At 42.9% G+C, this 259812-nt stretch overlaps 7 protein-coding genes and 1 pseudogene across 40 annotated transcripts; 5 read left to right on the top strand and 3 right to left on the bottom strand.

The window, feature by feature from the left end:
• Positions 1-12561: 12561 nt before the first annotated feature.
• Positions 12562-43085, top strand: POU6F1 (POU class 6 homeobox 1). 3 transcript variants are annotated; one of them, XM_042946565.1, is made up of 11 exons: positions 12562-12742; positions 24522-24613; positions 26813-27008; positions 31358-31479; positions 32382-32607; positions 33142-33395; positions 34065-34193; positions 34825-35028; positions 38179-38320; positions 38873-39041; positions 40048-43085. In XM_042946565.1, the coding sequence occupies exons 2-11, from the start codon at positions 24566-24568 to the stop codon at positions 40391-40393; spliced, it is 1836 nt and encodes a 611-aa protein (XP_042802499.1). In that variant the 5' UTR covers positions 12562-12742; positions 24522-24565; the 3' UTR covers positions 40394-43085. The 3 variants fall into 3 exon arrangements, with proteins under 3 accessions (XP_042802499.1, XP_042802500.1, XP_042802498.1); XM_042946566.1 differs by lacking the exon at positions 12562-12742 and adding an exon at positions 18041-18968 and having other exon boundaries at positions 33145-33395; XM_042946564.1 differs by lacking the exon at positions 12562-12742 and adding an exon at positions 18041-18968.
• An 8363-nt stretch (positions 43086-51448) lies between these two features.
• On the top strand, positions 51449-96180 carry TFCP2 (transcription factor CP2). 4 transcript variants are annotated; one of them, XM_042946562.1, is made up of 15 exons: positions 51449-52283; positions 77869-78020; positions 78584-78660; positions 80924-81029; positions 84834-84940; positions 86142-86294; positions 87110-87220; positions 87573-87661; positions 89774-89822; positions 90242-90335; positions 91205-91295; positions 92817-92935; positions 93368-93510; positions 95276-95327; positions 95743-96180. In XM_042946562.1, the coding sequence occupies exons 1-15, from the start codon at positions 52162-52164 to the stop codon at positions 95775-95777; spliced, it is 1500 nt and encodes a 499-aa protein (XP_042802496.1). In that variant the 5' UTR covers positions 51449-52161; the 3' UTR covers positions 95778-96180. The 4 variants fall into 4 exon arrangements, with proteins under 4 accessions (XP_042802496.1, XP_042802495.1, XP_042802494.1 ...); XM_042946561.1 differs by having other exon boundaries at positions 95740-96180; XM_042946560.1 differs by having other exon boundaries at positions 89774-89840.
• A 7900-nt stretch (positions 96181-104080) lies between these two features.
• CSRNP2 (cysteine and serine rich nuclear protein 2) lies at positions 104081-118246 on the top strand. 3 transcript variants are annotated; one of them, XM_042946543.1, is made up of 5 exons: positions 104081-104376; positions 109181-109417; positions 111391-111650; positions 115141-115437; positions 117233-118246. In XM_042946543.1, the coding sequence occupies exons 2-5, from the start codon at positions 109267-109269 to the stop codon at positions 118154-118156; spliced, it is 1632 nt and encodes a 543-aa protein (XP_042802477.1). In that variant the 5' UTR covers positions 104081-104376; positions 109181-109266; the 3' UTR covers positions 118157-118246. The 3 variants fall into 3 exon arrangements, with proteins under 3 accessions (XP_042802477.1, XP_042802479.1, XP_042802478.1); XM_042946545.1 differs by lacking the exon at positions 104081-104376 and adding an exon at positions 104386-104485; XM_042946544.1 differs by lacking the exon at positions 104081-104376 and adding an exon at positions 106690-108451.
• A 1103-nt stretch (positions 118247-119349) lies between these two features.
• On the bottom strand, positions 119350-129788 carry LETMD1 (LETM1 domain containing 1). Of its 12 annotated transcripts, none has more exons than XM_042946546.1 (9): positions 129627-129786; positions 128928-129100; positions 126989-127104; positions 126247-126329; positions 124520-124706; positions 124295-124396; positions 124038-124190; positions 123518-123614; positions 119350-119588 (listed from the first exon to the last, which is right to left on the bottom strand). In XM_042946546.1, the coding sequence occupies exons 1-9, from the start codon at positions 129752-129754 to the stop codon at positions 119401-119403; spliced, it is 1227 nt and encodes a 408-aa protein (XP_042802480.1). In that variant the 5' UTR covers positions 129755-129786; the 3' UTR covers positions 119350-119400. The 12 variants fall into 12 exon arrangements, with proteins under 12 accessions (XP_042802480.1, XP_042802481.1, XP_042802483.1 ...); XM_042946547.1 differs by having other exon boundaries at positions 128928-129079; XM_042946550.1 differs by lacking the exon at positions 119350-119588 and adding an exon at positions 119601-122231.
• A 135-nt stretch (positions 129789-129923) lies between these two features.
• SLC11A2 (solute carrier family 11 member 2) lies at positions 129924-193858 on the top strand. Of its 12 annotated transcripts, none has more exons than XM_042946528.1 (18): positions 129924-130014; positions 147141-147849; positions 160220-160291; positions 162211-162359; positions 162899-163024; positions 163894-164013; positions 165398-165504; positions 166036-166106; positions 166210-166277; positions 167596-167751; positions 168410-168568; positions 169385-169471; positions 170429-170548; positions 170693-170842; positions 171883-171956; positions 172576-172729; positions 174530-174583; positions 180459-181970. In XM_042946528.1, exons 2-18 carry the CDS (start codon positions 147624-147626, stop codon positions 180534-180536), a joined length of 1971 nt encoding a protein of 656 aa, XP_042802462.1. In that variant the 5' UTR covers positions 129924-130014; positions 147141-147623; the 3' UTR covers positions 180537-181970. The 12 variants fall into 12 exon arrangements, 10 of the variants coding, with proteins under 10 accessions (XP_042802462.1, XP_042802463.1, XP_042802470.1 ...); XR_006204841.1 differs by lacking the exon at positions 129924-130014 and adding an exon at positions 193190-193858 and having other exon boundaries at positions 145442-147849; positions 180459-180624; XR_006204840.1 differs by lacking the exon at positions 129924-130014 and adding an exon at positions 184567-185653 and having other exon boundaries at positions 145442-147849; positions 180459-180624.
• LOC122224549 (methyltransferase-like protein 7A) lies at positions 185755-225396 on the bottom strand. Of its 4 annotated transcripts, none has more exons than XM_042946542.1 (4): positions 224528-225396; positions 200400-200499; positions 195968-196102; positions 185755-186233 (listed from the first exon to the last, which is right to left on the bottom strand). In XM_042946542.1, exons 1-4 carry the CDS (start codon positions 225023-225025, stop codon positions 186169-186171), a joined length of 798 nt encoding a protein of 265 aa, XP_042802476.1. In that variant the 5' UTR covers positions 225026-225396; the 3' UTR covers positions 185755-186168. The 4 variants fall into 4 exon arrangements, with proteins under 4 accessions (XP_042802476.1, XP_042802473.1, XP_042802475.1 ...); XM_042946539.1 differs by lacking the exon at positions 200400-200499 and adding an exon at positions 215134-215212 and having other exon boundaries at positions 224528-225395; XM_042946541.1 differs by lacking the exons at positions 185755-186233; positions 195968-196102; positions 200400-200499 and adding exons at positions 206523-207718; positions 215134-215212 and having other exon boundaries at positions 224528-225394.
• LOC122223950 lies at positions 219253-220273 on the top strand (annotated as a pseudogene).
• A 7692-nt stretch (positions 225397-233088) lies between the features above and the next one.
• Positions 233089-254374, bottom strand: TMPRSS12 (transmembrane serine protease 12). Of its 2 annotated transcripts, none has more exons than XM_042946527.1 (5): positions 254305-254374; positions 252857-253052; positions 245167-245435; positions 236728-236870; positions 233089-233634 (listed from the first exon to the last, which is right to left on the bottom strand). In XM_042946527.1, exons 1-5 carry the CDS (start codon positions 254339-254341, stop codon positions 233383-233385), a joined length of 897 nt encoding a protein of 298 aa, XP_042802461.1. In that variant the 5' UTR covers positions 254342-254374; the 3' UTR covers positions 233089-233382. The 2 variants fall into 2 exon arrangements, with proteins under 2 accessions (XP_042802461.1, XP_042802460.1); XM_042946526.1 differs by lacking the exon at positions 254305-254374 and adding an exon at positions 253727-253966.
• Between the last annotated feature and the right edge of the window lie 5438 nt (positions 254375-259812).

Here is a 259812-nt window from a genome sequence, read left to right as displayed (position 1 = left end):
TGGAAGTAGTGAGAGAGCTTACAGAGAGGGAGGACATGAAAACAGTTCAGTATGGCGGGAATGTGGAATGGGAGGTGAGAACTGGTAAGACGTGATGCTGAAGAGGTCAACAGGAACCAGACCATGCAAGGGACCTTGGAGCTCACAGAGGATCCTATCTTAAGACATTGGATTCTATCTAAGGGCACCAGTTAGCCACTGAAGAGCTTTCAGAGAAAAGTGACATGATCCTGTTTTAATTTTAGAAATAGCTTTCTGCCTCCAAAATGTAGACTAGATTAGAAAGGGACAAGAGTAGAAGTGTGTCTGGGAGAGCAGTCAGAATACCAATGTAGTAATTTAAGTGAGTGATGATAGCAGACTGCTCACGGAAATAGTGGTGGGGTAGAAAGAAGTCAGGGGTGGGGGGAGGGCGTTCCAGAACTCTTTACAAAGCAGAAACAAGCAGGCTAATACTCAGGATTAACGTCCAGGATTAGTTAAGAAAAATACTGTGAGGGATGAAAACTACAAAAAGTGAAAAGACAAATGACAAATTGGAGAAAAGATATTTGCAGTTTGTATCACAAGCGGCTAAGCTCCCTGTCCTAGAACTCACAGAGATCAGTAAGCCACTAGAAAAAGTAGCAAATGACATTTACAGACAGTTCAGAGAAAAGTAAATATAAATAAATGGTTTTTAAACATATGAGATGATGTTCAGTTTCACTTTTTTTGTTTAAGTTTATTTATTTTGAGACAGTGAGTGTGGGGGAGGGACAGAGAGAGAGGAAGGGAGAGGGAGGACCCCAAGCAGGCTCCACGCTTGTCAGCACAGACCCTGATGTGGGCTCGAACCCCTGACCCCTGAGATCATGACCTGAGCTAAAACCAAGAGACGCCTGACTGAGCCACCCAGGCACCCCTCAGCTTCATTCTATTTAATAAGAAAAAGGCAAATGAAAACCGTGCAGACACCATTATCAGATTGGTAAAATCCAAACATTTGCTAACTTCGCTCTATTTGCAGGGCCGTGACCAAACAGACACTCTAATCTATTTTTTTGTTTTTATTTTCCTAAGCTGTTATTTTAATTTCAGTTAACATACAGTGTAATATTAGTCTCAGGTGTATGATACAGTGATTCAAGACTTCCATATGACCCTAGGTGCTCACCACAAGTGCACAACAAGTCCTTAATCCCCATCACCTATTTCACCCAGCCCCACTCCCCTGTGGGTAACCATTAGTTCTCCATAATTAAGTCTGCTTCTTGATTTGTCTTGCTCTCCCTTATTTTTTCATTTTGCTTGTTTGTTTTGTTTCTTAAATTCCACACGAGTGAAATCATAACAGTATTTGTCTTTCTCTGACTATACTCTCTTGCTGGTGGGAATGTAAATTGGTATAACTCCTACTGGGTTAATTTGGCAATATCGATTGACACACGAGATCTATCTGTCAATACACATACCATCCCCATTTCTAGGAATGATTCCTACAGATATTTGCACTCATGAGAAACACTGTGTATAAAGCGTTCACTGTAGCATTATAATAGCAAAAGATTAGGAATAACCCATATGTCCAATAATAGGGAAGCAGTAAAACAAATCCTAGTACAGCCATACAGCTAAATATTCCGTGGCTGTAACAAAGAATGAGAAAACTCTCCAAAATATTTTTAAATTAAAAAAAAGAAAGAAGAAAGAAAGAAAAAGAAAGCTTCAGAACAGTGTGGTTAGCATGATGCCTTTGGTAAAAGAGCAGGAAAACCAAGAATACTCTAGTATTTGAGTAAAGAAATTCTTTTTTTTTTTTAATTTTTTTTTTTAACGTTTATTTATTTTTGAGACAGAGAGAGACAGAGCATGAACGGGGGAGGGTCAGAGAGAGAGCGAGACACAGAATCGGAAGCAGGCTCCAGGCTCTGGGCCATCATCAGCCCAGAGCCCGACGCGGGGCTCGAATTCACGGACCTGAGATTGTGACCTGAGCTGAAGTCGGACGCTCAACTGACTAAGCCACCCAGGCGCCCCAAGAAATTCTGAAAGAACATACAAGCTACCTACAAAAAGTGGCTACTGGTTGGCATGGGGAAACAGAAGGAAAAGTGAGACTTTTCACTGTATACCTCTAAAATTTTTAAAAATTGGGGCACCTGGGTGGCTCAGTCAGTTAAGTGTCTAACTCTTGATTTCGGCTCAGGTCATGATTTCACAGTTCATGGGTTTGAGCCCCACATTGGGCTCCATGCTGACTGTGCAGAGCCTGCTCGGGATTCTCTTTCTCTGTCCCTCTCTGCCCCTCTCTGCTCTCTCTCTCTGTCTCTCTCAAAATAAACAAATAATAAATAAATAAATAAAATTTTTTGAACCATATGAATGCTTACCTAGTCAAAAAATTAAAGCAATGTTGGCACACATATGAAAATGGCTAAATAAACTTAAAAAAAAATTTTTAAATAAATACAATAAAATGGCTAGTATAAAAAGCCTGACTATTTCAAGTGTTAGGATGTATAGCTATTAGAACTCTCATATGCTGCTAGTAAGAGTATAAAATGGTCTAACCACTTTGGAAACGGTATGGCAGAATCTTTAAAAGTTAAACATACACATAGAACGACCCTACAATCCAGCAATCGCACTACTAAGTATTTACCCAAAGGATACAAAAACTGATTGTTTATAGCAGCATCTATCAACAGTAGCCAAATTATGAAAAGATCCCAAATGTCCATCAACTGATGAATGGATAAAGAAGTTGTGTTATATATATATATATATATATATATATATATATACACATACACACACACACGTATATATACACATGTATATATTAAATTAAATATATATACACACACACACATATATATATACACACACATATATACATACAACGGAATATTATTCAGCCATAAAAAAGAATGAAATGTTGCCATTTGCAATGATGTGGATAGAGCTAGAATGTATCATGCTAAGCGAAATAAGTCAGTTGGAGAAAGACAAATACCCTGTCATTTCACTCATATATGGAATTTAAGAAAAAGAACAGATGAACATAGGGAGAGAAAAAGAGAGGCAAACCCATAAAACAAACTCTTAATTAGAACAAACTGAGGGTTGCTGGGGGGGGGGTGGGAATGGGTTAAACGGGTGATGGGTATTAAGGAGGCACTTGTGATGAGCACTAGGTATTGTGTGTAGGTGATGAATCACTAGATGCTACTCCTGAAACTAATACTGCGCTATATGTTGACGAACTGGCATTTAAACAAAAACTTGAAATAAATAAACAAACAATAGGGGCGCCTGGGTGGCGCCCAGTCGGTTGAGCGTCCGACTTCGGCTCAGGTCACGATCTCACGGTCCGTGAGTTCGAGCCCTGCGTCGGGCTCTGGGCTGATGGCCCAGAGCCTGGAGCCTGCTTCCGATTCTGTGTCTCCCTCTCTCTCTGCCCCTCCCCCGTTCATGCTCTGTCACTCTCTGTCTCAAAAATAAATAAACGTTAAAAAAATTTTTTTTTTAAATAAAAAATAAACAAACAATAAACAAAACAATTTTTTTTTAAGTTCATACCATATGATCCAGCTATTCCAATCCTGTTAACCCAAGAGAAATGAAAGCGTATGGGCACACACAGACTTCCAAGGATATTTATAACAGCTTTATTTGTAACAGCCCCCAGCTGGAAACAACACAAATGACTGTCAACAGGCCAATGGGTAAACAAATTGTTGTATTGCTATACAGTAAAAAAGAATGAACTATGGAAGTGCCCGGGTGGCTCAGTCGGTTAAGGGTCCAACTTCGGCTCAGGTCATGATCTCGCGGTTGGTGGGTTTGAGCCCCGCGTCAGGCTCTCCGCTGACAGCTCGGAGCCTGGAGCCTGCTTCGGATTCTGGGTCTCCCTCTCTCTGCCCCTCCCCCACTCAACCTCAGTCTGTCAATAAACATGAAAAAGGTTTTTTTAACATAAAAAAAAGAAAAAGGAACTATGGATGCACACAAACTGGATAATCTCAATTATGCTGAGTGAAAGGAACCAGACCAAGGAAAAATAAAAACTAAAAAATGCATACTGTAGGATTCTGTTTATATAAAATTTTGGAAAATACAAGTTAATCTACGGTGACAAAAAGCAGATCAGTGGTTGCCTGGGGGAGGGGGGGGGACAGAAGGAAAGATGGATTCCAGGAAAATTTTGGTGGGTAATGGATGCGTTAATTATCTTGATTGTGATCATGGTTTTCATGGGTGTATATGTGTGTCAAAATTTATCAAACTGTATATCTTAAATGTCCAGTTTATCATGTGTCATTATACCTCAGTAAAGGTATGTTAGGGGTGCCTGAGTGGCTCAGTTGGTTAAGCATTGGACTCTTTGATTTTGGCTGAGGTCATGATCTCAAGGTCATAAGATCAAGCCTCACATCGGGCTCTGAGCTGGATGTCGAGCAAAATTAGGGCAGAAGTTAGCAAATGCTAGAGTACAGATGGGTAAGCTGTGGTCTGAGGGTTCAGAGAATGGCCTTGCCTCTTCCTGCTGGGTCCCTACTTCCAATTAATCAGGCCGAGTAGAGCTTTTTTATGTACCTTTTTTTTTTTTTTTAACTTTTTTTAAAAGTTTATTTATTATGAGAGAGAGCAAGAGAGCAAGCATGAGTCGGGGAGAGGCAGAGAGAGGGAATCCCAACGAGGCTCTGCACTGTCAGCGCGGGGCTCAAACCCAAGAGCTGTGAGATCATGACCTGGGCCTAAGTCAAGAGTTGGACACTTAACTGACTGAGCCACCCAGGCGCCCCTTTTTATGTACCTTAATTGAACACCTACTACGTGTTGTGCTCTTGACTTATGTAACTGGAAAAACAAAACCACCTCCTATTTCCCAGCCCAAAGAAGGAGGGTAGTGGTTTGTGGAAGAATCCAATCAGGCTCTTTGAAGCAGCCTTTTCAAAGCTTTGGCTGGTTTTTGTGTAACTAAGGGAACAAGGATTACAAGATATATGACTCAGAAATGGACCCTCCTTTCTTATTCCAGGCAAGCCTTTGTAGGAGAGGCACTAACACCGCTCTGCATAATAATGCAAAGGGCTAATTCCACCGTGGCAGGGGCAGCGGCTCTTCTTTGGGGGTTTTGACCAATTTTTCTCAGGGTGAAATCCCAAGCCACCTGCACCAGAATCATTCCGTGCTTATTAAAAGTGCAAAGTAACGCAGTGATACTAACACACATTCGCCTGTTTGGGGGTTGAGATCTCATTTTATTCTTCGAGGTACGGGTATGTGTCACAAAGGTTACTTACTTCCCAAAGGACAGTCAGAAGAATAAAGCCTCATCTGCATCTCAGTCTGGCCAAGAGACTGGAAGGGTTCTGGACTCGGGTGCCAGCGGCCCCTAGACAGTTCTGCTGGGTGAACTCTGTGTGCCAGAGCTCACTGGGACACATGCTCTGTGGCGCCTTTCCCCTGGTCCATCTCATAGCACCACGCATCCTCCCCCCCCCCCCCCCCCCCCCCCCCCGCAACACTCACCTCTTCCAGACTGGATTTGTCAGATTTAGAGAAATTTGCTGGCAGTAGCTGAGGAACATGAGGGAGGAAGGCCCTGGGGCTTCCCAGAAAGAGTGGAGGTTTTTAAAAAAAAATTTTTTTTTAACTTTATTTATTTTGAGAGAGACAGAGACAGCTTGAGTGGGGGAGGGGCAGAGAGACAGGGAGACCAAGAATCCCAAGCAACTCTGTGCTGTCAGCACAGAGCTCAACGCGAAGCGGGACTCGAACTCATGAAAACCATGAGATCACAACCTGAACCGAAACCAAGAGCCGGATGCTTACCCTACTGAGCCACCCAGGCGCCCCAGAAGTGCAGGTTTGAAAGAATTTCTAGGGAGGGAAGCAGACCTGAGGACAGGGAGCCAGGTTAGTGTCTGGGGTACATCCATGAAAGGTACAGACCCTTTAATAAAGATTGAATTTCTTAGCTGTTTTTCACTTGGATTATAGGGAAAGTTAAAGGCAAACTTATTTATTTTACTTTATTTTATTTTATTTTATTTTATTTTATTTTATTTTATTTTATTTTAGAGAGAGAGTGTGAGCGGGGGACAGGGGCAGAGGGAGAGAGAGAGAGAACCTTAAGAAAGCTCCACGCTCAGCTCAGAGCCTGATGTGGGGCTCAATCCCAAGACTCTGGGATCATGACCTGAGCCAAAATCAAGAGTTAGACATTCAACCGACTGAGCCACCCAGGCACCCGAAAGCAAAATTTTTTTTAAAGTTTATTTTTATTTTGAGAGAGAGAGAGCACGCAAGAGAGAGCAGGAGTTGGGGAGGGGCACAGAGAGAGGGAGAGAGAATTCTAAGCAGGCTCTGCACCATCAGCACAGAGCCCAACACAGGACTCGATCCCATAAACCATGAGATCATGACCTGAGCCGAAATCAAGAGTCATATACTCAACCAATTGAGCCACCCAGGTACCCCCCCAAAGGCAAATTTTTAGTGTTTTCCCTTATTCATTGCAATTCTCTTTAGTCTTCCCCCAACCCTTCGGCAAAGAACACTTTGTACAGTCATGTTGAGGAGAACTTACAGCTCTGCTCCACTGTGAATATAGTTACATTTCATCCAGAGGAACCACACCAGGAGTTTTAGACCATGGCCAGCAGCCAGGTGAAGGGCCCAGGACCGAATGGAACAGAAGGTCAAGCAGAAGACTTGGGAGACGGGCATGAGACAAACCTTGCCTTTCATTCCACTTCCCCAAATACACTAGAGAGAGACAGGTGACCCTTAAAATGGAAGGATATGGGGGGGGGGGGGAAGGAGGAAAATGCTGACACTTGGATTTATATACATTATCTCCTCTAACACTTAAAAAAACCCTAGGAGTGAATGTTATTCCCATTTTACAAATGGGAAGCTATGGTTTAAAGACCTGTCCAAGGTTACACAGCTAGTAAGTGACCATGGTCACATCTGAACACAAATCTATGCATCTGATTGGATTATAATGTCTCCTACTTGTTCCTGTGGCAATGGGGGTTGGCTGCCTGTCCATGCCCCAGAGACATTCGTTATTCTCTGTTCTATAGAATTTTGTATTATTCGATGCTTTCAAACCTATATTGCTTCTGTAGTTCACAGAAATAATAAAAATATTTTTAAAGGGGGGGGGCATAATCAAATCAATGGTTTGCGGAAAACATTGTAAAATGCCTCTATCTTGGGACTGGTGGTCTTTATCACCCAGAGGACTTAGGAAGACAGAATATAAAGAACATGAAACACAAAAGAAAATTTAGGCTCTACTCCTGGTCTGCTCCTTACCAGCTATTTGGCCTTAGACAAGTCACTTGACCTCTCTGAGCCTCAGTTTTCCTCATCTTGAATATTATTCCTACCTCACAGATTTGGTGTGAAGGTCAAATAAGAAGATAAATGATGAATACTTCTGGAGCTATAGAAATCAGCCTGTATCTTAGTTAATCTAAGTATTAACTCTATCAGATTTACTGAAGCTGCTCTTTAATTGCAAGGAAGGATACCCCCCTCTGGCCACTTCCTGGGCACAATCTCTGTGCAAGCAGGAATCAGGGGCCTTTAGCCAAGTTAAATGAATGGTGGTTGATTCTGCCAATTTATTTCCTACTCCAGGCTTTCTTTCCCTCTTATCTACACATCTGCATGTCAGAAATAAATTTCTGTTTCCTACAATATCATTTTTTTGATGGAAACTTCTAGACTTACTCAGATGGGAGAAGGGGGGCGAGGAGAACAAAAGACCACATTTCTTCCGCATTTCAATCAACAACCTCATTTTCTTCTAACAGTTGAAGTGAACTTCTTATGAATAATGGATGATGGCCTGATGAATATGCACACAGCCTATTATGCCTGTGAGGTTTGGTAAATAATTTATGAGCTAAAATGTTCCTCACCTTGTTACTGTACAAAAATTATGGGAAAAAAAACATATTTACCCTTTGAGCTGGTAGGGTGATCCGTCAGAGTGACAGCAGCTTAGTAATACAGTCCTACATCATTGCTAAGATTACAGTAAATAGAATAAAATATATGCATTTCAGGGTGGGAGGTCTGTAAAAACTGGAGTTTGCAAGCCACACTCTGTGTCACATACAAGTTTTCAAAAACTCTGGCTTCTCAGAAAACAAGCAAACAATGACAGCAAAATACCTCTGGCTTCTCACCTTAAAATATCCCTGCATTGTTAACAGTACTCAGCAACCTTCCCCTCTCCCACCTATTCTCTTCCCAAGGGCTTCCACATGACCAGTCAAGATGGACGGCAGCTTCCTGGTTTCGTGAAAACTGGCCAACCGCGACAGGCCATAACATGGCAAAATCTAAGATTCCAGAGACGTTTTCTTAAAAAATTCTAAAAGCTTTCAGAGAGAACAAACAGGTAGCACACAGAGGGGAAAAACTGGTGGAGAAGCACTTGGAAATGCATTGCTGTCTTTTGTCTCCTCCCAATTGAGGGTTTTTTTTTTTTCCTGCTGACCAACCTGACTCCCTGCTGTATCATCCTCCAACTCACTCCCACCTGCCCAAACCTCATTCCCTTAGCAACAGCAGTGATGCCTTTAATCTGGTGATGGGGGGGGGGGGGTGCAAGATCAACTATGGACACGAGGAAGGTGTTTGGGAAAACAGGCATGGATCCTGGGGAAATTTGGTTGTTCTACCACAATTCTGAAAACCTGAAACTGGGTGAGTTCTCAAGCCAGGGAAGATAGGACACCAGAGACTATCTGCTTCGATTCCCAGAGCTTTCTAGGAATGGAGTACCAAGCCAAGGGAGCCGTCAACAGACTCTTGCTATCCCCCTGATGTGCTGAGTGCTTGGTGGAGACCAGACAAAAAAGGAAACAGAAGGCCCTGCCCCACATCTGGTGGGGAAACCAATATGTTCTCCAGAAAAAGAACGAATGGCCTATAAACTACAAATTAGATAATGAAGTTATTGGAACAATGATGTAGCTAAAATAATACTAATTAGAACAACATGATATTATTCAAGAAAGCTTTTTGCAGGAGATAAACCTTGAGTGGAGTTTACAAAGGAAGAAAGACCCAATTAAACTGAAAGATTAGAGGTATATATGGCCAGGCCTTCCTGCTGTGGGCCCTGCCAATCTTCCCAGCCCCATTTTGTGCAATTTTCACTGCTGTGCTCCAGCCATGTTGATCCTCTTTCAGTGTCTTGAATGCCAAGTTCTTTCCTGCCAGATGGCCTCTGCCTGGCCTCTGCCTCTGCTGTTCCTTCTGCCTCCTGCCTATCCTGTCTTTTAAAGTTTGTCTTACATTTCACTTCTTCAGAAAGGTCTCCCCTGCCCTGCCCCCCAGTGTTATTCTCTTTCACATCACGTTGTTTTCCTTCTTTCTTTCTTTCTTTTTATTTATTTATTTATTTATTTATTTATTTATTTATTTATTTTGAGAGAGAGAAAGAGCATGAGCAGGGGAGGGGCAGAGAGAGAGGGAGAGAGAGAGTGAATCCCAAGCAGGCTCTGTCTGCACTGTCCGTGCAGAGCCTGATGTGGGGCTCAAACTCCCAAACTGCAAGATCATGACCTGAGCCAAAATCAGGAGTCGGACCCCTAACCAAACTGAGCCACCCAGGTGCCCCTGTTCACAGCAGCTTTATCCATAAGGGACAAAAACAAGAATAACCCGAATGCCCATCCGTAGTAGAATGGATATATTGTGGCATAATTATGCAATGGAATATATATACAGCAACAAAAAAAGAGCAAACAATACTGCTAGGCACAACAACATGGATGAATCTCAGGAACATATGTTCAGTGACAGAAGGCAGACCCAAGAGCACATACTGTCTTGATTCCATTTATATGAAGTTCAAGAACCAGCAAAGCTAATCTATGGTGATAGAATTCAGAATAGTGGTAACAGTTGAGTCTTCTTGGGTGTTGGAAGTGCTCTTTTTTTTTTTTTTTTTTAAAGTAGGCTCCATGCCCAATGTGGGGCTTGAACTCAAAACCCTGAAATCAAGAATTGCATGCTCTACTGACTGAGCCAGCCAGGTGTCCCGGAAATGCTCTATATCTCGTTTGGGATGGTGATGATAATTATGTAAAACTTCAAGTTGTACATTTAAGACTTAGGTACTTTACTGGGTGCACATGTCAAACCTGAATTTAAAAAAAATTAAGCACACAAAGAAGTAATATATGCTCATCATCAAAAATTTAAGCAATGCAGAAGCATACACAATACAAATTAGAGGTTTCCTTTTTCCAGAGAAAACCACAATTAACATTTTGATGTATCTCTCCCCCCAACCCCTTCCATCACGTCCATTTCTTTCTTCAAACTATCCTTCATATTTACATTCAAAACATTTGATCTGTGTCTAGTACCAAACCAAGTCGCATAGACTAAGGGTTTCTGCCTTCGTGTGATAACGTTCAAGAGTAAGAATGTGCCCCTTCTTCACAGAGTGATGGGAAATACAAAAATGAGTAAGTCACAGCCTGTGCTCTCAAGGAATTTACAGTCAGAGGGGAAAGACCACAGAGACTACAGACCAAACAAAACTCCCAAGAGGGGCACTTGGGTGGCTCAGTTGGTTAAACATCCCACTCTTGGTTTCAGCTCAGGTCATGATCTCGTGGTTTGTGCGTTCAAGCTCCACATCTGGCTCCACACTGACAGTGCAGAGCCTGCCTGGGATTCCCTCTCTCCCTCTGTCTCTGCCCCTCCTCTACTCTCTCTCTCTCTCTCTCTCTCAAAAATAAATAAACTTAAAAAAAAAATTTTTTTTAAACTCCCAAGAGATAGAATACCATGATATGTATGAGTTTCACAAGGCCATTAAAGTGGATATAAGACTATTGTACAGGTAATGATACATCTGTATAGAGCTTATAGTTTTTGAAGTTTTTTCACACACAGCCCCACTATTAAACTTCTTAACCCTAGGCAGTAGTGCCTATAGATAGTACCCTCATTTTCTAAGTAATGAAGAAGTTCAACTACTTGCCTGGACTGCAAGCGGAAGAGTTGGGACTAAAACCTCAACGATCTGACTCCTAATCCACCAGCAGGAACTCCTCACCCCCACACGGAAACAACAAACGGGCAGCACCTGAGCCCTGCTGGCCCAGCAGATGATGACGTCAGGCCTCAAGGGGGAAGCTTCTGTGAGCGGGACCTCTGGGTGCGAGCAGGCTCCCGGTGACATTCTGGAAAAGCCTGTGGAGCCACTGGTGCGGCTTCCCTTCTATACCCCTCCCCTGCAGGGTCTTCCCCTAAGGGGCTTAAAGAACGGTCGGGGGAGGGCTGAGGACTCCACAGATTCTCCCCGTGCTACCTGTCACTCCTCTATCTCCCGCTCTCCCCGAAATCCACCAGATTGGGGGTGGGGCGGGCAGTGGGTGTGCAATCCAGGCCAACAACAGGCCGCCTACATTGAGAGATCCATATTCGCTGAATTTAGAGCCTCCCTAAATTATTCTCCCCTCATTCCTTCTCTTCCCCCTTGGGACTTCCAACTCCTTCCTCTTCCACTTGCAACTACTTCTCCAACCTGCTTTCCCTCAGCCCCCAACTCTGCCTTTTCCAATCCCTTCCCCTACCTTCAAAAGCCCCTAGGAAACCAAATCCTCCACACCACCATCACCAGCAAAGCACAACGTTGTTTGTCTCCATTTTACCGAACTTTGTCTTTTTTTTTTTTTTTTTTTTTTTTACATTTCTTGTCCACTTGGACAAGAAGACAGGGAAGTCGTCTTTAGACAAGACAGCCCACAACAAACCGCCACGGGGGTGAGGGTGGAGGGTGCATTCAGGACCTGGGTTCCCTCCCTGAAAGGGAGCTGGCTGAGCGCCCACGAGTTCCCCCTCCTCTGTCGCGGTGGGGTTCCGGCCTGGGGCTTGGGAATGGACCTGAACTTGACTTTCCGGACGAGGAGGGGCACAGCTGACTAACCTAGAGTGGAAAGGCGGCGGCGACGGGGAGTCACCGCCCCAACCCCAGGCTGAAGGGACCGTGGCACAGAGTCTCCACTTCAGACTCCCGTGCTCCCCCTCTCGCACCTTCCAAAATGAAAGCACCTCGAGCAGCACCTCCGAGGGGGCTGCGTGACCCGCCCCACGGACCCTCCATTCCAGTCCAGGAAGGGAGCCCTTGGGGCCTCCTGGCGTGGCCAGGGGCTAAGGGTGCTGCCCTCCCCACCCCCACCCCTCGTTCCCCGCTCCCCAGATCCCCTCCCTTCCTCCACCACCCGCCCAGCCCGCCGCCCCCGGCGGCTGGCGCGCGCGGTGCAGCATGCGGCAAAGCTCTTTGCATAAATTATGCTCATGACGCAGCAGCTAAAAAAATCCAAGTAGCAGAAGGAGGGAAAAAAAGGGGGGGGAGGGAGAGGGGGGGCCGTGGAAGGGGTAAAAGAAGAAAAATATATATACCTGCCCGCCCCCCCCCAGCTCCCCCACCCCGCTTCCCGGCCGCCCCCCCTCCGCCCAGCGCAGCCCGCGGAGTCCCCTTCGGCTCTGCCCAGCCCGGCCTGGGGGCCCGGGGGCGGCGGCGGGTCCCGACCGGCTCCCGGGCCGAGCCGAGCCCAGCCAAGCCGCACTGGCTTCTTTGTCTGCGGGCGGCGGCCGCCTGGCCCCGGCCCCGGCCCCGGCCCCCTGGCCCGGGCTGTGAGATGAATCTGTAATCGGTGGCCGCCGGGCACCCGGGGCGGAGGCGGCTCGGGCTCGGGCTCCGGTAAGTAGCGGGGTCCGGGGCGGGGAGGGGTTTGCACGGACGGGGAGGGGGCCGGGCAGGGGAGGTTTCGGGTTTGGTTAATATGCAATGCCCGTAATTAGCATAATTTATATATTTATGATAAAGAGAAAAAATGCCGCGGGGCCGGGGTGCCGGGATGCCGGGCCGGGGCGGCGGGGAGCTCCGGGAGTGGGACAGCGCGCGGCCGCCTGCCTGGGGCCGGAGACCCCGGGGCCGCGCCCTGGTCCGCCCGCGGGCCGGCGGGGACCCGGGGAGGGGAGGGGGCGGCCGCCAGGTGGACCCCGTGGGGTGCTTGGACCTGGCCCCTCCCCGTTTCTGCCCCTGGAGCCCTGGTGGGGTACGGACCAGAGCGGACGTTACGTACACAGACCAGGTGGCGACCAGAAGCCGATTCTTGCCCCTCAGGAGCACCTGGACGCCTGGGTTCCTGGCGGTTAAGGTCAACTGAGGCGGCCTAGGCGACCTGTCATAATTCTCCCCAGCCGCAGTACACTGGTGGGACTCAGGGTTAGGAACCCAGGCGTTGCTGGAAGGGTGGGGGAATGTGGGAGGGTCACCATCGAGCAGAGCATGAGCGCTTCATAAATATTTAATAACAATATTATTATTAATAAATAGTCATAATAATGGGCCCGTTAGGTGCTTCCTGGCCATTCTCACCTGGCCAGGCCAAGGGAGTCCCAGGGTGTCTTCTAAACCCCACTTTAACGTTGGGATCCCCCACTCAGCTATAATTGGAAGCCTGAAACCACAGAATAGCCTTGGCTGCAGGGCAAGGAGAAATAAAACACTGTCAGGAAGCCTTTCTGGGCAAACGAAAAGAAGTTCTTTGCAAAGATTTGAGCCTCATCTACTTTTCCCGATTCCTTGTTCCAAAAGTAGAGGTTGATCTTCAATTGTTCATAGACATCTATCCCTCCTCTCCTTATCTTGGTATTTTAAGGCAGCCAACATCGACGAGCAGGGCCTAATGAGGAATAATTCCATATATTCCCTTTTGATTGAAGTCCTGGGCTCAGGGTGATATTTCTGTGACCTGGTTTGTTGTTGTTGTTGTTGTTTTGCATATGTGCCATAGAACTTCATTTTGTTTATTGGTTCAACAAAAATACCCAGTATGTGCCAAGTTCTGAACAGTACAGACAGAATTGACCTTGTCATGGAGTTTTCATTTCAGTTTGCTGGCTATAAAATCATAATAGTAATCTTTTACATTTTTTAACACTTTGCAATTGAAAACATTTTTATATCGTGCTTTAGTTCGATGAAAAATAAAAATAATAGTCACAAACAGTTACATAGTGTTGGCTGTGTGCCAGGCCCTGTTCTAAATGCCTTACCTAAGTGTTATCAGTTTAATCCTTACAATGACCCGTGAGGTGGGTACTGTAATTTAGCCCCATTTTACAGATAAGAAAACTGAGGCTTAGAGAGATTACTTGAGGAGAAGCAGTACTCAACCTGGGTCTTCTGCCTTTAAGCCCCAAGCTCTTTCTGTGTCAAAAGGTGGGTCAGTGAGGCCACAGAGGGAATGGGAGGGAAACTGGATTGCCACAGTAGGAAAGAGTTGGTGTGGTCAGGGTTCTCCAGAACTTATTGCTACTTCTCTCTCTTTTTTTTTTTTTTAATTTTTATTTATTTTTGAAAGAGAGAGAACAAGCGGGGAAGGGGCAGAGAGAAAGGGGGACAGAGGATCTGAAGCGAGACAGCAGAGAGCCTGATGTGGGGCTCGAACCCATGAACTGCAAGGTCATGACCTGAGGCGAAGGCTGCTGCTTAACCGACTGAGCCACCCAGGTGCCCCTGTTGCTACTTCTTTGAAATAATTTTTAAGTAGTCCTAGTACTGCAAATGGGGGCCAGAAAAATTTGAAATAGGATCTGTGTTTTGAGGGGGAAGGAAATATGAGGAAGCCAAATGATATGACCTGATTTCTTAGTTTATGTTTTTGGCTTATAGTCATTGACCCCCTGTTATGTATGAGGTATTGTACTAGGCACTGGGGTATGTTAATAAGTGGACAGGTCTTGGAGCTTACGGTCTGGTGGGGGAATATAGCTACTTTTTATTTTTCACATTTCATTTGCCCCCTCCTTTCACCCTGCCTAGGATGAATCATGTTTGGGCACAAAGGAAAGGGTACAGGAGGAGAAACTAAATCTAAATGTGTCCTTATAAACTAGGTTTACTGTTCGCTTATATATGTCTAAGATTATAAATGGTAATTTGGAAAAGGGGAATTAAAGTCATTCACTACTTTCCTATCTTTTTACTCTTCCCTTTCTTCTGGCCCATGTGTATACCTAGCTGGTTTACCAATGGCTTGCCAAGCCATTTATCTCTGCTCATGACATTGGGGGGGGGGGGGGGGCGTGGCTCTGGAGGAGAACTGAGAGCTTCCATTTTCCAATGTGTCCTGATCCTTTGGGACCAGAACAGGCCCTTTCCATTTCCGGAGAGGAGGCTTGGTATTGTGTTAGGAGGATAGGGATCTGGGGCAGGTGGACACTGACTTCAATTTCGAACCTTCCATGGACTTTCCTGTGCCCTTGGGCAAATCACCGGACTTTTCTCTATCTCCATTTCCCTGTCAATAAAACCGAGAATCGTAATAAGAGCACCATACTAAGCATTTTACTTACATGATCTCATATCACCGTTATAACAACCCCCATAAGGCCTTTCCATTTAATCACCATGTTAAAGATAAGGAACTTGAGTTTCAGAGAGAGTAAGTCAGTTGTCCAAGATCACACAGCTATTTCACGGCCAAGCTGGGATTTGAGTCTAGGTTTCCTCCCAAAGCCTATACGCCTACTTCTCTTTAACCCTCAACTTTCTATCTGTAAAAGTGAGAGCAATAATAGCTAACTGTTCTTAGTGTTTTACACAGTAAGTCCAAGGTGAGGTCTCTTATTATTTATCCCTGAGAAAACAGAGAAGTAACCTGCCCCTCTGTGGAAGGTCACACAATTGGTCAGGCTTCGGTGTGTATTTGCTCTATGGCCTGGGGGGGGCTGGCGTCAGAATTGAATAATAATAGTTAATATATATTGAACCCTTTTGCAATTTACTACAACCCTAGCCCTGTTTCAAATATGGTAACTGAGGCACAGAGAGGTTAGGTCCTTGTCCAAGGTTCTCACAGTGAAGAAATCTTTTATAATTTTTTTTAAAATTTGTTTCGAGAGAGACAGAGACAATGCAAGTGGGGGAGGGGCAGAGAGCGAGAGGAAGAGAGAGAATCCCAAACAGGCTCCACACTGTCAGCGCAGAGCCCGATGCGGGGCTCAAACCCCTGAAGCCATGAGATCATGACCTGAGCCAAAACTGAAATTCGACGCTTAACCGACTGAGCCACCGGGGCGCACCCCATCACAGTGAAGAACTCTTAAAACTGAGAGGTGAATCTAGGCTCTCAACTGCTACACTAAAGTGGCATGAGATAATGTATGTAAATTTTTATAATAACTACCATTTTCTGAGCCCTTACTATGTGCCAGGCATCGACCTAAACTTTTTACACGCGTTAATTTATTCAGTCCTCACTATAACCCTATGAAGTAGGTGCTGTTTATCTCATTTTTTTTTTCAGATGAAGAAACTGAGGCACAAAAGTTAAACCATTTGTCCTGAGGCCCACAGCTAGTAAATATCAAGGCTGAGATTGTGAACCCAACCCATATTGGAAGGGAGAGCCAATGGGATTCGGTGAAGGAGTGAATGTGACCAGTAAGAGAGAAGGCAAGGATGATGGCAAGGTTTTTGGCCTGAGCATCTGTGGAACGAGGTAGTTGCCCATTGGCTGGCGTGGGGAAGGCTGCATGCAGGTGGAACAGGTTTGAGGTGGAAATCTAGAGTTTGGTTTTGAACAGGTGGAATATGAGAGGATATGAACAATCAGTAGGCATTTGGATATATGAGGCTGAAGTTCCCTGAGGAGGTCCCGGCCAGAGATTGAGATTTGGTCCTTGTGTGGCCGAGTGAGCGCGCCTGGGGAGGAAGTGAGGAGTTCATGGCACCATTCAGCTCGGCCCCAGTTACCAGTCTTGGCTAATCTGCCAATCCCCTGCTTCCTGTCATTGTGGCCTTTTTGAATGGCAGCTTTGCAAGAGGTAAGTGGGTATACAGCTGAAACATAAAAGTAGTGTAGAATGCCCACAAACAACCTAGCCTGAGGGAATTACGTCAAAAACACTTTTTTAAGTTTATTTGCTTATTTTGAGAGAGAGAGAGAGAGAGAGAGTGGGAGAGGGTCAGAGGGAGAAGGAGAGAGAGAATCCCAAGCTCTGTGCTGTCAGCACGGGGCTGGACTCAAGGCTCGATCCCATGAACCGTGAGATCACGACGTGAGCCGAAATCAAGAGTTGGATGCTTAACCAACTGAGCCACCCAGGCGCCCTGTGTCACAACAAATGTGACTTTCTTTCCATTGAATACATAAAACTAATTTCAGCTTAATCGACCATTCCTCAGAGTCCAGTAACTTCACGCAGTGTATCCTGCCCCTCCAAATGACTGGATAATGAGAAGGCATTTTACACCTTGAAAACCTCACCCACGGGGCGCCTGGGTGGCTCAGTCGGTTGAGCGTCCGACTTCGGCTCGGGTCACGATCTCGCGGTCTGTGAGTTCGAGCCCCGCGTCGGGCTCTGTGCTGACTGCTCAGAGCCTGGAGCCTGTTTCAGATTCTGTGTCTCCCTCTCTCTCTGCCCCTCCCCTGCTCATGCTCTGTCTCTCTCTGTCTCAAAAATAAATAAAAACGTTAAAAAAATTAAAAAAAAAAAAAAAAGAAAACCTCAACCACATTAAGTGTTAAGGGAGGGATTAAACCCACAGAAATGAAGGGGCGCCTGGGTGGCTCACTTGGTGAGGCATCTGACTCTTGATTTCAGCTCAGACAATGATCTGAGGGTCATGGGATCAAGCCCCATGTCAGCCTCCCTACTCAGCGTGGAGCCTGCTTAAAATTCACATGCACGCACACTCTCTCTCTCTCTCTAAAACAACAATGACAACAACAACAGAACACAGAAATGCGTCTGAGTTAAAAGTCTGAACCCCATATAAGAACTTCCATTTTCCTCTATATGGTGTAATATTTTTTTTTCAAGTTTATTTTTGAGAGAGAGAGAGAGAGAGAGCACTAGTGGGGGAGGGGGCAGAGGGAGAGAATCTTAAGCAGGCTCCATGCCCAGTGGAGGAGGGGGGGGTGGGGGGTTGGAGGGGGTCCCCGACGTGGGGCTCGATCCCGTGACCACAAGATCATGACCTGAGCCGATATCAAGAGTCGGCCACTCAGCAGACTGAGCCACCCAGGCACCCCATCTTCATACATAAAATTTCGTGTCTGAAACACACGCTCTCGTGGAACAAGGGGAAAAGGACCACACCAGATTGCATTAGGTATCCCTTCTGTGGATCCTCTACTACCTTCTATTTATCCACCATGACATTTAAACATACTGTAACGTAGTTATCTTTTTATTTCCTTGACTCCCACGTCAGACTGAAGGCTTCTCAACAAAGCTGGCAAATGTCTTTTTCCCTCATTGTAGCCCCAACACCCAGCACATAGTAGCCACTGAAATATTTGTTGAATAAATAAGGGATGAAACATTTCAGAATTTTTCCCAGTAGGATCTCTGGCTACTCTAGGGGGTTCGGATTTGTCTGAGATTTCCTAACACTCCTCCCCGGTGTCTTAGAATGTTGCCCTAAGCGAGCCCAGAGCAGTTGCCAAAGGAGAATGATACAAAGAACCCGGTCCCCTAACTCATTCCCCTCCCTGGGAACTCCTTGATGGTCCTGGAGCTCTGGATTTTCGGATTGTGAGCAAATGCTTGAGCACACACAGTTCATTCTCTCCCCGAGGCTACCTGTGTTTTTAGATGTTAGCACAGGAAAGTGAGGGATAAATGAGCCATCTGGTAAGCAGCCGTGGTGCTTTGCCAGGTTTGATTCAGGTGTTTTTCACTCCACTCACTGGAGAAAGAAGACAAAGGAGGAGGCTCTGGGTGGGCGCTGGCTCCCGTCCCAGCTTTACCCAGAGCAGCTCTGCCGTGATCTGTGTGTGTAGTGTTCTACTGCCAAAGTGATCACAGGAGTCCCTTCTCTTAAAACAGACTGTGGATCATCTCTCCTCCCTGGCTGTCAGGCTGTGGACCCTGCATGGCATCATGAGCTCAAAGCAGGCCATTCAAATGTATGTACCCCAGTCATTAGGAAACTGGTCAAAAAGCAAACTAAAGATGGAGGTCTGGTCAGTGAGACCAAGCCACAGCCTAAGGCTTGAGGAATGTGGAAAGTTCCTGGCAAGGGGGTGGGGCTAGGTCCAGGAGTAAGTCTGCACAGATGCTGAACTAGGGGAACACACAGGACACAGCTCAGAGTCAAAATGCTGAGTGTCTACTTCTCAGCGATGTGTTTGTGCCCCATGCATATCTCTGATAGGCGTCCTGTAGAGCCAAGGCTAAGGAGTCATGTAAGGCCAAGTCTAAAGCCAAGGGTGTTCTAGGGTCTGAAATGAGGGAGGCCTTTGTCTCTGTTCTACCTGTATTTCTGGTGTGCTGAAGCCTGGTTGGTGGGTTAGAGTGGGCCTGTGTGTGGCCAGAGGCTCTGAGCCAGGACTGACTTTGCCCTTGACACAAAGGACTAGACGTTGAGAAACCAGGCCCACCCTACATAAGCTCATAAAATCTCAAGGGCAGAAGGGATCTTAGAATCACCTGAACCTTCTCTACTACTTGAATCTCCCTAGTAACACAGCCACAAAAGTGGATAGTTAGCTAACAACTCTCCATAAGTGGCCATGGTTGGCCAAAAGGAGCCAGTGACCACAACAAGACTATGAGCAGACTTTGAGCCCCTCTTGAGCAGATGCCCCTTGCCCCACAATGACTGGCTACCAATGCCTCCCACCTAAAGGCCTTTGGGATTGGAAAATTCTTCCTCCATGAAATGTACATATCAAGCTATAATGAACCCAGATTTACCTTGCATACCTTTCCTCTCAGTTTGGTGTCTGCCTTTTATTTGAATTTGCAAATGACTTGCTAATTGACATTCTTTTTTTAAGTTTATTTACTTATTTTGGGGGGAAGAGCGAGAATCCCCAGCAGCCTCTGCACTGTCAGTATAGAGCCCAACTCGAGGCTCACACCCATGAACCATGAGATCATGACCTAAGCTGAGGTCAAGAGTCGGACGCTTAACCGACTGAGCCACCCAAGTGCCCCAGACTTCTTTATGTAACAAATTCCATGGCTCATCCCAGTTCCCATCCAGAAGTGGTGGTAAATTGTCAAGTTCTTGGCAAAACTCATAGAAGGCCCCCATGTACAAAATCTGGAGGAGGACATTACCCAGGAATGAGGCTAGAGTCCCAGTGAGGTTGGAAGATGCCTACTACCTCTTCCAGCAAATTCCTCTGCCCCTCCTGTACCCCCTTGTACCTAACAAGAGAGGCCTCATTTCCTCTTTTTTCAAATTGCTAGGTGTCTTGAATTTCTTGCCCTCACTTTCATTCCTACTGTAGGTGGTTAGGGAAGGAAATGGAGAGAGGGAACCTCATGGTTCTCCTTGCCTCTTTGGCCAGGGAACATTCTACCAAAGGGTGAAGACCCTAAAACCTCTTAGGTGAGCCAGCAACAACACTCTTAGGCATATATACCAAAGAACTGAAAACAAATATTCAAACAAAAACTTGTACACAAAAATTCATTGAAGCACTATTCACATGGTCAAAAGGGAGAAACAACCCAAACATCTATCCGCCGAGGAATGGAGAGACAAAATGTGGTATATCCATACAATGGATTTTTTTCCAAGACCTACGAGTTTAATTACCTACTAGACCACCCAGATGGAAATATGTGGTAAATGAATGGAAACAAGGGTCATAAAATTAGGAGAAAGGCAGGCATTTTTAGAGCAGTTTAGGTTTAGATGTTCATCAGGTTGGGCTTTTAAAAAAAAAAAACATTTAAAACAAATACTTTCTTAAGATTTTATTTTTAAGTAGTCTCTACACCCAGCATGGGACTTGAACTCATAACGCTGAAATTAAAAGTCACATGCTCCACCAATTGAGCCAGCAGGGCACCTCTTAAAATAAAATTTTTTACCACAGTGAAAAAACAATATACTAAAACGGAATTCCAGAATTGTCCAAATGATTTTTTAATCATGATTAATTTTTTTCCACATTTCTTTAAATGTCAAGTTTTCTTTGGCAAATTTATCCAAAAACATAAATTTTCATTGTATAATTTAGTTTATATTTATATAACAGGGTGCCCTAAATTGATGTTCATCAGAATACCGTTCTCTAAGCCCTAATGGCTTATATCTTCCCTTTAAAGTGTGTAAGTATCAAAAAAATGTGTATCTTTTAATTATTTTATCATTTTCAAAGATAGTCTAGAGAAAACATGAATTAAACACCTGTAAGTTCTTCATTTTTTTTTTTAAGTTTATTTATTTTGAGAGAAAGAGAGACCCAGAGAGCACAAGCAGGGGAGGGGCACAGAGAGAGAGAGAGAGAGAGAGAGAGAGAGAATCCTAAGCAGGCTTCCCACTGTCAGCACAGAGCCCAACTTGGGGCTTGAACTCATGAACTGTGAGATTGTGACCTGAGCCGAGATCAAGAGTCAGATGCTTTTTTAAAAAATTAAGTTTATTTATTTATGTTGAGAGAAAGAGAACAAGCAGCGTAGGGGCAGAGAGAGAGAATGAGAATCCCAAGCAGGCTCTGCACTGCCAGTGCAGAGACCAATGCTGGGCTCAAACCCGTGAACCGTGAGGTCATGACCCAAGTGGAAATCAAGAGTCAGAAGCTTAACCGGCTGAGCCACCCAGGTGCCCCAGTTCTTCATTTCTGTTGCAGTGTAGCAATTGGTCCTCTAACCCATGGTGGTCTATCAGCTGAGCAAGGCTGAGTCTTGTTCTCAGATGCACCTGACTGCACCTCGTAAAGTAACTGACTACAGGCTTCTCCGCCTCTTTTTCAGACAACCGTAACTAACACAAATCATTCTTTGATCTATACGTTCTGCTAGTTTCATCCCCCAGATCCTCCTTTGGGAATTCTCATTCGCCAAATAGTTTTTGAAGACCATTGCACGACACAGTATCAAGTCATTAGATTCACATGCGCTGATAATTCTTGAAGGTATTTTCCAAATGCTTCCTTCCTTCAGCTTTACCATCTGTGTGTTTAAAATGGTCTCAAAAGTTCCAGGGCCACCTGGCGGGCTCTGTCAGTAGTGCGCGTGACTCTTGGTCTTGAGGTCATGCGTTCAAAGCCCTGTGTTGGGTGTAGAGATTAATAAATAAATAAGTAACCTTCAAAAAAAAAAAAAAGAGTTCTGAGATTCCAAACAGTTTTCTTCTGGAGAAGATGCCGGTTTCTTTGAAAAGGTTCGATAGTTTTCTTCATTCTCTGCTTTGAGGTGTTTTACCATGCTGTAACAGGGATTACATGAAAATCTTCTGTTCCTCAGTCATTGTCTAAGTGTTGCACTTACAGGGTTTTTTATTTTTTTTATTTTTTTATTTTTATTAAAAAAAATTTTTTTTAACGTTTTATTTATTTTTGAGACAGGGAGAGACAGAGCATGAGCAGGGGAGGGGCAGAGAGAGGGAGACACAGAATCTGAAACAGGCTCTAGGCTCTGAGCTGTCAGCACAGAGCCCGACGCGGGGCTCGAACTCACGGACCGAGAGATCATGACATGAGCCGAAGTTGGATGCTTAACCGACTGAGCCACCCAGGCGCCCCATCTTTTTTTTTTTTAATGTTTATTTTTGAGACAGAGGGAGACAGAGCGTGAGTGGGGGAGGGGCAGAGAGAGGGAGACACAGAGTCTGAAACAGGCTCTGGGCTCCGAGCTGTCAGCACAGAGCCCAACATGGGGCTCGAACCCACGAACCGTGAGATCATGACCTGAGCCCAAGTCGGATGCTTAACCGACTGAGCCACCCAGGCGCCCCATACAGGGTTTTTTCTTGAACCGCTTGTGTGGGGAGGTGGTGGATTGGCACACACCTGTGGAGGGCTGGTCGAGTCACAGCTGAGTGTGATGAGCTTTCCATCTTGGAAATGGAACCTCAGTTTGCCTCTCTGTCAGCCCTCCCCAGAGAGAAAGCCCACCCGATATTATCCGTTATTCCATAGCTATAAAAAGGATCAAAGTCCTGATACGTGCCTTGACAACGTTTTGCTAAAAGACGCCAGACACAAAGGCCATTTACTGTATGCATCTGTTTTTATGAAATATGGAGAATAGACACATCCATAAAGAAAAGGCCGACTGGCGGCTGCCAGGGGCCGGTGGTGGCAGAGAAAGGGAGGAATTGCTAATGGGTATGGGGTTCCCTTTGGGGATGATGAAAATGTTCTGGAACTAAACAGTGGTGGTGGTTGCACAACATTATAAATGCATTCAATTCCGCGGAGTTTTGCGCTTTAAAATGGTTAAAATGGTGAATTTTATGTTACGTGGATTTTACCTCAATCAATAAAATAACCGAAGAAGGAGAACCTGTCAGCCAACCCAGGGTTGAAAGAGGAGGAGGAAGTCGAAAGAGGGGGAAGCTAGCGAATTTCTCTGAGCTTAGGTCCCTCATCTGGACCATGGTGGTGGTAATTCTCCCATCCCCCAGCGGGCATGAGTAATGAGCTTGAGTAAGTGTTATAGAAATACTTAGCACTTATAGGCGCTCAACGTAAATGTTAATTGCCTTCTTTTCTGTATAAGTATCTAAACCTATTTGTCCGCTTTATACCTTTATTTCTTACGACTCTATGGTCTGTGAATCTGTTCTTCACGAGGGCTCCTCCCACTCCCTCTCCCTGCATTTGGCAGGGAGATCATGACATGAGCCATCTGGGATGTTGTCCTGGCTCCCGCGTTAAAGGCCAGGATGGTCCTTAGGCCACTGCCACAGAATCACTTAAGAGCTGCTTCTGTGGGACCCGTCGGCTGAATCAGACTCTCAGGGGAATCTGGGGTCTGCATTTTTATTTATTTATTTTTTAAATGTTTATTTATTATTGAGAGACAGAGAGACACAGAGCGTGAGCAGGGGAGGGGTAGAGAGAGGGGGAGACATAGAATTTGAAGTACGCTCCAGGATCTGAGCTGTCAGCACAGAGCCCGATGTGGGGCTCAAACTCACAAACTGCGAGATCATGACCTGAGCCGAAGTCAGTCACCCAACCAACTGAGCCACCCAGGCACCCCTGGGGTCTGCATTTTTAATAAGCGCTCCAAGTGGTGATCACGCACATTCAAATTTGGGACTACTGTTTCAATTTATTCGGGTCTTTACCATCTCTTCCAGGAAGTCTGTTCAGACTCCTCCCCTGAGAAGCCCTCTGATAGCCAGAGTGCTCCTTTCCTGTGTCTGAGGCTCTGGAGGCTCTGAATGTCTGGGTCAAAGTCAGCTTGGGTTCTGCTGGGTCTGCTCTCTCCCTGCAGACTGGGGAACGCCCAGGGACGGATGCTTGGCCCTCTCTTTCCTCTTGTCACCCTGGTTCTTCCTGAGTGTAGGATCTCTTGGGGTGCTGTAGGAAGCAAGACACTTCCGTTTTCAGGTCCTTTGAATCCTGTTTCCTTTACTTTTATGGATACTTGGGAGAATTTAGATTTTTTTCCCTTCCTACCATTCTACTCCTGACTCTCCAAGATGGTATAGAAATTGTATTACTGTGTCACATCAGCCTTTGCTTTTCCCGTCCCATGTCATCCCACAGGCTGTGCTAGGTGTGGGCCGGCCCCCACCCCACCCTAAGTGACCATGGATCCTGGAGCCGGGCCAGAGTCATCACTGACCGTCAATGAGCAGGTATGTTCTGGGGCAGGAAGAGGTGGGGGAGTGAGGGTGATGGACCCTGGGGCGTGGCCAGGAGGAACACTCCACAGAGCCTGTCAGTATCTGTTTCTTCACCAAAATTCATGCCGATTTCACCCATCCAGATGTAGTTACCAGCTAGGATTTCTCAGGGGCTGAGATCGGGGATTTAAGCTGTGACTTTATTATTTATTTATTTATTTTAAGCTTATCTTATTTATTTTTAGAGAGAGAGAGAGAGAACAGAGGTGCACGTGCGTGCATGCCCAAGTAAGGGAGGGTCAGAGAGAGAGAGAGAGAGAGAGAGCGAGACAGAGAGAGAGAGAATGAATCCCAAGCAGGCTCCACGCCATCAGCACAGACACCCTGACTTGGGGCTCAAACTCACAAACCACGAGATCATGACCTGACCTGAAATCAAGAGTCAGATACTTAACCGACTGAGCCACCCAGACACCCCTTAATTTCACTTTTTAAAGTCACAGCTTAGGGGCACCTGAGTGGCTTAGTCGGTTCAGCAGTTGACTCTTGGTTCTGGCTCAGGTCATGATCTCAAAGTTCATGGGATCAAGCCCCTTGTTGGGCTCTGTGCTGACAGTGCAGAGCCTGCTTCGGTTTCTCTCTCTCCCTCTCTCTCTCAGCCCCTACCCTATTCATGCTCTCTCTCTCTCTCTCTCTCAAAATAAATAAACTTAAAAAAAGAAGTGAAATTAAAATATAAAAAATTGTATGGGATGCCTAGCTGACTTAGTAGAGCATGTGACACTTGATATCAGGGTCATGAGTTCAAGCCCCACATTGGGGGTAGAGTTTACTTAAAAAAATAATAAAAAGTTTAAATATATATACAAATATGTATAAGTTTACATAAGGAAAAGATTTGGACATCAGGTAATTTACTCTGTTTTTTCCTAAATATATTTTACAATTTTTTGCAGTGAACATTCATTACATAATTTTTTAAAGGAAAAAAAAAAGGTTAACATTTCTTAAAAGGTAATTGGACTGAAGTCCCTCGTATCAAATTTAAATCTGAAAAGGAACTGCTTTTGGAGGTGTATTTCACTCATACTCCCCTGAGAGGTCACACTGTCACTTTTTCCAGCAATCTCTGGCTGGGTTCAATTTTGAGGACTGTGTTGTGGGAGTGCCTTCGGGTACAGGCCAAGTGCAGGGGAGGCTCGACACAGATTTTGAACATACAGCGTGTCCCTGATTCTTGATTGGTCCAATTCAAAGCATGCCAGTGCTGGAGGTGAAGAGCTGAGGGCTGGCTGTTTGAGCAGGGGAAGAAGACCAAGTGTTCTGAGGACATGGAAGGCCCCCTCGAGGTCGGAGCATGCCTGCAGATGGCAGGGCTGGCCCCACAGGTCCACAGGGTGCAAGGCTCCAGTCGGAAAGGTTGGGCTCCAGTTGGAGAGATGGGGCTCCAGTCCAGAGAGGTGGGGCTTTAGTCTTGGGAGGTGGGGCTGCAGTCGGAGAGGTGGGGCTCCAGTCCGGAGAGGTGGAGCTCCAGTTCAGAGAGGTGGGGCTTTAGTCCTGGGAGGTGGGGCTCCAGTCCAGAGAGGTGGGGCTTCAGTCTTGGGAGGTGGGGCTCCAGTCCTGGGAGGTGGAGCCAGCGGCTGCTTCTACAGTATTCCTGACCTGCGTTTCAGGAAGTTAGCTTGACTGGAAACCTTGGCCTGTACCCCAGAGTTTTGGAATCATGAGCCTAAAAAGTTACTCAGCATTGTGGAGCATTCATGTCCATCCCTTTGTCTTTGAGGAAACTCCTGTAAGGTTTCAAGAGAAGTGAAGAGGGATCTGCTGCTTGGCCCAGCCTAAGGCTGGATGCTGTGTTAGTTAGGGGCCTCCAGTATCCTAGCAGCTAAGAGGACGCCCTTGCAGGGCTGTGGGATAGGCCACTTAACCACTCCCTGAACTGAGTCCAGGACGGGGAGCAAATAGAAATATCTCCAAATGGTTTGGCTCTGTGGGGCTTTTACTAGCGTGTGTCAAGCCCTTCCCGTGTCACCAGGCCCCAGTTTCTTTCCTGGGGTTGGGGAGCTGCAGCCTGCCCCAGGCTGTGGAATTGTCACAGCACACAGCCCTCAGGCAAGCGGTCTGCATCTCCAAGTGCCCTCTCCTCTCTCCCCCAGCCAGAAGCCTACTGGCCACTCCCCACCAGCAACGTCCCCTGTCCTGTGTTTTCAGGTCATCGTGATGTCAGGCCACGAGACCATCCGCGTGCTGGAAGTTGGAGTGGATGCCCAGATCTCTGCTGAGGAGGAGGGCAAAGGACTGGAGGGTGTCGCTGCCGAGGGCTCCCAGAGCAGAGGCCCGGCCGAAGCCAGTGAACCCGCTGGTGAAGCTGGGCCAGACAACCCAGACTCCTCTGCAGAGGCAACTGGTACGAGGCCATTGCTCCCATTTGGCATTGGTCCACCCGAGTCCCTCTTTCTGGCTCCTTGGAGAGCCAGCGTGAGTCCCTAGGGCCAGGGTGGCCTCGGGGTCTTGTCTTCCGGTCCACTGGACGACCTCTGGCCACAGCTGTACTTCTGCTCAGCTGCTAGGGCCGTCCTGCCCTCCATGTGCCTGGAACTTTAGTTCTGGTTTCATTCACTTCCACATCTAAACTGGGATGGGTCCGGGTGAGGTGGGAGGAGAGCAGCTGGGCTCAGTTGAGGGGATTGAATTAACCTCCGAGAGGGCTGTACGTCCAAGCCAGAAAGGCTGAGTGCAGAAAGGACTAGACCTTCAGGATCCCGACAGCCTTTCTAACCCAGTACCTTCTGTGGTGAATCTGGGAGGTTCCAGCGGCTGGGGACAGGAGGGCATGTTACCTACCCCACACTAAAGATGTAGGTTAGGTAGGACCTTGCAGAATCCCAGCTCCTTACTCCTAGCTGGGCTGGCGTGAGTCAAGCCTGGTGTCTTATTCATGCTGTCTCCAAAGACGACTTTTGGGCTAGAACTTGATTCCCCTGTAAGGGGAATGGGTAGGGACGATCCACCCACACCATCTCTCCTAATTACCCTGTAGTATAGCTGCGAGACAGCCAGGGCTGTTCTAGAGGCTGGGACTGAGGTGCCAGGCATGGCTGTCTGGTTGTGGGGCACCCTTTCATGGACTTCCCTCATTGACACCTTTCAGAGTAGACGTCTTTTGCTGGAAACCTGGGGATCCCCAGTTAGTACCCCCAGAACTCCACGATTCATCTCCCCTAGCCTTCTGCTTATCTTCCCTTCCCCGGATTGGAGATCTGGGCTGGTGGGGGTGGGCCAAGAAGAGGAGCCAAGAAGAGAGCAAATGAGAACAGACAGGCTTTAGGGAAATAGCAACTCCTTAATAAGAAAACTGTGAGACCTCACATCCCTCACTCTGCCTGCAAATCAGCACGCAGATTCAGTTGGCACCCTAGTGACCTAGGTTATTTTTTCTCCTTTTGAATAAAGGAACGGCAAGAGGCTTGACCGTTTTCCCCTAGCCTGGAAATGCTCTGCTCCATGTTGAGACCAGGGTGGGGTGTCACGTGCTCCGCAGGGCAGCGCCCCAGAGAGCAGGCAGCAAAGACCAGGATTCTACGTCTGACCGATCTTCCACTCCTTTCCATGGTGGGGATGGGGCCCTTTTCCAGAAAATTCAGGAGATTTCCCAGGTTTACCCACAGGGTCGGCAATTTCCCTTTTTATTCTTTTAACCATCTTCCATATCTCATTTCGTCTGGTGCCTTAATTCTGTTTCTTGTTCAAACCTGCTCTCGGAAATGGATCCTAAGTCAACTATTTATACCTTAGCATCAGTGTTTATGGTACTGTGCATCTTCTTCCAGGGGTTTGTACATTTAAGCCTCTTCACGAAAGTCCTCTTCTCTGTAAAGGCATTTTAGTGATCATCGGGTAGGTAAGGGAGGTATTTTGATGGTACCTACCAAGAAGCCGCCAACTTAGACTGTGACCTTGATGGAGCCTTTCTTGATAATGCTATTGCAGAGCAGAGGCTAAAAAGAGTTTCCTCTTGGGCGCCTGGGTGGCTCAGTCGGTTAAGCATATGACTTCAGCTCGGGTTATGATCTCACTGCTCGCGAGTTCGAGCCCCGCGTCGGGCTCTGTGCTGACAGCTCAGAGCCTGGAGGCTGCTTCAAATTTTTTTTTTTCAACGTTTTTTATTTATTTTTGGGACAGAGAGAGACAGAGCATGAACGGGGGAGGGGCAGAGAGAGAGGGAGACACAGAATCGGAAACAGGCTCCAGGCTCCGAGCCATCAGCCCAGAGCCTGACGCGGGGCTCGAACTCACGGACCGCGAGATCGTGACCTGGCTGAAGTTGGACGCTTAACCGACTGCGCCACCCAGGCGCCCCTGGAGGCTGCTTCAGATTCTGTGTCGTCCTCTCTCTGTCCTCCCCCACTTATGCTCTGTCTCTCTCTCAAAAATGAATCAACATTAAAAAAGTAAAAAAAAAAACAAAAACAAAAACAAAAAAACCAGTTTCCTCTTAAAATGAAACTAAGTAATGGGAAACTTTCAGGATGAGAAAAATCTAGTGATTTATATCACTCTAAATTACTACCCAGTCCTTGTCCATGTGTGTATTTTTAAAATTTTTTTTATTAAAAAAATTTTTAACGTCTATTTATTATTGAGAGACAGAGAGAGACTGAGCCTGAGTGAGGGAGGGGCAGAGAGGGGGAGACACAGAATCTGAAGCAGGTTCCAGGCTCTGAGCTGTCAGCACAGAGCCCAACGCGGGGCTCAAACTCACAAACTGAGAGATCATGACCTGAGCGGAAGTCAGACGCGCAACCGACCGAGCCACCCAGGCGCCCCTCAAACTCCTTTTTTAAAAAATTAATTAATTTTTTGAGGGAGAATGGGGGAGGGACAGAAAGAGAGCAAGAGCGAGAGCGAGAAGCCCAAGCAGGCTCTGTGCTATCAATGCAGAACCGGAGGTGGGGCTCAAACCCACATACCGTGAGATCATGACGGAGCCTAAATCAAGAGTTGGACGCCTAACCGGCTGAGCCACCCAGGCGCCCCTCAAATTCCTTTCTCGAAAAGAAATCAGTTGTGTACCTAGGAGGAAGTTATCACCTGGAAAAGTACAAAATCTATCAATGAGAGGACCAGTAATTGGCTACAAGGTACCACATGGCTGTTAAGCCAGAAAAATAAATAAACAGTGATAAAACCTAGGTTGGGTGGCACTGTGGAGAAATGGGCACATTATTGATGGTTCTGTGAATTGGTTCAGTCTTTCTGAAAAGCACTCTAGCAGGAAGTGATAAAAGCCCTAAATGTATGCAAACCCTTGGACCCTTAGTCCTACTTTGAAAATAAATCCTAATAAAATGAACATTCCGTTTCTTTAGATGATAAGCTTTTCTCATTCATGTTTATCACATTCCCATTTTCCCACTTTGCTTTTTTTTTTATATTTCATAACATTTTGTCAAGCAAAATATTTTTTAAGTTTTTGTGGGTTCAGAGTATCGTGATGTTTTCTGATTTTTTTTTTTTCAGTAGCTAGACCTGTATTTCCCTTCCACAGTGGACATGAACCTGCCGTTTTGTTTTCTGTTTGTATTTTAGAAGACTTTTGTTGTTGCCTGTTTTCTCTTTGATTCCTTAAAGAGTTGGATTTTTTTTTTTTTTCATTATATACTGTGAACTTTATAGTCCTGAGTTAGGTTACTGCCTTTCCAGATGAAAATTCCCAGGGCTGGGAATGCAAGGTGGAAAGGCTGTCTAATTCCGTGGTTCCTCCTCTGGCTGCATGATGTATCACAAGTGGGTTTAAAAGGAAAAAGAGAGAGAGGAGAGGTTACTGACCTCCATTCCCAGACATCCAATTCAGTAGGCTTAGATAAGTGCCTGGAAATCTACACCCAGCCAATATTAAGAGGCCACCAATCTGGTCTAACGTCCATCACCCAATATGTAGATTCCTTTTCAAGTTTTACTGTGTATTAAATAATAACCCTTCTCCTCATTGTTGTGTGGCTTTGAAGAGGTTTCCTGGTGGGGTTCTCCAATACCGGACTAAATCAAGGTAGCAAGAGGAAGCTATCAGCTGGGTGAAAAGCACCCTTTCACAGGAAAGAAGTTCTTTTGGAAGCTCAGTGAGGCTTCTCAGCTGGACTTCGGCCCGCAGACCCTGGCAGAGAAAAGCTGCCTGGCCTGGAATGCCCCTGTGTTCTGGAGTGTGGCAAAGACCTGTCCAGTTTTCAGGGACTGTCACTTCAAGGACCTCACCCAACAGGAATCTTTGCCCCTTCCCCAGGCTAGCTCCTGCATCCACAAAGTCACCTGCGGGTGGTGTAACAATGATTCAATTGCTGGATGAGTCAAGGGAAGTTGCTCCCATCAATTCTAGCTCCTTCCTTCCCTGACACACGTTTGCTTAGGGCCCCTTTACTGATTATGTGATAGGTCACCATGTCCTATGGAGCCAGGAAATGGGAGACTTGATAGGCAACTGTGCATAGGCCTGCATCTTCTTCAACTAGATGTGGGAAGAGGGTAGCCCACCTTTCAGGTCTGGCACAGGGTCCCCCATCCTTCCATTCTCACTACCGGTAGCATTTGGGAAGCTGCCTCCTGGGCCAGGGAAGGCTGGTGATTGGCCTTGGGTTATGCAGAAAAACAATGTAGGCCTGAGAATTTAGCACTCCAAACTGCAACCAGAGGTTCTACTCCAGTGACCCCTCCACTCACACCGGGCTCACTCCTTGTCCTTTCTCTCAATGCCACATGAAGTGAAGTCTCTCCCGGGGATCCCTCCGAGCCCTGCCCCTGCGGTTGCCACCTTCAGCCAAGCCCCAAGCCAGCCTCAGGCATCGCAGACCCTGACGCCACTGGCTGTACAAGCTGCCCCCCAGGTAAGGGCCCCCCGGGGAGCTGAACAGAGGGCCCTGGGCGGGAGCAAAGCATGGGGCAGCCAGTGTGGGGTGGCCATGGGATCTGGGGATTTCTCGGGGCAGAACAGGAAGGGGCTGTGGCTTGAAGGAGGGAATCCCTTCCTGGGCACCCCTGGCCTCTCCCCTACCCCAGATCAGGCCCACTGGGAAGATTAGATCTGTCTTTGCCAACTAATATTCTTGGGTCCAGCAAAGATTGTAGAGATAACGTTAACTCTTTCGTGCCACAGGCATCTCTGTTTATCTAATGACTAAATGAGTGAATAGCCTTGTTAGCCCCTCCAGGAGATGCCTGGAAGAGTTAATGGATCGTTCAGAGCCCTCATTTAGAGCCAGGGGGCCGCCCCAGCACCGCGAGAAGCTGCCTCCCGGGTCCCCGGCTGTGCTGAGTTCCCTGTGACCTTTTGCTACACGCACAGATCTGCAAGGCATCCAGCGGGGTATCCTCCGTCAGAGCTTCCCAGAAGCCTCTGTGGGCCCTTGATCTCCTGGTTCCACCAGCCCCCGCCCCCTGCTTCCCGACGGCCACGAAGCATTGGTGGGCCAGGGCCCAGGGAAGGCCTGGGAGGCAGCAGACTGTGGTGGAGGAGGCCGGCACACCCTCTGCTGTCCTGTGAGTGGGGCCAGGCCCCGTCTCCGGTTCAGGCAGCTTCTCTGAAGGCAGGATAGTCTGGTCCAGGCACCCCCTCGGGGTCAGGCCTCCGGCTAGGGCTGGTCTCTTCCCCACCCTCACCGGCCTTTTCCCCACCGCCCTCAGAATGCTTTGTTTGTGCTCAACTGGGTCTGAGAGACCTGGTGTTTGCGCTGTCAATGTTGATTTTTTATTTTTTCTTTTCTTTTTGAAATCTTGTTTGCTTTTGCAGGTCTTGACTCAGGAAAACTTAGCCACAGTTCTGACAGGAGTTATGGTTCCAGCAGGGGCAGTTACTCAACCTCTTCTTATCCCCATCAGTATTGCAGGTCAAGTGGCTGGTCAGCAGGGGCTGGCCGTGTGGACAATTCCTACAGCAACCGTGGCTGCCCTCCCAGGACTGACAGCTGCTTCTCCTACGGGGGGAATTTTCAAGCCACCTTTAGCCGGTCTGCAAGGTAACGGCAACTCTCCCCAGGACTGCACCAGGCCCCCCACCACCCTACACTACTGTCCCTGCACGTGTGCTTGCCATGCTGGACTCCGAACACGCGGCCCACCAGGGCAACAGCCCTGGAGTCCGGATCCGGTGTCCCAGGCACCCAGCCACAGAGCTGCTGCACCACCTCGGGACTCTAGGCCATGACACCGTGCCGGCCCAGCGGGCCTCTCTCACTCCAGCCAACCGAGACTGCCCCCCTCCCCCCCCACGCCAGAGTTCGCCCCACGACCAGCCTCCTAAGAAGGACCACCGCAAGAAGATTCAGCTTCTGCTTTGGAACCTACGCGTCTCCAGCAGGCCCGAGGGAGGGGGGGATGAGAGATGCTGCCACGCGCTGCCCCTGCAAGGATCAAGGGAATCACGGCTGCCTGTCCCCTCTGCCCCGCTGTCCCAACCCCCCTCTCATTCTTGGGCCAGATCCCTTGGGATTGGAGCCGCTCTGGGCTGCGGCTAGGCATTTGAGCGCCTCTGTCTCTGCCTTGCTCCGTAGCAGCTGCCGTGCTGAACGCCGCTCTCCCGACACCCGTACAAGCTGTCCCGCCGGTACAGGCCTCCTCGCCCACGCAGCCCCGGCCAGCGGCCCAGCCCCAGACGCTGTTCCAGACCCAGCCGCTGCTGCAGACCACGCCGGCCATTCTACCGCAGCCCACCGCTGCCACCGCTACTGCCCCCGTCCCCAAGCCAGTGGACACCCCCCCACAGATCACCGTCCAGCCTGCAGGCTTCGCACTGAGTCCAGGAATTGTAAGCTGCTGCCCTTACCCAGGGCTGACCAGGGATGGACCGAATCTCGGGCCAAGGGTGGAACTGGCCCTTCCCACAGGGGAGGAAGGAGGTGGAGGACCAGCCCCCCGAAAACGGCTCTTTTCCAACACATCCGCAGAGATGGCTCCCTCTGAGGCCTTCTCCTTGCATCTGCCAGCCCATCCATCCCAGACAAGAGCAGACAATCTCCGCCAAGAGGGCTGGGCAAATTCTCCAGAACCTGAACCACTGGACCGGCCTTGGAGGGTGGGATGATGTCTGGGGATTGCAAACTCGTGAGCTGTAACTAAGGTGGAGCTGGAGGCTCACAGCCCCGTGCCCGTGTCTGTCCGGTGTGGCTCCCGGCTCGGGCAGTGGAGCTGTTGGATGTGACTAGATTCACATCGGCCCCTCCAGTCTGGCCTTCTGTCCTCCTGGGCCTGGCCTGAAAGATTAGCCGGAGTTACTCTTCCGTGGTGGTGCCCCTCCCCCTTCCCCGCAGCCCCTGGCCCTCGATGCTATTCAGCTGGTGGACATAGGCCTGCAGCCCACGTTCACACCTGCCCAGCATCCATATCTCCCCACCCCAAAGCGCTCAGCCTTTTCCTCTCTGCCTTGGGCTCTTTCTCACCCCGTGGCCTCTGAGCAAGGCTCTTTCTCCACCCACAGATCAGTGCTGCTTCCCTCGGGGGACAGACCCAGATCCTAGGCTCCCTCACTACCACTCCGGTCATTGCCAACGCCATTCCCAGCATGCCAGGGATCAGCAGTCAGATCCTCACCAACGCTCAGGGACAGGCAAGTGGTCGAAGCCAGGGCTGAGGGTTGAGGGCTGCGGTGAGGGGGGGGGGGGGGGGGGGGGGGGGGGGGGGGGGCGGGACTTGGGCTGAGGGTCCTAGAGACTCAGACAGGGTGCCACACTGCCCTTCATCTCTCGTGTGGCAGCTCTCTGCTGATGCTGAGCCCCGGCAGGGGCCTCACCTCCACCCCAGCCTATAGGTGCTCACTCTAGTCTGGGGTTTTCCTTCGTGGAGCACCCACTTTGTGACCAGGCTCTGTGTTAGGTGCTCTCTCACATTATCTCACCTCATTTTGAGTACAGGTCTGTTAGGTGGAGATTTTCATTCCCATTTTTCCCGGGGGAGAAGGCCGCGGTTCAGAGAAAGTAAGCCACCCAATAAAATGTGGCAGGGCAGGGCAGGGCAGGGCTTCACATCCAGGGCTGTGTGAATCACATGCAGACCTATTCTTCCTGCACCTCGGCTCCGGGGATAGAATAAAGGAAACCGCTTTATCGATGAGGGGAACTGAGGTCCGGAAGGGTTCAACGATTCGTTGAGGTCCCTTCCCCTGCCCACGTGGGGATTTGGGTTGGGGGTAGAACTGGACGCTGGCCTCACACCTGGGGTCCCTGCCTTGTTTCCTCCAGGTTATTGGAGCACTTCCGTGGGTAGTGAACTCGGCTAGTGTGGCAGCCCCAGCACCAGCCCAAAGCCTGCAGGTCCAGGCTGTGACACCCCAGCTGTTGTTGAATGCCCAGGGCCAGGTGATCGCGACCCTGGCCAGCAGCCCCCTGCCTCCGCCCGTGGCTGTCCGGAAGGCAAGCACGCCTGAGTCCCCTGCTAAGAGTGAGGTACAAGGGCTGGGCTGGGATGAGGGCAGGGGTGGGGGGGGGTGCCTCCCTCAAGACTGCAGGGCAGGACAAGGCTATTTTCTGAAGCCCCTGGCACACAGAGTACCTCCCCAAAGTGAGGGGAGATCCCAGAGTAGAAGGCCCCACATAACTCTGTTCAGGGACAGAGCACTCCCCTCCCCACTCCCCCCACCCCCAAAACAAGTGTATGTGCCCTCAGAGGCCAGTGCCATGCTGAAAGGGCCAGGGAGGTAGTCAAAGCAAACTGAGCCTTGACCGGCTCCAGGGTGAACCGATTGCCAGGAAAGCCCAGGGAGGTGACTCGGCATCCCCTCCGCCTCACCCCTTCACTTGCACTGTGGCTTTGGTTATTCCCTTATTTGTTCATTCCAGGAGCAGTTTTTGAGTGCCTACTATACTCCAGGTGCTGTAGATCTAGGGACGAGTAAGATGCCTTTCCTAGCCTTAGGTGGCCCACTGCTGGAGACAGTCGCAAGCCAGAGTGACAAAGACTATGACAGGGACGTGACAAGCTGCTGTAGGGACCCCGAGAAGGGAGTTCTGGACCGACTGGGGAATTCAGCAAAGCTTCGTAGAGAAGGGACGCGGCACTAATCTAAAGGGATGCGGTGGGCGGGAGAGTGGGTCCCCCCCTTTACTGTGATTGCAGGAATTAGAAGGTGTCAGAGCAGGGGTTCCCAGAGTTGTGTGTCAGAAGCACCTGAAGGACAGCTGGAATGCAGAGTCCTGACGCACACACGTTCCCCCACCCTTAGAGTTTCTTGTTCAGAAGTTCTGGAGTGGCGCTCCGGAATTTGCATTTCTAGCAAGTTCTCGGGCGAGGTTGAGGCCTTGGCTCTCAAATGCAGCATGCCGCTTCCAGGCTTTGTGAATAACCTCCTAGCCTCATCTGTAAAATGGAGATTATCAGAGTACCAACCTCAGAAGGTTATGAACGTTAATGGATATATCACGCGTAAGACAGGTAACACTCTGGTATGCAGGGAGCACTGGAAAAAAACTGTGCTTTTATTTTATCACTGTTATTATGGAGCAGAGAGTCATGGAAGGGAAGTGGCTAATTAGATGTGTATTAAAAAAAAATTACCGGGGCGCCTGGGTGGCTCGGTCGGTTAAGCGTCCGACTTCGGCTCAGGTCATGATCTCACGGTCCGTGAGTTCGAGCCCCGTGTCGGGCTCTGTGCTGATAGCTCAGAGCCTGGAGCCCATTTCAGATTCTGTGTCTCCCTCTCTCTCTGCCCCTCCCCTGTTCATGCTCTGTCTCTCTCTGTCTCAAAAATAAATAAACGTTAAAAAAAAAAAATTAAAAAAAAAATTACCTGTTATCCAGGTGGAGCCAAGAACTGAACTGTGGCGAGACTTGAGTCCTTGTCACCTGTTAGGAGGCAGCTGAAACAGTTCTACCAAGAAACCAGGAGCCCTGAACTAAGGCTAAGTCCCTGGGGAGGAAGAGGGCCTGGGCTTGAGAGCTACCAAAGGGTAGAATCCAGGGAATAGGACCCATCCTAGAGAAATGTGCACTTTCCAGGAAGTTGTTTTATTTTTTTATTGTTATTATTTAACATTTATGTATTTATATATTTTGAGAGAGACGGGGACAGTGCGCGTGGGGGAGGGGCAGAGAGAAGGGGGAAGAGAGAGAGAGAGGGAGAGAGAGAAGCCCAAGCAGGCTCCACACTGCCAGCATGGAGCTGGCCGCGGGGCTCGAACTCATGAAACTTGGAGACCATGACCTAAGCCCAAACCAAGAGCCAAACGCTCCACTGACTGAGCCACCCAGGCGCCCCTCAGGAAGCTTTTAAAAACAATCATCCTGGGCTGCCTGGCTGGCTCAGTCAGTAAGTCGAGCATGCGACTCTTGATCTCGGGGTTTTGAGTTCTAGCCCCACACTGTGGGTTGAGTTTACTTTAAAAATTCATACTAAAAATACTGATTTGATATATTTATAGTTTCTCCTGATGACAAATATGATACACACTTAAAAAAATTTTTTTTTTAATGTTTATTTATTTTTGAGAGGCTAAGAAACAGAGCATAAGCAGGAAAGGAGCAGAGAGAGGAAGACACAATCCGAGGCAGGCTCCAGGCTCTGAGCTGTCAGCACAGAGCCCGATGTGGGGCTTGAACTCATGGGCCTTGAGATCACGACCTGAGCCGAAGTCGGACACTTAACTGACTGAACCACTCAGGCGCCCTGACACACACTTTTTATAAAAATTCCAATATTATGTGTAATGGAAAAAAGCAAAAATCTCTTACAAGTCCACCCCCAGAGATAGCTGATGTAGACAACTTGCTTTATATGTCTCAAGATTTTGTTTTTCCTGGAAATTCACATGTATTTTTTATAGGAGTTATTCTATAAAAATTGTTTTCACTTTATCTTTTCTTCCACTTAGCACTGTGACCCAGAGCTCCTTCCATGTCGGTTAATTAAGAGATTAACTGCGTACTTTTTTTTTTTAATATTTATTTATATGTGAGAAAGAGAGACAGTGCGTGAGCAGAGAAGAGCAGAGAGAGAGGGAGACAAAGAATCTGAAGCAGGCTGCAGGCCCTGAGCTGTCAGCACAGAGCCCAACGCGGGGCTCGAACTCACGGACCCTGAGATCATGACCTGAGCTGAAATCACGGACACTCAACCGACTAAACCACCCGGGCGCCCCACTGTATTCTTTTTAGTAGCTGCACAGAATCTCCTTGTAAAAAGGTCCCCAGAGTCATTTGCCAGTTCCCTGTTAATGGACATTTGGGGCCTGGGAGCCTCTAGAATCAAGTGTAGGTTTCTGTTCTGAGGGAAAAGATTTGAGAGCAGTTATCTCAAGGGTGGACACCTGTTGGGCTTTGAACAACTGTACTGAACCTTTCGGAGCCTCTGACCTGCCTGTGTCACGGGTGGCTGCGAGGCTCCAACTTGGTGGGGCATGTTGCTGTCCTTACTTCAGAGGTCACTGTCGTTGGGTGGGTGTAATTAAGTAGCTTCTAGTCTTGCTTTGTGATGGGGCATGGGTAGGAGTGTGCTGGGGGAGTGAGGATTTCATGCCCATTTTCATGTGGCCCGTGCAGGGACTCCCACCCCCTGAGTCAGGCAGGTGGGCAGTAGCGTCTCGTTGGCTCTCTTCTCCCAGGTCCAGCCCATCCAGCCCACGCCAGCCGTGCCGCAGCCAGCGGTGGTCATCACCAGCCCAGCCCCGGCGGCCAAGCCATCTGCCTCTGCTCCCATTCCAATCACCTGCTCTGAGACCCCTACTGTCAGCCAGTTGGTATCCAGTAAGTGACTCCTGAAAAAGGTTGTAGAGAGGAGGAGAGGCATGTATTCAGATTCCCCAGCCCCTTTAGATGCTGCTCTCCTTAATAAACTTTCTAGCGTCCAAAGGGGAAGGGCAAAGGCCCGCTACCAGGCATTGGCTTTCTTATTCCCATTCCTGCTGAGCTGGATTCTAGGCATGATGACAGTGGAGGCCACTTCCTCAAGAAGCCAATCCATGGGCTGTCTCTCGTTTGGTCTCTCGCCCAGCATTTGAGGAATGTGGGTGGCTCAGCTCTGCTTGGGGCCAGGAGTGGGGAGAATGGGGGAGGGTCAGCCACCGGAGCTGGAAGAACTAGAAAAGAGACCCCTACTTCCAGACAGGTTAGTCCAGGCCCCTTTTCCTCAAGTTTTGTTTGCTTTGGGAACAGGGGTGGTGAAGGTGTTAAGGGTATATGGGCCTTTTGTCAAATGTCCTCATCCCTCACTGCTTCACCAGGCCAGGCCAATAAGCTAGATAAGGAGGGCTATCATCCGTCTTACACACTCACCCCTGGTCCCTTCCTCTGACCTAGAGCCGCATACCCCAAGTCTGGATGAGGACGGAATCAACTTGGAAGAGATCCGGGAGTTTGCCAAGAACTTTAAGATCCGGCGGCTGTCACTGGGCCTCACACAGACTCAGGTGGGCCAGGCTCTGACTGCAACGGAAGGCCCAGCCTACAGCCAGTCAGCCATCTGCCGGTGAGTAAGGCTGTTCTGGACAAGGTCAAGGCCGGCTCAGGCATTTGATGGCACTAAGCACTCATTGGGACCCAGGTGCATGGCTCCTTTCCACATTCTCTCTTGCTCCTGCCTCCTTCCAGACCAGGAAGGTTGTTCCAAGGGTAGACGGGAACACCTAGAGTGGCCAGAGGCTGATCCAGTCCGTCTGAGGGCCCTCTCAGGTTTATTCTTCAATCCTGAGCATGTACGTGGTCTTTCGTTGGGGGGAACCTAAGACCCTAATCCATTCAGGAACCCTACAGGGAAAGGGTACAGCTTATGCCGTTGGTCACAAAAGTGGGAACTTCCCTTCTGACTTAGCTGTCCACCGCAACCCACCCTCCCCGCTGTTATCCTCCCATCCCCCCTCCTCCCAAGGCATGACTTTAAAGCGATGTAGCTGATTTTTCTGTGTGCGGCGTTCAGACTGGTTCTGATGCCAGTATCAAAGGAGGGCAAAGCGTTGCAAACAGGAATGAGTGCATGGCTCAGGGTTGGCTGAAAGGTGCCTGCCAGCTCCCAGATTAGACAAGAGTGACCGCTAGACCAGGTGTCACGCTGGCAGTTCTGTAGTCGCATCCGGGCTCGGCCAGGAAGAGCGGTCTGACTCAGTGTCACTACTGTGAGACGAAATCGGAGGAGATGGCACTTGTGACATCCATGTGCCATCTCTGAAGTCCTCTTAAGATAACTCCTCAAAGGACCTCACTCATTTGGGTGTGAACGTTTTAGAAGAGTTGTTCAGACAGCAGCTGCACTGTTATCGTTGCGCCACTGAACTGAGGCTTTGTGACCTGGCTTACGGGATAGTCTGCGGGGTCTGGGCTTGGCTGAGCCAGGGTGGTCTCGATGGGGGCGGTGAGGGGACCATTTAGTACGGTCCCACCAGTCCTCAGAGGGGCAACCCCTCGTGGAGAGTACTCACACCCCAGGGTGGGGAGTAAGGCATTCTCACTGTCCCTTCCCGGGCTTGGGTCACCCACAGGTTTGAGAAGCTGGATATCACACCCAAGAGTGCCCAGAAGCTGAAGCCAGTGCTGGAAAAGTGGCTGAATGAAGCCGAACTCCGGAACCAGGAAGGGCAGCAGAACCTGATGGAGTTCGTGGGAGGTGAGCCCTCCAAGAAACGCAAACGCCGCACCTCCTTCACCCCCCAGGCCATAGAGGCTCTGAATGCCTACTTCGAGAAGAACCCGCTGCCCACAGGCCAGGAGATCACCGAGATTGCTAAGGAGCTCAACTACGACCGGGAGGTCGTGCGCGTCTGGTTCTGCAATCGGCGCCAGACGCTCAAGAACACCAGCAAGCTGAATGTCTTTCAGATCCCTTAGGGCTCCGCCCCCGGCCCTGTGTTCCAGCACTTTGTACTTTTCCCTTAGCCCCTGGCTGCAGCCACTGCCGTGACGGCACCTGTCGTTCTGCCACGTGCGGCTGCGCTTGTCCTGGGGTCGTGAGACTCCACTGTGTGCATGTGCGTTCACTGCCTCCCTCCTCTCCTCCACGTAGCTCACATCACGGGGAGGGCAGAGGGGGCCCACCTGAGAGCTCCAGGCTCCGGGCCTGTCACGCCAAGGGACCCTTCCATTAAGTGGTGTCACTTAAAGAAGCACTTTGCAAAGGTGGTTTTCGAAGGGTGAATTCTGGTTGGGAACCAGAAGCTCCCCGTCTTTGGGGCAGGGCTGCGGCAGCCCCTAAGTACCACTGACCCTTAGCTCTTGTCTTTGATGGCATTCTCTCTCCACCCTCCCTTCCCCTGTGCTCCTCTGTGGAAGTGTCGCAGGTGTAGCAGCTCGTGCAGCGGAACCACAGCCTCAACTCCCGCCCTTTGCCTGCAGGCACCCTGTCCCCGAAAGGACCCAAGGGGCACAGTTCCGAAAAGTGTGACGAGCTGCTCAGCAGGTCAGGCTCAGTGTCTGCCTTGCCCTCGAGGTCAGAAGGCTCTCGCAGCCCTGGGGCCAGAACATGTGATCCCTGCTTCCTTTGGGGGGAAATTGCACTAAAGCAGAACCTGTTCATTTGTGACCCAGGTTGGAAGGAAGCAGCTTTGAACTCTGGCCGTCCTGGAGTTGACCTGGGTCTACGGCAGGTTGGGAACTTAATAGATGAACCCATCCTTCCAGATTTTAATTTAAACTCTGCCCGTGGCTCTCTCCCTCACTAGACAGTGAGGGTTAAAGAACCGGCAGCCTGGAAAATCCCACTGCCCAAGCTCGCAGCACCCCGAAGAGAAATGAAAGGAATGCTGACTCTCTCTTTCTCTTGTCCTCCCACTCACCCCTAACCCAGTGCTGAGCCTTGTCAGAGGGGCACACGAAACCCTAAACCAGACAGCAAGGCCCTGGGGAAAAGGCCACCATCCAAGAAGAATGGATGGCAGCCCAAGAAAGTCTCTTGTGGAAGGTGACTTAACTCTAATTTTCTTGGTGACTTTGAGCCTTGGATACTGGAGGAGAAATCTTGTTTTGTCTGGAGTCTTACACCATGTGTTTGTGCAAACAGTCCTCCCCACCCCTGCCTGCCGGAGCTCCTCTGAGTCAAGAATACCCCCGAAGCAGGATGGGTCTTGCCTACAGAGAGGACAAAAATGGCACACTGAAGATGGGCACCCCATCCAAGCTGCTCAGTGAGTTTCCCAGCCTCGCTGTGGCTGGACGGCCCCTGGAACTCAGTATGTTACTCCAGGAGGTCGGGCGAGCACTAAGAGGTGTGCTTAGATGAACCTAGACTCACCGTGTAGACCGTGTCCAAGGGCCACAAGTCACAGAGCCAGATCAGAAGCTGCCCTCCACGGCATCTCACAGGATCTACCCTGACAAAATGGCTGCCAGGCGAGGGCACAGCCCTACCCCACTGGTCACCGGCACAGAGTCCCCTCCTGGTCTAGCTTCCTCTGGCTTGTGGTGTTCCCTTTCCTGCCTACAGCTGGTCCCTGTCAGGCCCTACAATGCCAGAGTGGCCACCCTCTTGGCGGCCCTGCCAGTGAGAGGACGGTTGTGTGTCAGATTTTCCCCAAACCCCCTTCGTACGCACACACTCCTGCCCCAGTGCGTTCGGACCGCCCCAACTTTCCAGAGTGTGGTGGGAACGAGGAAGCAGGCGGGCACCCTGCCTGCCCCAAGCCTCCCAGGAGAGGATACGTCTCCAAGGGGGAGGCTTCACATTCAAGTTTAGGGTTATCCGCCTGTGTCAACGAGATGAGGGGCTCGCTCGGGCGGGCATCGTAAACAAGTTTTCAGTAAGAAGACCCAGGGTGCTGGCGTCTGTGAAGGATTCAGTGACTTACACGTCAATAAATGAGAGAGGTAGGCTTGCACCCGCAAACACTTGTGTTCAGATAGGCTTTCTTTTTTTGAGAGAGACAAGTGGGTCACAGCTGGAGCCCTGGGAGTAGCATATAATCCAGGGTGTGTCCGTGGCAGTAGATATGCGGGAGAATACCATCTGTCCTGGTCTGTGAAAAGAAGATAATGAAGTCCTGGTCTAAATCAGGCCTGGCCACGCTTTCTCAGCTCCTCCCTTGTCTAAATCTGTCTTCCCGGGGCTGGGTTAGAACGGCACCATTTTCTCCTCTGCGGGAAGGATGAGTAGGTCTTTCGGAGGAAGGATACCAGGGGCAGAATTTTTGCAGGCTGAAGTCCCCAGGCACGGGGTGCAGAGTGTCCCTGAAGTGTGCCCAAGGCAGAGCTCACAGGCCTGCTATCATTGCTCGAGCTCCCCCCCCCCCCCAACTGTAGAGCCCTTGGGGAACAGCTATCTCCACCAGAGGTGGGTTTTCTGTTTTGCTTCTGATAGCATCAGGTTCTGAGGGGTGTCGATATGAATTTTGTTTTGAAAGCACCTTTCTGGACATAACCCAGAGCTTAGTGGCTCCTTTGCCATGGAAAGGCAGGAGAAAGGGCAGAAGTGATTTAACTGTCTGTGTGTGGCATTGTTTGTTTTGTTTTAAAATGAGAGAAGACCAAAATTTCTATGGCCTGGTGAGTCAGCTGGGGTCTGTGACCCTGCACTATCCATAGCATTTTATCTAGCGGGGGCCCGGGAAAGAATTTGGCCAAATGGACTGAGGAACACACTTGAATTTGGAATGAGAGTCCCTGACGTTTTTGTGTCCTTGGAAACCCAATCACCTTCCTATGCCTAGATTCGCTTCCTGTCTCATAAGCCAGGCTCTGACGCTGAGGTTCTGACTATTCCCTGACATGGGGCAAAGCCTGCTGAGGGCTGGAGTGAGGGGTGGGGAGGGGAAAATGGGGATGTAGTTGTGTGGAATAAACAGTATTTTTCTTTTGTACTGGTCTGTTCGTTTATCCTTCGCCTCTCAGGGTGGGGCTGATAGGGAGAGGCCAGAGAAGGATCTGGGAGCTGCCTTTGCTATCAGAGCTCAGAGCCTGGAAAATCCCACTGCAAGAGGGCGAGACCCAGTGCCCGGGACTATCACTTCAGAAGGCCCTGCCATGACCCTCCCCACGGAATGCAGGTCAAGGGGATGCGCCCTTTTTCCGAGTAGGACCCCAGAATTCCCTGCAAAGCCCACTTTCCCTCCCCTCTTCTCTGAGTCCCGATAGACTGCACATTCCTAGCCCCAAGAGATGACCAAGGGACAGCTCTCTGTTGGAGAGCTGGGGGGATGGAGTTTGGATATGCAAGCTGGAGTGTTGATAAGTATATACAAAGCCCTTTGCAGTGTGAGGTGTGTCTGCCACCCGGGGAGAGAAGGCAGGTAGTGGGCTGGGGACCAAGACTGGGGAACATTCTAGCACAGAACTTGAAGTCTAGCACTTCAAGGAGTGCTAGAAGTCTAAATTCAAACGTGGCCTTCCAGGTGATGATGAAGGTATGCTTGTCGTGATAGGAGGCTAGATCATCCGCAATTAGCTTGTCTTAACACAAATTTAGCTACATGGTAAGTGGATCTTCATTTGTGTTGTTGCTCAGGCCTACAAATGTTAGGGCCTGCCACTTGAGCTTAGAGCAAGGAGAGCACGGCTATAATAAGGGCCCCCCTCTTTACTTGTCTACCTCCTAGGAGTTGGCTTCATGCCATGCACTCCTGCAGCCCTCCCTCCTTCCTCTTTCACCTACCTGGGATGGATAAGGTCTGGGCTCCATAATCGAAACAGGTGAGAGCAAGGCATCACCTTTGATTCCACCCAATTAACATCCCCGAGCCGGGCAGTGTGCTTCATTCTAGATTGTGTTCTACCACCCTACCTCCACCCAAGGGACAATAGGTGTCCAATATTCTGATGTAAGGCTCAGGGGCCAGAGAAGCTTTACAGCACTCTGAAACGATGGGGCAGAAAAGTCAAATAGAAGCCAACACTTACTTCTGCATAGATGTCATAACCCTAATATTAGCTGTCCACACTAGGCTGGGATTCCTCAGTATCCAGGTCAGGATAGCACACAACAGGTCCTTGACAAATGTCCGATAGATGACTGAATGTATTTCCTGTCCTCTCCTTCAAGAAATAGTAAGAGCTAAGTCATTGACTTCATGCAACTGGGAGAAAGCAGGTACAGAGGATTCTGCTTAGCCATGCAGGGTTTAGACTGTGCTATGGGGGAGTGAATGGAATCTGGCCAACAACTGGCCTTGACCTGGGAAAGGCAGCTACCACCAGAACAGTTAATGGAAGCTGATATCTCTGGCTTAAACCAGCCGAATGTGGTTCCGGACAGTTGGCCCAGGACAGCCTACAAGGAAGAGGGGTGGGTTTGTGGAGGGACTGGAGTTTCTATTCCTGGGATGTACTTTTGGGTTCCTGGACCCAGTTCTTTTTTTTTTTTTTTAATTTTTTTTTTACGTTTATTTCTGAGACAGAGAGAGACAGAGCATTAGTGGGGAAGGGGCAGAGAGAGAGGGAAACACAGAATCCGAAGCAGGCTCCAGGCTCCGAGCTGTCAGCACAGAGCCCGACGCGGGGCTTGAACTCACAAACCGTGAGATCATGACCTGAACCGAAGTCAGTCGCTCAACCGACTGAGCCACCCAGGCGCCCCTCCTGGACCCTGTTCTGATGTGTGTGTGGAGGCTTCCCCACACCAACGAGCAATCTCGGACACCAACAAGGTATCCGAGAATTCAACTCAAGAATTCATCCACCTGAAGATAGCATCAGATTCCACAGGTAAAAGGCTCTATCCCACAAGACCACCCTCCACTTCAACCACCATCACAAGCCCAGGCTGTTACCTGTGCTTCTGAAAGACCAGCTATAAATCGGAGGCTCCAACAACCCCCTTCCAGCTCAGGATGCCAACTGTGAGTATAGGTTGTTACCTACACTTCTGACCAACTGGCTGTAAATTAGACGTTCCCATGACCCTCTCTTTGAGTTCAATGAATTTACTTGAATGGCTCATAGAACTCAGGGAAACCCATTTACTCGCTAGAATAAGTGATACAAATCAACAGCCCTGTGAAGAGATACACATGGTGATGTCCTGAACAAAGGAGCTTTTGTGTTCTTGGAGCTTGGGACCCTGGCACGGTGGCACATGGAACAGTTCTGTTCCCCAACCTGGAAACTCTCTGAACTCCTTCCTTTGGGGTTTTTATGGAGGCTTCATTACATAGACATGGTTGATTAACTCATTGGCCATTGGTGATTGATTCAAACTGTAGCCCCTCTCCCTTTCCCTGAATCAGGAGGTGGGACTGAAAGTTCCAACCCACTATTCATGGTTAGTTACCCTGGGAAGCAGCCCCCATCCGTAAGTGCTTTCCCAAAGCCAACTTTGTTTTTTATTTTATTTTTTATTTTTTTTAATGTTTATTTAGTTTTGAGAGAGAAAGAGACAGAGTGTGAGCGGGGGAGGCACAGAGAGAGAGGGAGCCACAGAATCTGAAGTGAGTTTCAGGCTCTGAGCTGTCAGCACAGAGCCCGACACGGGGCTCGAATTCACAAACTGCGAGATCATGACCTGAGCAGAAGTCAGACACTTAACCGACCGAGCCACCCAGGCGCCCCCAAAGCCACCTTTGTTAACAAACCCAGTTGTGGTGAAAAGGAGGTTGTTATGAACAACAAGACACTCATTTTACCTTCATGGCTCTGAAGCATTTTCAGGAACTGAAGACAGACCAAATATCGCAAAAGATGCTGTGCTCCCATAGCCCTATTGCTCAGGAAATTCCAAGGGTTTTGGGGCCTGTGAGCCAGGAACTATGGATGAAGACCAAATATGTATGAGAAATATATTTTGGTTATATATATATATATATATATATATATATATATATATATATGTGTGTATACGTAAATTTCTTATAAATCATCATATTGCAGCTGTCCACCATGCTAAGGACTGCTGTGAAGGGAGAACTGGTCTTTTATGGACTGGAGAAGATTGCGCTGGTTTCTGGATACAGATCACAACCTGAAGTTGTTGGGAGCTGCATGGCTGTGAAAGCTTTTGATTTCTTTTTCTCTCAACTACACTCCTTCAAAGAAGCCAGACTGGAGCTCACGGGCTTGTCGGGGTGGGATGTGGGAAGATGTGAAGAGTTAAACCTAGGTGGCCAGTCCCTCAACAAAGCCTGCCCGGATAATGGTTTCTTCCTGTTATCTAAAGGAAAATGCCCAATAATTGCCTGGGGAACCCAGCAATAGAGACTCTGACTTCAGTAAATGAATGAGAAGGGAAGACTAGGGGATGGACAGGTGCTGATCCAGAAGCTTGAGCCCTCAAGCCTCTGAGAGAATTGTTTTGTCTTGAGAAGTAGGCAGGACAGGTGCTAGGGTCCCCTTTTTATCAGTCATAATAATACTGATCACTATGTGCTAGGTACTCTTCTAAGTACTTAACATGCATTTTGTCAGTTAATTCTCACCATAATTCTGTAAAGCAGTAACTATGCCCATATTATTTATTTTTTAAATGTTTATTTAATTTTTGAGAGAGAGAGAGAGAGAGAGAGCGTGCACAATCAGGGGAGGGGCAGAGAGAGGGAGACACCGAATCCAGAGCAGGCTCCAGACTCCGAGCTCTCAGCGCAGAGCCTGATGCCGGGCTCGAACTCACCTGAGCCAAAGTCGGATGCTTAACCAACTGAGCCACCCAAGCTGATTCCTATACCCATTTTATAGGTAAGGAGTTGAAGTGCAGACAAGATGAGGAACCTACTTAGGGTTGCTTTGTGTGCTGCAGAACCAAGTCTTGAACCCAGGTAGGCTGTTTCTAAAGCCTGTGTGCTTAACCTTATGCTATACAGGATGGGACCTGGGAATTGCTTTTCTGTCCTGATCATTTTTGTAGGATTTCCACATGTTTTTACCATCCAGGGTAAGCTCTACCGTGTTCTGTAGAGGAGGAAGAACTTTTCCTTTACCCTTTTAGGTTCTTTTGGTGGGTCACTTAATTAAACTGACAAAACACACCAAGAGGAGAAAAGGAAATCTAATTGCATATGTACAGAAGGCCCATAAGAACATGAGACCCCCAGGTGGTCAGGCAACTGAGGCTTATATGGCCTCCTGAGCTATGGGGATGAGGGTAGAGGTCTGAGACTTCACAGGGGAGGAAGATAATTTACAGGAAGATGGGAAGAGCAAGTAGTAGGTAAGTAAATGTTTGCCACGGGATGCAGAGACAACGGAGCCAAAAAGGAATCGGAACAAACAGGCCCTGTTGAGCTTCCCACAGCTACCATACTTAGCTCATATTCTCTGTAGTTATCTCTGATGATAGTTCTCTTCCTGGACTAGGCACTCCATCTCAAGTATTTTAGGCAGTTAAAAGTAAAGTAAAAGCGTCTCCTGAGTCTTTTGGGCCTTGACTGACTTCAGCTCGAAGCAGTCCACATGCCAAAGCGGCACATTTTGGGGAGGCTCATTCTGAACCTCTTCAGTTCCATCTAAACAGTGTCTGTTTCGGGACCTAATCTAGAGAAATGAGCCCTTTGCAGATAAGCCTTAACGCCACCCAAATGGTCCAGAATACTGAATTTGGAACTCTGTGCCACAGGTATTCTAGTTAGTCATACTTATTATCTCTAGTAAGAGCCGTGATTTGCGTTGTGGGATGAATTTACGCATACAAACTTTGGTTTATTGATAGGCGGTGCTGGATTTCCAGGGGAACGCCTGGTGATCTTTTCTTGGAAGCAGAGTTCCCAGGGCTATCCCTGGAATCCCTGTTTCTAGCCCTGGCACTCCAATTTCACTCTGAGTTGCACTGGGAAAGGGAGAGGAAGGAAGAAGTCCATTTCCCCCAGGCACAGAATTCCAGGGGTAAACAGTCAATAAAATCTTTTCCCCACAGAGGGATCTGGGCTCACAGACATAAATCTCAAGGCTGATCTGCATTCCAATTGGGAGGGAAGCTTAGGAATTATTTTTCATCTTACCCAGTTTATTTTAGAATTAATAAGTGGGGGCGCCTGGGTGGCGCAGTCAGTTAAGCGTCCGACTTCAGCCAGGTCATGATCTAGCGGTCCGTGGGTTCGAGCCCCGCGTCAGGCTCTGGGTTGATGGCTCGGAGCCTGGAGCCTGTTTCCGATTCTGTGTCTCCCTCTCTCTCTGCCCCTCCCCCGTTCATGCTCTGTCTCTCTCTGTCCCAAAAATAAAAAAAAAGTTGAAAAAAAAATTTAGAATTAATAAGTGGCAAGGAGGACTTTTGTGAAGTCTTTATTTTGGTTCAGAATTTAAACTTGAGCTCAAGCATTTCTGAGAAGAAGATGTCTGTCTTTTTCTAAATATTTTCCAGAGGACAGGGCTCTACGAGATTCTTGGATATGGCAATGATCTCTTCCAAACATCTAATATGAATATTCCTTGCTTTATTTTAAAGTTATTCACTTTGTGCTCTTTTTATGCATGTTTTTAAGATTTCATTTTTAAATGTGTATTTATTTATTTTCGGAAGAGAGAGACAGAGCATGAGCAGGAGAGGGGCAGAGAGAAAGGGAGACAGAGAATCGCAAACAGGCTCCAAGCGGTCAGCACACAGCCAGACATGGGGCTCAAACTCACGAACTGTGAGATCATGACCTGAGCAGAAATCAAGAGTTGGCCACTCAACTGACTGAGCCACCCACGTGCCCCTAAGATTTTAAGTAATATCCACACCCAATGTGGGGCATGAACCCCCAACCCCAAGATCAAGAGTCACATGCTCTACTGACTGAGCCAGCCAGGTGCCCCTATTTTTCTGCAGATTAAAAAAAAAATGCTTCAGGGCACCTGGGTGGCTTAGTCGGTTAAGCGTCTGACTCTTGATGTCAACTCAGGTCATGATCTCATGGTTTGTGGGTTTGAGTCCCATGTCAGGCTCCGTGCTGGCAGTGCAGAGCCCGCTTACAATTCTCTCTCTGTCCCTCCTCCTCCTCCTCTCTCTCTAAGATGAATAAATCAACTTTTAAAAAATGCTTCATTCAAGCTATCTTCACGTGACCAGTTTTTGAAAATTTATGTTCTCACCTCCACAGGCTTCAAAATGCATCTCTGAAAAGAAGGCTAGGTAGGAAGCAGATGTTTTTTTAGGTTAAAACCATCTACAGGGACACAGTGGCATGATGATTACATGTCCAGACTGTGAGATCAGTCAGGCTTCACCACTCACAAGCTGAGTGACCCTGGACAAGTCAATTAATTTTTCTGAGCCTCAGTTTCTTGATCTATGAAATGCATCTAATAATGGTACCTTTCTTACAGGAGTGATGTGAGAATTAAATGAGATTATGTACATAAAACACCTAGTCAGGGGTTGGCACTTAGGAAAGGCTCAGTAAATATGAGCCTCTCATTATTACATCAGAGATTTAAAGTTACTTGCCCAGATGATGCATGTTGAGATGGAGTTGTCATTCAAGGAGGCATGGTTCCACCTAAAAGGCATGTAAAAATACTACCATGGATCTAATGTTTGTTTACAAAGAATTTTGATTATGGCATCTCTCTTTTGGCTTCTGAGCCCAGTTCCAGTTGCTTTACTCATAGGCACGTTTAAAAAAAAAATTTTTTTTAATGTTTATTTATTTTTGAGAGAGACAGAGAGGCAGTGCGAGCAGGGGAGGGGCAGAGAGAGAGAGGGAGACACAGAATCTGAAGCAGGCTCCAGGCTCTGAGCCGTCAGCACAGAGCCCAACCCAGGGGCCTGAACCCATGAAACGCAAGATCATGACCTGAGTCAAAGTTGGACACTTAACTGACTGAGCCACCCAGGTGCCCTTATTTATTTTTAAAGTTTATTTATTTTGAGAGAGAGTGAGAGAGCAGGAGGGGCAGAGGGAGAGAGAGGGAATCCCAAGCAGGCTCTGCACTGTCAGTGCTAGCCACATGCAGGGCTCAAACTCACCAAACATGAGATCATGACTGAGGTATCTAGGCACCCCTCAATAAGCATTTTTAAAAAGTCCTATTGAATGCAGAAACTATACTAGGAGATATGTAGAACACAAGCCTGAGAAAGATTTCTTTCCTATTATTTAGGAAATCGCAGTCTAGCGAAACAGGCAAATATATACAATTCAGGACGAACTGTAAAAAGTTAAATAATGAAATACAACAATGAGCCAATACTTTCACATATAGGCGGTGTTTTATAGTGAAAAATATCATCAGACTTTGGAATCAGCTCTGAAGTTGGCACGGTAACTTAGTTGTGGGCAATTTAGCCCCATTAGCCTTCTTTCCTTACTAGTAAAATGAGGGTCATAAATATTTACCCTTAGAATTATAATTCTAATTGCAAGATTGTCTTGAGGATTACTAACAACGTAATAAAGTTCCTGGCATATAGTTGATGCTTGATAAACAATGGACATTACTATTTAATCCTAATAGGACGAAGGGGGAGCAGGGATGGTTATCCTTGCTTTTCAAATGAGGAAACGAAATCTCGGTGAGATAAGTGATTATTCGAAAAGTCACCAAACTAGCAAGTGAAGACGCCAACCCAAATCGTGATCTTCAGACCACGACCTTTTGAAAACGACAACTTTCACCTATCTCATGCCTGTTCTAACGCATCAGGGGGAATGCGGAAGATGAGTAGAAGCCGAGCCTTGACCTTCGGAGAGGTGAGTTTAAGGAGAGCGAGCATTCCAGGAGCAAAGGAACCCCTACAGGGAGCTCTGGGGAAACGGTCCGGAGTCCTCCAGGGGCCGGGGTGAGTTCGGTAAGACTAGAGTGAAGGCTCCATCCACGCCCTAGAGTGTCGACTTGGTACACACCGCCCTAGGCAGGACTCAGGTAGCCTCAGAAAGAGCCATTTAAACGGCAGACACCCGACGCACGCGGGGTCCTCTCCCAGACCGCCCAGCCCATCTCCGGGGGCGGGGAGGGCCGTCGCGCAGCTAGCCTATCATCACTGCCGAAGCCCGCGAACTCTCTTCCTCATTGGCGACCTCCGGGGTGACGTCATGTTCGGCGGACCCGCAAAGGAAGAGGGCGCCATGATTGGTTGGCGCCGGGGCGGCGGGCGGTGGAGGACCCTGGCGAGTCTAGGTTTCCAGCCGGTGCTGGACTTTCCCCTTCCATGTTCCGAGGCTCTGGGGGACTGCAGAGGGCGGGGAGTCGGCTCGGCGGAGACCTGGATTGGGTTCTAAGAGCCGTGGGGTTGAGAAGGGGTGACCGGAAGTGATCTTGGGACTGACCGGAAGCGAGGCCTGGAGGGGAAAGGGAGAGCGGGTCCCGGGAGGGAGGGGGGCTTCCAGCAGAAGGGGACGGGGGAGAAAGGTGCGAAAGCGCCGTGGGAGTGCCGGGTAGGCAGTGGGTCGCTGCTGCTGGTCTGTTTGGGAGGCCTGTTTGGGAGGCAGCAAGTGACCACCACGAGCTCGAGGGGAGAGCCCAAGCAGTGGGAGTGCGGGAGCCTAGGGCTGCCTCAGCGGAATCTGGAATAGCTAAGCACAGGGGCCCTCGCACGGCTCCAAAGAACTGGGTGGGAGGGATTTTGGAAGTCGAGGCAGGAGCCAGGAGCTGAGGGTACGGCAGATTAGTTGTGCGGAAAGTGCGGTTCGGGCTTGGGGGTGGTCGGTGGGGACGGCGTGGGAGATCTTGGTTTGGAGTTTTCCAGTCTTGCCCCCATTGGGTAGAATCACACTACTTGCCTTTGTACAAGAAACGGTGTCTCCTGGGGCAAGGAAGGAGCCAGCATGGCCTGGGCTCTGAAGCTGCCTCTGGCCGATGAAGTGATTGAATCTGGGCTGGTGCAGGACTTTGATGCTAGTCTGTCCGGGATCGGCCAGGAACTGGGTGCTGGTGCCTATAGCATGAGGTGAGTGAGATTTTTACCTGACCCTGCACCTTCTGAATAACAAAAGCAGGGAAGGGAATAAATAAGGTTGGAGGGGTGTGGGAGGGAGGTATTTAGAGTTAAATAAGCTGTCTGCGGTTAGGGAAAATTGACTTTTTTCTTTGTTACTTCGAGTAGTGACTGCTGTGGAAGAAATGGAAGAAGAAGGCAGTGTCAGGTCTGTGCAGGATCAGTGGAAGAAGCAGGAATGGCCCTTGGCTAGCAACCAGATGAATGTTGAGAGGCCATTGTGCCAGTGTGAGAGATTGGAGACCTATAGTGTGTATGTGTATATGTGGTCAGGTTGGGCTGGAGGTGTGTGAAGGGGCCACATCTGGGCAGTTGGGAGCTGGGGTTTATTGATGAATATTGGTTGACTGCTTCTTGGAAGGAAACCTTGGTGAAGAAGCCCACACATCTGTACCTTAGCTTGCTTTAAGGATTAATTCTAGGATGTCTGCCTTTTGAAACATAAGCTATGAAAAGAAAAAGCGTCAGAGAACTTTTAGATACTTCTAGATCTTAGTGTATCAAGTCAAATATTGATCAGAAATAAAAATCTCCTATGAAAGAAGCATAACCTCCCATGTAATTTATTTGCATGCATTAGTTATTTCATTTCCCCAGTATAGTTTGTTTCGTTTATGAGATGTACGAGAATCAGGTCTGGAAATGTTGAAACACCTGCACGTGAGGGTTAGATGGAATATAATTGGGTTTCCAAATGCATTATAAAGCTCAATCTAAATAAGTGAGTTAGAAGAGACTTCAGAACTTAACAGTTTGAGTTTATAGGAGAAAGATGTTTTTTATGGTGAAAGCGGACAAATTTTGTGTTCTGATCGCGAGATACTTTGAGAGTTATGTAATGTAAACTTCTTGTCTTTATCTCTGCTAACCCAAAATGGATTTTTCTCAAGTAAAATAATGAGTTAGAACTTAGTACTTCACCTTCAGGAATCTGTGCTTACAGCTAGAATAATAAAGGCTATCTTGTATACATACTTAAGTGATTTTCAGGGAAGTTTAAGTGCTATCATGCAATGCTCTTAGTGTTAAGAAATTTAACTCTAGTTTTGTCTGTCCTTGTTTACATAAGTCTGACCCGAAAAATAGAGATTAACTTGGTCTGAAAATAAATGCCCTAACCCTGAGCTTATTATACTCAGTGTCTGACATAATAGTTGATAATTCATACTGTTGTTCATGTAAAGACTACCACAGCAAAAAGTTTGATTTTGTCTAGTTTGTCAGAAGATGGAGGTAATTAACTATAGCCATACTTGTTATAAAAATAGTTAACATCGTCAACATTCTGTGCGTGTGTCATGTGCTTTCCGTACCATATAACCTTACATTTAAAACTGCTTTCCGGTGTCATACCCCGAATGGTCTACGCTGGTATTAGTAGAATGGTTTGCAAATTCACACCTTTAGAATTTTTTTCTAACATCAATTCTGCAAGAGTTTTCCAAACATCACTTTCTGTTTTCCCCAGAGCACGATGTGCCAAAATGTCAAGTATTTTTTCTTTCTTTTTTTTCACCTTCCTCTTTTTCCTGCATTTTGCTCTTGTCACTCTTCTCCTGACTTTGATACACGTTTAATCATTTGCATTAATTTGTGTTAATTAGATATTAGTTCTCAAACGTTTGTGTTCATGAGAGTCCTCTAGAGTGCTTATTTAAAAATAGTTCCCAGGGCCTCATCTTCACTGATTTTTCTGGGGCACAGGCCAGAAATCTGATTTTTTAAACAAGTTCTTAGGTGATTTTGATGCAGGTAATCCAGCGACCACATGTTGAGAAGCACTGACTGGAGGAGTTTTTATACACAAAGACCATGATTCTTTGCTCTTTGTGTTTCTCTCTATAATTAAACCTTCTAATCGATTTTCCTACACCTTTATTAGGGAAAATGTTCTCTTTGTCAAGCTATTTGTTTTGTAAAATACATTCTCTGATGTATTCATTCTAACCTAATTTTCTTATTTTCTGCTGCATCTTATAATGGTTTCACTTCAGATCTATTGATTTAGATTTTATAAAGATTCACCTTAACTGGATTTCTGTTTTGGACTTGATCTGCCCTTATATTCAGTAATATAAGGTATATTATAAGGTATATAAGAACCATTTTCTAAATGGTTCTTTAATATCTTTCTTACTTTTCCCCTTACACTTTAATACTTGGTACAAACTTTTATTGTTAAAATAAAGGAAATCCCCTGAAAAAAATGCTAAGCGAAAGGAGCTAGTCACAAAAGATCACACAATATACGATTCCACTTCTATGAAATGTCCAGAATAGGCAAATCTGTAGAGACAGAAAGTAGAATAGTGGTTGGCTAGAGCTTGGGGAAAGAGGTAATGGGGGAGTGACTGCTGATGGTACTGGGTTTTTTGGGGGGTGGTTGATAAGTGTTCTAAAATTGTGGTCCGGGGCATCTGCCTGGTTGTCGGTAGAGCATGTAACTCTTGATGTTGGGGTTTGAACCCCATGTTGGGTGTGGCAATTAATTAAAATACATACATACATACATACATACATATATACATACCTGCAAATTAATTTTGATAGTTGGGCAATTCTGTGACTACACTAAAGACAACTGAACTGTACACCTTAGATGGGTGAATTGTATAGTACAGGAATTGTGTCAAAATAGTGCTGTTATAAAAAAAAAAAGGAAAGAGGATCAAATTCTGTATATTGAAAAGAATTTTATGTCTTTCATTTTTTTTTAAAGTTGAGGTGGAATTCGCATCATATAAAATTAACCATTTTAAAGTGAACAATTCAGTGTTATTTGGTACATTCGCAATGTTGTGCGACCACCCACCAATTCCATCAGTCCAAAAGAAAACCCTGTACCTCTTAATGCAGTTGCTCCCCATTTCCCCCTCCCCCTCTGTAGTCTGTGTGCATGGATTTACCTATTTTGGATATTTCATATAAATGGAATCGTGTAACGTGTCCTTTAGTGTCTGGCTTCTTTCACTCAGCATCATGTTTTCAGGGTCCATTCACAGGTAGCATGTATCAGTAGTTCAGTATCTCATTCCTTTTTATGGCTGAATAACCCTTTCTATGTATATAACGCAGCTTGTTTATCCATTCATCAATTGGTAGACTGTAGGGGTTGTTTATAAAGGAGATGACCATGACATTTTGTTTTTAAATTTTTTAAATGTTTACTTATTTTTGAGAGGGAGAGAAAGAGAGAGCAGTGGAGGGGCAGAGAGAGGGAGACAAAGAACCCGAAGCAGGCTCCAGGCTCTGGGCTGTCAGCACAGAGCCCGACACAGGCTCGAACTCATGAGCCAAGCTGTGAGATCATGACCTGAGCCAAAGTCATATACTTAACTGACTGAGCCACCCAGATGCCCTGACCTGCAATGTTTATAAACGTTCGTATACAAGTTTCTGTGTAGATTTCTATTTTTCTGTTTTTTTCTGTGTAGATTTCTTTTAATTGAGGTATAATGATATATAACATTGTATTAGTTTAAGGTGTACAACATAATGATTATGTATTTGTATATATTGCAAAATGATCACAATGTCTAGTTAACATGTTTCACCGTACAAAACAATTTTTTTCTTATGAGAACTTTTTAAAATTAATTTATTTTTAATATAATTTATTGTCAAATTGGCTTCCATACAACACCCAGTGCTCATCCCAGCAAGTGCCCTCCTCAATGCCCATCACGCACTTTCCCCTCTCCCCCACCCCCCATCAACCCTCAGTTTGTTCTCTGTATTTGAGTCTTATGAGAACTTTTAAGAGCTACTCTCTTAGCAAGTTTCAAATCTGCATTACAGTATTATTAACTATAGTCACGATGCTGTACTAGACATATGTTTCCATTTCTCTTGGGTATATATATCTAGGCGTGGAATTGCTGGCTCATATGGTAATTCTATGCTTAACTTTTTTTGTTTTTAAATCTAAAGACTTTTTAGAGCAGTTTAGGCTCACAGAAATACTGAGAGGAAGGTACAGAATTTTCCCATATACCCTCTTGCCTCCATACATGCATAGCCTCCCCTTTTATCAACATCATTTACCAGAGTGGTACCCACTCTGTACCTACATTGATGAACCTAAATTGACATATCATAATCACCCAAAGTCTATAGTTTACCTGAGAGTTCCCTCTTGATGGTATACATTCTGTGGTTTTGGACCAATATAGAATGACACATACCCATCATAGAGTATCATACAGAGGATTTTCTCTGCTTTAAAAGTCCTCTGTGTTCTGGGTGGCTCAGTCGGTTGAGCATCTCAGGTCATGATCTCACGGTTTGTGGGTTCCAGCCCCACGTCCGACTCTGTGCTGATGACTCAGAGCCTGGAGCCTGCTTTGAGTTCTGTGTTTCCCTCTCTCTGCCCCTCCCCTGCTTGTGCTCTGTCTCTCTCTGTCTCTCAAAACTAAATAAATGTTTAAAAAAAAAAAAAAAAAGATCAACTTGAAAAAAAAAAAAAAGCCCTCTGTGTTCTGCCTATTCATTCCTCCACCCCAACCCTGACAACCACTGATTTTTTTTTTAATGTTTCCAGTTTTGCCTTTCTAGAATGTCATAAAATTGGAATCCTACAATATGTTGCCTTTTCAGATTAGCTTCTTTCACTTAGAAATATGCATTTAATATTCCTCTATGTCTTTTCATAGCTTGATAGCTCATTTCTTTTTAGTACTCAATAATATTCTATTGTCTGGATGTACCACAGTTTATTCATTCACCTACTGGAGGACATCTTGATTCCTTCCAAGTTTTGGCAATTATGAATAAAGCTGTTATAAACATCCATGTGTAGGTTTTCGTATAGAGATAATTTTCAACTCCTTTGGGTAAATACAAGGAATGCAACTCGGGATTATATGGTAAGAATATATTTAGTGTTGTTAAGAAAAGGCCAAACTGTCCTCCAAAGTGGCTGTACCATTTTGCATTCTTACTACAAATTGGTGAGAGTTCCCTTTGCTCCACATCCTTATCAGTATTTGGTGTTGTCAGTGTTCTGGATTTTGGCCATTCTGGTAGATGTATAGTATATACTAAACTGTTTCAAGAACTCTCAAGCTGTTTTACATAACATCTGAACTGCTTTATGTTCCATCAGCAATGTATGAGGGTTCCTGTTTCTCCACACTCTTGTCAGGACTTTTTACTTCCTATTTTCTTTTTGTTGTTTTTTTAATTAAACCCACCCTAATGAGTGTGAAGTAGTATATCATTGTGATCGTGTTTTACTATTCCTTGACCATGAAGTTGAACATCTTTTCACGTACTTGCTGGCCATTTGTAGATCTTCTTTGGGGAAGTGTCTTTTCAAGTCTTCTTTTTTCTAAAGATTTCATTTTTAAATCTCCACACCCAACTTGGGGCTCAAACTTACAACCCCGAGATCAAGAGTTACATGCTGTACCAACTGAGCCAGCCAGGCACCCCATCAACCGACATATGGTCCCCAGCTTACGATGGTTCAACTTATGATTTTTTTGACTTTACAGTGGTGTAAAAGTGATACACATGGTAGAAACCATACTTCCAATTTTGAATTTTGAACTTTAACTGGGCTGGTGGTATGAAGTCCAATACTTTTTCATGATGCTGGGCAGTGGCAGTGAGCCACAGCTCCCAATTGGCCAGGTGATCATGAGGGTTGCAAATGATATGCTTATAACTGTACAGTATCCATACAACCATTCCATTTTTTACCTTCAGTACAGTACTCAATAAACTACATGATATTCAACACTTCGTTATAATATATGCTTTGTGTAAGATGATTTTACCCAACAGTAGGTTGATGTAAGTGTTCTGAGTACATTTGGCTAGGTTAAGCTATGATGTTTGGTAGGTTAGATGTATTAAATACATTTTTGACTGACAGTATTTTCAGCTTACGATGGGTTTATTGGGATGTAACCCCATTGTAAGTCAAGGAAAAGCTGTACAAGTCTTTCATACCATTGGCTAAATTTATTCCTGTGTATTTTACTCTTTTGGATACTATTATACATGGAATTGTTTTCTTAATTTCCTCTTTGGATTGTTTATTGCTGGCAATAACTACTGATTATTTAGAAACTACTGATTTTTTATGTTGATCTCATATCCTGTAACTTTGCTGAATTCTTTTTTTAGCTTTGGTAACATTTTCCTGGACTTACGGGATTCTCTGTATGTAGAGTCATGTCATATGCAAATAGATATAGCTTCACTTTTTCTTTTCCTGTTTGTATGTTTTTTATTTGTTTTTCTTGCTTAATTGGTCTTGCAAGGACTTCCAGTACAATGTTGAATAGTAGTAGTGAAAGTGGGCATCTTTAGCTTATTCCTGATTTTAGAGGGAAAGCTTTCAGTTTTTCACCACTGAGCTGTGAATTTTTCATAAATGCCTTTTTAATTTTGAGGAAGTTTTATTCCTAGGTTGTTGTGTGTGTATGTACGTGTGTGTGTGTCTGTACGAATGTCCGTGTGTATTATTATGGTAAAATACACATAAAATTTACCATTTTAGCTATTTTTAAGTGTATAGTTCAGTGGCATTAAGTACATTCACATTGTTGTGAATTTGTTGTGCAAATATTACCACCATCCATCTCCAGAATATTTTTAGTTTCCCAAACAGAAACTCTCTACCCATTAATCACTAACTCGCCTAGTTCCTGACAACCCCCATTTTACTTTCTGTCTCTATGAATTTGACTACTCTAGGAATCTCATGTAAGTGGAATCATACAAATTTGTCCTTATGTGACTGTCTTATTTCACTTAGCATAATGTCTTCAAGGTTTTGCTGAGTGTTTTTATTGTGACAGGTGCTGAATTTTGTCCAGTGCATTTTCTGTGTCTGTTGAGATGATCATGTGGTATATTACGTTGATTTCTTTATGTTGAACCACCCTTATATTTCTGGGAAAAATCCTACTTGGTTATAGTGTATGATCATTGGATTCAGTTTGCTAGTACAGTATTTTGTTGAGGATTTTTGTGTCTTTATTCATAAGGGATATTGGTCTGCTTTTCCTGTGATGTTTTTTTACACATTTTTTTTTTTAATTTTTTTTCAACGTTTTTTTATTTATTTTTGGGACAGAGAGAGACAGAGCATGAACGGGGGAGGGGCAGAGAGAGAGGGAGACACAGAATCGGAAACAGGCTCCAGGCTCCGAGCCATCAGCCCAGAGCCTGACGCGGGGCTCGAACTCACGGACCGCGAGATTGTGACCTGGCTGAAGTCAGACGCTTAACCGACTGCGCCACCCAGGCGCCCCTTTTTACACATTTTTTTAAATGTTTATTATTTTTGAGAGAGAGAGAGAGAGAGAGAGAGAGAGAGAGAGAGAGAGTGGGGGTAGGAGCAGAGAGAGAGGGAGACACAGAACCCAATGTAGGGCTTGATCTCATGACCCTGAGATCATGACCTGAGCTGAAATCATGAGCGGGTTGCTTAACCAAATGAGCTACCCAGGTACCCCTCTTGTAACAACTTTTGACTTAAGTTCTATTTTGTTTGATATATATGTTTTTAAATTTTTTTACTGTTTGTTTATTTTTGAGAGAGAGAGTGTGAGCAGGGGAGGGGCAGGGAGAGAGGAAGACACAGCATCTGAAGCCGACTCCAGGCTTCAAGCTGTCAGCACAGAGCTCTATGTTGGGCTCAAACTCAGGAACCGTGAGATCATGACCTGAGCCAAAGTCAGATACTTAACCGACTGAGCCACCCAGGCGCCCCTATTTGATATATTTTTAAAAAATGTTTATCCCATTTATTTTGAGAGAGAGAGAGGGAGAGAGAGTGCTGGAGAGGGGCAGAGAGAGAGGAGAGAGAGAATCCCAAGCAGGATCCACACTGTCAACACAGGGCCCAACGCAGGGCTCGATTTCATAAACTGTGAGACCATGACCCAAGCGGCAATCAAGAGTTGGTAGCTGAACTGACTGAGCCACCCAGGAGCCTCTTGTTTGATATTTGACGAGTCACTTCAGTTCTCTCTTGGTTACTGTTTGCATAGAATATCCTCTTTCACTGTTTTCCTTTTAACCTATTTGTGTGTTGTATCTGAAGTGAGTCTTCTATAAGCAACATGTGGTTGGTCACATGTTGACCACAAGAACAAATATCTTTTTCCCCAATCTGTGTCTTTAATCGGTGAGTTAATCCATTTGTACTTAAAGTGATTACTGACAATGAAGAACTAATTTCTGCCATTGTGCTATTTGTTTTCTATATGTCATATTCTTTTGTTCCTCAATTACTCCAATATGTCTTCTTTTGTGCTTGATTTTTTCTTTTTCTTTTTTTGTTTTTAAACGTTTATTTATTTTTGAGACAGAGAGAGACAGAGCATGAACGGGGGAGGGACAGAGAGAGAGGGAGACACAGAATCGGAAGCAGGCTCCAGGCTCTGAGCAATCAGCACAGAGCCCGATGTGGGGCTCGAACTCACGGACCGCGAGATCGTGACCTGAGCTGAAGTCGGATGCTCAACCGACTGAGCCACCCAGGCGCCCCGTGTCTGATTTTTTCTAATGTATCATTTTAATTTCTTCTTTATTGCCTTTTTTTTTTGTATATTTTTAAAGTTATTTTCTTAGTGGTTACCGTGGGGATTACAGTTAATATCCTAAGTGTATAGGAATCTAATTTGAATTGATAACACTTTAGCTTCAAGAGCATACATTAAACTAGACTTCTTATGATGATCATTTTGCAATATCTATAAAAATCAAATCATTATGTTGTACACCTGAAATTAATGTAATGTTATATGTCAATTATATCACAAATTTATTTATTTTTTTATTATTTTTTTAATGTTTGTTTTTGAGAGAGAGACAGAGACAGAGCCCAAGGGAGGAGGGGCAGAGAGAGGGAGACACAGAATCTGAAGCAGGGTCCAGGCTCTGAGCTGTTAGCATAGAGCCTGATGCAGGGCTCAAACTCAAGAGCTGTGAGATCATGACCTGAACCGAAGTTGGATGCTTAACAACTGAGCCACCCAGGCGCCCCAATTATATAACAACTTAAAAAAAAGAGCATACATTAACTCTGTTCCTGTCAGTTCTGTTTCCATTCTTTATGTTGTTATTGTCACAAATTATGTCTTTATACACTGTGTGCTTGTTACAATAGATTTATAATTATTGTTTTATGCATTTGTCTTTTTAAAAAAAAAATTTTTTTTTAATGTTTATTTATTTTTGAGACAGAGAGAGACAGAGCATGAACAAGGGAGGATCAGAGAGAGAGGGAGACACAAAATCCGAAACAGGCTCCGGGCTCTGAGCTGTCAGCACAGAACCCAATGCGGGGCTCGAACCCACGGACCGCAAGATCATGACCTGGGCCGAAGTCGGACGCTCAACCGACTGAGCCACCCAGGCGCCCCAATGCATTTGTCTTTTTTAAAAATATTTTTAAGTAAGCTCTACACTCAATGTGGGTCTCAAATTCACAACCCCCAAGATCAAAAGTTGCACGTTCCACCAGCCAGGTGCCCCTATGTATTCGTCTTTTAAGTCACATAGGAAACAAAAAGAAGAGGTTACATACCAAAAATATGGTATGCTAGCTTTTGTATTTTACCTGTGTGACCTGTGTAATGATCTTTATTTCTTCATATGACTGTGAGTTACCATCTAGTGTTCTTTCATTTCAGGCTGAAAGATTCCCTTTAGCATTTCTTGTAGGGCAGGTTTATTAGCAATGAACTTCCTTACCTTTTGTTGAGAAATATTTTAATTTCTCCTTCATCTTAGAATTCTTGGTTGATAGTTTTTACTTTCAACACTTTACATATATCATCCCACTGCCTCTGGCCTCCGTGGTTTCTGATGAGATATTGGCTTTAATTTCATTGAGTTTCCCTCATAATGTGATGAGTCACTTTTTGCTGCTTTGAAGATTCTCTCTTTTCAACAGTTTGAATATTGTGTACCTTGCTGTGGCTGTCTTTGAATTTATTCTTTTGAAGTTTGTTGAGCTCCTTGAATGTGTAGATTTACATGTGTCATCAATTTGGAAAGTTTTTAACCATTATTTCTTCAAAAACTTTTCTCCCTTTTTCTCTCCTTCGTCTCCCGGGACTCCCATAATATGCACATTGGTACACTTGATGGTGTACCATTGTATTCGTAGGTTCTATTTAGTTTTCTTCATTTTTGTTTTTGCTCTTCAGCCTGAGTAATCTCAATTTGCCATCTTCAAGTTTGCTGATTCTTTCTTCTGTTGATCTTCTGTTGAGTCCCTCTAGTATATTTTTAATTCCAGCTCTTGTACTTTTGGGTCCAGAATTTCTACTTGTTTACTTTTTATAACTTTGATCTTTTGTTGCTATTCTTTAGTTGCTCATACATTGTTTTCCTGGTTTCCTTTAGTTATTTGTCCATGGTTTCCTTCAGCTCTTTGGGCATATTTAAGATAGTTAATTTAAGGTCTTTGTATATTAAGTCTAGTGTCTAGGCTTGCTCAAGGATAGTTTCTGTCAATTTCTCTTTTCTTGTGAATTGGCCATACTTTCCTTAATCTTTGTATGCTTTGTAATTTTTTGTTTAGAACTGGACATTTTGAGTATTGTAATATGGTAGCTCTGGAAATCAGATTCTACTCCCTCCCTAGAGATTACTGTTGTTACTTGATTAAAGCTGAAGTTGTCCATTTATTTAGTGACTTTCCCAAAGTGTTTTTGTAAAGAATGCGTTCCTTATTTTTTGTGAACACTGAAGTCTCTTCTATGAGCTCCGTGGTCCGCCAATGACTTGACAGAAATTTTCTTAAATGCTTGGATCTAATAAGAAAAAATGGGGAAAAAAAAGAATGTTCTGTTTCTTTAAATCCCTTTGTCTGACTCTGCTAAGGAAGCCACCTCAGCCATGGTGGTTGAAACAATGTCCAGCCTGTGTGCCAGCTCTTCAGCGATCAAAAGCAGTAATCAGAATATATAATGCTGATTTTTGGAGGACAAGGTCCCTATTGCCCACCCTGACACCAGCAGACTGCAACGGGATCCCAGGCTACTGTCCCCACAGCTGTCTGCCATGGGACTGGGAGCTAGGGGAAGGTAGATGGTGTGCCAGATGCTGAAATTCACTAAAATTTACCAGCCTCTTTCTTCATCAAGCATTCCCTTGTTTGCTGCAAGTATTTGACTAGATTCCAGAGTTCCAGAATAGTTGCTTCAAGCATTTTGTGCCGGCTCAATAGTTATTTTGGTGGAGGGACCAATTCCTGGAGCTTCCTACTGTGCAGTCTTTCATGACCTCTGTCCTTAATCTATAGTAGCCTTTTAACTGGTCCAGCCCTGCTTCCAACTCTGCACTCATCACCCCCATAGCCTGTTCTCTACACAGAAACTTAGAAGTCTATGTGTATTCTGTTCATAAAAAATAATAACAATTTCAGACTTGCAGAAGATTTGCAAAAACAGTGCAAAGAAGTTGTAAATACCCTTCACCGAGATTACTCACATGTTAACATTTTGCTATATTTGTTTTATCTTCCTCTCTTCTGCTCCTCCCCAACACCTAGAATTATTATTATTATTTTAATCTGAACTGTTTAAGTTGCAGTTGCAGTGTCCCTTAACACCCAAATACTTCAGTGTGTATTTTTAAAAAACATGAAATTCTCCGGTGGAGGGGCAGGAAAGAACCATGAAATGCTCTTACGTAACTATAATGTAGTGATCAAAATTAGGAGCTTAACACACAATACCGTGTATGATCTAATCTGTGGACCTTATTCAGATTTTGCCAATTGTCCCAATAATGTCCTTTATAGCAAAAAAATACCCAAGATCATGTATTGATTCAGTTGTCATGTCTTTTATCTCCTTTAATCTAGAGCAGATCATGAGTCTTTGTATTTTTTTTTAACGTTTATTTATTTGTGAGACAGAGACAGAGCATGAACGGGGGAGGGGCAGAGAGAGAGGGAGACACAGAATCGGAAGCAGGCTCCAGGCTCCGAGCCATCAGCCCAGAGCCCGACGCGGGGCTCGAACCCACGGACCGCGAGATCGTGACCTGAGCCAAAGTCGGACACCCAACTGACTGAGCCACCCAGGCGCCCCGAGTCTTTGTATTTTTATGACATTAACAATTTGATGAGTAGAGGTCAGTTATTTTGTAGAATATCCCTCAGTTTGGGTTTGTCTGATGTTTCCTCATGGTAGATTCAGGTTATGTGCTTTGGGTGGTACTACCTAAGAAGGGATGCTGAGTTCTCTGTGTATCATATTAGGGTACACATGCTATTGATTGGTCCCATTGCTGGCAATGTTAATTTTGACCACTTAGTTAAGGTGGGGTATGCCAGTTTTCTCCATTATAAATTTATTGCTTTGCCTTTTGTAATTAGTATTCTGTAGGGGCGACATTTTGACACCATGTAAATATCCTATTTTCAAATTTTCACCAACCAGTTTTAGCATTTATTGATGATTCTTGCCCTAATCAGTTTTCTTTATGATGATTGCTAAATGATGATTTTCATATATATATATACATATATATATGTATGTATGTACGTATATATATACATATATATATGTATGTATGTATATATTTTAGCTTTGTGTATTTATTTTTGAGAGAGACAGAGACTGCATGAACAGGGGAGGGGCAGAGAGAGAGAGGGAGAGAATTCCGAGCAGGCTCTGCCCTGTCAGCACAGAGCCAGATGCAGGGTTTGAACTCATGAAACCCTGAGATCATGACCTGAGCTGAAACCAAAAGTGGGATGCTTAACCGACTAAGCCACACAGGCGTCCCAAATGATGACTTTCTAATTATGTCTTTCCTTCTACATTTACTAGTTGGCTGTCTACTGTAAGAGGGAACTTTCCCTTCTTATTGATTTATTTTTAACAATGTAGTCTCAGATTTTTACTTTTTTTTTTTTTTAACGTTTTTATTTATTTTTGAGACAGAGAGAGACAGAGCATGAACAGGGGAGGGGCAGAGAGAGAGGGAGACACAGAATTGGAAGCAGGCTCCAGGCTCTGAGCCATCAGCCTAGAGCCCGACGTGGGGCTCGAACTCACGGACCGCGAGATGGTGACCTGAGCTGAAGTCGGACGCTTAACCGACTGAGCCACCCAGGTGCCCCTCAGATTTTTACTTTATTCAATATGTTGTAATCTTTTACTACCATTATATATCTTGATTAAATTATTCCAGATTTGGCCAGAAGAACCCCTTCAAACTGGCTCTGCACAGAAGCCTTTTATTTATTTATTGTTAAATGTTTGTTTATTTTTGAGAGAGAGAGAGAGCATGAGAGCACATGTGCACAAGCATGGGAGGGACAAAGAGAGAGAGGGAGACACAGAATCTGAAGCAGGCTCCAGGCTCCAAGCTGTCAGCTCAGAGCCCAACATGGGGCTCAAACTCACTATGAGATCATGACCTGAGCTGAAGTCAGACACTTAACTGACTGAGCCACCCAGGCACCCCTGCACAGAAGCCTTTTAAAATTAAGGTCTTGTTAATGTCTGTTGTCCTGAGGTAACTGCTAATAGCACCCTTGTTCACTCACAAAGTGTCCCTATTTAAATGATAAATTATATGATAGTTTATTTAAAATGTAGAGCAGATCATTTCACTTTTCTCCTGGAAACCCTCCATTCATTTTGCATCTTGTTTTGAATTAAAGCCCCAGTTCCGGCATTGATGTACACAGGGTGCCCTTCTGATCATTCTGTCTAGACTCTCTTTATAGCATGCTCTGCCCCAGCCACATCTGATGGTCTTACGGTCCCTCAAATCCTATGCACCTTTCTGCCTCAGGGCCTTTGCATTTGCTGTTACTCTTACTGGAAGTCTTTTTTTTTTTTTTTAATTTTTATTTATTTTGAGAGAGAGCCCACACATATGTGCATGCACACCAGGGGGGTGGGCAGGGAGCAGAGAAAGAGAGGGAGAGAAAATCCTAAGCAGGCTCCATGCTATATCAGCTCATGGTTTGTAAGATCAGGACCTGAGCCAAAATCAAGAGTAGAGTTCCTTGGAGCGCCTGGGTGGCTCAGTGGGTTGAGCAGCTGACTTCGGCTCAGGTCACGATCTTGCAGTTTGTGGGTTCGAGCTCCGTGTTGGGCTCTGTGCTGACAGCTGGGAGCCTGGAGCCTGCTTCAGAGTCTGTGTCTCCCTCTCTCTCTGCCCCTCCCCGGCTTGTGCTCTGTCTCTCTCTCTCACTCTCTCTCTCAAAAATAAATAAACATTAAAAAAATTTTTGTTAATAAAAAAAAGAAATAAACACTAAAAAACAAAAGATGCTTAACCAACTAAGCCACCCAGGCGCCTCTCTTCCTGAAACAGTCTTCTGCATTCCCTACTTGCTTTAGGTTTCTGCTCCAATGTCACTTTGTCAGAGAGGTTCTGTAACCACCTTCACATATGATAGCAAACACCTCCTTGTCCTCACCAGTACTCTGCCTACTCTACTCTGCTTTATCTTTTTCCAAACATCTGATATCTTATTCATTTGTTTGACTCTTTCCCCAATTAGAATAAATGCTCCAGGAGAAGGGTGTCTAACAGATAGTTTGTGCTGATTTGTTGGGTATGTGAACTGAATTCACTCTATTTTGTTTCAAAGGCCACTAGCATAGCAGTTTCTGAGGCAACTATTTCTCTTCATCAAAACTGAATTTTTGACACCTGGGTGGCTCAGTCGGTTGAGCATCCGACTTCAGTTCAGGTCATGATCTCACAGTCTGTGAGTTTGAGCCCCGCATCGGGCTCTGTGCTGACAGCTTGGAGCCTGAAGCCTGCTTCGGATTCTGTGTCTCCCTCTCTGCCCCTCCCCTGCTCATACTCGGTCTCTCTCTCTGAAAAACAAACAGTAAAAAATTATTACGAAAACCTGAATTTTCTTCTTTTTTGCTGTGCGTCTTTTTCACTACTGTTTGCCTTCACTTTTCCCCCTTCAACTGTTACCCATCCATCTCCTAAATCTTCCATTTTTTTGGGTCTTAGAGTTGGTTAGTTGTTACTGACTGTGCCTTTACTTTCCCTCTTACTCTCAGTGTCTTATGATGGACTGTGTATTTAGGTGAGATTCCTCCCTTTACCATAAAATTTACCACTACTTTTTAAAAAGATGGCACCACTGTAAAAATACAAAGAAATGAGTAAGAATGTTTAACTCCAAATTTATGTTACTGTTGCCTCTGGAAGTTAAAGGGGGATACAATGGAGGAAGGGTATAGAGGGCTTCAACTGTTAGTGCTCTTTCTTTCTTTTTTTTTAAATGTTTTTTTATATTTGAAAGAGAGACAGTGAGTGAGCGGAGGAGGCAGAGAGAGACAGAGACAGAATTGGAAGCAGGCTCCAGGCTCTGAGCTGTCAGCACAGAGCCCCACGCAGGGCTTGAACTCAGGAGCCGTGAGATCATGACCTGAGCCGAAGTCAGACGCTTAACTGACTGAGCCACCCAGGCACCCCTCCTTGTTAGTGCTTTATTTCTTAAGCTGAGTGGAGCGTACACAGGTATCTGTTAAGTTTTTTTTTTTTGTTTAACCTTCTTGTAAAGTCTGAAATACTGCATAATATAAGTCCAAGAGTGTTTAGCACACAATCGATTGCTGGCTCGCTTTCCTCGTCTTTTTAACTTGTCCTATCATTCCTTGTCTTTTTTGCCAAAGGTCTGTAACTTTGCTTCCTTCTGGTTCTTGCTCTCTTGGAATACTTATGGAAGTTGACCTCTAGCGTTGCCACTCCTTCCTTCTACTTTGTTACCTTCTCTTTCTTTTTTCCACCTCCTCCTGCCCTGCCCTCATTCTTTGTCTGCCTGATTGGCAGTGGTTTCCATTTGTAGCTGATAGCTGGCTCTCCTGATGCAACATCAAACCAGAATCTGGGAGAAAAATAGATTGGGGGCTTTGGATACACAAATTGATGTTGTGATTTTCTCTCAAGGCTACTTCATGCTTTGTGTGTACATCAAGTCCTGGTTGATTCAGTCCCTCAGCAGATTTTTATTCATTCAACAAATACTTGAGTGCCTTCTGAATGCTAGGTTTTGTGTTCCAGCTTGATTGTGTAGCTTTGAGTCTTAACCATACACTTCTGTATGTAGTGCTGTGTCTGGTGCCATGGTGATTAAAAGACAAAATCAAGCAACTTTTTGTCCTCTAGTTGCTTATAATTTGCTAGAGAAGATAAGACATGTATTTAAATAGGTATGATACAAGCTAGAAACCGATACATCAGAGCACTTAGAGATAAAGTGCTACAGGAGTTTAGAGCATAGAAATACTAAATTCTACCTCCTGAAGGCGTATCTGAAAGAAGAGTAAGATTTGAGCCTGCAAAGATGGAGAAAGAAAATGTTTCAGGCAGAGGGGTAGTAGGATTAATGTAATTGCTGGATTATGAAGTTTGTGTACCTTTTTTTTTTTTTTAATGTTTGTTTTATTTTTATTTATTTATTTAAAAAAAATTTTTTTTTAATGTTTATTTATTTTTGAGACAGAGAGAAACAAAGCACGAACGGGGAGGGTCAGAGAGAGGGAGACACAGAATCCGAAACAGGCTCCAGGCTCTGAGCTGTCAGCACAGAGCCCGACGCGGGGCTCGAACTCACAGACCGCGAGATCATGACCTGAGCCGAAGACGGACCCTTAACCGACTGAGCCACCCAGGCGCCCCTTAAATGTTTGTTTTAAAACACAAGAGCAGGAAGGGACAGAGAGAGAGGGGGATGCAGAATCTGAATCAGGCTCCAGGCTCCCAGCTGTCAGCACAGAGCCCGACAGGGGGCTCAAACCCACGAACTGCGAGATCATGACCTGAGCTCATGATCTGAGAGGAAGTCCAGATCTGAGCCACCAAGGCAGCTCGAAGTTTGTGTATCTTTATTCAAAATAATGCTAACTTGTTTTTCCCAGTATACTTAGGAGTTTAAAAGTTTTGGTTGTTCTACATCCTAACCAGTGTTTTATTTAGTCAGTGTCTTAATTTTTGTCAATTAGTGGATGTGGATTTCATTGTGGTTTTATTTGCATTTTCCTGGTTTTTTGAGTCTGAGCACCTGTTCAACATGTTTACTAGCCATTCATGTTTTCTCTTGAGAAGTAACTATTCAAGTTTTTTTTTTGGGGGGGGGAGGGAGGGGAGTTGGTCTTTTTCATATTAATTTATAGGAATTTTATTTTTTTAAGTTTATTTATTTTTGAGAGAGTGTGAATAGGGACGGACACAGAGAGAGGGAAAATCGTAAGCAGGAACCTCACAGTCAGTGCACAGAGCCTGATGCAGGGCTCAAACCCGGGAAACCATGAGATCATGACCTAAGCTGAAATCACGATTCAGACGCTTAATCAACTGAGCCACCCAGGTGCCCCTTAAATTTATATTTAAAAAAAATTTTTATTTAAAAGAAGAGAGAGGGAGAGACAGAATCTAAAGCAGCTCCAGGCTCTGGGCTGACAGCCCAACACGGGGCTCGAACCCAGGAACCGTGAGATCTTGACTTGAGCTGAAGTAGGAGGCTTAACTGAGCCACCCAGGGGCACCAAATTTACATTTTTAAAGGTTACTCTGGCTGCAGATTGGCTGATATTGATAAAAAGATGGTTATTGTCCCTGAGAAGGGTTGAAGTTTCATAGGTATCTTCTGCTCTGCGTATTCTTAGAAATGCAGATTACTTCCCTCTGTCTACCCACTGTAAAAGAAAGGGAGCAAATAACAGTTCTGCTCTGATTACATCATCAGCCTAATTTGCAATATCTCCAGGGAATGTGTTGGCCATTTTAGAAGACTAGGCTTTCATCAAAGGTATGGTTTGGGGGCGCCTGGGTGGCGCAGTCGGTTAAGCGTCCGACTTCAGCCAGGTCACGATCTCGCGGTCCGTGAGTTCGAGCCCCGCGTCAGGCTCTGGGCTGATGGCTCGGAGCCTGGAGCCTGTTTCCGATTCTGTGTCTCCCTCTCTCTCTGCCCCTCCCCCGTTCATGCTCTGTCTCTCTCTGTCCCAAAAATAAATAAAAAACGTTGAAAAAAAAATTTAAAAAAAAAAAAAAAAAAAAAAAAAGGTATGGTTTGAAGGAGGAGCGATTTTCATAAGGCTTACCACTGGGTGCACAAAGGGAAGAGAGATCGCTAAGGCCTTTTTACCATTTCATAGGACTAATGTTCTGGTACTTTTAGGATTTTCCCAAAAGTCATTAGCAATTAAAGCCTTAAAAAAAAAAATCTATGCTTGTATTTCACTGCAGCGAGGAATGGGGGACCAAGGAGATTTGGGGGCTTTGAAGATAGGCTTGGTAGTGGGGATGAAATGAGCAAAGCAGAAGAACACCAACAGATAGGTGGTGAGTGATGCTTGTCTGCGAAGAGGGAAGGAAGCTGAACTACATCAAAGAAGAAGAAGAAGAAGGAGAAGAAGGAGAAGAAAAAAGAAAAGAAATGGTAGACATTTTGGACCTGAAAAGAAGATTTGAGGCTCAGCACCATATTAGGGTCTATGTATGGTTTCCCTTAGTCGCAGGAAGACAGAACAATCTTGTTTTCCCCTTTAGGTCCTACTCTGATGGTAGATAATCAGATTTTGAATACTGAAATGGGAGGGTTCCACTTCCTTTATCAAAATTGTCAGATTCCTGGAATATATAACACACGAATATTGTTGCAGTTTGCCGTTTATCACCTAAAGGGGAAGAGTCAGTAATTTCAAATTTAATAAAAGAGCCTGATACTAATGATGCCACAGGTGATATTTTCAATTAGCAGTGTTTTAATGAGATTTATAGGCTGGTCAGAGCTAATCCTGTAATGTAGGAAAAAAAAACAGAAAGCAGGCCTATATCTGGCAAATCTCCTGAGGTAGGGCTTTGCTGATTCATATTTCTTTGATTAAACTTTTAATATCTTGCAAGTTTTCTGGAAGTAAATTTGTATCTGAAATGGGTCAGATACTTTTCACCTTCGAAAAGAAATAAGGCTTGCAGACAGGTTTGAAGTGAGAAGTTTTTATTGACTTTCTAAGCTAAGGAAAAATAAAAAGTGCATTGCTTATAGCAGTAAATAAATAGTAGTTGACAAATAATTCAACAGAGTAGAATGAGGAAGATCCAGAGACTGGGGTAGAGGGAGAGGAATTAGCTTCATTTTTGGGTAAACTTTGAGTATGTAATGAATGACAACTATTCAAACTGCTGGTCTCTCATAACTGTGTGGAAGAAATAGAATGGTTTATATCTAGAAGTACTTCTTAAAGTGCTTAAAGAGCATTAAGCCCAGTATTGAGATCTTGAAAAAAGTTCCATAAATACTTTCTGACAAGAAAGACTTGTCAGACGACCAATATCTCTGTCAGGGGCATCATCAGCATAAAATCCAGATACGGTGTTTTTATCTACTGCTCACTTGCCATTTTGATGTCCTACTCACGTCCTACTCACTGGACAGTCTGCATTCCAGGTTTGCAGTTGGAAAGGAGGAGTGCAGTTAAGATACTCAGGTCAGAGTTATATAAAACACCTGCTAGAGATATACTAAGCCTTTTTGAGTTGTATCATTTTTGCTCTGTATTCTATAATGATTCATTTATGCTTGAGTATCTGTAATACTGTAAGGACAATGAACTGGAAATAAGAAAACAAATAGGTATCTGTAGAATAATGTAGAATGATTTGTTGCTGTTCACAGATAGGAATTTAGACAATGATGCTATACTTTTAAGGGGGACCTTATCTGTACTTGATTATTCTCTCCCTGCCACCTAAAATAGGGCCCAGAAGATAGTAGGTGCTCAAAGACTATTTGCTGAATAAATGGGGGGGAAAAAAAAGGAAAGAGATTTACTGATTCAATGTCAAGCTGAGTGTTTTCCCTCTAGTAGTGGTGATAGATATGCATAGATTGAAGAAACTCCCTTTCCATTAGAGGTAGTGTTTCAAGATGGCTCATTGAGGACCTCTGTAAAATCAGATTTTGGTGTAGGGAGGTGGTCATCTTCGATGACATGGAGATCATACCCATTATGTTGGCTTATTAAGACATGGAACTAAGTAATTAAGCTCACGATCTGCCCCCCCTTCTGATTTAATTGGCACAGGATATGGCCCAGAAAGGAGTTTTAACCACCACCCCACCATCAATTGTTAATATGCACCCAAGGTTAACAGCACTGATCTTTATATGCCTTCCGTACGGATTTGACTCTAATTTAGTAATGCAGTCTACAAGTTACGGCAGAAGATTACTTGAAAACTGTTTTACTTCCAAATATTTTCTGACTTAAAAAAGCAGGATTTGGATCGCAGTTTTTAAGACAGTCTTCAGTGTGAATATGCTGGCTGTTATATTTTGCAGCCTTCTTTGTTCCTTTGCAATGGAGAGTTATGTGCTGTATGAATTTAAAAATGAGAGAGCCAAAAGGGAGCTAATAATGAGTTGAGGAAGTACTGTCTGTGTTTACTCTCTGTGTAAGTCTCTGTATTTCTTTGTCTATTAAAGAAGATAATATTCCCTATTCTTGAGTAGCTGAATGACAGTCTGATCTGGAAGACTTGTCTTTTATTGTGTTGTGTTTTGAATACTGATAAAGGGATTGTAAATAAACTTGGTTTAATTTAGTGCAAAGTTTTAAGGGAAAGAGGAGCAGTGTTCTTCAAACTGCAGGTTGTGGTCAACGTTTTCAAAAATGAAGTGCTATAGAAAATACCAAAATTAATAAGTATTGTTTTATGAAACTTATTTCAGTTCTGGGGACACATCCACTGAGTCTTAATATAAAAACGACTTACTTAGGGGAGCCTGGGTGACTCAGTCAGTTAAAACATCTGATTCTCGATTTGGCTTAGGTCATGGTCTCATGGTGCATAGGATCGAGCCCTGCCTGCTTGGAATTCTCTCTCCCTCTCTCTCTACCTCTCCCCTGCTCGTGCGCTCGCTCTCTCTCTCTCTCTCTCTCTCTCTCAAAATAAGTAAATAAACTTTAAAAATTTTTTCAAAAAAGTACTTAACGTAAATGGTATTCAGAAAAATTTGAAAGCCATAGGACAAGACCATGTGAAAAGATGGAGGAAAAGAGGTGGTTGTCCTATCATTCTCTTAATGGGGCCAGAGTCTTTTCTCTCTTTATCTCTCCCACTTTCTTTTGTTTTGTTTTGTTTTGTTTCTTACCCACCTGCTTATTCTTTGGATCTGACCATATTGTTTAAATTCTTTACTGCTGTTTCTTTACCAGAAAGAATGAAAATAAGTGTGTTTTGTTGGCAGTGTAGTTTTTATAAGCATTAATTTGTTTTATTTATTTCTTATTTAGGTCTGTAAAATTTGAGTATAGCTGACATATACAGTATTACATTAGTTTCAGGTGTACAACACAATAATTCACCTTCTCTATATGTTATGCTGTGCTCACCACAAGTGTAGCTGCCATCTGTCACCATGCAATGCACACAGTATCATCAGCTGTGTTCCCTGTGCTGTGCCTTTTATTCCTGTGACCTACTCATTCCATAACTGGAAGCTTGTGTCTCCTATTCCCTTTTACTCATTTTGCCTTTCCCCTCGCTCCCTTCCCTCTGGCAACCATCAGTTTGTTCTCTATAGGTCTGCTTTTTGTTTGTTTATTCATTTGTTTTTTAGATTCCAGACAGAAGTGAAATCATATGGTATTTGTCTTTCTCAATCTGACTTATTTCATTTAGCATAATACCTTCCAGATCCATCCGTGTTGTCACAAATGGGAAGATCGCATCCTTTTTTGTGACTTCCCTTGATGCTATGGACAACCTGTCTACTTGCCTCTCTTACTCAAGGAGAGCTCATCAAACCTTTCCCTCTTTCTTCACTAGGCTGTCTCTAGAAGAGGGCATTCAGCAGCTAGTAGGCCTGAGGGGGAAGGTTAAGTAAACCATAGCTGTGAATTTAGTACAGACCATTCAGAGGCTGCCTTATCTGGAAAGAGTAGTTTATGCCTCAGAAGACCGTGAAGCAGCTCTTCATGGAATCCCGGTTACATATAGGCAAGATCACTTCTAATCGTGCTTCTGTTCCTGTGTTGCTTCCACTCAGATGCTTTCTGCTATGTGTTCACTCTCAGGTGTGAATTTCCACTTAGCGATGCACGTATTTAACATACACTCAAGTTATCTTTTTAGCAGGTGAGATTTCTGTATCCTTACATTTGATCACAGTTAGGGTGAGATGTCAAACTCTAAAATGATCGCAATGAGGGGCGCCTGGGTGGCTCAGTTGGTTAAGCGGCCGACTTCAGCTCAGGTCATGATCTCAGTCTGTGAGTTCGAGCCCCACATGCTAACAACTTAGAGCCTGGAGGCTGCTTCCAATTCTGTGTCTCCCTCTCTCTCTGACCCTCCCCTGCTTGCTCTCTTTCTCTCTGTCTCTCCCTCAAAAATAATAAACATTAAAAAAATAAAATGATCACAGTGTACTAGTGCTGAATATTCCGGAAAATGCAAACAAAAATGTAAATCACATCAACAAATATTTACTAAGAACAGAAAACAGAAGTTGCTCCTTCAAACAGCTTATGTTTCATTGGAATAAATTAAATATATGCAGCAGGAGCACCTGGCTGGCTCAGTTGGTGGAACAAGGGACTCTTGATTTCTGGGTCATGAATTCAAGTCCCACATTGGGTGTAGAGATTACTTAACAAAAAAAAATCTTTTTTGAAAAATAAAATAAATAAAATCTTAAAAAAAATAAATACATGAAGCAATCAGATAAAGTAATAAAATGCTAAATTATACATTGGTACCGACTACTTAAGACTCCACCAGAGTGGGTTTCCCTAATCCATGGTCCATTTACCCCTGAGACAGAGGAGCAGACTTTTGTATTTCCAAATCTGTTATGATTTCTTGCTTAATCCATTACTGTTTTGCTATAAACAGGGGCCTAGAACTGTGTTCGCCAATGACCTTTAGCCTCCACCTCTGGGAACGTGAAATCAAATGGTATTTTTGATCCACAGCAGAGTAAAAGAAATGCAGTATTGCAAGAACAAGAATAGTTCAAATATGTTTGAGGTTTTGGGATCTTAAAAGCTCTGATGAGAAAATATAGCTTTGTGTATTTGGTTTGGCTGTTTTGAGTTATTTAATTTTAGAGGTAGCTTGTAGAATCCGTTTTAAAATTTAAGCATCAAATGACAGTCCTTTGCTTAGTCATGAGGGATTAGGTGTAAAGCCACATTATATTGAGATGACTAGGGACTATTGCTATATATTAACTTAGCTAGGCAGTAACATTGAGAAGAAAAAAAATACCCTACATTCCTAAAGGTTGAGCTGTTGCTATGTTGCAAAATCTGATTTGCCTTGATTCCTGATAATCTTCACTAATCTTTCAAAGAATCATCAGAGGTGATGTTTTTGAGAATGATATGTATTGGGAATGGTATGGTAATAAAGTCTCCCAAAGACTACCATCATGTTTCTGAAGTTTTGTAGTGTTTTGCTTTATGTTCTGTACTGTTTGTGGTGGGAGCATTGGTAACTTCCTGACTTTAGAAGTGGAGGAACTGGCATGGAATACTTTTCTAGAAAACCTGTGCTTCTACAGTTTTAAGTAGTCTCAAGGGATCGGTAGTATGTTTACCTGACAAATTAATACAGACAGAAAGAGGGAGTCCTTGCCTTCTCCACCCAACCCCATGCATTTGAGCACAGCACACACACCTCCAGACCTAAGGGGATGAAAGCACGTTTTGTTTTTCTAGCCTTTGAGATACTTCTTAGCAACAAGAAACTTGTGTTCCATAAAAGCTGGTTTGCGTCCCGAGTGCCTGGATTCAACTAATAACACATAACCTTGCTGTTTAGACATCAGCAGAAAAGAGAAATTTCTTTTACTCTTCCCTTCCCCCTGCTTGTTTTGTTTGTTAGCATTAATACCATTAAATTTTTATTACTCCTGTGTGGATTATTAGGACAATAATCAGAGCATTTTCTGCTTGTTTTGCTTTCCAGTGAAAATTTGTAATGTTGTCTCTAAGATTTACCTGAGTTCAGCCATTTTTCTGTCAATGGTGGTTTTTGCCTGAATGTAACGATTCTGTAATGTTTGGGGAGGATGTTTGTACACTGCTGAGGGTACATTTAAAGAATTTTCGTGTTGCCCACACACTTAACATTGTGTAGACCATTTTTATCTCCCCGGAAAGTTCTCTTGTATGTCTTCCAAGCAATCTCTGCCCTGCCAGGAAACCACTGTTCTCCTTGGTTTTGCCTGTTTTAGAACACCATATAAATGGAATCATACATTATATATTCTTTTTGTGTAGCTTCTTTTGTTCAGTATCGTGTCTGCGAGATTCATCCATGTTGTTGCATTTCTTTGTTTTGCTGAGTAGTATTCTACTGTATGGAATATACCACAGTTTGTGCATCCGTTTCTCTTAATTATAAACGTTTGGATTCTTTCCCATTTTTGCTTTTGTGCTATGAGCATTTATGTACAAGCTTTACATGGACTTATATTTTCATTTCTCTTGGATAAATACCTATGAATAGAATTGCTGGATCAAAGGGCAGATAGATGTTTCCTTTTATAAGAAATGGTCAAACCTTTTTCCAAAGTGGTTGTGCTATTTTACACTCCTACTGGCAAAGAATAAGAGTTCTGGTTGCTCCACATCCTTGCCAACATTTGGGTTGTCATTCTTTTTAATTTTAGCTGTTCTAGTGATTACATGTACAAATTCTTTAAAGTAAAATAAAATACATTTAATTTTGTGGCATGTCTTGAGATAATTGGAAACACTTTTTAATTTGGTACATCTATTAAGATTCTTTTAAAGTTTGGAGCGAATGTTGATCATAACAGTCGGTCTCCAGGATAGGGCCCAGGATGTTCTTTCCCACTAATCCATGGCTAGAGTTTATGAGGGAAGATTACTGTTAATCCTTGACATCAATTTTAGTCCCTTATGGATTCCAAAATACTTTCTTACATATTTACTCTAGAGAGCAGATGCGGTTCCCATTTTATAGATGAAGGAGCGAAGACTAGAGAGCTTGTCTAAGATTTGCGTAAGGCTTTTAGGAACTGAAACACAGCACTTCTAGTTAGCTGTATTCCACAGAATGTAAGCTGACCTTGAAATATACACTGGTCATTGATTTGTCCTTTTCAAGTGGCTTCTAGGAATTCTGAGTCTTGTTTTAGTCCTTAGAGTAGATCAGCTGATGTGGTTATAAAGATAACTGTAGTTGGTGCCTTTCTAAGAACAAACACATTACTGAGCATCCTAAATTGACATTTTGGAACTCTGCATATAATTTTCAGAGCCCTTTTAGGCACCCCTGTCTAGATGGTCTTAGCAGTGAATATCTATCTGTCATTGCCCACATTGTTGTGGTGAGGGGACTATCACAGCAGGTAATCTGAACTGAGTGGTTGGGAAGAAACTTCATCAAAGTGAATAATGTTTTTTGTTTTTTGTTTTTTTTTCAAAGTGAATAATGTTTATAGTTTTCCAAAGCAAATTGCAGTTAAATTGTTTCAGCATAAATCCACTCTTGCACTTCTGTCCGATGTTAATGTAAGTTATTTGTTTTATTTCAGTGATGTCCTTGCATTGCCCATTTTTAAGCAAGAAGAGTCAAGTTTGCCCCCTGATAATGAGAATAAAATCCTACCTTTTCAATATGTGCTTTGTGCTGCTACCTCTCCAGCAGTGAAACTCCATGATGAAACCCTGACATATCTCAATCAAGGTTAGATGCTTCCTTATTTGTTAGTATTATTGAAGATATGCTGGATTGATGATATTTTACTAGGTATACTTATATGTAAAAAGTACATCTTTCTAGCGTGACCTGTCAGAGTTGAAGCCTTCAGAGATTTTCACTTTAATGTCATGTTTAATGTATATTACTGGCTTCTTTTGTGTACTTGCCCATTTTTAGTTCCTGTCTCCCTCTTTCTTTCTAATCCATGGTCCCTGGACATCCCCATTCATCGGTTACCAACCGAGAAGTATTACCTTACCCAGCTCTGTTTTCCAGTTGCGTGGCCTTGGACAAGTTACTTAAACTCTTCACGTTTCAATTCCTGTATCTGTAAAAATGGGATTGATAATAGTTTTGAGAATTGTATCAGTTAATTATATAATGTATGAAAACACTTAGCACTGTGCCTAGCACATAGTAAAGGATTATAGTTTTGTTAATAATACTAATAATATTATACTCTTGTATATTCAGCTGGATTTTATTCTTTGTGCATCTTGCAAAGTTAATTTATGATTAATATAATATGTAGTTACTTTTTCTTCTAGGACAGTCTTATGAAATTCGTATGCTAGACAATAGGAAACTTGGAGAACTTCCAGAAATTAATGGCAAGTTGGTGAAGGTAAAGGAAAATGAGTAAATCATTTCTCTGCGCAGTATTCTTTTACTGACCCTTTTTGGGTAATATTCTTTTGCTTCCATTAAGGGCTTGGTGGTATCTCTTACCCACTACAATTTGCTGGCAGAGTGGGAAGCTGGAATTCCTTTGGCGTGAGAGTGAGCCCCCTTATTCACTTAGATTTTTCACAGCTGCGGAAACAGAAGGCTTACTACTCCGTGTCAAAGTAGTCTCCTGGCTCAGTGAAGTTGTTTTGGGTGGAATAGAGTAACCTCCTTGAAATTTTTAGAAAAGCTCCAGTGTCTCTTTGGATACTTGGTCTAGTAACAAGAAAAACAGAAACTGCTGTTAATGAATAGCAGTTATTTTAGTCTAGACTTCGAGCAATGAATTCACAGCACATTTGGGACTGAAGAGTTTGGTCAGCCGCTGTGAAAGTTGGTGGGGGGATATAAATAAGCACCTCCACAAAGCCAGAGTAACAAAAGGGAAGTTGATTGATACAGCCCCTGCTTACCCTCAGTGTCGTGTGGTGGGTTAGCAAGGAGGGAGCTTGGTGAGTTTTTCATATACATCTGAAGACCTGAGCTGGATATTACATGGTAAGAGTAGAAACTTGTAGAAATGCTTCTAATAGGAATGCTTTATACCCAGTCCATCAGGACTGATGTTTAAGCCAAGTATTAAATATGGTACTAGTAACTATAAAGATTATATCTGAGCACTTATAAAATTTACCCCGAAGTAGAATTTGGCATGGTATGATGGGTTTTAGGGTGAAACAGATTTTTTTTTTTTAATTTATTTTTGAGAGATAGAGTGAGAGCACAGGGGAGGGGCAGAGAGAGAGAGAGAGAGAGAGAGAGAGGGAGACAGAGAATCCCCAGCAAGCTTTGTGCTGCCAGCACAGAGCCCGACCATGGGACTCGAACCTATAAGCCGTGAGATCATGACCTGAGCCAAAAGCAAGAGTCATGCTTTAACTGACCCAGGCACCCATAGGGTGAAACAGGTCTTAGGAAAAATAATTTTAGGTTATATCTAGAAAACTAACTGGAGGTAACTTCTGCTAGTTTTCTTTTGTCAGCACTGATTTTTATTTTTATTTATTTTTTTCAAATTTTTATTTAAATTCTAGTTAGTTACCATATAGTGTAATATTGGTTTCAGGAGTAGAATTTAGTGATTTATCACTTACATATTATACCCAGCGCTCATCACAAGTGCCTGCCGTAATACCTATCACTCATTTAGCCCATCCCCCACCCACCTCCCTCCACCAACCCTCAGAGTTTGTTCTCTATCTTTGTTTCATGTTTAAATCCTTTTTTTTTTAATTTTTAATTTTTTTTTTAAATTTACGTCCAAATTAGTTAGCATATGGTGCAACAATGATTTCAGGAGTAGATTCCTTAGTGTCCCTTACTCATTTAGCCCATCCCCCCTCCCACAACCCCTCCCGTGACCCTCAGTCTGTTCTCCATATTTATGAGTCTCTTCTGTTTTTGTCCCCCTCCCTGTTTTTATATTATTTTTGTTTCCCTTCCCTTACGTTCATCTGTTTTGTCTTTTAAAGTCCTCATATGAGTGAAGTCGTATGATTTTTGTCTTTCTCTGACTGACTAATTTCACTTAGCAGAATACCCTCCAGTTCCATCCATGTAGTTGCAAATGGCAAGATTTCATTCTTTTTGATTGCCGAGTAATACTCCATTACACACACACACACACACACACACACACACACACACACACACAGCACATCTTTATTCATTCATCTATCGATGGACATTTGGGCTCTTTCCATACTTTGGCTATTGTCGATAGTGCTGCTATAAACATTGGGGTGCACGTGCACCTTCGAAACAGCACACCTGTATCCCTTGGATAAATGCCTAGTGGTGTAATTGCTGGGTCGTAGGGTAGTTCTGTTTTTAGTTTTTTGAGGAACCCCCATACTGTTTTCCAGAGCGGCTGCACCAGCTTGCATTTTCAAGTTTGTTCTCTGTCTTTAAGAGTCTCTTATGGTTTGCTTCCCTCCTTTTTTTTCCCTTTCCCATATGTTCGTCTGTTTTGTTTCTTAAATTCTACATACAAGTAAAATCATATGGTATTTTGTCTTTCTCTGACTGATTTGTTTCGCTTAGCATGATATACTCTAGCTCCATCCACGTTGTTGCACATGGCAAGATTTCATTGTTTTTGACAGGTCAGCACTGACTTTTAAAGGATCCTATTATCATTTGATTGTGTTGCTCCCTTTTAGAGTATATTCCGTGTAGTGTTCCATGACAGACGACTACAATACACTGAACATCAGCAGCTGGAAGGCTGGAGGTGGAACCGACCTGGAGATAGAATTCTTGACATTGGTGAGTTAAGGGAATCTTTTGCCCAGGAAATGCTTATAAGTATGGTCTGAGAATCAGTTTTCTTTACTTCATGTTTACCTTGATTCAGAATGTTTCAGGGGCTCAATTAGCAAAAACCCCGAAGGGGTTATTGACCATAAGCATAAAAAATTACTGGGATAATACCAAAATTGAAGTTGGAACACTTCAGTTCAGTAACAATTACATCCAGTACTTTAGGGTTTGTTTTTGTGTTTTTAATGTAGTCATGGTAAAATATATAGAACATGAAAGTTAGTATTTCAAAACATTTTAAAGTAAATAATTCAGTGCCCATTCACATTGTGCAGCCCTCACTGCATCCATCTCCAGAACTTTTTTCATCTTGCAAAACTGAAACTCTGTAACCATTCAACAGTGACTCCCCATCCCCTTTTCTCCCCAGCCCCTGGCAACTACCATTCTATTTTTTGTTTGAATGAATTTGACTACTCTAAGTGCCTCATATAAGTGAAATCATCCAGTATTTGTCTCTTTGTGATTGGCTTGGTTCAGTTAACATAATCCTCAAGGTTCATCCACATAGTGGTATGCATCAGAATTTTCCTCCTTTTTAAGGCTGAATACTATTCCATTGTGTGTAAATACCACATTTTGTTTATCCATTCATCCTTTAGTAGACACTTGGGCTGATTCTACCTTTTGGTGATTGTGAATAATGCAACTTATGACCATGGGTATACAGATATTTCAGTCTGCTTTCAGTTCTTTTGGGTATAAGCCCAGATCATATGTGATAATTCTATTTTTAAATTTTTTGAGGAACCACCGTACTGTTTCCATAGCAGCTGCACGTTTTACATTCCTGTCAGAAGTGAACAAGGGTTCTAATTATTCTACCTCCTCACCAACATGTGCTATTTTCCTTTTTTAATTTTTATTTTTTTTTAATTTGAAAATGTTTTATTTATTTATTTTTAATAATTTTTTTTAACGTTTATTATTTTTGAGAGAGAGAGAACAAGCAGGGAAGAGGCAGAGAGAGGGAGACACAGAATCTGAAGCAGGCTCCAAGCTCTGAGCTGTCAGCACAGAGCCCAATACAGAGCTCAAACCCACAAACCGTGAGATCATGACCTGAGCTGAAATCGGATGCTCAGTCAACTGAGCCACTGAGGTGGCCAGATGTTTTATTTATTTTTGAGAGAGAGAGAGACAGAATGCAAGTGGGGGAGGGACAGAGAGGGAGACAAAATCCGAAGGAGGCTCCAACCTCTGAGCTGTCATCATAGAGCCTGACGCAGGGCTTGAACTCCCAAACTGCAAGATCATGACCTGAGCTGAAGTCAGAGGCTCAACTGACTGAGCCACCCAGACACCCCTATTTTCCTTTTTTTTAAATAGTACCCATCCTGATGGATGTGAATTGGTATCTCATCATGGTTTTGATTTACATTTCTGTAATGATTTGTGATGTTGGGCATCTTTTCATATGCTTATTGGCTATATATGTATCTTCTATGAAGAAATGTATATTCAGGTCCTTTCCTAGCTTTTGATTCTGGTTGTTTTGTGGCTGTTGGTTGTTGAGTTGTAGGAGTTCTTTATATATTTTGGATATTAACCCCCTATCAGATACATGCTTTGCAATATTTTCTTCCATTCTGTGTGGATTGTCTTTTCACTGCGTTGATAATGTCCTTTGATGTATAAAAGTTTTAAATTTTGATGTAGTCCAGTTTATGTATTTAATTTTATTGCCTTGCCCGTGCTTTTGGTGTCACATCTAAGAAATTGTTGCAAAACCCAGTGAAGCTTTTCCTGATATGTTTTATAGTTTTAGGTCTTACATTTAGGTGTTTGATACATTTTTCAGTACATTTTTGTATATGGTATAAAGTAAGAGTTCATCTTCATTCCTTGTATGTGGATATTCCGTTTTCCCAAAACCATTTATTGAAACAACTATTCTTTCCCCACTGGTTGGTCTTGGCACCTTTGTCCAACGTCATTTGACCACATATGTGAGGATTCATTTCTGGGCTCTCTCTTGTATTCCATTTGTTCGTGTCTCCATCTTTATGCCAGTACCACACTGGCATAACTTTGATAACTGCAACTTTGTAGTAAGTTTTGAAATCTAGAAATGTGAGACCTCCAACTTTATTTCTCAAGATTGTCTTGGCTATTCAGGGTCTGATATTTTGAGTGTATGTAAAAGGGTTCCCCAAATGCTGCAAGTTCTTTTTTTTACTAATACTTGAGAGCCAGATAGTGTTTGTTTTACCTACAGTAAGAGACCTGGGATTAGAATCTATGTCTCTTGATTTGTAGTTTATATTTTTGCCCCTACTACTACAGAGTAGAATGTTTCTCTTGTTTTTTTTTTTTTTTTGAATTTTTAATGTTTATTTATTTTTGAGGGAACAGGGAGGGAAGGGGGGGGAGAGGGAGACACAGAATCGGAAGCAAGCTCCAGGTTCTGAACTGTCAGCACAGAGCCCGACCCATGCGGGGCTTGAAATCAGCCGCAAGATCATGACCTGAGCTGAAGTTGGACGTTTAACTAGCTGAGCCACCCATCGCCCCTAGAATTGATTTTTCTTAAATCATTGGGCTTAAGGGAAGTTGTTTTACAAACATACATGCAGTCTCTTTTCATGAATGTACTTTTAATCCTGCCATCTGTGTCTTTGATCTCCTACTGGTCTTATCTCCTACTGGGAAACATAATTGTTAAGCAAATCTAAGTACCTACTAGCTTTACCTAAGAAAATACCGATTCTAGGGGCGCCTGGGTGGCGCAGTCGGTTGAGCGTCCGACTTCAGCCAGGTCACGATCTCGCGGTCCGTGAGTTCGAGCCCCGCGTCGGGCTCTGGGCTGATGGCTCGGAGCCTGGAGCCTGTTTCCGATTCTGTGTCTCCCTCTCTCTCTGCCCCTCCCCCGTTCATGCTCTGTCTCTCTCTGTCCCAAAAATAAATTAAAAAACGTTGAAAAAAAAAAATTAAAAAAAAAAAAAAAAAAAAAAAAAAAAAAAGAAAATACCGATTCTCATACAGACATCCTGATATCCATTTGATAAATTGACCTTAGGATGAATCCAACACAACTAACATTGTGGGACCCACTTAATGCTTTGTTGTTTGAATCGACAGTAAAACAGTAGTATGGTTAGTATTAGTTGTGATAATATCAGCCTGGCTTTATCTCCCCAGTTTGAATATTAATAGGAGTCAGGAAATGATATTTGAGTGAGTATATGCTATGTGGAATGGAAAGCAATTCTGCCAAGGCTCATTCATTTTTGTTTCCCTCTTGAGTATCAGATTTGTTGCTCTGTTACAGGATTATTTGATGACTTCAAGGCCAGCATCGATCTCTGTGTTAAATTTTTCCCATTTCTTTCTGTAATACAATGCTTCTGCCTTTATTCAGACACTCTGCTTTCTTTCTGTAGCAGTCTTCTTAGTGTTCTTCTATCAGTAACACTAATCTTAAAACTGTAAGTGAAGCAGATTATATTACAATTTTAGAACTAGTGTGTAGACTACATCTATCTTTAAGTAGAATTTTGGCAAATTAAAAGGAAACTGCGTTTAAATTGTCTTATTTAAAAAACCTTTCAAAGTGGAAAAAAGATACTCAGAAGGAAAGTACTTAGGTCCATTTTAGCTCTAATCAAACCCTTTTCATTGGCAAAAAGAGGTTTAGGATGTGATACATAAAAATCTTGGTAACGAGGACCAATAATAAAACAATGGTACTTTCTTATTTAAACCCAGTAGCCCTCAGAATTGTTCAATGATTACCATTTTGTTTCTCAGATATCCCAATGTCTGTGGGTATAATCGATCCTAGGGCCAATCCAACCCAACTGAATACAGTGGAGTTCCTGTGGGACCCGGCAAAGAGGACATCTGTGTTTATTCAGGTAGGGCCTTGCAGATGGCCTTCCGGTGATGAAGAGCATTCTTACTCCCAGTTTGTTTCTTAAAGGATAAAACATGTTGCATTTGAAATTTTTACAGGGTTCCAGCCTGGCTGTCAAGTCCAGACTCCTCAACACTTGCCTGAGAGCGATGAGGAGTGTCTGAATTGCCCTTCTAATTTCCCCAATTTATTTATTTGTATGACAAAAACAAACAAACAAACAAAAACATGCTTGCTAACGGCTGCATAATGTTCCATTCTTTGGATGTAGTATCACTTCCTTATTATTTAGCATTTAGGTTGTTCTAAATTTGCCCTATTTTCCATGAAGTTGTTTTGAACATCGTTATGCTTAAAATTTGATTTACATATCTGATTATTTCTGTTGAGTAGATTCCTTTAAAATTCTTACTTGTAATAAAGAAAGCTAGGGTTTATGGAGTACGTCCCATTGGTCACTATGTTAAGTAAACAGTTTGTATACATGATCTTATTTAAAACTTTTAGCAGTAATCCTGTGGACTAGGAATAGTCTTTGAAATTAACAATTTCTCTAAGCTAATAAGGGCCAGTCAGGGTTTCACAGTTCAGATTCACCAAGGCGTTCACTTTATGCAGTAGCCATGCAAGCCTTGAAAGCCTTTTTTCCCCACTATTGCCCGTGAGCTTTCATAGTTGGTATTTTGCCAGCATGGATGGTGCCTCTGCTTTCTAACCTCTACCTTAAAGTCTAGAAAACTTTTACTAATAGAAATCATTTCTCTTTTATATTAACTCTGTATTCTCTGAAGCAGTTAATGAATTTAGTTCCTCCAAGTAACTTTTGTTAGCGTTGGATCTGTCCATTTACTTTGTTTCATTTGTAAATACGTTTTTTTTTATTTCCTCCATTAGAATATACGTTCTTCAAGATCAAAAAGAGAGTAAAAGTTTTTTCTTGTTTTTTTTTTTTTTTTTTAAGATTACATATATATGCTTTTAAGTAAGCTCTATGCCCAACATGGGACTCAAACTTAGAACCCTGAGAGATCAAGAGTTGCATATTCTCCGACCGAGCCAGCCAGGTGTCCCTAGAGTAGAAGTTTTTTATAGGTGTTCATAGTGTTTTCTAAAGGTTTTGCTCTTAGTAGGAGCTGCAAAAATATTGCTGAGTGGTTTGGCTGGCTAGAGGTACCGAAACCTGGATGTTGTGTTCTTTGTAGGTGCACTGCATTAGCACAGAGTTCACTATGAGGAAGCATGGTGGAGAAAAGGGAGTGCCATTCCGAGTACAAATTGATACCTTCAAGGAAAATGAAAACGGGGAATATACTGAGCACTTACACTCAGCCAGCTGCCAGATCAAAGTCTTCAAGGTATTCCTGGGCAGCTTGCTGTCCCTTGTATCCTTTTTCCTCCTCTTTCAATTTTAACATTAGTTACCAAGTGGGAAAGTCCGCTTGTCTGTTTTTCAACAACTGTGAAAACTCAGTCTGAGCTGGAGTCCTTGAGGTCATTACTGAGATGTCTGGTAATGGATTTATACGAGGATGGGCATGGGAGAAGGGGAATTTGCAAAGGGAGCTAGAGGCAAAAACATGGATTTTCACTGAAAACTCTTAAAGTCTTTTGAGATTATAAGCTCTTGTAAAAGCTCACAAAATTATGAAAAGTTGATAGTTTTGGTTACATTGGTATTTGACTTTCTTTTTTTCTTTTGGTCTTTATTTTTATCACACGGATAAATATGTTCTCACTGCAGAAGATGAAGTATTCAGACTGAAGTCCCTCTTTACCACTTTTACCCCGACTCCCCAATCTTTCTCAGGGGTCACCACTGTCCTAATTTAGCATGTATCCTTTTAGTCCCTTCTGTGCTTTATATACACGTGTATTTTCTTTGAAGGATAAACAGGATAGCACTAGATGAGTTGTTTTGAGGCTTGCTTTTTTCAGTTAGCTATGTGCTTTAGAGATATTTCCACGTCTATAACTATAGACTGCAAATTCTTTTTTAACTGCATCAGACAGTTAGGTTTCCTATTTTCAGACATAGACGCAAGGTTGCATCTTGTGTTTACATTATTGTGCGTACATCTTTGTTTCACATGTGACTATTTAAGCTCTTAGAAATAATATTGTTGGCTCAAAATTCCGTCGGTGAGTCAAGACAAAACATTTCTCATTTCAGCCCAAAGGTGCAGACAGAAAGCAAAAAACAGATAGGGAGAAAATGGAGAAACGAACACCTCATGAAAAGGAGAAGTATCAGCCTTCCTATGAGACAACGATACTCACGGAGGTAAAAGGATTTCTTTTGGTGACAATTTCAGTCAATACTCTTTATTCTTAAAAGAAAATCCCCCCATTTCTCAGTGTGTATGTGTATCAAATCATTATGTTGTGCACCTTAAAACTAATACTGTGTTGTATGGCAGTTGTATCTCAGTTTTTTAAAAACAAAATGAAATAACCCCCCACAACTTTTTGCTTGGTCAAGATTTAGTTGTCCTGGGTATATTTGCTCTTCATTATGGGGGCCTCTGTGTAGTTAAGACTTACTAATCAAGATATGCTATTCAAGTAATAATGTTTTAGTGGGACACTAGGGTCAAATGTACTTTTTCCGTATTTCAGTTGTTCTTTGTTTTTAGTGTTCTCCATGGCCTGAGATCACATATGTCAATAATTCCCCATCACCTGGCTTCAACAGTTCCCACAGCAGTTTTTCTCTTGGGGAAGGGTAAGTCTGGGAAATGAAAGTAGGTTGTGTTTGTCCTAAATATGTCTTCTTTCATTATCTTCTCATATACAAGTTCTTTATAAGTCAGTAAGTCCTATTTGGTCAGTCTCTGATGGATTCATGGATTAACTGAGGTTTGGATTATCTTCAAAAGTGACTGAAAGTCCTTTCTCCTCCTCTTTTTTCTTTCTATTAAAAAACAGCATTTAAAAAAAAAAAAACAGCATTATGGTCAGTTTTTCGTGTTTCAGAGACTGATTTTCTGGGCTTTTCACTTCTGTCACTGCTTATCTTGTGGTTATTTCATTTCCTGCTCATACTTTCCACCAGAGTGGTCATTAGGAATTGAAACACAGTTGTACAACACTAAAATCTGTTTTGTTACTTACTAAGAATGATCCTAATACCTTATTATTATGGATCTTTGATAATTGGGAAAGAAGGTTGAAGAAAGCTAAAATGAAGTTTTAGAATGATCTGTGGGATGCATTTAATCTCTTTTTATTAGTCTTTTATCATCAGAGATCATTGAAAGTTGGTACAGATGCCTATGCCAGTTAAAATAAGTTGTCTTACTAGTCTTAGTATTTAACACATATTCCACCTAGGCCACATTGAAATTTGAAATAGGCTACTAAATGTGTGATGTGTTTTGGTTGTAATGTTTGTTTTTGAATTTACGTAGGCTTTGGTTCAGTCTGCATTTATAAGAAATTAAAGTAGCTTCAATATTCAAAATATAACAATTAAGAATAAAAATAAGCAGAAGTTGTAGAGAGAATAGATAATTAAGGCCTGGTGATAATTTAATTACTAAGTTTGAATACTGAATTTGAATTTTGCAGTTAAAGCAAAAAAAGAAAAAGAAGAAAGTCTGTTTTGAAAGAAAAATCTCTTACCATCCATATGGAGTACGCAGTCTACTTATAGGCAATTTTTTAATGTTTTTTAAGGTTAATTTTTTTTTAGTAATCTCCACACCCGATGTGGAGCTTGAATTTATAACCCCGAGATCAAGAATCACACACTCTCCTGACTCAGCCAGCCACGCGCCTGTAGGCAATTGTAAATATGTGGGATTAAAGAGTTGTGTTTTAAAATTTTCTCTCTTCTCTTTGTCATTACTTTGTTATTAGGCTCAAATTTTTCTCTGATAAAAGGAGTATTAGGGAATAGGGGCAGTCCTTAGAGTATAGGAGGTATAGGGAAAAACTGAAGAGTATGGAGATAGCCTGTGGATTGCAAATGAGGCAGCACTCATTTTTGAAGCTGCTTTAAAAATAATGGTTTTGGTTGTCATTATAAAAATATGTGGGGGCACCTGGGTGGCTCAGTCAGTTAAGGGTCCGACTCTTGATTTCAGCTCAGGTCATGATCTCACAGTTTGTGAGTTTGAGCCCCGTGTCAGACTCTGCACTGACAGCACAGAGCCTGCTTGGGATTATCTCTCCCTCTCTCTCTGTTCCTTTCCTGTTCGAGCTTGCTCGCACACACGTTCGCTCTCTCACTCTTTCTCTCTCTCTCTCTCTCTCTCTCTCTCAAAAAAAAAAAAAAAAAGTATGGGATCACATTGCATTACATAAAGTTTCTTCTGGTATTTTTTTCCTATATATATGTTTGTGTGTATATCTATATATTTATTAAAATAGTAATCTATTGATTGCTGTTATGTTCTGATATTTTTAGTTTCTTATAAACTGCTTATGTTAAATATTCTTTATGCCATAATTTATCTAATGAATCCCAATTTACTGAAATTTTTATCTTTTTTCAATTTGTCCAATAATAAAAAATGTTGCAATGACAGTTTCTTACCCTCCCCCTGTGATCTTAATGTTAAATTAACAGACGATAGAGGTATTGACTATAGACTAAAACTGCTTTATGAGAGAGCACAGATTCCTTTTAAATCTCTAGCTTGAGGGGCCCCTGGCTGGCTCAGTCAGTAGAGCACTCGACTCTTAATCTCGGGGTTTGTGGGTTCGGGTACAGGTTGGATGTGGAGATTACTTAAAAAAAAAATGTCTAGTTTGAGACTTACTATGAGGGTGAGGAATGAGATGATGAACCCTAGTATGTGTCTCATCCTTTTCATTTTACATGTGTTTTCAGAAATGGTTCACCAAACCACCAGCCAGAGCCACCCCCTCCAGTCACAGATGTAAGTCTAAAGTTAAATGTAAGTGATTTGCAGTATCTACTAATACTTTGATGACTGTGCAGTTCCACAGAAATGCCCAGCTTTTAAGGAGTACTTTTTATTCATTCATTAAATAGGCATTTATTGAATTTTGACTCTGAATTTTGACAATGCTAGGGAACTGAGATGTGAACAAGCTAATGCAGGAACGCTTGCATTTAAAGAGCTTACAGTCTAGTAAGGAAGACAGGTATGGGATTCCGTGGGCATCTTGCTTGGCTAGAGACAGAAGACTGATGAGGTATAAACAACTTCCAGGCAAACTAGGCGGCCCGTCTGAGTGTGAGTGTGTTTGGCTCTGTGTTACCTAATGATGTAAGAGCTAAATCTATTGAGTTACCAAAAAAAAAAAAACCCCACTTGCTTTCTTTTCCTTTCAGAACCTCTTGCCAACAACCACACCTCAGGAAGCTCAGCAGTGGTTGCATCGAAATCGTTTTTCTACGTTCACAAGGCTTTTTACAAACTTCTCAGGTTAAATTGATTTGTCCTTTTGTTTTCCCCAGCACAAGATATTCCTTTACATTCTAGGGCTTCTTGGCATCCACGTAAGGGTGTGTTGTGTGCGTGCACGTGCAGGGGTGTGTGTGTGTGGCGGGGGGGGTCTTCGTGCTTTTTTCTGATGAAGTGAATTTCATAGAACCCTTCAGACTTTCTCAGCAGGTGCATCTGTGCTGCAAAATACTTAAGAAAGACTTCTTCGTTTAAACTCACTTCAGTTTAAAAATATTTGTTCCATACAGTGCTTTTAAAACTATACTCCACACACTTTTATCAAGGGCATTTGTAGATAGTCTGAAATTTCCCTTTTGATATCACCATATTGTATTTTATTTGCATATTCCACTTATTTAGCACCTTCTGTATACCAGGTATGGTAGGGATACACACATGGTTAAGGCATACTTTCTGATCATTCATCATCTAGTATCAAAAAAACCCCAAATCAAAATAAAACCCTGAAAAAAAAAATAGTTGTAATGTAGTAGGTAAGTGGTACAAAGCAGGGGAGGGGAGTAGTTTCTGGAGTTAGGGAACATGTGTAATGTGTGACGTAAATCTTGGGAGATGTTGAGGACTCTGTTGGTGGGACAGTGGAAGGCTATTTCAGGTAGGAGGAGCAGCTTGCTCATTAGACTTCATCAGTGTGATGAAAGCATAGGGTAAAGTGGACCAGTTCGTTGGGTGGCAGTTGAGGTGGGAGAGGAAACAGAGGCCAGGTCATGGAGAGGCTTATGTACCATGCAGAAGATTAGGGGCTAGAACATAACAGAGCCCATTTTAACGGTCATTAACAAAGACAGTCTTTGCCTTTTTCACCCATTTTCTTATATTTATTCCAGGGGCAGATTTATTGAAACTAACTAGAGATGATGTGATCCAAATCTGTGGCCCTGCAGATGGAATCAGACTTTTTAATGCATTAAAAGGCCGGTATGTAATTAGTGTTAAAATACCCGTGAGGTTGGATTTCAAGTGGATTTGGATTCAGGGACTCTTCACAGTACTCTTTGCACAGCTAACTGCGTCTTGTCAAAACATTCTTTGCGAATGCCAGCTCTGTACCAAATAAGCAAAGATGAAAATATCCTTTCCTACAGTTGATTCAAGGAATGCCCCATGATACCCCATTTTTCCTTTCCAGGTAGTTTTTTCATTCGATAAATATTCATTATCCCTATCGTGAGCCACGTACTATTGTAGGCTCTAGGGATATGTTGGTGAGCAAAACACACAAGGTACCCATTATCATGAGTTCACTTTCTAACGGGGAGAGAGAGAAAAATACAAACAGTATTTTGGATAGTGATAAGTGCTTTGAGGGAAAAGCAAACAAATAAACAAAAACAAGGTTATCACCTGTAGAGCACCCAGAATCTGGTCAGGAAAGACCTCTCTGAAGCGGGGGCACTTAAACTGAATTAGGGGAAGGACGGAAGCTGTGGAATCAGAGGAGGGAAGAACACTCTAGGCAGGAGGAACAACAGGTGCGAAGGCTCGAAGTCTTTTAACTGAAGAAGACGTCATTCTTGGATAGTAAATACTTACGTGTCTGCTTACGAATTGTAATACAGAGTCATTTGTAGTCCCCACACAGAATTTAGAATTTCAAACAGTTAGTGGTATGAATGGAAAAAACATACAGGTTAGTGCCACAGAACCAAATCGGTGACTAAATAATGAAACAGATCGTGAAGTATTTTGTTTGGGTACATCACAAGAACTGTGGAATCAGCTTGGCTCTAATCTTGGAAAATTTTAAAGAGAGAGGAAAAGTTCAGAGGTTGAGGACTTGGAGAAAAAGGAATGGATCTTTTATTTTTTAACATATTATTTAAAGAGCATTTAAACATAGGAAGGAATGAGATGATCAGATCAAGGGGTAATTGAATGCTGTTGTCTAAGAAGTAAGAACAGAAAGGAGGCTTAGGCTACTTAGGAGAAGGTAATGAGGGAAGTGAGATTCTCCAGTTCATTAGCGTGGTGCTTCCAAGGAGAAGGTATATGTTGACCTGGACCCATGAAACAGTGGCTCACACATGTTGAATATTTCTAAACTTTACCTCAAAGGTCATAAACTCAAATGACTACAGAGGCCAGATGTAAATGAGTGACAGTGGGTGTACTGAAGAATGCATGAATCACGCAAGGAGAACAGCTGATTGTTTTCTTGTAAGTGTCAGGGTCTCGGATTGCCAGATCCGGTTTTTTAAGAAAAGCCAAATGTCCCGACACACGATGTGGGAACGAATTCATTTAAAATGCACGCGCACACGCACGCAGACACACGCACATCCCAGTGGGGAGCTGACAAAACAGCAGATGAGCTCCCTTGGCCCGCGGGCTGCCAGTTCTCGGCCCCACTGTATAGCGTTAACATAGATACACAAGCTCTCCCTTAAAATGTGCTTCCCGTGAAAACCGTAAGACTAACAGCCTTGTTTTCCTCCTTAGGATGGTGCGCCCAAGGCTAACCATTTATGTTTGTCAGGAATCCCTGCAGTTGAGGGAGCAGCAGCAGCAGCAGCAGCAGCAGAAGCGTGAGGATGGAGACTCAAATGGGACTTTCTTCGGTAGGTGGTTCTGGACAGGCGAGGACGCCCACGAAGAAAGGGAGGGAGGTGCCTTATGAGCACGTGTGATGGGAATTCCTCAAACAGCAGATGCAGCATTTGCTAGAAGTAATGGTCATCGGTAACGTGTATCGAGTTCCTCGTATATACCGGGCACTATTCTCGGCCCTTCTACATGCCTTGATTTTTACAACCAGTGTCTCCTCTTTGCGGTAGATTTATTGTCACTGCTAACATTCGGGTGAGGAAAATGAGGCTTAGAGATGTTAAGTAACTCACTCCCGTCATACAGCCAGCCAGTGGCGGAGCCAAGATTTGAACTCAGGCAGTCTGACTCCGAGCCCTTCAGGAAAGCGGGCGTTCCGAGTGAGCGGATTACCTTTAACAGCAGAGAGACCTGTATTGACTGCCATTGCTCTCTCCCTTTTGCAGTGTACCACGCCATCTATCTAGAAGAACTGACCGCTGTTGAACTGACCGAAAAAATCGCTCAGCTTTTCAGCATTTCCCCTCGCCAGATCAGCCAGATCTACAAGCAGGGGCCGACAGGAATCCATGTGCTCATTAGTGATGAGGTAGAGTTTCAGTAGAGCTGAGTCACCAGATGACAGGTTGTCAGGGCATGTGACAGGAGCAAGAGCAATTCTACTGGGGCACAGCGGTCTGTTTTCCAGTCCAGGGCTTTGCAAAATCTTGTGCTTGCTTATTACTTTCTAAAATAATTTCTAAATACCATGTATCCCCTTGCACATTTTTAGGTTGACTTGAAACTTTCTGCTTTAAGTTTAAATAGTTGCAGAATATGTCATTCCTGGGCATATTATATAAACTTTAAAAATGAAATGGTTGCATCACTCACTATTCTAACTATATTCCATGTGACCTAAATAGAAGTGATTTAATACCAGCACCATCATCTTAAAAAACACATGAATATACTTCTCTTTATCAGAGTTTTATATCATTTCTTGATTGCCTTGAATTCCTATTTCCACTCACTTCCCCCATAGAATCTTATCTTATCATAACCTATTTTTATGCTCAAGCATCCTTTACTAATTATCCTACCATATTTCTTTGAAACAAATCTGTTTCAACAAAAGAATGTTTCAATAAAAATTTAAAAATTATTTCTTCTGAATAGAATTATCACCATAATCATACAATTAACATAAATGTATTATGTTTGAATAAGAATTTATTATTATTATTTTTTAATGTTTATTTCTGAGAGAGAGAGCATGAGCCGGGGAGAGACAGAGAGAGGGAGACACAGAATCCAAAGCAGGCTCCAGGCTCTGAACTGTCAGCACAGAGCCCGATGCGGGGCTCAAACCCATGAACTGCGAGATCATGACCTGAGCCGAAGTCGGACGCTTAACTGATGGAGCCACCCAGGCATCCCTTGATAAGAAATTATTAACCACTAAGAAATATGTATTACATAAAAATTTGAAACAACAAGAAAAAAATGTAGAAGTATCTCTGTCAATGAGATGGATGGGATTGTCTGATTCCCCACCCCCACCCACATTAATTCATGTTTTGATGAATACCGTCTACTGATTTATAGCATGAAATAGAGTTCACCATCACTTCCATTCTGTTTTATTCTCTAGATATAAGTGCTATGGAATCTGATTCACACAGATTGTCAGACAGGAATGGAAGGAGTTTTTTTATAACAGCATCACTGGTTTTTTTTTTTTTTTTTTTTTTTTTAACTACTGAGTTAGGTGCCAAAAATTATATAGTGATGTTACAAAGAATTATTTTGAATCGCCTATCATTTGACAGTTTGTGATTAGGTCAGTCTTCAGTTCTGGTGAAAGGAAAGAATTAGAAACCACGTGACTCCCATAAGAGTTTGTTACCCCATTATTAAAGTTCGCATTAACAGTCACACTTTGGCATCCTGGAGATTTTGTACCCTGGGGCAATAATGCATCTTGGTAGGATTCCAGGAGGGTGAAAGTTATGACTTTATTTTGAAAAATGGGAGAAGGGAAAATGGGTAGAGAAAGCTGAAGAGGTGCTCAGGCGGTTTTGGGAAAGAGTACCTGTAGAAGATAAGGACCAGGAAGTCAGTGCTCCCAAATGGGCCTGTCAGGGTCTGTGCACCCCTTGGAACGTCTTTGGGTTAACCCAGGAAAACACATACTATAATTTTAAGATCACTGTTTTAGACTGCTTAGCTTTTAAAATGTAAGAACTAAATGGGAGAAAGCAAAACAAAGAATTATTCTCCCTTAAACCTAACCTAATAAAAAGCCATATAGTCTAAATAAATGCAGCAAACCCAAGTTTTTAATAATTAGCAAATTTTCTTGCTTTCCTCAGATGATACAGAACTTTCAGGAGGAAGCCTGTTTTATTCTGGACACAATGAAAGGTAATAAAATAGTAAGCAGCTGCCTCTCTCTAAGGAGTTTAAGAGCTTTGTTCATGGTTTACTCCTTTGAGGAGAGAGGGAAGGGATGGACCACCATATCTGAAGTAGAAAAAGCGATGTCCTTAGAGATTGGCAAGAAGCCAGTTCATACAAAAGGAACCATCTCTAAGAGTGTAAGTGACGACTCTGCCCTTCTCTTCCACCTTCCATGGACAAATGAGATTGAGGCATGCTGTTTTCATAATGCATATTTATTGTAAATAGTTTGTGATAATTAACGAGTATGCTGCCCTTTGTCCTGCTGGTTTTTTTTTCTCCCTTCTCAAAAGAGCCTTAGTGTATCTTTTTTTCTCCTGCTGTGTTTTAAAGGTGACTAAAGATTCTTCTCTCTCTCTCTCTTTTTTTTTTACAGCAGAAACCAATGATAGCTATCATATCATACTGAAGTAGGTGCGGGGCATTCCATCCTCAGTGGCTGCTGCTTCCTTCACCTCTTGGAAGCTTCCCCGCTGAAGGGAGTCACTCGCTAATGGAGATTTGAAGGTCTGCAGGAGCCTGACCCATCTGACTGTGTGTGGGGGAGTCCAGGCCGTGGAGGCAGAACCCCAGCCATCTGTCGGCCCAAGCTCTTGTGGCACACACAGATTATTGCCCAACACCCATTTCTGCAGCTGTTTCTTAGTTAAAATTTATGGACCCTGTTGTTGTTGAATATCATTAGAAACTCCACACCATTTAGGGTGTCTGTAGGGCATAATGATGATGAGAGTTGTGTGATGTTTCATGGAAAGATGTTAAATTTTGTGATACGGAGCCATGTAATTTTTTTCTAATATAAAAGTGAACATCTATATTCCTAAGACTGGATCCTCAGTCTCTTTGCATCATACATGCTGGCTTTTGCCACAGTTGGCCCCTGAAAACCTCACCGACGAGGGGAAGGACAAAGATAGAATCGAACTTTTCTTTTGGTTGCTCTGTACTGCCAAGACTAATAGTTTTAGCTAACATTTACTGAGCATTTACTTGTGCCTGTTAGTGTGATAAAATCTTTAAGTGGATTACTTTGTTTAAATCCTCTCTGATAGACCTAGCTGAAGTAGATAATAATGATCCCTAATTGAAGCTGAGGAAGTGGAGCCAGTAGAGGGGCTAAAGAGCTTGGTGAGTGGCGGGCAGCTCGCCAGGAGTGTCGCCGAAATCCAAACCCAGGCAACCCGGCTCCTTTTAACCGCCAGCCATTCCTGCCTCCCTTGCCATACCCTGTGTTTGCCGCGGTTTCTGACCGTGGCTCTTCTGCTGCGTAGGACATGACACCGATTGAGAACTGAGGAAATCAACCACTGAAGGGGACAAACCACACCTAAATAATGCTGAACAAGTCAAGACCTACAAAAAATGAGAACACAGGTGCTTTTTAAGCATCATCACTTATCAGATTCACAGACATTGAGATGGTGAAAAGGAGGGGTCATCTGTAACTCCCCCAATTCACTGTTCTTGAATGAGCTTCTCAAACTATTTATTAATGAGTTTGGCTAACCCCTGCTTTCTGTTTTCCCCTCTCTGCATCTTTTCTTGGTAGAGAAAGTTCTTTTATTCCTGTAGTGTTCTTTTATAGAAACTTTATAAGAAATTCATTCCGATCCCATCCCATACATTTTTGTTCTTCTTAAAGTGTGTGAGCGTGTGTGTGTGTGTGCGCGCGTGCATGTGTGCTGTGCATGTGTGTGCATACATGTGTGAGGCTGTGGGTCTTAATTTTTTCACATGTAGAGTTTTATCCCTTTACACATTATGTTGAGGTGAAAAAAGATAATGTTCAAAGATTCTGTAATGGATTTGGATCTGTGCGTGTGTGTTTTTAAAGCATTTGATAAAGTTTAAATGTTTTTATACAGAGAATTTTGTTCATTAAAATCAACCTGCAATATGGTCTGATTTCTTTTGGTTTTAAACAAATTGAAAGCTTTGAAACTGGAAAATGAGGTCAAGTGACTTTTTTAAACTGGCCTGTGCAACAACTTGACATTGGACCAAAATATTTTTTTAGTGGAATTACCAGATGTCCCTGTTTCAGGGGGACATTTCTGGTTGTGTTATGTTCCTGAGACTGTTCTTCATTTCAGAGAAGTCCATTCCCTCCTCAGCAGGCTGCTAGTATTTTTGTTTTTTGGTTGTTTTCTGTTCTTTTTGAGAGAGAGCGAGAGAGAAAGTGTGTGTGTGTGTGTGTATGTGTATGTGTGTATGTGTGTGTGTGAGAGAGAGTGAGTGGGAGAGGGGCAGAGAGAGGAAGAGAGAATCCCAAGCAGGATCTACACTGTCAGCACAGAGCCCAACGTGGGACTCGAACCCATGAACCCTGAGATCGTGACCTGAGCTGAAAGGAATCAAGAGTCAGATGCTCAACTGACTGAGCCACCCAGGCACCCCGGCTGGTGGTGGTGGTGTTTTTTATTCTGTCTGAATATTAGGCTGGAGACTTGGACTAGATGACCTTGAAAGGTCCCTTCTAAATCTGTGAATCTTCTTTACTGCAAATGATATATAGGATTCTTTTAATGTATTTACTACAAATTACACTTACTGATTTACTTAGCGTTAGAGTTTTTTAGAGTAGTCTTCATATTTATTATAGAAATGAAATTTTTTTTAAGAAATGGGTTTATATAGGTTTGCAATCAGAGATCCTTGAATTAACCAGAAAATTGCTTAGGCTTTCTTTAGCTCCAGAAAGTATTTATAGTGCCAATACTATATCATTGGTAAGACATGGTATAGTGCTAGGATGTTGTGATTCAACTTGCTTTTAAGAATCACATCTGTTTACTATTGATCCTTTCAATTAAATGAAAAATCTAAACTAGCTTTTATTATGAAAATAATACACAAAATGATAAATTCAAACAATAAAGAGGCATATAACTTTTTCTGCTTACCTCCTAGTCCCACTCTAAGGAGGTAATCCTTACAAAAAGTACTCCCCCAGTCCTCCCTCCCTTTCTCCCTCTCATTCTCTCTCCCCCACTCCCCACACAAATACACACATGGGCTCATGTTACACTAATGGTATGCAATTTGCTTTTTGTATTTAACATATCTTGAACATCTTTCTATCATTAGAATTTATAATTCTGCATCATTCAGTTTTAAAAATAGCCATTCCCTATGGATGTTGTTTAGGTTAAGTCCATTTGAACATGCATCTTCGTAAGTTTTCTGCATGTACCTCTATGATATATTCCCAGAAGTAAAATTTACTGGATTTTATCTTTTGAATAATGTGACAGTTAATACATGAACTGCAGTAGATGGTTTAATGTTTTTATTAAAGTGAGGGTATTTGAGGAGAATGGTTAGATTTTAGGCCCTCCTGAGAAGTGGAGTAGCATCCTATTTGATTTAGCATTGTGTGAACTGTTCCCTTGAAGTGTAATAGGTTCTGTCTACAAGGATCAGCTGTATAAAGACTTGATAGTTAACAGGGAGTTGGTGGGAGATAAAAGGCGGGGGGCGGGGGGAGCCATTGCCCTTCTCCAAGGATTAAGGACTAGTCACTACATAAATACAGCTACTAAATAAGATTGCCCAATATTATGGCCTAATAAGAATGTTTACACAAATTATTTATTCAGGAAGCTATTTAAATGGGGAGGGGAAATGGAGATGGTCATAATATCTGGAAAGAGATTACACTACAACCAACACAAGACAAACCAGAGTCAGAGACATGAGAAAGTGAGGTCCACACAAGGGGGCAGACATTCTGATGCCTGGACATCAGGCACAGGTAGGCACTGGGTATGTTGTGAAAGATAGAGCGTGACCTCACCACTGGGTCGAATGAGTATGGGGAAGCTTGGTGAGTAAAGAAGGCTTGGCAAAATAGAACTAGTCATTTCTTTTATTTTCCTGTTTTAATATACTTGTTTAATGTTTGTTTATTTTGAGAGAGAGCGCACATGAGCAGGGGACGGGCAGAGAGAGGGAGTGAGAATCCCAAGCAGGCTCTGCGCTGTCAGCTCAGAGCACAATGTGGGGCTTGATCTCATGAACCGTGAGATCTTGCAGACACTTAACCGTACAGAGCAACCCCGTTGTTTTGAATTTATGCCTAATGGAGGAGTGTTCTGAAAACCGTTTGTATCCCCAAATATTTATTCTCAGCGGGTCTTTTGTGTAGCGTTGCTGCAGAGATTTGGGCCGTCTCGTAAACTACTGTGAAGTGAATGAAGGTTCGGCATTGGGTTTTGAAAGTAATACAAATTTGGGGTGCAAATATCTGAACTCAAGACTGAGCTTACCCCTCTTCACTGTAGCTTTTTTTTCTTTTATCCATTACCTAACAATTTCAGATAGCATGATTAGAGAGCTGAAGTTGACCTGTTTTATTATCTTACTGAATTGTTCGACTTCCTTGGTCATGGGTGGTTCCTCTACAGGAATTTGATCTGTTGTGTGGCCTCTATTGGTCTGTTATGAGAACTCCAATCTCAACAGAAATGGCACAAATGCCCCACCTAGCTGCATCATTTGTATACTAATTCACACAGTACCTTCCATCATTCTTCTATTTCTCCTAAAAATGATCTCTTTTCTCAGTTGCACTCTTCCTAAAGTTAGAATATTTATTTTTAGTTTGCGATTCGATTTGTTTTGTTATACAAGCTGCAGGGCTTAAATGGGGAAGAATTTACTACCACTGCAAAATGGAATGAACTGGAGAAAAAAATGCCCTATGTGACATAAGATTAATGCCATAAGCGTCTGTTTCTTTCTGTACCGTTAATATTTGATTTCTTTTATTGCTTCATTTAATGACCTTGTATTTTACTTTGACCTTAAACATCCATCTATTTCCACTTCTTCTTCTTTTCATCTTTCCTTTTCACTTCTAGATCTCCTCTGTGTTGTTCCTTATGTATAGGGGTCTACTGAACAAATTGCACCTAAGTCTAGCATTTACATTCTCAAAATCAGAGGTTTAAAGTTCTATCGGAATTAAATTTTTCAGTTGGATTAATGTGAATTAGAAGGAAACTTGCTATTTAATTTCTTTTAACGTTTATTTATTTTTGAGAGATACAGAGTGCAAGCGGGAGAGGGGCAGAGAGAGAGGGAGACCCAGAAGCCGAAGCAGGCTCCAGGCTCCACTCTGTCAACACAGAGCCCGACGCAGGGCTCGAACTCACGAACTGTGAGATCATAACCTGAGCCGAAGTTGGACGGAAACTTGCTATTTAAAAAATACTGCTGTATTTATATTATTGCACTGTTTTGTACTGTATGGGGTCTTGAAGGGCATGAGTTATAACCAGTTATCTCTCATGGAATCTGTATTTTCATATATTTGCGTAAGATGAGGTAAACATTCCTCATTTTAATTGCTACAGATTCCTGTTTTCTGCATGAATTCTAATGTCTGATTTTTCATTTATGTTTCCATACACATCTTTATAACTTTGCTCAGGCTTTCATTCACTTACTTTAGGTTTGTTAAGCTTGCCCTCTCTAAACTCACTCCTGCACTCTACCCCCTGATTGTTTGCTTTTTTAAAGAGGATGTGTGTTGTGCACATATACAGGTCATTTTGTGTGTGTCCATTTTGAAATCTTCCTGAATCATACAGCTTTTGGGTTTTATTGTTTTATTTTTTAATTTTTTTTAACGTTTTTATTTATTTTTGAGACAGAGAGAGACAGCATGAACAGGGAAGGGTCAGCGGGAGGGAGACACAGAATCTGAAACAGGCTCCAGGCTCTGAGCTGTCAGCACAGAGCCCGACGCGGGGCTCGAACTCACGGACTGCGAGATCATGACCTGAGCCAAAGTCGGCCGCTTAACCGACTGAGCCACCCCGGCGCCCCGTTGTTTTATTGTTTTAAATTGCCATGGCACTTTCCCCCAGATTTGTGCATACTGATCTCTTTTTGTTATTATACTGATTACTTAGTATTTACTTACTGTACTGATCTCTTTGTACAATTAGTCACAAAGAGGTACCTGCCTTTCTAGATCTGGATTATAATTAAATGTAAATTCGGAAAGTAATGTTAACTTTAGGGCTAAATCTACAGGTTAACTCTTTTTCTCTAAGAAGCTTAGCACTTAGTATCCTCAGACCTATTAATTTTCAACCCACCTGGAGAATGTATTTTTCTTTTGGTGGTAAAGAATAGTTGATACATGTATACTTTGGTGTCAGATAAGGCTGTTCAAATCTTAGGTCTTGCTTTTCCTGGATGTGACCTTGAACAAAATACTCTCTTAAACCTCCACCTTCTCATCTTAAAAAGGATATAATACTTAATTCATAGGATTGTTGGGAGATTAAAAAAGGATAAGGAGTATAAAAGTTTTACTTTGTATCTAGTACACGTTTCCAATTTCTCAATAAACTTAGGATACTACTGATTACAAGATCACCTCTACATGTAGACATAACAGGCAAGACAGATAGGTAAACACTGCCCAGGATGGGAAATCTGACCTTTGGTTTTTATCTGCAGCTGCTGTTGCTGATTGTATATCTTCCTGTTTTGCTTTGACCTTTTTGCCCCCCAAACGAACCACCCATTTGTGATTTGTGCCTTCTGAGCTGGTTCATACGTATGTTGCAGTATGGTTTTGGAACAAAGCAGTAACACTTAGAATTAGACATTGAATGCTATTAGCATTTCTTTTCACTTTTCTTTGTAGTTTCTATTCTGCATTTGAGCTTCCTGGCCACCATTTGCCCTCCATAGGCCCTGCTTAAGTGGGAGGCAGAATTGCAATTCTGGGTGAACTGGCACCATTGTAGCAACTTCTCTAGTGATTCTATTGAGACAATGAAATGTGATAAATAAGTGACTCTGTGATAACTTATCATAGAGTTGTGATGTTTATAACAGGTTCAGATGATCTTCTGACTGACAGAGCTTATTGCCAAATTGAATTCTGCTATCTTCTCAAAGGCTGTGCTGACTTTGGCTTGGCTGACTCCTGATTTGGTATCATAAACTATAAATCATGGGCATTGAGGCTGATGGTACCCTGATGAATTTCCATGATTCAAACTGTGGATGTTTAGGCATATGAGACACGTTTTTAGCCTATCCAACATGGCCTTATGGCTGTTATTTTGTAACTTTGTATTCACTGACTCTACAGAGTGGTCTGGGGATTTCTCCTGTTACCTGTGTGTCCAGGAAAGACAGAATCATGAACATTTACATAGCACTGACTGCATTGTAAACATTTATACTATATTAACTATTTAATCTCCACAAAACCCCCTAAGATACATACTGTTTGCCCCATTTTGCAGACACAGAAGCTAAGTCAAGAGAAGTTACTGTACCTTGCCAAGGGTCATACCACTACTGAGTGGAGGAGTTGGGCTTGTATCTAGGCAGCCTGGCTCTAGATCACATGTTATATCATACCTAAATTTCAGCAGATAGGGAGCCGATCAGTGCATGGTACACTAAAGACTGCTTTTTTATGATCTGCCCTTTCATCTTGCACTGTTGTTTCCTAGCCTCATGGAGCCTCTGATGTCACCAAGGTGAGAGGACTGGAATTTTTGGCATTTTGTCCAAACCAGCCAACTTCTCAGTTCTAAGACTGAGATGGCTTGGTAACCATCTGGCTCCATAGTTTTTGGTTGCAGTGAAGACTGCACTAGGCTATGGAACCAGTCTAACCTGAGTTTAAATCCTGCCATAAATAATCCAATAAATATGCAGTAAATATCTAGTGAGTTCCTAAATGTCAACTACCAGGCTTTGTACTGAGTGCTCAGGATACAGTAAACAAAGCAATTCCTTGCTCTCATGGAATTTAGTCAAGTGAGAGAAGACTGAAAAATATACATCAGGAGGTGAATGCTAAGAAGAAATATAAGTCAAGGGGATAGAGACTAAGCATCATTTTTTTCTTAATCGTTAAGCAAAGTCTGATATGGGGACATTTGCGCAAATATTAAGTGGAGGAATATGTATGTGGCTTGCTAGCGAACATGTTTTAAGGAAAAGGCCCTGAGCTGAGAGCATGATTGTTGAAGGAACTGCAAGGACACCAGTGGTCCAGGGTAGTTAAAGCAGAGTACAGGAGGGGAAACGTAGAAGGAAACAAGATGACAGGATGGAGGGGAGGTTGACTTAGAAGTCAAAGAGACATACATAACGTCTATTCTGAGTGAGATCGGAAACCAGAGTGTCCGTGGCAAATGACATATAACTTGACTTCTGGGTTTTCGTTTTCCCCATCTTAAAAATGAATTGCAAAGTTGTGAAGATCATAGACCATGTAGGAATACTTTTGACATAAAACACTTAAATCAACCAGTCAATACGTATTGCAGTACTCAATACATTGCATTTTCTTCTCTATACCTTGCGTAAGCTGCAGCATGTCATGCTGCTTAAGACTAAGCTCCCATGAGTGCGCATAAGGGGGATTATGTTCTTTAGGCATAGGAGAGTGGTCCCGGAGAAAGAAAAAGCGGAGCTTTAGATGGAGATTCGTTTAGTCATTGAAGATCTGTAGCTGAGGTTGTCCCTCTTCCTGTTTAAAAGGCTGCAGCGGCGCCCAACTCGCTCTCCCAGGGTCCACTGCAGCAGAGACACCGCCTCCAAAGCCTGTTTGCCGGCGACTTTCGGCTCTGTGTCTGTCGCCGCCTTCAACTCCCGGCATGCCGCGGGCGTGGGGCCGACACGTAGACTCCATTTCCCAGCATGCCCCGGGGCTCGGTCAGGACGTGCCGGCGCCTATAAGAGCCAGAGCGCTGCGGCCGGAGCCTATTGTTAGCCGGAGCCGGGGCGGTTCTGGGCGTCTGCTACCGGGGGCGCCTGAGTTTGCTGGAGCCGCCCGCCCTCCGCCGCCTGCCGGCCGACCTGCCCACCCGCCCTCCCTCCCAGCCCTGCCGCCCTGGGAACTCCCCGACCGTCGCCGCGGGCCCGGGACTCGCTATCTCCTCTCTCCTTCCCACCCGGGCTAGGGCGGCGGCGGCGGCAGCGGGGGCGGCAGAGACCATCACGGGAGGAGGCAGCTGCGGCGGGGCCGGTAATGGGCCTGGGGGTGCGGGGCGGAGGGTGCCGCCTCGTCCTTTCTCGGGATCGGCCCTCGGGCGGCTGTGGAGGAGTGGTCAACCCAGAGCTGCGCGGATGGAGGGGTCAGAAATGAGGGAGGCTCGGACGGGAGCGGTCGGGGGGCGGGGAGCCAGGGCGCCGCTGGGAAGGGAAAGAGTCGGGAGAGGCGTGGGAGCTAGGGGCACGGAGGACGCGGGCCCGAACTGCGGGGGCAGCTCGGGGGAGACCGATGGGCGGCTTGGAAGCTGGCAGGATTGCGGATGAGGGTTGAGTTCGGAATGGAGTGGAGATGATGTAGGATGGAGGGAAGTGAAGGAAGGGGAGGGCGAATAGAGGAAAATGTGGGAGGAGTGGTTGGGAATTTGTGAGTAGCAGGCAGGAAGGGATGAGGAAGGCTGGGCAGGGGCTGCAGACGATTGGAATGAGCGGGAAGGTTAGCAGGAATCAGAGAAATGGGTTGGGAGCTGAAGGGTTCAGCAGGGGTGTCCATTAAAGGGAACTGATGCCTTGACATGCCCTTTTCAGCTCTGGTTCCTGATGTCTCCCATTTTTCTGGCGTTGTGGGGGAAAACGAAAGCATCACTTGCCCTGGTTGCTAGCTCGATCGTTTTTTTCACAGGCCCAAACACGCAGCTGACTGCCATCCATCCCTTTTAGTGCCATGGTCTTGATTTATTATTTTTTTTTGAAGGGGTTAGAGTGGCAGCGTGACACGCAAACCGTTCTTCAATATGAAATGTTGGAAGTTATCCCCGAGAGACACAGTGTCCTCTTGTCCTGCAGTTTTCAGTTTAAGGGAAACCCATAGTTGATTCACATTTTCATTTTCTTCACTGACTTTACATCTTGCTAATTTCCAAGCCAGGAGGATGTTGGTGTGTGCCAGAGTTATCAATGACTGGATATCCTTGAGGGTTAGTGGTTCCTGCAGCATCACGTTCCTCATCTCCCACAAAGATCTTGTGTTCTCCATACGATGGTAGTTTAGACATGGAAAGCCAAATTCTAACCTTGTGTCAGCGAATGGGGGGGGGGAGGGTTGGAGGGACGCTTCCTTAAAATACCTAGTTTAAACAGTATGTTTGCACTTAAGCACTTTATATGTTCATAATCCTGGTAATCACAAGGACACATGGATCCAAGGAATTGATAGTATTTGAGAATCAGCTGCAATATCTTGTAAAAGGAGAAACAGGGTCGGTCGTCTTATTCAGGTTTATCCTAACAATTAGCAGCAAGCCTGCCTTCCTCTAACCCAGCTATGGAAGATAACCCTGACGATCTTACCAGAGATTTTTGTCTCTTGACCTTTAGTAGAAGGTTGGGTTCCAGTGGAGTGGGGAGGCTTTCTCCCATGAGATATACCTTGTCTCGTCATTTTATACTCATTTAAGAGAGAGGCCTTTGTTACCTAAACTTGGCGAATACACTCTGAACCCACAAAATTATTTCTGGACAGTCCCTCTTTTGCTAGTCTCATAAGCTGTTTTGGTTTTGGGGGGAGTGATAGGAATCCTACAGACGTGAAAAGGCTTAGATCTAGTACTAAAATGCACATATGCTGTAGATCTTGATTTGGTGCTAGCCTAATATCTTCTATATACTCTGGATATGAGTTATTTCATATACCTTTGAGAAATACTCAGACACACTTGAGAAAAGACCATAAGGCAGAAGTATGTAGCCAGAAAGTATCAGCTGACCTTTCATTTCACTGTCATTAAAAAGCTTTTATAGAGGTTTGCATTGTTTTCTCCAAAAGCATTTGTTGTTTGAGTTGGTCATTTTGACAGTTAACTGTCAGTTATGACCTGCATTTCCAGTCTCACCTTCATTATTTCTGTCTGGGTTTAAGTGCTTGGAGTGTAACTTAAAAGTGTTTCTCTTATACACAGGCATTGATCCTTTGCCAATGAATGGTTGAGAGAGGTGGGCATGACTGATTTCTAATTGTGGTTTGAAAAGAGGTTGATTTGATGAACTGGAAAGTGTGGAACCTATTCTAGTTGCTTCTGTTGCAAAGAAAGGTCTCTTCAGGCCACTGTGGGAAGTGGATGGGAGGTTTGTTCTTGATGCCCAGGGAGTATCTTTGCCTGACAAGTCGAGTTCACACCAGAGTTGGGTAAGGAAGGCTGGGTTGAAATTTAAACTTCTATTGGTTGTCAGGACAGAGTTGATGGATTTTGTGTGTATGTATATGTATATATATATGTGTGTGTGTGTGTGTGTGTGTGTATACAAATACATACATGTATGTATTTGTATATATAAATATATGTATAAAATGGAGTGAAAAAGTGACGCAAACAGATCCTGGGTAGTGTTAGGAGAGCTAAATCAGTATGCACATTATTTACACATAGAGCCATAGGTTCAGATTATTCTCCGGCGTTTTAAGGAAAATATCTTTCTCCTAGGTTTCACATCCTTTCTTTCTTTTCCCCCCCCCCCCCTCTTTCTTACCTGCCTCTTACGATTGCCCAGAAGCCACTCTTCCAGAAGTGGAAGTGGGGAAGACCTAGAAAAAGGGGCGAAGGAGAATGGAACAAGTAGCCAGCAGTTCTCGCTGCACCAGAGGAAGTGCTACCCCTGAGGGCAGCTGGGTTAAGACAGCGAGAATTTTAATAATAAAGATGATTTTGGACCAAACCCAAACTCGTGCAGGGCATAAAGAGAAATATTCAAAGGGAGCCCCCAATACTGGAAGCAAAGGGACACTGGAGGAAAGACCAGGAGCGCACAGTTTGCTTCTGGTCAGAGATCCCCCTCATGCTTCCAGGCTGAGGAAAAGGCCACCTTCCCAGTAGCAACACTAAAGATACCAGTTAAAACTGAAGCTAGACTGAGGCCCTTTCTCAAAAGAGCAGACTTTCAGCTCAGTCTGAGTTTTTATGTGGTTGATAAGATTTTTAAGTGGGGAAGAAAAAACTCGGTTCAGTGGTCAACGGTATTCTTTCTCTCTCTTTTTTTTAAACATCACCCACATAAATTCTCAGTCGGAAAGATTACCTCCCCATGTCGAATGCAAGGAAGAAATTTGTTAGTTAATAGGTATCTTTAAACCCAGCTGAAGTCTTAGCCCATTAAAGAGTCCTTGGCGCTCTCCATTCTTAATATGTGCAAGGAACGTGACCTCTGATGGTAAGATCAGTAGCCCGAAGAACCGAATCGATACTTTGGGCTCCTTTTTGAATTTCATTACAATTCTTATCAAGCACTTGGTTATTTTTTTTTTTCCTCCTGGCCAAGTGTATTTCAGGAATGTGCTTGTCTAGACCTATGATGGCTGAGGTTTCCTAGGTACATCTTGTGACTTGAATACAGAATTTTGATGAGATCTGCACAGAGAGATCAGGAAATCTCTTCGCTAAAGTACTCATTAGGTCTGGTTGACTAAGTAGAGCTGATCCAGGAGCAGGCAAATTGCTTCCGAGAGACTCAGTCCAGAAAAACAGCTCTGTAGCAGGCAGCTTTTGACACCACAGTATATTCTGGGTGGCTGCTCTGCAGTAACGCAGCCCTGTCTTTCTGGGCAGTGTTGTTATTCCTGCTGCATAATTAGCAACTAGTGAGATCATAGTCTGGGGAGATTCTGGCATTACTGAGGCAAAGCAGGGAGGCTTCGTATCGTCACATGTGGCTCCGGCTCTGACAGCATTTCTGTTTCGAGCAGATTCATATTCTTGGGAACTTAGGTCCAAAGATGGAGAAGGAGAGAGATCTGTACCTGGGAAATGGACTGTCCCTCGTGTGGCACGTTGAGAACACTGCCTGCCGTATTGACTTTACCAGAGTCGATTGTCACTTCTTTTGCTATTTGTTTTCCCCTCGCTGATTTCTTTACAGGGGGCTAAGATTGTAAAGCTAAGTTTTCCTCGCACAGGGGATGATGGCAGACCAGCCGAGCCCTATTATATGGAGCTATATGAGATCGGAAAAGCTTCTGGGTTTCGAAGGCAGTGCAGATTCTAATCTTCAGTCCATTCTTTACAACCACATTTGATCTTTGTAGGAGGCCGGTGAGAATCTTCACCCTTGTGAAGATCTAGGTAAAGTGTTTCCCTGGCTTCTGATAGACTGTGAAATTTGGGGCCGAGAGCAGTGTTTCCCAATGTGCGATCCAAGGCTCATTTGCCCCCTGAGATTCTTCCATAATCGGGTGTGTGGAACACTGCACTAGCTGTGGGCTCTCACGCTTCACCGTGCTCGTTGGCATATTCAAGGCCTTCAAGCTATCCTCTCATAGCGCTTTTCTAAACTGTTTGGACACGGCAGTCCTATTTCCACGTAAGGCTATTAATATCCATGGAACTAGTTTATTTAATGTACACACTTTGGGAAACGCCAGGCCAAATTTTCCCTAGGAGAAATAATTGGCTTTCGTTTAGGTTTAGGCACAGCCTAATTCTGCCTTTGATCCCCAGTCCCTCCTCCTGGCCCCTTGGGAGAGCTCTCCCGTGTGAGCACAAGATCAGCTACCGTTATCCCCGGGCTAGTGAAACCCAGAGCCCAGCTGGCGTGGAACCAAAGGCCTTCACTCTGCTGGGAAGGGTGCTGCTGTTACTCATCTCATTATTCTAAGAGTGCCTGGGACTGAAGGGAAACATAAGTAGGAGAACGTTGGCCAGAATAGGTAGAGAAATGACCTAGTCGCAAGAGACCAGACATCAGTGCTAGCTCAGGGACTTTGTTTCTTCATTTGGAGAGCCGCGTGTATAGACTTGGGAGGGAGGTCTGTCTCAGGACAGGAGTGCTGATTCCTCTTTTCCCCTGGGCAGAATCCTAATGCGCCTGGCTAACTGGTGGTGAGCAGGGGCTTTGGGGCCAACGCCGTGGGCTCCCCAAGGAAACCCCTTTGAAACCAATGGATGCATTCACGGGCTCGGGTCTCAAGAGGAAGTTTGATGATGTGGATGTGGGCTCATCAGTTTCCAACTCCGATGATGAGATCTCCAGCAGTGACAGTGCTGACAGCTGTGACAGTCTCAATCCTCCTACAACTGCCAGCTTCACACGTGAGTGAGCCCCTCTACCCCCCACCTGCACCCACACCCCCCCAAGCATCAGAGCCCATTGCAGTCCTTGCGACTGCTTCTTCTGTCCAGCTTGGGGATTTTCCCTTAACCATAATCTTCCTACTCTTAGCCCAACCTCGCTCTTTGGAGGACTTCACTGCTCTATTATCATAGACTTAGGTCTGACTTCCTCTAGCTGATTTTCCTTATGCCATGTTTTATAGGTTCCCAGGAACCTATGGGCTGAATTAAATTGAATAAGTCCAGGGGCGCCTGGGTGGCTCAGTCGGTTAAACGTCCGACTTCGGCTCAGGTCACGATCTCATGGTCCGTGAGTTCGAGCCCCGCGTCGGGCTCTGGGCTGAGGGCTCAGAGCCTGGAGCCTGCTTCCAATTCTGTGTCTCCCTCTCTCTCTGCCCCTCCCCCGTTCATGCTCTGTCTCTCTCTGTCTCAAAAATAAATAAACGTTAAAAAAAAATTTTTTTTTTAATAAAAAATAAAAAAAAATAAATTGAAGAAGTCCAGGATACTACCCTTGCCCACCCGAGTTCCACACAACTGTAGCACTAGTAGGACATAAATGCTTACTGCCTGGACAACTGGGGAAACTCCAGATTTCTTAATTCTTTTTTTTTTTTAGTTGTTTAAAATGTTTGTTTTTGAGAGAGAGAGAGAGAGAGAGAGAGAGAGTGGGGGAGGGGCAGAGAGAGAGGGAGACACAGAATCCGAAACAGGATACAGGCTCTGAGCTGTCAGCACAGAGCCCGATGTGGGACTTGAACCCACGGACCGTGAGATCATGACCTGAGCCGAAATTGGCCACTTAACTAACTGAGCCACCCAAGCATCCCCACATTTCTTAATTCTTATAGCTCAATTAATTTCTTGGAAAGAACTTCCACATGAGAGCAGGAGAGGGATAGAGGAAGAGGGAGAGAGAGAATCCTAAGTAGGCTCCATGCCTAGTGCAGAGTCCCATGCTGGGCTCGATCTCACAACCATCTGGTCATGACCTGAGCAGAAATCAAGAGTCCAACACTTAACTGACTGGGCCACTCAGGTGCCCCAGAACTTCGGATTCTGTAGATCAGAGGTTGCCTATGGACCAAATCTGGCCTGCTGCCTGTTTTTGTAAATAAAGTTTTATTGGAATACAGCCACACACGTTGTAATTGATTTCATGCTACAGTGGCAGAGTTGAGTAGTTGCGGCCGAGTTGCAAAGCCTAAAGTATTTACTATCTGGCCCTTTAAAGAAATACAGCATCCTCTGCTATAGATTATACACACTGTCCAATAGAATTTTCTCTTATGATAGAAATGGTCTAGGGGTACTAGGTGTCTCAGTCCATTGAGTGTCTGACTCTTGATTTTGGCTCAGGTCATGATCCTGGCATTGTGAGATCCAGCCCCATGTTGGGCTCCATGTTGAGTGTGGAGCCTGCTTGGGATTCTCTCTCTCCCTCTGCCCCTCTCCCCCACTTACACTCTCTCTTTCTTAAAATAAAAAAAAAAAAGTTTTACATCTGCACTGTCCAGTATGATAGCCATCAGCCGTACGTAGCTGTGAGCACTTGAAATGTGATTAGTGTAATTGAAGAGCTGAATTTTAAATTTTATTTTGAGTAACTGAAATTTAAATCGCCACAGGTGGTTACTTGCTGCCATACTGACTGAAGCTATATAGATTGTTACATCCTGAAAAGATGGCCTAGATGTCCTCTTCCCAGCTGATGTCCAAAATTAGATGTTGTGGTCATCTGTGTGGGTAAAGTCGGTCTGGAGGCAGTGGTTCGGACCAGCTGATGTTCAAGGCCCCTCCCAACCGTGCATTTATGATGTGACGATCAGAAGTTTCCCAAGGTTCAGAGAGCACTTTGGGCAACAGTTGAGAGCTTAGTTGAATGAGAAAGAACGAGACCGCCAGGCAGGCCGTTCCTGGGTTAGTAACACTGCTCTGTGCTCCCTTCTCAGCCACATCCATCCTCAAGCGGCAGAAGCAGCTGCGGAGGAAGAATGTGCGCTTTGACCAGGTGACCGTTTACTACTTTGCCCGACGCCAAGGCTTCACGAGTGTGCCCAGCCAGGGTGGGAGCTCTCTGGGCATGGCCCAGCGCCATAACTCCGTGCGCAGCTACACGCTCTGTGAGTTTGCTCAGGAGCAGGAGGTGAACCATCGGGAGATTCTTCGTGAACACCTGAAGGAGGAGAAGCTCCATGCCAAGAAGATGAAGGTGCCTAAGGGGTCTGGGATCTGGTATTTAACCGCGTTCCGAGATAAAATGGAAAACCATCTGGGTCTCTGGATTCTTTATTTATTTGTTTTAAATTTGCTGCCCTCGGCACGTAGAAATTCCAGATCTTTTGAACGAGACATCCCAGATTTGGAATCCGATCTCAGTCTGAGACACCATTGTTCTGGTCTCTGGCGGGGAGTCTACACAGGGTAGCAAAATGGCTGCCCTAGAATTCCCTACCCTCAGCAGATTTTTAAAAAGTTTAAAATGTGAATATCTACAAACATTCGAGTCTGCCACCCTTGGAATCTGAGGAAGCACAGTGTTTCAGTTTCTTGTCAAATGATCGTCTGTTGTCCCAATGCCCAGAACGGGTTTTAGATCCTTTACGTTCTCTGATAGGACCCTGCTGTTTCTATAACCCCCGTCACCTCGAGGTGATAGTCTTTTATGTGTAAATGACAGTGTAGCCAAATAGTTCTTTCACTGTGGATGGTCCCGGGCCTGCCGCTGAGGCCACGCCAGCTCTCGCAGTGTAGGAGAGCAGCGCTGGAAGAAGACCCGTCTCTCGCAGGATGGCTCTTCACAGCTACCCGTTTGCTTTCAGCACTGCCTGGCACTCCACAGCCGTGTTTTCCACCAGGCCGCAAAAAGGTCCCCCCCGAGTTCCTAGTTCCAAACTTGGAGAACACTGCTTCCGGCCCGGCCAAGTTTCTTGTGGGCCCGAAGCCTGCTGACCCATATTAAGACAGGTGGCTGCGTTATTTCCAGGGCTGCGGGTGACCCCCTGATGAGCCACACCAGATTGTGGTGTGGTCGGAGAACTGACGGCAGGGGATGTGGACTAATGATATCCCTTTCCCCCTGTGAGAGCCGTGTCTCCTTCCCTCAGTCGACTCCCAAAGCCTTACACCTGTTTGTCTAACTGGAATGACATTGAGGCGTCCCTTTCTTGTGTCTGAGGAATTCTGTCACTGACCCTATCACCTTCCTGCTGCTATAGCAACAGCTGGGGAAATAAACACTGTTCCCGTCATTTGCGACGAAGGCTTTCTTCCCTTTCCGTGGAAGAAACCCGTCTCCTAAATCCGGTAGAGGCATAGCCTGTCACAGCAGGATTCCATCCTGTTCTGTGGCCCCCCCTTGCAGGATGTCTAGGGACAGAGCTCAGCAAACTCCAGGCTGGCCGAGGATTCCTCCTTATTAGCAGACTTCGCGAACAGCAGCACTGGTGGCAGCTGGTACATCTTTCTGTGTCAAGAGAAAACCCTGCCTTTGCTCTCCCCAGGTCCAGTTTGCTCTTAGAAAGTTTTCCTATCTTTATTTAGCGCTCTTCAGGGGAGACCCTGTTGATCTCAAAGATACATCTTTTGCATGGCCCATGTGCCATCTGGTATTTTTTCCTTTTAGGCTGCCAACAAAAACAAAAAAAAACTGCTGGTGCTCTGTAGCTTTGATTATATATAATTTTTCTAATATTTTCATTAAAAAATTTTAAGTTTATTTTGAGAGTGCGCACGCGTGCGCGCGCGCACACACACACACACACACACGTGGGGAAGGGGCAGAGAGAGAGGCCCAAGCAGCCTCCATGAAGTCGGTGCACAGAGCCCGACATGGGGCTGGAACCCATGAAACCATCAGATCATGACTTGAGCCAAAGTCAGATGCTCAACCAACTGAGCCACCCAGGTGCCCCAGTTATTTTTCTTTTTAATTTTGGCCTTTCGTTCCTTTGGAGTGCCTTATTATGGGTAGTATGAATTGAGAATCTAACTTTTTTTTTTTTCTTCCCCCAAAAGAATATCCAGTTGTCCCAATACCATTTAATGCCAGAGGACTCTTCTCACTTGATTTGAAATGCCACCTCTGTCGTGTTACATCCTTACATTTGTGTGGGTTTCTTTCTATTGCATCTCTAGCTTCTTTCCCTTGAGAGGACAGCGAGAGGGAGGGTGAGGAGGAGGCCATGAGGAGGAAGCCATCCCCAGTGAAATAGGCAGGGGCGATCCCAAGGTCTGCAGAAAGGCCCCTCATCGTTGGTCTGCCTGGTACAGAAATAACAGACCAGGAAACCTCCAGAAGCACCACTGTATTTGTCTCCTCTGTCCCACCTTCCCACAAACAAACACAACAGGTGTGGAGCTTATTAGCCAGGCCTATTGCATCACGTCCCCCAGGAGCTGTTCCTTTACCAGCACCAATCTGTGGCTGTCTGATGAAGTAAGCCAGCCCCTCCAGTAGCTTGCTAGTAGCTTCCAGAGCTCTGGAGATGATGAGGTCTCATTTTCTTCACTCGAATTCTCTGGTGAGTTTTCAAAACTCATTCAGCCAGCTTGTCTTCACACTGTCCTTCCACTAAGACTCCCTTTTCTGGCTGGCTATCCTTCTTAGCCCAGAGAACCCAGATTTCTGCCTGTAGATGGTACCTTAGTGCTATATAAGCCACCCTGCCTCACATACTGCTTTTCTTTGCAATCAAAAAAGTATCAGGAGAAAGAATATGTTCTAGACCGTGGGCCGGAAGTGAGAGCTTTCTTGGGTAGCCATTAACAACTTGCTCCTTTTTTTTCCTCCTCCCAATGAAATGAAGCTCTTCTGTGTATGTAGATCATTGTTGACACTGTGAAGATTTAGGCTCATTGACAAAGACCCGGTGGCCTTGTACTACACTTGAGTGTCGTCTTCTTCCCAGAATGTGGTTTTGGGTCCTTTGGGGGTACATATTGAAGGGTGTTTTGCAATGTTCTCTATCCATCCAAGGAATATCTAGCCATTGATAGACCTTCTCCTCCCTGTGTTAGAAGGCAAGTTAGCTGAAGTTAAGGGACACAAGTCTGGGAATGGAGAATATATTCGTGGAAGAATATTATCTTCTAGGAGGGAGGATGAGACACGGGTTTTGAGAAACTTTGATCTACCAAGGTGATACCCGGTGTTGACAGGAAGGTGTTAGAACTACAGAGCTACATAAGGCTTCCTGCCTTCCTGCTCTAGGTTTATTCTCTTAAACTATCCAATATGGTAGCTGCTAGCCACACATGGCTATTTTTTTTTTTTAAGTTTATTTATTTTTGGGAGAGAGATAAGGAGCACAAGTGGGGGAGGGGCAGAGAGAAGGAGAGCGAAAATCCCAAGCAAGCACCCCCACCATCGACGCAGAGCTCAGTGCGGGGCTTGAACTCGTGCACTGTGAGATCATGACCTGAGCCGAGACCAAGAGTCGGCCGCTTAACCGACCGTGCCACCCAGGCGCCCCATGTGGCTCTTTATACTACACTCAATTAAAGTGAAAGGAAATGAAAACGTTCAGCTTCTCATTTGCACTAGCCGCATTTCCAGTGCTCAGTAGCCACACGTGCTATGAGCAGCATGGCCATTTCCATCGTCGCACCAGGTTCAGTTGGACTGTGCTGCTCTAGACACCCACTGTGAGGAGGTGCCTGCAAATACTCGAGGCTAACCTGTCCTCCCTGTCTCCTGGCAGCTGACCAAGAATGGGACGGTGGAGTCAGTGGAGGCCGACGGCCTGACCCTGGATGATGTTTCAGATGAAGATATTGACGTGGAAAACGTGGAGGTGGATGATTACTTCTTCCTGCAGCCCCTGCCCACCAAGCGGCGCCGAGCCTTGCTGAGGGCTTCGGGGGTCCACCGCATCGATGCTGAAGAGAAACAGGAGCTTAGAGCCATCCGCCTGTCACGGGAAGAGTGTGGTTGCGACTGTCGCCTGTACTGTGACCCAGAAGCCTGTGCCTGTAGTCAGGCTGGGATTAAATGCCAGGTGAGTCCAAGTCGACCTGAGAGAGCATATCTACTCTAGAGTCTGGGGGACGTGATGCGGGTACCCATGAACACGGGAGGCCGCCCGTCACCCGTGGGTGGATTCCCCGTGAGTGTGAACACTCCATAGCTCCATAACCCTCCTCCACCAAGGAGAAAACCAAGCACGGCAGGATTCCTAGGCTATGCAGATAGCAGTTACCTTTTCTGTGTTTCTCACCTCAGAGGTGATGAAGAGGCAGCTGTCCGCAAATGGGGGAACAGGGAACAGGGGTTAGTAAGTTTACCATTAGCTATTCCTTAAATATTGATTTCGTGAGATAAAAGGAAGCAGAGAGCTGAGTTAGGCCTTTAGATTTTATCTTCACTCACAGGACCTCTACCCCAATTTTGTAAAACTCAAAGTAATTCTCGGATCCTGTAATTTAGGATCAAACTTGGCCTGGCAGAGGTTAAGTCCAGGATCTTAAGTTCAGGATCTTTTTTTTTTTTTTAAGTTTCTAAAATTAAAAAAAAAATTTATTTATTTTGAGAGAGAGAACAAGTGAGATAGGGGCAGAGAGAGAGGGGGACAGGATCCAAAGCAGGCTCTGTGCTGACAGCCCCACGTGGGGTTTGAACTCAAGAACTGTGAGATCATGAAGTCAGACGCTTAACCAACTGAACCACCCAGGCACCCCTTACGTCCAGGATCTTAAAAGATGGAAGACCTCATTCCCCACCTGGCCTTCCGACGAGGGACAGGTTAGAAGGCCTAGCCCAACTGAAAAGAGTAGTACCATCCCAGAGGATGAAATCTACCTGGAACTTGTAGGATGTGGGTGCTGAGTCCTTCTGGTTGAATGGCTCCTAACCAACCTTTTGTTTCTTAATTTTAGGCAGGTAATAGCTCTAGCTGATCTGGCCAAATACTGCTTTTCAGACTGAAGTCCCTAATATATCATTCTGTTTTACAGTCCTGAGAATAGTCCTAAGAATTGGACTGTTCTTAAGACTGGAATGGAGAGTTCTAGAAGTTGATATCATAGGAAGACATTGTGTGTTTGTACATATTTGCTGATGTTATTTTATTTTTGGTGGGGGGGGGGGGGTGCTTTTTTCCTTTTGGGATCCAATAAGGAGGTAGAGTAGATCCCCTTTCTACATATTCCTGGTCTATAACTGTTTCAGAACTAAACTGGCCAACCATCAGGGAAAAATGAAGCAGGCAGTGAAAAGCTGGCCATTATTTTGTTGGAACTGTCACGATAGCACCTTAGCAAACTAAGGCACTTTCGCTAGTTTCCCTGGAATGTATGATTGCTTTGGACCAGCTAGATCTACTTCCTTTCCCACGCCTGTCGTTGCAGAAGGCACTAGGCTTGGGCCCCAGCCTTTGTCTTCTCGACACACCAGGTAAGTTCTGGGAAAGTCTGAGGCACAAAAATTTCTTCCACTCTGAGAACTGTCAGCATTCAGAGAGGTGGTCTCAGGACTTTTTAACTGGAAAGGCCCTTTGACGTGATTTTTGGCTACACTTTATTTGGAAGAGGAAACAAAGCCTTGGAGAGATACAGGACCTTCCCGAGGTCACAACTGCTAACTAATGGCTGTGCTGGAATCAGAACGCGAGTGGTCTGAAAACTACCACCTCATGCTCTTAGGTCACCACGTTGCACGTTACGCTTTGAATTAGTTGTTCCTCTTGTAAGAAGACCTCAAATCCCAGCTGCCCGTGTTTGCCAGCTGACGTCTCCTATCTCCGTTATTAAATCTGCTGGCCTCATCTTCCCTCAACCTCCTTGTCCCCTCCTCAGGTGGATCGCATGTCCTTTCCGTGCGGTTGTTCCCGGGATGGCTGCGGGAACATGGCGGGGCGCATTGAATTTAATCCGATCCGGGTCCGGACTCATTACCTCCACACCATCATGAAGCTGGAGCTGGAGAGCAAGCGGCAGGTGAGCCGCCCGCCAGCCCCGGACGAGGAGCCCTCACCCGCCGCCGGTTGCAGCCTGACGGGAGCCCAGGGCTCCGAGACACAGGACTTCCAGGAGTTCATTGCTGAGAACGAGACGGCGGTCATGCACCTGCAGAGTGCAGAGGAACTGGAGCGGCTCAAGGCAGAGGAAGACTCCAGCGGCTCTAGCGCCAGCCTGGACTCCAGCATCGAGAGCCTGGGCGTGTGCATCCTGGAGGAGCCGCTGGCCGTGCCCGAAGAGCTGTGCCCGGGCCTCACAGCCCCCATCCTCATCCAGGCTCAGCTGCCCCCGGGCTCCTCGGTCCTGTGTTTCGCCGAGAACTCAGACCACCCGGCCGCCTCGGCAGTGAACAGCCCGTCCTACTTGAACGGTGGGCCCCTGGTCTACTATCAGGTGGAGCAGAGGCCAGTCCTGGGGGTGAAAGGAGAGCCTAGCGCGGAAGAAGTCCCGCCTTCTTTCCCCAAGGAGAAGGATCTGAACGTCTTCTCTCTCCCGGTTACCTCACTGGTGGCTTGTAGCCCCACAGACCCAGCTGCCCTGTGTAAGTCAGAAGTGGGGAAAGCGTCCACCCTAGAGGCGCTAGTGCCCGAAGGCTGTAACCCTGACGAGCCTGAGAGCGAAGACTTCCGCCCCTCTTGGTCCCCCTCGAGCCTCCCCTTCCGCACGGACCATGAAGAGGGCCGTGTGGTGGAGAAAACCTCACAGCAGAGTGAGGACAGGCCCCCCGAAGATTCTTCCTTAGAACTCCCTCTGGCAGTGTGACCCGGGGATGGAGATTCTGCCTCTGACCCATTCTCTATTTATTCCCTTATTTTATCTAACACCGTTTCAAAACAAAACTGTAGAAGCAGCTGCTACGCCCATGTTATTTTATTGGGGTCTTGGGGGATGGGTGGGAAAGAATCGTTTGTACGAGTATTTTTTAAAGGGTAAACAGAACCAAGGAGACCGGTCCCAGCTGGATGTGGGGAGAGTCTTGGGGCAGAGGAGGCCGCACAGTGCTGAATACTGAGCTTTCTGGGCCGTTGGAACAAAGAACGAGGATCTCACAGGAGAAGCTGGGTAATTCGAGCAGCTATTCTTTATGTAGGGACCAGAACGCAATAATTTGAACAGCGTGGCAAAGCTCCCTTCTCCTTTCCTGAGCTCCAGGTGGGGGAAGAAGCTCAAGTTTTCTCATCGGTCACCCTGATGCCCCGCTTTGGTGCGTAACGCAGTTGGAGTACCATCTGGCCAGATCTAGAGAGGAACGGGTAGAAGGGTCTCTGCTTCTGTAGAAAACCTCCAGAATTTAGAAAAACTTAACCTGCCTTCCCTGGCCCCCCGTTTGGTAAATAAGTTAATATTTGACACGTTTGGTGTCCTCCGACCTGTTCCCCACACTGGGGATTCCTGGTCTGTAACTTGAATTCTTTCTTTCACATGTTCTTAGGTACTAGAGTTAAACTTGCCTATTTGTCTCCCCCACCCCCCTTTCTTTTTCCCTTGAAGAAAAAGCTAGATTGGCTGGGGATGTGGCCTAAAGAGCCTGAGGCTTGTGCCTGTGTAATGCCGGCTCCGTCAGGCAGCTTCAGGCCGGGGCTCACACGTCCCACAGGAGGCATATATGGAGCATTGCCTGTGTCCGAAAGAGGCAGCAGGAAAAGGCTGCTGTCTGCAAAGAAGTGGACTTGATCTGTGCCATGCTTGCTTTTTCACCCACGGTCCCCCCACCCCGCTCTGGGAGGTTTGAGCTTTAAAGGAATGCAGGACATGGCAATCTAAAGTCACCAACTAGTTTTTGTCCTTTTCTTTCTGTACTACCCTTGTGGTCCTTGGATATACAGGGTTAAGAGAGTTTTGCTATTCCAGCCCCCCCACCCTGACAACTGCAAGTGTTTATTGGATCCCTCTAACTTGATACATAAAAATTGGAAGCCAAACGAATTCTTAATTGCTACACACAGCTCCCAGGTTCCAAAGAGTTCAACTTCTGACTGTTACTTTTGAGATCTATAGAGTGGGACTCAAATTCGGGTCTTACCTCCATGGGGGGACACGGTTCCCGTTCTTCTTATGTCCAGCTCATGTTCTAGGATGCGCTCTGCTAAACACCGCTGAATTCTTATTAGTTCTCTTTGCGTCCATTTTAAAATGGAGTCAGTAGGGAGCAAAAAACACTCTCCACTAGCATCCTTTACATCACACTTCACTTCTGGTATGGTTTATTGACCAAGAAAGAACAAGTGGAAAACTGTTTGCTTTTGGTGGGGAGAGAACTCTTCCTACTTACCTTGCTCACAAAGCCTTTTCTTGTGGGACGTGAACGCACTCTTTATGTATGTCACAGCAACATTTCACCTAGAAAATCTCTAAACTGAGCCTGTGAGGCCTTGTACTTAAACAGATACGTCTTTTAACCCAGTCTGCCTCTCCAGTTCATTCCTGGTTTTGCTTGGTTTTACATTTGGAGGGGAGTTCTTCAGTACAAGACCTTGTCCCTCCCCATCCTCTAGCCTCACAAAACAAGAGAGTCTTAAGCACCCGAGGTGTAGACACTATCCCAAGCCAAGCCACACTCCCCCACGATCGGCCATCCCCTTGAATACAAGGCTGAAGCTTAAACTGCAAACTGACTTTCTTCCTGAAAGCTTATATCGGGAGGGGAGCGTGGGCTCTAAACATTCCCTCCTTAGGAAGGCTCCAGCCTCACCTTTGGAAGTGGATTCCACCTGCTTGGTAAGAGACCCTTTAGCCTTTGGGGTCAAGCCAAGAATTGGAATCTCATTATTAAACTCATTGCCAGCCCCCAAGAGATTTGATTTTTCTGAAAAACTAGTTTCTTAATCCAAGTCCGTCCCTCCAGGAACAACACTTCTGACTCCCGCCGATCCCAAGTTTTTAAATGCTGAAATATTAACACTGAGCATTAACTGTCTTGTTAAGCAAAGGGCCTTTTCTACAACCTAGTCCATCTCGTTTCTGGTGCTACCTGAGCTGGACACAGTTCTCGCTCATGGTTGCTAGAAAAGCTAAGCCTAGGCCTCTGATCACAGGACCGTACGGCTTCAGTCCCACTCAGTCTAGGCCTAGGTAAAAGAAATCTCTTATTACTGCAACTCTTAAGATTTTCCAGTTTCCTTTCTCATATACTGTACACAGGTAGTATTTTCAATGTGAATCCAAAGCTTGTCTGGTTCTTTGAAAACAATTTTTTTTTTTTTTTTTTTTTTTGCCTTTTAGGTCCTTTACATTGTGATAATGCTGTATTTAAAGAGAATATTTAAATGTAATATTAAAGAAATATTCAAAAGAATGGTGTGTTATTCTTTATCCTGGCAGGCCACAACTTAGTTACTTGTTAGACAAAGGGTGCTTCTCCAGCGTTGTATATAAAACCAATTAGGTCAGTTAGATATTAATGTTAACAACAGAAATGTTTTACGATGGAAAAACAGAACATTCTCTTTGGAGCGTCAAGAACTTGACGTGCATCGTATGCCCTTATGCACCCAAGCTGGAGCACGCCTGATGCTCCCCTGTTGAAGCTTTTCCCTGTCTATAGTCCGTATCCTGGGGGCTCATCTGCTAATCCTGTTTTCTTTACAATCATATATATATAACTTTTACAGATTATGTATGTATCTATAATATATATAAAATTCTCTGTTCCTGGTTATCGCGTTAAAATCGAGCAGAGGATCAGTGTCAAATCCGTTCCCTCAGAACTTCCATCCCATCAGAAGCTTCTATCCCAACCGACTTCGTCTCCATTAGTTAGGTTACGTCCGTCTTGTCAAAGGAGTTTTAGCAAAATCATCCGAGTATGCAGAAGTCACTTCCAGCAACTGGTTTCAGGCAGTCTTTACTTGGCTTTAAAACAGTGCTTCATGCATTTAACAATAAGTTATTACACGTCACTAGTGTACAGGGACAAAAGCTAAACCCAACGTACTCTCGACGCAGACCCGCTCCTGGGCTCCCAAGCAGGGTGGTCGTTAGTGCCTTGGAGGCTTAATCCAGGGCCCAAAGGCGGCCACTGGCAGTTACAGCCGGACTGCCGCAACTCAGCGGAGGTAGCAGAGTTTAAGATCTGTGGAGGCTGCACCACAGCCCGGAAATTAAGACAAGGGTGGGGTGAAGGCTATAAACACGGAAAGGGTCAAGTGGCACTTGTATTTCCTTGCATCGTTGCCATCAGAATGTTCCCATATATGAATAACTATTTGCTTTAAAAAAAAAAAAATGTTTCATGGACTTGGAAAGGGAGTGGTTAACCCAGTGAGGGGACCAAAAATAAAAATAAAAATAAAAAGCCTATTTTTGGTCACAAAAAGGATTGAGGGCAGCATCAAAGGACACGCACAGATGTAAATGCTCCAGTTTCAACAGGGCTGCCCCCCTCCCCAGCCGGAAACTAACAAAAACCCAGCTGTAAAGAATGTGGCAGTGGTTAAGTCCGAGGCTGCTAGGACTTGCCCCACCTGGGGCAAAAGCTCACTTCCTAGGATCTGAACTCAAAACGTCACAATTAAAGCCCAGTACGGAGGCTGCTGCCGGCTCTGGCTGATGGTGAGGAAGTTGGGATGACACTTCTGGTAAGAGGGTCTGTTTCGGTTCCAGCTCCCTCCCTCGAGGGTACCACGCTGGGAAGCCCGCGGGCACCTGCTCCTCTGCCTCCCGCACACCCCCGCCAGGGCACACAGATGCTTTGCCGGCCAGTGCTGTTTGGTACCACGCTGCCGTACTGTGTGACTGCAGGATGATGCCACCCGCTCCACGTTCATTCAGCGCCTTGAGCCGGTGTAGTTGATGGAAAGCAGGACCACGTTGTGTAGCAAGAGGGACAGCTCAGCTTCTGAAAACACCATCAATGTTAATGGTTTGGCCAGGGAACAGTCACCTGGGGGGGGGGGGGGAGGGGGCAGGGCTTGATCCTGGAGTCGGGAAGCCAAGTGCAGGGAGGTGTGACATCGAGAGGCTACTGTTCTTGAAGGTCCCCTGCTTCACCCCAGTCCCTGCCACATATGCTGTCCTTTCCTTCCACCAGGTATTCCTTTCTCCTCATCCTCACTTCTTGCCTCTCATGTGCTGGTGGGAGAAAACTCAGAGATGCTAATGGTAGTGAACACTAACTATTGTCACCCTTGGGATTCTTCTGCTAGAAGCTGGTGCTCTGGAAACATTTCTTGGCTCCAAGGAGATTAGTAGGCCTACCCTGCTATTCACAGGCTTAGAAAACATCAAAGCCCAGCCAAAGGTTCCAATAAGTGACTCACAGGCCTAATACCCACCCTCAGATACTTTTTATTTAGCCAGTTGTTTTTGATTTTGTGGGGTTTTTTTTTAAAGATTTGTTTTTATTTTAAACTTAAAAAAAAACGTTTTATTTTTGAGAGAGACAGAGACAGAGTGTGAGCAGGGGAGAGGCAGAGAGAGAGGGAGACACAGAATCCGAAACAGGCTCCAGGCTCTGAGCTGTCAGCACAGAGCCCGACGCGGGGCTTGAACTCACAAACCGTGAGATCGTGACCTGAGCCAAAGTCGGACGCCTAACCGACTGAGCCACCCAGGTGCCCCAAGATTTATTTTTAAGTCATCTCTACACCCAACGTGGAGCTCGAACTCACAACCCTGAGATCAAGAGTTGTATGCTCTACCGACTGAGCCAGCCAGGTGCTCCAAGTGTTTCTGTTTTGAGTTTGAATGCCTTTAGACTGGCGCTTCTCACCCGGGATAATTCTATTCCCCCTTCCCCCACAGGACATCCACCAATGTTGGGAGACGTTTTTGATGATCAGAACTGGGGTGGAGGGCGCTACTGACATCTAGTGTGTAGAGGGCAGGGATACTGCTAGATACCCTCTAATGCACATGGTAGCCCCCAGGACGAAGCATCTGTAGTGCTGAGGCTGAGAAACTGCTTCAGACTGGCATGCACGTAGTCTTGGTTCCCCCAAGTCCCCGCTACTGCCTCTTGTCTTGCACAGTCTACTTCACTACCTGCTTAGCCCCTGTAGGCAAATGAGTTTATACACAGGATAAGGGTCTCACAGTACTCACTCATCAACTCCAAAGTAATCTCAGAATAAAATATAAAAATTATTTGAATTTGAGTGGCATAATCACAGGGATGGGTCTTACCTTTCAGGCTGCAGGAAATCTGTAGCCATTCTCCCAGCCAAGTTCGACACCTCTCTTCAGCGATATGGGTAGAATTCAGGCCACGAAGATAACAAGCCTATTATCACCCAGAAGAGAAACAGTCCTCAATAATCACATAGTAAGTATGGCCATGAACTGTAAACCCACTAATAATTCAAAACCTCTAAGTAAGTTCCAATCTCATCCCCACAAGAAACCTTTCTCTGTGGCAATCTGAACTATGGACAAGAAGACAAGCAAAGAGGACTATATAACCAAAAATAGTAGGTCTAAAGAACAGTGTCCCTGGTTTTTGAAAGGCCATAAGCCAAAACTACTCTGGGCAATTCCCTCCCATGAGTTCACTGAGAAAAAAAGACACAGAAACGAAGTGAAAGAATAAAGAGTTTGGGCTTTGTTCTAACAACCAAAACATGGTGGAGGTCTCTGTAAGCTCCCAGTCCTGTGAGCTCAAAAGCCCACCAAGGATTGAGGGTTGATATTGCCATCAAATTCTTACCGATTTCACTTCCTGAGGGGTCAAGTGGCCAATCCCCAGCTTTGCCAAAGCTTTGTCCAGTTGGTGAATTACAGTGGTATGAGTCTTTAAACGGTGTCTCAACAAGAAAGAAGGCAGATAAGGTGTGAGAAGCATGGCTCGACTCAAGGCTTTCTGTAACGCAACGACACAGGAGGAGAAAGTCAGCACGGCATTACCATACACAGAACCTGAGGCAAGGCGAGGCTGCGGAACAGAGAAAGCCTCGAAGTGCTCACCATTTGCAAAGCATGGAGTTGGTTCATGCCCAGAGGATGGTTAGAGAAACACTCTCTCAGAGCCAGGATATCATGTATTGCTGGGTGGGTACCATGCTGTATCTTGGGAGAGCCAAGAGATTGGTAGAGGTTAGGAAGCTCCTGACTGGCTCTCTTTCCTAGTTTTAGTGCAAACTGGATCTAACAAGAGTCCTAGTTTGCAGGAAGGGTTAGCTAGAGGAATACCTTGGTGCACAGCTCTGTCATATGCCACCGGAGTCCTGCATCAGAAACGAGAGGGATAACCCTTTCTAAATAGCCAAGGATTTCTGGGTGGGACTGCTTCCGGAGAGCATGATAGATATCTAAGAAATCAATTTGTTGCTTTGGGGTCCAGAAATGTTGGATCAGTAGCTGCCTAGGAAACAGGTACCTGAAAGGAAAAGGAATCACAATGTCACTTGCTGAAACCAGCATCTTCAAAGCGATCTAAGAAAGCATTTGGCAGATATGAATACTAGGAAGAAGAAATGGAGACATTACTCCCTACCTCACTGTTCTGTAAATAAGTCTCAGACCAAGGTTTAAGAGACACGGAAGCACAATTTCAAGCAACATTACTGAGGTTTGTGAAAGCAAGCAGTGGTGGAATAGCCTCGCATGCAGTAATTGGATAAAATGACTCCTTTTGAACCAAAGCATCTGAAGAACATATGCTGGACAGACCGGGAGACAGATGCAGACAGAGCTGGTCATTATATGTGATGGTGACAACCTCAAGCTGTTGCACAGTCCGTATGTGTATACAAAATGTGAAAGTCAAATTTGTTTTTTAATTCATTTTCCGCATGTGTGGTGGTTTTAAAGCACGGCCACAAATTCTCTGGCAACACTCTCATTGAGGAGGAAGGTCTATGTCCCCCTTACTTTTAAATCTGGGTGACTAATTCAACCAATAAAGCAGAGCAGAAGTGAGTCTTTGTGACTTCCAAGGCTAAGTTATAAAAGGCCACCCGGATTCTTATTTGCTGAAACACTCACCCTTGGAGCCCTGAGCTGCCTGCCATGTAAGAAGTCCTATTACTCTGAGGCCACCATATTAAAGAGGCCACATATAGGCACTCTGACAGTCCCAGCCTTCCGGCCATCCCTGCTAAGGCACCAGACATAAGAGTGATCTTAGATCATCCAGACCAGTCCATTCATCAGCTAAATATCACTGAGAGACTTCTGTCAACATCACACGGAAGAGAAAAATCAGTCACACACCTGAACCCTGCCCAATTTCCTGACCCACGAAACCATGAAAAGCTATTAAGCTTTGAGGTTGTTTGTTATGTAGCAACAGATAACTAAAACACACAAGATCAAAGTTTAAAAGTGTCATCTTTGGGGGGGGGGGGGTCTGGGTAGCTCAGTCGATTAAGCATCCAACTCTTGACTTCGGCTCAGGTCACACGGCTCACGGTTTGTGAGTTCTAGCCCTGCACTGGGCTCTGTGCTGACAGTGCAGAGCCAGCTTGAGATTCTCTCTCTCCTCTCTCTCAAGATAAATAAACTTAAAAAATCAATCAATCAATCAATCAATCAATCATCAAAAGTGTCGTGTTTGGATACAAAGTAAAGATTTATGTGATCAGGATATGAAATGCGTTTCTCTCCTAAAAAAACTGTCCCAAATTGCTAAGCCTCTCAGGGAGTGGGTTGCTGCCTCTAGGGATGATGGAAAAGGTCATAATCTTATTTCACAACACACAGAGGCAGCTGAGAGGCAGGAAAAGTCTACGCTACCTACACCTACAGCTAACCCAGTAATCCAAGTGTTACCAAGTGTGGCTAATTAGAAGACTGGAGCAGGAAATGTGATAATCTCTGCCTATTTCTGAAATGGAAAGTTCTTCTTAAAATAATTTTGAATTAAAAAAAAATCTATATATCTTCAATACGCTGGGAAGATAGAAGTCTGTACTCACATTAGCAAGAAGACCAGGTAGTTGGCAAAGGGTGGAATGGAAATAATACCTAGGAAAAGACACTTGGTGACGTCTCGGCGGAACTAAGCAGAAATAAACACAGACGCAGTTTTAACCCAAGTAAGTTCTTAATACAATGGACAATCCCTCCCCAACACTGTGCAGTAAATTTCTATTACAGCCCAGAGAAGGATCAAGCTTATTTCTATCTACCTCTAGTTGGTAAATTCCTTGAGGACAGAAGCCCTGATTTGTTCATTTTTGTATCCCAAATAATGTCTAGTACAGGGCCTGACATTATACCAAATCTCTCAACAAATTCTTCCTGATGTGCCAAATGGGTCCCAGGTTCTCGCTCTCAGTTTCAAAGTCACCACCAAAGTGAACACCATCAAGTCACTACCAAATACTACTTTCCTGCTGCCTTTGGGATCCTTGCAGATTTTTATGTATCAGAAATGAACTCGATTTTAGTGTCCACAACTTTCATTCAGCAAGGATGCCAGAATCTCTATGGAGCTCTGTTACAGAGGGCTACAACTCCGAATAAACCCAATTCTGACCAATAACCCGATGTTCTTACTTAGTTCGATACTTTGATCTCACAGCAGAGGGGAAAGGATGATCAGTGGTGAACAAGATAGGAAAGGAAAAAAAAAAAACAAAACAAAAAACACTTGAGATCTTAGTTAACTTTAATTACCTCACCATGAACTTCTGGGTATCTGCCCCTGGCCCATACCTGTCTCAAATGCTCCATCTCCCGGTATGAAAGTTGATGAAACTTTACATTGTGCTTCCACATATATGTCTTTATTCTTCTAGCCTTTTTGGCATCAGCCCAAAACATCTGCAATCCTGCCTCATTAAAGTAGAGGACAGAGTGTAATGTTATCCCAGTGTGAATCTTACCACAGGTCCCTACTCCATGTCTAACCCCAATGCACGTACTTGTCGCTCCCCAAAATTACTCTAAATCAGAGCTCTAAACTAGGACACTTAAAACTCTTGTGAGGCCAACTTGTATCTCTTTTCTCATTCTTTTCCCCCGCAACACAACACCTATCTCCCAGCCAAGCCGGCCTTCTGTGATCTACTATAGAATGGTCTCCCTCTTCTGGTTCATTGCCTGCTCCCTCCTTAAAATGAAAATTCAAGGGGTGCTGGGTGGCTTTGTCAGTTGAGCGTCCGACTCTTGATCTCAGCTCAGGCCGTGATCTCACGGCTTATGGGCTTGAGCCTCGCATCAGGCTCTGCACTGACAGGGTGGAGCCTGCTTGGGGTTGTCTCTCCCTGTCTCTCTCTGCCCTTCACCTGCTGTACGCGTGTGCACCCTCTCTCTCTCTTAAAAGAGATAAACATTTAGAAATAAAAAAAAATTCAAAAGCTCCCTAACTTCAGGAAGTCTTGCTCAATTAACCTTATCTTTTCCCCAACCAGATATTAACTTATCTTCTTTCTAGAACACTTTTAGAAATAGTATAATTCAACAGATTTCTATGGTTCAATTTTTTTCTTCATTCGATGATTATTCTTACATTTTATCTAGGGCTTTAGTTCTTAAAAATGCTTTCATATTTATGAACGAAATGATATAATGTGTAGGTTGGCTTCAAAATTATACAGGAGAAGGCAAGTGTATAAATGAAGTAAGACCGGCAGCCATGAGTTGGTAGCTGTTGAAGTGAGACTGAGTATATGGAAATTCATTACATTATTCTCTCTACTTTTGTGTACATTTAAAACTTTACACAATCAAAAGCCTAAAAACAAACCAACCAAAATATTTTTTCGGACCTTTTTCTCATTTAATCATAGCTATAAACCGGGAGCAGAGAAAGTAGCCATTCTATTTCTACTTTAGATTTTCCATGAAGCTAGTAATAATCATGATAATATCCACAGCTGACAACATGGTACTTTGTTGTAATTGGTGTTATGATAAAAGTACAGAGTATAATAATAGAGGTACATTTATTGAGCACATACTATGATCAGGCCATGAGTACTTTACAAATATTGATGTATTTAATCTTCACAACCATGTGGGTCAATAGGTAGGTTCTATTATTATTTGCTGTATTTTACAGATGAAAAAAACAAGGAACAGAGAGGTTAAGTAACTAGTCCAATCACATAGTCAGTGACAAGCTAGGATTTGAACACAGGCAGTCTGGCACCAGAGTGGACATGTATCATTATACCATCTCTTAGTAACTAGCTCAGCTTTGATTTTAATGAAAACATCCAGAAAACAAGTATATGTAGTGCAATTTCCACAATACGCTACCTATAGATTTGTGATAACCATTAAACCACATCTGCTTATGGGCCAAGTCCACTGATAAATCACAGGGCAGGTCTGTGCAGCCATAGACGTCTGGCCTGGTGCATGTCAAAGAATTTCCATAATAGGCAGCTGCGTATGGTTAAGAAAAGTGCAAAAATACCTATAGGCATCTCCCTCCGGATGCTCTCAGAAGTTGTTGTCATAATACTTTTCTAGAAACATTCTCCAGAAGTGCTAACTTAAAAGAATTCGTTTCACGCTCAAGCATTTATGACACAGAAACCACCCCCCCAGCTCATATCACATAGCAGAACATGCAAACACTCTTACTCATTCTAACTCTTTAACATTGCTCATGAACTGATTCAAGGGATTTCTGTTTTGGTTTTACCTTTCATGAAGATTGTGTACAGGACATAGAAGCGGGGGAAATGACGACCCAAGAAACGATGGTATTTCCCATTAATCACTTTGGTCTTGGTCACCACATAAGAAATCAAGCTCTTCACATCTGCCTTTGGAGAAAGGTGGAGGTTTGAAGACCTACAAGGAAGATCAAAGAGACTATCTGGGCATCAGTCCTGGAGTCCGTTCACACTAATGTAAAACACCAGGTCTCAGGGAATGTATGCTAAGGCCTGAAACTTCTGAAATCCAAGGAAGATCTTGGGCTCAGGAAGAGATAAGCGATCAGAAAAGAAAAACAGATCGGGCAGATGAAAGATCAGACGGGAAGGAATGTTGGGTGTGGGTATGAGTCTGCAGGGAGCGTAAGGCCTGAGGGACCATTTGAACAGCAGGCTAAGGCCAGAGAGATGGGATCCAGACAAGCAGCCGTAAAGCTGGAGTAGAAAAAGGGAGGCTGAAAGCTCGGAATACGTGGGGGATTCGGACAATATGGAGCCCTGAAAGTTGAAGCGGGTCAGGAAGCCATATGACTAGTAGGGATCGGGGTGCGAATTCTGAGCAGAATAAAAACCCGGGGCTAGGCCGTGTAACGCTAAGAATTAAGAAAAGCCATGCAAACAAGGTTGAGAGACTGGAAGGGCCTGAACATCAGAAACGCTTTCCTTTCTCCCACGTCCCTCACCGAGGGGCCCCCCAGGCCAGGCCAGCGCGAGGGCGAGCAAGTTGCAGCTTCCGGGTGACATAAGGTCCGGGGGTGACCGCCGAACCCCACAGACCAGCCCGAGCCCAGCACACCCTGGAGAGCGCCATCTTCACAGCGAGGGCGGGAGAGAAGGAAAGAGGTCGTCTTTAGGTCAAAGTTCACTGTACGTCACGTTCGTTCCAGAACGCATGCGTCTTTCCTGAGCGCTGATTGGTGTCCATAGACGGCCTGTCTGAGGCTCCCCTGGCGAGGAACCGATGCTAACTAGGTGGCGAAAGAAGGAGCAGGATTGGATGCAGCCAGTATTTCCTTGTTTAAAAGCGCCGGAAGCGGGTTGTCCCGAAGGGAATGAGGACTTACGGCAGTGGTTGGTTTTGCGATCTTGAGGACGTCCTCTCTCTGAGGACCTGCTGACCCCTCGCGATTCACTAGGGCTTCCTAGCGCCTCCCTTGCCCTCTGTCCTTACTCCGGACTTCGGGGCCTTGAGGCGGTGGAGGGGGGTTGGGGGGGCGGGGACGGTACCAGGTGTCACGGTGGCAGTGACTGGGGCCAAGGCGCCTCCTGGGGGCTGGGGCCCGAGGCGCCCTCTAGTGGCGGCGGCCGGGAACTGTCCAGTGTCAGTCGAGGCGATGAGGGAGCGGCCCCTGTGCGCACTAAATACCTTTTTACTTTAGCCAGCTTTTTCCAAACTAGGTTTGTGGGAAGGTATCTTTCCTTAAAAGCCTCCTGAAGACCAAGATCGGGTCTGAAGTGTCACTTTTCCGAGACGCTTCCTCTGTCCACTTTATCCAAAGTAATGCCAACAAAAAGGGTACACATTTTCTTCAATCACCTTGTGTGTGTATGTATATGTGTATATATATAATGTAATACATTATACATGTATTATACATATATGCGTACATGTGTTACATATAATGTATTATACATGTAAACGTACGTGTTATACATATATACATATGTGTTATACATGTATACATTCATATATACATTATATACATATGTATAATGTATAATGTATATATATACACATTAACTTAAATTGTAGTTAACATGCACGTGCAATATTGGTTTCAAGAGAAGTCAGTGATTTATGCCTTATATACAAAATCCAGTGCTCATCACAAGTGCCCTCCTTAGTACCCCTTACCCTTCTAGCCCATCCCCCACCTCCCTCCCTCCATCAACTTACCACTTACATTGTTTATACATTTGTTTCCTTGTTTGGCGGGCTCCCTGAACTAGACTGAGGGCAGGCACCTTCCTGCCTTGTTCACTGCTGTACCCTACCCCTAACAATAGGCGCCATGCCTGGGATGTAGTAGGTGTTCAATAAATATTTTTGAGTTAAACTAATTACTGAAACTGGGAAGGATTCTTAGAGGTGGTGCTTAGCTGCTGCCCAGAGTTAGTTTGCTGTCTTGAGTACATATGAATATTTACCCTACATGGAGAGTAGTAAAAAGCATCCTATTGGTAAACAGGATCTAGGTTCAAATCTTAGCACTGCCATTTCCTTTAGTGTATGTGACCTTGGACAAGTTACTTTAGCTCTATTTCTTCTGTAAGAGTACTCATTTGATAAGAGTTCTGTGAAAAGCCAAGAAGAAAATGGTTGTGAAAACTCCATATGACCCTTAATGGGTCAGAGAGTTTCGTATTAACATAGACTGTTTATGACTACTGCTCATGAAGTCAGAAAATGTTCTGTAAGTGATGGTCTCTACAATTGTTGGGTAGATGAGGTGGGCAGGATAGAAAGTTGACTAAAACATGATTTCAGTCTTCAGGCAGTGTCTAAGTTCTCTCAACTGTTATGTATCTCAAGAATATTTAGCTCTACAGGTCTTGATCTCAGGGTTGTGAGTTCAAGCCCCATGTTGGGCTCCACGCTGGGTGTGGAGCCTACTTAAAAAAAAAGAAAAATATTCAGCTCTAAAATTCTAGAACACTCATGGAAAGAAGGGGGCAAGATCAATCAGAGACACTTTTGTGGAGGAAATAGGCAGGTATTGTGCCTGGAAAGATGGAGTCGAGGGAGCAGTAAAACAATATGGCAAGAACACAGGAATTCTTTCCCTCCTTCCTTCCTTCCTTCCTTCCTTCCTTCCTTCCTTCCTTCCCTCCTTCCGTCCTTCCTTCCTTCCTCAAATACATGTTTATTATTTAGTGCCTCTCCCTCCATGCCCCCTCACCACAACATACACGCATAAGTCTTGCTGGTTCAGCCTTCTAACTATTTCTTCAGTCATCCAGTTTCCTCTCTCCTGTGCCACCACCCGCCTTTGATCCAGAAGACTGAATCCGCTTCCTTACTGGTTTCCCTTTCATCTATTTTGGCCTCCTTCCAACCAGTTTTCTATTCCATAGCCAGAGAAAGCTTTGAAAATTGCAAATCTAAGCTTGTCACTCCCCTTTATAAAACCTTTCAAGTTTCCTCTGACTCTTAGGATAAAGTTCAGACTCCTTGACCCGGCCTACAAGGCTTTGCATTATTGACTTCATCCTGTCTTCCCAGCCTCCTCTCATGCCGCATCGTATATTTTCAACCCCTTAGCTTTCTATGCTAAGAAACGTTGGCCTTTCGGTTCTACTTTAGGCCAAGCAACCTTATGCTCTGGGCTTTTGCATGTTGCTCTTTGCTTGGAGTGTCTTCCCTCCCTCCCAGTTTGTCTTTCAAGTTCCAGCTGAAATGGTAATAATAGCTAGCGTTTATTAAGCAACTGCCATGTGCCAGCATTGTTCTTGATGCTTTCTGTGTATTATGTCATTTAATCCTCAGTATAACTTCATGAGGTAGATACTGTTATTAACCCCACTTTATTATTTATTTATTATTTTCTTTTTCGTGTTTATTTATTCTTGAGAGAGAGAGAGAGTGACAGAGTGAGCGGGGGAGGGGCAGAACACAAGAGGGACACAGAATCGGAAGCGGGCTCCAGACTCTGAGCTGTCGGCACAGAGCCCGACGCCGGGCTGGAACCCACGGAATTGTGAGATCTTGACCTGAGCCGAAGTCGGATGCTCAACCGACTCAGCCACGCAGGCGCCCCAGCTCCACTTTATAAATGAGGAAAGGGAGGTTAAGTAACCTGCTCAAGATCTGAGTCAGGATTTGAACCCAGACTGGGCACGTGAATTACTGCACTGTACATAAACAGCACTGTTGGAGAAAACTGTTTTTTAATCCCACAGATTTAGGTTCCTCTGTCACTCATCTATCTTGTAGCTAGGTATACTTGTCCTTAATAGTACTTAAAATGATCATAATTAATCAGCTGTGGCATTATACATTTCATGAATTCCATGGAATTCTAAGCTCACTGTATTTATAGTCCCTCGCACAGTGCCTGGGACACAAGACATGCTCATTAAATATTTGTTACATGAATAAGTATTTTATATACCTGAATATAAGGTAGTGTTTTATTTATTATTTATTTTTTTATTTTATTCTGAAAATAATTTTGCGGGAAAGAAGTTGCCTTATATCTTGTGTTCTTACGAAGTCTCTTATAGCCCGCAGTGCCTGTTTTATATATTTCGTTTTGAATCAAAATACTGTTTGGGGAAGATGCAGCCTGAAATGACCTTAGTCGATGCTGGTTCTCCAAGCTTACAGAGATCACCGTATGGAATTACTTAAAAGGGAGGCGAAAAACGTTAACACAGATTTAAGGAATTATTCTGGCTTTAGGACCTCACAGTTTCAAGTGTTAGATCTTGTTGGAGTAAGCCTTTTATTTTTTTAATTTTTTTTTTTAACATTTATTTATTTTTGAGACAGAGAGAGAAAGAGCATGAACAGGGGAGGGTCAGAGGAAGAGGGAGACATAGAATCTGAAACAGGCTCCAGGCTCTGAGCTGTCAGCACAGAGCCCGACGCGGGGCTCAAACCCACAGATCACGAGATCATGACCTGAGCTGAAGTCGGACGCTTAACCGACTGAGCCACCCAGGCGCCCCGGAGTAAGCCTTTTAAAAAGCAGCAGCGGGGCACCTGGGTGGCTCAGTCGGTTGAGCGTCCGACTTCAGCTCAGGTCATGATCTCGCAGTTGTGGGTTCGAGCCCCATGTCGGGCTCTGTGCTGACAGCTCAGAGCCTGGAGCCTGCTTCAGATTTGTCTCTCTCTTTCTCTCTCTGCCCCTCCCCAGCTCTCACTCTGTCTCTCAAAAATAAATGAATGTTAAAAAAAAATTAAAAAGCAGAAAGGTTATATTGTGGATATCAGGAATATATAAGCATAGCATGAATTTAAAAAAACCAACTGTCCTCAAATAATTTGGATATATGTGAGGATGGTGTGATCTGTAAATTGGGCCAGCTGATGATAAAATTGGCTTGCATGATGATGAAAGCACTGATAATTTGAATGAAATTGTATTATAAAGTTCGAGGGAAAAAGCATTATCTCTATTTCGTATGTGATTTTAAATGTGTTGCTAAATAATGTTAGATAGTGTATGTTCACTAAATTAATACTACTTAAAGTAGACAGTTGACTATTTCATATATATGAGGTTGACCAAAAACTATTTTTTTAGTTCTTCTCTTTGGGAAAATAAGGCACTGCCTTATTTTGCAATACATTTTATTAAGTGTTGTTTATTAGGTACTAGCAGACACAAAGATGGGCTGATATGAATTTGGTGTGTATACAAAACAAGAAGAAACTAGCTGGGCTGAAACAAATGATTATATATTAGGATTAGTTCATTTATTCAATGATCTCACAATTATTAAGCCTCTCCCCCAGGCCATCCATTTTTCTTGTTGCTCGGAATAAATCAGAGATGAGACAGGTAATTCCAGCCCTAGGATAGTTCACATAATAAAATGATTGGGAGATATGTTTGGAATACTCAAGTGAGGCTGGGTTTCTGAAGGCCTCATGACTGAAGACTAGAGATTTGGATTTGATATGAAAGGATTAGAGAGTCCTGCTGCATTTTGCCCAAAGGAATGACAAGAAAAGATGATGTTTTATAAAAATTAGTCTGGGGTGGCATCCAGGATGGATCAGAGTGGGAAGAGACTGAAGGTTAAGGATACAAAAGAGTTATTATAAGGACCTGGACAAGAGATAGTGAGGAACCAATAGAATGCCCTAAAATAAGGACCACCTTAAAGCGGTCCAGATTTGTGGTGCAATAAATGGGAATCAGATTTGAGCTCCCCAAACCCATATATCATGTGGTTTGTCATCAGAATTTGGCGTTCATCTTATAAACATTTGAGGGGCCACTCTGTAGCCATTCTGCTAGGTTCTAGGAAAATAAGGGCAAATAAGAGGTAGGCCTTTCCCTCAAGAAGTTCAAAAGTTTAGCAGTGAAGATTGGCATTTGAAAGTTACTGTGCTATCATGTGATAGGTGCTGTAACAGAGAAATATGTTCAGGGCACAGTGAGAGTTAAAGGAAGGAGTAATCATTGATAAAATCTGGTGGTGGGGGACAGAGCATCCAGATGAAGAGAAGTCACGCTGGAACTAGATCATGGAAGATAAATTGGAGATTGCCTGGCAGACAAGCACCGGAAGGAAGGGCTTTGTGAAAAGAAGGAACAGCATGTCCAAAGATAGGAAAGATTGAAATTTCAGGAAAAGAGAAATCTCTTTTGCTAGTGGAAATACTCACTGCAGTGATTTGCCAATCTTAGATACTAATTCATTAAGTTTGACAGGCTGCCTTTGGCAGGTTATTCATCCCAAGGCACTAAAAAAAAATATCCCAGAATGAAGGAGTTTTAATAACCAATGCTTAATACAATTTTATGATATTCTTTCAGAATCTGAACAAGATGAAAACTTCTTAATTGCATTTTTTTCTTATGTGTTAAAAAGGTTGGGAAGCCTGGCTGTCTGTCAAAGAGCATGTGCCTCTTGATCTCTGGGTCATGGGTTCGAGCCCCATCTTGGGTGGGGATTACTAAAAAAAAAAAAAATTAATATTTTAAAAGGAAGAGAACAAGGAATACTATAATGTACACTTACATATCCACCACCTAAAATGAATAAATAATATCATACCTACTTTTTCCCAAGTCCCATTTCCCTCCCTTCCTGGGCATCCCCTTTGTATCAGTCCACTTTTAACACTTTGAATATATATATTATAATATATATAATTATATATTGAATATAAATTACATGAATTATATATGAGCATATGTATATTCAATATGGATTACATATATATATATTTGAATATATATGCATATGAATATATACTATATGAGTTTTTTTAATGTTTTAAAAATCCATATACAGGGTCACCTGGGTGGCTGAGCTGGTTAAGCATCTGATTCTTTAAATGTTTATTTAGTTTCGAGAGAGACAGAGAGAGGCAGAGCACAAGCAGGGGAGGGGCAGAAAGAGAGGGAGACACAGAATCTGTAGCAGACTCCAGTCTCTGTGCTGTCATACAGAGCCCAACGCGGGGCTCAAACCCACAAACCGTGAGATCATGACTTGAGCCGAAGTAGGACGCTTAACCAGCTGAGCCACCCAGGCACCCCTAAGCATCTGACTCTTGATCTCAGCTCAGGTCTTGATCTCAGGGTCATGAGTTCAAATCCTGTGTTGGGCTCCATGCTGGACATGGAGCCTACTTAATAAATCAATATTCATATACAGTTGACCCTTGAACAACATGGGTTTGCACAGCACAGCCCCTGTTTGAACTTACTCAAAAAGTGCTAATTAAAATGTGGATAATTGTTGATTTTAGTGGAACAGCATTCCATTAAGGTCAAGATCATGTCCTGAGTTGCCTTTGTACCATGTTGTTGGGTCCTTGATAGGAGTAGTGCTGGTTTGGGGATTTAATTTTTTTTAGAGAAAGGAACACAAGTACATTGTAAAAAAAACTTTAACTTTTCCCTGTGTATTCTTTTTTGAGACTCACAGCATTACTTTAAAATTTTATTTTGAAATATACAATACAGAAAATTATTTTCAGTTTATTGAGGTATAAATAACGTCACTATTACTTTTTAAATATTATGAAGAAAGACAACCAAACAGACTACCTACCCCCCACCCCCAGACTGTGTGTACAAAAAACCGTTTCTGTGATATTTTTCTATGTGAAAAATCATATGGACTTTTATAAATATTGTTTCTAACATAATTCTATATTTGTAAATTAATTTATAATGTGAACTGGGACACAATGCGGGTCCACTCCCACTTATATGGAGATTTTTTTCAATAAATACAGTACGGGACTATAAATGTATTTTCTCTTCTTTGTGATTTTCCAAATAACATTTTCTTCTCTCTAGCACACTTTATTGTAAGAATACAGGATATAATACATAGAACATACAAAATATGTATTAATTGACTATGTTATTGGTAAGGCTTCTGGTCAATAGTTAAGTCTGGAGGGAGTCAAAAGTTATACATCGATTTTTTTAATTTTTTTTAATGTTTATTTATTTTTGACAGAGAGAGAGAGACAGAGCATGAGTGGGGGAGGGGCAGAGAGCAAGGGAGACACAGAATCCGAAGCAAGCTCCAGGCTCTGAGCTGTCAGCACAGAGCCCGATGAGGGGCTCGAACTCACAGACCGCGAGACCATGACCTGAGCTGAAGTCGGATGCTCAACTGACTGAGCCACCCAGGCGCCCCGATATACATGGATTTTTGACCGCGTGAGGGATCAATACCCCAACCCCTGTGTTGTTCAAAGGTCAACTGTAATTGGTTTCAAGTGGCATTTATTTTTATTTCCCTCAAATTTGCTTTCAGAATTCATCCATGTAGACCAAGTTCATTAATTTTAGCTGCTGTGTGGTGTTCCATCTCATGAATGCACTCCAGTTTGTTATTCTGTTTGTTACTGATAAACATTTATGTTGTTTTCAATGTTTCATTATTACAAACACTGCCTTGTAGGGGAACATCCTTGAACAGGCTTCCTTGTTCTTATGTATGAGAGTTCCTCTTAAGCAGTGTTTTCAGAGTGTTTTTTTTTGTTTTTAACCATAACTCATGGTAAGAATACAATTTATGAGGCGCCTGAGTGACTTAGTCCGTTAAGCATCGAACTTCGGCTCACGTCACGATCTCACAGCTCATGAGTTCAAGCCTGCATCAGGCTCTGCGCTGACAGTGCGCACATGCTGTCTCAAAAATAAATGAACAATTTAAAAAATGCATTTTATAACAAGACTCATTTAATATACAAAATAAAAGTTTAGTGAAATAATACTTACTTAGGCTATCTGCACTCTATTTACTATTCTATTCCATTTTTGTAAAATGCTGGACACGACTAACTAAAACGATTTCATGACCCACTAATGGACTGAAAAACACTGTTCCAAGGCAGTAGACTTTCTGGATTGGAGGATATATGCATTTTCAACTTGAGTAAATATTGCCCTGTTGCTCTCCAAAGTGGTTGTATCAGTTTTACAGGATATGCAAGTCCTAGTTTCTCACCAGCACTTAAAATGGTCAGACTTTTAGATTATTGCTAATCCAGTAGATGTGCAATGAAACTCTTTGTCGGTTTACTTTGCATTTTCCTGGATACTGGAGAGGTAGAATAGATTTTTATATGTACCATTGTTTGAATGTCTTCTGGTAATTGTCTATTCATACCTTATGTCTATCTTCCCACTGGGTTGTTTATCTTCTTTTTTATTGTAATTGGTTTATAGGAAGCCTTTACAGATGCTAAATACCAATCTTTTTCTGATATGCATGTACATTGCAGATACCTTCTCCCTATCTCCCCATCCGTTACCTGTATTTTGACCTTGTTTAAAATACTTTTAGAGGGGCTGCCAGCTGGCTCAGTTGGTGGAGCATGTCACTCTTCATCTCAGGATCATGAGTTCAAGCCCCACATTGGGTGTGGAACCTACTAAAAAAAAAAAAATATATATATATATATATATATTTTTTTTTTTTTGTATATGAGTATTTAGTATTTGTTACAGATTTGTTACAGTCAGCTTTATCAAAACTGGCTATTATAACTTCTGCTTTTTCATAATTTGGCTTTTTAAATTCTATCTTAGGATCATAAAGATATTTATATTTTTTCAGATGATTTTGAAGGTTTTATTTCATTTGTTTTACCATTTCAGGTCTTTAATTCACCTGGAGTTTATTTTTGCCTGTTCTTTTTCTGTCTTCTGAAGGTTGCGGGGCTCACCGTTTGACTCCAGCACATTTCTCATTCCAGTCATTGTTTTTTGGCACATTGTTTTTCTCTTAGCAAGAACAGAATGGGGATATAAATGACCTCCAGGCTTAGAAAAGTATCTGTTTGAAGGCCTGTAAGGAAGAAGCAAGCGGCAAAAATGAGGTCAAGAGGGTCATCGGGAGGAAACTCTGCGAAAGATGACGCGCAAGCATGGTTCCTCCTTCAGACCAGGAACCTGAGGATCCTGGAAGAAGTGTGTCTACAGGGAGAAAGAAGAGTGTCTCAGAGGGCTGGGCCTGAAGGAGAAGCTTCTGACAGCCTCCTCACGTCCTACTCTTGAAGCCCTTCCGCATCTACCGTATCTACTTTTTAATTTTACCTCTTGTTTCTACTTGCAAGTCCTGTGAGCTTCTTCCATCCTGCACTAGAAAACTGTGAAACTAAGGCATGTAAGAGACACACAGAAGTTTTTGGTGGATCTGAGATTAAAACATAGGTCTCTTGGCCATCAAATGGAAAGGGTTCGGGTGGAGTCCAGTGGAAACCAGTTTATGAGAGAAGACTTGTAAAAGAGGTTAGCATTCCAGAGGAGCAGCAGTCCAAAATTATAACAGGTAGCCTTTGATTTCCAGTGTAATCACTGCAGTCATAATCATCATCAAAAAGCCTTTATGAGTGCCTGTTCGTAATGAGCAATTAAGGTAGACACTGAGCTACATTTAGAATATGTTTTTCCTGAACATGGTCTAAGAATTCATACTCTATGAAAATGAATACAAACAGATAAGCAAAGGGCCTATCCATCTGACAATTAAAAGTAGGCCAATCTAGCTACTGGGGGTAGTAAAGAACACCAAACATGCCAGAAGTAGTGCAATTTAAGGATAAGGGCATCACTGGATGAAAAACAGCGCCAAGTAGGGATGGGTTATAGGGGTTCCAAGTTCAGGGAAACTGTCACCAATCAATTAGGGAGGGCGGGTCTCTTGCTTTCTGACTTCTCTCACTCCCTTCCACCCTTCACACACACGTACCCCACCCCAAGCTTTTCTCTTTCAGGTGACATAACCCTTGCTAAGGACTGAGATCAGAGGAATTTTTCCTTTGTGTTAGTCCTTGGCTTTGGATAAGGGACCTTTACCCAGCAGCAGCAGGAACCACCCTCAGGAGCCACTTTGTGCCGCCTGGCACGTCCACGGCAATTAGAGCAAAAGGACAGAGGTAAGAAAATCCCTAGAAGGAAATTCTCCCCACCCAGCTTTAGTTGGGTCACCCAGGATCTCTGTCCCATCAGTCTTGGTATTCACTGTGCTGCATGGCTCGTTATCCCACCAGCACCATTTAGTGAGCTTCCGCTGGGTTCAGTTTCTATTGGGCAAAGGAAGTCCCTGCCTCAAGTCTAGGCACCTGTGCACACTCAACAAGATTCATAAATATCTTACCTAGAAGAATCAATAGTAGAAAGACTTTACGGATTTTGCAGTTAACAATTTTTTTAACGTTTATTTATTATTGAGAGACAGAGAGACACAGAGCAGGAGCAGGGGAGGGGCAGAGAGGGGGAAGACAAGAATCCGAAGCAGGCTTCAGGCTCTGAGCTGTCAGCACAGAGCCCTATGCGGGGCCCGAACCCACAAACCGCGAGATCATGACCTGAGCCGAAGTCGGACGCTTAACCGACTGAACCACCCAGGCGCCCCAGGATTTTGCAGTTTAGTATTACTGTCCTAAAAGTCATCGATTTAATGTAGAAAAATAATTAACATGATCACATACACATGCAAATATATGTTAATAAGTGTACATGTATTGCTCCAGGGGGAAGTTATTGGCCCTGTCTCAGGATCTTTGCACTTGCTGGTCCCTCTGTCTGGATCTTTCCCAGATGCTAATCATGTGGTTTGCTTTCTCACTTTGGTCAGATTTCTGCTTCAAAGTCACCCAGTGACATCTTCTCTAACCATCCTTTGTCAAATAATCCTTACCTCTCACCTCTGGCTCTTGCTGCTCCTTACCTTACCTTTCAAATTTGTTTTTTAATGTTTATTCATTTTTGAGACAGAGAGAGACAGGGCATGAACGGCGGAGGGTCAGAGAGAGAGGGAGACACAGAATCCGAAGCAGGCTCCAGGCTCTGAGCTGTCAGCACAGAGCCCGACGTGGGGCTCGAACTCACGGACCGTGAGATCATGCCCTGAGCCGAAGTCAGACGCTTAACCGACTGAGCCACCCAGGCGCCCCTCAAATTTATTTTTTAATAGAATTTATTACTTTCTCACTTATATTTATTGACTTGTTTATTATTGGTCTCCCCCACAGAGTGTAAGTTCTCTGAGAGCAGGACATTTGTATATCTTGATCATTACAATATTCCAGTGCCTTGAACAGCACTTGCACATAGTATAGATCCTCGGTGCTATATTTATTAAGTAAATGAAATGAAATGGAACAAACATTCCTCTGCTGTTCTATGGTGAAGCTAAGCAGAAGAAACCATGAAGTCTTTCTAAACTAATCCTATTCAGCTTTAGAAACTTGGTCATTCTGAATCTCTGTCATTCTGAATCTCTGACCCCTGGAGAAGACTCCCTACCAATCTCTTTTTCAGTTCAGATGACTCCAGTAGGGCTGACCACACCCCCTAGCTCTAATGGTCAGCTTGTGTCCCAGGCACCCCTGGGCACTGTTTTCAGCTTGGGACTTGGTTCGTGACCCAAGCTAGGTTATCAGACACAGCCCTCCCCAACACTTTTGCTGGAACAATAGGGAAAGAGATACTCCAGGCTGTGAGGATCACATTGGCCCAGAGCAGATGGTGGCCATTGTTCCCCCATGCAAGGAGAACTTGCTTGAGAATAAAATTATTCTAGGATGGATACAGAGTCTAGAGAGAGAGAGAGAGAGAGAGTTAGATAAAGACAGGTGCACAGTAGCTTGGCAATATTATCTGAGTCCTCAGATCCAGCCCTGCTTCAAGCTAGATGTGCCATTGGATTTCCCACTTATGTGAATGATTCAGTTCCCTTTGAGCACACCAGTCTGAGTGGGTTTCTGGGTGTCACTGACCATCAAAAAACAAAATGAAAATCACACCTCGTGCCCATTTAGCTGTATAATTTGTGCCCCATCAATTTTCACTTTTTTACTGAATGACACATGCAGGTTTTTATCTAAAACTTTTGAACATTTTTATAGTTTACAAAATAATCTCATGTGTATATAAAACTTAATTTTAATACAGTTATGTGAGGCGGGGTATATGTTGTTCTTTTAATTGGTTAAAACTGAAGCTCAAGAAATCAAGCAATTCATTCAGCATCACACAGTGAACAGCAGAGCGAGAACTCTAATGTGGGTCTTCTGGTGCTAAATCCAAGGCCTGGTCTATAGTTTTCCATCTGCTTTCTTAAGTATTTGTAGAATTTCTTCATGAATTTATTTATTTTTTGTCTCTCTTAACAGAGGAGAAGCTCACTTAATAGGACCTTGCTGTTTGCCTTGAGTCCCTCTTTTAATTCCTAGGGCAGCTTTCTGGAATGAGTGAGGTTCAGGAGTAGGGGGTTGGCTCTCACCGATCGTAAGGTTAGAGTTGGTCAGATCTGCTTTCTGTCATCAAGGAGCTTGTAATCAGCTGACTGAAATAATGCATATGTATTAAAGTGGTGCTTTTCCACCTTTTTTTGACTGCTATGGTAAGAAGCCACACACACACATCATTAAAGTTTTACAAAGCAATACCTACCTTAGTACTTATAACATTCTTTGATATTTCCTATTTCATTAAAAAAAATTTTTTTAATGTTTACTTATTCTTGAGGTGGGGGGCGGGGGGGGACAGACAGAGAGGGAGACACAGAATCCGAAGCAGGCTCCAGGCTCTGAGCTGTCAGCACAGAGCCTGACGCGGGGCTTGAACTCACAAACCGTAAGATCGTGACCTGAGCCAAAGTCAGACGCTCAACCGACTGAGCCACCCAGGTGCCTCAACCTATTTCACTTTTTAAAAATTCGGATTGTGACCCACTAAATTGACTTCATCATTCAGTAAGATGGATTGAGACTCAGTTTGATAAGCACTTTTACAGGTCACATATATGTAAAGTCAAATCCAAGCTAAAGTTCAAGATCACAAATGTTTATTGAGTGCTAAAGGATGTGCTAAGTATATTACTAGGTGCAGCGAACAATAAAAAAATAATGTATGTACAGCTATCTTTATGAAGCTCATACTCTACTGGCAAAAATTAGAGAATAAGCTCAAATAACTAATAAAAGGAAAAATTTGAGCCAAAAAAAAAAAAAAAAAAGCCCTCACAAAGATTCTGGAGCAGCAGAAGTCATATCCCGTGAGAATCAGGAAAGGCTTTAAGGGAGCAGGTGGTATTTGAGTTGAGCCTTGAAAAATGGATACTAGAGGGACACGTGGGTGACTCAGTTGGTTGAATGTTCAACTCTTGATGTTGACTCAGGTCACGATCTCACGGTTTGTGGGATCGAGCCCTGCATCAGGCTCTGTGTTGGCAGCTTGGAGCCTCCTTGGATTCTTTCTTTCCCTCTCCCTCTCTCTGCCCCTCCCCTTCTCGTGCTCTCCCGCCCCCAAATAAACAAACTTAAAAACAAATTTTGATAAAAAGCATTAAAAAAATGGAGACTAGAACTGTGAGTGGAGGTAACAAAAGGAGCCAAAAGCATAGGGTCAGGCAAACCCAGGGTGTGTTGGGGAAAGAAAATCGGAAATTCAACGGAAAGGAAGGGTTTGCATGGTGGAGAGGTGGAAGATGAGGTGGAAGGAGGGCTGGAACCATGGTGTGGGGGATCTTGAATGCCAGATGAAAAGTCTGTTCTGTATTTAATGTGATAATGTGTGTAAAATATCCTCCATGTGGCATGAAGTGGCACTTAGTTGATGTGATCTCCTCTTTCCTTCTTTACTCTGTAGGCTATAGGAAGTTTCCAAGTGGGGAAGAGAAATAGATTGATCAGGAGGAAATTGAGGCTGTGGAGGTCAGAGCTATGGGGGCCTAAGCAGGAAGGTAGCAGTTGAAATAGAAGGGGACAACTGACCTTGCGCAGGTAGGCTACATAATTACCATTATTTTATGTAAGGGAAGATGAGGAATCCATGATAACCTTCAGTTTTCAAGTCCTAGAAACTGGGAATATAAGGAAATTGTAAGAACAACCTGGTTTGAAGAGAAAGGAGGATAGTTGGGGATATAGTAATGCTGACTTTCTAGCTGGACATGCGAGGAGAAAGTCCAAGAGGCAGGTGTAGCTCAGGGAAAGAGGGTACAGAGAGTAATGGCCTTTGGGAATCATTGTCAAGAAGGTGAAATGGTGCCATGGCTGTGAAGGGATGCTATCACAGCCTGAGACTCCTCCCCAAGGACACACCAGTGAACATGATAAAGTTCTGGCTCTCAAGGAGAAATACAAACCACAAAAGCAATTCAGTGTTATGGGAAAGGGAAGAATACCGTATAGTATATCATAGGACTACATAGAAAACATGCCTTACTCAGACACTTGGGCTCGTGGAAGGCTTTTGGAGGAAGAAGCATTTAAAGTGAGACCTCAGTGGTGAGTAGGAATAGGCCCAGCTGAAAGATGTGTAGAGCAAGAATGTTCCAGCAGGAGCACAGCATGTGAAAAGGTGGGGAGGCAAGAAAGAACATTGGTGCATTTGGGGAACAAACGATAGAGAGAATATCCTTCAGAGGTTAGTATCATACCCACTTATCATACCATATCAACACAAAGATTTAAGAGCGTACCCATGGTTTCCCAGCTGGCTAGACCTCAAATCCAGGTCCGTGTTACTCTTAAGAGGTTGCTCTTTCCGTTATTCCAACCTGTCCCATAGTGTCTCTAATGCTGGGTGGGTCCCGGTATTGTTACACTGAAGTTGTAGGGATTGTGTAGAATTAGGGGACCAAGGGTTGAACCTAAGGAATGCCAACATTTAAGGAGTAGGAAGAAGAAAAGTAGCAAATGAAGAAAGTAGAGGAAGCGCGATCCAAATAGAACTGCCCAGAGAGCACAGTATGATGGAATCCGAAGAAACAGAGTTGGAAGAGGAGTGGTATGACATTTCGAATGTGGCAAGAGCTCAAGAGTCTGTGGGTTCTGACCATAGATGGCCAATGACGATATTATTTAGCTAACAAGAAAGTACTTACCAGGGTAGATCACAAAGGGTGGAAAAATAAAGGAGTGTTCAGGAAGCAGAGTGAGTGCTGGTCACTTTTTCAGAGACCTTGATTTTGGGTTTTACAAGAAGAGGAAGTAAGGGAAGCCAACTCTGTGTTGGAAGCACTAGGTTTATTAGGAAGTGCTCTTGAGATCACCACGAAGGTAAGGGAAGCAAATCTGCACCGAAGGAGAAGTCGGGCTGTGAGGCAGGACGAAGGCTCAGCTGACTTTCAGAGCTGTTCCTAGTTGGGGTGAGAGGGATGAATCTTTACACTCCTACATAAATCAGTCATTCCGTGTGGGCTGCCTAAGAAAGAGGCATGACGTGACAGCTGAGGGCCATCTGCCAGCAGTGTGCCCACTTCAACAGCTGGGGTCATAAGTCCTTTATTCCCAAGGGGGATCCTGTCTGTGCATTCTAACATTTATCACAGCAATAGCCTTACAAGGCTAGCGGATTCGAGGGAGGAATGTTTTTAGGGTAGTAAGACTCAACTTGGGAAATAGATACATTAATATAAACATATCCTAATCATTATTCTGTATTGCCTTGTCAGGCAATATGTCAGCCATAACATATTAAAAAGTGGGCTAATCCGTTTATGAAACACCTCCCATATAGCTGGCCTTTGTTAGCAGGTGTACAAAGATAAGATAATCACCCGTATTGAGAAGCTAACAAGTTAGTGGGAGAAGGGATGCACCAAAACAATAGCCCTGTAAGAGGCTGTGCTTATCTTATTTGTGTTTATATCTGTACCACCCCATCTATGCCTGGCACACAGTAGATTCTCAATAGGTATATACAGAATGAGGCAGTGCTAGAGTAGAGCAAAAAGTGCTTGGGTCAAAGAGAATAGAGGGCTAATGCAGCCTGGAGGAGGCAGGGAATGCATCACGGAGGGGGATATTTTAAGGGAAGCTTAAATGATAATAATGAGTTTTCCAGGTAAGGAAGGGGAGGGGTGGGAGGAGTTAATTCCTAGCAGCTGTTTCAGGGAAAACAAAAGCATGAAAAAGAATACTTGGAGGGTGGGTCAAAGGTAAAGCATGGAAGGAAAAGTCTCCTATTTCGATAAAGGGCACGCGCGACACAAACACATATTAACATCTACCCAGAAACGAGTTGGCTACTGTGGTAATGTGGGATATTCAGGGAATTTACAAGAGATTGTTTTTTGAGCTGGAGTTGAATGAAAGGGAATTGTTTTAGGTGTACACAACAGAGGCAGAATGGTATGGTAGTTGAGCGCTGGTTCTTCAAGAACAGATCTGTGTTCAAAGCCTAGCTCATGTTTGTGACATGTTATATGTGGTGTCTGATACGGATACATAATAAGAATGCAGTTAATGTCAGTGAGAATCGCGGACCTGGAAGGCATGAGTGGAGTGTATATACCAGGGGAACTGTTGAGTAAACGAAACAGGAGCTATGGTAGAGTCTCATTGTAAAATCCATTCCTGTTTTTGGAACTCCTAAACCAAAATAGGGCTTCTTCCTCCAACATTTTAGTTCAGGGATGATTTCGTGTGTACGTATTTTCCTGGGAAGGGGGACAAATCAGTGCCCCACTCAATCTAAGGCAGCTCTGCATTGGGGAACTTGTCTGAGGTAGCACAAGGACAAGGAGCAGGGCACATTGTAATGGTACGACTTTTAGTATTTGTGCATGCCCTTGAACAAAGAGATCTTCATCTGGGATCCAGGGAAAGAGATTTGTAGATCTTCTGACCCTACAGTTGTTCTGAATAGGAAGCAGAGCCACCTGCTAGAAGCCTACTTTGACCAATATGAATCGATTACTCTTTTCTTTCTTTTCCATTCTAAGACATTTCTTTCTATCGCACTTATTTGCATATGTTTTTGTGGTATTAAGCAGATTTTCTTTAAAACTATGAGAAAAGTTTCTGAAGGAAGCAATTTCTTCCTCCCAGTATCCCACTTCACTCTTCTTACTTGCCCCGCCCCCATGTCTCCTTTCCACCTCTGCCTCCAGCTGGCCTACTAAACTATTTGCCAGAGGCATGATTTCCTCATTCTTTCAATTCCCCTTCTCCCAGATTGAGAAATTCTGGGCTTGCTCTGGATTTTTTTTACAGTCTCAGGTTTTCATTTTTGTTTTTTCTTTTTCTTTTCCAGCAGATGCCCCAGTCCTGGGTTCGCATGTCTTTGTTGTCAGCCTGTGGATCACTGATTGACCAGCCTGAGCCAGCGGGTCCCTCAGATCCCAAGGGACAGACTGGGCGGTGCTTTTACCCACACCGTGAGACTCCTCATAATTGCATCAGTGCCGCACGTACCTATGGAAAATACTAGTGGACTGTCAGGCTTGGGGTTAATTGGTTTCAGCTAACACCTTATGGGAGCAGAGTCCTTGTGCACATGCTGCCGTGGTACAAGTGCCCTAACTAGCTTCACACCAAGGGGAGTGGCATCCTGAAGGAAAGCAATTCCTTTTACTCCACCCCTTTCATCCACTGCCACTCACAGATTGGCCTCCAGCTCCTGCCCGGTGGATCAAAGACGAAATCTTAGAATACACGTTTTCAAACTCAATTAATTGTTCATTAATATCCGGGAGTGGCAGATATACGATGCTTCCCTTTTCATGGCAGGTCAAAGATGAAATTTGATTATGCTTTGAAGGGTGTGGTTTGCCTCTTGAAATTCCCGGCAGTGTCTTTACCAACGTGGTGTTGCCCAGAGCAGCCCAAGTGCCCTTATCTAACCAAGGGAGGCGCACTTGTCTGCATATATACAGGCAGGAGCCGACGCTCGGAAAAGTCAAATCCAGCCTGCACAATGAAGAAGCAACCTAAGAAGGATGAAGCTCCACACTGTGAGCTCAGTAAGTAGCCAGCAACCATGCGGAAGCCCAAAGAGGTTGCTTAGCTGAGCAGACCCGTTAGGGGGACATGAATGGCTCCAGCCATTTTACTTTCTAGTTGCAGCAGAAGTTCCCACAGGAAAGGTTCTGGTCTGGAAGGACTTCATCAAGCCTTTCTGAAAACTACCCAGAGGTGTTGGAGAGAGATTCTCAGAACTAATTTGTGCATTTTCTTTTTCTCTCTAGGGGAAGTTCTGTATGGAAACCAGCCTGTTCCAGAGTAACTGAGGATATTCAGCCCAGTATTTTTGTCCCTGAGATTTTTACTTTGTACTTGATTTGGAGTTTTCTTTTTGCAGTTCATTCTCCTTCCTCCTCTCTTGGACTCTTTTTACTATCTAATAAAATTTTCTCCTAGCAGTTTTTTACGTGGAGAAAGAAGTTGGAGGGGTTTATGCTTCTTTTCCTCTCTAAGCCTACAATTTGGTTAGATAAGCCTGGTTATCTTCAACGTAAGCTGTAGGGGGGTGTCTAAGAATGTTTCTGGAAGCTCTAAAGGGCATTGTAGAAAATGAGGGTGGCTCGTCAGACAATTTTTCTTCCCTCTAAAGCACCACTAGTCTGGCTATCATCTTCAGGGAAAGGCTGGCGTTGTGAGGTTGGGGCTGGGGCGGGATCGCTTTTAGGTAGGCAGAGATAAAGCTTGGAGGAAGAAGTAAACCAGCCAGGTAGGATGGAGGAAAACAATTCATTACAGAGGCTTGGGAGTGGGGCATCTGATGCGGTGGAACTGGCTGTACTAGCTGATGTCTCGCGATTCCTCCCGGGTGTGGGTTGCTTTCGGTGAAGCAACAGATACTATGGTGTGGCTCTGGGGACGAGAGCATATGGTCCTGCCAGGTTGGCTAAACTTTATGGAGTGGAGCTGTACCTCGCTGAACAAAGTCTCCAGTAAAAAAGGGGGCTTGACTGCCAGTATCTAATGTGAGGCAGCGGCTAACTGAGGTAGGAAATTGATCTGACCCGGGACTGGGCGCAGGACCGCCGGAGCCCCGATATCCACACTCAGTTGAGCACGACCCGCGCTCGCAATGGCTCGGCGAGAAACAGCTCCAGCCTAGGCCGTCGTGGCCCCGCCTCCAGCCTGCTGACCCTGGGGTGGGCGGACCCTCGGGACGCCCTCAGCTGGCCACGCGCGCCGGCAGCTACCGGGAATACGAGGAGTCCAGCCAATAGGAATGTGCAACTGCGGTCCTATCGGCCAATCGCGGGGCGTGTAGGGGGTTGGCAGACTTGGCGCTAGCTCCCGGGATATGGAGCGGCCAGCGCGAGGGCATCCTGTCTGGTGGCTGCGGAACCGGTAAGGCCACCGGCGGGCGAGGTCAGGGGTCACGCGGCCGCACCAGTTTCCCCAGGCCGGCCGGGAGGGCGCGGGGGTGGGCCAGGGAGCAGGCGCCGGGGCCAGTATGGGGCACGCGGGGCGCCATGCGGGACGGCGAGGGGCGGTGCGGGGGGCCAGACAGAGCCGCCTTATTCGAAGGAAGACAGAGAGCGGGGCGGGGGGTGGGGGCAGGGAGCGAACGCCTGAGGTTGTGGGGCCTCGTCCCTTCCCCGCCGCGGCCTAGGCGAAATGGCCGAACCCCCGTGTGGACCTGCCGCCGCGCCGGAACCCGTGATCCAGGGTGCGCTGACCCGCTTCACGCCGCGGAGGAGGCGACGGGCACAGGGCAAGGTCCCCGCAGCCGACTTCTTATCTTTGGAGCCCTGGGGCCGCGCCCGTTCCCTGGGCCTCCCGCCGCTCCTCTTTAACAATAAAGATCACTTTAGTGCAGCCGACATCCATGGAGCGCCTTCGAGTGAAGGGCCTGGGCAGGCCGCTGAGTACTCGCGTGTAGATTGGTTTTAGGGCTCTTTGTGCCGCTTCCTGGCTCCAGGTACTTTTATAGGGGGCACACGGTATTGAAGTGGGGTGGATGCTCTCCGACTGTTCGGTTTCTTGTATCCCTGCTTTTAAAGCTACGATATTCCGTCTTTGGATTCCTTTCCACTGCCCCCCCCACCCCCGCGCCCCAATTCCCCGACTCATGTACCAGACGATTTCAAAGAGCATCATTAGGGAAGAAGTTGAGGAACTTGGGATTGAGTTTTCCTGTGTGTAAAATGAGCATATTTTCATATTGTCTGTTGCTTTCAGAAGAGTGCTGCGAAGTTAAGGGAACGCGGCATATCTCTAAAGTGGAAGGCAAAAGCAGAAATTCTGTGGAAGGAGCAGCAAGGGCAAATGGGCTTCCAGAAACTTTTGCTGGCCATTATTTTAGTGAATGTCGGTGAAACCGGGGGGACACTGTTGACCGTGACTCCTGTGAATGGAAGGCCCACCAGTTTGCACCACTTCTTGGCTGTGTAAACCTTTGAGCAAGTTGCTTAGCCTCCTGGTTCATTTGTCTCCAGGAATTTAAAATGAGAATTGATACTATAAATCTTACAGGTTTGTTAGTGAGTATAAAATAAGTTGATACAGATGAAGTGCTTAGTTCTTGGCGTGTAGGAATTTTTATTACTTAACACGTGCCTTCTTTCCGCTAAAGATTCCCGTCTAAAGAATTTTGATCTTATAACTTACCCTTTGCTCAGAATCGTGTGAGCCTATTGTGAATGAATCCTTAGGCCCTTGTTTTCCATCCCTGGTGTTAACGTTGACCTGAAGGTATAGTATAATTCCGGGTGATTAGAGGCTTCCTACTGGGTGTTTACTGTATCATTAAATAAGGTTGGAAACTATCACTATTCTAGGTATGGCTGTGACAGCTGTGTTGAGTAAACGAAGCCTCAAAACTTTTTGGGCTGTTTAGTTTTTCATTGGAAAATACTTCATTGACAGTCTTGGCCCAGGCACGGTTTATTTTGGATCCACTACCAAAAAGGCCATGATTGCAGTATACTTGGTTTCTCATGTTTCCGGGATGGCTGTGGGACTTCGGAGGGGAATTTCTGGGCAGCCTGGCAACACTTCTTGTTAATGAATGGGGAAGCTTGGTATGAATCTAATCTTACTTTACTGTTAGGAAATCCGCAGTGGTTCCTTGGATTACTCTACAGAGCAACTACTAAGCAGTTTTACTTCAGTTTTGACTCAGTGACGTCAAGGTTAGAGGTTAGAGAACAGTATCCATAAAGTAGCATCTTTTGGGTGGGTGCTGTGGAGTGAAAGGCGTCTTTATTCCTTGTCTCCTCCCCATGTACATAAATACAGTCTGCTGACAGATTTATACCCTTTCCATGAGTTTAAAATTGTCTCTTTTTTCTTAAATTTCTTTTTAATGTTTATTTATTTTGAGAGGGGAGGGACAGAGAGAGAGAGAGGGAGACAGAATCCCAAGCAGGCTCTACTCCAGAGCCTGATGCAGGGCCCAAATTCACGAACTGTGAGATCGTGACCTGAGCTGAAATCGAGTGTCAGACACTTGATTTTAGGGCCACCCAGGTGCCCCTAAAAGTCTCTCCTAAGTTCTCACGATGTTATCTGGAAGGCACTAATGGAAGACTGTTTTGTCTTCCAATTCTCCCCTTCCATGAAAGCTGCTATTTACACACATAGCATAATCACAAAATGAGAAACTCCGAATTTGTGAAAAAGAGTATGCTGTCCCGATTTGGCTGAAGTACGGATGGTATACGTTCAGTTATTTAGCTTTGGAATGAGACAATTTAGTACTTCTGTAGGGTTGAAAGTTGGATGTGGGTTTGGTGAGGGTAGAGGACGGTGTCTTCTCGAAACCTCTTTACTTGTGCTTGAGTAAGGAGGAAAGGGAGTGGCATCTTCAAAGAGTTGAGTGTTTAAGGCAGAAAAGGAAGCCTTTTGCTCTAATGTTGTTGTCATCCTTATCATCTGAGTCTCTGTGGTCTGAATAAAATATTTTGGAAAAGAAGGCAGGGAGCATTGGAATGTGCAGAATATAAGGCTTTGGAAAAGCTAGACCCCTTTTGTCTCATCAGATGCTATTCATTCTTTTGATAATTTAACAAACAGATATTTAACAATTGACATTTTTGGGCCCCTGGAGACACAAAGAAAGACCCTTCAGACATCATCAGGGACATCATGGATAACATACAACATTGTTTGTATTATAAACTATAATAAAATGGGAATGGAATATAAAATAGTTGGCCAGGAATGATAGAAAATATACTTATCATCTAGTTCCTTTTCCACTTTTAATTTTTTTTTTTTTTAACGTTTACTTATTTTTGAGACAGAGAGAGACAGAGCATGAACGGGGGAGGGTCAGAGAGAGGGAGACACAGAATCTGAAACAGGCTCCAGGCTCTGAGCTGTCAGCACAGAGCCCGACGCGGGGCTTGAACTCACTGACCGTGAGATCATGACCTGAGCCGAAGTTGGCCGCTTAACCGACTGAGCCACCCAGGTGCCCCTCCACTTTTAATTTTAAGGCTGAAGTCACTTACATTTTTTAATGTGAAGACCAAAGTTTCCAGTAAAACCTTGAATTGGGAAGTTGAGGTTCTTAGGCTTGTCTTTATGCTTATTGCTGGTAGGTGATCTTGTTTGGGTTATTTTTGTTTTGGTCCCATTAATCGCTAGTAATCAAGTGACTGCTAAAACCCCTAGGTAATGAAAGGAGAAGGCTGCAAGTTAATTATTAAAATTTTAAACAGGTTCCAAAGAGCAGAAGGAGGCAGGTGTGCAGCTGGAGAATCTTGTAGTAAGTGTTATTTGTCTGTACATATAATTTTTCTTTACTTTAAGAAAAGACGTGTTGAGGAAAACATGTACTCAAATTGTTAAGGCCAGGCTACGTCCGAGGGGCCAGAATGTGTCATTGGAATGAATGAATTGAATGTAGTCTAGTAATAATCATTCTTCACATTTGCCAGAGGAAAATGACTCATGCAAGTGTGAGGGCAAAACATTTTTCTGAGGCATGAGTGGGTATAGGCTTATTTAATACTGACCTTCTTATTTCAATATAAAGGGGTGTTTGAAATTGTTCACAGAGCGTAGAGTTGCAGGATAGATGCGTCAGGCTGGGAGGCCAGGTTGGTTCCCCCAAAGGGAAATGCACTGCTGTTTACTTCTGGTTAGGAAGAAATCAGAGGAAGCTCTCTGTGTGAGAATTGGGAGGAACAAAGACCCAGCTACAGTCTCTAGAGGTAAGACTTCAGGGACCCTGACTTGTGAGCATAGAGGTTTGAAAGCTGGTTAACCCTCAGCAATGAGCAGAGAAAGTGTTCTGTCTAGTAGGTATCAGGTCCTTCTAATTCTGAAGTCTCTGGTTGATGAGTGATATATTTTTTGAAAGATCAGTACTTCTGGACAGCCTGGCCACATTTCTCCCAGCTGTTATCATCTTTGACACCCAGGCAGCCAGTTTCATTATCTTTCTCCCCATTTCTTACTCCCTCTCTCCTTGCTGCTTAACATTTTTTTTCTTCTTTTTTTTTTTGTCATTCAGTGTTCTCAATGTCATGTTTTTCTTTCAACTGTGAAACAGATTCTCAGAAGTCCAGCTCAAGCGAGAAACAGCAAACTTGATGTTGAGTTGAAATTGTGGTTCTCTGGGAGACTAAGCAAGATTATCCCAATTTTGAGATTATTACTGCAGTATACAAAGTCAGTAAAATGAAAAACAGTCCACACTGGTATCTTAATGGCCATCGTGCCAGAGTGAGAAAGAGACACACACATACAGAAGCCCTGATGCGTATTAAGCACATTGTACAATAGGAGTACTGTTTGTACTTTGTGAACTGGGTGTGTTTCTGTGGCTTTGGCTGAAGACATTCTAATATGAAGACATTCTCTAGTTAGGTAGTGAGGATTAGAGTTTTCAGGCCTTTTCTTAAACTAACACCACAGGGACTTTTCACTTTTCCTTCACAGAAGTAGGTGTAATCGGTCTCAACCTGTCTTTTCTTCATTTTATCATTTTCTATCAAATTCATTTTCATAACAGAAAAATAGGAGGCACTTACATCTAAATTTAAAAAATTCTAAACTTTGTATCCTCAAGAATAATTTAGAAATTCACAAGGCTTTTTAAAAATTAATTATCATAGTTGACATATCATGTTACATTAGAATCAGGTGTACAACATAGTGATTTGACAATTCTGTACATTATGGGACACTTCCCATGGTACATGGAGCTCCCATCTGCCACCGTGAAATGTTATTACAGTATTGTTGACTATATTCCCTATGCTTTCCTTTTCATTTCCATGACTTATTTATTTTAAAATTGGAAGCTTGTACTTTTTTTTTTTGAGAGAGAGAGAGAGAGAGAGGGTGCAAGTGAGCGAGGGGCAGAGAGGGAGGGAGGGAGAGAATTGGGGCTCACCCTAAGCAGGGCTCAAGCTCACCAGTGCAGGACTTGAACTCAGAAACCATGAGATCATGACCTGAGATGAAGTCAGATGCTTAATGGACTGACTCACCCAGCCACCTGGAAGTTTGTACCTCTTAATCCCCGTTACCCATTTTGCCCATCTTCCCTCACACCTCCACTCAGGTAACCATCTGTTTGGTCTCTGTATTTAAGAGATTCTTCATTTGTTTGTTTTGCTTTTTAGATTCCACATATAAGTGAAATCATATGGTATTTGTCTTTCCCTCTTTGACATATTTCACTTAGCATAATACCTCTAGGTGCTATGTTATGCTATGTTATGTTACTCCTTACATGGGCTTTGGTGGGGGTCTTGGGGCAGCACCTGTGGTCTGAATCAGGGTGCGAGGAGCGCCTAGGTGGCTCAGTCAGTTGAGCATCGACTTCAGCTCAGGTCATGATCTCACGGTTTGTGGGTCACGCTCTGTGCTGACAGCTCAGAGCCTGGGGCCTGCTTCCGATTCTGTGTCTCCCTCTCTCTCTGCCCCTCCCCTTCTCATGCTCTCTCTCTCTCTTTCTCTCTCTCTCTCTCTCTCTCTCTCCGAAATAAACATTTTTAAAAAATTAAAAAAATAAAAATAAAAAATAAATCAGGGTGGGGATGTTCAGTCCTTCCATGCTTTGCAAAAGCGATTCCTGACTACCTTGTGAATTTTGCCAGTCAGCTTTAAACATTCCTGTTCACATTTATTTAGCCAGTTGCTTCCATATAAACACTTTTGGTTCCCTCTATGAGAGTTTGTTGCCTTCTTAATGCTGTCTTTGATTTTATTTATATAGGGGAGGGGAGGGGAGGTAAAAAGGGATGAATTAGAGGAATGTTCAAAAACATTACTCTCTAAACTTTATAATTAATTTTAGGGAGACTTTTGCAATATTGAACACTACTCTGAAATCGGTGAAATAGTTTGTATGTATGTATTTATTTATGTTTGTTTATTTTTGAGAGAGAGAGAGCAAGTGAGGAGTGGGAGCAGGGGAGGTCCAGAGAGAGAGGGAGACACAGAATCCGGAGCAGGCTCCAGGCTCTGAGCTGTCAGTGTAGAGCTCAAACCCACAAACCGTGAAATCATGACCTGCGCTGAAGTCAGATGCTTAACTGACTGAGCCACCCAGGTGCCCAGGTTTATTTATTTATTTTGAGAGAGGGAGTTTGTGCACCAGCAGGGGAGGGTCAGAGAGAGAGGGAGAAAGAGAGAGAATCCCAAGCAGGCTCCGCACTGTCAGTGTGGAGCCCAACTTATGGCCGGTTCCATCTCAGGAACCATGAGATCATGACCTGAGCTGAAACCAAGAGTCAGATATTTAACCAGCTGAGCCACCCAGGCGTCCCTTAACTTACATGTTTTTTAACATTCAGTATTTCATACTTTCTTGGGGGCAATTTAAAAACAGATTTGGGCTATCTAAATTGTTCTTTAAAAAATTAACTGTTCTTCCAGAGTTCTTGTGAATGCTAAGAGAACACATGAGATAATGTTAATAAGATGTTCAGAATTGATTATGGCTAGTATGTGTTTGGGGGGATACCCAAATTAAGGAGTCAGGAAATTCCTGACAAGGCAGCTTCTAATTTTTGCATTCAAGTGAAATTCCCAATTCATAATTTCAGAGCATGGCTGTTTGGGCACTAAGACAAAGTAGTAATAAGTTAAGCTTAAGATAGTATATTATATGCCTGCCAGCTGGACAGCTGCAGATCTCTGATTATCCATTACAGAAGTTTTGTCAGTCAGAGTTCATCTACACATTCTGAAAGTATTTGTTTGGAAGCTGAGTGAATCCATAGGACTTTTGCATTAAAAAATAAATAAATGGTACAAGTACATGACAAAATGATTTTTTTTTTTAAGTGCAAAATGGTATATGGTGTATATTCAGTGAGAGGTCTTCCTTTCACCTGACCTTGTTTGTACTTCCCTACTCCTTCATCTTGGGGACAGCATTATTAGTTTTTGGTATGTCCTTGAGAGATAGCCCATACATGTACGTATGTATATTATCATCCCTCCTCTTTTTTTCTTCTTGCCATATAAATGATTCCATACTGTCTATAAATTGGATTTTTTACTTGAAAACATATCTTGGAGATTGTCTCCTATCAGTACAATTAGATATGCTCTATTATAATAGCTGCATGGCATTCTATCCTGTGAATGTACATAGTCTATTTAACCAGCCTTTGACTGATATCAAGGTTGTTTTTAGTCTATTGATACTACAAACAGCGTTACAGGAAATTTCCTTGCACATACTTCCTTGTATGAGTGTTTCTTTAGGATACATTCTTAGAAACAGAATTGCTGGGTCAAAGGGTGCTTTTAACATTTGAGACAGAAAATGTAATTTTATTAGCCTTTTTATCTTGTAAAACATTTGTTTGAAAGTAATCTCTGTGGGGCTTGATCTCATGTGGGGCTTGAACTCATGACCCCAATGTGGCACTTGAACTTATGACCCTGAGATCAAGAGTCACGTGGCTCTATTGCTCTACCGACTAAGCCAGCCGGGCACCCCACTTGTAAACATTCTTACAGCTTTTTTTGTCTTGAAAGAGAGAGAGAGTGGGTACACACAAGTTGGAGAGTGGTAGAGGGAGAGAGAGAATCCCAAGCAGGCTCCATGCTCAGTGAGGAGCCTGACATGGGGCTTTATCTCACGACCCCAGGATTATGACCTGAGCCGAAATCAAGAGTTGGACCCTCAACCGACTGAGCCATCCAGGCACCTCATTCTTACAACTTTTGATAAGGAATGGGATAAAACAGTTTATAGTACATGTATCCAGGAGTGCCATTTTTTCTGTTGTTGCTGTTTGACAGGAGGAAACTTACTGGCTTTGGAAGAAGGTGACGCTTTATGGTTGCGGTGAGCTAGAATATTATCAAAGGTATATTAATCATAATTACCAAGTATTGCTGGACTGATTCTGGTTGCTTATATTTCAACTTGATCTTTTTATTAATGTAGTTGAATGACTGAAATGATCTGGTGGCATAGTCCTAGGGAGGAAAACTGTCTTAATATTAACTCAGTGCTTCCATATGAATCTTAAATTTTCATGGAGATTTAAATACCAAGCATAACTGACCTTCTCTATTCCCTGCTCTCGTTATGTTCTGTAGACACTGGAAACAGTGGAACTTCTAGTTTGTTAACTGCAAGTTTTGATGAGAAAAATGGAATCTATAATCTCTTTTCCTTTCTTAAAATAATACATTCCTGAGATTTCAGAGAGAAGGTCAGACTTCTTGTATCTTATTGGCTCTGTATGTAGTTAGTATAGGAATAGTCCCATAGAATACAAATAACAATTGTAAAAAATTTTATCATGAAATAGTTCTGTCTAAAATTATTTATCACCTTTGTAGACTGTAGGCTTGGGGAAAAACAGAGTACTATCTGAATTGTTTGTTCTCAGAATTTAATTTAAAAGCTTATTTTGGGGAGAAAATTTCACCAGATGCATTAAACAATTCTGTGCCTTAAAGAGGCTCTCAGTTATCACTATAAAAGTAATCTAATTTAGTCAGTTCTTGGTGAGTGGGGCCACATTGGAAGAAAGTTGAGTTATTCTTTTTTTTTTTTTTTTTTTTTCTTTCAACGTTTTTTATTTATTTTTGGGACAGAGAGAGACAGAGCATGAACGGGGGAGGGGCAGAGAGAGAGGGAGACACAGAATCGGAAACAGGCTCCAGGCTCCGAGCCATCAGCCCAGAGCCTGACGCGGGGCTCGAACTCACGGACCGCGAGATCGTGACCTGGCTGAAGTCGGACGCTTAACCGACTGCGCCACCCAGGCGCCCCAGTTGAGTTATTCTTGATAATAACATAATACATAATAAAATATTAATAACATAATTTTAAGTAATAATAATGTTCTCAGAGTTGATCAAAGTATAAAGAAGGGCTCTTTACCTCACACCAAGTGGCCCAGAACCTTTTCCCGTAAGAGCCATAGTCCCAAAGCTGATTTGCAGTGCCTAATTTATGATGGGTTAGGATAACCTGGTAACCTAGCTTCTTAGAATTCTATGTAAAATAAAAAGGCTCTGGATGGGGCCAAAGGGCTGTGCTGTGATTGGAATCCAAGTGGCTACTGCTACTCTGAATGGTCAGCTATGTAAATCTCATTTAGATGAGGTGCTAAAGAGGGTTTGAATATCATCAGTATTACTGGCATCTGTTGGCTGGTTTTTCGACATCTGGTGTCTTAAAACCTGATAGGAGGGACATGGCTAGTTGTCCATTGCAACAAAATACTTGATATTGGTGATTATAGAGGTAAAAGGTTATGTTTTCCAAATTTGTAAGTGGTAGTATGTTTTACATCGGGAAGATAGATGAAACCTAAAACCTTTCAGGTCTGAATTCTGTAATTCTTTAAAATAGGTACAGAATATGTTGGTAGATAGATTATGTAAAAAAGAAAGTAGAGGAATGTTCAGATAGGAACAAGGGACAAGAGAGATGAAGACTTTATACAGTAAAAGATATCTAAGGAGAGGCTTTATAACTTTTTAGGAGGATAGTTTTTATTGGGATTTAAGTGGGGGTTAGGGTTAACAATAAATATTGCCTTAGGGCACCTGGGTGGCTCAGTTGGTTGAGTGGCCGACTTTGGCTCGTGATCAGGTCGTGATCTCGCAGTTTGTGAGTTCGAGCCCTGTGTCAGGCTCTGTGCTGACCGCTCGGAGCCTGGAGCCTGCTTCGGATTCTGTATCTCTCTTTCTCTCTTTCTCTCTCTCTCTCTCTGCCCCTCCCCTGCTCATGCTCTCTCTCTGTCTCAGAAATAAACATTAAAAAAATTTTTTTTGAAAACAATAAATATTGCCTTGTCTTTCTCCTTCTAAATTTGAAATCAACTGAGAAATAAATTCCTTAATCAGCAGATCAAAATGTTAAAAAATCATCCTGATTGGTGGGGTTGACTGGAGAATACTCCATAGATCTGTGGCTAGATGAGCTTACAACCATCTTCCCCTCTCCCCAGTTAAACTTAACCCAACAGGATGCTGGACCTCTGGGACAACCACTCATCCCGCCGTCCCCCGACCCCCACCTGGGCCTTGCAGGCCAGAGAGAAGTTCTGGCATCATGCAGACTGTGCCTACTCCTCCTGGTACCTCATCTTTCCCTGAGAGCCCAAGAAGGGAAGGCCATGGTGATTAGTTTCTGCTCCCGGTTGTTGAAGGGTTAGGGAATGAGAAATGTCGTAGAACTCTCTCTCTCCTCAGGGAAATATGAGCCTGGGGAATAATGGCCCTCCTTTTCTCCCCCCTTCTCAGAAAATTGAAGCATGAGCTTAAATTGTTTCCTAGATCAAAAAGGGTTACAGATCTTTGTCTTTTGGGGCGCCTGGGTGGCTCAGTTGGTTAAACGTCCGACTTCAGCTCAGGTCATGATCTCATCGTCCATGAGTTCGAGCCCCGCGTCAGGCTCTGTGCTGACAGCTCCGAGCCTGGAACGTGCTTCAGATTCTGTGTCTCCCTCTCTCTCTGACCCTCCCCCGTTCATTCTCTGTCTCTTTCTGTCTCAAAAATAAATAGATCCTCCCCCGTTCATTCTCTGTCTCTTTCTGTCTCAAAAATAAATAAACATTAAAAAAAATTAAAATAAAAAACTTGTAAAAGGCAGGGGGACCAATCTGGTTTTAAATATTTGAGTTAATCTGGAAGCAAAGGGCAGAAACTGGGGAATCGCCTAGCAGCCTCTCTGTGGATGCTTATTAAAAAGTATTTGCCTATTTCCCTGAAACACCTTTTGCTTCAGTTTGGCTTAGAAGTCTTATTAGCAAGACTTTTATATTTTTATTAAATATCTCAATCATACTCTGAAAACTGATTATTTTCAAGGTTATCTAATTCAGTAGAAGGATTCTTTTCATATAATACGGGATCAGTTGTACAGAGTAACAAAATGCTGGTTCTAAACTTTTAGTTTGTTCTTGCTGATTCCTCTCTTCCTTTTCTCCATTTCAGAATCCTATTCTAAGAACTTGGACACTCAGTCATCCACCATGGTATTGGGTCCTGAACAGAAGATGCCAGATGGTAATTTACAGCTTTGTGTTATTGTCTGATTTTTATTTGGAACTAAGTTTATTTTTTTTATTTTAATTTTTTTAATGCTTATTTTTGAAAGAGAGAGAGACAAAGCATGAATGGGAGAGGGGCAGAAAGAGAGGGAGACACACAATCTGAAGCAGGCTCCAGGCTCTGAGCTGTCAGCACAGAGCCCGATGAGGGACTCGAACCCACGAACCATGAGATCATGACCTGAGCTGAAGTCAGACGCTTAACCAATTGAGCCACCCAGGCGCCCTGGAATTAGGTTGAAATCAGTAACAGAAATTGACCATATTTTCCTTCTTGTCATCTGTGGTAACAAAAACTGTCCTTAACTCCGCTTCCCTAGCCAACAGTATCATCACAGAGACCTGCTCCAATCAGGTCCGATCCAGTCACCATCTGCTGATTTAGGCTGTAAATGAAAATGGATTTATAACTAGAGAGATCTGTCTCCTGTCTTATTTCCAATCCTGAGATGAGCCAAGATTAGCTACAAGTTTGGTTTCTATAGCAGTAATGCTTGCAAGGGCAGTATTAATCACAGACCTGGCATAAAATTCTTTAGAATGCTTTGGCTTTTCACAGCACTGCAGATACTTAACGTGAGGAGCAATAAAATACCGAGCAAACACCTTTAACTGTGTATTCCATTAGAGCTTCTTGAGTGCTCTAATCCTTCCGAATTCTAAATGTCCCCTGTAGAATTTTCATTCCTTTTCTTTAAATATCTTCATTAATTCAGGGCCACTTCACCTCAAGTGGGTCAGCTCCTTATAGAAAGAAAGCTTTTGTTTTTCTAATTGGAGGTTGCAAGGATTTCTTGGAAACCCTAACATTAGAGAGCTCTGTGGTTCAAAATAGCCATTTGATGGCTACCAAACTAGGCTTTGTGTCCTTCTGGCAGATTAGCCCTTTTCTTCCAGACCCTCCCCTTCCCAGCACTTAAGATTAACTGCGAAATGCAGGACTCAGGGAAACACTGATTACCAGTCTAAGATGAGACCTCCTATCACAAGGGTGCCCACACCCCGTGACCCAAAGCTCTTCACTGCAGACTGTAGTCAGGAGGCAAAGGGTTCCTGCTTGGTGGCTTTCCTGCAGGTTCAGATTTTAGCTTGAACTGTGGCAGGATTTTTCAACTTCCACATTTATTGAGAAGCCTGACAGAGGTATAATGTCCAAGGATGATTCTTTGAGTAAGTCCTACCAAATGATGGGTTGGAGACAGAACTAGACAGACTTAGTTCCTTTCTTCTAAAAGTTAAGATTTTAGGTTTTACCAGCCTGGGAATGTTATATTTTGAGCCCTAGACATCCGTGTTTTTAGAAGAAAATGGAGTGGTTCTAAAAATTGCTACCTGGGAATATAGAAGTGTGAAAGTAGGAAAACCATTGCAAGAAGAGTGTTAAAACTGATCGAGAGCTGAGTGACTGGGGAAGAGGGGTGAGAGGGAGGTTTGTTACCATAAGCTTTTTTTATTTCCTGAATTTCCATCCCTGTGAATATATCGCCTATTAAAGAATTCATTTATTTTGGGCGCCTGGGTGGCTCAGTAGTTAAGCATTTGACTCTTGACTTTGACTCAGGTCATGATATCACGGTTCGTGAGTTTGAGCCCTGCATTGGGCTCTGTGCTGCCAGCATGGAGCCTGCTTGAGGTTCTCTCTCTCACCCTCTTTCTCTGCCCCTCCCTCACTGGTGCTCTCTTTCTCAAAATAAATAAACTTTTAAGAAAGGAATTAGTTTATTAAAAATATAAATAAAATATTAGAAATAAATTGAGTAGAGTCAGCTTGGTCTTGTGCATTTAGGTATTAAAAGATTTAATTTAAAAGTTACTAAGGATGAGTTGTCAGTGTATTTTGTTCATTTTCATTTCTTCTCAAATTTGTTAATTTAGATGATGCTTCTGGAGACCATGGGGACTCTGCCAGTCTTGGTACCCTCAACCCTGCCTATAGTAACTCATCTCTTTCCCAGTCCACTGGGCACTCACAGGAGCCCTTCACCACCTACTTTGATGAGAAGATTGCCATTCCTGAAGAGGAGGTTAGTGACAAATCTTTGGAGGAAAACTTTATTTAGAGAAAACTTAGGAGTGAAAAGTCTGCTGGGTAACTCAAGATTAATGGCCTCACATCTAATTTTGGCAAGCAGTCTCTGAAGACAGCTTTTGTAATCAGAATAAGTAGAAACTGTTTGGGAAAATGAGGACCTTGAAAAACAGTTGCCACGTTGACCTAGTGAATATTTTTTGATCTAGAAGTATGAATTTCATGTTCTTTTTTTTTTAGTGTCCCATTTAGGTAGTGATTGGGCATAGGGGTACTGATAGGTATTAGACTGAGAGGCTGATTGATGGAAAGAACAGGTAAAGAAAGGGCTCCTATTTGGACAGAGAAGAGGTAGCTTATTGGTAAGAAGTGGGTAACATGGAAGTTGAACTTGGACACACGCAGTGTCCAACATCCTAAGTCTTTCGATCTTATGAAGCTCATATTATTGTTTTATATGTAACAAAATAACAGATAAATTAGATCAGTAATTTGGAGGTGGTAATTCGTTTGATGTCTTCCTCTCTCGTATAGTATTCTTGTTTTAGCTTTCGTAAACTCTGGGCTTTCACGGGACCGGGCTTTCTTATGAGTATTGCCTACTTGGATCCAGGAAACATCGAGTCTGATTTGCAGTCTGGAGCGGTGGCTGGATTTAAGGTGAATATCTGGTCTTACCCCTGTCCCTTTTAAACACACAGTACACCCTCACATCCTTTCCCCCTACAATGCCTGTCGGATGTCAGCCTCGGGAGTTACATGCAAATACTTTATTGGCAGTAATGCTTAGGTGAAAAGTACTTTCCACCATCTGCTTTTTTTTTTTTTAATGTTTATTTATTTTTGAGAAAATGGGAGTGGGTGAGGGGCAGAGAGAGAGGGACAAAGGATCTGAAGCATACTCCTCACTGAACAGCAGTGAGCTCAATGTGGGGCTTAAACTCAAGAACTGTGAGATCATGACCCGAGCTGAAGTTGGATGCTCAACTGATTGAGTCACGCTTCTGTTTTTTTTTTAATTTATTAAAAAAATTTTTTTTAATGTTTATTTATTTTTGAGAGAGAGAGAGAGAGAGCGCCAGCGGAGGAGGGCAGAGAGAGAGGGAGACAGAATCCAAAGCAGGCTCCAAGCTCTGAGCTATCTGCAACGAGCCCCATGTGGGGCTGAAACTCACGAACCTTGAGATCATGTACTGTGCCAGAGTCGGATGCTTAACTGACCAAGCCACCCAGGTGCCCCTTAATTTATTTTAGACACATATTTGGTTTTAAATTTTTGTTTTGTTTTATCTACTCCACATAGTTTCCTTGAACAAACGAGAAACTGTAGGTGGGAGAAACTCAGACTCAGAAAGGTATGAGGTGACCTAGCAGGTTATGTACAGAACCTGATACAGAACTCAGGTCATTTGATTCTGGATCTGGGCTCTTTCCCGAATGTTGTATTTCTCATTCATGTTGCTAAACAGCCAAACAAAAACACCCCAGTTGTCTAATGAGTGTTATGATGGGATTTTGTTCTTTTCTAGTTGCTCTGGGTTCTTCTGTTGGCCACCATGGTGGGGCTCCTACTCCAGCGCCTTGCAGCTAGACTGGGAGTGGTCACAGGGTTGCATCTTGCTGAAGTGTGTCACCGTCAGTATCCCAGGGTGAGCAATGTAGTGTGCGGTTTGTTACTCATCTCATAGGAACCTGTGTGTCTGGTGATACGTGCTGGCCGGAGGGCTTGGCGGTCAGGGGCCCTGAGGATGAGTCCCAAGGAATATTATTTAGTTCCTCTTGCTGCCAACCCATATTTCTCTACTTCAGAATTTAACTTGGGATTCGCTTTTTGCCAGAAATCTTCCTTCGAAAAATTCAGTTTGCATAAATACCTGCCATTCGTTCTGCCTTCTGGCATCTTGCAGTGCCCAGCCCATGGAGGGGTGGGAGTGCTCTAAGCACTTTGAGTCATACATCTTTATTACTATCATACATATTTTCTTTTTTGATTGACTTTGTCATCAATTTGAAAAATAAGGTTTTTCATTTTACTTTACTACATGTGGCAGGATCTTTGGATTTGTTAATAATTATTTTTCAATTTACCATGACCCTGGAGGTTATACTGTCTTCTGCAACTTTTTTCTGGACATTTTGGCCCTTTCTCACTGCTCTCTAAGGCAGGAATGGACTCTGTGTCTGGAAGATAGTTTTAACCTAGGTTCATCTTTAGATAAGATACTGATCTGCCTCTGGTTTGTCCTAAATGTTTAATCTCCTTTCATGGCTGTGAGAAACTATCTGTATCGGCTTTATTTCCCCATATATGCTTCTCAAAAAAGCCATGGTAATTTATAATTTCTTGTAGCTTCTTTTTCTTCATGTATCTTAACAGTTGTTTTTTGTGACAATTTTTTTGTATAGTCAATACCTGAAGATGTATGTTTGTTTTTTTTTTCTTGACCTCTGCTAGCCAGTATTAACTAAATTTGTCTTTTAGCTGGATTATTTGACCAGATTAGTTTCCTCTTATATGCCACTCAATTCCAATCAGTTCGCCCTAAGTCCCTTTACATGTCTGTCCTTTATCACTTGCTTGTGTATTATTATTACATTAAGGATGACCCCAGCCTTTTCATTTTTGTTTTGTCTCTTTAGCCACAGTCAAGATATTTTCTCTTGTGGTCATTTTCTGTTCTCTCCTGAACAGTATTTTGACCATATGAGCATCCTCATCTTCCCCTAAAACTTTTAAGTTTGTTTTTAGGCGGGAAATTAAGTGGAAATTAATGAATGGAAATTCTGTTCCTCGTGGAAGGGAAAGAGAAAAAATTAGGATCAGCCCTTGCCCTGACCTCGGCTCATAGGTTCTACCACGTAGAAACACCCTTGCTTTCTCCAGCTGGGGGCCACGGTGCAGTAGTCCATCCCTAGACTGAAAGCTTATAAAGGACTGTGGATGGGTCAGTGCCAGATGTGAATTCCAAACTCTAAGGAAAGTTCTTAGAAATGATTAATTAGAGCCATGTCTTTCTGCTGTTTGGTATTTAGGTCCCACGAATTATCCTATGGCTGATGGTGGAGTTGGCTATCATTGGCTCAGATATGCAAGAAGTTATTGGCTCAGCCATTGCCATCAATCTCCTGTCTGTAGGAAGGTGAGGGGGTTTTCCTCCAGAGAGTAATATTTTGCTAAATTTCAAAACAAATGTAAAAACCACCCAACTCATTTTCAGTTTTCAAGATTCAACTTGAGTATTATTTTTTCTGTGGAGCCTTTCTGGAGCCACCTTCTCTCCCAGCAGCCTGTAGGCTCTATATGTCCCATGTTCTCATGTTGGGTTATACATCCCACTATTGTATAGTATGTGACATTGTGTGTTACAATTATTTATCTGTATATCAGCTTATCCCACTAGACAGTGAGCTCCTAGAGGGGTAAGACCTATACTTTTCAGCTGTGTATCTGAAATGTCTGACTTAGTAGACCATCAGTGTTGGAATGAATGTAATTAATTCAGTTGGTGCTGTGATCCTAAACTACCCAAGGCCTGACCTCCCACCACTGTCGCCTCTCCCCCAAGCCCTTGCTTCTCCAAGTATTGTATATCTGGAGATCTGTTGGAGAGAAAGTGTTTCTCAATGTTTTCTTTCTTTCTTTTAATCTCCATTTCTTACCTCTGACCTAGGGTTCCTCTATGGGGTGGAGTTCTCATCACCATTGCAGATACCTTTGTATTTCTCTTTTTGGACAAGTACGGTAAGGAGAGTGGGAATGGAGGGGTCAAAGAATCTACTTTCCATCATGTAGCTGATGGAGAAGTCTGCCTTCTGTGAGCTCACTGCTGCATTTTCCCTTTTAGGCTTACGGAAGCTAGAAGCATTTTTTGGCTTTCTCATCACTATTATGGCCCTCACATTTGGATATGAGGCAAGTATTATAGGCTGTTCGTTAGCTTTTACAACAAAGGAAAGATTTTTTTGCCTTTTATTTACAATCATATAATGCTAGGATGGTTTAGTTGTATCCCATGCATTAACAAAAAGCCAATTCAGTCTAGGCCAGTTTTGAAGGAATAGGATCTGTAGCAAAGGCTAGTCTCCAGGAAGGCCTGCTGGCGCTCCTAGTTCAAAAGTGACTAGATTTTTTAGGACTTCCTAGACTAGACTCTCTGGTTCCAAGTTGGCCATCCCAACAATAGAGCATGCTGGGAGAGGGCTAGGGAGGAAGCAGGGTTATTCCTGGCTGTGAACTTGGAGGGGTTTTACTTATATTGGCTTATACCAACTGCAGCTTGAACTTTCTTTGTATTACAACAGTTAATGAACTCTTAAGGGGTATAGCCGACGTTTCCTGCTTTGTGCCCCAACCCAGCTGCTCCTAGGAATCAGTACCGTTTTATGCAGTAATAGTACCTTTCTGTGTCCAATTGTTTTTTTTAAATATTTATTTATTTTGAGAGAGAGAGAGAGAAAGTGTCCGTGTACACGTGAGCAGGGGAGGGGCAGAAAGAGAGGGAGAGAGAGAATCCCAAGCAAGCTCCACCCACCCTGTCAGCCCAGAGCCCCACTTGGGGCTTGATCTCATGAACCTTAAGATCATGGCCTAAGCCGAAATCAAGAGTTGGATGTTTACCCAACTGAGCCACCTGGGCGCCCCTATGTTCAATTGTTATAAACTGATTTTTGCTTAATGGCCTCACTAAACTTGGAAAAGTGTATCTAATCTGTGAATAGATTATGCAATAGGTTAGTCTAAGGCTTCCAAGAGAAATGCGGAACCAGGAAAAAGTATGTATGGGAAGTATTTATCAATGAGTCTCAGCATACGTTAGTGGCAAACATAAGTGATTTTTAGATAAACATAGGTGAATAGAGGCATGAGTGTGGGTAATCAAGAATTGACTATATTCTTGGGTCTGTCTCCCAGGAGTGATTGTGAAGCTGCTATCAGTGAGGCCCTTAGCAGCTGCTGACTGTTTCTTTAGAATATTAATTACATTCTCCACACATCTACTTTGTATATTTAAAATGTGATGTAAAGTGTCTGGGTACCCCAGTCCTGAATTCTCAGACCTCTGGCAGCAAGCCCCTCTTATGCTTCTTGGTTTCCTAATGGTTCTGTGTTCCTCATTATTCCAGGTAGTTGTTGAAGAAAGTATTATAAGGAACAATGGATGCTGAGTGTTTCCTAGTACTGTGTTACTCCCCCGGTCTCATATCCTAATAGTTGTTATGTTGGCATATAGTATGTTACAGTGAAACCCAGCCAGAGCCAGGTACTCAAGGGCATGTTCCTGCCATCCTGTCCAGGCTGTCACACCCCACAGATCGAGCAGGCTGTGGGCATCGTGGGAGCTGTCATCATGCCACACAATATGTACCTGCATTCTGCCTTAGTCAAGGTGAGCATGGCCCTTATCTCCATGCCCCCCAGGTAGTTGATGGTTCCTTCAGTTGCAAGGGACACACGCATAGTTTAAAACTGTTAGAGCCCTAAAGGAGAGAAGTATTTTTCCACAGTTGGGTGTTTATAAACTCCACACACTCAGACTGTTTTTATCACAAAGATGACCAGAAATAAGCGACCCCACGGAAAAACTGGGACTAAAGTTCTACCTAAAAGGTCCAAAAGTACACCAAGTCTCTTGTGTTTGAATCTCAAAAGTCTGAGTGACCGTGAGGAGATCAGAAGTAAAGTACCCAACAAAGCTTTTCTCAGTCAGTCTTCTACAGTAGTTCGCTGGGAGGTTTCAGAGACCTTTATAATTAAAGTTATTAGGACTGAAAATCAGGTTGTTTTTGTATGTCAGTGGTTCTTCTGGCCACAATAACTGAGAGCTCATAGTCATCATTTCCTGTTTGGGGCATGCCCAACGTTGTCAAAGTGTCACGAAGTTCTTACTCACTTCATGAACTAGGATGTTAAAGTGAGTTTTCTCACATTTCATATGGTCAGTTGTTTTGCCCTCTGCATCTTTCCTCTGACTCCAAACTCATGCAATATTACGTACGAGGAGACTTGTTCTAACTAATTAACGACTACTGCTGTCCTCTCTCTAGTCCAGACAGGTAAACCGAGCCAATAAGCAGGAGGTACGAGAAGCTAATAAGTACTTTTTCATTGAATCCTGCATTGCTCTCTTTGTTTCCTTCATCATCAACGTCTTTGTCGTCTCCGTCTTTGCCGAAGCATTTTTTGAAAAAACCAACGACCAGGTGGTGAGTAAGCCAGGGTCGTGAATGGTAGTGAATGTGAGGATAAGTGAAGGAGTGGGGTAGGCAGAATGACAGTGACTTGAAGCTCAGGGGAAACAGATCTCCAACCTCAGGGCTGCCCCCTAATCACTGCAGTAGTTAGGGTCTGGAGTCTGGGGGCAGACTAAGCCTAGACCCATTTTTCCCATCTTTTGGCACAGAAGAGAGCTTGCCTCAGATTAAAGATTGCCTCATGTTGCTGTTAGTGGCTTCGTGTCAGTTTGGCTCTTTGTCATCCCCTTTTGTTTCCTGTTTATCAACTGCCAGCCTGCTTGCCAGTCCTGCCATTTGGTGATGAGGACAAGTGGGGAGGAGTCAACAAACAGAAAACAGAAACCGCCTAAGATACACTCTTTGGCATTTTTTTTTTCTCACTCTTTTGCATTTTGAATTCTCTGTCGTCTTGATTCCTGATTGCCTGTCTATAGGAACTCAGACTTCTGGCTCTGCTTTGACTCAGGAGTCCTCTCCTGTTTCTTAGGGGTCCTCTCCTCCTGTCATCGCTTAAAGTGAGCCAGCATTCACGTATTACCATGCACACTCTTCACTCGGTAAATATTTTTGATGGCATGGGGGTGTAGAAAGATTATGGAAGAAGACCACACGTGACATTGGTGCCAGTCTCTGCTCCCTTTACAACCTGTATCCGGTGTCTTACCTCCACCCTAGGTCTCATAGATGACTTGAGTATGACGTGTAGTTTGTGATTTGCTGGAGAGTTCTTCTGATCTGGTCCTTGCCTCAAAAATAAAAGTTGCTCCTAAACTGCTTGCATTCCAGGTTGCAGTCTGTAGAAATGCCAGCAGTCCGCACACTAGCCTCTTTCCTGACGATAACTCGACACTGGCTGTGGACATCTACAAAGGGGTAAACCTATTCAGATCTGTGATGATTGCTCCTGAATCAATATTCTTGGAATAGTATCTGGTCTTTTCTGTGGGTTCACTTCAGAACTGAATATATCTTCTCCGGAGTGCCATTTATTTCAGAGGTCTAGAAGTCAGACAAGCATTTTTGGATTACATGGGAGGGAATAGAGGATAAGCTGAAAGATAAAGATGAACAGTATCAGCCATTCCCAGAGTTATGCTGGTAGTATATTGTTTTATAGGATTTTTAAAAATTTCTTTTTAAAGTTTTTTATTTAGAGGCAGAGAGTGCGTGCGAGTGAGCAGGGGAGAGGCAGAGAGAGGGGGTTGGGGACAGAGGCTCTGCACTGATAGTGGCAAGCCTGACATGGGGCTCAAACTCACAAACCGCGAGATCATGAAGCTAAAGTTGGATGCCCAACCGACTGAACCACCCAGGCACCCCTTTTTATAGGATATTTATTGGGGGAGACTGAAGAAAGTGTTTCTGATGAAGTATTCTTTATTGGGACCTCTCAGTCCCTTTTATGTTGGTTACATTACGAACCTCCAAGAGTAGAACACATAGCTTATGTAGCACTTCCCAAATTTATTTGACCTTTTTCTTCACTCCTGTTGTTATCTTCTAGAATAGTGTGTTAAGTAATATAATTTGAGAAATGTGGTATAGACTTTTTTTTTTTTCTCACATATTTAAAATCTATGTTGAAGACGAAGCCTTTAAGAACTTGGAGAAGAGGTAGAGGAATGAAGGAATATCCAGGAAAATTTAGGTTGAGGGCCTCTGAAGTGAGGACAGGTCCTGAGTGTAGCTTCTGGGGTAGTTCCCAGCACAGCACTTGGTGTAGATTGGTACATAGGAAGGAAGAGGGAGAAATGCTGCAGAGGAATTCTGTTTTGGGTGTTGTCTAAGCAGATCATTGACACAAACATCTTTCTTCCCTGCTTCTCCCAGGGTGTTGTACTGGGATGTTACTTTGGGCCTGCTGCACTCTACATCTGGGCAGTGGGGATCCTGGCTGCAGGGCAGAGCTCTACCATGACAGGAACCTATTCTGGCCAGTTCGTCATGGAGGTATGTGCTGTTGTGACTGGTATACATTAGAGGAAGAAAACATTGTCCTTTTGTTACTTCTTCTTACTCCCATGTTTCTAAGGGCTTCCCAGACCTCTCTCTGTTTCCTATTCTAGACATTCATCCTGCTGTGTTTTCTTCCAGGGATTCCTGAACCTAAAGTGGTCACGCTTTGCCCGAGTGATTCTGACCCGCTCTATTGCCATCATCCCCACTCTGCTTGTTGCCATCTTCCAGGATGTAGAGCATCTAACAGGGATGAATGACTTCCTGAATGTTCTGCAGAGCTTACAGGTAAGGAAGGAGCTGAGGAAACTCCCATTCCATTTAATCAGGCAGCATTGTATATTGCTGTCCCTAGGTACTGAGTGTATAGGGCTGGGTGCTGGGGGAAATTGAGAGGAAGAAAGAGGCAGAGTCTTGGTCTGCAGTAAATGTATGGAATCCCGGTATCTAAAAACCTTTTAGGGATGCCTGGGTGGTTCATTCGGTTAAGCATCCAACTCTTGACTTGAACTCAGGTCATGATATCACCGTTCATGGACTTGAGCCCCTAGTCAAGCTCTGTGCTGATAGCGCAGAGCCTGATTGGGATTCTCTGTCTCCCTCTCCCTCTGCGCCTCCCCCACTTGCTCTCAAAAATAAACAAACAAACAAACAAAAATAAATAAATAAATGCATAAATGAAAGCTTTTAGGGTCCCTGGGTGGTACAGTCAGTGAAGCGTCAGACTCTTAACCTCAGCTCAGGTCACGATCTCACAATTCATGAGTTTGAGCCCTGCATCTGGCTCTGCACTGACAGTGCAGATCTTGCTTGAGATTCTGTCTCTTCTTCTCTCTGCCCCTCCCCCGTTTATATTCTCTCTCTCTCTCTCTCTCTCTCTCTCTCTCTCTCTCCTCTCTCTCTTTCTCTCTTTCTCTCTCAAATGAATTTTAAAACATTCTTTTAAATAAAATCTTTTGGACATGGTTTGGTTTTAAAAGCTTGTTGAATGGGAATTATCTGCTATAATTACGTACAGAGTATAAAATTATTGTTTCTTAATCCAAGCAAACATTAAATAATAAATAACATAGGACATTGCTAGGTCCTGTGGAGGTTAAGAAGACAAGGAAGATAACAAATGTTTTTAAGGACTCAAAGGATGATGATCGATGCTAAGTTAATGATGCCTCTACAGATTTCAACGTAATGCATGAGCATGTTGGGATGACAGGAATAATTTCTCATGGGGCAGATGAAGCAGGGTGTGTGTTTCCCTCTTGCTAACAGTGCTGGGTAATATGAGTATCTCCAGTAGTCCTGTCTGATCTTTGTTCTTTCTTTTCCAGCTTCCCTTTGCTCTCATACCCATCCTCACATTTACGAGCTTGCGGCCAGTAATGAGTGACTTTGCCAATGGAATGTGAGTGTACTTCTCTCAGTTCCCCCAAAATATGTGGGGAAATGGTATCTGCATCCAACAGGCCAGTCAGAAAATGAGTCATATGGGGAACCACATGCTTTGAGAGGTGATTCCTAGAGGTGCCCCTCAATCTTTGGCTTAGAAAATGGAGACTCTGAATGTAGTAAAAGAAGGCAAGCAATTTTTCATTTTTGGGGAGAGAAAGGTCAGCTCTTAGGGTTTTATTCTTCAGCTGCAGCCACTGAAGCTGCCTTAATTTCATGTTAAATGATCTTAATGAGAAAGGCATAAACTAATACCTTTTATATGCATCTTTAAAGAGTGTGGGGCATTTGAAATTGTCTGTTGCACCTCTAGGAACTCTGGGCTTGTTGCATTTTTAGGGCTTGTTGCATTTTTAGGGACTTAAATATCAGGGATTATTTGATAGTATTTCCCCCACCTCTTTCTCCCTACTGGTGTCTATTTGGCTCATTTAATTGGGACATAATAAGACAATTTTCAGTTCATTTTGAAATGCCTCTTAACTCCTGTCCTGTCTGCCCCACAAGACCGAGTGTCCTTTTCTGCTTACAGATAGGTTGGACTATTCCACCAATGATTGCTGATTCTTTTACAGAGGCTGGAGGATTGCAGGCGGGATCTTGGTCCTTATCGTCTGTTCCATCAACATGTACTTTGTCATGGTTTATGTCCAGGAACTAGGGCATGTGGCATTGTATGTGGTAGCTGCTGTGGTCAGTGTGGCTTATCTGAGCTTTGTGTTATACTTGGTAAGTCCATTCAGGAGGGAGTAGGGGTATTTGTATCAGAGTTGGTATCAGCTCAGTTGGGGCTTACTGATACCAAAATGAAAGGACTCAAAAGAGCACATAGCCTTCTTATCTCCAGGTTACTGGAACAGTTTACATGAAATTGTTAATAACGTCAGCTGTGGTTAAACAATATTTTTAACCATAAAATTTAGACTCCTAAGAGCTGTCCTGTCACTTCTGCTGGTTTCCATTCTTAGTAATTCCTAATAAGAGAGTGTACTGTGTTTGAGGAATTAAAAGAAGAGCAGTATAGAAAGTAGAGGGCAGTACGAGATGGGGTTGGTGAGATGTCAGAGCTTTGGGGCAGGATACACGTGAGTTCACGGCCCTGCTCAGCTCTGCCATTTAATAACTGTCTCGTGAAGAAGTAACAGTGATACTCGCTCATTGAATTACTCTAGAGTGATTTAAAAATGATGGTTATGAAATCGTAACTACATAGAAAATGAATACAGAGTAATGTGTTCCGAGATAATCAAGTTCCTTCTCAAAAGTCTAGGGTAGATTATGTGAACATGATGATAGTTATGTTCGGATGGTACCATCTTGGGGGTGCCTGGGTGGCTCAGTCTTAAGCGTCCAATTTCGGCTCAGGTCATGATCTCATGGTTCATGAGGTCAAGCCCTGAGTCGGGCTGTTTACTGTCAGCATAGAGCCTGGAGCCTGCTTCAGATTCTGTGTCCCTCTCTCTCTCTCTGCTCATCCCCCACTTGCATCCCCCCCCTCAAAAATAAATAAACATTAAAAAAAAGATGGTACCATCATAGATACATTCTTTTCTCTATTTCCCAAATGTTCTGTCACGTTACTTATAGTAATGGAAATAGTTCTAGCAACAAAAACAACAAATCCACCTCCCTGTTCCATACAGGTTTCTCTGAAAAATTCATGTTTGGAGGAATTTAGGGGCAGCAGAATTTATACCATATCTGCTGAGAGAATGGTTAAGGACAGAGGCTGGAAACCCTATCTTTTGAACATTTAACTAATCCCCATGCCAGTGTTTGCCACAGGTTAGGTACTAGATTGAGAAAAACGCTTTAGTGACTATTGAAAAATTATGTCCTGGATTGATACAGCTTTTCTTTTTTTTCTCCCCAGTAAACCTGGGGCACACTAGGATTATGCTGAGCCTATGTTCTAGGGATTTACTCTAAGGAAATCCAAGTAATTGAACGTGTCTTTGACAGGAAATATTTTAAAAATTCACCGTAGAAGTTAAAGGAATCTTTCCTTCCTGCAAATTGTGTATGAAGGGTCCGAGTTGTCCTCAGTCACCCTGAGACTGTCGAGATTGTTGAAGACCCATTTTAAGGCTGAGGGCTGATTCCAGGGTGGGTTACTGCTGTGAAGCCCCCAAAAGCATGACGTCGTAGAGCAGTTCAGGATACTATTCCATTTGTATTAGTTTGTCCTTCATTCCCTCCGCCTCCACCTTCATCATGAGGAATGGGTCTTCAGGGAACTCCCAGTCGGATGAAAGAAACAAACGACAAAAAGCGGTAGGAGCAGGGAGCTCAGTATTGAAAATAGTATGCAAGAAAACGTTGCCGAGGAAGGCAAACTCCAGGATGTTTTGAAGGGGGTGTGGGGTTGGGAGAATGACTTTGTGCAACCTTGGTGGTAGGAGATGAGCAAAGCTGGATATGCAAGGAAGAGAGCAGGTTTGTGTCTGAGCAGTGAGGCGTGAGCAGTCATGGTGGGTAAGAGGGCTCTTCAGAGGGGCTGGTGAATGATGGCCATGCTTTATCTTTCAGGGTTGGCAATGTTTGATTGCACTGGGCATGTCCTTCCTGGACTGTGGGCACACGGTAAGCATCTCTAAAGTCCTGCTGACCGAAGAAGCCACCGGTGGCTATACTAAGTAAACACTGGATCAGTCTGTCTGTCCTCCACAGGTAGCCATCAGAGCCAGTGTGTTTCTATGGTTTACTGTGTGAACATAGACAAAAGTATGTGCTGTTGCACAGACTTCATTTAAGACTCAACTGTTTGTTGGGAAAGACTTTGTTTCAATATATGTTTGAAAGATGGAATTTTTTTTCTTCCTGACCTCCTAACCTGGGAACTGGATTAGATAGGATCTTTGAAAAGCTGACATTTGCTGCTATCATTCCAACACTAAAATTTTAAGTAGCTGCCTAAGGGCCAGCTTGTTTTATCCTTTTGAGAGAGAATCCTGTAGGCATGATTCTTAACTAGGCTGTGTGTTTAAAAAAAAAAAAAAATTGGAAAATGTAATAAATTTTTCTTAATACAAATTATAGAATGGGTATGCAGGTTTTGTTTATCAAAAGATTCTGGATTTTAAGAGGCTGAGAAATACTTTTCTTATCCATACCCTTTCAGTTACTTTACTTATTAAAAAAAAAACAACTCACCTAAGGTGGTGTCATCCATATTAAATATAAAATTGTGAAACATCTCTACCTCTTTCAGGTTCAGGATTCTTTTAACTTCTTTCCACTTTAAATTTTTGGTGGAAGTTAAGAGGGATGAGAAAGCATAAATTTAGAAGGTGATAAATGAACAAATAGCAAAGCTGACATGCAGGTGGTGGTTATTAATCACCTTGGAACATCACTGAGCAGATTTTCCTCAGAGATGGAAAGCTTATCAGGAATTTCTTGGGAGTTCTGATTTCCATAAGTTTCATCTTAGTACCGAGCTTTCCCGTTGATACTTCCTCTTTGAGTGCATACAGTTGTAAAACCTTCACCTTCCTCATCCAGGAAGTTGGTTATAGAAAAAGATGGTAGCATTTATGAACTGACGTTCTCATGAGATTTTGGAATGGGGAGAAAAGACTTAAAGGAAAAGAAGAGCCATCTGTTTTATTCCTAAAAGCCATCTCCTACCAGAATTGTCACGTTTTTCCGAAGCATGCCCAAGACCACTTGCGAGGCAATCTCAGGAGCTGTGGACCTAACTGTTGCAAAGCTCTTTCTCTCTCCCTCAGCAAGTCAGTAGGTATCACTGTGGTTGCAGAGTTCTCTCAGCAAGGTTGCGCTGGGCTACCTCTCTTCAGCCATTCCCTCAGAGGGAAAAATTTTGAGACCAGATGGTGGAGCTTTGGAGTCAGAGGAAATGGGTCCCTTCAGCATGAAGCTGCTGCTCTTCAGCCACTTCTGATACTTTTACATGTGGAGCCTGAGATTGTGTGATTATATCAAATCAAATCACATTTGTCTGGTGGAGATAAATAATCAAGTCTTTTATAGCCATTGACTTGGTGAGAACAGTAACGGGAATGGCATTGAAGGACTTCTCGTTTTTTGGAGCTTTCCTTCTGGAGTCCTGGTTGATTGATATTATGTATTCATCTCAGCCCCTGAAAGCATTATTGCTCATATTTTGCACACAGTCAAAAGCACAGACTGGATGGATTGTTTTTCATAAGGCATTAAGGATAAACTACTGTTTCACTGACCATACCTTCTCTTAGTCCCTCAAGTAATATCTGACAGGATCATGAAAGACAAATTTCCCCAACTGTTCCTCCTCACATCTTCCCCTCTCCCTATCGTCATGCCTGGTCATAAGGGCACTCTGTGAAGATGTTGGAGACTGACATCTTTATCTCTCATCTGGCTGTGCTAGGTGAAGGCAAAATTGACAAGAAAAATTCTTTGTAAAGACAGTACAGTGACACTTCCCTTTGCCCTGAGTCTGGTGGGCCCAGTCAGTCTCAGATTCACAATATGTATTTAGAAGTTCAAGTAAAGCTGCTTATTTTCTTTTTTAAAGTTTTATTTATGACTGACGATGATGGAAAATTTCTTCCCACTTAAGTGGCATTTTATAATACTATGTGTGGAGTGTTTTACAGTGTTAAAAGCACTCCCAAACCATATTCCATTTGATCCTCTTAGAGAGAGAGTGTCCTTTAGCCAGTACTCTGGGTGCAATAAACAATGCTTATGAAGTCTTCCGGTGCCAGCATGTGCAGTGTGTGTGTGTGTGCGTGGAATGTTAAGGATATACAATTGTACCTTATGTAAATCCGTCCTTGTTCTCCAGAAATGTGACATGAAATAATTGTGCTGGTACAGCATCTTGGGAATTCATAGGGATGGGGACGAGCTGTAGTTTGGCTCCTGTGAGGTCCTGCTAGTCGTATTCCAAGTGGTGACAACTGAGCTGTTAGTGACCACTTAACAGTATGTAAACTTGGTTTGTAATTAAAAATTTTTTCTTTTTCCTGTTTGGTTTCCTGGGTATTTTTTTTCACCTGGAAAATATTTAACTTCTGAAATACTGAAACATCAGCTGCCACCTGGATTGACATATTAAGCCCACAGTGTTAGTGATTTTCTCTTGTGAAGGGATGGAGGTATAAATAGCTTTAGTCCCTAGAAGACTTGATGAACTGCAGACAGCAAACACGAATATCAATCTACCCACTTAGTCACATACTGTTTGTCTTGCTGTTGCTAAAGGTCACATCATTGCCTTATTTAAACTCGAAAAAAAATTATCATTCAGCCTTTCTTTGCTCTAAGCTGAACATTTTTCTGTCCGTAGTCTTGTTTCACCGTTGGAATAGGCTTTTATATTCCATGTATGCTGCCCATAAAAAGTATAAGTGTTTGAAAAGAGAAACCAAAATTGTTTAGCTTAAAAATTGAAAGCATTTTGGTGGAACGGATATAAACGGAAACATTGGCGCCATTTAATGAAAACAAAGACGAAGCTCAGGCCTAATAAACTACTAGCCCTGTCACCATACAAATGACAGGAAAATCTAAGTGAACACTTGATTTATTCCAAGATTGTCACTTGAACTTCATTTTCCCTTTCTCTGTCATAAGCTTTTCTGCCTGTCTTATAGGAGCTGAATACTGTAACACCATAGAAGTAATCTGAGAATTCTGTTCTCCATGTTGTCCTTCCTCGTTTAGCTCTCCCTTCTTCTCTTGGGTTTACTTTCCAAACTAGAATAGGATGCAGTAGTTGGAAGATCCTGATTTGAGACATTTCTTTTAGCTCTGCCCTCTGGAATGCTTTCTACTCCTTTATTCGATAGGTAGGGCCAATGAATCTAAATGTGTCAGCTTCTCTTGGCACCTTAGCTTATGAAGGTTAAAAACGGCTGACACTGACCCCCATGTGCTCATCCTGGTCTGAGCACTCCTAGGACCTCATTCAGTTGTTACAACAAGAGGATCGGCCTCTACGTCGATGAGGCAGCTGGAAGGCCAAAAAGTAAAGTTAACTTCCTCGAATCACATCAGTGGTAAATGAGCAGCTGGCATGTCAACTTGAATAGCTAAACCCCAGAGTCCACGTTGCCATTACCGAACTGTCCTGTGTAATACGTAGTACACTCTTCATGCCAGGTTAAGACGCCAAGCTTTGGTGTCTGGCATTACAGGGACACGTCAGAGCATCTCGCTTAATACTCTGATTAGTGAGAGATTTGTACTCAGCCAACTGACAGACTAATTTTGCTTGGCCTGTGTTAAATTTGGAACAACTTTGAATGCTTTTTGGTGGGCACAGAAGGCGGACAGGGCCCTCTCTGATCCTACCCCAGGAGTAGCTAAGAACTATGAAGCTTACTCACTTATTTGCATTACCTCTCTGCCCCTGTGACAGCAGTTAGCCTATTCCTGTGCCGTTCCGCGCCACTTCTCAGTGTCTCCCAACAATATGACAGACTCCTCCAGTGAAGGAACCCTAACAAGTCCTCTAAGAGTCTGGGGATCACAGGACTAATAAGGCAACTCTTGCTTATTACGTAATGAGGAAGCCCACCAGCTCAGCTCTCTTGTGAAAAGGCAGCAATGAATTTATAGTGTATCTGACAGTTGCTCTTGGTTACTAAAACCTGAAATGGAAGACCCTGAAATGAATAAGGAGGCTTGTCTGAAGAGCTGTTTTCTGCCCTAAGGCCAGTGTTAGTAATTTCCTAGCTCACTATGCCTAGAATAATTTTATTTGGGGGTTCATTTGGTGTCCACGGGGTCATCAGAAGCTTGTGAGGTATACAGGGCAATTTGTAATGTGTTAAAAAATTCTGTTTGTCGAGGTGCCTGGGTGGCTCAGTCAGTTAAGCATCCGACTCTTGATCTCAGCTCAGGTCATGATCTCACGGTTCGTGGGCTCGAGCCCTGCAACCAGTTCTATACTGAGAATGCAGAACCTGCTTGGGATTCTCTCTCTCTGCCTCTATAAATGAACAAACAAACATACATTAAAAAATAAACATTAAAAAAATCATATTTGTTGAAGACTAACACAGCATATCAGCATACTTGGCATTTTCAAATGTAGCATTTATTCCCATTTTACAAATAAGTAGGATAAGGCTCCAAAAAGGATACATGAACTTGCTCAAGGTCACAGGAAGCGGCAGAGTTGGAGCTTGAACTCGACTCTGGTGCCTTTTCCACTGTGCTATAATAGGAATATTTTCCTCCTGTGGATTCATAGTCTACATTCTGCCTTAACTCACAGGTTGTTGATGCCAAGGGGTGATAACATTCCTAAAGCCCTAAGTAATAACAGTAGGGCTAAAGTGAGATTCAGTGATTATCTCACGATGGTATGCAGAGGAGAGAAAAAGAGTAAACGACAACTTCAAAGATCTCAACACAATCCATAGGGATTCATGTTTCCAGGAAGGTGGTTTGGCAATTGTTGTTGTTGGTTTTTTTTCCATGTTATTTATTTTGGAGAGAGCAGAGGATAGGGGCAGAGGAAGAGAGAGAGAGAGAGAGAGAGAGAGAGAGAGAGAGAGAGAGAGAGAATCTCAAGCAGGTTCCACACTCAGCATGGAGCCCAAAACGGGGCTTGACCCCACGATGCTGGGATCATGACCTGAGCCGAAATTAAGAGTCTGACGCTTCTCCAAGTGAGCCACCCAGGCGCCCCAGCAATGTGTTTTGATAGCAGTCCAAGTGATTTGATTCAGCCTGACAAACTTTTGCGACTCAGGTCATCTCCCTGTCACTCTTAGCACGTGCTATTTTCTTTTTTTTTTAGGGGAAGAATTGGCTCAGGTGCCAGAAGATCATGGGGCCTGGATATTGGGTTTAGGAGTTAGAGTGAGCTCAAGAGTTAGAATTAGTATTTGATTCTAGTATTTATTTGAATTACTTAGAGCTTATTTGATTTCTAAAACACAGTACTAGAATACAAAAGTGCTCAGAGTGTTTGCTCTCATCCTTGTCGCCAGCAAGCACCCCTCTGGAACAAGTGTGTCACAAGAATAGTCAAAGTGCAGATTTCATGAGGGCACTTGGCATTATCTCAGTTCTTAACTATTTCATTCAGCTCCAAGCTAGTATTTTATGTAAACCGTTTCTGTAAGCCATTTCTTTTCGGAAGTAAAAATCCATATAGCAGTACTGAAAAAAGGCTGCTGATTATAGGTGCGCATGTGCCAGTTTCAGTATTTAAATACTCGTAAATCAGGGCTGCCTGGGTGGCTCAGTTGGCTAAGCGCCTGACTTCCATTCAGGTCATGATCAGTTTGTGAGTTTGAGCCCCGCATCTGGCTCTCCAGCTCTCCGGCTCTCTGCTGTCAGCATGGAGCTCACTTCAGATCCTCTGTCCCCATCTCTGCCTCTCCCCTTCCCCCGCTCACGTGTGCACTCCCTCTGTCTCTCGGAAATAGACATAAAAAAATAATAACAAATACTTGCACATCAGTCTAACCCTGTTTCATTTTTTTGTCCTTAGTACCATCTGGGACTGACAGCTCAGCCTGAACTCTACCTTCTCAACACCGTGGATGCTGACTCACTTGTGTCTAGATGACTGACAGCCTGAGAGACTGTTTAAGAACCACTTTGTCTTAGTCCTTTTGTGCCAGGTGTCCTGTTAACATATCTCTGTTAGTTCAGAGGTGAGTTTTGTTCAGATGTTTTGAACAAAAGTCAAAGATTTCCTCATGGGAAGGGTGTTAAAAGCTGCCAGCTCTAAGTGTAGGACAGAGACCCACCCACCTCACGATGGTCCTACAGTAACCAGAGTGACATGATTGGCCCATGGTGGCCACACACCCCTATGGGCTTGTGTCTTGACCTCTGGAATTTAAAAAATATATATGTGTATATATTTATGTAAACCTGAACATGTCAGTTTGGGTAGAGTTTTAAGGTTATGTGAAATTGATAGGTCTTTCTTATTTTTTTAAAAGCTATAGATAAATCAGATATTTGTTTTCTCTGGGTCACAAGTGAGAGAGGAAAGGGAGTAATGCTCTTTTTCGGAATGATCTGGTCAAATTGACTTGCCTTTTAAAGTGACACTTGACTATGGCTAGTTAAATTCGATTTCAGTTTTAACCAGACCCTTAGCGACTACTGACTAGCAGCACATCATTTCTAAAGGAAACAGTTCTTTTCAGCAGATTTATCCTGGTTATATTGTGTGCTTTGCAATTATTATTCTTTGTTGCTTTTCTTGAAATCTTGTCAGAGGTATGGTGGTATTTCCCAAAGAGCTTAATACCTCATCAGAAGATTCAGAAACCATACTCGAACCAATGATCAGTTTTCCATGTGACATCATAACTCAGCCCATTCTAGCATTCAAGCTTTAGGTATAAAAAGAAGAACCTTCTAACATTTAACTTTGTAAGTCCCAAACAGAAAATGATGGAGGTTACTTGTTTTCTTTCTAACGTTTGTAGAGTTCTACCATGTCTTTTCTTCCCATTTTTCCCCACTAAAACTCCACAGACACCATTTCTAGGTCCAAAGTCTATTTCCAGGAATGGTTAATATTTCTAGTGTTGAATTTCCTTGAATGCTAAGCATTTTATTTAAGATATTTATATCAAGTAATACGAGAGCAGAACTAGACCAGGACATGGACGACTAGTTCTCATGTCATAAACTGCCTGCCTACATGTGGGTGATAGACTTTTTTTGACCCCTCTTCTTAACCAGGACTTTTTTCTTTAAGATTTTTATAATAAAAAAAGTTAATATTTAAAAATTGGAAAAATGTTGCATAATTATCTGATTGAAAAGAAGATTGGCCACACTGGGCTTACATTCCTGCATGGAATTGCAGTTGGCTGGAACTGGATGGTGGCTAGTCCGTTTTAATGGACTTCAGGGTGGCACACACTTCTTCGATTCGTTTCCTTCTAGCCCCAAAGACATTGAGTTTGCAAACCCTGCAGCTTTTGTATGACTTTGAGCATCATTTTCCTCTTTCAGCTTAAAAGTGAAATATCTGACCTCTCTGTCTTATTTATTTTATTTTATTTTATTTTATTTTATTTTATTTATTTTTTTCAATATATGAAATTTATTGTCAAATTGGTTTCCATACAACACCCAGTGCTGATCCCAACAAGTGCCCTCCTCAATACCCATCACCCCCCCTCCCCTCCCTCCCACCCCCCGTCAACCCTCAGTTCTCAGTTTTTTTTTTTTTTTAATTTTTTTTTCAACGTTTTTTATTTATTTTTGGGACAGAGCGAGACAGAGCATGAACGGGGGAGGGGCAGAGAGAGAGGGAGACACAGAATCGGAAACAGGCTCCAGGCTCCGAGCCATCAGCCCAGAGCCTGACGCGGGGCTCGAACTCACGGACCGCGAGATCGTGACCGGGCTGAAGTCGGACGCTTAACCGACTGCGCCACCCAGGCGCCCCTGTTCTCAGTTTTTAAGAGTCTCTTATGCTTTGGCTCTCGTCCACTCTAACCTCTTTTTTTTTTTTTTTTTTCCTTCCCCTCCCCCATGGGTTTCTGTTAAGTTTCTCAGGATCACTCTGTCTTATTTTAAAAGTTAGTATTTTTTCAGTAAGACTTTTTAAAATTCCAGACATTGTTTATCTTCACTTATACAGACTTGGTTCTCTAAGTGGCAGGGAGTTGTCTAAGGTAATACTTTTTAAAAATTCTCTTATTTCTATTTCAGAGGCCCTTGAAACTTCTGGTAAGAGTAGCATTTGTAGGTTAGAGTCCTTCTGATCTTAAAAATGAAATTGAATTAACATCAGTTATCAGCTTTCATTTGAAAAAGAGATTTCTTTTTTGAGAGAGAGAGGGAGAGCATGAGCACACACGCACATACAGGGGAGGGGTGGGGGGGGGAGAGGGAGAGAGAGAGAGAGAGAGAGAGAGAGAGAGAGAGAGAGAATCTTAAGCAGGCTCCATGCCCATTGCGTAGACTGCTGTGGGGCTTGATCTCATGACCCTTGAGATCATGACCTGAGCCAAAACCAAGAGTGGATGCTTAACTGACTGAGCCACCCAGGTGCCCTGAAAAAGAGATTTTTTAAATGAGTTTCAGTATTTTAGATTTTTTTAAGACATTTTATTTATTTAAGTAATCTCTACACCCAACATGGACTTGAACTCATGACCCCAAGATCAAGAGTCACATGCTGTTTGACTGAGCCAGTCAGCTGCCCCACAGTATTTTATATTCTTTATACACAGATAGCAACTCTAGATGAACCAATTTGGATTTTCCTGCCTCTCTTGGAAATTCATTTTCTCAGGTAGTTAGTTTCATGACCAGAGAGTGTTAGGAGAAAGAAGAAAAAGGTTACAAAATTCTGTTTTGCCACTCATAAAAAGATGAAGTGCTTGGTTATACAGAGACTAAGTACTTGGGGGAGTCTAGCTCTCATCTCCATCCTATGGCTGTACATTAATGGACTGGAGTTTACAAAAGCTTTTAAGTTTGGGGTGCCTGGCCCACTCAGTCGGTAGAACATGCAACTCTTGATCTCAGGTTGTGAGTTCAAGCCCCATGTTGGTGTGGAAGCTACTTAAAATAAAAATAAATTGAAAAAAATGTTTATAAATTTATCCATCAAGTCATACAACTCCTGTAATCTGAAAAGTTGATAAACTGAGTCACACCAAAATCAGTAGAAGAGACTGATTTCTAAAGAATGAGTCTTGGGTAAACTTTTTTTCTAAGTTAGAACTTTTAATCATTCTCTAATTTATATTTACAAATCTGGATTTTATATTATATGCTTTTATAGCTATTAACATATTCAATTGTAAGAGAAACCTAGAAGCATACACTCACTCAGTTCCTCAGGTTTAACATTATGGAGTCAATTTATAAGAGGATGCTCTGACAATGAATATCCAGAATGTCAAAAAAATACAACTAAATAATAGTTACTGGGCAGCTGCTGCTACATAACCACATGTCCACCTAATATAAAAGGCAGTCAGTCAGTTTTGGTTCAGGTCATGATCTCACAGTTCATGGGTTCGAGCCCCATGTTGGGCTCTGTACTGACAGCTCAGAGCCTGAAGCCTGCTTGGGATTCTGTGTCTCCCTCTCTCTCTGCCCTCCCTGCTTGTGCTCCGTCTCTCAAAAATATATAAATGTTGAAAAAAAATTTTTTTAATTAAAAAAAATAAAAGGCAGAGCATATTGAGGCAAATGAAATAGTTTAGCAAGTGAGGCATCAGGGGTTTCAGTAGTTAATGAAAAAAGCCTTCTCAACTTTAAACATTATGATATCAAGCCTCCAAAGTTTTGCCCCAGAAGTGTTGTCTTCATTCGGGTACTGTATTTCACCTATATGTAGGGTCCCTGCAGTGACCCCCTCTTCTTAACCCAAGCTAAAGTGGATAAATGAGCATCCTGCTTCTTTTCTACACAGATGATTTTACACGTTAATTTAAATACAGTTTGTGAGTTCTCATGCATAGCTATTCTTGGTGAATAAATACTTTGCATTTCTGTTTCAAGCAATAAATATATTCAGCTGTCAGTAAAATTACAAAATTCTGGAACCTGTTGGGTGTTATGAAAAAAGCCCATTTCTAATTAAACACTTAAGTCTATTTTTAATGCAGAGTATACATTGAGAGAATGGAATCTTTCCAGGACCCTGAATAGAAGTACTTCTCCATTGTGGAATCAACACGAAGGGTGACATTTCTATGCCTGCTGTTCTCAATCTCCCTGACCTCCATGCAACATATTAGATCCAGCTGCAGGACTATTTAGTGGAATAAAGTCGTTGGATTCTTGCCTTGCCTATTTTCCCCAGAGGACAGTGTTGCCCAAAATATATATACTTGTTGGTGGAACTAGGAGAGCCCCATGACAGGTACAAATGACAATTTTAAAAATAATTGCCTGTGCCAATTAATACACAGAACAGTGGGGGTTAATGCCTAGACTGCAGACTTAATTTCAGATATTCCGACATTGTTTCTTTTCCCAAATACTAGACTTCACCTTCCTTTCAGATGAACTCTCCACCGTAGGAGACATCAAAGAAAAGGAAGTAACCACCACAGATAATTTTATAATGCATTCTTGATTTTTTTTCAGTGAATGCTTTTTTCATTTGTTTGTTTCTGGTTTTGCTTTTTTTTTTTTTTCCCCCTTTCTCCCCAGGCTTGGAGTCTTAGAAGGTAGATCTGAGTCACAGATGTAATGACTTCAACAGTATAGTTAATTTTTTAGAACCTTAGGGCAGTTGTAGAGGAGTTTCAGGTCACAGGTGTAATTAACATTTAATGTCTGTTTTGATTTCTGTGTTTTCGAGTGTCATACCAGATTAGCAATAGCACTGGACTAATTCCTTTCACCCCTACAGTTGTCATCTGGGGAAAAGGGATTTTTTTTTTTTAGCAATTCACCTTTGTACTCCTAGAAATGCTTTCAAGTATAAAAATGAATACATAGACCTTTAAATGTTAAACATTTATGTTTGTGGCAAAATAGTCAAATTTTGAGATAAGAGCGAAGCACACAATGGTAAACCAAATTTAAATAACAACATGGCCATTCTCCTCTGATGTAATTGTTTCCCATTCTCAAAAGGAATTTATGAAAGCTTTAATTAACTTGCCCTATTTGGAGAGAATTAAACAATGAATGGAGCATCATTTTTTTTTAAGGTTTATTTATTTATTTTGAGAGAGAGAGAGTGAGCAGAGGAGGGACAGCAAGAGAGAGACACACACACACAGAATCCGAAACAGGCTCCAGGCTCTGAGCTGTCAGCCCAGAGCCCGACGTGGGGCTTGAACCCACAAACTGCGAGATCATGACCTGAGCTGAAGTTGGACACTTAACCGACTGAGCCACCCAGGCTAGACCATCACATTTAATACAGATATAGATAATTTTTCGGTAGCCATTATATAACTAACTCCTAATTTTCAGATTGGTTTGACGTAATATAGATTATTTTTTGCCACTAACTAGAAAATAAAAATTCTAAAAGTCAGAAAATCATGTCCTAGGTTCTGAAAGACAACAAGGATATTTTTGAGTTGACTATGACTCTTGATTTGGAAATCAACATAAACAATTGAGACTTGCTATACAAGGCTATGCGAATCCTGTCTCATACTTTTGCAGTATAGTTTACTACATACTGAAAATTTATTCTTCAGAATAAATAGTTTTCAGAAGCCTTCTTGTCTTGTATGTATGTAGCTTCATTTTTTGGACACATTGAAGAATCGAGGTCTAATGTAATCCTTATACATAGAATAGAGAACACCTAGAAACAAAAAGATAGACATCAATACGGTATCTATGGGAAACAAACACTGAATTTATTGTATTCTGCTTGTATTTTTCCAAAACTGTCCCTCAGTTTAGGTGCCTTTTTTTTTTTTTTTAAGTGACCTCTACACCCAATGATGGGTTTGAACTCACAACACCAAGATCAAGAGTCACATGCTCTACTGACTAAGCCAGCCAGGGGCCCCGTTATCCCTTAATTTAAAAACAAACAAATGCCTTCCATCTCACTAACTTCTGGCTTAGATTATATAAGTGGCTCCAGAAAAAGAAGCCCAAAAAAGTCAGAGCCCATTAAGATCAGTACAAATCTAAATCTGAATTTATAATGTTACTATGTCATCCTAAAATTTGAATTTTAAAATATTGGTGAAAAAGAGAGAGTGGGGAGATTTGGCTAGATAATAAAATAGAAATAATAGACACCTCAACTTAGCAAACCTCTATTCAGTGTCTGGTTGTGCTCAGCATCTCAAGAGAAGCAAAACTGCTTCTAGGGGATTACAGTCTAGTGGGTAAATTAGCTGTGAGTTTAGGCAGATGACATAGATGTGGGTCTTTCACCAGGATGAGGTCCTAGGGCCATGCAGAAAAGGGTAAGGAGTCAGGGGAAATAGCGTGTGGAATAGAGTGCTTTCGTTGAATTGTGGGGATGTCAGCAAATGTTCATACCCAAAGCAAGTTAAGGAGTCCGCTCAGCTCCCATTCCCACCCGTATCAATTATCAAGGCTTCAGATATCTAGTAGATTGTCTAATCTAAATCCTCCATTTTCTTCTGCTTTCTTACACCTCTTGTTAGTATCTTCAAAGAGCGCACAGAGAATAAGGGGTCAGTAAGTTAGTTGTTCTCATCTCAACATGGTAGCCACGTGAGGCAGCTGTCTGCACAATTTTCTAACGAAACAGGAGTGTAACTATCATAGATGCATAAGATCCAAGGCAAAAATATGCCTACCTGAATCATTGTCGTATCTAGGGAAATAACATTCTCCAATGCAGAGAGACTTCTAGAACTCATTTCCCTATGCTTATTAGACACAGATAATTCTTACCTCATGCCTACCTTTTAAATGTTGGTGTTCCCTGGAGTTCCAATCTCAACTCTTTTGTCGCCTCACTCATACCTGTTGCTTCACTGGTAAGCAAGTTATTAGATCTCTCTTCTGAACATGAGACTTATATTCATTATACTATACGTGGCATTTCCACATACATGGGTAGGTGGCTGCCAGACTTTTAAATTGTGCACAAATCAGTAATTTGAGCTTGCTCCTCAAAATGTTCATTTATTTATAAACTTATATAAATGTACTATTGGCCAGTGTGTCTATTAGTAAAGCTTTTTGGTTTTTTAATTTTTTTAATTTTTATTTAATTTTTTTTTTTATGTTTATTTATTTTTGAGAGAGACAGAGACAGAATGTGAGTGGGTTGGGGCAGAGAGAGAGGGAGGCACAGAATCTGAAGCAGGCTGCAGGCTCCAAGCTCTCAGCACAGAGCCTGACACGGGGCTCGAACTCACGAGGTGTGAGATCATGACCTGAGCCAAAGTCGGACGCTCAATCGACTGAGCCACCCAGGCGCCCCAAAGCTTTTTGTTTTTAAGATAGAAATATATTCTTCCTACATACCCACGGATCTCCTTCTACATCTCTTAGGGTATGAGTACTCTAATTTAGAGACATCTGCCACAGGTACCTCAGTCGGTATAATATAGAATTAAGAGTTCAGGCCCTGGAGTAGAGGGCCCCCGTGATTGTGAGCAAGAAAGTTTTCCTCTCTAAGCCTCAATTTCCTTATCTGTAAATGGGATTATAACAGTACCTACTTCATAGGGTATTGTTTAATAAAGACTTTGGTCTTCGTCCACAGTTCCTGGCATAGAGCTTCTAAAATGCTTGGAATTTACCAGGTATGGGAGTATCTTTGTTATTCATGAGCCTCTTGGATCATACCGGAGTTTACGTTAATGGTGTGATCCATGGTGGGCTCCTAGATAACTTCAGGATATGGCTAGTCATGCCAGGAAGACCAACTATGTGACTAGACCTCCAGGAGGGGAACAGGACTGGAGACTGAGTTGTGTCATAGGGCCAGTGATTCAATCAATGGTGCCTACGTAACGAAGCCACAATAAAAACTCTGGGTACTGAAGCTCCGTAGAGTCTCTTGGTTGGTAAACACACTGATGTGCTGGAAGGGTGGCATTCCACAGGGAGAGGGTACAGAAGCTTTGAGTTTGGGACCCTCCCAGACCTATACCCTATGTGTTTCAATTGGGCTGCTTCTGATCTGTATACTTTATAATAAAACTGTAATTGTAAGTATAGAGCTTTCCTGAGTTCACAAGTTGTTCTAGTGAAATATCAAACCTGAAGGAGTCTTGGGAACCCCTGAATTTGTCGCTAGTTGGTCAGAAGGGCAGGTGGCCTGGGAACCCCCAATGGCTGGTGTCTGAAGTAACAGCAGTCCCTTCAGGAACCATGTCCTTAAACCTGTGGCATCTAAGGTGAGCTGCAGTGGTTGGCGTCAGTATTGAATTGTATTACAGTACACCAGGTGGTGTAAAGAGGTATTTATTAGGATTAAGTCACTATATTGTACACCTGAAACTAACATAACACTGTATGTTATACTGGAATGAAAATAATAATAATATAAAGTTTACTTACAAAAAAAGGTTAAGTGAGGTAGTGATATATAAAGCAATTAGAGTGGGTTCCACATCATAAACACTCATTAACTATTAGCTATTATTGTTTTGTCCAGTACTTACTGGACTTACTCTCCTACCAACCCTGTTCTGCTTCATTTTTTACATTAGTGAAAGGCCCATCTTATATCGGATTGCCCAAACCAGAAACCTAGGAATCATCCTGGACTCCTCCTTCCTTCCTTTTCCCACGCACTTAGTTGCTGAGTCCTCAATGTTTGTAGACTCCATCTCCTCCCGTTTTCACCATTACTGCTTTAATTCAGACCCAGTTCATCATCTCATTGGCCTCTCTGTCTTTATTTTCTCCCCTCCTTTGCCAGTCATCTCTAATCATTTTCTTTTTCCTTTTCACATTTTTTTCATGGTGAAATATAATATGCATGGAAAACAGTAGACACAATTTAAACGACTAGATTAACAAACAGTTGTAGACTGAATACCTGTATTTGTGGGTCAAGAAATAGAATATAGCAAGCATCCTAGAAGCCTGGCTGTATCTCGCTCTCTTTTCCATAGATAACCACCGTTCTGACTTTTATGGTAACAGGTTTTTTCCTTGTCTTTATAGTGTGACCATCTGTTTAAACAAACAGTTTCATATTGCCTGTTTTTGAGCTTTGATAAGGCAGGCATCTTTCTGAGCTGGCATTCTGACTACGTTACTCCCGTTTAAATCTTTCACTGGCTCACTTCATCTCGTTGACTTCTCAGCTCGCAGCCATGTAGATCTATTGGGGATTTGTTCTCTATCAGGTTAGCTAAACTGTAATTCCCATCCCTGCATTTTTTCTGAGTTAGCTTGGCTCACAAGAGACATTTTGCTGGAGATTTGAAGGTAAAATTGAAGCAGTATAGCTTCTGTATTCTTTTCACACTTGGAAGGCTCGGTGCAGGGTTACTAGGCGCTGTTACAGCTTGTGCGTGTTGTTTATCTGCTGGCTCACCTTGCCGTTGCTGGGCAGCTGTCAGACCCACAGATTGTTCAGCTCCTTCTGGAGCTCCTCCTTTAGCTTCTTTGGCTACAAGGCCAGTGGATTAGCTCCATGATAGACGGCTCCAGCTTCTCCCTACAGGTCACACCATGATCGAAGTTAGAGTCAGTTAGAGACTGACTCAGGTTTCTATTTCTCTGTGGGTTCCAGCTCTTCCTTGCAGATTCCAGTTTATTCTTCCTTCCCAACTGCTGCCTGGCTAAATTTAGGCTCCAGTATTAGAAACATAAGCAACAGCCTCACATGGACTGTTTAACCAGCTCCCAAAGTTGGTTAGGGTCATGTTTCTATAATTCCCTTTGTATATATCACTACTCATAGTTTTACTTCTCTGGTTGAACCCTGACTGATACAGATTTTGGTATCAGAAGCTTCCAGAGGAACGTTACCATGAGTACAGGTCCTCCGAATAGGTTCTGGGTCATCTCGAATTGGTTCTCTGGTGTGATGAGATTTAAAGATATTAATGGCCATTTTTTCCAGTAGTAAAGACAATGCTAGCAGCCCACGGCATGCTAGCAAAGCATTTTTTAAAGACTGTCGCCTATAGATAAGATACCCTTAATCAGGTGCCTGTAGAAAACAAGGGCTTTGGGTGATCAAGTATTTACTGTCATAGAACATTTAGTGGAAAAGAGAAGTATAATTAGGTTGGTTTCTTCTAAGTGTGCTGGAGAACTCGGGAAAACAAAATGATGGGCTCAGGGCTTTTAACTCCTCGTTTAAAGTCCGATGAGGGGACCTGAAAGCTTTATGACTTCCCAGAAAGAAACTCAACTCCTGTAGCTGTGAGGCTGATATTTTTGAAAAACACAACACAGGGACTTATCCTGTGAGTGGCTAATCACTACAATCATAAAATTCCCACCCTCACAGAGTCTCTTTTGTCAAAGTTAGGGCATTGCTTTGGAAAGAGTGGGACCCTGAAAATTAGGATGGGGATACGTGGGCAGATTTCAGTGACAGAGAGTCCTTAAATCCCTGTATCTGACTGAGACCCCTTTCCACTGCTTTCAGAGAATGACTGAAACTTGGACTGAAAGGTAATCTCCACTAAATGAAGCTGCAATGCCAGAGCTTTCTTGGTATAATTGTAAGGTACAGCAGTGATTCTGTACTGGCAGTGATTCTTCTTTACTGGGGCAATTTTATTCCCCAGGGAAATCTGGCAATTTCTGGAGCTATTTTTGGTTGTCACTCTGGGGGTGGGTAGGTGCTATTGGCATCTAGAGGGTAGGGGCCAGGGATGCTGCTAAACATCCTGTAATGCACAAGACAGCCCTCCACAGAGCAATTAGTCCAAAATGTCAGTAGTGCCGAGACTAAGAAACCCTGACATTTGGGAAGGTATCCAAAGGCTTAGGGAGATTGGAATGTTAAGGTAGATTTATCCTGCTCATTCACCCCCTAAATATATCTACTCCCTTCACCAAGGCTGCGGAAAACACATTTGTGAAGGGAGTCCTGGCATCCTTGGAGAGTTCCGTGGCAACTATCTTCTGTAAGCCAGAAATGACAGTGGAAACTGCTAAGCTTCCTGAATTCAGTGGAGACGGTGGGATCCTGAGAAGCAGGGGTCAAGGAGCACCATTTAATTGACAAAGACGAGGAAAGTGTGATTACTGTAATGGGCAGCAAAGACTAAACAGTAATCAGAATAGGCTAAGCCACAAAGACCTTTGGCATTGTCTAATTGATTATGGTGTCCCTAGAGTTGAAAGTGGTGGGCAACATTGAAGCAGAAAAGCTCTAGGTTTGGTGAATAAAAGTTTAACTTGAGTCATCACAGTAGACAGCCATGGGCCCCCAACCAATTCCCAGATTTGAGTCACTTCACAGACCCAGAGTCCCTTGAATAAAGGAGAAGTCAGATCTCCTTAAGAAAAGATGCTGTTAACACGGCCAAAAAGTAAATACTATGAACAGATCTGTGGCCATTCACCAAGATGCCTATGCATAAGGAATGGCAAATGATCACATTTGTGAGATTATGAAACACTGGCTCTGAATTGATACGAATGCCTGGAGAATTAGGGCGGTCTACCAGTCAAGCTAGGAGTTTATGAAGGTCAGGTGGTCAGTGGAGGTTTGCTGTGGGTCCGTTTTGCAGTTGGCCTGGTGGGCCCCTAAATCCATATGTCATTTGGATTGTCATTTCCCCAGTTCTGGAAGGTGTAACTGGAAGGGACATACTCAGCAACTGTCAGAATCCTCACATCAGTTCCCTGACCTGGGGTGTAAGGGCTATTATGGTGGGGAAAGCCAACTGTAAGCCGTTCTACTTGCCTGTATCTACCAAAAGAGTAAACCAAAGCAGTACTGCATTCCTAGATGGACTGTGGAGATTAGTGCCATCATCAAGGACTTTAAAGATGCTAGGGTGGGGATTCCTACCACATACCAATTCAATTTGCCTCTTTGGCTAGAAGACAGATGGCTCTTGGAGAATGATAATGGATTTCTATAAACTTAATCAGATGATCACTCTAATTGCAGCTGTTGTCCAGGTGTGGTTTCATTGCTAGAGCCTATCAATACAAGCATCTTTGCTGTTTGATTCGCAGCTGTTAATCTGGTTGATTGCTTTATTCTCTAGAGCTTTTAATAAAAACTACCAAAAGCATTTTGCTTTCACCCGGTTGGGCCAAGAGTATACTTTCACTATTCAGTCTCAGGGCTGCCTGAATTCTCCAGACTATGCCATAATCTGGTCTGCAAGGACTTTGATCATCGCTCCATTGCACAGGACAGCACGTTAATCCATTACATTGATCTGATCTATCAAGGGGAGATTATGGTACTACTATATAATGGTAAGGTAAGGAGGTATGTGTGGAATGCATGTATCTTCTGGGCATTTTTTAGTACTCCCATGTCCTGTGATTAAAGACCATGGAAAACTATACCCAATACAAGCAGACTGGCTAAGGACCGAGACCATTTAGGAATGAAGGTGTGGGTCACCATTCTAGTCAAATAACCACGAATAGCCAAGGTGCTTGCTGAAGGCAAAGTGAGTAAGAAATGACTAGTGGAAGAACATAGTTATAATACCAGCCATGACCATCTGACCAGTTGTAGAAACAAAGTCTGATGGAAATATTTCTTCCTTATTTTGATATGAATACATTTGTATATACATTAATTTTTTTTTCTATTTGCTACTTCCGTTTATCTGCCATCTAATGTAAAAAGTGTTAATAATACTTAATCTTACATTTCAGGATTTAGGTTACAGGATATCAAACGGGAATGTGACTCTATTCAAAGACAAATCAACACCACCCAAAGATGGGTAAAAGGATTTTTGTATCCTCTTTTGGGACAGAATTAGCATGTTTTTGGTTATACAATGGATGGTTGATTTTGCCATTGTCTTTATTTGAAAGTTAAGTGTATTAAAAGAGATGTACATGGATGCCAGGTTGACAAGGCCTAGTGGTAAGTTTGTGTTGTGTCAACTTAAGCTAAACTATAACTACGTTTCCAGAATTCCTTTCCGTTTATTCCCTGAGTTATTGCAGAAGAAGCACTTTGCATAAGGTTTAGAGGACAGAAGTGAAGCAGCAGCTAAATTCATTTTTTTCTTGGAAGGCAGCACATGTTTGCTTATCTGCTGGTCCACTTTGTTGGCATGGGGCAACAACTAGGAATGCATCTACTGTGGACCTGCTTAATTTCCTCCTTCACCTTTTCTGACTCCTTGGCTAGGTTCATGTTTATCTCCAAGATGAAGGGCATCATTTTTCCCTCTGTCACTCCCATCATCAAATTCAGAGGCTTAGAGATGGTGAGAAACCCACAAGGGTTCCAGTCTATCCTATGTGTTCAGCCCATCCTTGTAGCTTCCAGATTTTTCTTGCTTCTCTCACTTTACATCTACTTTTTAAAAAAAAAAAATATTTATTTATATCTATCTAGCTTTTTGCTAGAAACACCAGATAGGAAAATAAAGACCATTTGAATTAAAAAAAAATTATTTATTTATTTATTTATTTATTTATTTATTTATTTATTTGGAGAGTACAAGCGGGGGAGGAGCAGAGAGAGGGGGACAGAGGATCCAAATCCTGCTCTGTGCTGACAGCCCCATGTGGGGCTTGAACTCACAAACCGCAAGATCATGACCTAAGCCAAAGTTGGGCGCTCAACTGACTGAGCCACCCACGTGCCCCCACATCTACTTTTCGTTTTTTTTTAATGTTTATTTATTTTTGAGAGAGCGTGAGCGGAGGAAGGGCAGAGAGAGAGAAAGATATAGAATCTGAGGCAGGCTTTAGGCTCTGAGCTGTCAGCACAGAGCCCGATGCAGGGCTCAAATTCATGAACTGCGAGATCATGACCTGAGCTGAAGTTGGATGCTTAACTGACTGAGCCACCCAGGCACCCCTCATATGGTTTAATCCTTAGGGAAGCCTCTCCTGGACTCTCAGCCCTAGTTAAATGCCCCTCCTTTCTGCTTGTGCTTCCATAGCAACAACCTGTGCTATCTCTGTCATAGCATCTGTGAGTTTATATGGTCTTCTGTTGTTGGTGTCTCTTCCTAAGGAGACTAAACTGTTTGAGGGTAGGGACTGAGTCTTACCTCTGTATCTCTAGACCAGTGCAGTGCTTTGCACATAGCAAGAGCTTAATAAATGTTTGCTAAATGATGAAAATGAGCATTGTAACTTTGTAGTGAGGCTTCCTATATTTTGTTAACACCTGTGTATCACAGCTCATGGTAGTAAGATAATTACCATATAACTCCCTATACACAATCCCCACACTGCTCATTCCATAATCCTAGACCTACTCTTAGGCTGATTCTACTCTGCACAGCATGAAAGAGAACTAAGAAGATTGTAACTTGTTCTCATTAATGTAGACCAAAAAAAAAAAAAAAAAAAAAAAAGATAATTTAGATCCCCAAACTAGATTTCTTGTTAGAGCTATCTGGTTTAGCTGTTGATATAACTGGAATTAACCAGATAATTTTACACCTGTTCTTTGGATTTCACTACATTAAGTATAGCCTAATTTATAGACTGATTAAAAAAGGGTTGCCTATTGCTCAGACCGGGACTAAAAGGAGAACAGATGTGGAGATTGTGGGCTCCAAAAAATGTATTCTTCCCAGTTAAACTACATCAGTAATTATATCTGCTGTTCGAATAGGCCAAGAACTATGACTGCTGCTCTTAGGTGAGCAGTAAAGGCTGGAATCTAGAACCACTGCTTTAGTTGGGTTATAGAAGGTACGAACTATTCACTGCTCCTTTCATAATACAAGATAACAGAACCCAAAACCTAGTTCTCTACCTTTTAAAAATGTTTATTTATTTATCTTGAGGGGGGGGGGGGAGAGTGGGGAGGGGCAGAGGGAGAGAGAGAACCCCAAGCAGGTGCCACGCTGTCAGTCCAGAGCCCAATGTAGGGCTCGATCTCGCAAAACGTGAGATCATGACCTGAGCCGAAATTAAGGGTCAGACTGTCAAGTGACGGAGCTACCCAGGTGTCCCCTCTGTTTTAAACTGAGTTATAATCGACCTATAACATTATATTAGTTTCAGGTGTACAACAATGATTTGTTATTTCTATATGTTGTAATGATCACCACAGTAAGCCTAGTTAATGTCTGTAACCATGAATACTTACAGAATTTTTTTCCTGTGATGAGAACTTTGAAGATCTACTCTCTACTCTCAGCAACTTTCAAATATGCAAAACCGTATTATGAACTATAGTCACCAATATGTACATGACATCCCCAGCACTTATTTATTTTATAACTGGACGTTTGTACTTTTTTGTCTACTGGTTGTTTTTCTTTCAGTGCTTAAAATACCAAGAAATTAAGCCTATTATGGGGAAGCAACTTCAACCAAGTGAAGTTCATGGTCTTTCTTACCATTCCTCCTCCATTATATCATCTTAACCCAATTTTCATTTTCCAATATGATTGAATAAAATAAATAAAAATACTCACAAAGACAGCACAAGATACAAATTAAGCAGGTTACCTAGAGTCACAGCTCCTACAACACATCCTTGGGCAGCAACTCTCATGTGAATAAGATGAATGGACATTTTCTGATCCCTTCTGTACTTTAACGTGTAAAGACCATAGGACACCACAGTCATAAAGCCTGCTATTCCTATTAAAGAAAAAAGTAGAGGTTATGTAAATAGTAGGCTAGAATCCCCAACATTTAGAGAGCTGAATAAGACTGTCCAAAGGATCAGTACTTGGAAGATAAGCAGGCAAGATACCAGAGAATACTTTAAAAAGAACCATGCTGGATTTGATCCACAGATTTTTTAAAGAGACCCTTAACATTTATGGATTCAATATTTGCAGTTTTTGACTCTTCCCAGAAAACCCCGAATCATAGAGTGTAGTAATTTCTCTTTTTTTCCTGAGGCATGATTTCAGATTGTGCATGCTGAGAGACTTTTATCTGGGGCAAGTCACTTTAGCCAGTGAGTGAACCAACAACAAACATCCCAGCATCCATAGCTTTCGAATGTTTGCCTTTACTCCTGTCTACTTGTTATCAAATAAGGAGTAAATCTAGTAAAATGAGAACATTTTTGATCTTCTGTAAAAATGAGATATTTGAATTGTAATGAGACATGGAAAGGTATGAATATTTGCACAGGAAGTGTGTGACTCCAAAAAGAACTATGACTCTAGGAGACTCCAGAAGGGCAAATATTTTTGTATTCCCTACCAGTGTCAAGGGGTGAATATGCTGCTGTGACAACCAAGATCCTATGTAATTGGCTCTAAGACAGAACACCAATCAACTGAATAGGAAATGTTCTAGAAACAGATTTAAAACACTGTGAGAACACTGAGAATTCATGACAAATCAAAATAACCAAATAACAGATAAAGGAGTAATTATTTAATAAATTCCATCGGTACAATTTGTTGGTATAAAGAACTAATTTGAATTTGTATCTCACAGCAGACCCTCCAAAAAAAAATTCTGCAGGAGTTAGAATTAAATGTAAAAACAAAACAAAAACACCAATAAAAACAAAGAGGAATAGCATATTTGTAACATCTAAAAGAGGGTAAAATAGACTTAAGAGAAAATGATAAGGACAAAATGCCATTTTGACATAAGAATAAAGAAAACTTTTGCATAATGAAAACATGGGTCTATTTTTTGGGTTTTCTCTCCTATGTTGTTGGTCTGTGTATCTGTCCCTCCATCAACACCACACTGTCTTGATTACTGTAGCTATATAGTAAGCCTCCATATCAGGTAGAGTGATTTCTCCCACTTTATCCTTGTTTTTTAATGTTTTAGCCACTTTAGGACTTCTGCCTTTACTTGTAAATTTTATTTTTTATTGACTTTTTAAAGCTATTTTTAAAACAATTTTTAAAAACGAATTTTTAATGTTTATTTATTTTTGAGAGAGAGAGAGAGAGAGAGAGAGACAGAGTGTGAGCAGGGGAGGGGCAAAGAGAGAGGGAGACACAGAACCCAAATCAGGCTCCAGGCGCCGAGCTGTCAGCACAGAGCCTGACACGGGACTCAAACGCATGAACCGTGAGCTCATGACCTGAGCCAAAGTCGGACGCTTAACCTACTGAGCCACCCAGGTGTCCCTAAAAAAATTTTTTTTTAAGTGTATTTATTTTTGAGAGAGAGAGAATCCCAATGACGTGGGGTTCAAACTCACAAACCCAGAGATCATGACCTGAGCCAAAATCAAGAATCAGAGCCCAACTGACTAAGTCACCCAGGCACCCCTTTACATGTAAATTTTGGAGTAAGCATGTCTTATCTACAAAAAAACTTACTGGGGTTTTGATGGGAAGTACACAAACATGTAGATCAATTTGGGGAGAGTCTTCCAATCCATGAACACAATACTACCTGTGGTCTTTACGTTTATTTAGGTCCTTTTTTAATTCTTTCATTAACATTTTATAATTTTCAGCATACAGATTGCATGTATGTTTTGTTAAGCATATATCTAAGCATTTCATTGCCTTTGGAGTGACTGTAAATGAGGTTATGTTTTTAATTTCAGTTTCTGTATGTTGTTAATACATGGAAATTCAGTTGGTATTTATGTAGGATAGCAAATTTTGATTAGTTATGTTGGCACATGTATGCCTCTGTAGGTGGGTGAGGATATATTTATTCTTTCAGAATCCATTTAATAAGTGGAAGTAAGAGAGTAATTGCATTGACATGTATATTTTGTAGGCCGATTAGCAAATGAAATCAAAATTAAAATGACAAAAACAGCAAAAAACAAGTAATAATAGAATAGTGGCAGACATGTTGAGAAACAGGTACAATGCTGAAAGCTCTGTGAGTTTAGCCAACTCTATAAAGATTTCTGGAAATATATAATAAGGGGTGTTAAATCAGATGTACTTCCTGCCCTAAAAATTCATACTCCAAGGAAATAAGCAAAAGAAACGTCAAGAAGTTGACACAAAGATGTTTATGGCTACACTATGTATGAAGAAAACCTGAACAACCCAAATGTCCCAAACAGAGGAAGAACTGCCATAGCTACGAAAAAAATTATAAGCATAGCAAGGAGTTTCAATATGTATGTGTGCAGAGACCTTAACAATGATCATAAAATAATTTTAAGCAATATAGATTGTATTTATTGATGGAATGGAAATATATCTACTTATATTTAATGATGGAAGTTGTTGAAGACAATAAAAATATTTATTGGTGGAATGTAAATATATCTCTTTATAGATATATTTAATGATGGAAGTTGTTGAAGATAAATACAAATGTTTTGTGAGTTTTCGGCACAGCTCACTCCCTGCAGCAGGAAATATATAGTAGATATTATTAAAATAACAATAGCTAAACAAACTATTCAATAATATATATTCAGATTTTGTCATTTATTTTTCTAGCAAAAACTTGATTCTCTTCCCTTATCAAATCAAGGCTCTGTTCTTAGTTAAATTGGTTTTGTTTCTTTTGGAGATTAAAGTCAGAACCTTTACTGTTTTCCATGTAGTGTCTCTGTGTAGTTTATATGTAATTGAATTTAGCTGGAAACACTTTTATCTTACTACTTTAATCACCCTAAATGTCTCTGGAAAAATTATTTAATTTGCAGTGGGCACAGTGATTAATCTCTCTATTCATGATAGTGATCTGTTCAAGTGGCAACAAGTTCTTGAATTGTTTTTCCAGTTAAAAATGCTAAGGAAGATGAATCACTATAACATTATTTGCTTCCATTTCTTGTAGGTGCTATTATCAAGTTTTAATCAAATGAAATTAAATGTATAAACAGCATATTAGTATAAAGTAAAATTTTGATTCTTTTTAATATGTGAATAATGACACAAGGTTGCTAGATTTGCAGTGGTAACAGAAACCCAATGATATACCTATTCAGGAGGTTTTAGGGAATTAATCACCTATGTCAGTGTAACTTACATAATGTAAGTCTCATTTAAATAAGTTATTTTAATAGCTTCCAGACCAAATGAACACCAGGCAAGAGGCATGGCTGCAGTATACAATAATAATGCTTGCATCAGCTAAAGCATCCAAAAGAACAAAGAGAAAACTTAGATTTTAAAACATAATATTGGTGTTTAGATTGTGTGTGTGTGTGTGTGTGTGTGTGTGTGTGTGTCTAAGTCCACTTACATATAGTATTTGTTCTAAATGTAGGCATATTAAGTCTGTGTCAGGAAAAGACAAACAGGCTAAGCCTCCAGGTCTAACTATAATACCACTTCTTTAATCTAGAGTTTATTTAACCATCAACCTCAACATCTGGAACACTTCAGGAAACCAGCAAAAAGGGCCATTGAACATGAACATCACAAAGTTCACGCTCTCAAGTGTACAGACAAGTAGGTAGGCCTAGGCTTTTTCATTCAGAGCTTCTTTACTCTGAATTGACTCACAGTTCTTTTAAACTTGGGTAGCTAGCTTCTGGTGCCACAGAATACTAGAAGCAGAAGTTTTTGATTGCACTCAACATTAATGGAAGAGACAGAAAAATCTATAAACATCAGACACAAGAGTTTAAAGGTTGGAGTTAGAACAGAAAGAGACATACACATCTCAGTAGTCATTCTTAGACTTTCAATGTAATAAACTGGTGCTGCTAATGATCTAGTCATGATAGAAGTGTTAAAGTTCATTCAACTCCAGTTAGAGTGGCTGGGAACTAGGAATTCGAGATAGACCTCGAATGAAGAGGAGTTAAGTAAGATTTGAAGCTTCGTAATAAAAATAGCTAACATTTACTGGGGATTTGCCATCTACTAGAAACTGTTCTGAAAGTTTAACTTCTACTTAGAGAGGCTTAGCTTCAGTTATCTTAAAAGTTCAATGATGTAAAACATCTCCATTCTCAAAGATACTGGGTAAGGCATTATTATTATTACAGACAGTTCTCCAGTGTCCAGTCAAGGCTTGTACTTACCTACGGGGACAAAGGGGGAGTCTCTAGATTTCCTAATCAGTCGTGAGAGTGGGCTTTCCTCCCCATCTGCTGACCACTGGTTATCTGAAGACATTTTTCTCTCTAGTAACAGTAGGGGATAAATGTGGTTGCTGTGAAACATTAAAAATCCATTTACCCTCTCCCAATACATTGTCGATTATGTGTTTTCAGTTTGCTTGATCTGCCTGCTTGCTCCATTGAAATAAACAGTCCTGTTTCCTTCACCCTTTTCATTATGGAATCCTTTCATCTTGTTTGGGGGTAGGGGGTAAAAGAAAAAGAGAAGTGATGGTAATCAGATTCCGTGAATACAGAATGAAGACACAGATCATAACTGGGTTATTCAGTCTCCTTTCACTGCTCAGCATTTGAGAACATGGGGAATCTCAAAACTTCTTCCACAAACAGGAAGACAATGCTTTTACAAAACATTTTAAAGAATGATGGCAGTGCCACATACGCAGAATTACTTCCCGATTCACAGCTGATGGCAGAATGATCATTCCAATTCTTCAGAATGTGCAGAGCACTATAAAATCATTGACACAGTGGAAATAATCCTCCTTGTCTATACAGGAATGAGGAAACTCACAGTCATCAACATGGCTTAGCAGCACCTCAGTCTGTTATCTGCACCACCCACTCTTTTTACCTCAAAATTCAAATACCATGGCTTCATCCTATAAATCGGCTTTCATCGGAAAATGGAACCCGGTAAGCGGCAGAAGCACCATACCTTTGGCGTACCCCACCACCTGCTGCCTGTCCCAGTGCTCCTTGAGCAGGAAGCTGTGGATCAGAACAGGCTTTGAAAGGCTGAGACACATTTATGTGCAATTTCCTACGAATTGATCGTGAGAAAGCCCATAAACAACCTGCTCGCCCCCGCCCCCGCCCCAGGGGGGGCGTGGCCAGCTGGTATTGCCAAGGTTTCCACCTCCCCCGCTGGAAATTTACTAACACCACCTGGACCACAAACATTGGGGGTTTTGAAGACAGCACTAAGGAAACATTAAGGATTTTGAAGAAGATGCTTTTACTGAATTCTGCCTTCACAGGGAGCTCCCAACTTCTCTCCATGGCTGTGAGTCCCCACTACCTGATACCAGGACCCCAAATCAAGAGGAAAGTGGGCCCGTGGTTACAACATTGGGCTTGGGCGGGGGTGGATGTTAGCCATCTGAGGCCGAGAGTCTTGTCTTTAACGACTCTGGGGGCACCTGGGTGGCTCAGTCGGTTAAGCCTCCCACTTCAGCTCGGGTCATGATCTCCTGGTTCCGGGGTTCAGGCTCCCCCCATCAGTTCAGAGCCTGCAGTCGGCTTCAGATTCTGTCTCCCTCTCTCTCTACCCTTCCCCCACTCACACTCGGTCTCTCAAAAATTAATTAATCAATTAAACAAACATTAAAAAGAAAAAAGAATATGCACTTGCTAAAGGGGCGCCCACTGTGGCCCAGATCCCTGGCTGAGATGCCACGAGCCTGCACCTGGGGTCACCTGGAGGCGAGGCCCTCACACCTGAGGCTCCCGCAGAGCCTCGAGCAGCTTGAGCACCAGGCTGTAAAGCACTTGACGTCACCAAGCCCCCGGCCAATGTGAGAGCCCGATAGGCGCAGGAAGGTGCTGAGGGAGCTGTTGTCCTGCGCCTGTGCCGGGAGCCTGAGCCTTCTGTGGCTCCCCGGGCTGGTCGGTGGTGGACGCTGCTTTTGCTTCTGTTGTGACCCCGCAGCCTTCGGGTGCTCGAGGCCTCGGAAAAGTCCTGGCTCACCATCTCCTTCTGACTGCATCCACAAAGATGAGCGCAGAGCACCAGGTAGCGTTCACGGTTTTTTCCTTATGGCTTTAAACTTTTAAGTAATTTCGAATTTACAGAGAAGTGCCCAGAATAGTACAAAAAATTGGATGTCCGACACCCAGCTTGCCTTTTGTTAACATTTAGCCACATTTGCTTTATCATTTTTCTCAACGAAAATTTCTCCCTTCCTTCCTTTCTTCCTGAGACCCATCTGAAAGTGAGTCATATACTGATGCGCCCCAACCCCTAAAAACTTTTGTATGCATTTGGGGCATTCTTTTATGTAACCATAGTACCGTGGTCAAAATCAGGATGCTAGTTTTGTTATAATACTATAATCTAAAGATTTTATTCATATTTCAGCAGTTAAGGTCCCAGTGATGACCTTAATAACAAACATTTTTTTTCTAGGCTAAGATTCAATCAGGATTACATACTGCCTTTGGTTGTCAAGTCGCTTTATCCCCCCCTCTAATCTGAAACAATTTCCTTAGTCGTTGTATTAGTCAAGATTCTCCAGAGAAACAGAACCAACAGGAGATATATATACACATATATATACTTACACACATATACGCACACACATACATGTATGTATGTATATGTGTGTATATATATATATATATATATATATATATATATATATATGAGCTTGCATATCTCCGTATGCATATATTCATGTATATATACTTATATATGAAGAAATTTACTATAGGAATTGGCTCACGTGGTTGTGGGAGCTGAGAAGTCTCATGATCTGCCATCTGTAACCTCGCAATGGTGTAAGTCCTTATCCAACCCCAAAGGCCTGAGAACCGGGAGCAGTGATGTCTGAGGGCAGAAGATGGATGTTCCTGCTCAGGCAGAGAACACATTCACCCTTCCTCTGCCTTTTTGTCCTGTTCAGGCCCTCAGTGGATTTGATAATACTCCACTGCATTGGCGAGGGTGCTCTTTATTGGTCTACCAGCTCAAATGCTAATGATCTCTTCTGGAAACACCCTCACAAACACACCCAGATATAAGGTTTTACCAGCTATCTGGGCGTCCCTTAGCCCAGTCAAGTTGACATGTAAAATTAACCATCAAAATCTTCTTTTGTCTTTCATGACCCTGATATTTTGCTAACACAGTCCACTTATTTTGTAGGATGTCTCCCAATTTAGTTTTTTGCTGATACTTTCTCATCATTAGGTTGTGGTTATACATTTTTGGCAGAGTGATGCTGTGTTCTTGGTGTGCAGTATCCGGAGGCACATAACTTAGTTCATCTGGTGGCAGTAACTCTGATCCACTGTTATGCTGATAAATGTCTAACAGCTGGTTATCCAGAGGAAGAGAAGCCCTGACTTGTAATATTTGTCACTTTCCACTTGTAAATGGCCAATTTCAAGCTACTGTTATGTCATCACTGAACACAAAGTTGGGAAGAGACGTGCTGCCCCTGAGTTGGGGTGAGTTGACTCTGGCACGCCACAGTTTTGAGCATTTGGATTAAGGTGGGGTCCGCCAGTTACTACACTGTAAAGTTCCTCTTTTTTCCCTTTATTCATAATGAGTATTTTGTGAGGAGGTACTTTAATATTATGCAAATACACTGTTATGTATCAGGCTTTTACTCATTAACTTCAGCATCCATTTATGATCCTTGCCTGAATCAATTAATATTATGTTTGCCAGATGATAATTTTCTAAATACATCATTCTTTTTACATTTTTCAGTTGGCACTCTAATGTAAGGAATTGCTTTTCCTTCTTTCCTATTATTCATTTATTTATATCAGTTTGGTCTCGTGAATTTCTATTTTATTCAGTGCTTATCCATCACCACCATTATTTATTTTGATGGTCAAACTGTCCCAGATTTGTCTAATGGGAGCCCCTTCAGGCTGGCTTCTATTGACTCCTATTGACATGACCCCATCATTCTTCAAACATTCTTCTTTCTATCCTGGCATAACAAGATGTTCCAGGCTAAACTTGTACTTTTTCTGCCCCAGCTCTGAAATCAGCCACTTCTTTAAGGAGCCCTGATTCATTTTAGTAGAGAATCATATTTAGAAACCACGTTCCAGGCATTAGAAGTGCTCATTGTTCCTGGAGTGTCATTCCTTCTAAGCCCTCTCTCAGTAGGCAGAATTAGGATTTATATCTATGTCTGTTTCTCTTCCTATGTACCTATCTATACTAAAATCATGAGTTTGTAGTAAGATCTCCAAATTCAACCCAACTCCACAGGATTCATTCTAGTCTTCCCTTTTCATTATTTGTGATACCTTTCTCTGTGAGAGACCTGGCTCCTGCTATCTTTAGGATATTTACTTATTTGCTTAATTCTAGAGTACACAAAAATTCATTTCAGATTTTCTAACCCATACCTCTGTGAAAAACAAGCCCATTAAATATTTTTTTATAGTTCTTTTTTGTCAGAGGGAAAATGGTCAAAATACTGTCTTCAAAAATCATTTGGAATGAAAACACATTTCTACACAAAAACTCGTGGGCAGATGTCCACAGCATCATTGTTCTTAGTAGCCAATAAATGGAAACAACCCAAACATCCATCATTTGATGGAAAAATAAAATGTGAGGGAGGCAAACCATAAGAGACTCTTAAATACAGAGAACAAACTTGAGGGTTGATGGGGAAGGGTGGGAGAGAGGGGGAAATGAGTGATGGCATTGAGGAGGGCACTTGTTGGAATGAGCACTGGGTATTGTATGGAAGCGATGAATCCTGAAGCCAAGAGCACACTGTATACACTGTATGTTAGCTAACTTGGCAATAAAATTATATTTAACAAAAAAAAAAAAAAGAAAAGAAAGAAAATGTGATATAGCTATACAATGGAAAATTATTTGGCCATAAAAAGAAATGAAGTACTGATATGTGCTATACCATAGATGAACCTTGAAACATGCTAAGTGAAAGAAGCCTGTTATAAAAGACCATATATTGTGTGATTCCATTTTTATGAAATACCCAGAATAAAAAAATCTATAGAGATGGAAAATAGAGAGCTGCCTGGGTGGCTCAGTTGGTTGAGCGTCCAACTCTTGGTTTCAGCTCAGGTCATAATCCCAGGGTCATGGAATTGAGTCCTGCATTGGGCTCCACGCTGAGTGTGGGGCCTGCTTAAAATATTCTCTCCCCCCACCCCACCCCGTCTCTCCTGCCTCTGCACCTCTCCCCTGCTTATGCTCACTCACTCTCTCTAAAATAAAAAAATAATAAAATTAAAACCATAAATTTTAAAAAATAAAATAGATTAGTGGTTGCCTGAGGCTGTGAGACAGTGGAAGGAAAATAGGGAGTGACTACTAATGGTTACAGAGGCTTTTCAGGGGGTAATGAAAAAAATTTTTTAAATAGATTGCATTGGGGGCACCGGTAGCTCAGGCAGTTAAGTATCTGACTCTTGATTTCAGCTCAGATCATGATCTCGTGGTTCATGAGATCAAGCCCATGTCAAGCTCTGTGCTGACAGCATGGAGCCTGCCTTGGGATTCTCTCTCCTCTCTCTCCCTCTTTCTCTCTCTGCCCCTCCTCTGCTTGTGCTTTCTCTCTCTCTCTCTCTCTCTCTCTCTCTCTCTCAAAATAAACAAATATTTTTGGAGTAGTAGTTGGTTAAGTGTCTGACTCTTGATCTAGGCTCAGGTCATGATCTCACGGTTTGTGAGTTCGAGCCCCACATTGGACTCTACACTGACGGTGCTGAGGCTGCTTGGGATTCTGTGTCTCCTCTCTGCTCCTACCTTGCCTGTGCTTGCTCTCTCTCTCAATAAATAAATAAAACTTTTTAAAAAAAGCAGAAAAGAATTTTACACACACACACACACACACACACACAAAAGAATACCATTAGGTGTTTTTTATTTTTCGATTTTAGGGATGCCCCCCCCCCCCATTCTTCATTTCATCTTATGTAAAAAACATTCTTTTGCATATTTTATGTAAGACATTAACATGGTTCCCCAAATCAAAACTATACAAAGGGTATATTTAAAACTGCATCACTGCTCTTCCCCCTTTTATTTCTGCTCTCTTCCCACCCACCACTATAGACAACCAATCTCGCTAGTGTCTGGCTTATTCTTCTGCAGTTTCTTTTTGCAAAAATAAACATATACGTGGGTATTCTCTTATTTATCCTTCTTTTTTACAGAGAAGGTACCACACTATAGCTAGTTTTAGGTGACAGAGCTTCTGTTTACTCAATAATATGTCCTTGAAATCACACCTTATCACCCTAGCAGCTCTCTGTCTCCCATCCAAGCACTAACCAGGCCTGACCCTGCTTAGCTTCCGAGATCAGACGAGATCGGGCGCGTTCAGGGTGGTGTGGCCGTAGACTCTAGCAGCTCTTTGTCATACTGCTATTCAGGTATGTAGTAAGTGCTCCGCTGTGCAAAAAGTGCCCTGGTTTATTCAAGCATATTCGTATGTATGAGCATCTAGCTTGGAAACATTACAAACGATGCGACAATGAACTGTCTTGTGCTTCTGTACTTTCCTGTTGTTGGAAGCGTATCTTCAGGATGCAATTCTAGAGGTGGGAGTGGCGGGCCAAAAGGTAAATGCAGGTATAGTTTTGTCAAGTATTGCCAAATTCCACAAGAGTTGAACACTTTGGCATCCCCATCAGCGATACGCAGGTATGTCTGTTTCCCCATGGCTTGCCCATCTGAATGTATTGTCAGACTTTTGGAGTCTTGGCAGACCTGATGTGTGAGAAGTGGTATCCCCCAGTAGGTTTAATTCGCATTTTGTGGATTGTGAGCGAGATTGAGCATGACGTCTAGGGCCATTTTTGCGTAGTAAAAATTATTTGCCTTCATAATTTTTAAGTTCCTGAGGAATTTGGGGAGGGTTGGCAGATATCCCCAGACTCGTCAAAGGATTCTGAGTTCAGGGATCGGTACAGGAAGCCTCCAGAAGTAGAAATGATCATTTTAGCGTGAGGAGACTTCAGAGACAAACACGAGCTGTCCTGTAAAGTGCAGCCAGATTGCCTTTTTGAAACCTAGAGTTTCATGTTGTCCTTTTGTATCCCTCGTTCAGTTCTTCCCGCAACTCGTTTGCCATTCTGCACCGTTCTCACCTTGGCTCTGTGTTAGGCCAGCTGGAGCTTCGTGAAAGTCCCCACTATCATTTACATATTTGCCTTTTCTTTCTTTGTCCAGTCTAGCTGATGTGGTAGGCAGAATAATGCCTCCTCTACCCCACTCCCGGAGATCTCCCCGTCCTAGTACCAGCAACCTATTGGATGTGTTATGTTACAAGGCAAAGGGAAACTAAGGTTGCAGGTGGAATTAAGCTTGCTATCCAGCTGACCTTGAGATGTGGTTATTCTGGAGTATCTTGGTAGGGCCTGTGTAATCACAAGGGCCCTTAGAAGTGAAACTGGGAGACAAGAAAGTCAGGTCCGTTTCAGAAAGAGATTTGAACCAGCGTGGCCTCGCGAAGCTGGCGAAGGCAAGGGAACAGTTTCTTCCGGGGGGCCTACAGAAAACGAACAAACAAACGAAACCCTGCCAACACCTTGGTTTTAGCCAAGTGACACCCATTTGGGGCTTTTGTCCTCCAGAACCGGTAGATAAAAGTTTGTATTGTTTTAAACCACTAAATCTGTGGTAATTTGTCATGGCAGCAATAGGAAACTAATATGGCTGACACGGGCCTGGCATTCTCCCACATAGCCAGTCTGCCCGAAAGGCCAGGAGAGGGAGGTGATGTGGAACTGGACTTGGCAGTTCTGTTGAATTCCCACAAAAGGAAGTCTGTAGGGATGGAGAGGACTAAGGATAGAATTCTGGGGAAGTAAAAGGCAGCCAAGGAGCTCGAGATGGAGCAGCCAGAGGGTCAAAAAGACTCACAAGAAAAAGGAGGAAGATCTCCAGAAGAGCGGTCAGAATCAGATAGTACACAGTTCATACAAAGAACGAAGCCTTGGGGCGCGTGGGTGGCTCAGTCGGTTAAGCGTCTGACTTCCACTCGGGTCATAATCTCACGGTTCGTGGGCTCGAGTCCCTCATTGGGCTCTGTGTTGACAGCTCAGAGCCTGGACCCTGCTTTGGATTCTGTGACTCCCTCTTTCTCTACTCCTCCCCCACTCACGCTCTGTCTCTCTCTCTCAAAAATAAATAAACATTTAAAAAAATTTTAAAAAAAACACACCAAAGAACAAAGCCTTTATATTTGGGAAGCAGGATATCCGTGGTGGCTTCGAGGAGAACAGTTTCAGAGAGGGCTGGCTACCCAATGAGAATGGATTGAGGAGTGAGTGGGAAGTAGGCAAAAAAAAATGGATTTGATATTTTTAAGAGATTTGAAGGGAGGAAAAGAGCATAGCGATTTCAGGGGAAAGCAAAGCTAAGTTTTTTTTGGTGTTTTTTGTTTGTTTGTTTTTACTGGAGGAAGGTGGTGTGGATTTTAGGGTATTTGAACACAAGGGGAAGAGTGAAGATGCAAAAAGAGTGTGACTTGGCAGGAAAAAAAGACCGGGAAGAAATGAATCCAGGGCCCAGGGCTGGCCTTGCAGGTCTGATCAGGAGAGGGCATCTGGTGGGGTTCTTAAATCTGTAGACCCGCTCGATGGCTCTCTGTTTGTGTTTCCCTCTGTGGAGTAGTAAAAGTCCTCTGCTGAGAGGAGAGGCGTGGCAATGTGGAAATGAGCATGGTCAAGGACGGGCGGGACCCTGTGGCAGCTGAGGATACATTAGCAGTTTCTGAGCAGCCCTGAGAAGTCTAACTGGGGCTTTGGGCTCTCTCCTAAAGGCAGCAGAGGAGACAAATGAGTGGGATCGTTTGTATGTTTCACACAGATGGAGTGCTGCAGGTAAAAGCTGAGTTAAGAGGAACCCCCTGTCCCCCAAGAAGCTTTGAGTCAGTCTGGGGCAGACAGATGAGTAAAGCAACAATGGCAGCACATGAGAACGTGACAGGAGGAGGCCTGGGCTCGTGGGAGCCTGGATGAAGGACCTAAAGACCCAACTGGAGAATTAAGGAAGTTCTCTTCGGAGAAAGTGACTTTTACGGGATATTGTAGAGAACTAGTCGATTTGAGGTGAAGAGAGGAGAGGGTAGGGCATTCTGGGCAGAGGGCACAGCGCGCGGAAAGGCTCAGAGGCAGAAGGTCCAGACAGCACAGTGTGTAGAGTCAGGGGTGGGAGTGGCTTGTAGAGAATCAAGCTGCAGGGCCAGTGGGGCCAGATCGCGAGAGCCTTGCATTTTAACCTAAGGATTTTGAAGTTTCATCTGAAAACCATGAAAAGCCATCCAAAGGTTTGAGGCAGGAAGTGATTTAAAAAAAATTTTTTTTTTTACATTTATTTATTTTTGAGAGATAGAGACAAAGCACGAGCATGGAGGGGCAGAGAGAGAGAGACAGAATCTGAAGCAGGCTCCAGGCTCTGAGCTCTCAGCACAGAGCCTGTTGCGGGGCTTGAACTCAAGAACTGCGAGATCATGACCTGAGCCGAAGTCAGAAGCTTAACCAACTGAGCCACCCAGGCGCCCCCAGGTGGCACCATTTTACCTAATTCTTACACTTTCAGACATACCTGTCCTCCAGGTATGGATGTGTATTTGCTGTGTGTGCAAAAGGCAAATATTTTTTATGAAATTTACTCAGGATCCCAGAAGGCCTCCTTCCCAGAATCCGAAGGGAAGAAAATAAAAGCACAGTAGCAAAAAGGGGGGCTGACAGGTTATTGATTTATTGATTGTGGCTATGTTCTCCAGTGTTTTCTCTCACTTTCAACATTTGGGCAGATGAGGTTGCCTCCATTGGTAAGTAGTTTGGTATATGGCAACATTTATATTTATAAGTAAATATTATGGGGTCACCTGGGTGGCTCAGTCGGTTAAGGGTCCAACGTCGGCTCAGGTCATGATGTCACAGTTCATGAGTTCGGGCCCCGCATCGGGCTCTGTGCTGACAGCTTAAAGCCTGGAGCCTGTTTCAGATTCTGTGTCTCCCTCTCTCTGCCCCTCTCCCACTCATGCTCTGTCTCTTTCTCTCAAAAACAAATAAACATTATAAATATTATGTATTTTAATATTGCACTCTTGGCTTTTAAAAAAGTTTTTAGCTTTTTGTGTCCTTAAGCTGTGGCAGACAATAAAATTTAAAAGAAACTCTTCCTCTGAGACCAGAGCAAATAATCCGTTCCCATAACCTGAGAGGTGAGATAGAATTTGAACTGAGTGCTGCTGTTTCTACAGTTCTAATACTGTCTACTTAGCCTGACAGGTAAAATGTGAGCCAAGATTAGAGGGATTTGGGAAATCACATCTGTATCTTTAGCGCTCTGTGTAGAAGCTCTTTGCAGCATCTCCTGTAGGTGCCAAACATTTTAGTGTTAGGTGCAAACATGAGGGCTTTGTCAAGTTATTTTTTATGGGAGATTTCTTTAACAGTATACTGAGTCTCCAGAAAAACATTAGGGTGTATAGTAATCTAGCCGATTGGAATTCTAGGACTGCATTTATAGAAGTAAAATATCTTGGGGCGCCTGGGTGGCTCAGTCGGTTGAGTGACCGACTTCGGCTCAGGTCATGATCTCCTGGTCCGTGAGTTCGAGCCCCGCATCGGACTCTGTGCTGACAGCTCAGAGCCTGGAGCCTGTTTGGGATTCCGTGTCTCCCTCTCTCTCTGCCCCTCTCCTGCTCATGCGCTCTCTCTCTCTCTCTCTCTCTCTCTCTCTCTCTCTCTCTCTCAAAGAATAAATAAACATTAAAGAAAATTAAGAAAGAAGTAAAATATCTTTTCCTATAGACAAATTAACTTTATTCTGTTCCTCTCACAATTGCTTAAGGAGGCCGGGCCCCGACCCAAGTAAGGGACCATGTGAAGAACTCCAGCGCTCACGGCAAACAGTTTGAAGTTTACAAAGCACTGTTTGCATTATGTCCTGCATCCTCACAAGAATCCTGGGAGATGTAAGCAGTGTTCTCTTTTTAAGCGAACAAGTGAATTAGTAAGACGTAATGTTAGTACGATTAGATTCAATTAGATTCAGTTAGTAAGATTCAGACGTTCTCACTCCGAACCCCATCCTTTCCCCGCTGGCCTACACAGCAGGGAGAAGTGTTGAGGTGTCTGTGGACAGTCCCAAGTGCGAAGTTGAGCGACCTCAGTTCAACTCAGGAAGCTGAGTAGCTGCCTTCATAATTTGAGTTGCAGGAATGGCTAGAGTAAAGTGTTTTGGAAATTAGGAGCTTGAAGGCGGTGGGTGTTGAAGGCATGGAGACCAGTTTGAAGCGTTTTCTGGCATGAGAGATTGTGACTTAGATCAGACATTGGTGCCTTCCTAGGAAACCACTTCTTTGTGCCTCAGGAAAATTATTTGCTGAGTTATCGTTTTTCCATCCTAGGTTATTGGGGTGAATTGAGTGAAGGAAGGCAAAGAAAGCTGAGTCAGTTGCAAAAGGAGTGTTTTTCTACTTCTCTATCTACATGTAGTATCTTCCCCTCACCTTGGAGCTATTTTGCTGCCATGTCCCTGAATCATGCAATACCTAGCAAGTTCCTGCACACATGGTTTGTGATTCGAGCTGTCCACACTCAATCTATACATGTAATCATCCAGGGCTTAGTTCTCAAACTAAGATGGTGGCTGTGGAAAGGCGGTAGAAGGGGCCATCTAAGAGGTATGGAGAAGAGGATTTGATGACGAATTGATCGGTAACTACTCTGGGAGCACCTGGTATGTAGTAAGCACTGTGTCTGGCCTGTGCACTAATACCCACAAGTGTATTAGTGAATGCTGAGGGATTTCTCAAAGAGGAAGCTTCTTGAAACAGCCAGCAAATGCTTTCTAGAAGGGCGTCTCTTTATCTGGTCCTTGGGAAATAATCCTAGGTGTTGAAGAAATTAGCAAGTGTCGCTTGTTTAGGGAAGGACACGGTTGAGTTTTGTTTTTGACATGTTAAATTCTCAATGCAAAGGAATGGCAAAAGTGTGAGGTTTAAGAATCTCTTCCACACGGGTGATAGCTCACAAGCTAGGAGTATAAGCAAGGCTCGAGGGATGAAACACACACTGAATGAGTCTCGGGGACCATTCACAGTGAAATGGTAGAGAAAGGAGACAGAATTACAGAGACTTGGGTTTGAAGAGACCTCAAAAAGCATCACAACATTGTGGGGAGGGCTGGGCTTTGGAATCAGGTAAGTTTCATGGGCATACTGGTGTGATCACTCAGTAAGTGGCTTTGGGCAAGTGACATTGACCATTTGTCATGGGCCCTTTCTCGTTTGTCAATTGCAGGTAATGTATCTGCCTTATAGAGTTATGAGTATTCTATGAAATAATAGTGTAAAAACTTGGTGCCTGGCATAAAGAAGGCATGTAATAAATGAAAATTTTTATTATTAGCTATTAGAGTCTTGGAATAGAAGGATCATTCCAAGGAGAAGGTTGACATCAGTGTCGGACCCATTTTAAAGATTGAGAAGGACACAGCCTGAATTAAGGCTGTGAGAGGTTTTTACTTTTAGAACAGTAAATTCTGAATGGCAATTGTCCTTGTTTGTATGTAATTCTCTATAGGTTCCGCAAATTTCCTTTAGGAATAAAATAATAACTTGCTTGGCCAGCAAATTGCTATGTTTTATTTTTTGTTTGTTGTTGTTTTGTTTGCTTTTTTTGTTTGTTTTCAAATGAGCTAGAAATTGGGAATATTGGCCCCTCTACGTTCATTTCCTGTATCCTCAATCAACATGTCCTCTGTTCTTGATTCTGGCAGTTCCATGGATCAGGGACTTCTGATTATTCTTTTCTTATTTTGTAAGGATTTTATTTTTAAGTAATCTCTGCACTCAACGTGGGGCTCTAACTCCCAACCCTGAGATCAAGAGTCACATGCCCCTCCGGCTGAGCCAGCCTGGCGCCCTTGGTTTTTCTTTAATGTAGCCTGAATGCTTTTGGTTTTAGGTATTGAAAGAGTTCAAGTGACACTTCCTGGACAGTTTTCTTTTTAGCTTTTGTTGGCACGAGGCTCCTTGATCATTACGCTCCCAATTGCATTAACAGATTAATGGGAATTGAATTTCAGTTAAGTTCTAGGTCTTCTAAAGCAATACCAAAGGGGAAGGCTTATGTTAAGGGTTAAGAGTACACAAGGTGCTATTATGCAATATTTGCTTCACTCGCTATCCAAGTATGAAATATGTAGGAATTCAGAAGAAGCAATTAGAATATGAAAACAGTTAGGAACAGAGTGTTTTATGATATAAACATAAGAAATTTCAATGGTATTTGAAATTTCTTATGTTTATATCATAAAACACTCTGTTCCTAAGTATGTTTGGTTTGCCATTAAAATGAAGTACGGGGCTCATGGGTCCAGGGACTTAACAAGATTAGGAAGAGGCCTGGTGTAAGTAAGCAGCCATCCCCAAATCCTGCTTGCAGTCTCTCATACCCAGCCCTGCCTGCCTTCAGTTCCTTGAACACATTGTGTTTCCTCCTTTTATTTGTGTGTGGTACCAGCTGTTCTGTTAGGCTGAAATACTAATACCCTCTGGAATTCAGCTCGGATGTCACTTCCTCAAGGAAACTTCTGATCCTCCCCTCCCTCCCCCGCCCCAGGGCTGCCGATTCCATTTTCCTGGTGCCTGGTGCTTCTCCCTCCTAGCTAGCATTTATCACGGCCTATGCCTCTGCTCCGTGAGGGCAGAGAACAAGTCTAGCTTATTCAGGGCTCTAAGCCAAGCACCAAGGGTGGAGTACACAGTAGGCACTCAATAACTGTCGAATGAAGTTTAACATTTGTTAAGTACCAAATGCTTCACTTCATTAATTCCTCTCAGTAACCCTTGAGGTAGATATTATCCTCATTAACAGATGAGGAAAGTGGCACTAGAAAGGGAAACAAAACACAAGAGAATCTTAAAGATAGAGAACAAACCGAGGGTTGATGGAGGGAGGTGGGTGGGGGATGGGCTAGGTGCCTGATGGGTATTAAGGAGGGTACTTGTGAGGAGCACTGGGTGTTATATGTAAGTGATGAATCACTGAATTCTACTCCTGAAACCAATTTGGACTGTATATGAACTGACTAAAATACAAATACAAATAATAATAATAATAATAATAATAATAATAATAATAATAAAGAAGGTGACACTAGAGAAATAACTTGCCCAAGGTCTCACAGTCAACAGATGACACAACCAGGACTTGACCTAAGTCACTTGGATGCCAAAGCCAGTGTCATTTTGTCTTTTATCTTCCTCGTTGCATGCAACTATCCTAGTGAAAAGCCAGGGTTCTCAGCACGGTACTACGTAATCTACCACCCGGAAGCAAACAGGGTCTGATCGAAATGCAGCGATGTGCCCATAATGAGCATTTGCGGCGTGCCTTCTCAGCCTCCCTTCCCGCTTTCCCCCAGCCTTGTTTCATTTGGAGGATACACAAGTCTCCTTGTCTCTGTTCACAAAGGTCTGGGTGTGCTCAGCCCCGGGGAAGAAGCACTGTGACCTTTACTTGAGCCAAATCAGCCTAATCCATTTGGTCTAAACATTATGACTGATTCGGGGATGGACTTGTGACCCCAGATTGTCAACAAGAGCCAGCTGAGACTCAGTGCAGAAATTGGGTGGAGCATTTGCAAAATAGCTTTGATCTTTCCAACTGGCCTTGGCCCCGGGGAAGCATGAAGATTGGCACCACTTCCACAGACTCACCACCTGGTAGGGCAGTCAGGAAGGGCAGATGTGACATCTGATCACATCAGCTGAGCCCTGCTCAAGCTGTGCGGGAGGCTTTCTGCCCCTGTGCTTTTCACTAATTTGAGTCTGAAGGTCTTTCTTCTGCTTATGCCTTTTTTTGGTTGAACACTCACGTCACTTCCAATCGAAGGAATCCTAACCAACACACGACCCAAAAGACATTGGACCCGTTTTACCTTTTCCGGTTTCCATTTTGCGCGGGCTTAGGTCACTTCCACAGGCTGTCGGAATGACCACAAACGTGTGTCTTCTGGCCTGTGGAGGAAAGCAGTGGGGAGGTGCTATGGCAGCCATGATGTCAAGACAGGTCTTGGGGGCGCCTGGGTGGCTCGGTCGGTTAAGCGTCTGACTTCGGCTCAGGTCATGATCTCACGGTCCGTGGGTTCGAGCCCTGCGTCGGGCTCTGTGCTGACAGCTCAGAGCCTGGAGCCTGTTTCAGATTCTGTGTCTCCCTCTCTCTGTGACCCTCCCCCGTTCATGCTCTGTCTCTCTCTGTCTCAAAAATAAATAAACGTTAAAAAAAAAAAAAAAAAAAAGACAGGTCTTGTAGTTTCAGGAATTAGGGCTTCTAAGACTTGCTCGGGAACTCATGGAATGTAAGAAACTTTATTTATTTCTCCACAGAAAGGATCAACTTTGCCACACCACTTAGACAAGAGGGAATTGATAAGAATGTACCCAGTACATTGTGCTATATGGCATTCCTTTCAACATGCTGATAACATTTCAGCATGTCAACCTGTGGTTTTTCATATTTCTCAAGCACTGGACTACCTTAACTGATAGTGAAGTGGGGTGGTTAAGGAGGTCCCTGCTTTGGAGCGAATGCAGAGGGAGGAGATCCCTGTTCTAGAGCTCAGAAGGCCTTAGGTAACTATCCTAACCTCACCATAACAGCAACTGTCTTCATGTTCAAGAGAGTTAGAATCGTTATGTTTCCTTCCTTTTTGCTTTATGAATGTTATAAGTGGAGGTCTTTGGACTCGAACTTTTCAAAATCCATTCTGATCCTCCCTCTGCTTTCTGTAAGCAATTACCTGGCTCTAGAAACATAAATCTGTATGTTCAAATAGCTTAATTTTCCCCTTCCAGACATTAAAAAAAAAAAGAAAAAAATGAAGCCAAGCCAGCAAAGACATAAATCATTTATTTCCATTCCTAAAATCTATATGAACGTATTGATTTGATAATTAAAATAGTCCTTTTGTAAAGTCATCTCAGAAAATATACTAAATTTATTAAAATACATACGAACTATTGCTGAAAACGCTATTCTTAAGCCCTCTGACCAACCTAACACTTTAGAGGTTCCCAGAGTGGCAAGGAACAAAGAAATCATCTTGGGACAAGAGGGGACATTTGGTCAGAATTATCTCCAAAATATGTGTCTACTTCTTGACAGATTCACAGATTGCCTGGGTTATAGGGGTTCTTACAAAATATGCCTAATTACCCAAGGTTTTCCTAATTACAGTGGCCCTTTTCCTTGCCTACAATTTAAGACATCCAGCAAAGTATACGCCACATAATCAGGAAAATGGAGTCAAGAACCTTAAGTATCTCAACTATTTTTATGGACATACTAACGGGTCAAGCACACTCTTCACCTTAAGAGTTGAAGACTGGAATGCAGGAAGACAAATGTGGGTGGAATACTGGAGAAAACACAGTAAAGCTGGGCAGAACTAGGTGTGACCTAGGCAGAACTGCCTGTGACCAGGCAGAACTGGTCCATTAATTTTGAAAACCAGCCCTGCGATCCTAAGAACAACACATGCATTCAGCTTTCTTTCTGAAAAAATCTGGGCTGTTCAGATTAGGATTTTCACCTGGGTAGGATTTCTTTATTCAATTTGTGAGTTATTAAGATCTTGTCACGTCTCCCCTTTCAAAGTCTTCTTTTGAGTGATTTGATGGCTTATTAGCGCCAAGCTCTCAAAAAGCGGGTACAATTAAAATCCGTCAGGTAACCATGTAAGTAAGACAGTTGTGGGGCACCTGGGTGGCTCAGCCGGTTGAGCGTCTGACTTGCGCTCAGGTCATGATCTCATGGTTCGTGAGTTCAAGCCCCACATTGGCTTCTCTGCTCTCAGCACAGAGCCTGCCTCAGATCCTGTCTCCTCCTCTCTGCCCTCCCCTACTTGTGCTCGCTCTCTTTGTCTCTCAGAAATAAAACATGAAAAAATTATAAAAATCTATGATATTAAAAGACAAAAAAGATGGCTGGGAGGATTTTGAAGTTACAGACTTAAGTTTGGGAATAATGGTAAACTTCAATTATGAAAGCCCAGTGTTTCCTTTTAAGGGAGAGTCCTGTTTTGCGTTTGCTTGGGTTTTGATCCTCTGGGAGCCAACAGAAAATGGCTAAACGGGTTATCACATAAACTTCTAGGGATGAAATTCAACTTTACTTTAAAAAAAAAAAAAGGTTTCCTTTCTCCCAATTAGTATTGTGAGTGTAAATAAAACTGTAGCCTTAAGCCATCTGAGCCACGCAGCTCTCCGCCCCCGCTCCTGCTATTTCACAGCATATCCACAGATGTGAGGGCGCACCAGCTCCACGGGCAGCGGCGCCTGGAGGTGCTGCAGCTCAAGTTTAGAGAAGCGCGCCCGTTCCAGGGCCTTCCAGCTCTCTCTGGTCAGGTTGCACCCATCAAACAGCAGGTACCATGCGGGATCCAGGACTTGTTGCCAGAAGTAATTCCAAGTTGAGCTCTCAGCGGCTACATGCTCCAGGAAATAGAAAGCCCCTCCCTGAGAAACAAACAAACAAACCAACAAACAAACAAACCCCGCATATTGGTTTTGTCAGAACAGGTTTATAAGATGACTGAAGAAGCTTCGATTTCAGTGGCCCCAGAGGCTAACTTCATGAAAAGGCATGGATAAATTAAAACTTGCTAAGGCACCGTTTTGGCCAATAGTCTCAGCTTCTGTCAAATTTTATACAGAGCTGCCAATTTCAGGCAATTAACACATATTTTCTGATCATATAGGGGCGCCTGGGTGGCTCAGTCAGTTACGTCTGACTCTTGGTTTTGGCTCAGGTCACGAGCTCACGGTTAGTGGGATTGAGCCCCACGTTGGGCTCTGTGCTGACAGCAAGGAGTCTTCTTGGGATTCTCTCTTCCTCTCTCTCTCTCTTTCTCTCTCTCTCTCCCCCCCTCTCCTGTGCATGCGCACTCTCTGTCAAATAAACGTTAAAAAATTCATATTATGTGAATATCTATTTTTTCCCTAAAACTAGGATTAGAATGTACATTCTCTTTTGTAACCTGCTTTGTTTATGTATTCGAATATTATCCTAAAACATGATTTAAAAACTTTTCACACAACATTTCACACCACTGAAGGTACCATGTCTCCTTTAACCATTCTCATTGAAGTTATTTCCAGTTTTTCATCATTATAAATACTATCACAGTCAATAGCCTTGTCCGTACATCTCTGTGACAACCTCTAATTATTTCCAAAAAAATAACTTGCTAAAAAGTAGAACTGCTGAGTCCAAAGTCTGTGTCTTCTTAAACTGTTGGTACAGGTGGTCAAATTGCCCTACGGAAGAGTCATAGCAAGTTTACATTCATACTAGCAATGCATATGAGTGCCCATTTCCAATAAGCTCTTCTCAATCCTTTTTTCCTCTGTATCCTTGGCAAGCTGATGGGTAAAATGGTATTTCATTTTCAATAATGTGTACATCTTTAATATCCTTAATATAGATAACATCTTTGCTAAACCTTATTGGCGATTTGGATTTCTTCTCTTCCGATTTGTCTGTTATGTCCTTCATCAGTTTTCTAGTAGGGTGTTGGGTTTTTCTTACTGCTTAGTGGGGGCATTTAGTATAATAAGGCAACATATACTACAAAGGTCTCCCCCAGTTTGTTGTTTGCCTTTTAATGGCACATTTTTTTTTTAACTTTTACTACTTTTATTTAAAAACAAAAATTTGGGGGTGCCTGGGTGGCTCAGTCAGCCCAACTCTTGATTTTGGCTCAGATCAGGATCTCACAGTTAGTGGAATCGAGCCCTGCATGGGGCTCCGTGCTGACAGCATGGTGCCTGCTTGGGATTCTCTGTCTCTGTCTCTCTCTGTCCCTCCCCTCCTGTCTCAAAATAAATAAACTTTACATACATACATACAAAAAAATTTTTTTTTACTTCATCTGAGAATTGCTCTTGGGTTCTGTTTTGCAAACCTGTGGGAGAGTCTGAATCCACACCCAGCATTGCCTGAGACTGAATAAGCATGTCTTACACTTTTGTACCATTGTCACAAGGATGTAAATGATATGATGAATTAAAATACTGAAGCATCAGCCCGTGGACACTGCCAAGTCAGCATCGTGAAAGTCTCCCCTCCCCCAGCCATCATGTCTAAGTCAGAATCTACTAAAGGGCCTGAACAGAAGCTTTTCATTGGAGGTTTGAGCTTTGAAACAACCGATGAGCATCTGAGGAGCCAGATGGGGAATGCTCACAGGCTGTATGGTAATGAGAGACCCAAACACCAAACGCTCCAGAGGCTTTGGGTTTGTCACCTATGCCACTGTGGAGGAGGTGGACGCAACTATGAATGCAAGGCCACACAAGATGGATGGGAGAGTTGTGGAACCAAAGAGGGCTGTCTCGAGAGAAGATTCTTAGAGACCTGGTGCGTGCTTAACCGTGAAAAAGATTTTGGTCGGTGGCATTAAAGAAGACGCTGAACAACATCACCTGAGAGATTATTTTGAACAGTAGGGGAAAACTGAAGTGATTGAAATCATGACTGACCGAGGCGGTGGCAGAAAGAGAGGCTTTGCTTGTGTGACGTTTGATGACCGTGACTCTGTAGACAAGATTGTCATTCGAAAATACCATACTGTGAACGGCCACAACTGTGAAGTCAGAAGAGCCGTATCTAAGCAAGAGATGGCCAGTGCTTCATCCAGCCAAAGAAGTCGACGTGGTTCTGGAAACTTCGGTGGTGGTCACGGAGGTGGTTTTGGCGGGAATGACAACTTTGGTCGTGGAGGAAACTGCAGTGGGCAAGGTGGCTTTGGTGGCAGTCGAGGTGGCAATGGATACAGTGGCAGTGGGGATGGCTGTCACGGATTTGGTAATGATGGAAGCAACTCTGGAGGTTGCGGAAGCTATAATGATTTTGACAGTTACAACGGCCAATCTTCAAACTTTAGACCCAGGAAAGGAGGCAATTTGGGGGGCCGAAGCTCTGGCCCCTGTGGTGGTGGAGGCCAATACTTTGCCAAACCACAAACCCAGCCTGGCTATGGTGGTTGCAGCAGCAGCAGCTATGGCAGTGGCAGAGGTTTAAAAAAATATTTTTATTTTATTTTATTTTTAATTTTTTTTTAACGTTTATTTATTTTTGAGACAGGGAGAGACAGAGCATGAGTGGGGGAGGGTCAGAGAGAGGGAGACACAGAATCTGAAACAGGCTCCAGGCTCTGAGCTGTCAGCACAGAGCCCGACGCGGGGCTCAAACTCACAAACCGTGAGATCATGACCTGAGCCGAAGTTGGACGGTTTTAGGTTTTAATTGCTACCAGGACACAAAGCTTAGCAGGAATGAAGAGCCAGAGAAGTGACAGGGAAGCTACAGGTTCCAACAGATTTGTGAACTCAGCCAAGCACAGGGGTGGCAGGGCCTAGCTGCTACAAAGAAGACACGTTTTAGACAATACTCATGTGTATGGGCAAAAAACTCAAGGACTGTATTTGTGACTAATTGTATAACAGGGTATTTTAGTTTCTGTTCTATGGAAAGCATAAAGCATTCCAACAAAGGTTTGGGTTTTTTTAAATTTTTTTTAAAGTGTTTGTTTATTTTTGAGAGAGGGAAGGAGACAGAGTGCAAGCAGGGGAGGGGTGGAGAGAAAGGGAGACACAGCAGCTGAAGCAGGCTCCAGGCTCTGAGCTATCTGCACAGAGCCTGATGTGGGGCTCGAACCCACAAAGCATGAGATCATGACCTGAGCCGAAGTCGACACTTAACTGACTGAGCCACCTGGGAGCCCCCCAACAAAGGGTTTTAGTGTAGATTTTTTTTTTTTTGCACCTGTGCTATTGATTGCTAAATGTAATAGTCTCATCATGACACTGAATAAATGTGTCTTTTTCAAAAATAATAATAATAAAATGCTGAAGCATCGAAAGCATTACTGAAGTCACGGTACCATTGTGTCATTAGGTATTTTATTCGGTGGATGTGATACGTAAGTCACTGTCATGTAGGAATTAGCAACTGCTGCTTTCATCTAGGGCAGTCCTATAAATGTAGGTGAAGTATAGACACAGTGGAGGGTATAGATTATCAGGGGGATTTCAGAAGTCTCCTACCTATCTGCCTCTTTGGGAAGTAAGGGGAAAGGGACCTCCAAATCCCTTCCAAAACCTGTGGTGATGGCCACACTCTTCTTAGCCTCTTCTATCTACCCTAATCTTGCCTATCCCAAGCAGAGAGCTTAGAGGTGGGAGTTTCCCATTTCTGTGGGCAAGTATAAGACAGGAATGTAAGTATAAGTTCAGGAATGGAAAACTTGGAATTTCCTGATTGGGTAAAAAAAAAAAAAAAATCCATAGACTAGAGCAGGAGAGAAAGGAGGAGACCCATGGAGGCCAGTGTTACCCCAAGGGTCACACAGGTTTAAGCGAGAGATAGATGCCTGTCACCCATTCAGGTGACTATTGAAGAGACAGCTGGATATGCAGATTTGGGGTTAGAAGAAAGATCTGGGCTAGATATTTAGATTTAGAAACCATCTGCCCCCCAACACACTCACAGTCTGTCTCTCTCTCTCTCTGTCTCTCTCTAAACAAACAAACAAACAAAAATAATAAATAATAAATAAAAGGAAGTGAGACCTACTAGCTGTGTAACCTTGGGCAAATTTCTTAACCTCTCTGAGTCTGTTTCCTCAAAACAACATGAAGACAGTATCTGCTTTAAAGGACTGTTGTGAAGGTTAAATGACAATGTAATAAAGCTCCTGGTTATATTCAGTAGAGAGTAGAAGGCTACAAAGAATGTGATCTCCTTAAGAGTGCTATTAAAACGGGGGTCAGAATTACTTGTTTTGTAGGGATAACACTGTAAGCAAAACATTTGCTAACATTGTCCAGTTAGTGCCCAGTCTCAGGACACAAAAACCCAGCATTTGGGTATAAGAGGCAGAACTTTTTCATTTACTATTTTGATGTTGGCCTATCCTTGAACCAAAGACAGAATTATATCATTGCCTGTAAACTCCATCTCAAGTCCTTTTCTTCCTGAGGAACTTCCTCTACTAGAAAATAAAACTGGGGATTACAGAGCATCCTGTTCTACTAGAGCAGTGAATTCAACTGTTGAGACATCCATACTTTATCTATGTTCAACTGTGTTTAGAATAAAACTATTAAAAAATAATAAAGGTAATAGGTAAAAATTACATGCAAGTATAAAGAATTCCAAACAATACCAAAAGATATAAAATGAAAAGTATGGGAATGCAAACTGGTGCGGCCACTCTGGGAAACAGTATGGAGGTTCCTCAAAAAACTAAAAACAGAACTACCCTGTGACCCAGCAATTGCACTACTAGGCATTTATCCAAAGGATACACTTGTGCTGTTTCGAACGGACACATGCACCCCCATGTTTATAGCAGCACTATCAACAATAGCCAAAGTATGGAAAGAGCCCAAATGTCCATTGATGGATGAATGGATAAAGAAGATGTGGTATAATTATACAATAGAGTATTACTCAGTAATCAAAAAGAATGAAATCTTGCCCTTTGCAACAACGTGGATGGAACTGGAGGGTATTCTGCTAAGTGAAATTAGAGAAAGACAAAAATCATATGACTTCACTCATATGAGGACTTTTTGAGACAAAACAGATGAACATAAGAGAAGGGAAACAAAAATAATATAAAAACAGGGAGGGGGACAAAACAGAAGAGACTCATAAATATGGAGAACAAACTGAGGGTTACTGGAGGGGTTGTGGGATGGGGATGGGCTAAATGGGGAAGGGGCACTAAGGAATCTACTCCTGAAATCATTGTTGCACCATATGCTAACTAATTTGGATGTAAATTTTTAAAAATAAAAAATAAAATTAAAAAAAAAAAAGTGATTCTTCCCCTGCATCCAATCCCATTCCTAAGAGGTAACCATTGTTAATAGTTTTTTGTCTGTCATTTCCTTTAACATATATACACATGCATATATATGTGTACATATATGTGTGTGTATACATATGTATACATACATATATATCCCACACTTTAACATATATACATATGCATATATGTGTGTATGTATGTGTGTATACACATATATATACATATACATATATATGTATATCCCACACATATATATGTGTATGTATATGTGTGTATATGCATATATACATATACATACATATATATGTATATCCCATGCACTTATATTCTACCTAATTGTCTATTCTTTGATTGCTTTTTTTCATTTAACATAATCTCTTAGGGATTTTTTCCATATCAACATAGGTAACCCTTCCTTGTTCTTTTTAACAACTGCACAGAATTCTTCTATACTCTGTGACAGTTTACTTGAATGGCCTTCTGTCGATGGACATGTAGGTTATTTCCAATTTATGCTATTATAAATACTCTAATGAATATCTTTGCATATGGCCACGTTTTTGCATATTTGTGCAGTATAACTATGGGATAAATTATTGGAGAAAAGACTCTGTGCACCTTTTGATATTTTGATAAATTTTGATATTATCAAATTACCCTCGAAAGAGGGCACTTCCTCCAATGTAAAGGAAGATGTCCTGCCTCCCAAAACCATAATACCATATTGGCCTTAAAAGCCTCTGATAATATTAATAGGTAAAAATGGTATCTGGCTTTATTTTGTTCTTTAAATGCGTGTCAAGTTGAGCATTTTTATCACATAATTGGCTATTTTTAAAAAAATTATTTATTTATTTTGAGAGAGAGTAGGGGGTGGAGGGGGCAGAGAGAGAGAGAGAGAGAATCCCAAGCAGGCTCCCCACTGTCAGCATGGAGCCCTTCTCAAGGCTCCACTTCACCGACTGTCAGATCATGACCTGAGCAGAAATCAAGGTGAAGCTCAACCAACTGGGCCACCCAGGCCCCCGGTGTATAATTGGCTATTTTTATTTATATTTCCATTCCTGCTATTTGCCTATTTTTCTCTTGTGTTTTTCTTATTGTTTTTTTAAAAAAATCCTACTGATCTTTTGATTTGTAATGTCTTTTAATATGAAGGAAGTTAACCTTTTTTGTCTATCATCCCTGGTAAATACTTCTATGTTTTTGTACTTTACTGTGTTTATAGTATTTTTTTCCTCTGTCGAAGTTTTACACTTTTTGTGTATTCAGAATCAGTCTTTCCCTTTATAGCTTCTTCCCACCTCTAAGATTCTACAAAATTCAACAGTGCCTTCTCTCCTAGTTGCCCTTTTTATGGTTGAACGTCCGATCCACCTGAAATTGATAGAACTAACTACCCTTGGGGATAGTGGTTGCCACTAACCAGTCCCCCTTGCACCGCCTCACTCACCGGCCTCAGCACTCGGCACACCTCCTGGAGGATCTGCTCCTGGTTCTGCACGGAGCACAGGACCAGGGTGCAGACCACCACATCCATGGAGCCATCGGCCACCTGCTGCATGTTCTCCCCCGCAGCCACCACGAAGCGCTCGAACTGCAGGTGTCGGTTCTCGGCGACGCTCTTGATCAAGAACTTCTCAAAGTTGGGGTTGGGGTCGATACAAGTCACCCTGCATCCAGCCGGGTAGAACTTGAAGTTGGCCCCGGTGCCGCAGCCCACTTCCAGCAGAGAGAGCTTCCCGGAGGGCCCCGCAAACTCCGGCAGGTTGCTGAAGAGCTCGCGCTTCTTGCTCGCCATCTGTTCGTTGTACATCACGGTGAACCTCCGCAAGAAGTAGGGGAACCATTTTTTGCATATCTGGTTCCACAAGCCCAGAAGGTTCAGCAGGAACATGGGAAATAGCAGGATGCCGATGGCCAGCCGGAGCGTAAAGATGATAAGCGCCATCACCAACAAGAGAAAAAGATCAACGGGTTAGCGACCCGGCAACCAGACTCCTTTATTGCAGGAGGTAGGCTTCTAGCCAGAGCCAATCCGCTGCGGAGGAAAGAAGAATTGGCCGGGCTAGAGAGACACAGCTCAAGTCAAATCGTGGGCGAGAGGCCCATTTCACCTAATTAATAGGCGCTGGGCAAAAGATTCAGCTTCGTTTTCATGAAGCAAAGTGAGAAATTTCCCAGCTTCTCAGAAGGAAAGTTGATTACAGTCCCTTATTCCAGATCTATTGCTGCTTCTCCTTCTCTGGGTTTGGAAACTACCGCTGGTTTCCTGCTGGAGTTTTATACTATGCACGCTGCTCGTACACACCCCATCCGGGTCCTCCAATGACATCTGCAAAGAAAACAGAACCCGTGGGTGGAGCCTGGCTAAACCGTACTGGGAGGCTGCTGCCAAGTGACCGCCTCCTGTCACCCTTTGGTCCCTCTCCTCCCCCAGCCCTGTTTTTAAAAAGAGGAAATGAGAAGACACGCTTGCCTGACCACAGTTAACGAGAGGTTCCCCCCTTTTGCATTCTGGATCGAGGCTCTCAGACGTTCATAACTCAACAGGATTATTTTTGAGTCACAGTTCTGGGCCTCCCATTTTTTAAAGGGCAAGTTTCAACTTCAAATTGTGCGTGACTGCTCCGTCACTCAGCTAAATTTAGATAAAAATAGCCCCCAGAATATTCGTGTTGGGGAACCTAAAACCCTAAAGTATACAGAAAGTAGTTTCAAGCATTCATCTGTTTTTAACAAGAAAGCCTTGGCTTTTGGGTGGGTCAGGGAACACAGAAATTTTCAAAAATTATGGTAACGTTTACTTTTTTTTTTTTTTTCAACGTTTTTTTTTTATTTATTTTTGGGACAGAGAGAGACAGAGCATGAACGGGGGAGGGGCAGAGAGAGAGGGAGACACACAGAATTGGAAACCGGCTCCAGGCTCCGAGCCATCAGCCCAGAGCCTGACGCGGGGCTCGAACTCACAGACCGCGAGATCGTGACCTGGCTGAAGTCGGACGCTTAACCGACTGCGCCACCCAGGCGCCCCACGTTTACTTTTTTAAATTGGGTGATGGATACAGGGAGTGTTCTGTTGATTCATTATTTGTGATCCTCTATATAAATATATCTTCCACATTTAGCAGCTTTCTTGAGGTGGAATTGACATACAATAAACTATATAAAGTGTACAGTCTGGTAAGTTCTGACCTAGGTACATACCTGTGACACCATCACTTTAGTCATCACCCCCGAAAGTTTCCTCTTGCCCCTTTGTGATCCTTCCCTCCTGCCCTCCCCATCCCAAGGCAACCACTCATGAGTTTTTTGTCACTAGAGACGAGTTATGCATTTCCTAGAATTTTGTGTAAATGGAATCAGGCATAATGTGCTTTTTTGTCTGACTTCTTTTACTCAGCATAATTATTTTGAAAGGCAGCAACATTGTTGCATGAATCCATTGATTTTGTCCCTTAGTAGTATTCCATTGTATGGATGTATAACAGTTTGTTTATCTGTTCACCTACTGATGGACATTTGGGTTGTTTTTGACTGTTACAGATTGAGCTAATGTGAGTATCAGCATACAGGTCTTTGTATGGACAAAAGCTTTCATTTCTCTTGGATAAATTTTTAGGAGTAGGATATATGGGTCACATGGTAGGCAAATATTTAACTTTTTTTTTTTTTTTTTTGCAAATATTTTTTTTTAAGAAACTGCCAAACTGTTTTCTGTAGTGGTATACCATTTTATATTCCCACTGTAAGGGTATGAGAGATTTAGCTGTTTCACATCCTGACCAATACTTGGTGTAATTGTCTTTTTTTATTTTAGCCATTTTAAAAGGTCTGTAGTAGTCTCTCCTTGTACTTATAATTAGCATTTCCCTGATGGTTAATGATGTTGAGCATCTTTTAATGGACCTGTTTGCCATTTGTGGTCTTATTTGGTAAGGTCTCTGTTCAGATCTTTCACTCACTTTTAAATTGGGTTATTTTCTGGGGCGCCTGGGTGGCTCAGTCAGTTAAGTATCCGACTTCGGCTCATGTCATGATCTTACGGTCCGTGAGTTTGAGCCCCGGGTCGGGCTCTGTGCTGACAGCTCAGAGCCTGGAGCCTGTTTCAGATTCTGTGTCTCCCTCTCTCTCTGCCCCTCCACTGTTCATGCTCTGTCTAAATAAAACATTAAAAAAATTTTTTTTAATTGGGTTGTTTTCTTATTGAAGATGGAGAATTCTTTGTATATTCTCAGTATGTCATTTATCAAGTGGGTGACTTTTTCCTAGTCTGTGACCGGTCTTTTTATTCTCTTAATGGTGTCACCATCTTGCCCCCTCTCCCCTGCTCCTCCTGCCTCTGCCAACCACCAGTCTGTTCTCTGTATCTGTGTGTTTGTTATTTTTTTTTTCTTTTTTGTGGGGTGATTTTGTTTTTTTTTGTTTTTTGGTTACACAGATGAGTGCAATCATATGGTATTTGTCTGTGACTGGCTTATTTTGCTGAGAATAATGCCGTCAAGGTCCATCCATGTTGTCTTAGCTGTGCCTTTTATTTTGGTAAAGTCCAATTTATACATTTTTTCATTTAAAAAATTTTTTTAATGTTTGTTTATTTTTAAGAGAGAGAGACAGCGTGAGCAGGGGAGGGGCAGAGGGACAGAGAGAGACACAGGATCTGAAGCAGGCTCCAGGCTCAGAGCTTTCAGCACAGAGCCCAACATGGGGCTCGAACTCACACACTGTAATATCATGACCTGAGCTGAAGTCGGACAGCTAACTGACGGAGCCACCCAGGCGCGCCACATTTTTTCTTTTTTTTTAATGTTTATTTATTTATTTTGAGAGAGAGAGAGAGAGAGCGCATGCATGAATGGGAAGAGTAGCAGAAAGAGAATCCCAAACAGGTTCTGCACCGTCAGCACAGAGCCCCACACAGGGCTCAGTCTCACAAACTGTGAGATCATGACCTGAGCCAAAATCAAGAGTTGGATGCTTAACAAACTGAAGCCCCCAGGCGCCCCTACATTTTTTTTTCATGATCCCTGATTTTTTTCCTAAGAAACCCTCACCTAGTCTGTGGTTGTGAAGAGTTTCTCTTATATGTTCTTTCTACATCTTTTGAGGTTTTAGATTTTATATCTAGGTCTATGATTCAAGTAAAGTTTTTTTTTTTTTTAAATGTGTGATATTTAAGGTAAAGGACAAGGTTAACTTTTTCCAGTTTTATTAAAATATAATTGACAGAACCTTATAAGTTTATATAGCATGAATGTTAATATTTTTTCCGTATGGATATCTAGTTACTCTAGCATAATTTGTTGAAAAACTATCCTTTCTTCAGTTGAATTATTTTGGCAACTGTGTTAAAAATATATTGGTCATATATACGTGTGGGTCTATTTCTGGGAATTCTGCTTTATTGTCTCTCTATCCATCCATATCCCAGGATCACACTGCTTTGATTACTGTAGCTTTATAGAAAATCTTGAAATCAAGTAGTTTAAGCTTTCTGACTCTGTTCTTCTTTCTCAAAATTGCTTTGACTCGTTAGGTCGTTTGCGTCTTTATATAAAATGTAGAAATTTTAAAATTATAGAAATATACATATTGTAAATTTTTAATGGAAAATGTAATTTCTTTAGGAAATTTGGGACTGTTCAGATTTTCTAGTTCTTCCTGTGTCTGTTTTGGTCATGTGTCCTTCAGAAATTTGCCACCTATAAAGTCCAAGTTGTTGAATTTATTGGTATAGAGTTGGCCACAATGTTCTCTTATAATCCTTTTAATAGCTGTAGGATCTATAGAAATGATACTGATATTTTGTGTCTTTTTTTTTTTTTTGGTGAATTTAGCTAGAGGGCTTTGTTAATTGAAGGCTACTTGATATACATAATATAATATTCTATTACTTTCAGGTGTACAACACGGCCATTCAATACTTATATGCATTACAAAATGCTGACCACCATAAATGTGGTTAGTTACTGTCCATCACCATTCAAAATTATTATAATATTATTGACTCTGTTCCCTACACTATACTTTATATCACTGTATACTTCATATCCGTACTTTATTGCAGTTCAATTTGTACCTCTTAATCCCCTTCACCTATTTTGCCCATCCCCTGATGCCCCTCCCCTCTGGCAACTACCAGTTTGTTCTCTGTATTTATGGATCTCTTTCTGTTTTATTTGTTCATTTGTTTTTTTTGTTTTTTATTTTTTTTTTAATTTTTGAGAGAGTGTCTTAGCGTGTCTTTTATTTTGATAAAGTCCAATTTATACATTTTTGCATTAACAAATTTTTTTAAATGTTTGTTTATTTTTAAGAGAGAGAGACAGCGTGAGCAGGGGAGGGGCAGAGAGAGAGGGAGACACAGAATCTGAAGCAGGCTCCACGCTGTGCTCTGTCAGCACAGAGCCCGATTCGGGGCTCAAACCCAAGACCCATGAGATCTCAACCTTAGCCGAAGTCGGACGCTTAACTGACTGAGCCACCCAGGTGCCCCTCCCCCATGGTATTTTCTTGCCTCTTTTGTTTTAGATTAAATGACCATATACATGTGGGTTTATTTCTGGGCATTCTATTCTGTTCTATTGGTTTACGTGTCTGTTTTTGTTCTATTACCATACCATTTTGACTACTATAGTTTTGTAGTATAGTTTGAAGTCTGGGAGTATGATACCTTCATCTTTGTTCTTTTTTCTCAAGACTGATTTGTTGATTCAGGGTGTTTTTTGGTTCCGTGCAAATTTTAGGGTTATTTGTTCTTGTTCTGTGAAAATGCTATTTGCATTTTGATAGGGATTGTCTTGGATCTATAGATTGCTTTGGATAGTATGGACATTTTACTCATATTAATTAATTAGTTCATGCCAATCCACAGCATGTTGTATCTTCCCATTTATTTGTACTGTTTTCAATTTCTTTCATCAGCATTTTGTAATTTTCAGAGCACGGGTCTTTCACCTCCTTGGTTAAGTTTATTCCTAGGTATTTTATTGTTTGGGGTACAATTTTCAGTGTGATTGTTTTCTTAATTTCCCTTTCTGCTGCTTCATTTTAAGTGTATAGCAGTGCAACAAATTTCTACATATTAATTTTATATTTTGCAGTTTTAGTGAGTTCAGTTATTCTAGTAGATTTTGGGTGGAGTCTAGGTTTTTCTTTGTAACATGTCATGTCATCTGCAAATAGTGACAGTTTTACTTCTTCCTTACCAATTAGGATGCCTTTTCTTTTTCTTGTCTGATTACTGTAACTGGGCTTGAACCCACGAACGGTGCAATCATGACCTGAGCCGAAGTTGGATGCTCAACTGACTGAGCCACCCAGGCAACCCTAAATGATTCTTTTTTATGTATTGTTGAATTCAGCTTGTTGATATTTTGTTGAGGGTTTTTGCACCTATAGTCTTTGTTTTAGAGCCTATTTTGTGGGGCGCCTGGGTGTCTTGGTCATTTATGTGTCTGACTTTGGCTCAGGTCACGATCTCACAGTTTGTGAGTTCGAGCCCCGCGTCAGGCTCTGTGCTGACAGCTCAGAGCCTGAAGCCTGCTTCGGATTCTGGGTCTCCCTCTCTCTCTGCCCCTCCCTTGCTCACGCTCTGTCTCTCTCTCTCAAAAAATAAATAAACATTAAAATAAATTTTTAAGAAATAAAATAATGCCCATTTTGTCTGTTACAAGTATTACTACCTGGCCTTTTTCTCCCCTTCCATTTGCATGGTATATGTTTTCCAGCCCTTCACTTTCATTCTGCATGTGTCTTTAGGTCTGAAATTAGTCTCTTGTAGGCACCATATAGATGGGGGTTTTCTGTTTTGTTCGTTTCGTTTTGTTTTGTTGTCTTGATCCTTTCAGTCACTCTATGTCTTTTGATTGGAGCCTTAGGTCCATTTATATATAAAATAATCATTGATATGTATGTATTTATTGCCATTTTGTGACGTGTGTCAACTATACTCAAGTAAAAAAATAAAAATAAATTGCAGTGTATACTCTACTAGTCTCTTTTGGTGGAGAGAAGCATTATATACCTGAATTCCGGTTGCCTGAAATAAGTGAACTCGGTTGGGTAAAAGATAAGAAATTGCTGGTTGTAGCTCCTGCCTGATTAGAAATACATACCTGAAGAGTAATTAAGGCATACTTTTTGTTAAAGCTTACTTCTTTATTTTGAGACAGAGAGAGAACACGGGGGAGGGGCAGAGAGAAAGGGAGAGAGAGAGAATCCCAAGCAAGCTCTGCACTGTCAGCACAGAGCCCAGTCTCACAAACCACGAGATCGTGACCTGAGCCGAAATCAGGAGTCAGCTACTTGCCCGACTGAGCCACCCAGGCGCCCCAAGGCATACTTTTGAAGCGAACCGCAAGACCTGCCCCCCAGTGCTGTTGAATGTATTTTGGAAGAGTTACTTAATATTTACATTCAGGGCTATCAAGTGAATCTGAAAGGTACACAGGTAGTATAAATAGGAAAAACCCAATACATTGTGCTGATTGTTATACAAGCATTACCAACGAGTTCCTTATAAGACCTTGCTCATGGAAATCTAGGGCCTCTTTTAAGAAAGAACAGTCAATAGCCACTCGGTGTTGCTTACAAGCCTGTACAAATCACAGTCTTCTACCCCATGAGTCTTAAACCAACAATGATCCCTAAGCGAATTAATAGAAAGAAAACTCATCCTTCCTTTCAGTTTAAATCCTGAAATTAGGTTAAAGCAAAGCGAAACAACAACAAAAACAAAACACTTGCTTTTAGCTTATTGAATGTAAAAACAAGGATGAGAAAATTAGTTCTCTTTTACAACATGGGTTCCCAAAATTCAAAGGAGATGTGAATTTATTAATCGTAGATACTGAGGCAACTTGTTCTTTTGCTTTAATAATTTATTTTATGTAAGTTTGTTCCAGGTTGGATTCCCTCTTTTATCCAGCAAGGATTTTAGTCACCTCTCCTCACAGTTAATTCAGAGAGTCCAAGGAGTACAAAATTGGAGCATGGGCTCCAAGAAAATAGGTTTAGAAGTAGGTAAGTGGCACCTGGGTGTCTCAGTTGGTTAAGTGTCCAACTCTTGATTTTGGCTCAGGTGATGATCTCAGGGTTTACGAGATCAAGACCCATGTCTGGCGGTGTGCTGACGGTGTGGAGCCTGCTTGGGATTGTCTCTCTGCCCCTCTCCCACGTTCTCTCCCCCCACCTCTCAAAATAAATACTCTTACAAGAAGAGAGAAGTAGATAAAGGGCTTTAAGAAAGTCACATGAGGGGCGCCTGAGTGGCTCAGTCGGTTGGGCATCCGACTTCAGCTCAGGTCATGATCTCGCGGTCCGTGAATTCGAGCCCCGCGTCGGGCCCTGTGCTGACAGCTCAGAGCCTGGAGCCTGTTTCAGATTCTGTGCCTCCCTCTCTCTCTGCCCCTCCCCCATTCATGCTCTGTCTCTCTCTGTCCCAAAAATGAATAAACGTTAAAAAAAAATTAAAAAAAAAAAGAAAGTCACATGATCAATTTTTAAATAAAAAATTATTTTTGGGGTGTCTGCACCATGGTTCTTTTTTGGCATAAGAAGGGGAGTATTAATATTTTAAAAATTATTTTCATTAGAATTTTAAAAATAGGCAAATACTTTTTCTCCTCCAAGTGAGAACCAGAAACAGGATGGTAATTAAAAATATACACTATAGGGTCACCTGGGTGGCTCAGTCGGTTAAGCATCTGACCTCGGCTCAGGTCATGATCTCGTGGTTTGTGAGTTTGAGCCCCACATCAGGCTCTGGGCTGACAGCTCAGAGCCTGGAGCCTGCTTTGGATTCTGGGTCCCAATCTCTCTGCCTCTCCCCCACTTGTGCTCGGTCTCTCTCTGTGTCTCTCAAAAGTAAATAAACGTTTAAAAAGTTCAAAAAAAAAAAAAATATATATATGCTGCATATCAAATTTTCAAGAAAATCTAACTTAAAAGGAAATGGTTTTGATTAATTTAAGAAAGAACAGCTTTCATTTTAATTATAAACTCTTTATTATTTGGCATTTGTATACATAAAGCATATATTTAACTGAATATTCTATACACACTCTAGGGAAGTATTCCAAATGCAAAATTATGATTATAAAGTTAAAAAAAATCAAAAGACATCAAAGAGGCGTGTCAGTGCCAAATTTATGAAAACGTATCTAATATGTCACAATCCTTTTGTTGCAAAAAACATTCACATGAGAAGTGCAAAGCGGGCAATTACTTGCCAAAAGGATAAATGGGTTTCATTAGGTGGAACATGGAAAGGGACACGACGCAAGATAAAGATTCTTCAGAATTTCATTATGGGATTCCCAGTAAGACAACAGAACCTGAGGCTATGAGGACCTGTCCGAGTAGAACATTTACGTTAAATATGCCTTTACTGCTTGCCCGGTAGAGGTGATCCGTCAGCCACTGCTGGTAGAAGGAGGGCCCACAATAGACACCAGGGAAATTTTTCCGACCACAGCCATATCCGTAACTGGTAATTCCCATTACAAAAAATCGTCTGTGTTCTGGTAAGTAGCACATTAATGGTCCACCACTATCACCCTATTAAAAAAGTCCCAAAATAGCGTTAGTTGCTTCTGGTAGTCTTTAAACAACAGGAACGCTTAATAAATTAATCCCATTAATCAGACATTTATATAAATATAAATTTTCTTTAAAAAAAACGTTTTAGGGGCGCCTGGGTGGCTCAGTCGGTTGAGCGTCCGGCTTCGGCTCAGGTCATGATCTCACGGTTCGTGGGTTCGAGCCCCGCATCGGGCTCTGTGCTGACAGCTCAGAGCCTGGAGCCTGCTTCGGATTCTGTGTCTCCCTCTCTCTCTGCCTTTCCCCCATTCACACGCTGTCTCTGTGTCTCTCAAAATTGAATAAACGTTAAAAAAAAATTAAAAATAAATAAATAAAATTTTTAATGTTTATTTTTGAGAGCGAGCATGAGCGGGGGAGGGGCAGAGAGAGAGGGAGACACATAATCCAAGCAGCTCCAGGCTCTGAGCTGTCAGCACAGAGCCCGACGTGGGGCTCGATCTCATGAACTGTGAGATCATGACCTGAGCTGAAGTCGGATGCTTAACCAACTGAGCCACCCAGGCACCCCAATATACATTTTCAATGTATCTTCAAGTTATAAAGATCCATAGATCTTCAGCTTTACATTCCAACTCAGACAGAAAGCATTCTGTCTGGCCTGATAATTAGAGGAACCATAAAGCTGGTAGATAAACCTCCTATTTGCATGCTATTGCACCAGGATACTATAAATCCAATTGTTTGGAGTTTTAGTATAATTACTCAGGAGAGACATAATTTAGGGAGTAGTGTGCAAAATACTGTAAATACTGCTAGAATACTTTTTATTGCTTAATGCTCTATGTGAAAAGTGTAACTTTAAATGGATAAAGGATTCTTGAAGTTGTGTGCAAGGTTTGCTCACTAGAAGAGACGTACAAACTGGCATCTTGCAGGAGATGGCATCTTTCCAAGTGTTAACGTTGGCTGCTGCAGGGGTAACAGGAATAAATGGCTAAGCCTCTCAGTAGCGTTACAATAACGAATGTCTGTCATAGTTTATACAAGACTGTCGGTGCACCAAAACACTATTACTAAGGACTGTTAATCACTCAAAACAACTAGAACCTTGAGAGAACTGTTTCAGTGTCTAAAGATTCAGGAATGTATTTCTAAGGTGTTTTCAGTGTCTCTCTATAAGGTAGGCATTGAATGAGTAATTACTTTTTGATAGGCTTAAAAAAATTTTTTTTAATGTTTATTTGTTTTCAAGAAGAGAAAGACAGAACGGGAGCAGGAGAGGGCCAGAGAGAGAGAGGGAGACACAGAATCCGAAGCAGGCTCCAGGCTCTGAGCTGTCAGCACAGAGCCCGATGCGGGGCTCGAACCCACGAACCGCGAGATCATGACCTGAGACCTGAGGCAGGACGCTTAACTGACTGAGTCACCAGGTGCCCCAGTAATGAGGATGTTTTGCTTATGAATGCGATTCAATTAGATTTTGATTCTCTACTGTTTTACTCAGTAAAAATTTTAAGAAAAAGGACACTGGAAAGATAAACGCTGGATTGCAGAAATCAGAACAGGTAGGAAAAGGGTAGAGCATGGGGGTTCTGCTTGGGAGTGAAGTGCTGATTGAGAAGTAGAATAAAGAAAGATTCAAAAAGCCCAAGAGACAAAACCAAAAGACAAGTAAACTGGGCTTCCTAAAAATAAAAATCTGTGCTACAAATGGTAACATCAAGGAGATGAAGAGAGAGACCACAGAATGGGGGGAAAAATTTGCTAACCATATATCTGGCGAGAGACTTGAATCTAAAATCTATAAAAAGTGCTGATGACTCAATAATAAAAAGATAAATAACTCAGTTTTAAAATGGGCAAACTATTTGAATAGACACACCTCCAAAGAAGATGTACAAATGGCTGGCGAAGAAGCACATGAAGAGATGCTCAACATCATTAGTCACTAGGAAAATGCAAATGAAAACCACAGTAAAAACACCCCTTCACACCCATGAGGGTGGCTACAGTCAAGAGGACAAACAATAGGGGTGCCTGGGTGGCTCAGTCAGCTGGGCGTCCCACTTGGGCTCAGGTCATTATCTCGTGGTTCGGGAGTTGGAGCCCCGCGTCGGGCTCTGTGCTGACAGCTCAGAGTCCGGAGCCTGCTTCAGATTCTGTGTCTCCCTCTCTCTCATTAAGGAAAAAAAAAATTAAAAAAAAAAAAAAAAAAGACAAACAATAACAAGTCCTGGCAGGATGTGGAGAGATTGGAGCTTTCATATTGCTGGTAGGAATATAAAATAGTGCAGCCATCTGGAATAGGCTTTGGCAGTTCTTCAAAATGTTAAACATTGACCCAACAATTCCAGTCCTAGGTGGAATTTCCAGAAGAAATAAAAAACATACCCACACATAAAAACCGTATACACAAACATGTACAGCAACATTATTCACAATAGCCAAAAAAATGGAAACAGCTCAAGTGTCCATCGACTAATGAATGGATAAAATGCGGCACGTCCGTATGGTGGGATATTATTCAACAATAAAATGAATAAAGTATCAATACATGCTATAATATGGATGAACCTTGGAAACACTACGTTAAGTGAAAGATGCCGATCACAAAACATACTGAATGATTCCATTCGTATGAAATTTCCAGAATAGGCAAATCTGTAGGGATTACTGGTTGCCTAGGCCTGAGGACAGGTGGGCGGAGAATGGGGAGTGATTCGTAATGGGTAGAGGCTTCTTTTTGGGTTGACAAGTGTCCTAAAATTAGATTGAGATGATGGTTGCGATGCTCTGTAAATACACTAAAAGCCCGTTGAGTTATACACTTTAAATGGGTGAATTACACATATGTATATTAATATCTCAATAAAGGTGGTAATAAGAAAAGGAAGATTCAAGACAAATTCCGCCTGAAGTTGACCACGAAACCAAGGAATCAGGAAAGCAATAGGATTTGGATTGTTGGAATGTAGTTTAAAAGGAGAAAAAAGAATTTAGTACCTTTAAATTTGATAATTCAAGACTTTCGCAGAAAGTGATCAAAGGCCTGTTCAAGTTTCCCTCTAGCTTTAGCAAATATTGCAGAGGAAAATTATTTGGTCTTACCCTGCAAGTATCAAAAATTCCATCTTCATCACCTGCACAAAATGAGGTATTAGGGATTATTTGCCCATAACTCTTCTCAGAATCACAGATCTTTCGAGAGATATAATGTACTTCCGCTTCCTGTAACACATCTGTAACATTACCTATTAACAAAAAAATACCAGTAAATTATTTTGGAGAGCAGGCATTTTGACGGCAATATAAAATGTTCGTGTTGAATAGGTTTTCTTTCCAAAGTGATTCAACAATTATGTAAAGTTGTATCCATATATGCATGTGTGCCTAGGAAGATCGTGGAAGAATAATCTGATTGTTCATAGTTTAATTCCTTTAAGTTACTTTTTGTCTCTATGATTTGCCCATTCTGGACATTTCATCCTACAAATGGAATCGTACAATATGTGAGCTTTTATGTCAAGCTTATTTCACTTAGTATCATGTAGCAGGTACCAACACTTCATTCCTTTTAACGGCTAGATAATATTCCATTGTATGAATATACCACATTTTGTTTATCCATTTATCAGTTGATGGATCTTTAGATTGTTTTTTTTTTTTTTTTTTTTTTTTTTTTTTTGCTAATATGAATAATGCTGCTGTGAGCATTTGAGTACAGGTGTTTGTGTGGACATGTGTTTTCATTTCTCTTGGGTATAGACATAGGAGTGGAGGTTCGGAATTATACGGGAAATATAAATTTTAATTTATACTATATTCCAAACTATGCTCCAAAACACCTGTGCCATTTTATATTCCCACCAGCAATGCACGAGGGTTCCAATTTCTTTGCATCCTTGTCAACACTCGTTCCCGTCTAACTTTGGATTATAGACATCCTTGTGGGTGTGACATGTATTAACTTTGAAAATTACATTTCCTAACAATTTTTTTAAATATCTGCAGATCAAAAGATCTGGGGTTTGTTTCTGTTCCTGATTCTTTTTTTTTTTTTTTTCATGTTTATTTATTTTTGAGAGACAGAGAGAGTCCCAGCAGGGAAGAGGCAGAGAGACAGAGGCAGACACAGAATCTGAAGCAGGCTCCAGGCTCGGAGCTGTCAGCCCAGAGCCCAACACAGGGCTCGAACTCACGAACCGCAAGATCATGACCTGAGCCAAAGTCAGAAAGTTAACTGACTGAGCCACTCAGGCACCCCTACATTCCCTAACTATTGGTAGTGTATAAAAATGAAATCGATTTTGGCATTTTGGTTTTATATCTGGCCACTTTACTAGACTCTCTTAATTCCAATGTATTGTAGACTGTATTAATGTAGGTAGTCCCATCATCTGTGAATAGTGAGTGTTTTGTTATTACCTAAGTCATAGGTGTTTTGCATCTTTTTCTAGTGTGACTGCACTTGCTAGAACCTCTACTATGATATTGACAAAAGTAGTGATGGTGGGGGAAATTGTTCCCGATTCTAAGAGAAATGTTCGTTTATAATAATGATGTTTGCTGTAGTCTGGAGGTAGATAACCTTAATCAGGTTCAGGAAGTTCGCTTCTGTGTCTGGATTGCTATTGTTAAAAAAAAATTTTTTTTTTTAACATTTATTTATTTTTGAGAGAGAGACAGAGACAGAGTGCAAGCAGGGGAGGGACAGAGACAGAGATGGAAACACAGAACCCGAAGCAGGCTTTAGGCTCTGAGCTGTCAGCACAGAGCCCAACGCAGGGCTCAAACTCAAGAGCTGTGAGATCAGACCTGAGCCCAAGTCAACCGACTGAGCCACCCAGGCGCCCCTCCTTTACTCTTTATAGGACTATTCTTACTTAGTCAGTTTGGGTTACTTTGAATTTTCTAGGAATTTATCCATTTTATCTAAGTATTAAAATGGAGAACTTAACATAGCTTAAAGTATCTTATCTTTTAATTCATAACCTTATTTGTATTTGTGTCTTCTCTCCTTTTCTCATCAGTCTCACTGGGGTTTGCTATTTTTTTTTTTCTTCAAAGAACTAGATTTTGGCTTTGTTGGTCCTCTTTTTTCTAACTCTATTTTCTATTCATGAATTGCTGTGCTTATCTCGATTTCTCTTCTTCTTCTTTCTATGGGTCATGTAATGTTCTGTTAAACTTTTTCCAGTTGGATATTTAATGCATGGTGTTTAGCCTTTTTTCTCTAATAGGTCAAATATTTACTCTTTGATATTTTTGAGCCTAAAGGTGTATGTATTTAAAGCTTTACATTTCCCTTTATGTGGCACCGAAATTGCAACATTCAAGCTTCTCTGTGCAGTATATACATTACAGTTCAGGTCTAAGGATTTAAAGTTATGACACAGGAGTTATTACATAGTGTATTTTGAATTTTCTAAATGTGTGAGTTTTTAAAAAAAATATTATCTTTGTCATTTTTTTAAAAAGCTTCATGAATGTTTAATTTACATAACAAAATTCTCACACTGTAGGTTTGCAGTTCGATGATTTCTGGTAAATTTATACTGGCACCACAACCCAGTTTTAGACTATTTCCTTCACTCCAGAGAGTCCTCCCATGCCCATGTGCAGTCAATTCCCACCTCCAACCCACATTCAAAAAATGACTAATAGGATTACTGCCACTATGGGTTTGCCTTTTCTAGAAAGTTTGTATGAAGAAATCAATTGGCCACAAATGTAAGTTAGGATCCCCCCCGCCTTTTTTCTTTTTTTTTTTTTTTTGGACTGTATTGTGTTCTATTGATCTCTATGCTCTCAGTACAGAAAACAAACCCATGCCCTGCTGTCTTGATGGCTATAGTTTTATATGAAATCAGAGTAACTCCTTCAGCCTTGTTGTTTTTCAAAATAATTTTGGCTATTGTAGGTCCTTTGCCTTTTCATCTAAGTTTGTCAATTTGTATGAAGAAGTTTGCTGGGATATGGATAGCGATTGCATTGAATATATAGGTCAATCTAGAGATACTTGTAGTATTAACAATAATGAATCTTCTAATACAAATCAGTATGACATTCATTTATTAGGTCTTCTTTATGTAATGTTTTGCAGATTTTTTTTTTTAATATTTACTTTTTTTTAATGTTTATTTTTGAGAGTGCGAGAGAGCACTATGTGCACGCACAGGCAGGGGAGGGGTAAGGAGAGAGGGGGACAGAGAGGCTCCGAAGCAGGGTCTGTGCTGACAGCAGAGAGCCCGATGTGGGGCTTGAGCTCACGAACCATGAGATCATGACCTGAGCTGAAATCAAGAGTCGGTCGCTTAACTGAGCCACCCAGGTGCCCCTTGATGTTTTCAATGTATAGACCTTGCACCTCTTTTGTTGACTACAGTGAATGTAGGTGTGGATCTCTTTCTTTTTTTTTAAATCTTAACTGGGGATTCATTGAGCTTTTGTAAATGTTTTTCATGAAATTTCAGGAGCTTGGGGCCATATTTTCTTTGAATTAATTTTTCTTCCCCATCTTCTCTCTCTTCCCCTTCCAGAAATCCCATTGCACACATGTTGGTGTACTTGATGTTGTGCCACATGTCTCTGAGTGTGGATTCATTTTTCTGCAATATTTTTCCTCTGTGTTCTTCAGGTTAGGTCACTTCTTTTGCTGTGTTTCAGTTCACTGATTCTTGAGCCATTTCATTTCGCTAGACTTTTTATTCAGTTCTTTTGAAAATTGACTCTTTCACTATAGATATTCCCTATTTGGTAAATTATTGTCATCACATTTTCCTTTAATTCCTTTGACTTATGCACACCTAACGAGCTTCTTTGGGGTGCCTGGGCAGCTCAATCGGTTTAGTATCCAACTCTTGATTTTGGCTCAGGTCATGATCTTATGGTTCGTGAGATCGAGCCCTGTGTTAGACACTGTGCTGATAGCACCAAGCCTGCTTGGGATTCTCTCTCTCTCTCTCTCTCTCTCTCTCTCTCTCTCTCCCCGCCCCCAATCTGGTTTGCATTCTCTCTTTCTCTTAAAGTAAATGTATAATTTTTTAAAGACCTTCTCTGAAGTCTTTATCTGCTAAATTCAACATCTGAGCCTATATAGAGTCTGGTTCTATTGACCATTTCCCCCCACCTGAGAATAGGTGACACTTTTGGGTTTTTTGTTTGTTTGTTTTGTATGTCTTATATTTTTGTTGAAAATTGGGCATTTTAGGGGCGCCTGCGTGGCTCAGTTGGTTAAGAGTCCAACGTCAGCTCAGGTCATGATCTAATGGTTCATGAGTTTGAATCCTGCATTGGGCTCTGCGTTGACAGCTCAGAGCCTGGAGCCTGCTTTGGATTTTGTCTCCCTCTCTGCCCCTCCCCTGCTTTCATGGGCTCATTCTCTCTCTCTCTCTCTCTCTCTCTCTCTCTCAAAAATAAATAAATAATTTAAAAAAAAAAAAAAAACAAAGAAAATTTGTCATTTTAGATAGTATATTGTAACAACCCTGGATTTTGATTCCTTCCTCAAGAATGTTGTTGTCAGGGGCACCTGGGTGGTTCAGTCAGTTGAGTATCCAACTCGTGATTTCAGCTCAGGTCATGATCCCGGATGGTGGGATTGAGCCTTACATCAGGCTCTGCACTGAGTGTGGAGCCTAAGATTCTCTCTCTCTCTCTGTCTCTCTCTGTCTCTCTCTCTCTCTCCCCCTCTGTCCTTCCCTTGCTCACATGCTCTCTCTAAAATTTAAAAAAAAAAGAATGTTGTCATTCTTAAAGTAACTTGCCCGGACTTAAATTGTAGACTCTGTCTGTTGTGACTGTTGATGTTTCTGCTCAGTGTTTTAATTCTGATTTTTACCTTTAGCCTAGCTTCATAGGGCTTGCGTGTGTATCTGTATAGTTTAGGGGTCAGTCAATGATTTGGGCTGCTGATGAATAAATCTGTGTTTGGGTTGGGGACTGTATTCAAAGTCCAGTCAGTTTTCAAATCTACTTTGACTTTCTCTTTATTGTGAGTTCTCTCAGATTTTCCTGACACGTGTATGGTTTCCCAACCAGCCAAGGATATTTGGAAAGCTTATTGAGCTCTCACATTTTCAGGATTTTTCTGTCAAATTTCTGACTGTTCTACTGCCGGCCATATCCAGGACTAGCAGAGGCTGTGGGTTTTCCCCATTTGTCTCTTGCTGAGTCTTCTACTTTTTATTGAGAATGCTGTTAGCCAGGATTTTCATCTGCTGTTCCAGATAGAGTTCACCTCCTCTGGTAACAAGATTCTGTTCTTCATGACCCTAGTAAAACTATTGCACTGACTGATGGGAGGGGACTTTGGACCAACCACAAACAAGAAAGCTGCAAATTCCTCTTTTACCCAGTTTATAGCCGTTTATGATGAACAAATATTTCTCAATGTGTTGTGCACTTTGGTTGATTTTTCAAGGCCCTGAAATGGTTGCTTTTGGCAATTTTGTCCAGTTTATATCTGGGGAGGGGGGAGAAGATTTGCCACCCTCCCCATGCCATCACAGCCCAAATTCCCATCCCTTTTATTGTTTTATTGTTTCATAATCACAGTTCATAGTTTGTACAGTACTTACCCTTTGAACTTCGAGATTTGTTTTATGGGCTAGTAATTGGTCAGTTTATTATTATTTTTTTAATGTTTATTTTTGAGAGAGAGGGAGACAGAGTGCGAGCAGGGAAGGGCAGAGAGAGAGACACACACAGAATCCAAAGAAGGCTCCGGGCTCTGAGCTGTCAGCACAGAGCCTGATGCAGGGCTTGAACCCACGGAAGGTGGTCAATTTTTATAAAGATTCTACCTATACTCGAAAAGGTAAAATTCTCTAACTTTTTGAGGGCAGTGATTTGGCTATTAAATCAAGCTTACTAATTATATTGTTCAAATATTCCAAATCTTTACTTACTAGGTTTTCATCTGTTTGGTATGTTAATAATAAAAATAGTGTTGTATTAAAATTCCCTACCATCACAGAGGAGTTATAATGTTTGTTGTACAATTCTACTTTTCTATACAATTCTACAATTCTATAATTCTCCTTAATATTATCTGGGTCCTATTAGGTTCAGAAGTCTAGAATTGCTCTATTGTCTTGGTGAGTTAAACCTTTTCTAAATAAAAATGACCTCCTTTATCCCTAATAATTCTTTTGTCTTAAAGTCTATTTTGTCTGCAATTTGCATAGTGATACTAGCTTTCTTTTAATTTGGATTTACTTGATATATTTCTTTACTATTGTTTAACTTATCCTTTTAGGTAAACTGGATTTCCTACTCCCTAATCTGATTATCTGTCTTTTAACTAGTGGTTTGCTCCATTAACACTTATTGTGATTATGGATATATTTGGGCTTTTTTTCTACTGTCTTATTTTATATTTTCTACTTTTTTCACTTTTCCTATGCTTCTTATTTCTTGATTTATTAAGATTTTGTCTTCATTTTCTTATTCCATTTGTTTCTTGCTACTAGTTTACACATTGTATCTTCTATTTCTATTATTGAAATTTGACCATTCATGCTTCAATCTAATGTTAATCAGTATCTTAACACTTCTTTTTTTTTTTCAATTTTTTTTGAATGTTTATTTTTGAGAGAGAGAGAGAGACAGAGCATGAGCGGGGGAGAGGCAGAGAGAGAGGGAGACACAGAATCTAAAACAGGCTCGAGGCTCTGAGCTATCAGCACAGAGCCCCATACAGGGCTCAAACTCATGAACCGCCAGATCATGACCTGAGCCGAAGTAGGACGCTTAACCAACTGAGCCACCCGTGTGCCCCTCTCACAGGTATAATTGCTCTCATCGCACAGATCATGAATACATATGACATTGTGACAGATGATATAATATAGTGGAAACACATGAGTTTTGAAGCTGGCCAACCTGGGATTGAATTTTTACTCCTCACTTGGCTGTGTAATTTGGGGCAACTTACTTAACGTCTTCAAACCTCAGTTCATTCATGTCATAGTATTTTTCATGGTGTTACTGGGGGCATTAAGTGAGAAATGCATTAAGGTGCTTAGCATTTTATTAAGTACCTAGACCTGAATAAATGGAAGCTGCTGCTATATCAATATCATTGCTCTAATTGTTGTTCAAGAGTCAGTAACTTGCCCACGGTCATGCAGCTAGTACACTGCAGGACTGAGATTTAGACTTAGGTCTTTGGTCCTAAAGCCCATACCTCTTTATCTTGTTTAAACAGTATTCTCAGAGGAAAAAAAATAATAATTCACAGATCTTTCATACATTTATCTGGTATTCTATCTAATCTGTACCTAATTATTTACTTCTTAAAAATTTTTTTTTCATCTTTATTTATTTTTGGGAGAGATAGAGTGCAAGCAGGGAGGATCAGAGAGAGAAGGAGACACAGAATCTGAAACAGGCTCCAGGCCCTGAGCTGTCAGCACAGAGCCCGATGCGGGACTTGAACCCACCAACTTTGAGATCATGACCTGAACTGAAGTCGGTCGCTTAACCGACTGAACCACCCAGGCACGCCTAATCTACACATATTTAAATGGCTAGTTTCTGTGGGGAATAGAAAAGAGACTCAACGCTTGAGATCATGTATTGCTAACTAGATTTGGATTCCTTTGAGGGCAATTTGTACTTAATGTACTACTTATATATTCAGGCTTTACAATGAGGAAGATCTGAATTTGTGTCCTACCTTTTCAACCTCTAAGATCCACAATTCCTGGTCTGTTACATGGGAATAATAACATTAACTTCCTAATAGGAATATTTTGAAGATAAAATAATATATTTAGAAAAAGAGCCTAAAACATGGTAAATGCTCTCACATAGTAGCTATTGTTAACACCAAAGGCAGAGACTAGTTTCTACATTTGTCTGTTCTTCCCAGTAGTTCAATCAATAATTAGTGCCTGTTTGTGCACTAAAGAAAATGTATGGCAATCAACCTGCTTGATACTAAATAGGACATTAAGTAAAAAGGACCCTAAATTTGATCCCTTATAGCCAGAAGCTAATTACGATAAGCCATTCTGGGGGCGCCTGGGTGGCTCCGTCGGTTGAGCGTCCGACTTCGGCTCAGGTCATGATCTCGCGGTTTGTGAGTTCGAGACCCGCGTCAGGCTCTGTGCTGACAGCTCAGAGCCTGGAGCCTGCTTCAGATTCTGTGTCCCCTTCTCTCTCCGCCCTACCCCTTCTTGTGCTCTCTGTCTTTCAAAAATAAATAAACATAAAAAAAATTTAATAAAAAGATAAGCCATTCTGTTGCAGAGCTGGAACAACAGAAACACTTAAAACCTCTCTCTCATCCTCTCTGAGAATGTCTAGAGGTTCAAGGGTCTTGGCAGGTATAACCAGAGAAAGTCTCTATTTCTGCTTTGGAAGATAATTTCATCTTTCCACAAAAAAGAAAAACAAGAAAAAAAAGAACATTTCCTTTTCAATGGTTTATAAAGACTAATTGCTCAAGCTCATGATATAAAGAGATACATGTATAGAAGGGTTCATCCTCTCTAATAATCAGGAAAAAAAATATACACATAAAATTCAGACTATAATTACCTTCTTCTTTTGTTCTTCCCCAGCCACTTATAAAACACTTCGTGTTTTGGTCCAGCATTTGGAAAACATCAAAAGGTAGACAAATAGGCTGAACATAGTCATTATACCTCACCGCTTTTTTTAAATGAAAAAGTGCAATATCATTTACATAAGTTTCCAAATTGAAATCTGGATGGATAATGATTGCTTTAACTTTTATCTTCTTCGAGTATGGAGGACCTCCATGTATGTTATTAGTTCCAATCACAACTCTCCACATTAAAGGATCTCTGAAAGAGAATAAATGTTGTTATAAACATGTTTATTAAGTAAATATTCTTCATCTCCCACTAGTGTTTGTTTTTCTGAGGGTAATCAGAAAAATTGAATCTTACTTTCATGTACGTGAAGTCACATCAAATAAGAGCCAAAATATCATGCCATAGGAAAGGAGAAAAAGATCAATGGGACAGAGGTCCTAAGACAGATTTAAGTACATGAGACTTTAATATATGATTAAGGTATCACTTCTTACCAGTGGACAAAAGAATGATTTACTTGATAGATGGTATGGGGACATCTAGCTAAACTAACTAGTTTGAAAAGTGAGATAAAATTAAATCTCTGAAAAACATTAAACACTAAAATAAACCCCAAATGGATTAATTATTTAAATGCAAAAATCTTTTTTAATGCAGAAATCTTTTAAATAACATCTTCGTTTTAGAGATACATAAAGTGATCTGTCTGAGATTTGCTTCCAAATAATTGAAGGGGAGAGGAGTTGGTGGGGATAAAAATGAAATAAGATCAGGTAAGAGTTGATAACTGGAAGCTGATGCTAGGTACATGGAATTCACTAAAGTATTCCTTCTACTTTTGTAAATTTTTGATATTTTAGAATGAAACCTTTGGATATGAAATTAGCATGAGAATTATAAAAAACTAGGAAGAAAATGTAGGTGAATACATAGCATTGATAGGAAATACATAGCATACATAGGAAATAGGAATAGGAATACATAGCATACATAGGAAAAAGGACTTGATCAAGCACGACATTCTAAATATATAAAACAGGATGCACTTATGGATCTTGACAATCTTAAAAAAAACAAAAACAAAGAACAAGTAAAAAACCAAAATGTTTTCTGTAGGTCAAAATCAACAATTAAAACCTTAAGAATTTAATAGTTGTTCATCTGGAATTGGACTGGGAAGAAGGACCTTTTACTTTATAGGCTGTTCTTTACAAATGCTGAAATTCCTCTTCATCCTTCAAACTGGCCAAGTTTATCAGTGTGTGTGTGTGTGTGTGTGTGTGTGTGTGTGTGTGTGTGTGTGTGTGTTTGTAATGCTCAGGATAAACAAAAGTCACCAAAACAAAGCAACTCTTATTCATGTGGGAAGTATAAACAGATGGGTACTTTGCCAGCATGTATCAATAGCCTATAAAATTTGCATTGTATTTTACTCTGCAATTCTACTTCCTAGAATTTCTCCCAAGGAAATAGAAGATATCTAGCTATCCTAAAAGTGGGTTAGGTAACCTCTAGAAAGTTTACCAAAAAATTGTAAAGCCCTAGTTCTATTTTGTGTAAAATAGAAATCTATTTTGTGTAAAAAGTACCTTTGAGCTACTTTGAAATAATGGTCTTTTCTTTTCCAAACTTACTCAACTTATATTCCTTGCTTCAGTTTATATTCAGACCACAAGATTACAAAACAGGCTGTAGGGGCACCTAGGTGGTTCAGTTGGTTGAGTATCCAACTCTTGATTTTGTCTCAGGTCATGATCCCAGGGTCATGGGATCGAGCCCCACATAAGGCTCTGTGCTGAGTGTGGAGTCTGCTTGAGATTCATTCTCTTTCTCTTTCTCTCTCTTCCTCCCCCTCTCTTTCTTTTCTTCCCCCTGCTTTCTTTCACTCTCAAATAATAGTAAAAAAACAAAAAAACAAAAAAAAAACCCAAAAACCATACATGACCCAGGCTGTATACTGAAATGTATACATTGCTGAAATTAAAGAAGACATGAATAAGTGGAAAGAGATTCTGTGCTCATGGACTGGAAAACTTAATATTGTTAAGATGACAGTAATTACCCAAAGCAATCTATAGATTCAATGCAATCCCTATAAAAATCCCAATGATTTTTTTTTAAGAAATAGAAAAGCCCATCCTAAATTCACACAGAATGTCAAGGGACCCCAAGTAGCCAAAATAATCTTGAAAAAGAAGACTCTAGTTGGAGGACTCCCATTTCCAGACTTGAAACCTACTGCAAAGGTACAATAGTCAAAACAGTATCGTACTGGCAGGCACACACACACCAGTTGAAAAGAATCGGCTCAACTGATTTTCTTTTTTTTTAATTTTTTTTAATTTTTATTAAAAAAAAATTTTTTTTTAACGTTTATTTATTTTTGAGACAGAGACAGAGCATGAATGGGGGAGGGGCAGAGAGAGAGGGAGACACAGAATCGGAAGCAGGCTCCAGGCTCTGAGCCATCAGCCCAGAGCCCGACGCGGGGCTCGAACTCACGGACCGTGAGATCGTGACCTGAGCTGAAGTCGGCCGCTTAACCGACTGAGCCACCCAGGCGCCCCTCAACTGATTTTCAACAGAAGTGTCAAGACAATTCACTGGGACAGGACAGCCCTTTTCAACAAATTTTGCTGGCAAAGTTGTGTATGTACATGCAAAAGAATGAATTGGACACTTACCTTACACCACATGCAAAAATTAAACCAAAACAGATGAAGGCCTAACTATAACAGTAAAACAAAAAAAACTCCTAGAAGAAGACACGGGAGGAAACTTTCACGGTATTGGATTTGGCAATGATTTCTTGGATATGACACCAAAAAAACAGGTAACAATAAATAAATAAATAAATAAATAAATAAATAAATAGGACGTCTTTTTTTTTTTTATTTTATTTTTTTTTGACGTTTATTTATTTTTGAGACAGAGAGAGACAGAGCATGAACGGGGGAGGGTCAGAGAGAGAGAGGGAGACACAGAATCTGAAACAGGCTCCAGGCTCTGAGCAGTCAGCACAGAGCTGACGTGGGGCTCGAACTCACATACCGCGAGATCGTGACCTGAGCCGAAGTCGGACGCTTAACCAACTGAGCCATCCAGGCGCCCCATAAATAGGACGTCTTTAAGATTAAAAACTTTTGTGCATCAAAGATCATTATGAACAGAGTGAAAAGACAAACCACAGAATGAGAGAAAATATTTGCAAATCCTGTATTTGATAAGGGACTGATACCAAGAATATAAAAAAACATTCCTACAGCTCAGCAAAAATACTAATTAAAAATGGGCAAAGGATTGAATACATGTTTCTTCAGGGAAGATATACACATGGCCAATAAGCACATTGAAAGGTGCTCAACATCACTAGTTATTAGGGAAATGTAAATCCAAACCACAGTGAGGGGCGCCTGGGTGGCTCAGTCGGTTAAGCACCGAATGTGGAAACGACTCTTCATTTCAGCTCAGGTCATGATCTCAGGGTGTGAGATTGAGCCTCAAGTTGGGCTCCACGTGGGGTGTGGAGCCTGCTTAGGATTCTCTCTCCCTCTCCCCGTCCCCCCCTCCCGTTACCCCTGCCCCCCACTCCCACTCTTGCACGCTCTGAGAAAAATACAAAGACAAAAACAGAAAGACAAAACACAAAAGCCACCGTGAGATACACTTCACACGCATTAGGATAGTTACCATAGTAGTAGTGTAAGTGTTAAGCAGTGTAAGCGATGAGCTAGGCACATGGAGACTGATGTTCTGAATCGATTTCTAATCAGTGTGGGGTACTGGGAGACGAGAAACAAATTTAAGAGCTACTGTGCAGAGAGAGCTAATTCTAGGTAATGGAGCCATGAGTGATGGTGTTATGTGAAAGAATCGAGAAGGAACAGGGTTGTAGAGGAAAGATTTTTTAAAATTCATTTTCGGACTTGTTGAGATGGCAACTCCAGTATAAATGTGTAGCAGAGAACCGGAAACATGACTCCCTTGGAGAGACTTGGCTGTTTCCAGTACATGGTGACTACTGAAACAGAAGTAGATGGGACATCTCCAGCAAAGAGTACAGATGATAAGGCAAAAGGATAACAAGGGGAACTCTAGAAATACTGCCATTTAGACAATGACAGACTCATCAAGGAAAAGGAGAAAAGAAAAAAGAGGCGGTGACTTAGAAATCAAGAAAAAAAAAAGAAAGAAAAAAAAGAAATCAAGGAAACAGATCGTTTCGAGGAGAGCAGCGGTCAACTTTGCCACATGCTATAAAGATCAAATAGGAGGCACCCCTGCGGGGCTCAGTCCGTTAAGCATCCAACTCATGGTTTCGGCTCAGGTCATGATCTCATGGTTCGTGAATTTGAGCCCTGCGTCAGGCTCTGTGCTGACAGTGCAGAGCCTGCTTGGGATTCCCTCCCTCTCTATGCCTCTCCCCTGCTTGCACACACACATTCTCTCTCTCAAAAATAAATAAAGAAACTTAAAAAAAAAAAAAAGATCAAATAAAATGGGGACTAACAAGAAGTCATTGGATTTGGCACGGGGGGATCTTTAACAGTGTGATTTGGCCCCAGATATCAGACTGCAATTGGGATCTTATGAGTCAATGCAGAGGAAGCAAAAGGGGGTCTCTCAGAGTGTTTAACAGTGAAGGGAAGAACAGGAACAGGTAGGGTTAATCGGTAGGTTGCTTGGGTTTTTAAATAATGGTGGAGTGACCTAAACACGTGTAAGGATTACAGGGAAGAAACCAGAGAGAGGTTGAAAAAATACTAAAGCAACATTGAGGTATAATGAAACAGCACGGATTTGAGAACTGGCTTGAAATCAGGGGGCTGCTATTTAACAGCAGTGTGATCTTGGGCAAGTTACTAAATCGCTCTGCTCTCTGGATTCTTCAGGCGTAAAACAGAGATAATAATAGCTATCTACCTCAGAGGGTTACTGGGAGGGCTTTTTTTTTTTTTTTAACAGAATTATATTTAACATCCTTAGTACTTAATCTCAGAGCAAGTCTTTGCTAAATAACTTATAAGAAGGAATAAGGGATCGTTGACGGTGCAACATAATGAGGAGGAACCGGAATAAAAGGTGGCAAAGTTAGTCCTCTGACAGAAGGGGTGCTTCTGAAAAGTAGAGACTATGCCCCAGTAATGTCTACTTCCTCAGCACCCAGCCCAGCCCCTAGCAGATAACATATATCCAGTAAATGTCGAGTGCAGAAGTAAAAACATCAATGAGATTTAGCCTTGAGAAACGTTAAGTGGAATATGAACAGTATCCTCGAAGAACTAGATTCAATATATCTGGCGTCAGAAAGCAGATAAAAAAATCAAGGCACTTCTTTTAACATAAGAAAAGCTTTCTAAGAATTAGAGCTGTCCAAAAAAGAAGTGAGATTCCTCCTAAGGTAGCAGCGCATCATCGTAAGAAATGTTTCAAGTAGAGAGCCGTATGCTGTAGTTCCGGTTACGTGTGTGAGTTTTCATTCTGACAAACCTGGATTTGATCCCTGATTTTGTTGCTCTCTAGCCATGAGCAAGGTACTTAATGCTTAAGTCTCAGGGTCTCCCTACAGCAAAGAATGGTTGCAAACGTTGGTAAAATTAAGTACGAAAACGTGCCTGGCTCAGCACGTTGAAGCAATCATTATTTCAGACTCGACAGCCTCTTACTTCGATATTGTAAGAAGGATTCAAATACAGGACAGAGGATTGAACCAGACCTTGAAAATGCCTCTTTGAACTCTAAGATTCTATGACAGTGTAACAAAGCTATATTATTTGACCAAGGTCATACATCTGGTAGGTTTTGGAAACTTCCTTAAAGCCTCAGCACCAGAGTGTCAGTGGAAAACTAGGATACAGGTCTCCTCAATCTAAACTCATTTTTCTTCCTACTGTGTCAAAGGACTAGACCAGTAAAAAACACGATGTCAGGACTTGGTAGGCAAGAAAAGCTTTTCCAAGAATCTTCAAACCATATCAACCAGGGTTTTCCTCCCTTGATTTGAGGTCTGAATGCTGCGGAAAAGCAGTTTTTAAAGATAGCATGTTAGAAAACAATTGTAAAGCACTCACCCTTGAAAGAACAGAATTGATTCCTAGCTCTGAAACTTTTTTTCTAGATCTCCACGTTTGGTTTATACCTTAGTATCTTACTATTTTTCTACCTCTGTTACTCAAAAAGCCAATTTATGGAACTGAAATGCATGTTTCAAAAATTTAGTATACCGGGGCTCTTGGCTGGCTCAGTTGGTCTCAGGGTCATGAGCTCAAGCCCCACGTTGGGCATAGAGCTTACTTACAAAAAATGTAGTACACAGACTAAAACCTTATGTACCCCATCAGGCCAGTTGCCCTCAACTGAATTTTGAACTTGTTAGTCCCTTTTAAAGACTTTTCATTCTTTTCCAAGAGATCTGTTCTGTTATAAATGAAAAACTAAAGGGGCACCTGGGTGGCTCAGTCAGTTAAGCGCCGACTTTGGCTCAGGTCATGATCTCACTGCTCGTGAGTTCAAGCCCCACACTGGGCTCTGTGCTGACAGCTCTCAGAGCCTGGAGCCTGCTTCAGATTCTGTGTCTCCTCTCTCTGCCCCTCCTCCAATCACAGTTTGTCTCTCTCAAAAATAAAATAAACATGAAAAAAATTAAAAAAAAAACAAACCAAACAGCTAAAGGGATGTTATATGACAGGTACCATCGTTTCCCAAAATATTTTTCTTAGAGCTTCATATAAAATGGTTATGAGGGTCATGAAGTTCTATTCTAACTGTGGTAAATCCTATTTCTCTAAGACTGACATCACCCATAGAATCAAAAAACATTTATTAGGTCTTCTATAAAGTAGGCCAAATCCTGTATTAGTCCAAGGAATACAAAATAAAACATGTAGCTCTTGTTCTTAAAAAACTCATGATCCAATCATGAGAAAGACAAACACATGGTTGCAATATAATTGTAAAAGCTAAAAGAAAATTGTCAGCATTTAAAGCAATGTCTGACAAACTCCAACCCATAGTCCAAATCTACCTGTCTCCTATTTTTGTATAGCCCACGAACAAAGAATGTTTTTTATACTTTTAGATGGTTGGGACTCTCCCCCAATAGTATTTTGTCAAATTTTAGTGTTCATAAGTAATTTATTGGATCACAGCACACTTATTCAGTTGTACTGTCTATGGCTACTTTGGTTCTATAGCGACAGAGTTGCGTAGTTGTGACAGAGTCCTTAAAACTTTTGCTATCTTTGCAGAAAGTGTGTTGACTTCTGATTTATAGGATTCATGTCAATAAATAGTGTGCTACATGTAAAGCATTATGGCTATTTGTAAACACACAGCTTAACTGAACATGACTGAAATAAAATGGTCCTCTACTACTTTAAAATACTCCCTCAGAGGGGCGCCTGGGTGGCTCAGTCGGCTGAGCGTCCACCTTCAGCTCAGGTCATGATCTCACACTCCGTGAGTTCGAGCCCCGCGTCGGGCTCTGTGCTGACAGCTCAGAGCCTGGAGCCTGCTTCGGATTCTGTGTCTCCCTCTCTCTCTGCCCCTCCCCTGCTCATGCTCTGTCTCTCTCTGTCTCAAAAACATAAATAAAAACATTTAAAATAAATAAATAAAATAAAATACTCCCTCAGAGAAGAAAAAATAGGAATTGTGTTTTGAATACATACCTAGTGTCCTTAGTGCAGTGGGCAGCCGTGAGGACCCACTTACTTTTCACTAAGCTTCCCCCACATATGTGAGCAAGAATTTTGCCTGATTGGATCTGCAGGCTAACTAGCCATGGCCATGCGCCAATTTGAGCTTCTGTGCCCCCTATAATCCGAGACCCTTTCAATGCATCTGCAAGTGGTGCTGTTCCACAATCTAAAAATAAAAGTCACATATTATTTGGACTGAACATCTAATAATACGCACTACTTCCTAATCTTAACACACTAATCTTTTAAATTCCTATTTAAAAGATGGATATAGCAAGCTGGATGCCTAAGGCATGCCCATCTTCTGGGAAAAAAAAAAAAATTAAAGGAGCGTTAAGACAAACAGGCTCAACTGATCACTTGCAAATGGGCGTTAGATCAACGCAATTCATTAATTTTAAACTCTATTCCTCTAAATGAGATATGTTTCTTGGACCAGGTATCACATTGTTTCCAGTGCAGAATGGCAATTAGAGAGCCTGGGACTGATGAATCACGGGCTACAAGTTACAATACTTGCATTTAACTTGTTAGGTTAATTTTTCTCAAGTGTAGTATGAAAAGGTCACCTACGGGCCTTTTCAACCCTGAATCCACTAAATCCTTAATCATTAAAATGGGAAAGACAAACCTCAGTGTTTTGAACATACATAGATGCGCCACACAAGCCTATGGCGTTTGTGTCACAACGACTACTACCCTGTCACGAATGGACTGCTTAGGTCTGTACGTTTTAAAGACAGTTGGAACGACAGAAAGGGAGGGACCCAAATCCAAACACTACAGAGGTGGGGAAGACGCACAGGACACCGTCCAAAGAGAGGAATGAACAGATACTGCCCTCTTCGTCTGCGGCTCCCTCCTCCCGGGCCTGGGGTGCCCTCCGCCTTGCTCGCGGGGCCTCAGGCCACCCCGGGGCAGCCACCTGCTCCTGCCGGGGGCCGCTTCCCGTCCTTTCAGAGAGTGAGTAGTGCGCTGCGTACGGGAGAGCGCTGCCCACAAACAGCAGAGCGGCACTCAGGAGCCGCAGCCCCATTTTGAAACTCCCGGCGCACAAGATGGCGGCAGGCATTTCCTGTCTGTCGGCTGTGGGCCGCGGGCTGGGAGACGGGGGTGCGCAGGCGCTTCGCGGGCTAGGAGACAGGGGTGGGGGGCACAGGTGCTCCGCGGCCTGGGGGGGGGGGGCGGTGCACAGGTGGGCCGTGGCCTAGGAGATGGGGGGCAGTGCGCCGATGGGCCACGGCCTAAGAGACGCGGGTGTGCATTGGCTGGCCGCAGTCTAGGAGACTGGGTGTGTGGGCATGCAGAGCGGGAGACCCCAGCACACCGGGGTGGCCAGGGGCAGGAGGCCAGCGAGGCTGGCGGAGTGGCCCGGATGGGGCTGTGCCCGTTGGCTTCCACTCACGGGGCGGACGCACCTGAGGAGTGCTGCCCTCGCCGGATCCGAGCCTTCATTCATTGGCCAGATCCACTGCGCTCGTACAGTACAGTTGGGCCACTGTTGTGGGAGGGGACGTGCAGGGCCCCTGGGCACTGCTAGCTCAGACTTGTAGGGCCCGTAAGGCTTCCAGAAGTCAGGGCAGCTAAACTGAGGCGCAGAAGCTGGGAAGGGGAGAGGGAAAGCAGAAAACAAAGCAAACGCAAGGTGGGGAGCCGAGGTAATATAGCCACTGGGGAACCCAATTTCTGTGATACGTGTTTTGTAGTAGTTTGCTTTCAAGTGGTCACCTCAGGGTGAGCTGATAAAATCAAATTGCAGGACCTGCAAAGTTGACAAAAACTGCCGGATGGTAACTGCTCGCTCGCTCGCTCTCTTTCTCTCTCTCACTCACTTCAGTCCCAAGCCTGAGAGATGTGTTATTCCTGGCCCCTATCAGAACCCCTGAGATGACCTTTGACATTCCAAACACTGTGGGGAGAGGATAAGATAAGTGGCACCAGTTAACTGATCCACTGAACAAGTAGGTATTAACCTCACATTATGCACCTGTCCTGAAATAAATATCACAGCCTCTGACCCAGGGAACTTTGTAACTTGGCTAGCAGAGAAAATCACCTGGGGAACAAAGAAATAAACTATGACACCCAAACCTAATACAAATTCAGACGCAAGGGATTGATGTGGGCTGTGGCAGTCTGGGAAGGTCCCTGAAGGAGGGGGTTGTGAGCTGGGCCTAGATTGAGGGGGAAGATGAAGAAGAGGAAGGAGATGTAGTGAAGACCAGCTGGGCTAATGGTACAGCATAAACAAAGGCATGGACATATATCCATGCATATTTCCCCAGAGAAACAGAACCAACAGGATATGTAGAGATAATATATTTATTATGGAAATTGGCTCACACGCAATTAAGGAGACTGAGAAATCCCATGATAGGCCATCTGCAAGCTAGAGAACTTGGAAGACCAGTGGTATCAGTCAGTCCAAACCCAAAGGGCTGAGAAACCAGGAGCTCTGGTGTGGGAGGCCAGGAGAGATGGATGTCCCAAGTCAAGGTGAAAGGGGGAATTTGCCCTTCCTCCACCTCTTTGTTCTATTTGGGCCCTCAGTGGATTGGATTGAATGACACCCGCCTACATTGGTGAGGGCAGATCTTTACTGGGTCTACTGACTTAATGCTGATCTCTTCCAGAAACACTCTCATGGACACACCCGGAAATACTGTTTTACCAGCTATCTGGGCATCCCTTAGTCTAGTCAAGTTGATACATCAAATTTACCATCACAATAATGATAATGTAATGTGTGTGTGTGTGTGTGTGTGTGTGTAATTTTATTATTGTTTTTACTGTTTTCTATTATCTTACAGAGACAAAAGAGAGAAGCCATGCCTTAAAATTTTTGATCAGAATATGTAAGACAAAAATTAAGTTAAAGGCTTCTTCCTGGTTTTGTATTTGATTTGATTTTGTTTTAAAGTCCAGAATCAACATGTGTGGCCCTCTTCCCTTTAGCAGAGTCATTTAATACAGCTTTTGGATATGCAGTAGTCAGCCTGGAGCCTGCTTCCTACTTAAGAGTAAAGGCATTGATTGCTTGGCAGAACTTACGAGAAAATTTTCAATGTGCAAAGGAAGCTGGGGAAGAGGGAGGAAAGAAGCAGGCAGCCCAATAATATGGCAGAAGGCCAGGCCTGAGCCCAAAAGAGATCTAGGAGAGTTTCATTGTGGTGGGTTGACCCAGGGTCTTTAAAACAGTGATGACCTAATGTTTGGTTTTAAATTGTTTTATTGTTGCTATCTTGAGCTGTGCTGAAGGCTGCTTCTCTTAATCCCACACTGTCAGTAACAAGGGAACAATGTGGGCTGTGGTTAGTCTAGGAGGTCGGTCACCTGGTGAGGAATTAAAGTATGGGTCAGTAAAAGGACAGCCGCCTTGCTCATATTATCTTTCTGAGGTTGTCATGGTTGGCAGCATTAAATCAAAGGAGGCCAGGGGTGCCTGGGTGGCTCAGTCGGTTAAGCGTCCAACTTTAGCTCAGGTCATGATCTCACGGACTGTGAGTTCGAGCCCCACGTTGGGCTCTGTGCTGACAGCTCAGAGCCTGGAGCCTGCTTGGGATTCTGTGTCTCCCTCTTTCTCTCTCCTCCCCTGCTCATGCTCTGTCTCTCTCTTTTCAAAAATAAATAAACATTCAAAAAACTTTTTTTAAAAATCAAAGGAGGCTATTAGTGGGGGCTTACAGGTGGTGACACATGGGAAAGGGAACAGATCAGGGGCACGCTGAAATGGGGAGGGTGCATATTGGAGTGAAACAAGTTGCAGCATGAACTGACCCAGGGGCAGACAAGAAACAAACTTCCTATTCCCCAAATATCTTAGTGGAAGGTGATACTTGAAAGGGGAGAAACACAGGGTATATTTCTCTGTATGGGGGGAATGTGACCAGACTGGCTTTGAAAGCAAGTCAAATGACAGGTCTTGGTGTGACAGTTAACAGGGATGCAACATATTCTTTTACAGATTCTGATCAAAAACAGGTGCACGTAGCCAAGTCATGAAAGGGCGATGAAAAATGCAATGGGCCAGTAACTGCAAAGGTCCTGCACCTGGATTTCCTCTGCATTTTCTAGATCTTCACTCTTCTGTAACCATCACTTCCTTTCTTTGTGGGATCACGCCCATCCGCAGAGGTAGGCAGCCGCCAAAATGACCTCCAATCCTCCTTCTCCTGGTAGTCACACCCTTGTTTAATCATTGCCCCCCCCACACTGCCTATAGGGTTAGCTGGATTTAGTGACATGTTTCTAGCATATAGAAAGTGGCAGAGGTAATGGGCCATCCTTTCCAAGATTAGGTTATAGAAAGATTGTGAGTTGCTCTTTAAAAAAAAAAAAATTGGGGGGCGCCTGGGTGGCTCAATCGGTTAAGCGGCCGACTTCGGCTCAGGTCATGATCTCGCGGTCCGTGAGTTCGAGCCCCGCGTCGGGCTCTATGCTGACGGCTCAGAGCCTGGAGCCTGTTTCAGATTCTGTGTCTCCCTCTCTCTCTGCCCCTCCCCCGTTCATGCTCTGTCTCTCTCTGTCTCAAAAATAAATGTACGTTAAAAAAAAAATTTTTTTTTTAAAATGTTTATTTCTGAGACAGAGACAGCATGAGCGGGGGAAACACAGAATCCCAAGCAGGCTCCAGGCTCCGAGCTGTTAGCACAGAGTCCAATGTGGGGCCTGAACTCACAAACCGTGAGATCATGAAGTCGATCGCTCAACCGACTGTGCCACCCAGGCGCCCCCTGACTTGTTCTTGACGTTCTCTCTACCTATCTTGCTCTGAGGGACGCTGGCCGCCATGTTGTGAGTTGCTCTATGGAGTGGCTCCTAGCAGTAGCCAGTGAGGAACTGAAGTCCTTGATTTGATGGCCCGGGAAGAACCAAATCCTACCGCACCACACGAGGGGGCTGGGGCGCAGATCTCCCCCTGGTCAAACCTTCAGACGAGAGAACAGTTCTGGCTAACACCACAACTGCAACCTCATCAGAGACCTTACGGCAGAGGATTAGCAAGCCACACTCAAGATTCATGCCCCACAGAAACCGTGAGATGATTTTTTATTGTTTCAAGGCACTGAGTGTTTGGAATAATTTGTTATACAGCAACAGGTAATACATCTTGTTTCTCCTACCTTTGAAGGAGGATGAGAGCATTAGTGCTGGGGCTGTGTCTAGGGCTTGGGGTTGGTTGGTTGGCTGTGTGGGGGAAGGCAGATGTCAGGGCTGACTAGGTCTGGAGTTGGGCCAAGTTTTATTCTTCCTAGTTGTGCCCGAGGGCTCCACTTGGGGCGCATCTGAATCCCAGAAATCTTTTTAATAGAAATTTTTTACGATGCAGACTTTAAATAATAACAACAGTGTAAATATCCACATACCTACCACCTCATTCACTATTTTTGTTTTACTGAATATTTAGTCCATGTAAAAGAACATTTATTTATTTATTTATTTATTTATTTATTTATTTATTAAATGTTTATTTTTTTTTAATGTTTTATTTATTTTTGAGACAGAGAGAGACAGAGCATGAACGGGGGAGGGTCAGAGAGAGGGAGACACAGAATCTGAAACAGGCTCCAGGCTCTGAGCTGTCAGCACAGAGCCCGACGCAGGGCTCGAACTCACGGACTGAGAGATCATGACCTGAGCCGAAGTCGGCCGCTCAACCGACTGAGCCACCCAGGTGCCCCAAATGTTTGTTTATTTTTGAGACAGAGATTGCACACAAGAGATGGGGAGGGCAGAGAGAGAGGGAGACAGAGGATCCGAAGCAGGCTCCGCACTGCCAGCGCAGAGCCCGATGCAGGGCTCGAACTCATGAACCATGAGATCATGACCTGAGCCGAAGTCGGACGCTTAACTGACTGAGCCACCCAGGCGCCCCTAAAGAAGAACATTTATAGTAGAATTTATGTACAATTTAAAGAATACCGTACAAGGATACAAGGATACCCACTTAAGAAAAAGAACGTTATTGTTACTTTTGAATCCGCGGCATATCCCTCCCTGATTCTTTGCCTTTCTCTTTCCTTTAGAAGGAAATGTTCTGAATTTTGTACTTGTTATTCCATTGGTTCTCTTTAAAAACCTGGGGGTACAGTATGGTAGCCATTAGCTACAGATGATAATTTAAATTTACATTTAATTAAATAAACATTCAGTTGATCAGTCATGTTGACCATATTTTAAGCGCTTAATAGCCACCTATGTCTAGTGGTTACCATACTGGACAGCCAAGTTATAGAGTATTTACACCATTGCAGAGCTCCATTGGACAGCTCTGCTCTCCACAGTATGTTGTCTAGTTTTGCATGTTTTTGAACTTTACATAAGTTGCATCATACATTGAGTTTTCTTTTGCAGCTAGCTTTATTTTATGTGTATTAGGTTCTTGACTTTCACTCATGTGGCTATCTATGATTGTAATTCATTTATTGTACCATACACCTACTGGGAATATGACACAATGGGTTTATCTATTTTGGAATCCAGTATCCCTAGAAGGCATTTATGACATCACTCTTTCTTAGATTTTTTGATATTTCCAGGCCAAGTGGTTCATTTGCACCTTTTTTTCAAATTGTCGCCAATCTCCAAAAAATATTCCAATGTATTTATTGAAAGAAATCAACATATAAGTGCATTCACTCAGTTCAAAACCATGTTGTTCAAGGACCAACTGTACTTTCTCTGTGTCTGTGGCTTGTCTTTTCATTGTCTTCAAGTTGTCTTGCACAGAGCAGAAATTTTTAATTTTAATGAAGTCCAGTTTATCGATTCTTTCTTTCATATATAATGCCCTTGGTGTTCACTTAAAGTCATCACCAAATCCAAGGTCATCTATGTTATTCTCCTATGTTCTAAGACTTTTATATACTTCTGTGTTTTACATTTATGTCTGTGATCCATTTTGAGTTAATTTTTGTGAAGGATGT

Source organism: Panthera leo, chromosome B4 (genome assembly GCF_018350215.1).
Source record: "Panthera leo isolate Ple1 chromosome B4, P.leo_Ple1_pat1.1, whole genome shotgun sequence".
NCBI lineage: Eukaryota > Metazoa > Chordata > Mammalia > Carnivora > Felidae > Panthera > Panthera leo.
The sequence above is the reverse complement of the archived record's forward strand: the minus strand, read 5'-3'. Positions and strand labels throughout refer to the sequence as shown.

Excerpts from the sequence above, each read along its gene's own strand:
- POU6F1 (XM_042946565.1), top strand. The coding sequence starts at position 24,566 with ATGGATCCTGGAGCCGGGCCAGAGTCATCACTGACCGTCAATGAGCAG. Across the intron at positions 27,009-31,357 it reads CTCCTCTGCAGAGGCAACTG|TGAAGTCTCTCCCGGGGATC; the intron begins GTACGAGGCCAT and ends TGCCACATGAAG. Across the intron at positions 33,396-34,064 it reads TCGCACTGAGTCCAGGAATT|ATCAGTGCTGCTTCCCTCGG; the intron begins GTAAGCTGCTGC and ends CTCCACCCACAG.
- TFCP2 (XM_042946559.1), top strand. The coding sequence starts at position 52,162 with ATGGCCTGGGCTCTGAAGCTGCCTCTGGCCGATGAAGTGATTGAATCT. Across the intron at positions 86,295-87,109 it reads GCCAGATCAAAGTCTTCAAG|CCCAAAGGTGCAGACAGAAA; the intron begins GTATTCCTGGGC and ends TTCTCATTTCAG. Across the intron at positions 89,841-90,241 it reads ATGTAAGTCTAAAGTTAAAT|AACCTCTTGCCAACAACCAC; the intron begins GTAAGTGATTTG and ends TTTTCCTTTCAG.
- CSRNP2 (XM_042946543.1), top strand. The coding sequence starts at position 109,267 with ATGGATGCATTCACGGGCTCGGGTCTCAAGAGGAAGTTTGATGATGTG. Across the intron at positions 109,418-111,390 it reads TACAACTGCCAGCTTCACAC|CCACATCCATCCTCAAGCGG; the intron begins GTGAGTGAGCCC and ends CTCCCTTCTCAG. Across the intron at positions 115,438-117,232 it reads AGGCTGGGATTAAATGCCAG|GTGGATCGCATGTCCTTTCC; the intron begins GTGAGTCCAAGT and ends TCCCCTCCTCAG.
- LETMD1 (XM_042946546.1), bottom strand. The coding sequence starts at position 129,754 with ATGGCGCTCTCCAGGGTGTGCTGGGCTCGGGCTGGTCTGTGGGGTTCG. Across the intron at positions 124,707-126,246 it reads TACCTGGTCTTCTTGCTAAT|GTACCTGTTTCCTAGGCAGC; the intron begins GTGAGTACAGAC and ends TTTTCCTTTCAG. Across the intron at positions 124,191-124,294 it reads AACTCCATGCTTTGCAAATG|AAAGCCTTGAGTCGAGCCAT; the intron begins GTGAGCACTTCG and ends GTTGCGTTACAG.
- SLC11A2 (XM_042946528.1), top strand. The coding sequence starts at position 147,624 with ATGAAATTTGATTATGCTTTGAAGGGTGTGGTTTGCCTCTTGAAATTC. Across the intron at positions 166,107-166,209 it reads TCTCTTTTTGGACAAGTACG|GCTTACGGAAGCTAGAAGCA; the intron begins GTAAGGAGAGTG and ends TTTCCCTTTTAG. Across the intron at positions 167,752-168,409 it reads TGCATTCTGCCTTAGTCAAG|TCCAGACAGGTAAACCGAGC; the intron begins GTGAGCATGGCC and ends TCCTCTCTCTAG.
- LOC122224549 (XM_042946542.1), bottom strand. The coding sequence starts at position 225,025 with ATGGCGCTTATCATCTTTACGCTCCGGCTGGCCATCGGCATCCTGCTA. Across the intron at positions 200,500-224,527 it reads TGTGCCGAGTGCTGAGGCCG|AGAAAAATGTCTTCAGATAA; the intron begins GTGAGTGAGGCG and ends CTGTTACTAGAG. Across the intron at positions 186,234-195,967 it reads TGTAGGAGCTGTGACTCTAG|GTGTTCTCTATTCTATGTAT; the intron begins GTAACCTGCTTA and ends TTTTGTTTCTAG.
- TMPRSS12 (XM_042946526.1), bottom strand. The coding sequence starts at position 253,958 with ATGCCTGCCGCCATCTTGTGCGCCGGGAGTTTCAAAATGGGGCTGCGG. Across the intron at positions 236,871-245,166 it reads GGGAAGAACAAAAGAAGAAG|GTAATGTTACAGATGTGTTA; the intron begins GTAATTATAGTC and ends TTTTGTTAATAG. Across the intron at positions 233,635-236,727 it reads GAATTTTTGATACTTGCAGG|GGTGATAGTGGTGGACCATT; the intron begins GTAAGACCAAAT and ends CTTTTTTAATAG.